The sequence below is a fragment of the Mesoplodon densirostris genome, chromosome 4, assembly GCF_025265405.1.
Source record: "Mesoplodon densirostris isolate mMesDen1 chromosome 4, mMesDen1 primary haplotype, whole genome shotgun sequence".
NCBI classification, from domain to species: Eukaryota; Metazoa; Chordata; class Mammalia; order Artiodactyla; family Ziphiidae; genus Mesoplodon; species Mesoplodon densirostris.
Window position 1 is genome coordinate 119,953,713 of NC_082664.1, and position 283,005 is coordinate 120,236,717.

The 283,005-nt window shown below is 52.6% G+C and overlaps 5 protein-coding genes across 7 annotated transcripts; 3 read left to right on the forward strand and 2 right to left on the reverse strand.

The window, feature by feature from the left end:
• The first annotated feature begins 2,905 nt into the window (after nt 1-2,905).
• SEMA7A (semaphorin 7A (John Milton Hagen blood group)) lies at nt 2,906-25,556 on the forward strand. Its single transcript, XM_060095158.1, has 14 exons — nt 2,906-3,074; nt 16,989-17,140; nt 17,659-17,700; nt 18,045-18,137; nt 18,351-18,435; nt 18,586-18,696; nt 19,360-19,499; nt 20,131-20,315; nt 21,216-21,324; nt 21,409-21,607; nt 23,462-23,589; nt 23,793-23,953; nt 24,154-24,215; nt 24,533-25,556. The coding sequence occupies exons 1-14, from the start codon at nt 2,906-2,908 to the stop codon at nt 24,892-24,894; spliced, it is 1,998 nt and encodes a 665-aa protein (XP_059951141.1). The 3' UTR covers nt 24,895-25,556.
• Nucleotides 25,557-82,612: 57,056 nt separating this feature from the next.
• On the forward strand, nt 82,613-96,098 carry LOC132487473 (cholesterol side-chain cleavage enzyme, mitochondrial). The gene is made up of 9 exons (XM_060095159.1): nt 82,613-82,881; nt 86,404-86,559; nt 88,234-88,433; nt 89,444-89,647; nt 90,590-90,747; nt 94,368-94,534; nt 94,808-94,886; nt 95,397-95,594; nt 95,967-96,098. Exons 1-9 carry the CDS (start codon nt 82,613-82,615, stop codon nt 96,096-96,098), a joined length of 1,563 nt encoding a protein of 520 aa, XP_059951142.1.
• A 1,955-nt stretch (nt 96,099-98,053) lies between these two features.
• Nucleotides 98,054-216,555, reverse strand: CCDC33 (coiled-coil domain containing 33). The gene is given in 22 exon segments (XM_060096108.1): nt 98,054-98,167; nt 99,222-99,335; nt 100,322-100,408; nt 101,467-101,633; nt 102,646-102,736; nt 102,832-102,963; nt 103,158-103,246; nt 103,461-103,626; nt 145,376-145,570; nt 158,360-158,431; nt 159,398-159,531; nt 160,181-160,314; nt 166,282-166,396; nt 167,134-167,244; nt 168,484-168,496; nt 170,524-170,640; nt 172,242-172,351; nt 176,368-176,501; nt 190,963-191,126; nt 215,087-215,360; nt 215,362-215,404; nt 216,246-216,555. Coding segments are annotated over 22 exon segments (2,886 nt in total).
• Nucleotides 216,556-223,723: 7,168 nt separating this feature from the next.
• Nucleotides 223,724-252,792, forward strand: STRA6 (signaling receptor and transporter of retinol STRA6). 3 transcript variants are annotated; one of them, XM_060095161.1, is made up of 19 exons: nt 223,724-223,820; nt 230,398-230,528; nt 235,665-235,731; nt 236,035-236,120; nt 237,659-237,798; nt 238,394-238,417; nt 238,601-238,767; nt 240,123-240,245; nt 242,472-242,539; nt 242,706-242,782; nt 243,055-243,116; nt 244,055-244,217; nt 248,064-248,139; nt 249,176-249,309; nt 250,439-250,556; nt 250,646-250,747; nt 251,394-251,557; nt 251,822-251,971; nt 252,623-252,792. In XM_060095161.1, the coding sequence occupies exons 1-19, from the start codon at nt 223,815-223,817 to the stop codon at nt 252,790-252,792; spliced, it is 2,028 nt and encodes a 675-aa protein (XP_059951144.1). In that variant the 5' UTR covers nt 223,724-223,814. The 3 variants fall into 3 exon arrangements, with proteins under 3 accessions (XP_059951144.1, XP_059951146.1, XP_059951143.1); XM_060095163.1 differs by lacking the exon at nt 223,724-223,820 and adding an exon at nt 230,221-230,268; XM_060095160.1 differs by lacking the exon at nt 223,724-223,820 and having other exon boundaries at nt 230,413-230,528; nt 237,686-237,798.
• Nucleotides 252,793-255,859: 3,067 nt separating this feature from the next.
• ISLR (immunoglobulin superfamily containing leucine rich repeat) lies at nt 255,860-258,983 on the reverse strand. The gene is made up of 2 exons (XM_060095164.1): nt 258,717-258,983; nt 255,860-257,877 (listed from the first exon to the last, which is right to left on the reverse strand). Exon 2 carries the CDS (start codon nt 257,867-257,869, stop codon nt 256,583-256,585), a length of 1,287 nt encoding a protein of 428 aa, XP_059951147.1. The 5' UTR covers nt 257,870-257,877; nt 258,717-258,983; the 3' UTR covers nt 255,860-256,582.
• Between the last annotated feature and the right edge of the window lie 24,022 nt (nt 258,984-283,005).

Consider the following 283,005-nt stretch of genomic DNA (forward strand, 5'->3'; position numbering starts at 1 on the left):
TGTGCCTCCCCCTCAGACCTGTCAGCATCCACATCTGTTGCTTCCTCTGCTGATCCATTTCCCATCATTGACTCTGAGTGTGGAGTGTGCCCCTGTCCTTGGTTCAGGCCCAAAAGCCAGCCTTGGGCCCCAGTGAAGAAGGCAGGCTCCTGTCACCACCTACACCATTCTGGTTTGATTTCCCCATGCTACCTGAGGCAGGCAAGTCCACGCCAAACACTGGCCCTGTGCTCTCCCCACCCTGGGTACCCGTTCTCCTTTATGCCCTTACTCTAGCTGCACTCTTCTGCTATAGAGTTACTGTCCCAAATCACTTTCACGGGCTCGCTTCTCACCTCCCCTGGCTGCCTGTAGCCAACCAGGAGTGGGCTGCCATCTGGTGCTGGCCCTTTGCCCTTAGATTGGCTGGCTCGGGGTGTCCATTGGGGTGAAGCAGGTGCTGAGATGAGCATGGAGGAGCCCAGCCAGAGGCCCTCCCTGTAACATGAGGTGGGACAGTCTTCAGCACTACCCCCTCACTCCCACCCCAGCCTGGAAAAAAATTCCCTGGCACCTGCCCCAGTTTCCATCTACTGCCCTGTTTCTTGGGAGGCTGAGCCCAGCCCCTGACCTGCCCTCCTGTTCAGCGCCTGGTAACCTGGGCCCCTGTCTGGGTCTTTCTGAGGATCATTTGGATCCAGCCACACACAGGAGGCAATAGCGGAAGGGTGTGATGCATTGAGAGCATTATGATATAGAAGATAAGGGTGTGGGCCCCAGAGAGACTGCCTGGGCTTCAATCCCAGCCCTTCACTAATGAGCTGTGTGACCTCGGGCACATCTCATCCCCTCTCTGTACCTTGGTTTCCATATGTGCAAAAGGAGCCAAATAATAGCACCTACCTCTTAAGCTTGCGAAGATGAAATGAATTAAAACGAAGCTATGAAACGTTCACGGCACATAGTAACCTCAGCATTAGCTATTGCTTTTGGAGTCAGAAAACCCAGGTTCCCACCTTGGCTCCATCAGCTGAGCTTGGGGAGATCTCTCTCCCTCCCTGTGCCTCAGTTTCCTTCTCTAATATAGGGATGTGCTCTCTCGCTCACTAAGGGAGAGAATGAAGGATTGGCAGGGAGAATGTAGGTGGAAGTGGGTTGTGTGTTGTGAGTTGCTGTGCACGTGGGCAGTGTTATCATCAATTCTGAATTCTCAGTTCTTAAAGGCAGGGCAGGCAATTTCTTAATTTGCTTACCTTTGCAGAGAGGGCGGACACTGGGGATCATAAAGCTCAGCAGATGAGGCCCTGGGCTGGAAACAGAGTGTCAGTCTTGGAGGCCAGCCTGGGCCAGGATGTGCTGCTGGCTTCAGGGCCACAGGCTTGGGTATAGGACTGGGGAGGGGCCGTTCGACTGTCCACAGCCTCCCTCTCTTTGTGGCAGTGTACCTCTGGGCATCATGAAGCTGTTGGCCCTACCCAGCAGGCCAGAAACCTAGTCCTGCACTATCTCTGGGGGCATCCTGATTTCACCTTTTGGCTTGTTGGGGTATCTTAGGAGCACTTAGGGAAGAAAGAGGGGATAGCTGGAAACAAAATATGGAATGGTAAGGCAGAACTTCCCGGTGATAACCTTTTCTTGGCTGTGGAGCTGGGCAAAGGGCTGGAGCTGGGGCTGGGGCCAGGGCAGCCTGTTCCCTGTCTTCGGTGGTGTCTGCAGTATGTGAATCGAGCCCAGCTAGGTGTGTGTGTCTTGGAGGTCCCAATGCACCTCTGCTCCTTCCTCCTCACCCTGTCCTCTCCGTGCAGTCCACCTGGGGATAGACATCCAGTAAGCACTGGATAAGTGGATTTCCCATCCATGGTTACCTTGGGCCAAAACAGAGATGGAGGGTCTGGACCCTCTCTGATTTGAGGGAGGGGAGACTTCTTTACAAAGGGCAAACACGTGGCTCTGAAAACATGAGCTGACAGCAGAGCTTCCCGGGGCTGTTCAGATGACTGCAGAGGGACTGGGTCGGACCCTGCCCGGGGGTCACCACCAGGTCATCAGGTTGCCTGCACAGCTGAGCCCTATGCATCTTGTGGGCAGAGATCCCTTAAAGCTGGTCTGATTCTGCCTCCCCAACAGTGAGTCCTGGGCATGCAGGATGCTCCCCTCTCTTTCTACTTGGGGAAGGGGCCTTCTTAATTATATCCCCCTCCACTCACATGGAAATGAGTTTGGATTTTCTGAGCATACACCAGCTGGCTGGGGGGGAGGCAGCCCAGAAGGCTGCTGCTGGCTGGGGAAGGGAGGAGAAAGGAGGGGAGGGAGGCAGGCCAAGATGAAAATTCCGTGTTCTCACAGCAGAGCAAGGATGGGGCTCTGAGTGCTCCCCACAGGTTATTGACCCTATGCCTGAAACCCACCACCCCCTCCTTAGGGAAAAGCATCTTGCTCCTGCTTATAGGCTCAGAGGAGCTGTTATCCACTCAGGCCAGTCCATCCTCTGAGCACTACAGCCTTCAGGGTCCAAACACTCAACTGACCATTAGCGAGGTTGTGCCCTCAGGAGAGGTCCTCCCTGACTTCTAGGCCAATCCCTTTATGGGGTGGGGGGAGTGAATCTAAGGCCCTGAGAGGGGACAGGACCTGGAGCCGATCACAGGAGACCACAAGTCTGCCTTGCTTCCCGCCCACCTGGGTTCTCCCCGTGGAGTTGCCCAGGAAGAGGTGGTGAAGGTTCCCCGGGCGGCGGTCACTGCGCCCCCCTTGGCCAGCCGGGAGACGAGAAAGGCTGCGAGGGGCGGGGGACGGGAGGGGGAGGGGAGGGGGAGGGGAGGGGTGGGGTCAGGCGTTTGACTCCGCCTCCTCGCGCTTGATTCTGCCTGCTGTCGGGCGCTGGCTCAGTCTCTGCTGCTCTCCGCTGTCGCTCCCGGGCCTCGGGATGACACCGCCTCCGCCCGGATGCGCCTCCCTCGGCGCCCCGCGCGCCCGCGTTCCCAGTCCGCTGGCTCGGTCCGGGCTCCCGCTGCGGCTGCTGCTGCTGCTCTGGACGGCCGCCGCCTCCCAAGGCCACCCGAGGAACGGACCCCGCATCTCCGCTGTCTGGAAAGGTAGGTGGCGCCGCGCGAGCGGCGGGGCGCGGGATCCGATGCCGCGCGGCGCGGGTGCGGAGTGTGCGGCACCGGAGGGAGTGCGTGCGCGCGGCTCTGCGGGTCCCGGGCTGTCCCCGCCGATAGCGTGTGGGTCTGGGTGAGTGTGTGAATGTGCGCGCTGCTACACTGGAGCGGGCAGTAACGCTGCGGCGAGAGAGCCGCGGGGGCTGGAGACCCGGCTAAGTCACTCCAAGTCCGCCCGCAGCTGGGAGCCGCAGCGCCCGGGCGCAGGGGGGAGGGAGAGGGCCCCTCTCTCGGCCCCGAGGCGCTCCTGGTCCTCCCGCGGTGGGGCCTCTGTGCGGGATCCTTTCTCCCGCCGGGACCCCCACCCAGCTCCTCTCTTCCTGAGCTGCGGGCTCCGCTGTCGCGCGGGGCGCAGGCTGGGCCGGCAAGGGGGGCGCGGACCCTTTGCCGCCGCCGCCGCCGCGCTCCGGCTGCGGGAACAAAGACCCCGCTGCCTGCCCCCCGCCCCCGCCCCGGCCCCGAGCGCAGGCCGGGTAAAGGGGGTGGGCACCCAGTGGTGAGCCGGGACGTGGTGCGGTGCGGAGGCTTCAGGCACCGGGGCGCTGCCTCTGCAGTGCCGGGACCGGCCGCTCCCTCCTTGTCCGCACGTGGCAGTTGTCACCAGGAATCGGGCCAGCGTGGGGGGCAGTGCCCGTTGGGTGGGGCGCGGCCATTGGGACCCCCAGGCAGAGGATCTGGGGAAGGGCTGCAGCTTTTAGGCCCTGGTGGTTATGTGAACTTGGGGGACCGGAGTCTCCCCCAGGGGCGCCTCAGTTTAGACCACACTGTACGATGGGTCAGAAAGCCGGCTGGGTGGGTTTTGAGGTTTTTCTGCCGCGAGGGGATGAGCTCCCCTCCCCTGCAATGCACACATATGCTTCCCCACCTCCAGGCTGACTGTGCTCTGTCCCCAAATTTGGCGGCGCTGGGCCCCCCTGTGGTGGTGGTGGCCTTGCAGTGGGGGGTGGGGGGATCTGGCCCCTCCGGGAGCCCTTTGATGCCTGAGGCGGTTTGCAGGGATTGCCAGAGCCTGAGCATTATCTGGGGCAGGTATTCTTAGCAGAGAGAGAAGAAAAAAAAAAAAAAAAACTGCTCAAAAAGCGAGTGGCCCGAACTGCAGCTGCAGTGGAGGGGATGTGACTTGCCCAAGGTCACTCTGAATTGTGTGAGCTCACAGTGCAGTCAGGGGGCTCTGATCTGGCACAGGACCAGTGCTTGTTCTGGGTTAGGAAGTGGAGAAAGATTTAGGCAATTTTTTGGCCATGAAGAGGGTACTCTGGGGGCCAGCTCTGCTACCCAGCCAGAGAGGTATTCCTGGTGGAAGTGGAGCAGGGCATCTGGACCTCTGGCCATCTATCTACTCATGGTGGACACCTACACACCCCTCAGTCATATTAGCTCCAGTCTGAGCTTCCTCTGCCTTCCCAGCATCTTTGCCTTGCCTCAGTCCCCTTAGCTGTCTTGGACAGCACGGCATTTGTACACTCTGAAGCGGATGAATGGCCACATCTGAGTGTTCTGGAATCTCCCTCTGCACCAAACCTTTGCATTTGGCTCTGCTTGTCCACATCCCCCATCTTCCCAAGATACCCTTCCACACACATACTTAATGCACACCCACCTCTTAGCACCTAATGCTGCCTCCCCATCTCGGGCACTTAGTTCCCACCCTGAGGCTATTTAAAACTGCTTTCTGTCCTCTTACCCACTTTCTAAAGTGCTCTCTCCCCTGCACACAGTTCGCTATTGTAGCCACACTGGCCATGCCTTCTGCTTGGTAATGCACTATTGACCCCCACTGGGGTCTGCCAGCCCCTCACCTATCTTGTCCAAGAGCCGTCTGTGGTCTTCTTCACCAGTGCCAGGCACCCCACTGGCCAGACAGACCCTGCCACCCACCTGTCCCCCAGGACCACCAGCTGGTAATGGTATGCCTAGCTGACAGCTGCCTCCTAGTTCCTGTGGAGTGACACATGGCAGTCGGACGGGAATGGGCTTGGGCGGGGCAAACGAAGGAGTAGGGTGAGAGGAGGACCCTTGCTGTAGGCCTAGGTCACTGTATACCAGTGGGTTGAGGGGATGCGGATGGTGGCCTCCAAGAATGACTAGATCAAGGATAATGGTGGTTCTGGAGCTGCTTCTCCATGAGACCTAGACAGGGCTTTTAGTTATAAGACAGGACAGGTGTGGGGACTGGAATGGGTATGGAGGGATCTTCTCCATCATTTATTTTCTGCTGCTTGGACCTATAAGTTCTAGGGAAAGATTAGATAAGGGAGTTCTGGGAGGGTCCCAGCCTGCCCTTCTCAGGGCGGTTGATGCCTCTCTAGCCTGATGAAGGCCTGGCCCAGAACAGCTCTGGACAGAGAGAGGGATGTGCTAGTACTGACCTGACAGGTACCCTTGAGCTCTGTACCTGTTTCTGACCCTCAGAGCTTGCCAGGGCTCTGGAGGGTTATCCCCCAAGGGCTGTCACTGACACATGGGTCAGTCAAGGATGTGACTTTGTGGGCCTGACCTCCCTGCAGCAAAGACTGGAGGGGGGTGGTTTGCAGGTAAGGGCAGGAGGTTGGCATGCTTGTGTAAGCTGTATATCCCTCTCCCATTCCATCCCTGGTTGGAGGAGATGGAGAAACCCAGGAAGGCCCTGACCTTCAAGGTCAGAGGTGAGCCAGCTTGTCCACAGCAAGAAACAGAGCCCAGTCTCCACTTATCCAGCTGGTTCTGGCCTCACCTCGTCCAGTTAAACAATAGGATGCTATTGTTGACTTGGTGGCTGCTGGGGGAGCCATTATGGGGCCACTCCGCAGGGCAGGGGGTTGTTGTCACCTCCTCTAGGGGATGAGGTCACAGCTGGGCTCTCCAGGCATCACCATTTCCAGTGGAAATCCTTGCCCCCTTGGGAACTTACATGTATTCATCACCTTCAAGGTGAACTCCCTCTGCAGAACAGGGTGGCGGGGTGGGGGAGCAATTCCCAGGAGGAGGGGGGTTTTCTAAGCTGGGAGAGATAGGAGAGATGCTTGGTGATGTCACCAGGAGTTTCCTGCCAGGCTCTGGGGCCCCTCTGTCCTGAATAGTGAAGATTCTAAGAGCAGGCTGGGGTGAGGTAGATGCTGGCACAGGCCCAGGATGACCACGGTGTGGAGGAAAGAGATGGGAAGTTGGAAGCCTGGTTTTGGACCCAGCTCTGCTGATTTTCTGTGCAACTCTGGGCAAGTGCTTGCCTTTCCCTGAGCCTCAGTTTCCTCAAATTTCCAAAGCAGGTGTAGGGAGGAGCTTATACTTATCAGAGCACTAATCCCTTGCCTCTCTGGGGTAGGTGGAGGCTGCAGTGGTCTGTTCAAACCCTAGCAGTGAGGAGAAATGGAAACCTGGGAAGTCGGGGAAATCCTTTAGCTTCGTGTTCTTTCTTTTCTTTTTCTCTCATAAGCGAAGGCTGATGATCAGCTGGAGGAAATGGCTCATTTGGATTGCGACCTCAAGGGTGGGCATAGTAATTCAGCATTCTTGACATTTATCATTTGCGGGGGCCAACCTTGTGCTGGTCCTGGGCTTGGGGAACCAGGGATGAGAAACTAGATGTGTCCATAGTCTTCTCCATGTAGATGGGGAGACAGACAAGCAGGTCAACCTACAGTTACAATGACATGTGTCAGGGCCTGTAACAGAGGCAGCTGTGGGGGTCGAGGAGGTACCTAACCCAGTCTGCACAGTCAGAGAAGGCTTCCTGGAAGAGGTGATAAGTCAGGATGGCAAGAGGAATAGGAGCCAGCTTGGGGAGGGGAGGGACAGGAGGAAGTAACCTGGTGTGACAGGATTTCAGACCCCAGAACTTGCAACTAGGACCAAGGAGAGGAAAGGATCTGTGTGGGGGTCCCCAAGAGGGAGACATTGAGTCAGCCTGGGCCTGGGGGCTCCAGGAGGGTTTCATGCAGGAAGGGATATCTGAGCTATGCCACCTGACCTTCCACAGCCAGCCCAGAAGTAGGAAGGAAGGACCATGGCAGGCAGGGAAGACTTCCCAAGCGTCACAGCTCCCTGATGGAAATCTGGGGCTGGGTCCAGGGACACCAGGGCTTTCCGCCTGACTCCTGACCACAGGAGTTCTCCAGGTGAGGAGGCCCAGTCCTCAGCAGAGACTCTCCATGGGGTGAGGAACTGCCCCCAGCATCAGCCGGGCCCTGCTGGTGTGGGAGGGGCAGATGACCTTCCTCTGCCTAACTTCCCCTTCCAGGAACCTTCACCTCAGCAGGGGTGGATCACTACCCAGGCTGGGCACTTGGGAGAAGCAGGGAGAGCTGGACACTCTTCTTGGAGGAGGGCCAAGCCAGGGCCCCTAATGTGCAGGTGGGAAGCTGAGGCTCAGCCTAGGGGCTGGGGCGCAGAAGCCTACAGGGGGCAGTGGTAGGAGTGGGTGGCCCTGGAGTTGACAGCTAAGCCCTCACCTGATATCCTACCCTCCACCCCCAGTGCCATTTCAGCCACTGCAGGGCTGTCTAGCTATGTCACCAGAGACTGGCTAACACTTCCCCTGCTCTGGTTGACAGCTCTGGGGCCAGAAAGCTTCCCCTTTTCTTGGTTTCCTTTTTTGGCAAGGCCTGGCTGCCCTGGAAGCTTCCTCTCTTGTGGGGGCAGGGGGGAGGAGGTAGCGGGGAGGAAGGGGTCCTCCTAGAGCAGGGACTGTGGCCCCTTGTTTGGCACCCCCATCAGAGAACATGGACTTCTCCCTTCCCTAGCCAGCCCAGGCAGTGAGGGACCGTTTGATCCATCTCTTTCTTTCCCCCTATGGTCTAGTCAGCCTCCAAACCTCTTGTTCCACCCCCACCCCCACCTTGGCCTGGGCCCTGCTGTGTCTTCAGGACTGTGCCCTGGCCTCCTCGAGGCCCTTGCATCCCTCTGGGTCACTGTGCTGAGCGTTCCAGCTGGAGCACACAGCCCACCTGATCTCCTACAGTTCTTCCCTCACCATTCCCCAGCTCCCCATCCTTTCCTGCCTCAAGGCCATTGCCCTGCAGGTTGTTGCCCTGCCGGTCATCCCTCCATGTACCCAACTCACCCTCCTCCTCCTTTCTGCCGTTCTATCTCACTTCCTCCAAGGAACCTTGTTGGATGACTCTAACTCACACAGCCTGATGTCAGAAAACAAATGTCAGAGATCAGCTGGGCCAACATTCTACAGATGGGGAAACTGAGCTCTGAGATGACAGGGACTGGCCCAGCATCACCCAGTGAGACAGGCAGAACTGGGACCAGGCTACGTCTTCTGCCTGAGCCTGCCCTGGCCTTAGCTTTTGGCCTCCCTCCACTTGTCTGTCTGTCTTCATGCTCTGTCCCCAGGCTTATGGCTCCCTGAGCCCATTTCCTCCTCAGCCAGTTCAGCTGAGCCCAGACTCTCCCTGCCCCAGTGCAGTCTGCTCCTAGGAGCCTCAGCAGCCATGACCATTCTCCCTTCAGGACCTTAGATTTGGGCCAGCTCCATGCACTCGTCTGGTCTTTTCCTCAGGGCAGCTGGGCCTCAGGTCTCGGGGGCAGGTTGATCTGTGTCATGGCCTGGGCTAATCTGGGTTTAACCGTCACAGCCGCCTGGGATTAGGCTGATGCTGTCGTGCCTCCTGCACCCCCTTCTTCCAGTCAGGGGCTGGGGCTCTGAGCCAGCACACCCCTGGGGGCAGCCCTCACGATGGAGGGCAGCCAGTCCCTGCCCCGTGCCTAGGTCTGTGTTCCACTCCTCTGGGGGAGGGAAGAGGAGAAGCCCTGGGTTTGCCCTTGGGGGGCATGCTGGTGCCTGGAGAGGTGGGCCTGCCGCCTGTGACGAGAGAGGGCACGTGGGGAGGTCAGGAACTTTGCGCAACCAAGGACTGTGACAGGAAGTGAGAGCATGAAGGGTCAGTGTGGGGTGGTGCCAACGGGGAAGACTTCCTGGGGAGGGGGAAGAGCCAGGCTAGAGAGAGAGGCAGGGACGTGAGGTGGGGCAGAACGGGGCACAGATTGCTGCTTGTGTTCTTTGTCTTCTGGGCCCAGGGCTCTGGGCCAGCCTAGTGAGGGAGGAAGGTCACTGTGGTAAGCCCGGCACCCTAACAGTGGCCCAGGAACCTGTTCTAAGGTGTCTCCGTGTCTGACACTGGGGTTTGGCCTACCCCAGTCCTGCTTCTCCTTGCGCTCTGAGCTGCCCCCTCTTGCCCAGTCCTGGCCGGGGCTTGGCCCAGGGACCATGGAGTAGGAGGAGGGCAGGCCTTTATCTTCAGGATCCCACAATCCAGGTGAAATTCCACCCAAACAGTGTGATCTGAGAGAAGATAGTGTGTGCCAGATGGTGTATAGCACAAGGTCAGAGGGAGGACGGAGCTGTGAGGGCTGGAGCAGTCTGGAACACTTTGTGAAGCCAGGGGGATTGAGGCTAGATCTTCAAGGACAGGTAAGAGCACGTGCCTAGAGAGAAGGGGAAAGGGCAGTCAGAGGAAGGGAAAGCACAAGCAAAAGGGTAGAAGCGGGACTCAGCCATGGCAGAGATGAGCAGAGACGGGTGGGCCTTGACTGCCAGGTAGAGGAGTCAGGCCCTGCTGGGACAGGCAATTGGGACCCATGGTGGGTTCTTTTTGTTTGTTTGTTCGTTTTTTTGCAGTACGCGGGCCTCTCACTGCCGCGGCCCCTCCCGCTGCGGAGCACAGGCTCCAGACGCGCAGGCTCAGCGGCCATGGCTCACAGGCCCAGCCGCTCCGCGGCATGTGGGATCTTCCCAGACCGGGGCACGAACCTGCGTCCCCTGCATTGGCAGGCGGACTCCCAGCCACTGCGCCACCAGGGAAGCCCCCATGGTGGGTTCTTGAGCTGAGGAGCCAGGGCGGGTAGAAGCGAGTGTTTTTTGCCTGTGCGGGTTGGGTGGGAAACTGGTTGGTCAGATAGTAAGGAAGGGTCTCAGCACATCCTCCCTTCTCTATAGCCTGTCCCAGACTGCACAGCACTTCTATTCTGGGCAGAGACCATGGGATACTTGTACGCTGGTCAGCACTCAGTGCCGCACTACACCCCCAGATCCCTAGTCCCCTCCCCGCCTCAGGCCTGCATACCCACGCTTACTTACACACACTGTCTTTAGGGCATCGTGGATGAAGGTCAGGCATTCATTGGCCAAGCAGCCTCTGACCAGGCTCCACCCTCTCTGGGCCTCAGTCTCCTCATTTGTATGGGAGAGGCTGGCCTAGAAGCTTCCAAGGGCTCATCTATGGAACACAGTGTTATAAACACAGATTCCAGAGTCAGTCTGCCTGAGTGTTAACCTCCACACCACCACTTAGCTGTGTGATCTTGGGCAAGTTACTCAACTTCTCTGTGTCTGGCTGCCCTCATCTGTAAAATGGGCATAATAAGAGAAGCCACCTTATAAGAGTTCAGTGATGATTGAATGAGTTAATACACCTGACACTCAGAGAAGTGCCCGGCACATAGTAAATGCTATGGAACGGTTAGGTCGGGGTGGAGGTAGGGATATCATCGTTGTCAGTATCATCCTCCTCCTTTGGCATCTCTGATTTCTGATGAAATGCAGCCCTGGCAGCCCGGCCCCTGCTAGCTCTCCCTAACTGCCTATGTTGGCTGACTGCCCTTGCTCTCTGACCCCTCCCTCCTTCCCCACCGGCCCAGGCTAAGGCTGAGCTAAGGAACCTTCTGTTTCTCAGCAGTCTTCCTGTCCTGCCTGCGTCCTTCTACTTGGGGTGGTTTAGCCCTCCTCTGCCCTCTCCCTGACCCCTGCCCTGGCTCTGGGCCCAAGGGCAGGCCCTGCACCTCTGCCCATCCTTTCCTTTGAAGGATCCACCAGGTGACTTCAGCCTCACTCTAGGGCTTTTGGAACCTGCTGAGCGGAAGAATGGGCAGAATCCGGACGTGGCTTCCTGCCTTCCCTGGGCTTGGAGCCTCCTCCCCCCTCTGGCTGGGCCTCTGTGCCAGCCTTCCCTCCCTGAGCCCCCAGAATCTGTTTCGGCTCGGCCCCGCCCCCAGGACACACTCAGCTTTCTCTCCACACTGCTTCTTACCCACAAGCCTTTGCCCCAGCTGGTCTCCCCACCAGCCAAGCCTTCTGGTCTTTTGAGTACAGTGGCACACTGCAGAGAGCACACAGCCCTTGCTGGCGTGGAAGGCCCTTAGTTTTCCTGTCTATAAAATGGGCATGCAGACGCTGTCCCGCCTTCTTTACAGGGTGGTTGGGGGATTTGGTGAGCTAGTTGGTGGAAGCAGATGAGGATATGGTTTATTCTGCTGCCTCCATCTCTAGGAAGCCATCTCTGACTTATCCAGTACTCACAACCCCATGCTTTCCCCAAACACCCCCGAACCTAACCCTGATTGTTTTGTTCCAAGAGTCATGCATGGTGGGTCATAAAACCTAGACCTTAGCCCCTCCAGTCCACAGAGGAGGAGGAAGCTAAACTCAGGAAGGCCCAGCTCTTGGTCACAGTCACAGCCAACCAGCCACTTGGCTGAGAGAGGGAGCACAAAGCTTTTTAGAACCAGGGCTGAGCCCACACCTGAGATACGCTCCTCTCCCACCCACGGCTGACCTTGGTGGACGGGAAGACGCTCCCCTTCAGCCCAGCACACAGCTCACTGTTCCCATGGCTGATAAAGAGAGACACACCTCCCACACCCCCATGAGCTAAGTACCGCCTCAAGGACCCACCACCTGCCCCAGCACACCGGCTCTGCCCGTCAGGCAGCTGTGTCTGGAGCCTTGCCCTGCTGAGTGTCGCCAGCACCCCAACAGCAAGCACAGCCTTTCCTTAGCACGGGCCCGTGCCACTCCGGAAACTGGGCTTCTGGATATGAGGAGCGGCTGCTCGTGCCCTCATGCCTGGCCATACTGCGAGAGGCAACATCGATGAAACATTTGTTCCTTTGCCCCCACTCCCCCTCCAGTGAAAGGTTTCCGTCCACCGATCTGACACACGCAGAGTTCCACAGTTACTCATTCCTTTGAGTTTAAGGCTTTGATTGCTAAAGGCCCCTGGAGATCAGAGTCCTACCTGGAAGATTGGTGGGTGGTTGATTCCCTTCAGTTATCAGGTCAGTGACTTATCCCCTGACCTGCAAGAGAGCGTAGGGTGGAGAGCAGGAGATGACACAGGGAAGTAGAGAGAAGGTGATGTACAGCTTTTTGAAGATCAAGAGGCTCTCAAGGAAGTCCCGGCTGTGGTCCTGGTCTGGAGCCTGGTGATGGGCACCAGAAACCCTGAGCTGCTGCCTTGCTCTGCTTCTGTCTCCCTTGTTCTTTTTTTTTTTTGGCTGCACCGTGTGGCTTGCAGGATCTCAGTTCCCCGACCAGGGATTGAACCCAGGCCACGGCAGTCAAAGCCTGGAATCCTAACCACCAGGCTACCAGGGAACTCCCCTGTCTCCCTTGTTCTGTGCCTTGGGCCAGTGGCACGGTCTCTCTGGCCTCCGTGCCTCCCTCAACTTAGTGACTATTCCCTTCCCTTCCACCTTGACCTGTGGGGTTCCAGAGGGTGGCGAGGCTGCAGGCTAATTCCTGGGGCCCCGCACGGGCCTTCCCTCTTCTTCCTCTGGCGAGGGTGTGAGGGGGGACTGGTGATTCAGGTGGGGCACGACTGTGAGACGCCTGCCTGACGTGGTTGGGCCTCCTGTCCGAGGCTGGCCTGGCTCCTGCCCCACGCCCGGGCCTCCCTGGCTGCCTGGCTCAGGCACTCCCTGCTGGGCACGGCATTCCTGCCCTTCTCAGAGCCCGCCTCACTGCCTGCTCTCAAAGGGTTCCTTGAGGTTAGGATTCAAGGCCCGTCAGGTCACTGGGTCAGCTTGGAAGGCTGTCCCGGCCCAGATCAGACTGTGGGCCCCGTCCCTTCACAGATAACGACACTGCTCCCCATCCTAGGCACCACTCCACCCTCCCCCTGAGCAGCCCTCTTTCACAAGTAATGAGGATATGGGGTTGGCGGGGACCAGATGGGGACAGCACCCAGAGTGAATGAGGAGGAATGATGCTCCACCAGGCAGGCCTGCTTTAGGAAACCCACTCCACAGAAGTTCACACTTGTGCCAGCCAGTCGGTTGCTGGGATTGTGCTGGGAGGGTGGGGGGCACGAGAGGAAGGTCTGATTCGTTCCAACATGATCAGAGCCCCATGGATGGCCTGGCTGGGGGCCTGTGATAGGGGAGGACAGCCCCTCACACCCAGCCATCTTCTTGACCCTCATTTCTAGCGGGGCTGGGGCTGGGCCTTGTTGGTCCTGCCACTGTGAGGAAGGTGGGGGCTTCGGGGGCCATGGAGTCTAGCTGGGTACGTGTCAGCCTGATTGTGCCCTTTCTTGGTCCAGAAGGAGCCAGGATTGGCTCAGAATCACACGGGGGTGGGGTGGAGGCTTGTGCCTGGCCTGCCCCTGGGGCCATGCCCACCCCATGTGTCCCTAGCCCCCTCCCCTGCCTGAACCCCTGGTTATTCTGGGAGCTTTTAGCTCCCACTTAGTCAGCCACTAATGCGTCGGGCCGGGGAGTGAGGGGGGAGACACGGTGCCAGACGGTGCTCCTTTTAGACATCGAGGATGGGAAGCAGAGGGGGCTGGTCAGGCAGGGGGACCTGGGGGGTGATGCTGGAGGAGAGGAGGCTTTCTGGATCCTGGCCCTGCTCATAGATAGGAGAGGGCAGCTCCGCAGACTGACAGGCAGTGGGTTGGTGTATCCTTGGGCCGCTGCAGCTCCCTTCCCCCATCACACTCGGGGCTTCAGCCCGCCTTCCTGATTCTTCTCTCATTAGGTCTCTGTACCCACCGTACCGTCAGCTTCCCCAGCTTCCCCACCGTTGCTCAGGCTGTTTCCACTGCCCGGAATTCTCTTCCTGCCTGTTTCTGACCCATCTAGCTTTGATCCGCCTTCCCCATCCTTTTGGATTCCTAAGGAAGCAAAAAGACGCATTTAGGGATGCGGCACTTGCTCCCTTGGCTGGGCCTCTTTAGGAGCAGCCCCCAGCCTTGCTCAGCCTCTGCGTGGGTGGAGCCTTGAATGCCACCACCTCCCCTCTTGGTGCCAAGGGGCCACAGATCCTGGCTGTGAAGGCTTGGTTCTGCCTTCACTTCCAGGCAGCCCTCCTGCCCCTGAGCCCCCAGCCCCCGGCTCCTGTGACCTGAACAAAGCTTCCTTTCATGTATTCATTGAGCTGCTGCCGCTCAGACACTTCCCCGGCACAATCAGGCCCTTTGAGGGCCTCGGGCAGTACGGGAGCCGGGCTGGGGCTGGGGTAGAGAACGGGCCAAGGCCTCGTCCTGGGGCCGAGCTGGTGCCATCTCCCCCATGCACATCAGCAGGCACAGAGCCGGGAGGGGCGGGTTCTTCGGAGTTGAGGGAGGCAATGCTCCTGGGCTCCTGTTTGTCCTTCTGCAAAATGAGGTGAGCAGTCCCTTCCTCTTTCCAAATCCTGACCCTGGCAGCCACAGCCAGGATTTGAGGGGAACAGGGCTCAAACTTGCAGATCTGTGCAGGACTGTCCTGGCTGGGCAGCCCCCCATGCTGCACCCAGCAGCAGGCAGCCCTCATCCTCCCTTTGTGTTCTCAGCAATACTTTGTGAGCAGCTCTGGGGTCTGTACCAACACAGTTTTGCTTGAGCGGTATGGAGGCTTGCTTTGGTATGGCTGTTTCACCCCTCCAACTGGATTCCAGGATAGGGCCGGGCCTCCCCCTCAGGCCTTGCTCTCCGGGGCCAGGCTGAGTCTCTCCCATCAGACTAGAATTCCCAGGGCAGGACTGCATCTCCTCCTCACTTTGACGGCCCTGTGACCCCAGACAAGGGCTCCCTCAGGGCCCCTTCACGTACCCCTTTCTCCACCACTAGAGCTGTGCATTGGCTGTGCAGGCCCCTCTTCTGAGGCCTAGGGTGTGGCCTTGACGTGAGCCGAGGTGACTGTTTGGAGGTGGCCAGCATGACCTGGGCCGTGGGGCTCCTCCCCTGTGGCCTCTGGAGGGCTTCAGATCTCAGGCCCCAGCCCAACATCTTCAGACACAGACATATATCTTTTCCCAGCCGCCTGGCTGTCTGGGATAGTAGGTGGGGAGCTGGGGCTACAGACTGTCTAGATTCCGGGCTAGGCTGTGGGGACAGTGGCCGCTGCTCAGGCTGCGGGTGAAAGGGGAGCTGGAGCCATGGAGCTGAGTCAGGAAGGCCTTGTGTCTGTCCCCAGCACTCTAATTTTATCCCAGCTGGTGGGGAGGGGAAACCTGGGGCCTGAGACCTGTCAGCCCTGCCCGAGCCTTGGCCAGCACCACACCCCTACCACCCAGCAGGAAGTGGGCTCTCAGCTCCCACCTCGTGCAGCCTTGGGATCCTGGGAGGCCTGACATCCTAAGCTGTCAGGCTATTTGCGGAGCACCGGAGGAGACCCAGGTGAACCCGAGGGCAGTGAGCTCGGCAATTCTCTGTGGCCTGTGGTGCTGGCATCTCCCTGAACACACCTGAGAACCATTACTCAGTCTGGTGAGCCAATCTCTCCTGCCTCCTAGTGTGACCTTGGGCTAGAGTATCCCTGAAGGCCCTCAGTTTCTGCCTCTGTACAGTGAGCTGGGCCACAGCTGAGGTGGAGAGTAAGAACAGCCCACTTCCAGGGATGACTTGGCCATGCGGGGATGTATCTGAAGGAAAGGGAATGAAGGTGAGGGTCGCATGGTAGGTAGTGCTCTTCGTCCCTGCTGAATGCAGCATCAGTAGGAATGGCTCAAGTGGCACCAAGGGGAATTGGGGGCAAACTCAAGGACATGGCAGTTCTGTTCTCTCTGGGCTTGGAGGGTGTCCTGCTGGGATGTCACTGCTAAGTTGGCTGCCCCTGAGTTTGCTGCAGCTGAGTAAACAGTGGTCAGGCTGAGGACCCAGGCTGGTCCGAGGTGGGAAGATGGCTGATTGCTGGGGGCACAGCCACAGGCTATCCCATTCCTGTAATTTAGCCCTGCAACCAGGACAACCTCAGCAATGTCACCGGAGATGAGACATCTTCTCCCCGGAGACAGTGGCTACAGACAGTTTCTTTTTTGGGCAAAATTGTCCCGGTCAGCCCTTCTACTTAAAGGCCCAGGCTGTGCTCTATGAAGGGCCCCCTGTCCCAGAGTTGCTGGGGAGGGAGGGCTGATCTTTCCCCCTGGGGTGAGCTGGGATCTCTGTGAAACCAGGCCAGGGCAGGCCAGGGTGCAGAGTCCAGCTTGGGGGCAGGAGCTCTGACTCCTGGCCTGCTACTGACCATGTGAGCTTGGGGTGCCCCTCTCTGGACCTTTGTTTTTCCATCTGTAAAATGGGAGAGAGTGGACATTAAGATTCCTTTCCAGCTCTGATCTATACTGACCTGCTCACTAAGGGGATAGAGTGGGCTGGGAAGGGTCAGAGAGGGCTTCCTGAAGGAGGGGATAGGGTTCTGAGCAAAGTGATTCCTGGGAACCTGAACTGTACGTGGGGTTCTTAGAGGCCTCGCTACCCGCAGGGGGTGGAAGTGGCTGCTTGCTCTGTCCTAGATAGCAGAGAGCCTCAGAGCAGAGTTGGGAGCCCTGGTCCCTCCTGCCCAAGCCCAGCCCCTTAGGAACAGCAGAGTGTGTGTGTGTGTGTGGGGGGGGTCTGTTCTCCCCAGGGGTCCCTAACTTCTGTCCCCACTCTGAGGTCACACATATTGTAGGGTAAGAGGTCATGGCTTTGGGGTGAGGACATCTGGTTGCTGGACCCCGCCAGAGGACCCCTGTCTTCTCCCGCTCACGGCTCTTGAGTTCAGTCGCCGCCCTAGCCAGATCCAAGCACTAGTTGCTCGGGGGATGCTGGTATGCATGGGGGGTGGGTCAGGATCTTCCAGCCCAGGGTCCAGCCTCAACGTTTCTGCCAATTGTTTCTTCCTTAGGCCATGCAGGGCAGGACCATGTGGACTTTGGCCTGGCCGAGCCGCACACGGTGCTTTTCCACGAGCCGGGCAGCTCCTCCGTGTGGGTGGGTGGACGCAGCAAGGTCTATGTCTTCGACTTCTCCAAGGGCAGGAACGCCTCCATGCGCACAGTGAGCCTGGACCCCTCTCCCGGCCCCCTTTTTCTCTTCCCCCTGCCCCGTCTTCTTATCTCCCCCCTGACCTTGGAGAGGAGCCTCAGGGAATCCGGGGGAACTGGCATTTCTTCCAGAACTGGTCAACCCCCTATTATATCCCATAAATGGTCCCTGGGGGAGGCTCCCTGAGGGTGGTCCCAACTGGCGTGGGTGTTGGAGCAGTGTGGAGAGAAGTGCGGAGCTAACATGCCTGGCTGGGCGGGTAGTGCTGACTGCGGAGGCCTAGCAGGAAGCTGGGCTCCAAAACCCCATGGCCCCTGTCTTCTGAGATCTCTGGGCTGGCTCATGAGCTCTGGGCTTTGGCTCCGGGTATCAGGCTGAGCAGCCTGTGTGATGTTGGGTAAATCACTCCTCCTCTCAGAGCCCTAGTTGCTCATCTGTCAAATGAGCCTATCCTGAGGATGCATGGAAAGCACTTACGGGGGCATCTTGCCCCTGGCAGAGTGGACTGACGCTCCCCCTGTTCCCCCCAGGTGAACATTGGCTCCACGAAGGGGTCCTGCCGGGACAAGCAGGTGAGTGGGGGAGAGGGAGTGCAGAGGGGAGGCTGGGCCCCTTGGAAAGGTTCCTGAGAGTCTGAGGAAGGAAGCCTGGCCCTGTCTTGGGAGCCCCAGTCCGGGAGGAGAGAAGTAGCCCTGCCCCAGGGTTCCCAGTCTGAGGGGGAGACACTCCTTCCCTGAGGCCCTTCCTCTGTTCTTGGAGGGGTTGGAGTCAGCTGCACCCGCTCTGGGCCCTCCTTAGAGGCTGCCTTCTATGCTCAGACTTCTGATGCCTTCTTCCCCAAGACCGAGGGTCCCAGTGCTAGGCCTGCCAGGGCCTCCCACCAACCAACCTCTCTCCCTCCCCTTCTCCCGAGCAGGACTGCGAGAACTACATCACGCTCCTGGAGAAGCAGGGTGAGGGGCTGCTGGTCTGCGGCACCAATGCCCGGCGCCCCAGCTGCTGGACCCTGGTGAGAAGGCCCCTCCCCATGTGCCTGGTCAGCTCACCCTTGTCTGATGGGCTTCTGCTCCCCATGGTGGGAAGGAGGTGGGGGGACTCTGAGGCTGGCCTCACCTTGTACAGAGTTCCTGGGAGGATGGGGACCCTGGCTGGGCATCTGGCACCCATGGGAGACAGTGACCGTGGGATCACATGGCAGCCTGACACCCTTGGTCTCCCCCAGGTGAATGACACTGCAGAGTTGCTTGGTGAGAGGAGAGGCTATGCCCCCTTCAGCCCGGATGAGAACTCCCTGGTTCTGTTTGACGGTAGGGCCGTGGCTGGCGCAGGAAGGTTCCCAGAGGGCTGCTGCCCTGGGCAGGGGGAGGGTGGTCAGCTCTGTGCCTGGTGACCCAGGCCCGGGGGAGGGACTTCCAGGGCCTGTGTGCCCTTACCCGTGCCCCTCCCACTGCGCTCAGGCTCTGAGGTGTACTCCACTATCCGGAAGCAGGAATACAATGGGAAGATCCCTCGGTTCCGCCGTATCAAGGGTGAGATTGAGCTGTACACCAGTGATACCGTCATGCAAAGTGAGTCAGGCTCCAGCTGGACTGGGCTGGGCTGAGCTGGGCTGGGCTGGGCTGAACGAGGCGGTGTGAATGCTCAGGGCGGCAGATGGGATCCTCATGTTTATGGGGAGGCTCCCCTAGGGCCGCTAGGGCCACAGGCCAGTCGGGAAAGCGGGAGCTTGGTACAGCCCTGCGAAGATAGAGCTGAGGAGGTTGGCCTGGCAGGGAGCTGGGGAACAGCAGAGAGAAAGATGTGGAGGCAGGATGGGCCCAACACCCTCTGGGAACAAATCAGAGGAAAGCCCAGACCCAGTGTGGGGTCCCCGGGTGCCATAGTGTATCCCTCTGCTGAGCTCACGTGAGGGCAACACCCACTCCCTCCTCTTTAGGGCTCTGCCAATTAGGCAGAAGTGACATAGGGGCCCCTAGGGCTCTCCCCCCAGTCCCTAGGCCTGAAGTCATTGCTCCCGGGCCAATGACATCTTTGTAAGAGAGGGCAAAACAGGTGTGGGGTGGGAGTGTAGAGTCTCAGGCCCCTTGGGGTGTTAGACCTGTTTTTCTGAAGTTTATTCCAGGTGTGATTTGACCCAGGTTTGTTTGTGCGGACTCAGGGGGTGGGCAGGGTGTGGGTGGGTCCTCTGAGAGGCTCCCCGCCTCACACCCTTTCACTCCTGTGCCCGGTAGACCCGCAGTTCATCAAGGCCACCATTGTGCACCAAGACCGGGCCTACGATGACAAGATCTACTACTTCTTCCGAGAGGACAACCCTGACAAGAATCCTGAGGCCCCTCTCAACGTGTCCCGAGTGGCCCAGCTGTGCAGGGTAAGCAAGTGCTGAGTGGGCAAGAGTGTGTGTCTGTGTCTAAACAGGAGCGAGTGAGTGTGTGACTGCCTGTGTGCAAATGTGCAAGCGAGTCTGTATGGGACTGTGGGAGGAAGTATGCGTGCACAGGAGGATCCCTGCAACTGTGAGTGGGTAAAGATGGCTGGGCTCACATCCACATGTGATAGTGTGCAAATGGGTGTATTCATGGAGAGTGTGCATGAGCGTGTGCGTGAGAATGAGGGTGCATTGATGAGTGTGTGTTTCCCCTGTGTGGGGGTGCTGGCTTGTGCAGGTCTGAGTCGTGTGTGTCAGCGTGAACGTGTGAGAGTGGGCAGACGTGTGTCTGAGCCGGTGTGCTCTGTGGGGACCTGGTACCCGCACCCTGCAGGTCCCCACTGTGAGCCCTGTGCCCTGGGTCAGCCAGGCCAGCCTCCTGGAGCCTGGCCCAAGAACCTGGCCTGAGTGGTGGGGTACCTCAGCCTTGTCCCCTCACAGGTCCCGACCCCTTTCAGGGCCTCCCTTCCTCCTCAGAAGCCTGGGTGCTGGCATTCCCGGCAGCAGGTACCCCGGGTGTGTGGGGCAGCCCAGGCAGGTGCTGAGGGGCCTCCTCTCCCCTCCACCCTTCCAGGGGGACCAGGGTGGCGAGAGTTCACTGTCGGTCTCCAAGTGGAACACCTTCCTGAAAGCCATGCTGGTGTGCAGTGACGCCAGCAGCAACAAGAACTTCAACAGGCTGCAGGATGTCTTCCTGCTCCCCGACCCTAATGGCCAGTGGTGGGACACTAGGGTCTATGGCGTTTTCTCCAACCCCTGGTGAGTGGCCCTTGTCCTGGTGCTGGGACTGGCATTAGTTAAGTGTCCAGTGGGGATCAGAGGGTTTGGGCCCTGCCCAAGGGAGGGCTGGTGTGGCAAGAGCAGGGACCCCAGCTCAAGGGACAAGGCTGTTGCTGGGCCTGGGGTGGGCGGACACACAGTGCTCAGGGAGGTGTGTGTGCTGGTGTGTTTGTGAGTCTGTACACATGGGTGTGTGCGCATGCGCCGTATGCATGCTCATGGCTGCACCTGTGCCTGTGTGCCCTCCAGCTGTGTACTCAGAGCGGGTGCTGGGCCCCGGGAAAAGGCTGCTGCGGCCTCTGGGGTGCTGGGTGCTGGGTGCTATCACACCCGCTCAGGCACTGCCTGCGCCTGATACTTCACACCTCTTAATCACTCTCATTGATTGAAAACAAGGCAGGCAAAAGTGTCAGGTGTGTGTGGGGAGAGGTGGGCGGCAGGGTAGGGAAGCCAAGACCCTGCTCTGGGGCTCCTGTGTGCATGGACAGTCTGGGAAGGGGATGGAGGTCTGGCCTCCTTGGGCATCAGCATTTCAAGGATGCATGTGTTGGGATTTCTCCTGCCCTGGGGTTGGCCTCTGAACTCAGTGATTCTGTGACAGAATACAAGTTGTGGTTTTACACTGCAACAGAAAGAAATTAGGTTGAACTTCCCTCCCTCCCTCTTCCCGTCCTCCCTCCCTCCTTCCTTCAATGGTATTTGGTAATGCTCAGGCACTGGCCTTGGCCCCCAGGATAGTCCCTGCCCTCATGGAGCTCAAAGGCCAGGGAGCTTGGTCGGAAGGCTGCAGTTGTACCCCATCTGGTGCTGGGCTTGCCTGGGTGAGTGGAGGTGGGTGGGTCCTGGGCCTCCCACTGAGGTGGCCTGTGTGTCCCCCAGGAACTACTCTGCCGTCTGCGTGTACTCCCTCGGTGACATTGACAAGGTCTTCCGCACTTCCTCACTCAAGGGCTACCACTCAGACCTTCCCAACCCACGGCCTGGCAAGGTGAGCGATGACACCCACCATGGCCCAGGCCCCAACCCCATCGCCCAGCCACCCCATTGATCTAGACCTGTTCTCCTTGCCCAGTGCCTCCCAGACCGGCAGCCGATACCCACAGAGACCTTCCAGGTGGCCGACAGTCACCCTGAGGTGGTGCAGAGGGTGGAGCCTGTGGGGCCTCTGAAGACGCCACTGTTCCACTCTAAATACCACTACCAGAAAGTGGTTGTCCACCGCATGCACGCCAGCAACGGGAAGACCTTCCATGTGCTTTACCTAACCACAGGTGAGGGGCTACCCGGGACCAGCCCCTCCTGCCCACCGCCCGCCTCGCCCCTGGTCTGCTTTGTAAAAATGGGTATAAAGAATAATGTAGTTAACATCTGGTTGGGAGAACTGAGTGACTAAGAGCTGTCAGGAGTTAATATGTGTGGCTGTGGACGAGTCAGGCAGTGAGAGCTTCCCGGAGGAGGTGGGGCAGAAGGGAGAGGGAAAGGCATCGTAGGCTAGAAGGTGCCAGGCTTCAGAGGCAGAAATGTTGTAAGTCTGAGCAAAGCTGGGTACAGCTTTGGTCCAGCTGTCTGACTCCTGAAGATGGTAGGAAAAGATGTGGAAATCAGGAGGAAGGACCTGGTCCAGGGTGTCCTGTGGGCCTCTGCCAGGCAGAGCGAGGAAACTGGACCCTCTCCCTGTCTTTGGGATTATGCAGATGAGAGGAAACTTTTGATGTGGGGTGCAAAGAATTTAGTGAGATGTGAGGAGGGACTTCCAGATGGCAGGGCCTTTGCAGAGAGATACTATTCTGGAGTCTGCAGCAGGAAGGATTGGGGCTAGATATGAAATAGAACTTTCTGAGCCCTCTGCAGAGAATGGGAGGCTCTCACGGCTGGGAGAAGCGATGGGAGGCTGTCACCACGCTGTGTGGCAGAGGTGAAGGGCACTGTGTGTATGAAGGTAGTGACTGGACTGGGAGCTTGTCGGACCAGAGGAGCAAGGGGCCACATCCCAGAGCCTGCAGAGGGGGTCACAGACACATAGAGGAAAGGTCCTAGGCAGGCAATCATCTGGTCATCTGACTGCTTTTTTGGGGCAAGTGATACCCTGGGAAATTGGGAGGGAGCAAAAGGGAGGTAGGCTATTCTAGAAACTGGGACAGCCCGTGGGGTGGGATTGGGAGGACCCAGGGGTCAGGATGCCCATTAGTCCCCGACAAGTGTGAATGGAGAGAGCACTGGCCTCTGAGGCAGGCAGCCTAGTGTGTGACCTTAGGTTCCCCTATGCTGAACCTAAGGTCCTTATCAGATCTAAGATTTTATAAAAATTTAAAAATCCCCTAAGACTACATGCAATGTGGAATCCTGTATTGGATCCTGGAACAGATGAAGGACATTCGTGGAAAAACCCGTGAAATCCCAGTAAAGTCTGTAGTTGAGTTAATATTATGTACCAGTGACAACTGCTCAGCTGTGACAAAGATCACAGTTATCTAAGAGGAAACATTAGGGGAAACTGGGCAAAGGATATACGGGAACTCTTTGTACTATCTTTGTAACTTTTCTGTAAATCTGAAATTATTTCAGAATAAAAAGTTTATTTTAAAGACAACAAATCCCAAAGAGTCCAGGAAGCAGAGGGGTTTATAGAAGTTGAAGGGTAGAGTTCTGACCCCTCTGGGTTCCAGTCACCAGCTGTGTGACCTTGAGCAAGTTGCTTAGCCTTTCTGAGCCTCATTTCCTTATCTTCGAAGTGGGGATGATAATACCCACCTCCCAGGGGTGTGGAGGATTAAACGAAGTAATGCTAATGCATGTAGCTGGAGGCTTAGCAGTGCTTGGGCATGTGAGACTGCTGGTTCTGTTCTTCATGCTCCAGCTTCCCCTACGGCCTTGGGGAGCCCAGGGCCTCCTGCGATAGCCTCCCTGGCCCAGCCTTGGAAACTTCCTGTGATGCCTTTGGGCTCTTAAGACCCTCCCCAGTCATGCTGTCCTCTCCCCATCCCACCCCAGTCCTATGACCCTTGCCTGAGCCATGACTTCCCAGCCCTCCCCACCGGCATCTTTCCTGGTCAGCTCAGCCCAGAGGGAGACTGCCTGGCTCTGGTGGGACTCCCGCCTGCTGACCCTCTGCCTTTCACCTACAGACAAGGGCACCATCCACAAGGTGGTGGAGTCGGGGGAACGGGAACACAACCTTGTCTTCAGCATCTTGGAGATCCAGCCCTTTCGCCGTCCGGCCACTATCCAGGCCATGTCACTGGACGCTGACCGGGTGAGCCTCCCCCACCAACCCCTGCCCTATGGGGCTGCCCAGGGATGGCCAGGTGAGGACAGAACTCCTCTGCGGGTGATTTGCATGTCCTTTGCTGGGTCTCTGGGCCCCAGGGTCTGCCAGGCCGCTGGACCATAGCTTAGGGGCTTAGAACTCCGTTGGGATGGGGGCCCTGACCTGACTCAGTCCTTTTCTCTTTCCAGCGGAAACTATATGTGAACTCCCAGTGGGAGGTGAGCCAGGTGCCCCTGGACCTGTGTGAGGTCTACAGTGGGGGCTGCCATGGCTGCCTCATGGCCCGAGACCCCTACTGCGGCTGGAACCAGGACCGCTGCGTCTCCATCTACAGCTCCCCAGAGTCAGAGTATGTTGGCCGGGATCCCTTGTCGCTAGGAGACAGCGAACACAGCAGTGGGGGGTTGATGGGCTACAGGAGGCAGCCCTTCTGGCCAGACCCTCCTCTGGGTGGGCACCACTGCTGATGCTGGGTGGGGAGGAGGACAGGGAAGGGGCCAGGCCTGTGGCCTCCTGTCTGCTTAGCTTCTCTCTTCCTTCCGACTCCAGGCCAGTGTTGCAGTCCATCAATCCAGCCGAGCCACACAAGGGGTGCCCCAACCCAAAGCCAGGTACCTGACCTGGCCCTGCCCCTGTCTCATTAGGGTGGTACCACCGTGCCCCGATTGCCCTGTCTGAGGGAGGCCTGGTCTGGTCCTGGGGGCTCCAGACAGATGGGACAGGACAGTCCTGTGGAGGGAGCCCCCTCGGTGTGGGGTGGTTGTGAGAGGAGTGGGGTGAGGGCAGCAGGGGAGAGTCGAGACTGGGCGCTGGTTTCCCTGCGTTCATTTAGAAGCCTTGGCCTTGGAGGCCTATCAGTGGGGGAGGACACAGCCTGCCCTGGGAGCCCTCAGCCCCTCCTCATGGCTATCTCCCCATCCCTCCCCAGAGCAAGCCCCACTGCAGAAGGTTTCCCTGGCCCAGAACTCTCGCTACTACCTGAGCTGCCCCATGGAGTCCCGCCACGCCACCTACTCGTGGCGCCACGAGAACAGTGTGGAACAGAGCTGTGAGCCCGGCCACCAGAGCCCCAGCTGCGTCCTGTTCATCGAGAACCTCACGGACCTCCAGTACGGCCACTACTACTGCGAGGCCCAGGAGGGCTCCTACCTCCATGAGGCTCAGCACTGGGAGCTACTGCGCGAGGATGGCGCCGTGACCTCGCACCTGCTGGGCCGCGCCCGCTCCCTGGCTGCCTCCCTCTGGCTGGGTGTCCTGCCCACGCTTACTCTTGGCCTGCTGGCCCATTAGGGCCTCCTGGGGCTGGGCATGCTGCGGGCTTCTGCAGCCCCAAGGCACGAGAAAAGTCTCACACCCAGAGCCGGCTGGGCCCGGGAGCTCCTTGCCCACCACTTCTTCCAGGGGGACTGCATAACCCGACGGGGGATGCCAGGCCTGGAGATGGCCAGCCGCAGGCGGCTGCTGGGCCCCGGTGGGGCAGGGGAGGGGTGTGGGTCAGAGAACGAAGGCTCCGACTATGAAGCTGGGGCCTTGCGGACCCGAGACTTTATCTTTTGGAGACTATTTTTCAAAAACTGCTCCTCAAACTGACTAAATGCAATGATGCTCTTGGCCTAAGAACCTGTGGCCCAGAGAGTGGGGTTTAAAAAGGGGAGTTGGGACCCCATCTCTGGACCTTTGGGCTGAGGCCTGAGTCCTTCTGGACTCTCTATACCCAAATTGCCCCCTCATCCTCCCTCCTGCCATGGCTGGGGGTGGCTAGTGTTCCCGCAGGCCCAGGGCTGCCCTCTGTGGCCCCCTCACCAGCCCTGGGTCTCACTAGGCAGCTGCCTTGCATGTTTATTGAAGGATGTTTGCTTTCCGGACGGGAGGACGGAAAAAGCTCTATTTTTATGTTAGGCTTATTTCATGTATAGCTACTTCTGACTGCATCTGTATGAAATACCAAAACTGCGTGCTGGGTTGGGGTGGGGAGGGAGGGGCTGGGGAAGGGATGGGTCACGGGCGGGGGGCTCCCAGTCTGCGGCTCCCGGGAATGGGATAAGAGTCCAGGGATGGGCGTGGGTTTGGCGAGAGTGGCATGAGCTGGCTCTGCCCTGGGAGCCCAGTCTGAAGGGGACGTCGTCCAAGCCCCTGATGTGGGGTGGTTATGGGAGGGGGTGGGATGAGGGAGACAGGGGAGAATGAAGGAGAAAACTGAGTGCTAGCTTCACCGTGTTCATTTTGAAGGAGGAGCCAGGTCCTCAGGGGGAGGTTCCGGGACTCTGCCCTTTTGGCATTGGGGGTTGGGGGGCGGGGGGGTGGGGTCCCCCCTCCCCTCCCCTCCCCTCAGCCCCCTTCTCCAGGGGCTGTGCTTCCATGCTCCTAGCCTCCCACCTTCAGCTCAGGACATGTTATAACTTAGGCTAAACTGTGAATTCCTGTAGGGACGGCCTGGGCCAAGCTCTCCAGGTGGGCGGCTCTGCCCCCAGTCCTGTCCATGGATTTCAGCAGAGAGCTGGGCCCTTCTCTGGCTGTGTCTGGCCAGCCTGGGGCAGGGCCTGGGGCTAGTGGCCTTCCAGCTTCGGCCCCTGCATCTCTTCTCAATGCACTTTAATAATGTAACATATTACTAATAAACAAGCTATTTATTTACCTGTGCCTGCTTCTTGCCTTTAAAGCCATTCTGGTCAGGGGGTGAGGGTGAGGTTGAGGGCACCTGCTGCCCCTGTGAGCATCACACACTCTCACTGGCCCTCTGCTTAGAGCCTTAGAGCTAAGGAAACACACAGCAGGGCTCCCAGTTAGTGAGAGGCAGGAGTGGGATCTAAACCCACAGCTCCTGAGCAGGGCTCTGCCTGCCAAGCAATGACCCTGGAGCCCAGACAGCTCCTGCACCCCACCTTTCCTCGCACCTCAGGAGCGGGCCTTTCCCCCTTCCCAGCCTCCACCCCCTGACCATTTCCCCCGGTAGACCTGGCCATGCTAGAATCAGCCTTGGGCCTCCCTGCCTTCAAGGGGTCCATTCTGGGAGGGAAAGCTGATCAAATAAGACCCTGTGGGGTAAACCTGTGGCGATGGAAGTGTGTGGGCAGGAGGCTAGAGGGCGGGGGAGGTGGTGGTGCCTGAGTGGAGATGAGGTCCTTATTCCAGGTAGGGCCAGCAGGAAGGGCAGGGGTCAGTGTGTGTGCAGAGGGGACAGCTGGAGAGCAAGGAGGGACCAGTGGGCAGGCTTTGTGTGCTAGTCCCAGAGCTTGGCTTTTCAACCCGCAGGGCAGTGACAGGGCTGAGGTGGGATTTGTGCCTTAGAAACTCTTGAGCTCCCTCCAAGATAAAGCAAATCAAATAGATTTAGAATCCCAAAAGTTGTGTGAAAAGGAGCCCTGACGTAGGTGTGGGAGGTGGGGAGGGGAGCTTGAGGCTCTTCAGGGGGATAGTGGACAGAACTAGGACAGGACCAGGGATGGAGGGTGGGGCATCCTGAGGGGAGATGCAGAGGGAAACCCAGACTTTCTTCTCTCCCCTCTCCTCCCCTCCCCTTTGTTCCCCTCTCTCCTGCCCCTTGTGCAGGGATCCAGGCCTTTTGAGATTTGCTGGGAGATTTTCCCGAGCAGTAACTACCGGGGAGAGGGATGTGGCTGACTTGGGACAGCTCCCCTCTCTGAATCTGAGCCGAGCTTCTGGCTGGCTTGCAGACCCCACAGGGCTGGAATCGCCCCCAGCCGTGGAATCGCTCCCTCCCATTCAGGCTGCCCTGTGCTCTCCTGGGCCAGCCCCACGCTGAAGGTTCTCCTTGGTTCTTTCCTCTCCCACACCATGTATTCCCAGGGTGGCCAAGGTGGCAGCAGGTGCTCAGGCCAGGAGTCTGAGAGTTTGGGGGACCCCAGTGAACTCTGGGCTGGGGGCAGAGACCTGGGTCCACCATCACCCTTCGCAATCCTGGGCAGACCTGGCCCTTCCTGAGCCTCATTCTCCTCATGTGGAAGAGGAAGGGGCTTGGTCGGGCTTCTGAGAGGCCCCTTCTTGCACACTGTACTGGGTTCTAAGACTAATTTGGTCTTTGGAAGGAGCTCAGAGTCAATGACTTGGGCAGTCAGTTTTTCCAGATCACAGCTGGGCAGCAGCGGCCCCCTCCACAGGCCCCTCGATGGTGGGGGCAAGGGCAGAAGGAGTGGGTTCTGGGAGTCGCTAGTGGAGAAACTGGGGCTCAAGTCCTGGCCCTGATTGCTGCGCAGCCTCCAGTGAGGTCCCTGCCCTCTCTCTGGACCCCAGGAAGTTCCCTCTTTCCTATGGGGATTCTCTCGGTGCCCCTCTGGGCCTACAGCAGGGGACATGAGGGACAGAACGTAACTCCTTTGTCTCCATGGAGGCACTGGGAGAGGTCTGGTGGGCAGGCGGGGCGGGAAGCCGTGTGCATCGAAGCATGAAATGAGCCCGTGTAAATCCCATGTAAATGAGCCGGCGGGGAGGGGGCAGGCCGGGCCCAAGGCTGCTGCCTTGTTTTCCCCTGACAGGTAAGCAGCACAGTGGGCCTTGGGGGTGGTGGGTGGGAGGACCATTAAGTTGGGCCCTGGGGGGCATGGAGATCTACAGAGTATCACGGCACCAACACCAGCCTCTTGGGGGCCAGGCCGGGGCCAGGAGCCAGGCGTGTCCTTCTGTCTCCTGTCTTGTGCATCCCTCCCCAGGGGAGCACAAAAGAGAGAATGAGACTGTGAAAAACCAAAGCTCAGCTCTCCTGGAGAAGCCGGCAGGGGATGGGGCACTCCTTTAGGCCTCCCTCTACCTCCTAATTCTAAGGGCCACTGAGGTTTACCTCCATCGGTCAGTGTCCTGCCATCCTGTCTTGCTTGGGGGAAGGCCAGTGCCATCTTATCTCTCTGCTGCTTGAAACCCTTTAACAGCTCGTAGCATTCACAGTCCTGAGTGCCCTGGTCTTCTCTATCCCTGTCTCCCCTTAGTCCTCCACCTTCCTTTGCTGGAAACACTCTGTGCCTTTGCTCCTCCGAGCCTCTGCCCTGGAATGCCAGGAGTAGGATGGTCCCAGGCAGAGGTTTCAGAGTGACCTTGAATTCTTCAGAGGAGGCCTAGACCCCACCCGGCCTCCATGCCTCTCCTGCTCAGTCCTGAGCTGGGGGGAAGATGGAGCTTTAGGGGGAGTGCACCCGGAATTGGGTCCTGGGGTCCTGGTGAGGGAAGGCACAGGCCCTGCCCTCAAGCCCTTGCATCCTTGTAGGGGAGGCAGATGTGGGGCTGGATGGTGACCATACTTGTGAGGGTCCTAGGTGGGAGGGGAACAAACCCATTTTGGGCAAAGTGTCAGGGAAAGCATGGAGTGGGCCTTGGACGATGAGTAGATGCCCCCCCCCAGGTAGAGAAGTCACCGAAGAATGGAAGAGGGAACAGCATTTGCAAAGGCCTAGGGGTGTGCGAAGACTTGGGGTGTTATAGGATTAGTTCCAGTAATGTGAGCTCCAGGAAGGCAGAGAGACACATGTCAGTTTTGGTCACAGCTGCATCTCTAGCACCTAGAACAGTGCCTATGATACATTCTTGGATGAATGAATAAGATGAAAGGGGGGGAGAGGTTCTTGAAGTAAGATTAAATTACCCCATCAGTGCCAGTTCCTGGGGCCAAGGCCCTAGATCTTTATCCTGTAGATTCTAGGGAGTCATTGAAGGATTTTGAGCAGGGGTGGGGTGGATGATGATGGTAAGGATGATGTGGACCTGAGATCCGGTTTTTCTCATACCTTATCCTTGCCTCCCTCACTCCAAGCTCACCACTGCCCCCTCCCCCTCCCCCCCCTCCCCCAATCCCCAGGCATTTCCAGCTGTCTCCATGGCCCAATTTTAGCTTCTCATTGTCTGGAAAAGCAAGTGGAGAGTCTGGGATGGGCTTTCCCAGCTAGGGTTCTGGTCAGGAGGTCTGTGGGTGTGGGCTGGTGGAGTGGGCCTGAAATGGCTAATTCAGGCTCAGTAAACACTTCTATGTTGATATTATTTAGCTTTGGGAGGAAGAGGCCTTGGGGAAAAAACAAAAGCAAAACCCACATTCCCAGTGTCACCAGTGGCCACAAGCCAGCCCACACAAGAGGAAAGAGCACAGGACCACACCCAGGAGGCCCTCCTCCTGTTGATGTGCTGGTGCCATTTGGTAGGATGGTGCCCATGGCAGAACTACTGGACCTACACCTGATTAAAGTCCCAGAAGTCAGATTGGCAGTTTTCTAAGGTTGGGCAAAGTGAATGGGCTCAAAAGGGCTAGGTAGAGATGAACACGTGCTTGCGGTTGGGCCTATAACATAGAGGCCAACACATGGCCTGCAATTTTATCCAGCTCAGGGGACCAGCCCAGGTCCATAGCAGACATCACTAATCAATCGTGGCATTCATTTCTCCTGCGCTCAGATGAGCAATTTCCTCTAGAACTGCATTCTCCAAGGGCTACCGAGAACTTGAACTGTAACTCAAGTGAATTGAGATGTGCCAGAAGTATAAAAGACATACTGGATTTTGAAGATGTAATATAAAAAATAATTTATCTTATTAATAAATTATCATATTGATTACACATAGAAATGAAAATGTTTTGGATAGGTTGGGTTATATAAAATATATTGTAAAAGTTCATCTCCCCTGTTCCTTTTAACTCCTATTTAATGTGGCTGTTAGAAAAGTTAAAATTACCTGTGGGCCACACTGCTGTAGAATTCCTGCTTCATGAGGGCATTTTGTCATTTTTGCTCACAGCTAAATCTCCATCACCTAGACTAGTGTCTGGCACACAGTAGATACTCAAATGATTATCTGTGGATTGAATGAATGAATCCTTGTCAACATTGTTCTTCAGGGAGCTACCACTGAGTGATCAGATGGAACATATTTGCTACTCTGCTAAAATCCCCTGTTTGTGCTTTCTAATTTTAGAGCTTCATCACCCTCTCCTGACTTTCCTGATACCCAGGAGGGGCAGCTGGAAGTGGACTCGGGTGAGTGTGCTGCTCCACCAAGGGTCCCCTGAAAGATACTTTTCTGTTTCTTCTGATGAGGAAGCAGGGCAGTGTGCAAATGACATGGAAACCCTCATGGGTGTTTGCATGTCTGGGGGTACTGGACATGCTTCTGGTCCACTTCCTGACCCCAGCTCCTGGTCTCTAAGGATAAACGAGAAAGCTCTGGAGACCTTGAGCTCCAAGGGGAACCGGTCGCATTTTAGTCTTTCCCCAGTGAGCAAAGGCTGTAGCCTGGAGCATCCTTGTCTCTCCAATCCAACAGGAGCCTAAAAATAGTCTGCAGTTCCAGCCTCCCTCACAGCCAACCGCGCGAAGCTGGGCCCTGTGCCCACCAGCTCCTCTGCAACCCAGACTGTCTTCAAGGTCTTTCCCAGCTACCAACCCCTGTCTCTTGGCCTTGGTTTGTCTTGGCCCTTGGGGAACCTGAGCTCAGTGTGCCCGCTGTCAGGCCTGATGGGGGTTTGCCTACTGCTCTGCCCTCCTTAGCAGACAGGACCCTGGACCCCTGGACCTCCAGACTCCATGCTCTGTTCACTCTCCTGTTCTTGAGGGGATGCTGGCCAGACACAGAGGCGGGTGAGTGTGTTCCAGGCAGTGGAGCACATGTAAAACTAAGTGGTATGAGAGACCGTGGGAAAGGGTGAGCTGTTTGGAAGGGCTGGTTGAACAAGAGGGAGCGGTGGGGCTGGAAGGTGGTAGGGCAGGTCTGCTACCTCCCTCCCTCCCAGGCATGGGTCCTTCAGGTGTCTCTGTCCTGCCCCATGGGGAGGGGGCTGTCCCTCTTACATCTGGCAGCCCATGGTAGGGCTGTTGCCATTCTCCCCCTACCATGTGTAGAGCCCAGGGGGAGCGCTCAGTGCCAGGGCCCTGTTCCCCCATATGGGCCTTCCATATCTATGATTTGTGGGAAGCCCTGGTGCCTTCCAGGTCTGAGCTTCTGGGGTCCCTGTATACTCATCAGGGCTGCAGGTGGGCAGTGGGGGCTCCCCACTGAGGCGAAGAGGGAGGAGGTACTCAAGGCAATCTGGAGCATCTGGCAGAGTTGGGAGTAGAATCTCTGAACCCTGATGCCCAGCTGGGACCTATCCCCTCACTCTGAGGCTGGGTAATCACTGTTGGGGGTACACCCTGGTCTGAGTCTAAAGAATGGGGTTTGAGGCCCCCCTCTGTGGGGGGCCTTCCTCGTGGCAATAGTGAGCATGCAGGTGACACTGTTCACCCATGACGGTTTCCCCGCTTGAGCTGAGCAGGGTCCCAGCTGCAGGAAGTGGGGCCAGCGGATGTCACAGTCACTTTCCTCTTCTGGTCGGGGGCGAATTTGGGGGAAATGCTGAGGTCATGGAGCAGTTCTTTCCACAGCTGGGAAATAGGGAGTCCTATTACTAAAGCCCCTTCTTGCCCTGACATCTTCCAGTAGCCTGGCCACAGCCCTGAGAGGCAGACAGTCTGTGTGGGCATCAGCTTCCCCCCCAGCAGAGAGATGGGCCGGTGAGGACAGGGGGAGGGAGCCAGAGCTACCTGGCCTATCAGAGCCTGGCCTAGAACCCCGGATTCTTTTTTATTTTTATTTTTTTTGCGGTACGCGGGCCTCTCACTGTTGTGGCCTCTCCCGTTGTGGAGCACAGGCTCCGGATGCGCAGGCTCAGCGGCCATGGCTCACGGGCCCAGCTGCTCCGCGGCATGTGGGATCTTCCCGGACCGGGGCACGAACCCGCGTCCCCTGCATCGGCAGGCAGACTCTCAACCACTGCGCCACCAGGGAAGCCCCCCAGATTCTTACCTCTTCCTGTTCCCACACAACACCCTCCCCCAAGGAAGCAGGGGTGGGTGTGATCTAGATGCTTCTTGGCCAAGGTGAAGGTGTTGAAGGAGCTATTTAGATGTTTGAGGTTTTCTCACCCCCTACTGCTCCCTCATTTCCCAGAAGGTAGAAGCCCTTCTCTGTGCCCATAGGCTACCTTGAAGTGTCAGACAGCTTTAGGACATTTGTTCCTGGTTCTGGGGCCTGTCAGAGGTGCTCCCCTCCCCCAGCCACCTCAGGAACCCAGAGCAACCTGGAGCCCTTCTGTGCCCTGGATAGCATCCTTGGGACCTTAGACCCATTTCTCAGCTTGAGGAAACTACAGCCCTTGGAGAAGGCCAAGAATGGCCCCGTGAGTGAGGAGGTGTGGGATTGTTGACATCCTAGCCCTGATACAGCTTTTCCTGAGCTCCACCTGCTGCTTACTCACCTCCCCTGGAGACACCCCCACCCCTACCTCAGGTCATGAGTAGAAACACAGGCAGAGTGTCAGTGTAATGAGAGAAGAGTCATGTCCCTGACAGCCCTCACCAGGGAAGATGCAATTGTGGGATTCTTTACCTCTATGCCTTTCATGTATACACGTAACAGGCACATGGGACCACACACATTACCTGCTCACATGTACACACATGCAGACATGCACATATGTGCACATGTGCACCCACCCACAGAACCCTCTCCTAGGGTCCTGCCTACATACTCAGATAGTGGGGGGGTCGTGAAGCTCTCTTTTTGTGTGTCTGCACGCTCAGGGCAGACCCACGTCTAATTTCCCAGCTGTCCCTACCTCCCTGGAACTGGCAACTGGGAGCTTGAAGACCTAGGCTGGGACCCCCACTGATATCTGGGGAATTTAGTGGGGAATCCCTGAGCCAACAAGACCTGTAGAGAGAGAAAGAGAGAGAGAGAGAGGGCTCCAAGGAGGTGAGCAGGGGAGGTGGAACAGGAGGGTGCCATGTGGGGTTGGTGCCCTGGCCCAAATGGTGTTTTAGACGCTCCCTGTGGTCCTGTTGAGATGTTCTATGACCCATCTGGGAGCTGGCGACAGAGGACAATTGGACCACAGGAAGCCCTAGGGTGAGGTGGCTGCAGGGAGGAAGGCTGACTCTGCGTGTACCCTGTCCACAGAGAGCTGGGGCTGGATGTCCCTGGCGGTCGGGAAGGGGGTCATGGTGACAGAGGCCTCTGTTCCCACCCTTTCAGGACAATGGGCCAGATGAGGCCATGCCAGGTACTTGGGTTTCCTGGGTGGGTCAGGGTTTTCCTGGAATAAGCAAACTTCCTGGTCTCCCAGGGTTGACGTGATCTCACTGGAAGAGGGGGGTTGTGCAGGCAGGAAGCCCCTGGAGACACTGAGGGCCTGCCCTACCCTGGCATCCGGGCTCAGGTGGTCCCTGGAGCCTCCTTGTCCACCACCCTCAGCCCATGACTGGCCCTCTGTTCAGAGCAGCCCACTTACTGAGCACCTGAGTGCAGGCTCTGCGTGCAGGAGGCTTGTGAGGGGCAGAAGGAGCCAGGGCTGGGCACCTGGGAGGGGGCACATATCACCACTGGGGCAAGAGCTAACAGTCCTCCAGGGACTGGGGCTGACCCAGCAGGAGCCCAGAGATCTCCTGAAAGATGTCACTGATCTCCAATCTCTTTGCCAGAAAAAGGCGTGGGTCAGCCAGCCACCCGGCTGGTCTTCAAAGGGCAGGATTATGAGGGCAATATTATAAATAGTGATAATAGTGACTGTACACCATAGATCATCACACATATGCCTGGGACTGTTCTGGAAGTTTTATATGAATCATCTTAGTTAATTTTCTCGCCAGCCCTATGAGGTTGATACTATCATTGTCTCCATTTTATTAAAGGAACTCAAGCACAGAGAGGGTAAGCAGTTTACCAAAACTTCACAGCAAAAAAAAAAAAAAAAATGCAATTAATCCTTGTCCTCAAAAAACTGGGCTTGGGCTTCCCCGGTGGCGCAGTGGTTGAGAGTCCGCTTGCCGATGCAGGGGACACGGGTTCGTGCCCCGGTCCGGGAGGATCCCACATGCCGCAGAGCGGCTGGGCCTGTGAGCCATGGCCGTTGAACCTGCGCGTCCGGAGCCTGTGATCCGCAACGAGAGAGGCCACAACAGTGAGAGACCCGCATACCCCCCCCAAAATCAAACAAACAAACACACAAACAAAACAAAAAAATGGGGCTTTGGGCTGTCTTATCTGATCTCATTCACTCATTGTGTAGTTATTTATTAAGCTCCTCTTCTTTGCTGGGCTTGTGGCTGACATACGGGATATATAAGGCAGAGGTGAGCATACAGGTAGGTGGACGGGTCACTCTGGCAAAATGAAAGAGATCAGGCCTGGGGCAGACTCAGCCCCAGGGGACCAGGGCTCCTCTCACACCATCCGCTCAGACCTGATGCTTGGACATCAGAGGAAGATAATGGGACCACTCATTCTAAAAGGCTCAGTGAGGGGAGGGCAACCTGCCAATCTATCCTCTGAGGGACTAGAGGCAGGTTCCATGGGGTCCCAACCCCTCTGTTCTGGCTAGAGGGCTGCCGCAGGAGGGTGGGGAGGGGATCAGCCTTCTCTTGGCTGGAACCATTTCAGGGAACAGCTGCTTTGGGGGCTGGAGGGAGCCCACATCCTGCTTCATCAACATGAAGTGAGCACAAGGACCTCCATGGGCACCCAAAGCTGAGTAAGGCTGAATCAGGCTGTCTCAGCGGAAACCTCTGCCCACCAGTGTCTCCAAGCTGGTTACAGCAGTCAGACCAAAGGAAGAACTTCCCAACTGCTGGTCCATACACTGCTGGAATGTAAGCCAAGAGAGAGGCTTTTGAGATGGTGCCCCAATCTCAGGCTCTGTCATACCTCATCCTACCCTGTGAGGCAGATTCCTGATGGGGAAACTGAAGGAGGAGACAGGACCGGTGCCAGAGCCCAGAGTGCAGCCAACCCCCTAGTCCCCTTGTCATGGGGGCACCTTCCCTGAAGGTGGGACACAAGGTGAGGGCTTCATCCTCCTACAAGGCCCACTGGGTCTCTTCCCCTCCCACCTACTCCTTGCAGACTGAGTCTTGTGGGCAGGGGTGGGGTGTGAGGGTGTGGCCTTCCCCAGGAAAAAGAATGGCTCCTGTGGGATGGTGTTTTCAGAGGGACATGAATAGGTGAGCAAACCAGCCAGCCAGCCAGGTTTGGCCTTCCAACTAGTCCCTAGGGAGGTTGTTTGCTTTTATTTGTTTATGTATTTAATCGAGATAAAAATCACCCTTTTAAAGTGTACAGTCCAGTGGTTTTCAGTATATTCACAGCATTGTGTGACCACCACAACTATCTAATTACAAAACATGCCATCACAGCAAAAGAAATTCCATACCTGTTAGCAGTCACTTCCCCTTCCCCCTGCCCCCCCAATTGCCTTTCCGTCTTTATGGATTTGCCCTGAACATTCTGAACATTTCATATAAATGGAAACATATGTATGGACTGTGTGTCTGGTTTTCTTTCACTTAGCATAATGTTTTCAAGATTCATCCATGCTGTAGTATGTATCAGTTCTTCACATCTCTTTGTGGCCGAATACGCGTCCATTGTGTGTCTACGCCATATTTTGTTTATCCATTCATTAATTCATGGACACTTGGGTTGTTTCCACTTTTTGGCTATTATGAATAATGCTGTATGAACATTGGTGTACAAGTTTTCGTATGAACATATGTTTTCAATTCTTTTGGGTATCTATCTACCTGGGAATGGAATTGTGGAATCATATGATGATACTCTGTTTAACTTCTGGGGAACTGCCAAACTGTTTTCCACAGAAGTTATACCATTTTACATTCCCACCAGCGATGTGTGGTTCCAATTTCTCCACCTCCTCACCAACACTTGTTATTTTCTGTGCCTTTATTCTTTCAACACATGTTTTGTTGAGCACCGACTTGGTGCGGGGCCTGTGCTTGGGCTAAAGGATGCAGGCGGTACTGAGCCTCAGGCTTCTCTGACAGAGCCAAGGGGACACAGACATAAAACAGTGGCAGCTGGTGGTGAGTGAAGGAAGAGTAACAGGGGGCCCAACCTGCGAGGGAAGAGCAGGGCAGTCTTCAGAGCAGGTGACATTTATGCCGTGGTCTCCAGTCCCTGCCCGGCCCCCTTCCCAGCACTGATGCCCCTGGGAAAGGTGGTGGTCAGGTGCCAAGTGCCTCAGTGTTGCTTATCTGAGAAGTCCCCTCCTTGCCTGAACTTCACCCACTAGAGCCTGTTCCTTTGTGCTGAGTCCTCATCTTCACGTCACAGGTCAGCAGCCCAAGCCAGAAGAGGAAACTGAGGCTCAGGGGGGAAGACTTGCCAAGGGTCACCCTAGAAGCCAGTGGCAGAGGGAAGACAGGAGCCCTGATCTCCAGACTCCCAGCCTGGGGTCCTTTTAGCCCTGCTGGGGTGAAGCCTGGGGTAGCATGAAGCTGAGGGGAGAGAAGGGGAGTTGGCAGGAGGCTGAAAGGGTGGGGGCCCAGGTAGCAGGAAGCCAAGTTTTGAGATTTTCCCAGGCCAGGGGGAGGCGGCTGTGATGTGAGTGAGGGGTGAGCAACAGAGGTCCCTGGGGACTGCTCAGACTGGTTTCTCCCCTCCCCAGTTTCAGTTCTGCTTCACTTGCCCCCTGATACCCTGGGATTGGCCGTGGGTTGGGTGGTATTGGGGTGACTGTTAGTCAAGCTCATCTTGTTCCTTGGGGGTGGGGTTGGGTGATGGGACCAACACCTGTCACCTCCTTCAGCCTGCCTTCCTGTCCCCACCAGATCCCACAGTCTGAGAGAGGAGACTGGAGGCCTGGCTGGGCCCATCCTCAGTGGGTGGGGGTGAGCTAGCGCAGGGCCTGGCTGACAGACAATGTGACATGTTGATGGCCTCTTCTGCTTTCACATTTTGAAGCTTGGAACCTCCAGGGACTAGTGACTGGCTCCAAAACAGGGCTTGGGGAGTGTTTGCTCAATGAACTCCTACTTTATAGGGCTAAGTCGAAAAGCGCTCACCCCCTCATTCCATACTCAGTGACTCACAGGGCCCAAAGGTAAGTCCCTGGCCATAATAGGTGTTGTGGGCAAGTGGGGACAGGGTGGGACACAGTCCCCATCCTCCCAGACAGCAGGAGAGGCCCTGGTTCCCCAACCAGTGTGCTCAGGGCACTGGAAAAGGCAGTGGTGGTGGTGCTGATGGGGGTGCAGACAGGTGGGACCACCTGACTGGGGTGCTCAGGTGGGTGGGCTGGCAGTCCCGGGCCCTGCCTCAGCCTGGAAGAACATTTTCCATCTCCCCATGGCGATGTGAGCTCAGAGACCACGCCCCAGATTTATCAAAGATGGTCCCCATTTGGGGCCTTGGACCACCTTGGCTTTGCCAGGGACTTTTGCGGCCCTGTGGGAGAGGTGTCTGGGGCTGCTTCCATGTCTTTGGTTCTCTGGTTTTTCCAGGGTTGGGGGTGCATCCTTTAGGGGCTCTGGTCAGTGGCAGAGGGACCTCAGGCCTGCCTCGACTTTCCCTTACACACCTCGACCTGCCAGCCCTGGGGGCCTGAAACTCTGGGAACTAGGAGGGACCACATGTCTCTCAAGCCCACCATCTGCCCTCTCGTTCCCCTCGCCCCACACCTCATTTCCTCTTCTTGGGGGGAGTTCAGCTCACTCAGGCTGACGTTATCTTTTGATCTTGTTCCCCGGAAGTCCCCAGGCCTGTTCCAGTGGCTGCTGTGAAGAAACTTGAATCGTGGGGGTAAGTCCAGAAGATGCTGTCGTTGAAGTGCCTCCGGTCACCCTGGACTCCCGAAGGTCTCACTTCCCTGTCTCAGAGCTCCCGTAGGGCTTTGGGGACAATTTTTGGATCTTTAGCAAAGGGCCTCTGAGGGACTGGTTTTTCTTGGGGCTGCCCTGCTGCTGCAACACTGCGGGGTGGGGGATTTTGGCAACACCAGAGGCTCGGCATGGCTGAAGCTCCCCTGGGCCGGCTTAGCTGCCCGAGCATAAGCCCCTGGGCTGCTGCAGCCAGGCCTGTGCCCCTGTGAGGACAGACATCAGGATGGCATTGTGCCTTTGGGATGAACACTCCAATGCCGGCCAGAGCGCTGACAGAAGTGAACCCAGGTGGGGGAGCATTTAAAACCAACGAGGTACTGTGTTAGCACAGCAGGTACTAACTTAGGCTGGCCAAAGCAGTTCTTGAATTCTGCCTTTGTGGACAAGTAGGAGGTAGCTGGGCCCAGAAGGAGCAGAGGGAAACTTCGTGGTCAGAGGCACAGAGGAAGGGAGCAGAATGACACATCTGGGGGAACTGCAAGCGTTTCCATATGACTGACTGGAGCGGAGTGGGTGTGTGGGGACAGAAGGGCAGAGGGTGGGCAGAGCTGCTCTGAAAGGACCCCAAGGACTCAAGCAAGGAGCATGAACTCTCCCTGAAGCCAGCAGTGGGGTGGAGAGCTGGGACCCTCCTGGACCACTTGCACGTCTGTGCAGGGAGGCCTCCTGCACGAAGCTGGCCTGGCAGATGGCAACGGACTCAGCTCTGCCTCTGTGAGGGCCAGCAGGATGTTGCCTGCCTACATGAACCACCTGAGCTGTGGTGTGGCCCGGGGCTGGCTCCTCTGGGCCGCCCTCATTCCCTTCCTGAACTCGGGTCCTACTTCTGAGGGTAGGCAGGTTGGTACAGAGGGGAGAGCATAAATTTGGAGTCACCCAGTCCCGGGTCCCGATCCAGGCTCTGCTTGTGAACACCAGGTTGGTGAGGCAGCGAGAAAGTAGCACATCACACCTTGCTAGTTACCTTTGACCCAGCAATACCGCTTCTGGGAATTTGTCCTACAGAGACACCTGCACACATACGATGATGCACAAGATCATTCATAGCAGTACTGTGTGACAGCAAAAGATTGGAAGCACCCTCTGTGTCCATCAGTGTGAGACTTGCTTAGACTAGGGTACGGAATACTATGCAGATGTGAAAAAGAATGTGGAAGGGTTTCTATGTATGAATGTGCAAAAAAGCTCTGGGATTTTTGTCAAGTCAAAAAGCAAGTACAAGTCATTGAAGCACAGAGAAAACAGCTCATGCCCAGGACCGGGGCAAGAAGCAACGTGACATGCTCAGGAGACATGGAGAGTTCAGTGTGCCTGGAATGAAGGGGCAGTTACGGGCAAGTGAGGTGGAGACTAGCTTGGGAGGGTCCCTGGGCTCAGAGAAGAAACTGAAAACCTCCAGGAGCCAAGGGACAGTTTTCAACAGGTGCTGACCTGCTTTTTCTGGTAACAAGATCTGGCAACTGCAAAGCGGTAACTCCCATTTATAATGTGTTTTATGCACATTGTCTTATTATTATTATTATATATATATATATTTTTGCAGTACATGGGCCTCTCACCGTTGTGGCCTCTCCCGTTGCGGAGCACAGGCTCTGGACGCACAGGCTCAGCGGCCATGGCTCACGGGCCCAGCCGCTCCGTGGCATGTGGGATCTTCCCAGACCAGGGCACGAACCCGTGTCCCCTGCATCGGCAGGCAGACTCTCAACCACTGCGCCACCAGGGAAGCCCTCATTATTTTTTGAATAGTCTTTAAAATTTTTTTTTATTTTATTTATTTTTGGCTGTGTTGGGTCTTAGTTGTGGCACATGGAATCTTTGTTGAGGCATGCGGGATCTTTTCGTTGCGGCACACGGGCTTCTCTTTAGTTGTGGCACGTGGGTTCTAGAGAGGGTGGGCTCTGTAGTTTGTGGGACGCGAGCTCTCTAGTTGAGGCACGCAAGCTCAGTAGTTGTGGTGCGCGGGCTTCGTTGCCCCGCGGCACGTGGGACCTTAGTTCTCTGACCAGGGATCGAACCCGTGTCCCTTGCATTGTAAGGCGGAGTCTTTACCATTGGATCACCAGGGAAGTCCCACATTGTCTCACTTAAACCTCTCAACAACTGCAAACCCCATGAGGGGAGTGCTATCGTCATCCTTATTTTACAAAAGAGGGAATGGAGCACAGAGAGGTTAGGGGACTAGCCCCAAATCGCACAGCAGAGCCAGAGATAGAACCCAGCCAGCCTGGTTCCTGAGCCCACACCTGAGTCGCTTTGCTATCCTGACTCTCAGAGTGGTGGCCTGGAGGGGCGTATCCTGGAGAGGGCTAGCTGGAGGGCAGGTAGAGTCAGGAGGCTGTGTAACAACCCGGACTAGAAGCAATGAGGGCCTGGGGGAAAAGCAGTAGCTTTGGGGATGGGGATTAAGGTGTAGATTTGAAAGCTTTTAAGGAGGTGGAAACAAGACCCCGTGGTGAGTGGGATGTAGCTGCTGTAGAGGGGGAGGAGCCCAGATCCATTCATTCATTCACTCATGTTAGCAAAATCGTCAGTGCCCCGTGGGTGCCAGGCACTGTTCCAATAATTGGGCTTGCCTCGGTCACCAACGCAGACAAAGATCTCTGCTCTTAAAGAGCTTTCCTTTTATCTGGTGGAGACAGACAATAGATAATACACACAATAGGTATGTTGATTACATAGTCTGTTAGAACTGTGAAAAAAATAAAATAAAGGTAAGGGTGAATGGCAGTCCTGGTCAAGGAGGCTTCTGAAGTTTTAAATGGGTGGTCAGGGTGGGGTGAGCCTTATCAAGAAGGTGGCGTTCAAATGAAGAAGTAAAGAGGGTGAGGGAGTGAACCTTGCAGATGTGGGGGGGAGGGGCATTGCAGACCGGAGCAGGAACATCTGAAACGTTTGTTAGATTCACGTGGAGCACAGGGTGGGCAACTGGGGAGAGATCTTGACAGGGAGATGGCGGGCGGCACATTTGGGTGTTTGGGTGTCAGCAGCACAGATGGCATTTAATGCCTTGAGATGGAAGTAGATCAGGAGGGAGAAAGTGAAAGGTGGTGCTTGGTTTCAGCATCTGGGCCACACGTCATGGAGAGAGAAGCGAGGGAAAGTTTGGGGAATATGACAAGCTGTGAGTGCCTGAGGGGCATCCGGGAAGCAGTGTCCAACGGGCATGTGCGTTATCTGGTCTGGAGCTCCGGAGAGGAGCTGGAGGGCCAGCGTCTCGAGGATGCAGGAGGGGAAGCTGGGGGTGGAAGAGGTCTGTCTCCTTGGGGTGGTGCGGGTGGAGAGAGGAAAAGGCCCAGGACAGAGCTCTGGGGGCGGGGGGGACTCACTTGAAGGTGGCACCGGGAGGTGTGGGGAGAACCAAGAAGGGGCCAGTAGGAGCAGTGGTCAGAGAGGGGCGAGGAGGTTTGGCTGTGCGTCTCAGGAGCCAGGAGGGCCTATGTTTCAAGAGAGAGAGTAAGTGGCCAGAAGCATGGAACAATGCTGAGAAGCAGAGTGAGATGTGGACAGAGATGTGGCACGGAATAACCATAGAGACACTGCCCGTGACCTTGGTGGAGTGCTGGGTGGGAGTCAGATCTCAGGGGTTAAGAGGTGGGAGGTGGGTGGTGATGGAAGCGGTAAGTGGAGACTTGCTTTCAAGAGGCAGAGCCTGGAGGTCAGGGTGAGGGGAGCTGTTGAGAGAGGGTTCTGGTAGGATGGGAGAGACTCAAGCAGTGGGTTTAATGCCAAGAGGTAGCAACAGGAAGTGGGGGGAGGTTGGGATGCAGGCGAGAAGAGGCCGATGCCGACAAGTTTCCTGGAGCCTCTCTGGGACACGTCTGGGGAGCCGCGCTCCTGCTTCGCTCTGGTTCCTGAGTCTTGAGGAGGGAGGAGAGGGATGCCAAGGAGGTTATGGGAGGGGGAACGTGGTCAGGGCCAAGCGAGGGACAAAGGCAGGAGCGGAGGGAAGTGTCAACATCTTTTACAGAAAGCCTGATGGTTGTTTCCACTGGGATAAGAAGACTATAAAGGAAACTCTGTGATAGCAGGGGTGTCTTTTTTTTTTTTTTTTTTTTTGCGGTATGCGGGCCTCCTACTGTTGTGGCCTCTCCCGTTGCGGAGCACAGGCTCCGGACGCGCAGGCTCAGCGGCCATGGCTCACGGGCCCAGCCGCTCCGTGGCATGTGGGATCCTCCTGGACCGGGGCACGAACCCGTATCCCCTGCATCGGCAGGCGGACTCTCAACCACTGCGCCACCAGGGAAGCCCGGAACAACCTTTTTTTAAAAAAATTTACTTACTTACTTAATTTATTTTAGTTTTGGCTGCATTCGGTCTTCGTTGCTGCGTGCCGGCTTTCTCTAGTTGAGGTGAGGGAGAGGCTACTCTTGGTTGCGGTGCGTGGGCTTCTCTTGTTGTGGAGCACAGGCTCTAGGCGTGCAGCCTTCAGTAGTTGTGGCTCACGGGCTCAGTAGTTGTGGCTCGTGGGCTCCAGAGCGCAGGCTCAGTAGTTGTGGCACACAGGCTCAGTTGCTCTGCGGCATGTCGGATCTTCCCAGATCAGGGATGGAACCCGTGTCCCCTGCATTGGCAGGAGGATTCTTAACCACTGTGCCACCAGGGAAGTCCCCGGAACAACCTTTTAACTTAAGGGAAAAGAAACTAACCCCGTTGATAGCCCTCCCCCTACACACACACACACACACACACACACACACTCCCTGCCCACGGTGTGAACAGGTGCCAGACCCAGAGCTGGTTCTTACCCACCTGTTCTTACCCACCTTCACTTCATGAGTGAAGACCTCACAGAGAGGACGCTGTCCCCCACCCCCGCCCAATTCAACAGGTGGGGAAGCTGAGGCCAGGGGAGACAGAGTGACTCAACCAAGGCCGCATCATTTATTGAGTGGTGAGGTCACTGACATGACATGGAGAGGCCTGGCCATGGGGTTATCGGCATATGGCCGACCACAAGCTCGCTGTGACAGGATAAATTCTTAATCTTCCACTCCTATCTTCCACTCCTATCTTGGGTGCTGGTTTCCCGGATGCCTTGGTTTCCTGTGGCTCTCACAGATGTGAGAGAGTTCCTCCATCCCTGGTGAAAGGCGCTCAGGCCCTCAGGGCCTGAGAAAGTTTCCGAGGGGGTACCTGGCACATGGCTGGCTTCATGGACACCCTTCAGTTTCTACAGAGAGTCAGGATTGGCTGCTGGTGGCCAGAGCTTGGGGGCCGACTCACAGAGGCTGGACCTGGCTTCCCAATTGTGACCCCCCGGACAGCAGCCTGCTCTCTGCTTGGCCCCAGCGCCCCACAAACACCCCAGCCAGAAATGCCCCACATTTCTCTGTGCCCGCTTGAGTACAAAGAGTGCAGGCTCTGGACTCAGAGATGAGGCTTTGAGGCCACCTGTTTCACCCTGGGCAAGGCCTGTGAGCTCTCTGAGCCTCCATTTCCTCACTTGCAAATCTTGGCTGCTCACAATGACACCGTCCCCAGAGGGTTGCTGAGGATGAGGGGAGATCGTTCTAGAGCCTGGCTCATAGGAGGTGCTCAGTAAACCCTGCTTCCTTTCCCCCAGGGCCCCAGCTTCCTGGGATGATGCCCCCCCACTGTCAGCCACTAGGTGCCAGGAATCCAGGAGCGGAGTTTTAGGACTTGGCCCTGCTCCCAGAAGATGATGGCTCACCCTGGGGCTTTAGAGGTCATGTCTCCTTTCAGGGCCTCCCTTAGGAAGGAGGCCATGAGCTTCAGAGCAAGAATGAGGAAGTACTGCAGGAAGTACCTCTGACAGGCCTACCCCTGACATTTATGAGGCTCAGGGCAGAGTACAAATGGAGGCCTACATAACATATATCTAGAGATTTGTTATAATCAAGCTAACAAACTGCTAAACAGAATATGTTTTAGCCTCCTACATTGACAAATGTACCTTCATAATCACCTGGGAGGCCAGGCTGCATTTAGAATTCTTGGACTCCTGGAGTCCAGTGCTGGAACGTGGCAGAGTGGGGAGAGCCAATCCCCAGCCCTGCCCCGGCCCCAACCTGGGCCTCGCGTGTGACCTCCCAAGGCCACTGGTTCATGGTCCGTTAACACACCTGGCAACAGCTGCTCTGGGGAAAGGCCCATGCAGACCGTGGGGCAGGGAATTCTGGGGTCCTGCCTTTGGAGGAGAGACATGGGCCTTGGGTGGGCATATCCCCTTGGCTCACGGAGTTTTTGCTCCCCTATTGGGGGTGGTGAGGGCAGAGGAGGACCAGAGTGCGTTCTTCTGGAATGTGGGGTCCAAGGCAAGGGCCCTTCTTGCCTAGGTCTAAGTTTGATGCTGCTCTCAGGACACGCCCAGGACCTGGCTCCGGAGTGAATGTCCTCACCCTGCTTGCATCCCAGTACTTGAGGCATTCCAGAGCCCCACTGGAGCAGGGTGACATGGGCCACTGGGCCTTGCTGAGAGCTGGCCCTCTCTCCCCCCAGACACCAGGGGGCTCCTCTCCAGCACCAGCCCCTCCCTTGCTACCCAGCACACCTCACTTTCCTCTTGCGGGGGTTGGGGAGTCAGGGAGGAGGGAGGAGGAGTGTCTGCTGCCGCCTGCTCCCACCTCTCCAGGACCCTGACCCTACCCTGCCTACCCTGGTTCTGTGGACCGCTCAGAGCTGGGCCCTGTGGGCAGTGGGCAGCCCTCCCTAGCTTGTGCCAGGAAAGTGGGACACCGACTCTACTTTAGCCAATGTTTCTCGCTCACTCAGCTGAAAAGCCACTGATTCCCTGAGGCTCCTAACCCTCATTGGGCCTGGCAGATCCTTCCCTGATGCTGTGTGACAGTCCCGATGTCAGGGCTCCCACACCTGTCCTGCCGCCTGGCCGGCTCCTGGGTGCCTCTCTCACGAGGGCATAACATCTGCCACAGGCGATCATCCTCCCCCATCGGTGCCACCTGCCTTTGGGCTCAGCAGGACCTCTTCTAGGCTCCCATTACTGTACTGTACATTCCCCCTCTTGCCCTAGAGGGTGTGGTGAACAGACCCTGCTGTCAGGGTTGAGAAGCAATTCAGAGACCATGTCCATTGGGAGAGGAGGGTCCCAGGCCCCGGGCGGAGGGCAGTGACAGGGATTTCCCGGCAAGGCTGACCTGTGCCCAAAGCTGTGGCCAGGAGGGACCGGTACCAGCCCTGCTCCCAAGTATGTGGTCGGGAACACTCTGGACTGGAACACTCATCCTCCCTCAGCCACGAAGCCTGTGGTGCTGGCTGCCACCTTAGGGACGAACGACTACTGCAGACTCAGCCCCCATCCCCGTCTTTGTTCGCTGATGGCCTTGTTCTTGCTGTGTCAGCATCATTGCTGTCCCTTGCCAGGTGTGGCCGCTGTCCTGCAGCCAGCACAGCTCCCTTGGGAGGGGGACTCCTTGTCATTGCGGACTGGGTATGGGACTGGGTGAGGGGGTGCCCACCTCATCCCGCCAGGTAATGGGAGGGAGGGAGATGCACCCATCACCCCTGGGCTGTGGGCCACGCTGGAGGCCTCTCCTCCTTCGTTGTCCGGATGGCCGCTGTCTCCCTCCTGGCAAGCTGCCCCTCCCTGCTGGCCTAACAGGGACCGGTGGCCTGATCTGTCAGTCAGTGAAGAGGCTCCATGATGGGGGGCGGTGCCTGGGGCAGTTACCACATGTGGGGGACCCCAGATTCTCCCCCTGCAGGCCAGCCTCCCTGGCTCAGATGGGACCCAGGCCAGTGGCATTAATCTGAGAGGGGAATCACTGAGACCGTCCTCTTTCCCACACCTTTGCACCTGCTGTGCCCATCTCAATGCCATCCCCCTCCTAGTGGCCCTTGAGCCCTGCCAGCACCCCCTTTCTGAGAAGTCTCCTGACTGTAGAGCTGCCCAGCCAGTCTGACCAGTCAGACCCACGACCCGGTTCCTGGGAACCAGCCGTGTACCTTCTTGATCCTACTCTGCCACCCGCCTCTGCGTGCGCTGAGCCCTTAGGACCTTACAAGAGGTGATGGGCTCGTGATGCTCACAGCACTCACCTATGTGTCAGTTGCCCATCTGAGAGACAGACACACCCTGTCCCCCACCCCATATCCCAGACAGAATGACCCAGCTACATCCTGGTGGGAAGCACCTCCCTCCTCTGGGAAGGGCTCGGGAAGCAGTCGAGGATGTGACCTCATGTTTGCGTTCATCCGGCCCTGTCTGATGCCACCAGATGTCCCCGGGAGCTTCTGCAGGAGAAGGGGGAGTGGACAGGAGGTGGGGCTGCAGGACGAGGAGCTGGACCTGACCTTAGCCCCTTTGGGGGCAAAACTGTCCTTCTCTCTAACTGGGGTCCCAAGCTGGGGGGTAGCCCAGGCTGCACAGCTAGGTTGCCCATGCCTCCTTGCCCAGAACTATCCCTGACACGTGCTAGAGATTTGCAGGGGAAAGAACACCAGTGAATACCAGGCCTTGAGCCCACATGAGGGCTGTAAAAAGGAAGGTTTGTGGCTGCAGCTGACATGGAGGGGAGGTTGCTAGGGGCAGGGGACGGGAGTCTCTGGGACACTGTGCCCTTCTGGGAGCATCACTGAGCTGGGCTTGTGGGATGGGCTGGAGGACCAGTCACTTCCTCTTTCTGGACCATATCTTTCTAATGAGATCATCTCCTGCTTCACTGCCCAGCCCACCTGGCTGTTGCAGGAGCAAATGAGGTGATGCAGAGACTGAAAGCATAAAGGTGGTATTATTATTAGCAGGAGTCATATTTGACTTTCTAATTAGCTTCCTAAAAATAGCCACGTTTATAATAGCACAGGGAGAACCCTAAGCTGGAGCTGGCGCCCTGGATTCTTGGTGCGGCTCTGTGGCAGCCTTGTTGTGTGACCTTGGGCTGGGCCCTGAACCTCTCTGAGTATCTGGTTCTAGATGGAGGCTAGACAGTCTCTGAGGGCCACAGGCCCTGAGTGTGAAACAGTAGTCAGATGCTAACTCAGGGAGGAGGGCTCCTCTGAGGGACTAGATTAGGGCAGTTGGTGTCTCTGAGGCTATCTCTGGCAACTGTTGGGAAATTTACAGGGGTCTTTAGTCTGGCCTTGATCCTGGGGCCTGGGGGCAGGCTGCCTGCCCCATCCCCACCACAGAGCCCAACCATTAGAAGGCTCTGGGGATTACAGATGAGAAGGGTCAGAGAGAGAGGACCTGGGGCCTTGTGGGGCGGGATTGATGGTAGGTGGGAGGAGAGGGGCTGCAGACTCACCATGGGACATCCCGATGGCTGGGAATCCATTCATTCAGTACATGTTTATTGAGTGCTTACTATGTGCCGGGAGCTGTGCCTCATGCTGTGGAGGTGATGGAGGCCAACCTAGACCCAGTTCTGATCTAGTGGAGGAGGAAGGCACTCACCACTAACCACACAACTGAACCTCACAAAATACATGCTACTCTGAAAAGGGCTAGAGAGAGGGATGCATGGTGCCAGGGGCACATGTAATAGAGAATCTGACTTAGTTGGGAGGTCAGGGAAGGCTTCTTGGAGGAAGTGACATGGGTTGAAACTGGAAGATAATAATAACTGGGCAAAGCCGTTATTATGAATAATTGGTAATAACTGGGCAAAGCACGGGGTGGGAGGGGAATTCCAGGCAGAGGGAATAGAGAAGCAAAGACCGATGAGCAGAAGAGTAGGAGGGGCCGAGGAACAGCTGGGGTGGCTGGAGTGGAGAGGAGAGCGGGGCCCCAGGCCGCCCGCCTCGACCAACAATGTCAATGTGATGAAGGCCCCAGAAGGGGGAGGAGACTTTTGATTTGAAGCTCTTATTGTGGTCCAGGGCAAGGTAATGGCAGCTGAATCAGGTGATGGTGACAGTGAGGCAGGGCAGGGTATGCAAACAATAAACTCCACAGCCAGACTCAGACACCAGCGTGAAACAGTGGGAGGGGTCACGGTGACTCAGAATGCAGACCCGGACATATACCTACAGGATAAAGCCTACAGGATGGGGTGTTTTTCCCTCTAGCATGGCCCTGTCTGGTTTCGGCTCTGGGAGGAAACGCCTCCTGTCTGTCCCTGTGAGTCACTGGCCCCTCCAGGGAGTGCAAGCCTAGGACCTGCCAGGACGCTGCCCCCCGTGGGTCCCCATCTCTATTTGCCTTGCCCCTCTGTCCCCAGGGTGCTGCTGCTGTGACTCCCCAGCCCCCTGCCCCACCTGTCTGCTCTCTGGGCAGAGGGACCAGTCAGCTTGTGAGAATAAAGGGGGAACTGGGACAACTGGCCCTTACAGGGGACTTTCTTGAAGACAGTGCCCAGACTTGGGTGTATGGGGACACTGATGGGCTCCCAAGGAGGGTGATACTGAAAGGGGCTCCTGGGAGACCATTCCCTACATGGCATAGCCAGGCTGGGTGCTGAGGACCCGGGAGGGTATGACTTACCCCAGCAAACTACAGCCACCTGGATGGGACATTCCAGCCTCCTGGGCATTTTAAATCTTGGGAGAGGCAGGGTTGTGGGGTCTTTCTGGTCGGGAGACCCCCGATATCCTCAATGTCCCAGACCTTGCACTGCCTCCTGCCCTGAGACTTTTGCCCTAGAAGGTGGACCTCTGGGACTTTGAAGGGAGGCCTCTGGAGATAGTGAGCTTTCAGTCAGAGCACGGATTCCGGCTGCCACCAGATTCTAGGAGACTGGTCATAGGAAACCTCTCCAGTGAGTAGTCTTAGGGCTACTGAGGGGTGACATAGAGCCTTCTACCCCAGGGAGGCCATTGCCCTATACTGAGATCTCTTCTAGGGCTTGGAGAGATCCTCCTTCCGACTCCCCTCCCTTGGCTTCCTGGGGAAAATTCTCTCCCTTCACCTAAGGGAGGCCTGAGATGGCAGCAGAGACTTCCAGCTCCTCTCTCCCCACAGCAGTCTGGTCATCCTCCTTCCCCGCAGAGTAGGATTTTGGTAAAGGGTTAATCCCAGGGTCCATCAGGGACACTCAGTGTGGAGACCTTGGGAAGTTAGTTCCTTCTTAGGTCTAGCCTCATTGCAAGACAACTTTCTGAGCAGGGCTGCAGCCTAGGATGCATTCTCTTTTCTAGAGAGCAGAGATTGGATGGAGCCGGGTGCACATTCCAAAATGTTCTCTACGTGGGTGGGCATGTAAGGAGGGTGAAAGGGCTTCTTTTCTCCAGTGCTCAGGTGGGGAAACTGGACACAGAAGGAAGAGGGGACTGGCATGAGGACAGCACCCAGGAGTCCTGATGTTCAGCCCTGTGCACTCTTCCCACCCCTGGAAACACTGCTCTGCCCCTCCCCCCCATTCCATGTCCCCCACCCCACCTGCCCTTGGACCTCGGGATGGACCCTTGGGGAGGTGGCTGGGAGCCTGGAAGCTTTCTATTCTGGGGCAGCACCCCCCTCTGCTGGCCACTCAGAGAGGCTCGAGGGGATGGAAGTTTCTTCTGGTCCCTGCTGGTAAACCCAGTAAGCCCAGTGAGCTGCTGGGGCCCCATAGGGACTGATCTTTATTTCTCCCCAAGGCCAGGCTACATGCCCCCTGGGACCACCCTCAGCCTGGCCTGCCTCCCCACCAGGCCCCAGGCCGGTTCAGGACACAGAGAGTGGAGGTTAAGCCCCAGCCTAGGGGACAGGTCCCAGCCTGGCCTCTGGCAGGCTGAGTGGCCTGAGGCAAGTTTCTGTTCTTAACCTTGGCCTCAATTTCCCCATCTGTTCAATAAGCAGGTTGACATAAGGAGGTTTCCCCCAGACCTCAGCTTTAGGGCTCTCTCTCAGCCTACCTCTTGCCCCCATTCCTGTTTTCCTGACCCCTCCGTGCCTCTCTCCTTGGTGTCTGGCAGGCCCTAGCTCAGGGAGCCCTCCCTAGGGGCACACCCGCACCTCCCCACCACAGCCCCTCCCTGCTTGGCCCTTGATCTGCCTTGGGCCTGGTCGGCCCTGCTGGCTTAAGTATTTCCTCCCTCTCACCCAGGCACTGTGCATTCTGAGCAGGCTCCTGATGGGTACTTAATAGGGCCATAATATTATTCAGCTTGCCCACAGTAAAATGGGATAATAACCAACTCCCAGAGCTGCTATAAGGATTAAACAAGCTAATAACATGTTTGCAAAAGAGCTTTGTAGGTGGTGTATCGGAGGCCACGCTTCCTCACACCCCTGCCTGCAGGGCCACACCAGCACTTGTGGTTTGCTAACCACAAGCCCACCTTCTGAGGGTTCGAATTCAGGTCGGACCTCTGCAGGGTTGTCCAGTCCTGTTTCCTTGAGGTGAGAGAGGCCTGAAGTCTGGTGAGAGGGAGGGCTGAGCCAGGTATAGCTCCACTACTTACCAGTACTAGAGTAGTCCAGGGGGCTGGGGGGGTCTGGAGTCAGAGCCACCCCCCCTTCCCCCCCAACCCCGCCCAGGACCCCTGGGCAGGGCAGGTCCCAGCTTCTGCAGGAGAGAAGGCAGGGCATCCCCTGGCACCATCTAAGATACCAAACTGATCGGAGACTTTATCCTGAATGCTCCCCTCTCATCTCAGGAGCAAGTCCACAGGCCTTAGTTGAACATGGAAGGTCTCAGGGACCGGGCCTTTGTGGCCTTTCTGCCTCATCTCATCCCTCTCCCTCCCATCCCCTACTGGCCACTCTGAATTCCTTGGGAACTGTACTGTTCACAGGTGACCCTAGGAGAGGGGTGCTAATAGTAAGTAAAGGATGCAGAGACATTAAGTTGCTTGCTCGAGGCCTGTGAGCCCAGCTAGCAGTGGAGGAGATGGGAATGGATTCCACCTGGAGATGTGCACCTGTTAGCTCTGCTGCCCCTGAGGACTCAGGTGGGGAGGCCAGCTAGGGGGCTTTGCAGTGTTCTAGGTGACAGAGGATGGAGGCCTGAGTGGAGCAGGGCCAGGGGTTTTGGAAGAGAGAGATGGGTTTGGATACACTTGGGAGAAGGAGAAGGAGGTGCTGGAGTTTGAGGCTTTGAAGACTGGGCAAGGGGGGCAGGGCCAAAAGAGCTGGCGGCGTTCGGTTTGGGGGTGGCATGGGTATGGGTCATGGGAGGGGCCAGGGTCTGGGGCTCAGGAGCAGAGCCACTTGGGAGTTATTTGCCCAGAGCTGTGGGACTGGACGTTGGCACCTAGGAGTGTGGGTACAGGGAGAAGCCCTAGGAGCCACAAATCAGGGTCCTCCCAGAAACTGGGGGTGCCGAGGGCCCAGACAAGGTTTGGGGGCCAGACAGGTGCAGGGAGAGGACCAGTGGGCAGCAGGGTCCATGGGTGCTCCCAGGACAGAGGTAACAGTAGCCCTGGGATGGCGGGGGCAGGGGTATGTGTGTGTGAGAGAGGACTTATGGGCAGGAATTGCACAGATGGAGGTTTCTCTATTTTTCTTTTAAATAATTTATTTTTGGCCACGTTGGGTCTTCACTGCTGCACACGGGCTTTCTCTAGTTGTGGCGAGTGGGAGCTATTCTTCATTGTAGTGCACAGGCTTCTCATTGCAGTGGCTTCTCTTGTTGCAGAACACGGGCTCTAGGCGCGCAGGCTCAGTAGTTGTGGCGCACGGGCTTAGTTGCTCCGCGGCATGTTGGGTCTTCCCGGACCAGGGCTCAAACCCGTGTCCCCTGCATTGGCAGGTGGATTCTTAACCACTGTGCCACCAGGGAAGCCCAGACAGAGGTTTCTCTTGATTCGAGGAAGAGCCTTCTCATCAGTGGAACACCCAAAGATAACAGAGGCTTCTTCTTGGGGTCCTGAGCTCCCTGTCACAGGAGGTGTGAGAAGCAGGGCTGTATGGCCTCTCTGCAGGGTGTGGGCTGTTTCTGAGGGGATTTTTGCCATAGGTGGTGAGAGATATGAGGCCAGAGAATCTGCAGCTAGTTGGGGGGTATCGCTTCCTAAACATTAAACAGAACCCTTCCTTGGCTGCAATCTCTGGCTTGTGTGTGATGGACCCCAGGCCTCCTGCATCACCACAAAGAGCTCTTGGCCCTCCCCAGGTCTCAAGCCCCTCTTCTTGGGGCGCTTTCCCTGCCTCCTTTCACCCCACACCCACTTCAGAGCAGGCCTCTGAGCCAGGGTTTCCTGCCTGGCGTCACAGGAGGAAAGCTAGCAAGGAGATCCAGCAGTAGCTGCCAGCCCCCCATTCCATTCCCGTTGACAGGCTGACCCTGGGGAGGGGGCTCCCGAGATGTTTCCTTAGACGTTTAATTGAAATTGCACTGCTTGGTAATTAGGAGAAGCAGCACACTGTTCTATAAATGACTGTAATTATAGTTCCTTTCTGCAGCCAAACCTGGAGTTTCGCAGATCACCTGGGGGAACCGTGTGAAGGGGGGAGGGGAAGAGAGGTAAGGACTTGGTAGTGGAGGGCGTGCCATGGGCCAGACCCTCACCACGAGTTTACTGTACTCACAAGGCCCCTCCACAGACCCCTGGGGCCTGGAGACGACATGGTTCAAGGCCCCAGTGTGACAGAAGGGAGAAGCCTGGAGAAGGAGGGAACTTGCCTGGACTGACAGAGGCGTCAACGGCAGAACCGGCGCTGGAACCCAGCCTTACCCTCAGCCAGACTGATCCTCTCATTTGGGGTCTTGGTCCATGCCAAGCGCTTTCTCCTCTCTTGGTGTTTCCCCACTGCTCCCTTCAGCCTGGCACACCCCCCTCCCCCAGCTCTGGGATACCTTACTCTTCCCTCTGGTCGCTGTGTGACAACACCTCCTCCAGGAAGCCTTCCCTGAACCTCTGGGTAGGATCAGTGCCTCCTCGGGTTCTCCATGCCTCCAGTGTGCCCCTCTATCCGCCAACAATGATCCTACCCTGGGTGGGCCTGTCTTCCTTAGAGATTATGGTCTTGAGGTCATGGACCCCATTCAATTCTTAGTAAGGAACTGGAGCTGGCTTGTACTGGCTTTTGAGAACTGGTGGTTACATTTTGAGGAATTTTGTGAACTGGTTGTTAAATGCAGACATTGTTAGTAATTAAATTACATAAATTACATAAATTTACAATTAAATACATTTCGTTAAAAAGGGAAAAACACACTAAAACCTCATCACTTCCTAACGATTTTACTGCTACCCATGCTCATAGGTTATTTATGTCCATCGTACCTGGTGGTGGAGACACAGTATACAATGGTGTGAACCAGCCCAGCATTCAACGACATCACATTTGGTGGCTGATACCAGCTGCAGTAGAACACCACAGAAATGGACAAATGCAGACTTCCCTGGTGGCGCAGTGGTTAAGAATCCACCTGCCAATGCAGGGGACACGGGTTCGAGCCCTGGTCCAGGAAGATCCCACATGCCGCGGAGCAACTAAGCCCGTGCGCCACAACTACTGAGCCTGTGCTCTAGAGCCCGCGAGCCACAACTAGTGAAGCCCGTGCACCTAGAGCCTGTGCTCCTCTACAAGAGAAGCCACTGCAATGAGAAGCCCGCGCACCGCAACAAAGAGTAGCCCCCGCTCGCCGCCACTAGAGAAAGCCCGTGAGCAGCAACGAAGACCCAACACAGCCAAAAATAAAAAATATAAATAAATAAATAAATTTATTTAAAAAAAGAGAAAGAAATGGGGAAATGCCGCACATTGGGGCCCCTCACCGCATCCCAGAGAGCTGGTTGCGAACCACTTCTCAGCTCACCACTGAATTTGTCTCTGACCTTCTGCCTTGGTACACAGCAGTGCTCAGTGAAGTGTTGCCCCACAAGAGGAGAGAAAGAATGTGGGCTTTACCACAAGATGCAGGGTTGTCTGCTTTCAACATCTGCCACCATTGCTGACTCTGGCCGCTGCCCCATTTTCCTCTCGGGGCTCTTGTGGAGGCACAGGCAAGGCGTACGGCTGGGGTCTGCATCTGTGGGCACTGGGGTGGAGTGGAGACATATTTCCCAAGACAGGGCTGAGGGACCCCAGAGAGTCGGCAGGTGTGGGCGGCCTTGGCAGGGCTCACGGAGAGCTGGGCCCAGAGGAGGTCCTGCCGCTTCCTTTCCCAAATGGTCTATGGCAGCATGCCACCTTCCCGCACCCCTTCCGGCCTGGCCACGGCCACAGGTGTGGGCAGAAAAGCTGGGCTGGTTTCAGAGAGGGTGTCGGAAGTCCCCCCTCCCGCAGAACTTTGGGTAAGAGTTGGCCCTTTCAGGTTCTTTCTTAAAAGTGGCACTCCTCTCTTTGGGGAGCAGACCCTTGAGAGTCCCAGGTCAGGAATGAGGAAGGAAGGGGAGGCTGAGCACTTTCTACCCATTGCCACACACAAGGCAACCCGGCTCTACCCCTCATTCTACAAAGAGCGATACTGATGAACTTGCAGTTCACTTAGCCCAGGGCTTTCCTGGAGCTTTTTATAGTGGTTCTCAACCAGGGGCAATTTTGTGCCCCCCACCCCTGGGACCCAGGGCACATTTGGCAATATCTGAAGACATTTTTTTTTATCATCACAACTGGGAAAGGGGTGCCACTGGCATCTAGTGGGTAAAGACCATGGATGTTGTTAAATATCCTACAGTGCACAGGACAGGCCCTCACAAGAAAGAATGATCCTGGCCAAAACATCAATAGCGCTGAGGTTGAGAAACCCTGACGTAGAAAGATGTACTCGGACACACACACATATAATGTCAGAGGACACTTCAGTCCCGAGTTAGGAACCCCTGGTCTCCAACCTCTTAATTTATGAGAGAGGAACTAACCGAGGGCAGGGGGGATGGTAAACAGCTTGTTCAAGTCACCCAGAAAGTTCTCCTGGTAACCTGTACAGTCAGCACAGTACCTGCACACAGCAGCAACTCAGTGAATGGTTGTTAAATTGGGAAGAAACCCAAGAAAGGATTGGACTCTGGGCTGAAACTCCTCTCAAGGTGGTCCCAGACAGGACCCCCAGAGACGTGCTCTGGATCCTCCTTGGACCCCCACCTGTCAGCAGCCATCGCCACTTCTGACCGGCCCCTTCTTCACTGCGGTGAGGAGGCCTGAGCCAGGCTGATGGTGGGCCAGGCAGGGCTGTCTGAGGGATGAGGGGGAGGGTGGGTTGAAGCCAACATCACACATCTCAGCCAGAGAGGCCACAACAGTTTAACAGTACACCATGCAGGTGGGCACCCAGGGGTAAAGGAGGGCTGGGTCCAGTTGCAGGTGGTGATGAGGGCTGGTGTTACCTCCCCATGGCCCTGTGGAGGGGCCAGACTTTCTGATCTTACCTGACAGATGACCCAAGGTCCTTGATTAGCTAGAAGCCCTTGTCTGGTGCCTGCTTCCAGAACTGGCCTTGGAGAGCCCACTGGGGTTATGTATCTAGGGGCCTTAGCTGTCTCCAGGGACCTCAGCTGTCTCCGTCGTTGTCCATCTTCTTCACAGGAAGCAGAATTGCAGTGTGAGGCATGCAGGCTCTACAGCTCTATCCAGGGTTTATATCTGGGATTTACTCCTTACTGGCTGTGTCACCTCAGGCAAGTTACTCAACCTCTCCTTCTTCAACTGTAGAATGGGAGTAACACAACTGTATCTACCTCATAGGGTTGGTGGGAGGGTCAAATGAGGTAATTTTTTATAAAGTAATTAGAAGGATACCTCGCCTAGAGTAAGCACTCAATGAATGTGAACTATTATTGGTGTTGTTTTTATTAGGCTGCTCATGCCTTCTGGGGCAGGTAGGAACTAACCCATGGCTCTTCTCTCTGGCATCTCTATCTCTCTGCTGCCCTCTAGTGTCCACTGACTGCACTGTTCTGAGGGAAGGCAAGGTGGTTAACTTGGTGTCTAGAAAGATAATTTCTTCCTTTAGATTTCAAAGGAACTCTGCCATTTAAGGAAACTTTATGGTTGATTTTTGGATAGAGTCGAACAACTAATTTCTTCCCGTTTCTCCCAAATAGAACTCACCTGTGGACTGGCATTTGCATATTAGTTTGCTTGAAGCAATACCCTGGTACAACAAGGGGGCAGTGTATCTTCTTGATATTGATGATAACTGACCATTTCTGTTTTTACAAGTGTGATGAGCTTTGACACCCCCAACACGTTTCTGCAAACCTCCTTACTCCACCGGTTAAGGCAAACACTGCCCACCACATTCCCAGCGGCGGGGATAACCAGTCCGCGTCCTCAAATTCTCTCTCTCTCTCTCTTCGTCCTACAGTTGGGTGTGAAAGCTGTGTAACAGCAGAGTCCGTGTCGGTTTTGCTCACAGCTCTATCTCTGGTTCCCATCACAGGGTCTAGCACATAGTAGGTGGTCAGTACATGTGTGTGGAATGAGTAATGCACTCGTAGCAACCAGTGGCTATGTGGCCTCCCCTCCCCCCGCTCCATCCTCCCCCTCTACAGACACTGTGAGAAGTGAAAGGACAACCAGAAAAGGTAGGGCGTTCTGTGCTGAGCGCTTTTGCTGTGCAAAGCTAAGTGCGATGTATCCGTGGGCCCTGGGGAGAGATTTTTTTTTTTTTAAGGGAAAGTGAAGGTAAGGGGAGAGCATGGCTCCTGTGAGAGGGGGCGGCGGGTTAGAGAAGGTCTGGATACCTATCTGGTTCTGCTGATGGGAGGTCAGTGAGACAAAGGGGAGGAGCAGGAAAGAGTCCCGGGGCCCCCGAGTTCTGGAAGTCACAAGGCTACTCTGGTAGCCTTGTGCTTGGTCTCCCGCAGCACACCTGTGCTTGGGGACAACATGGCCGATGCTCACTCCAGGTGCCGGTCAGCTCTATAGCTCCTGCCTTGGCTTCAGTGGAACGCTCAACACCTGAGCCAGGTCCGTTCTCCGGGTTTTTACATCTCTCAGCCACGCCCTTGATCCCGCCCTCTTACCTCCAGCCAATCCGAGAACCTCAGCAACCCCCGCCGCCTCCACCGGCAGCAGCTGCGCCTGGCGCGTTCTGATGCTGGGTTACCTGCGCTCATCGGTAGAAGCCAGGGCCTCTGCTTGCCCCACCCCGTCCCACCCCTGAGGGTGGTGGAGGGTTCGGCAGCCAAGTGCCTGTGCCAGTCGTAGGCCCCCGGGCCAAGCGGGCGCTGCCCGGGATTGCCCTTTCTGGAGGCTGTACCTTCTTCACGTGCGCCCTCTCCACCTGCAGGGCACGGATTCCAGGAACGGGGCAAGGGAGGGAGCTGTGGCGCGGGCTCTGGCTTCAGCCCAGTCCTGGCTCCCCTTGACGGGCCTCAGACTCGTCTGATAAATGGGGGTTTGTGGCTGCCGGGGTCCGCTCTGGGACGATTTAGCCTTTACTGCTAGGGCAGGCTTTCTAAGCCAAATAAGTCCACCTTGGGCTGGGGCCGGCTGTCCCGTCCCCTCTCTGGCCCCGCTGTAGACTCATCCTCTGTTCCCCTGTCCTCTGCCTCCCAAGCTCACCATCCTCTTAAACCCTGGCGGCTGAGCGTCCCAGCCCCACGCTGTTGCCGTGGGCTTTGGCTCCACCTAGTGGCACAGTGTTTAACTTCAGAGGCGCTGACAAGCTCTGGGGCGAGGGAGGCGGCTGGTACACTGTGGATACCTGGATGCCTCAAAGAGATCCAGGAGAGGACAAAGTGGCATTTCTCTGCCTCAGCCCTTGCTGCAGACCTGGCTAAAGGCTGCCTCAGCCCAGACCCTCCCTCCTGTTCCGAGGGAGGCTGGGGTACTGGGAGAGTACCAAGCGCAGATGTCCCTCCAGACCCCTCTGTCTCTGCAGAAGGATTTGGTAACACCACAAGGGCTCTCAGAGGAACTAGTGCCCCTGCCATTCCTGGCCACATCACTACATGCCCCACCCCCACCCCGGGCTGGCCCTGACACCCAGCTGCTGCTGTCCCAGGGCCACCCCAATCCTGGGAGATCCTGCTTGCCTTCCCCTGAGTACTGGCACACAAACCAGCTCTATTCCCGCTTTTCTCCCTGCCCTCATTCTAGGTCCTTTTCAGCCATTGGCTCTCCCCAGCTTCTTCCTACTCTCCTCTCTGCACCCTTCTGTCTGTCTCTATGTCTGACTGTATGTCTGTCTGCCAACCTTTCCACACCCTCTTTGTAGAGCACTGCCCTTGTGCCACAGAGAAAACTCTCACAGCCCACTAGTCCTGATGTCACCTGCTCTGAACACAGGCTGTAGTCCCCATATAGGTTTGGGCAACTGGTCTGTGGCTGGCTGTGAAAACAAGGGCAAGTGGTCCCACCCCCTCCCGCCCCATCTACTCACCCTCCTTGGTAGGGAAGAAGCACCTGTGCCAACCTCCAAGCCTGGCTTGTTTCAGCCTCCACGCCCTTAGCAGCTCCAGCCACTGGTTGCAGTAAGGAAGCCCTTTCTTACGTGACATATGACATGACATGACTTGACCTTGCTTCCATCCCTGATCTTAACTGGTGTCTTCCTCATTGGGAGCTAGACTCTGTCTCCACAGTCTAGCCAAGGTCACGTTTGTCCTTAGTGTGTGTGTGTGTGTGTGTGTGTGTGTGTGTATGTATGTGTGTGTGTGTTTGTGTATGTGTAAAGGGGTGTATGCTTGGGGTGGAGGACAGGGAAGATGTATTGGCCCAGGTTACTTCTATGTTGCCCACAACAGGAGCCCATGACCTGGGGCCTCCACAGGGGCCCCTTTTGAATATTTGACAGCTGGAAAAAAATTACCGGCTCTAAAATAAGAACACCGCAAAATTGAAATCAATAAATTCTTAATCAAATGTCCTACTGTAATGTTATATCAACCTCATTAATTGTTAAATTTAGTATTCATAAAAATTTCATTACATTTAAAAGAATGTGTGGGTTAGGTTTTTCTCATTTTACAAGAATTCCCCAATTGTAATTTAAATCAGTTACTCCTAGCCAAATGATTTCAAGAGCAAAATTATAAATATCCTTTCAAAAATTTCACAGAGGTTTTAAATATTTTAATATGTTTGTACGGATGTGGGGTGCAGCTGTCAAAAATAAAAATGCCTGGGCTTATAGAGGTCCTAAAACTGTGCTTTGTCGCAGGATGAGGCAGGAGTCAGTGAGGCAGTGGGGCTGCCGGGGTGGGCATGGGACACAGGAAGGCCTGGGGACAGGGAGGGGACAGTGGTGGTGATGGGGAGAGAGAGGCGTAGTGTCTCCTCCCCGAAACCTGGCAGGGAATACTCTGGGCTACTTATTCACCTCTCAAGTTGGTATACAGGGGCTCCTCTGGATTTACAGGGGTCTTATGGGTTCAGGGAGGGACCCACCAGGTAGATGAGGGAAGAATAGGGCTCAGGCTTGCGCTTACCCCATGGGAAGTCCATGTGGGTGCTCGGCCCTTGTGGAGTAAGTTCTCATAGGAGGGCTGTGATGGGTGGCACCAGGGGCCAGCCCTCAGAGGTGTCCTTTGCAGGGATCCCCAAACTGGGAACACTTCTCTGTTAAGGGCTCTGGTCCCCTGGCTTCCAGGTCCTAACTTCTCCCCTCCTCCACCCTGTTTTACTCTCACCGCAAAAGTTCTGTCAACTCTGTCCCACATTTTCCTTCATTTCACTCTCTCTGGCCAGAAGGAAGAGCCCAGGATCCACTAAAAGAAACAGTTCCCCAAGTGGGTCTCCTCTCCTCCAGGGCATGAGCACTCAGTCTTTATCAACCTTGGCTACGTAATTGCCAGCCTGGGTAGGGAGGACAGATGTCATTCCACCCTGGGAAGGTCTCCTGACCCTCAGAAGACCATATGACCCCTCCTAAGGTGAAAGAAAGAAGGGAAGGAAGGAAGGAAGGAAGGAATAAAGGAAGGAAGGAAGGAAGGGGGAGGGAGAAAGAGCAAAAGGAATTTAGTGCTAATTTAATAATAATAAAAAAATGTCTGGGACTTCCCTGGTGGCGTAGTGGTTAAGAATCCGCCTGCCAATGCAGGAGACACGGGCTCAAGCCCTGGTCCGGGAAGATCCCATATGCCGCGGAGCAACTAAGCCCCTGTGTCATAACTACTGAGCCTGCGCTCTAGAGCCTGCGAGCCACAGCTACTGAGCCCACGCACCACAACTACTGAAGCCCGCATCCCTAGAGCCAGTGCTCTGCAACAAGAGAAGCCACTGCAAGGAGAAGCACGTGCACCGCAAGGAAGAGTAGCCCCTGCTCTCCACAGCTGGAGAAAGCCCGCGTGCAGCAACGAAGACCCAATGCAGCCAAAAATAAAGTTAAAAAATTAAATTAAATTAAATTTTTAAAAAATCTCTAAAAAAATGTTTTAAGGGTCACCTTCTGCTCATTAATATTAGAAAGGCCACAACCTTGAGACTTGTCTCCAGGGCCGATTTCTCTCCAAACATCTCTAGGTCCTTCCCACCCCCCACTCCAGACTATTTAGACTGTTTGTTAGAGTCAGGGTGGGGTTAGAACATAGAAGAAACTCACTCTGAGGAGGAAATAAGGTAGGGGTGAGTGCAGTTTGACTTAGTGACAGTTTGACACAGCCTGGATCTGTGCATGAGAAAAGAAACACATAATTTTCATGTATGGCATCCACACCCTAAGCTAAGTCATGGGGTAGTAGGGTGCTATCAAATGCAATGAAGTTAGGTGGGCTACTTTGAGAAGCCATGATTTTCTAAGTACTTTATTATCTTACTTAATCCTTACAACAACCCTGAAGAGCAGGAATGATTAGCCCCATTTAAAAAAAATTTATTATTTTTTGGCCATGAGGCGCAGCTTGTGAGGTCTTAGTTCCCTGACCAGGGATTGAACCCAGGCCATGGCAGTGAAAGAGCTGAGTCCTAACCACTGTACTGCCAGGGAACTCCTGATTAACCCCATTTTAAAGATGAAAAAATTAAGGCTGAAGTAGCTTGTCCAAGGCCACGTGTTCATTCAGTGGTTGACCTAGGATTTAAACCCACATCCCTCTGGCTCCAAAGCTTTTGCTTGTTTCACAGTGCAAAATAATATTACTGTGTCTGTGGTCTGCCCAGTGCCTCCCTGAATTGGAGACTGCCTTTTCCCCATCCACCACAGAGGCTGCTGGTCCCTGGCTGCAGGGCTGGTTGGTGACACAATCCTGTCCATCAGGCCTAGTATAATGGCCCTGTCCACTATAATTGACTGAGAGGTCTGCATGTGACCCCAGCTAGCCAATCAGACCTCCTCTGTAAGATCTGTGGTTGTTGGAGTAGGGGGTCCCTCTACCTCTAGGAGGGTGAGCTCTGGGGATCGTGGAGTCTGAAGCTGCCATGGCTGCTTCTTGCCATATGCAGGTGGCTGCAGGAGGGCACAGACAACATGGAAGAAAGGAGAATCAAGAGACAGGGAGAGGGCTTCCCTGGTGACACAGTGGTTAAGAATCGTCTGCCAATGCAGGGGACACTGGTTCGAGCCCTGATCCGGGAAGATTCCACATGCCACGGAGCAACTAAGCCCGTGTGCCACAACTACTGAGCCTGCTCTCTAGAGCCCGCGAGCCACAACTACTGAAGCCCACACACCTAGAGCCCATGCTCCGCAAGAAGAGAAGCCACCACAATGAGAATCCTGCACACCTCAATGAAGAGTAGCTCGCCGCAACTAGAGAAAGCCCGCGTGCAACGACGAAGACCCAACAGAGACAAAAATAAATAAATAAAATAAATAAATAAAAAAGAGACAGGGAGAGAGTTGCAGAGAGGGCATGTGAGCCCTGAAACACCATTGGATCACCAGCTTCTATGCTGACTTTTCAAATTTATGTCAATGAATTTTTATTTATTTATGTCTTTATTTTTGTTTAAGGCAGTTTGAGCTAGATTTCTGTCACTTGCTACTGAAAGAATTCTGACAAATATTATTCTATAAAAAAAAGTGTTATAGACATGAAGACTCTTCCCTTTTGGAAGGGGAAAGGTAATTGCAGTAGTCAGAGTTGTTGATGGCAAGTAACAGAAACCCAGCTTGATTTGGGTGGTGCAGACTGGGGGTTTACCAAAAGGAAAGAGGTGTAGCTGGGCCTCCGGGGCTCTGGGAAGTCTTGGCCATGACCTGTGTGCTTAGAGGTCTTCTCTGAGTTTTTCTGGCTCTGGTTTCATTTTCTTCACTCACTTCCTCCCTCCAGGTGGACAGAACGTGGCCTTACTCCTCACTGCTTGGCCGCCAGAGAAGGATTGTTGCTCTTTCCTCACATAAACTTTGGAAGGTTCTGGAAGGGACTATGAATGGTCCAGTCTGGGTGAGTCGACACTCAAGTAGAACTGTCATCTGTGGCCAGGACCCATCTGTGTTTCTGGGGTCTTTCCCAGAGAAGAGGCTGTCATCATGAGACAGGGAATTACCCCACAGTGTCTACCACAGAAATGAAAATACTGGTCATCTATTCTCTGCCAGGCACTGTGCTAGATGCTGGGGATTTCTGAGTTTCCAGGCACATTCCTGCCCCCCTGCAAGTTCTGCAGTGATTAAGTAATAGACCCAGATGTCAGACAGGGTCAGCTTGTCAGCTTTATTCTTAGATGGAAGAACCAGGCTTCCTTCACATTCTTCCCTGACTTGGCCTAATTTACTGCAGTCAAGACTGCTATCTGGGTGTGTTGCCATCAAGATAAAAACTACATTTCCCAGTCTCCCTGTAGCTAGGTGCAATCATGCAGGTAAATTCTGGCCAATGAGATATAACTGGACTTGTGTGGGATCTCGAGGAATGCTGCTTACACGGAGCTGGCTCAACAGGGAGGGCTCCTTTTGTCTTCTTTAGTTCTTCCTCCTTTTTCTGGCCAGAAGCATGGTTAGAGCTCTGACAGCATCTTGGACCATGACGTGGCCATGGGGCTGCAAAGCAGCTGCTGGCATGAATGGAGCAGGAAGATGGAGCCTGGGTTTTCCACAGGACTGACCAACTAGCCCCGGACTGACCTTTATGTGAGAAAAAACTCACTCTTATTGTGCTTAAGCCTGTGGTTTGGATTTTCTGTTTATCCATCCAAATCTGATCCCAGTCAACATAATCACCTTCTCGGGCATAGGCAGAATTTTAGATGGAGTTAAAAGTGTACTACCTCCACTCTAAGAACTACAGGGTAGTTCCAGAATGCAAGAGATGAGGGGAGAGGAGAGAACAAGGGCTTTGTAAGCACTGGCCAGCCCTCTTGAGACAGCCAAGAGGGGCTCGGGCATGCCTGCTCATGAATCCAACCGCAATCCTCAGAGAATTCATGTTCCCATTGTGAAGGGCTCGGTGAGGGTGGACCATAACTTCCCGTCACTTTTGATTTTTTTTTTTTGTGGTATGCGGGCCTCTCACTGTTGCGGCCTCTCCCGTTGCGGAGCACAGGCTCCGGACGCACAGGCTCAGCGGCCATGGCTCACGGGCCCAGCCGCTCCGTGGCATGTGGGATCTTCCCAGACCGGGGCACGAACCCGCATCCCTTGCATTGGCAGGCGGACTCTCAACCACTGCGCCACCAGGGAAGCCCTTCCCGTCACTTTTGAGAGGGTGAAAGTTTCAGTTTGGGCACTGGCAGGAACAGAAAGGGAGGAAAAAATAATATACACACGTATATATAGGAGATACATATCTCTCTCTATATATATATGATTTCATTACTTCTTACTATACTTGGTGGAGTGGGGCTAATTTTTCCGTGAACAGATGAGGAAGCTGAGCATTTGCCACGAGCCCCACAGCTGGTCGGGGTAGATATGAAACTCGACCACATATTTGTCAGATTCTTAAAATTGTTTATGCTTTTCCCACGACATGCAGGTGTTGAACAGAGTTGGAAGTTGAAGGCATAGGGAGGGTGTAGGACCCATCAAAGTCTGAGCGCACGAACCTGGTCTCATTGCTGGGACTCAACTAAAAGGTCTCCCTGGGTTTGGTTTTGATCTTACAAATCTAGTATTTGAACATTCTGTCTGGGAAACAAAATGAGAAAATGCCAGCTGTGTGACTGTCCTGGAGTTTATTCTTTTTTTAAAATTTATTTATTTATTTATTTATGGCTGCGTTGGGTCTTCGTTGCTGCGGGCCAACTTTCTCTAGTTGCGGTGAGCGGGGGCTACTCTTCGTTTTGGTGCACAGGCTTCTCATTGCGGTGGCTTCTCTTGTTGCGGAGCTCTGGCTCTAGGCACGCGGGCTTCAGTAGTTGGGGCTCACGGGCTCTAGTGAGCAGGTTCAGTAGTTGTCGCGCACAGGCTTAGTTGCTCCGCGGCATGTGGGATCTTCCTGGACCAGGGCTCGAACCTGAGTCCCCTGCATTGGCAGGCGGATTCTTAACCACTGCACCACCGGGGAAGCCCCATGGCCTGGAGTTTATTCTCTCTCTCTTTTTTTTTTAATTCTCTCTCTTTTTTTAAATAAATTCATTCATTCATTCATTCATTTATTTATTTATTTTTGGCTCTGTTTGATCTTCGTTGCTGTGTGCGGGCTTTCTCTAGTTGCAGTGAGCGGGGGCTATTCTTCATTGTGCTGCGTGGGCTTCTCATTGTGGTAGCTTCTCTTGTTGTGGAGCACGGGCTCTAGGCGCACAGGCTTCAGTAGTTGTGGCACGTGGGCTCAGTAGTTGTGGCTTGCAGGCTCTAGAGCTCAGGCTCAGTAGTTGTGGCACATGGGCTTAGTTGCTCCGCGGTATGTGGGATCTTCCTGGGCCAGGGCTCGAACCTGTGTCCTTTGCATTGGCAGGCAGATTCTTAACCACTGCACCACCATGGAAGTCCCTGGAGTTTATTTTTATTTATTTATTTATGTATTTATTTTGCAGTACACGGGGCTCTCACTGTTGCGGCCTCTCCCGTTGCGGAGCACAGGCTCCGGACGCACAAGCTCAGCGGCCATGGCTCACGGGCCCAGCTGCTCCGCGGCATGTGGGATCTTCCTGGACTGGGGCACAAACCCGTGTCCCCTGCATCGGCAGGTGGACTCTCAACCACTGCACTACCAGGGAAGCCCCCTGGAGTTTATTTTTGACCAAGTCTCCTCATCAGATGGAGGGCGCTCCTAGGCTGATTGTTACTTAAGAAAGAGCTCACTGGCTCCTGTGCGCAGGGCAGCCCAGTGGTTGGGTGGGCAGTGTCCTGGATACCTCCAGGCAGTGGGTGGGATTGTCCTTGAAATATACCATAGGTTGGGAATTCCCTGGTGGTCCAGTGGTGGTTAGGGCTCAGCGCTTTCACTGCCGTGGCCCAGGTTCAATCCCTGGCAGGGGAACTTAGATCCCACAAGCTGTGTGGTACAACCAAAAAATATATATATATATATATAAATATATATAAATATATACATATATATATATATATAAATATATAAAATATATATATATATATATATATATATATATATATATATATATATATATATGCCATGGGTGACTGGACCATGTGACTCTGTGCTGTCTTTTTCATTCCTACCAGGGGATCAGGAGCCATTTGATTCCAAGCAGTAGAAATCCCCACTCAAACTAGCTGAAACTATAAAGAGAATTCGTCGGCTCATGTAACTGGAAAGTCTCCAAGTAGGCTCGGTTTAGAGCTGGTTTAATCCAGCATTTCTACAGTGGCATCAAGGGCCTGATTTCTTTACATTTTTCTAAAAAACTGGCTCCCCTTTGTAATTGCAAAGATGGCTGCTCAGAATTTGGGAGGCTGTAGGCTTCCTCAGTGAGGATTAAAATATGTCCACAAATTCCTTGACACTTCCTTTAAAAGGTGGAAACCCAATTCCCTTCTCCTTGAGTGAGGCTTGACTTAGGGACTCGCTTCTAACAAATAGAAAAAAGCAGAAGTGACAGCGTGTAAGTTCAGAGATTAGGGCATAAAAGAGAATGCAGCTTTCTGCTTGCTGTCACTCAGATCACTTGCTCTGGGGAAAGCCAGCTGCCATGTTATGAGGACACTCAAGTAGCCCTGGAAGATGCCCCTGAGGTGAAGAACTGAGGCCTCTGATCAACATCCAGGGAGAACTGAGTCCCCCCTGCCAACAGCCACTGAAAGGTCTTGAGGTAGTGCCAGTTTAATCCAATGAGCTTGGAAGCTCATCCTTGGCCCTGGCCAAACCTCAGGTGACAGCGGCCCTCCAACCCCGCCCAGGACCCCTGGGCAGGGCAGGTCCCAGCTTCTAGCAACCCTAAGCTAGAGCCATCCAGCAGAGTTGCTCCTGGATTCCTGGCCCTCAGGAACTGTGAGGCAACAAACATTTGTTGTTTAAGCCGCTAAGTTTTGGGGTAGTTTGTTAAGCAGGAATAGATAACTAACATAGTCATCCTTGTCCAAAGAGAAAGATATGCTTCTAGAAATTCTTTCAGAAAAGTGAAGAAGCCTCTCTCCCAGAAGCCATCCTCATACCCTTCCTCCCGTCTTATTGATCACAGGCTCAGACTGATCACAGGCCTGTTCTTCAACCAGTGACTGGCGAGGGGGTAGGATGAAGCCGATAGCCTCTGGCCTGGGCCGCTCTTGGGGGTCAGTGCCCCAGACACACGGGCTGAGGGGGAAGGATGGAGGCCTGACCAGAGTTGGGGTGTGGTCAAGAAGAGGACCATAGTCTTTCATGCCATGTCAACTAGGGTTTCTTCCACGGAGGACTGTGGGACCACTTAAAGAGATTGGCTTTGGGCTTCCCTGGTGGTGCAGTGGTTGAGAGTCCGCCTGCCGATGCAGGGGACACGGGTTCGTGCCCCGGTCCGGGAGGATCCCACATGCTGTGGAGCGGCTGGGCCCGTGAGCCATGTCTGCTGAGCCTGTGCGTCCGGAGCCTGTGCTCTGCAATGGGAGAGGCCACAATAGTGAGAGGCCCGTGTAACGCAAAAAAAAAAAAAAAAAAAAAAAAAAAAGAGATTGGCTTTAAGTCAGAAATATACAAATTTCACCTTGGTTCTAAGATTCTATGAAGGAAAACAAGTTGACTGCTTTTCTTTGTGGAAGTTCATTGCCCCAGTGCTGCCTGTGAGACTTGGCCTTCCCGGGCTGATGTCATTCCAGGCTCAAGGTCATCAGTGAGGCAAAACAGGCTCCCACCAGACTCTCTTTATCAGAAAGTCATGCCTGGATGGGGCAGCGGCCCCTCCCCTATAGGAGAACAACGACCACTCTTGACAAGTGCAGATAGAAAATATATATAAATATAAAATAAACAAATATAATATATAAATATAAAATGCATATAAATATAAATTTTAAAAAATATTTTTTTTCTAAAAAACGGTTGCTCCAAATTTGTTGGAAATGATCCAACACTGTTGGAATCCTGGGTCAAGTGGCTGTGTAGGGACAACTTTTACTGTTCCGGGTGATCTACGGACTGATAAACACAACAGAAGGGTTAGGAGGATGTCTGTTTGTGAGTGTGTGAGCCCGTGTGTGCGTGTGTGTGTGTGTGTGTGGTAAGAGCTTTGTTGAGATGCAGTTCACATACTACACAATTCACTCACTTAAAGTGTATAATTCAATGGTTCTTAGTATGTTCTGGGAGTTGTACAGCCATTACATAAATCAATTTTAGAACATTTTCATGTTCATCCCCCCCAAAGAAACCCATTTCCTTTAGATATCATCCCCTTAGCTCGAAGCAACCGCCACTCTTTCTGTCTCTTATATGTGTGCTTTAAATATATCCTTTATTTGCCAGCAGGTAACATTTTGGGGGAGCGGGAAAAGGAGAAATATCATATTGTTCAATGTAAAACATAAGGTAGAGTGTAGATTGTAGTCATGAAGTGCGCTACATGGTGTGTGTGCTTCCTGACAAGTACGCTTTCATCAAGTGGGCTGTAGTTTTGTTGAAATTCTATTATGATTGATCCTTGTTGTCTGGGGAAGTGGTAGGTGCAGGGAGAGGCTGTGTGTGGTGGCTGGGATGGGTCTGGGGACGTGGTGTGGCGGGAAGGGGCTGAGGAGACAGGTCAGAGAGGAAAGCAACAGAGCCAGTGCGTAGACTGGAATTGACATCCTGGGTTTGGTGCTGACCTGATTTGCCAAGATCTTGAAGCGAGTCCAGAGTGGCCTGACCGCAGACCTCAACTCAAGGGATCCGGGGCTCCTTCTGAGTCAGCCATGCTGAATTACAGCCCCAGATCAGGGCCAGCTGGGAAGGGATGACGGGGATTAGAGTTCAAGGTGAAATTGCTTTGTTTGTTCAAGTTCTTCCAAGGCCTGGGGAATAAAGGCCTTCTCATCACCTCTTCTTCTTGCTCTGGCCTTCCCCACTGTCATAGCCAGGCACCTACTCTGTGGAAGTCTGCAGTGATTGCCCAGCTGTCCTTACACAGGGCAGGCTGTGGGGAGGAATCAGCTATGCCTCTCCAAATGGCCACTCCTTTTTTTGGGGGGGTTTGTTTTAAATGATAAATCTTCTTTGAGGCTGAGTTTATTATTATTATTATATTTTAAAAAATATTTATTTATTTATTTGGCTGTGTCGGGTCTTAGTTGCGGCACACGGGATGTTTTGTTGTGGCGCGTGGGCTTCTCTCTAGTTGTGGCGCTGGCTCCAGAGCACGCAGGCTCAGTAGTTATGGCGCACGGGCTTATTTGCCCCGCAGCATGTGGGATCTTAGTTCCCCAACCAGGGATTGAACCTGCGATCCCTGCATTGGAAGGTGGATTCTAAACCACTAGACCACCAGGGAAGCCCCTCTAAGTGGCCACTCTTGACTTGGGCGCCTCTGGCTCTTTGGGGGGCTCGAGGCCTGGCTTCAGGCTTGCTTCTGCTCCTGCCTTTCTCTAGTGACCCAGGGTAGGTCTCCGCCCCTCTCTGGGGTCTTCCAATCTGTACCATGGGAGACCAAAGAAATGACTCTTAAGGGCCTTTCTAGGTCTCTCAGCCTAGCTCAGTTAGGGTAATGAGGTCATTGCTCTATAGTTTGCAGGGTTTTGTCACATTGTTACTGCTCTCATTAGTGTCCTCAGGTCCACTTCTCAATGGCATGGTGATGGGGCTGAGAGCCCAGGCCTGGGAGAGGGATAGCCTGAGTTTGAACCCCAGCTCTGTCTCCAGTTAGTGCTGTATCTTTGGGCAAACACCCATTCTGTCTATGCCTCAGTTTCCTCATCTGTAAAACAGGGAAAGCATTGGAACCTACCTCATAAGGGAAGTGTGAAGATTAAGTGGAATAATGCCTGTAACGTGCCCTGCACATAGTAAACACTCACCATATTCTATTGATACAGACAGGGAAAGTTACAGGGCTTTTCCAGGTGCAGAAATGAAAAACCAGGCTCTTTTTGACTTTTGTGAATCCAGATGCTTGGGAGGCAAGCAGCCTGGGAGCACACCTCTCTACTTCTGTTGAGGCTGTCTGGTTGGCCCCCACTGGCAGTGTGTTGAAGGGGGCTGTGGAGGATTCTGGAGCCGTGGACCAGGAGGTCAGGATGAGACAGAGATGTGGGTGGCCTGCGGGGTGTGTCAGGCAGCTGAGCAAAGCTGTGTGCTGCTCAGTGGGGGCCGAGTTCTTCCCTCTTGTAGGGGTACAGGGCAGGGCCCCAGGCAGAGATACAGTGCCCAGGGAGTCATTTCCCATCTCGCAATTTGTTTTTCTCCTCCCACACCCCGAGACCTTCTCATCACTGCCAGGCATGGTGTGACTCAGAAAGAACTTTCTCTGCAGCCGATCTCCTTCCTGTTCCCACCGGCTTTGCCCCCACTCCCTCAATCCCCTGCACCTGGACTCCAGGCCCTGCCTCCCACCCTGGTCTCTCCTTTTCCCTCTGCTCCTCTCTGCCTACATAGGTTTCCCTTATATTGCCCCAAAGAAGGAAAGCGAAAGCTGCCCTGATTGGACCTGTCTGCCCCATTCGGGCACTGTCCAGGTTCCTTCCACCCATCACCTCACTCCTCCGCGGGAAGGTCCACACCCATGGTTCTGGAGTGCAAGACTTCTGAAGAGGGTTCTGAGGACATTATTCTCTGACTTCCTATGACCCTGTGAGGTAACTCATTTGACCGAGGTGGACACGCTCAGCGAAGATCCATATGTTTCTCGGGTCACCAGCTGGTAAGAGGCAGAACCATAGCCAACCTGGTTGGCTTGATTCTGAGATGTGATCTAACGAACCCCTCCCTGTTTCATCCTCTCCCATTCCCTTCTCATTTGTTCTCTGGAACTGATCCTTCAACTGTTGCCTTGGAGAGGAGGAAATTGGCATGAAACCAGCAAGCTTCTCCTTTGTCCTCTTTCCTGGATTCTCATCTGAGAGCCCATGGAGGCCACTGAGCCTCAGCCAGAAAATCCCCCTTCATCCTTCTCTTTGGAGTCCAGAGTCCTTCTAGCCTTCCCTGCTTCATGGCTTTCTCACCGCCTCCCCTAACTGTGTTGGCCCTGAGGGCAGGGCCTGCATGGCCCTTGGACCCCTCCTCTAAGCCATCACCTGGCCCAGTGTCTGGAACAGAGATGTCGAATGCTGCAGGTATGGGAATAAATAAAAGCACCAGTTCCCCCACCCCTTGGTTGTGACCTGACATGATCTGTTTCTACCTTATCACCCAAGTTGAATTCCGAACCTCAGAGTTTTGAACTTAAACGAATAAGGCACAGATAACCTCATTCACAGAATGTGATACAACTTTTCCAAGAGATAGCTCACTAGTATTTAATAATAAATGAGAAGCGCTTATGGCAATTTTGGTAATGATGTGGCAGCACAGAAAGTTGTATGAATGTGGTGAGATCACAGCTGTGTGCACAGAACACCTGGAGGGTTTCTGGGTCAAAGTGTTGAGGTTTGCTCCTTGGGTTCATTGAACCAGGAAGGCTCTGGGCCTGGGGACCCCAGCCACAGTGAGGTAAGTGAGAGGTCTCATACTGAAAATTACAAAATTCTTCCTTAGGGAAAATGATCAGCCTAAGTGAAAAGTCATACAGCCGCTGACACTGGGGAGCTGTCAGAGTCCCCTCTGATGATCTTGCCCCAAAGCCACAGCTGGGCAAGCCCTGCTCACCTGCTCCAAACTGGTCAGCCTTTTGGGTCCTGACTGTTAAATTTGGAGTCCACGCAGGACAACTAGGGATCTGCCAAAAATGAGTAGGCATTTGAGGAAACTTCTAACGTGAAAGGTAGGGACCAAAACAAATAGAAAAAGGAACTCAGAGGAAACAGAGATGATACAGAGAACAAAAGAAAACTGAAAACAAAAAAGCTTAAAAAAAACAACCCTATGATTAATATCTTCAGAGGTTTGAGAAGCTGTCATGTCCATATTGTGTCCAAATGCAGATACAGGAAACGGCCCTAGGAAACTAGACAAGGGATAGTGGAAATAAGAATTGCAGCAGAGGGGCATCCCTGGTGGCACAGTAGTTGAGAGTCCGCCTGCTGATGCAGGGGACACGGGTTCGTGCCCCGGTCCGGGAAGATCCCACATGCCACGGAGCAGCTAGGCCCATGAGCCATGGCTGCTGAGCCTGCGCATCCAGAGCCTGTGCCCTGCAACGGGAGAGACTGCAACAGTGAGAGGCCCACGTACTGCAAAAAAAAAAAAAAAAAAAAAAAAAAATTGCAACAGAGGTGCTGGGAGCCTTAGTAGGGTGTCTCTCATTAGGTGGAATGAAGAGACCAAGAAATGTAATACAGGAGAGAAAAGAAAAAAAAAAAAGATAAATCCAGGAGGTTCACATATAACTACTAAGAGTTCTAGAAATAGAGAAAAGAGAAATAAAAGGGAGAAATTATGAAATAAATTATACAAGAAAATGTCCAGGAATTTGAGGACATGAGTTTCCAGATTAAGAGGGCTTACTGGGACTTCCCTGGTGGTCCAGTGGTTAAGAATCTGCCTTCCAATGCAGGCGAAGCAGGTTTGATCCCTGGTCAGGGAACTAAGATCCCACATGTCATGGGGCAACTAAGCCTGTGTGCTGCAATTACTGAACCCATGCACCACAACTAGAGAGCCCGCCCGCCACAATGAAGAGCTTGTGTGCTGCAACTAAGACCTGACGCAGCCAAGTAAATAAATAAATAAAATAAATAAATAAATAAATGAAATGGCTCACCAAGTAACCAGCCCAAGAACTAATGTGACAAGATGCATTGTGAAATTTGAAGCAGCTAAAATAAAGAGAAGGTCCTATGAGCAACTGGAGGTGGTGGGGAAAGACAAATGTGAAGGCTCAGGAATCAGAATGGATTTGGACTTTTCAGCAGCAATTCCAGAATTCTATATCCAGCTAAACTTTCAATCAGGGTGAGGGTAGAATAAAGACATTGTCAGATAAGCAGGATCTCAACATTTTACATTTCATGCACTCTTTCTAAGTAAGGTGCCGAAAACAGGAGAGACACAGGATCCAGGAAACAAGGACTAAGGGAAATACATCAAAATGTATGCCCACCATTAGGTTCTACCTACAGTTCACCCTAAAAGGAATGCAGGAATGAAGGAATGAAGCACTCTGTGCTCTGGGAAAACAGGTAGAACAGGCCCTCAGAAGTTAGATATTTTCAGGAGAAAATTGTCTGAACCCCGATTCTTGCATCTTCTCATATTTAGAAAAGCATTAATATAATTTACTGCGATATCGGTTCCTCGTGACTAACAGTAACCTTCTACCGAGATGTGTGTTTGACTGCACGTACCCCTTCTCCAAAATTACGTATATACTGACCTCCCCTCTTACTTCTTTGGATCAGTTCCTCAGAGCTATCTGAGAGGCTGTCTCCTGGGCTATGTTCCTCAGTAAGTCCCCCAATAAAACTGAAACTCACAGTTCTCACATTGTGCATTTTTTTTCAGTTGACATATGGTTTATGTTTATCTTGGGGTGATGGAATGACAGGTGTTACAGTGGCAGTCCCCATAACAAACCTATTTGTTTCCATCAAACACCACTTTGTTATGAGACTTCCTGTCTTTGGTTCCCAGAATGTCCCCATAATGAGTCTATAGGGCATAAATTAAAAGTAGGATGGTACATAATGATCCATCTTAGCTGTATTAATTTAGTTGCAAATGATGTTTGTCATGTAGAAGTGTGATGGACTTTTAGCAATATAATAGTTGTTTACTATTGATTCATTGAGCATTCTTAGTTGTCAAGAACAGAATTCACTCTAACTAATATTTCTCAGGGAAGGAATTTATCAAGGGATACTACATAGTTCACAAAATCTCCGGGAAGGTAGATAATCAGGCTTGGATGCCATGGTGTCAGGAACATCAGCTGAATCACATCCAGGGATGCCTTGGTGGCCACCCACTGACTCCACAGGGCTCACATGCTGCAGCTGGCCCAGGCTGGAGGTCTCTGCCACCATGGGTGCTAGATACCTTCCACATGGTGCTGCCTCTCCATGTCACTACCTTCTCAACTAAAATTTCACAAGGGAGCATTTGATTGGTGGAGCCCAAGTCATTGGCTTGCCTGTGTACCAGGTATAAGGGATGCTGGGAAAGTGAGCTTCTGGCATCTGCCTCCAGAGGGGGTGTGGAGTTGTCAGATGGAGAATCTCCAGAAAGAGCAATGGGCATTTGTCCCTGGGCAGCCCAGCACTGGATGTCCAGCAGTTTTTGATAAAAGCCAGTTTTTCATTCACTGGCCCCATAAACAGTGAGTCTGATGGCTGCCTTCTGGGCCAGCAGGACAGAGGTTCAGATGTGGCAATGTTGTCATCCTTGCGGGAACCCACTGAACGAATTGCTGCCCCTTCCCTGACAGAGAGCAGTGCTGTGCAGAGCTTCTCAGGGCCAGGGCTTCCAGTACCCTCCCGGGTCCTCTGGGCTTTGCCCCCAGTGACTATTCGCTCACTCACAGCCAGGGACTTCCTTCCTTCCACTGTACCTAAGGATTGGAGATTTGCACTAAAGCTTGATTTGGGTTTAACTCCTAATTAGAGAGGCAGTGTCCTCTTTGTAAAGGCCCATCATTTTTTGTTGTTGTTGTTTTTTAATTTAATTAATTAATTTATTTTTGGCTGTGTTGGGTCTTCATTGCTGCTGGTGGGCTTTCTCTAGTTGCGGCGAGCAGGGGCTACTCTTCGTTGCGGTGCACGGGCTTCTCATTGCGGTGGCTTCTCTTGCTGTGGAGCATGGTCTCCAGGCGCACAGGCTTCAGTAGTTGTGGTGCACAGGCTTAGTTTCTCCATGGCATGTGGGATCTTCCCAGACCAGGGCTCGAACCGTGTCCCCTGCATTGGCAGGCAGATTCTTAACCACTGCACCACCAGGGAAGCCCTAGGCCCATTGTTTTTTTATAGGAAAAAGAATCTATTAGAAAAAGATGAATGTTTTTCTTTACATTTTAATTGTATATATTCCACAGGATGCGAATGTCACAAGTTTATGGCTCAGGTGAATTTTTACATATGTAAACACACAGATCAAGACAGAGAAATTTCCAGCAGCCCAGAAAGTTCTCCCATCCCCTCTCCTAGTTACTACCCCATGAGAGAACCACTTCTAACACCATAAATTTATTTTGCCAGTTCTTGAACTTTGTCAAAATGGAATCCAACAGTATGTACTCTTTTGTGTCTGGCTTCTTTCACTCAACATGAAAGACTCAGGAGGTTTTAATTTTTCATGTTTGTCCTTTTCTTTAGTGTTCTACAGTGAGCAAATATGACTGTAATTCAGTTTTATTTTTAGATAGTAATATCTTTAAAAATAATAATAGCAATACTGTTAATTACAACATTTTCAGAAAATATAGGGTTTTTTTATGAGCAGAAAGAGTAGAACTTTGAAAATCATGAAACTATACAAAAACAGTTTATAATCATATACATATAAATAATGGAGCTGCAACTAAGATGTATGTTGCCCCAAAGCTGCAATGTGGCTCCGACCTTCTCTTGGGCCCCTCATTATTACCTCTAACCCCAGGTTGTCTGCACATCCTCATGGATGTCTGCCAGCAGCTAGTGTTACCGAACCAAATTTGGGTCTGTTTGTCTGATGTGCAGCAAAGCCAATCTGCTGACACCAGGTTGTGGCGAAGGAAAGTACAGTGTTTATTGCAGGGCGCCAAGCAAGGGAGTGGGAGACAAGCCTCAGATCCACTCCCACCCGGTCTTTGAGTTAAAGGTTTTTTAAAGGGGAAGAACAAAGAAGTTGGGGTTAATCATGGTCTTGTGACATTTCTGTGACATTTCTTAACCATAGGAGTCAGGATGTCTCTGGTTTACGATCTCTGGCCAAGTGTTCCATGGCTTGGGGGTCTGTTAGCTCATCTTGTCCTGGAGAAACAACCTGAGTTTGTACATTGATGATGATGGTTACAGCAGCAATTTTAGTACATTAACGATGTTATCGACAGCAACAATTTTAGTCATCTGACTCTGGTAGCACAGTTAGCACAGGATTGAGGTCAGAGGGGATGAGAAAGGGAATAAAGTTTTGGACAGAGAGATTAATCATAAACTTGGTGAGGGAACTCAGTTTCAATGCGTCCCAGAGCAGGGGTTAGCAGGAGGCCCCAGCAGAGGACTGGCACAAATCTATACCATTTCAAGGGCCCACTGGGGCTGGTACTGAGGAAAGAGACAGAGGGGTCTCCTTGTGCTTTGTGGAGCCTCTCTGACTGCAGGAAATCCAGACCAAGCCTTGGTACTATCAATTGAAAAAAAATGCACCATGTCAGAGCAGTGGGTTTCAGTTTTATTTGGGGACTTACTGAGGCCTGTCAGGAGGATAACATTTTCCTCTACCTTTCTAGTTTCTTCTGGCTGGTCTAGGAATGAAATTGACATGAGACAGATTAACAGGAGAAAATAAAACAAAATTTAGTAACATGAATACAGGAGAAAGACTCAGAAGAACTGAATAACTCGTCAAAATGGCTGAAACCTTCACCATAAACACCATCTTCAGCTGGAGACAAAAGAGGATGCTGGAGGTAGGGGTTTAGGACTTTGAAGGGATGTGGAGATGGGAAAGCAAATGTTTGGTAAATAAATGTTTGCTGGCCATGCAGAGACTATGGGATGCAGAGTGGTCTCTGGTCTCTAAGAATTTCCTGCACCACACTTAGCCCATATTCTTTGCCGATGTCTCTGTTGATTCCTGAAACAGGCTCTCTATCTAACTTCTTTAGGCAGTTAGGGGGAAGGTCAAAAGTTTCTTCCTGAGTCTTTTGTTTGTTCTCATCTTGAAATAATCTGCATTCCAAAGAGACATTTTGGGGTGGCAAGTTTTGCTTCCCTATAGTCCTGCCTTTGAAAATTTTTAAGAATTTTCACCGTCCAGAAGCTGAGTTGGTGGATTGTTCTACTCCCTTAAACCACTCTCTTAGCCTTGACAACAGGTTAGTAAAATTCATTTTAGGAAATGGTGATACAGGGGGATTCTTAAAGTTAGACCTATGAGGTGCAAGCAATCGGGTATTTAATAAGAGGCATTAAGAATTGGAGCAAATTACAAACCCAGTGTCTGAGTCCTGAGAGCTGCGAGTCAAGAAGACTTCTAGACGTCAGGGTCGAAGCACCTTTTGAAGTTTGAAATGTCTCTGATGATGTTGTCAGGTATTTAGGTAAGCTTCCTGAGTGGCCCCAACAACAGAAATTAAAATTGTCTAAATATGAGCTATTGTGGTGATTTCTCTGAAGTTTCTATCAAGTCATCTAGTTTTAGTCTGCAGGGCTTCAGAAAAGTGCAGTTTTGGTTCTCAATGATTCCAGGTCAAAGTAGGAGAAAAATTGGAAAAGTTTGGAGTGTTGTAGTCAAATCTTTGAGGAAACTATAAGAATTCAGGATACAGTCCAGTTTACTGATAGAAAAACAAAACCTCAAAGATAATAAACAGAACTAAAATCTAATATCCACAACCATTGTGTTATAGTTTCTGCTGAAACACTGTTTTATTCCTCTCTTAAATCACCCATCATTCCAAGATATTTTTCTTGCTGACAAATTTTGTAACAGAGATAACATAAGCTTATTTGACTTTTGGTAAACCTGGGTAGAATAAAAGTTTTAAGTTTAATGCTGATAACATTAAGACATGCCTATTTAAATTAAACCAATAATTTAAAATTTGCTTTTATTTACTAAAGGGTGGTTCTACATCACATGAATTTGAAAAACATTTGGGTTCATTTCTATTACACTTTTGAGATTTAGAAATATTTCATTTATAAGTGCTTACTTTTAAGCCAATTAAATAAACCTCTTTTACAAATTAATTTTGGCAATACTATCAAGAGGTAGAAAAATACCACACCAATAATATACACATTGAGACCTATAGACAGACAACCAGAGACCTCACAGCTTTCATTTAAAAATTTTAGTCATGAATCAGGCATGAACTAGAATCAGGTTGTGAACTAGATTTTGGGTAAGGGAGCCTTTCCAGCAGTTTGTAAGTTTTTGTTTGTTTGTTTATTTGTTTGTTTTTGTGGTACGCGGGCCTCTCCCTGTTGTGGCCTCTCCCGTTGCGGAGCACAGGCTACGGATGCGCAGGCTCAGCGGCCATGGCTCATGGGCCCAGCCATTCCGCAGCATGTGGGATCCTCCCGGACCGGGGCACAAACCCATGTCCCCTGCATCGGCAGGCGGACTCTCAACCACTGTGCCACTAGGGAAGCCCAGTTTGTAGTTTTTAAAAGGTCCCTTTTCCTCTTTTTTCCTTTGGTTTCAAGTTCTACCTGATCAAGTTATCTAGGCTCAGTCTCAGGCTATTGCGTGCTGTATTTATATTTCTTATTTTGTAAGTTTTGCAAGACAAAGACAGTTGCTTTCAATTCCCTGAAGAACTGGGCTGCTGTGTAAATGATATCAAAAGATTGATTTGCCCAACTACATTTTCTTTAATTTGCTTCTTTGTATCAGCGAGATTTCCAACTAAACTAGAAATCAAAGGATTTTTATGTTCTACAAGGGTTCAGTGTATCATGCCTTCAAAAGTTTGCGCGAGGCATTCAACAAAGACACTCTTTCCAAGAGCACAAGTCAGCCCCAGACCAGTTCACCCTAGAAGCAAAAATCTTCCACTATTGCTCATGTTAGCACCTGAATATTAGTCCCCAGGTTTTACTTCACACTGTGTGGGTTCAGGCAACCCTACCGGTTTCTATAGCATGTTCAGTTAACATTGCCTGAAGATTGGATTTCTATGCCCTGTCTTAAAATACCAGGTAGGGGAAGCATTCCCCAGTGAGACACAATGTCTATCCTCACAATACAATCAGGCAAAAGAGATGCAACCATATTACAAAAAGCCCATTCAGATACACCAATTTCCTTATAAACTTTCATCCCAATTCTGTTAACTCTTATACATTTAACCATAGCCTCCATTAGGACCCCATCAGCAAGTCTTTATCTTACCCCTGCTACGAAATCGAATTTGGGTCCACTTGCCCGACTCCATGGCAAAGCCAATTTACTGACATTGGGTTGTGGTGAAAGAAAGTACAGCATTTATTGCAGGGCACTAAGCAATGAGAATGGACAGCTTATGCTCAAAACACCTGAACCCCCCTGTGGCTTTCAGGGAAGGGTATTTTTTTTTTTGTTTTGGCGGCATCGGGTCTTAGTTGCGGCACATGGGATCTTCGTTGCAGTGCACAGGCTCTCTAATTGTGGCGCGTGGGCTCCAGAGCACGTGGGCTCTGTAGTTGTGGTGTAGGGGCTCCAGAGCGGAGGTCGGTTCTGTAGTTTGCGGAGTGTGGGCTCAGTAGTTGTGGCACTCGGGCTTAGTTGCCCCGTGGCATGTGGGATCTTAGTTCCCCGACCAGGGGTCGAACCCACGTCCCCTGCATTGGAAGGTGGATTCTTAACCACCGGACCACCAGGGAAGGGTTTTTAAAGGCAACTTTAGGGGTGATGGTTGCAGCTTGTGGACTTTCTTCTGATTGGCTGGTGGTGGTGATAGTTCAGGAATTTTTATCATCAGTCTTCTGGTTCCAACCGGTCTCGGCTCTACACGTGGTCATCTGGTCATCGTGTAGTCACCATCATTTACCAGCTGTGGGGCGGTCTTAATTTCTGCAGAACAACTCGAAGGTATGCACCAGATTGTTATCTATAGCCCTTGAGGAGGAACTAGGACTCTGTTTTATCACTGAACTGTTGTTTAAGCTACCATTACTTTTCTTGATTGACTGCTTTTCCTTTGTTTCTGCATTCCCTAACTTCTCTTATTAACTTCTTCTGCCTGCTCTTTGAAACTTGGGGAAGGTCTAGGAAACTAAAGTTTTTTCTACAAAAAAGAAGCGAGGGACACAGTGGGGTCTTCTCATGGGGAAGGCCCTACAGGGTCCCGCTCAGTTTTAATCTCCCTTTTTCTTTGATACGCCTCAATCCTGAGGGAAACAGGAATGGGACAAGAAAGGGAATAAAGTTCTGGATAGAGAGGTTAATCATAAACTTGGCAGGGGAACTCAGTTTTAGGTGGACTCGGTTTCAAAAGGAGTCCCAGGAACTTTTTCCTTGTATCCCCTGGCTGTTTTATCCACTCCTGTATAAAAGGCTTTGGGTCCCCACTGAGGTGGGGAGCAAAGGGTCCCAGGGCCTTTTGTGGCTCTTTAACTTGATTAATTGGTCTAATTGTTGCCCTAAGCGATTGCTAGTCAGGTTTTTCACTGTATTTTTTTTTGTTCCAGACTCTAAAATTTTTCTAAAGTAGGAGTAAATAGAGTAGACATGTTTGGGGCCCTTTAATGTTTGGGGGGATCAATAGGGGGTCCCTTTGGCCCATCCAACATTAGGTAATGCTGTATTAAAATCTTTGTTTTAATCCCATCAATGTCTGTTTTATTTATCCCTTTTCTTAATAACCATCTAAAGATTTCCATTCTGCTGGAAGAGTCCAAGTGACTCTTCCCTTCCTGATTTCTCTTTATTCCACTACTTTCTTTTTTTTAAAAATAAATTTATTTATTTATTTGTTTTTATTTTTGGCTGTGTTCCGTCTTCGTTTCTGTGTGTGGGCTTTCTCTAGTTGTAGCGAGCGGGGGCTACTCTACGTGGCAGTGCATGGGCTTCTCATTGTTGTGGCTTCTCTTGTTGCAGAGCATGGGCTCTAGGCACACGGGCTTCAGTAGTTGTGGCATGTGGGCTCAGTAGCTGTGGCTCACGTGTTCTAGAGTGCAGGCTCAGTAATTGTGGCACATGGACTTAGTTGCTCCGCAGCATATATGTGGGATCTTCCCAGACCAGGGATTGAACCCGTGTCCCCTGCATTGGCAGGTGGATTCTTAATCACTGTGCCACCAGGGAAGCCCTCCACTATTTTCAATATTTGTTTTATTTACCTTATTTTTAAATAACCCTTTAAAAATTTCCACCTTGTTCCCTATGAGGGGAAGCTGGGATACCAAACTCCATAAGGCTTCCCAAACTGTTTTGTTTTGTTTTGTTTTTCTCATTAGGGCATTCTTAAAATTAGTTGTTATATTTCCTTGTATCCACCCTTTAGTTTGTTCTTTTCATAGGTACCAATAAAATAGCTATTTATGATGAGAGCTCTCTAAAATATTTTATCAATTTAGAAGTTTTTCCAATTTAAAGGATCCATCGTCTGGCCATTGCCAAGTAGGGTAATAATAGTGACTCAAACCAATAAGATGCAAGAGGCATCCCTACAAGACAGTGTAAAGGATGTAGCCCTCACAAGATCCAGAAAGTTTAGTCTCAAAAATAGTCTAAGAAATTAAAGACCTTTGTCACATCACTAATGAAGCAATGAGGGTTGAGATGACAAAGGCCCCCATATGGACTGGGACCCTATATGACAGACTCCCCTGAGAGCTGGCATGGCTGGACAAAGAGACTGCTAGGAATCCCAGTCTATTCAACAGGCTGCCAAATGTACACTGATGTGTGCACCTTCCAGGTGGCAGAGACCAGAGAGACTATTCTCACTGGTTTACAAGCCAAGCTCTCAAGACATAGAACAAGATGAAGGGAAAATCTAATCATCTGAATGGTTTTCCTCCTTATGAGAAAGGACACCAAAAACAGAGACAAAGGAAAACAGTGACCATTTGTGGGAGCAGAAGAATCAACAAAGCAAGGGTACCCTGTCAAATTTCAAACCAAGAGTTACCCAATCCAAGGAGCTGCCCACAGATATTCTCTCCAGCTGATCTATTTTAGAAAAGAGAAAAACCCACCAGTCTCGTTTCCAACAGACCCTGAAGGCAGAGATCCGGGAGACTGACATAGTAAGAATTCTTACATCTGGGGCCTTTGTCAGTTATCCCAGGGTCTCTTAACTGTAGCAGCTTTGGAGTGAGTAGCGTCCAGCCAGTAAAGTTGCATCCCACCCTCGTTGCCACCTGTTGGGGAGGAAGATGTTTTCCTCTACCCTTCTAGGTTCTTCTGGCTGGTCTAAGAATGAAATTGACACGAGACTGATGTCTCATCAGAAGAAAATAAAACAAAATTTAGTAACACATCTAGGAACTTCCCTGGTGGTCCAGTGGTTAGGACTTTGCCTTCCAGTGCAGGGGGTGCAGGTTCGATCCCTGGTTGGGGAGCTAAGATCCCACATGTCTTGTGGCCAAAAAACCAAAACATAAAACAGAAGCAATATTGTAACAAATTCAATACAGACTTTAAAATTGGTCCATATCAGAAATAAATAAATAAATCTTTAAAAAAAGAAAAATAACACACATACATGGGAGAGACTCAGAAAAACTAACTTGCCAAAATAGCTGAAAATGTCACCGTAAGCACCATCTTCAGCTGGAGACAAAAGAGGATGCCGGAGGTAGGGGTTTAGGGCTTTGAAGGGACGTGGAGATGGGAAAGCAAATGTTTGATAAATAAATGTTTGCTGGCCATGCAGAGACTTTGGGATGCAAGGTAGTCTCTTGTCTCTAAGATTCCCCCACCACACTTAGCCCATATTCTTTGCCGATGTCTCTGGTGATTCCTGAAACAGGCCCTCTATCTAACTTCTTCAAGTGGTTAAAGGGAAGGTCAGTCTCTTCCCAAGTCTTCTGGGCCTTGATTGTTTTCATCTTGAAATAAGCTGCATCCTAAAGAGACATTTTGGGGTGGCAAGTGTTGCTACCCTACAGGACTATCGCCTAGGAGACAGCCTTTCAGATAGCTCTGAGGGTCTGCTCCAGAGAAGTAAGGGAGAAGCCACGATTCATATGACTTTTTTGCTGGAAAAAAACCATGTAGCCTAACATGAAAAGATTACCGCTAATCACAAACAACAGACATCTCAAGTTAATGCTTTTAGTGCTTTTCTATGTAGGGGAAGGTGCAAGAATCCGGGGGCATGGAAATTTTTCTTTAGATATACATCTTAACTCTCTAGGGGCCAGTATAATCCAAATGCTTCCTGTTTTTCTTCATCCTGAAGTCTCCCTCAGGGTGCACGGAGGGGTTCCCCTCAGGTGGGTGACTGCAGTGGTTAATGGCTTGATCTTTGTAGAACTGGAGTGGTGGACAACATTCTTTCTTTACAGTACCCGAGTCTGGGAGGGGCTATGTGGGCTGGAGCCAGAGGGAGGAGGAGGGAGGCTGACCGCTTTGTCAGCTTCTCGCTTAACCTTGAGCTGGTGGTTATAAGCTGGGGCCCAGGGGCCCAGGGCCAGAGTCACCTCATCAGGCCCTGCTGCAGTAGGAGCAGTTGTAGGGGCAGCATGCTGGCCAGGGGGCTTCCCCTCCACTCAGTCCTGGTCAGAGGCTGCCAGCCCCTCCTGAGCACCCCGCGGGAGGGCCTGGGGCATCCCAGGGTGGGCACTGGAGAGGGAGCCAGCATCTCCACTAAAAACCCTCGCCCCTTCAACGAGATCCCCACCCCTGGTGACAATGGCTGGCTTAACCTATACCATTTCTGGAGGGAGAAGGGCTCACAGAAAATTCACTATCACCACGTCCAGAACTTCCAGAAGTATGGCCCCATTTACAGGTAAGCCTGGCAGAGGTTGGGGGCTGGTGGGATAGCGCAGCCCTGCTGTGCTCCCCTCTCCTCACATGGTCTGCCCTCCCATTCCAGGCTCTTGTTCACCTCTGACTTTATGTCTTCCTGCCTGGGGGTGGCAGGAGAAGGGATAAGGCTTCCCAGACAGTGGGTTCACTTCCCAGCCCTGAGGCCTCAACAGTCCCCAGGTCCTATACCCTTTGAAACTTTAGGGAGGTGGGAATACTAAGAGAACAAGCCCTGACAAATGCCTCCCTACATCCATTATCCGCAGGACACCTTGCAAGGTAATTTTATCATCCCTATTATCAGAAGAGAATGAAGTTCAGAGAGGTTAGGATTCTTGCCCTGGTCACTCAGCTAGAACCCTGTCCTGCTGGGGCGCTGGCCTCGCCCCTTGGCCCCGTGCAGCCCTGGAGCAGCTGATTTTGTCCCTTCCACTAGGCCTGGCTGGAGCCCCTCTTCCCCAAGCATCTGCCTAGCTTCTTGCCAGGAGGAAGGGCCTTTGGTCTTTTGACCACTGTGTACCCCACCTTCTTGCCCTGGGATGGGGGTGGGGCCTGGGGGCTGCCCTTGGTGGGTGGCCTCACTTGTTCTGGTCTAGCAGTTTCTAAGGTGGGTAGGCTTCAAGACACACCTGGGTTCTTTTCTGAGAGCATAGGTGAGGGGGATGGGAGGTGGGGAAGGTGATGGTTGAGGGCAAAGAGGGGACACCAGGAGGGACAATACTTTACTTTTACTTTAAGTGAAAGGGTCGAGATGAGGAAAGGGCATGTAGGACATGTTAGCTGGTTGGATAGGTGGGCTGGGGGAGGAGGCTAGTTTGTGTAGGGGACCAGCTGCTCACTCGTCAGGGTCACTTCCTCCCTCTCCCACAATGCCTTTTGAAGTCTTAAGTGCCTTCTTTACAGCTGGCTGGAGGCAGGGCGCCGCCCCGCTCCCCCGCCCCCCGCCAGGCTGAATGTCAGGCTTGGGAGAAGTTTGCTCCTGAGTCTCTCTTCCTTGTCTGTCTGTGTGTCTCTTTCTCTCTCTTCCAGGCCTCTATCCCCAACCTCACTTCATGGAGCTCTCTCATTATCCCCTTCTTCCTCCCCGCCTCATCCTTCCTGCCCCTAGTCCCTGTAGGAACTTTCTATTTTAGCCCCTTTCTATTTTCTGAGTCACTTTCATCTGAGCCTTGGCACATGTCCTTAAAGTTGGTGCTATTATCCCCAATTTACAGATGGGGAAACTGAGGCCCGGAGAGGAGAAGGGTCTTACCAAGGTCACACGGCTCGTCAGGGCAAAGCCAAGGCTGGAACCCTGATTGTCTAACTTCCAGTTCAGTGTGTCACTATTCTAACTATAGCCTTGAAATAACAAACTTCTAAACGAACATGAGGAATTTAAAACACAAGTTTTGTGGATTTTTCCTTAATACAAGGCTGTTCCTGTTCTTTATCAAACAATTTAGAAAAATTGAAATCAGATACAATCTCAGTTTTGATAATATTTATGTTCCATTCAGAATGTGAATATATTTATATGCTGTTTGGTGTTGTCCTATAGCAATGTATGGAGGACTTCTTTTCTCTTTTCTCTTTTCTCACTTTAAGATAATTTGAAAAGGCAGCATAGTAGCCCATAGCATGGATAAGGGATATTTTTTTAGCCAGTTCTTTAAAGTGGACATTTAGTCCACTCTAGGCTTTTTTTTTTTTTTTTGCTGTTAGATATCCTTTTCCATTTTTTTGCTATGAACATTCTCATCCATCAGGCATCATTGTCTGATGTCAGATAGCTGCCTTGGGCTAGATTCCCAGAGGTGGAATTGATAATAACAATAGCAGTTCAAGGACTTTGCTTAGCTTTTTTTTATAATGGAGTCAGTGGTTTGAGGCCGTGTGGCAGCTGGGAAAACACTGAGAGGATTTTCTAGGAGGCCGTGGATTGACATATGTACACTAATATGTATAAAATAGATAACTAATAAGAACCTGCTGTATAAAAAAGAAAATTAAAATTCAAAAAAAAAAATGGGGGTCATGGCTCGCCAAGGAGACTTGGGGAAGGTAGGCCCAGTCTCTATGGGTCAGTGGTTAAAGCAGTGCTCTTTTCATCTCCCCAACCTTCCCTTCCCCCTTCCCCCTCCCTCTCCTTTCTCCAGGAAGAGGGAGGAAGAGAGGGGAGGGAGGGGGGAGAGAGAGAGAATGAGAATTTGGCTTATAGCTGTATGTTACATGATATTTTACCTTAAAGTGTATCTTTTTTTTTCTTTAGAAATAAGTATCTTTTATTTTGCTATTTTACTCTAAGAACATAATTTATAAATATATTTAATTCCTTTTTTTCTTAACATTTTTATTGGAGTATAATTGCTTTACAATGGTGTGTTAGTTTCTGCTTTATAACAAAGTGAATCAGTTATACATATACATATGTCCCCATATCTCTTCCCTCTTGCGTCTCCTTCCCTCCCATCCTCCCTATCCCACCCCTCTAGCTGGTCACAAAGCACCGAGCTGATCTCCCTGTGCAATGTGGCTGCTTCCCACTAGCTATCTATTTTACATTTGGTAGTGTATATATGTCCATATATACTACCACTCTCTAACTTTGTCACAGCTTACCCTTCCCCCTCCCCATGTCCTCAAGTGCAGTCTCTAGTAGGTCTGCATCTTTATTCCCGTCTTGCCCCTAGGTTCTTCATGACCGTTTTTTTTTTTTTTTTAAAGGGTATGTTGAATTAACTTTCTTATGCAAAAGGCAGATGCAAGTGAGAAGTAGAATTTTCTGTTGTTTCACAACAGCTGTGCTTTAATACTGTCTGCAAAGTGCTTTGAGGTATATTTATGCCCGGGGTCTGATGTTTTACTGTAGTTTGATTTTAATAGCAACAAGGTACTTTGTTGGACATCTGATTCCAGGGGGCAGGGCAGCCACTCCCAGGACTTCAATCCTAGAGCCTAGAAGGGATTGCCTGGCCCGGTGCCTGGCTTGCCTGGCAAGCTACATGGAGTCACTTCAGTACAGGGTCACTCCAAGCTGCCACAAAAGTGCCATGTTTCTGAGCTCTGCCTGGGTGAGAGGGTGGAGGGTGCTGAGAGTGTGGACACAAAGGAAGAATGAACACGGAGGAGGTGATGGTCCATGGAAGGCCCTGGGTAAGTCTTGGGGATGTGCTGAGGTAGGCAGGAGCCACTGTGATGGTAAGATAAGCACAAAGCTGTCACTTGTAGAATGCCTAATGGGAATCACACCCCTAGACTTCATATCATCTTATCCTTCAGCAATCCTGTAAGACAGGTACTGCATTTATCTCCACTGAGGAAACTGAGACTCAGAGAGGGTAAGAGACTTAGGTCACATAGCGAGGAGGTTGTGGAATGGGATCCATTCCCAGGCTTGTCTGCTCTGTGCTGTCAGCCACAAGATAGTTACAGACGAGCCGAGACCTGTGTCCTGATTACCCAGGGTGTGCGTGGCTCTTCTCAAACCTTACATCATAGCACCCCTTCTCTGCCCCTCCAGAGAGAAGCTCGGCAATTTGGAGTCAGTTTATATCATCGATCCTGAAGATGTGGCCCTTCTCTTTAAGTTCGAGGGACCCAACCCAGAACGATACAACATCCCACCCTGGGTTGCCTATCACCAGTATTACCAGAAACCCATCGGGGTCCTGTTGAAGTGAGTCTTGGGCCATCTCCCAGGGGCTGGAGGGAGATGATGGGCAGCTGTGGCGAGGGCAGAGGCTGGGGGTGAGGGGCTGGGGCCATGTGTGCCCTGCCTTTTCTTTCTAGCTGGGGCCTCTAGACAAATCCCTGTCATCTTCCTGCCTCCATAAAACAGATGATGGGGATGGTGAACTGCCCTGCCAACCTTCAGCGACATGGTCAGGCAGAAGATCTTACTGAGTAATTAAAGAACTTGAAAAGTCCTCATTTACTGGTTCATTCATTAAGTCCCATTTCACTGAGTGCCTACTATGTACCAGTCCTTGTGCTGGGTTCTGGGTCACAAGTAGGGCAGGGCCCTGCCACTGTGAGTACCTTATAGCCTAAAGGAACAGTGAGAAACATGAACAAATCAGTGTATTTAAATGTAATAGGTACCGTTTTCCACCAAATTGCTCATCAAAAATTTAAAATGTGACCATAGCAAGTGTTGGTGAGGATATAGAGCAACTAGAATGCTCATAGCTTGCTAGTGAGGCTGAAAACTGATGGCACCACTTTGGAAAATGGTTGGACATTACTTCCTGCAGTTGAATATTCACATGCTTACAATGCAGCCGTTCTGCTCTCAAGGATATACTCCAAAGAATATCCTGCCCCCCGAGGCGGACATGTACTAGAATGTTTGCAACACGCTTGTTCATAATAGCAAAAACCTGGAAACCACTTAAATGCCCAACAGGAGCATGAATGAATGACAGTGGCATATCCCAGTCAAAAAGAACAGACTCAGTGACTCACAACAATACAGATGATACCTAGAAATATAAAACTGAGTGAACAAACCAAATCATGACAGCTTTTATAAGAAGTTGAAAACAAGTATACATTTTTAAAAAGTATGTTTTAGAAATACATGTCGGTCAAATAAAACTATATACAAAAGCAAACAAGGGATTCAGGTTGGTGGTCCTCTTAGCTGGGGAGGCAGGATGTGGGAGGACCAGGTGGGCATCTGTAAGTTATTGTCAAGTTCCTAGTTTTTCTGCTGGGTGGTGAGTTTATAATAACATTCTTGTAAACAAACAAAGCCCCAAAACGACAAAGAGGGCTTTGCATGGATTTATTTTCAAGAATGGGCCATAAGCTGAGAATAAGAATGGGCATTAACCCTATTCTGGGCACCTGAGATTCCCCACCAATGTGAGTAATGGGACGTGTTGGGGGTGCAGAGGTTGGTCAATTGTGTCTGTGCAGGGGTCAGAAAAGGTGATGTAGAGGGGCCCTTGAATGGTAGGAGGTGAGATTGGCCAGGAGCAAGGGGAAGTGGTGAGGAGGGCAGGCCTGTAGCAGAGGCAAAGACTAGAGGGTTTGAAAGCTGCTTAAAGGCTTTAAGAATATGATTTCCTGGCTTGAAGCAGCAGCAGCAGAGAGAGCAGAGCAGGGCTGGGGGTTTGTTCTCCTTCAGTCTCTTTTTTTCCTGTCACACACCTCCCCACTTCTCTCCCCGCTGCCCCGCCCAGGCCAGGCAGAAGCTGGGAGGAGGTGAGGGCAGAGGAGGACGTGGATGTGAGTGCTGGACTCTGAGCCGTGGCTCAGCCTCCTGGGAGAGCCAAGTCAGCCCCCTCTGTGTTTGCCAGGCCTGGGGGTTGTGACCATGAGGGCCCGAGGGCCCATGTTTTCTCAGGAAGGCAGGAGCTTGGAAGAAAGACCGGTTGGTCCTGAACACGGAGGTGATGGCTCCAGAGGCCATAAAGAACTTCATTCCCCTGCTGAACCCAGTGTCTCAGGACTTCGTCGGCGTCCTGCACAGACGCATCAAGCAGCGGGGCTCTGGAAAGTTCTCAGGGGACATCAGGGAAGACCTGTTTCGCTTCGCCTTTGAGTGTAAGGGGCTTGAACCTACCTGGCCACAGTCTTGGGGGTGGGAGAACCCAGCGTCCCACCTAGAGACCCAACACGGACCCTGAAGAAGTGTCGGGATTGGCTTGAGATGAGCCCATGAACACATTCTCTGCCCTCAGCCACCCAGGGGGAGCTGCACGCTCTCATCTGATTCATGCTATGGGGGCAAGAGTCTCTAAAGTGTAGGTCCCTGTTGCCACTTCCCTCCAAAAGCCAGGCTTGGCTTGGCCCTTCATTCTGCAAATCTCCCTCTCCTGGGACAGAGACCTTCCCTTTGAGGTCTGGGAGGGAAGGGGAGGGTTGGGTGGTTAATCCGAGCAGGGTACTGGAGGATGTGTAAGAGTTATCCAGATGGAATAAGGAGGTTGGACAGCATAGGCAGAGGAAACATACACATGCAAAGGCCCTGTGGCTTGATGGGGGCTCATGTGGTCACTTCAGGAGATTTGGAGTACCCAGAGTTTGGCATGAAATCAGCATTCAGATTCCTGAGCCAGGAGGTAGGAAAACCTTGGAGTTGTTGTGTCTTCTTATGTCCAGCCAGAGTGGGCCCTGGATGGCCGATTACCAGGGACTGATGTCCCCCAGGCACCCATCTGACATGTTTCAGGAAGTATTTAGCCACTTTGGTCAATTATAGACGAGAAACCTCTCTTTCCAGGAGGAAAGCCAAGAGGCTGCTGTGGGTGCTGGGGGAAGAGGGGCCGAGCAGTTTCATCCCAGCCTGGGCTGGAGGCTCTGCTTCCCACTCAAGTGATCCCTTTTTAGGGTCTGCCACGTGACCCTCTGAAGGACCTGACTGGCCGCCAGAAAGGCAGTTTTCCTTAGCCCTGCAATTTTAGCCCTTTGGGACTCAGGCCTCAGTTTCTTTACTGAAGGAAGCTGAGGTTGGGTGCAGGGGCTCTTATGTGTTGGGAGGGATGGTTTCCTTGGAGCAGAGGCTCTCAGATGGTCGGGTTGGAAGAGATTCCTCAACCTTGCTTCCCCGGCAGCCATCACCAATGTCATGTTTGGGGAGCGCCTGGGGATGCTGGATGAAGTAGTGGACCCTGAGGCCCAGAAGTTCATTGATGCCGTCTACCAGATGTTCCACACCAGTGTCCCCATGCTCAACCTCCCTCCAGACCTGTTCCGTCTGTTCAGGACCAAGACCTGGAGAGACCATGTAGCCGCGTGGGACATAATTTTCAATAAAGGTGAGGGTTGTACCCTGGGCAGCCATATGTGGGGGCCAGGAGAGCCCTGTCTACCTCAGGAGATGGGAAATCCAGGCCTCGGTTGGCAGGGATGAGGTTTGGGGGAGTGGGGAGAAAGAGACAGAGGGAGAGAGAAAGTCAGCTGGAAGCTCCAGATCTCAGCCTGCCTCTTTGTCCCAAGTTATGTCAATGAGCACTGGCTTGCCATGTAGAAAGCCCACCCTCTGGTGGGCAGGGATGGGCATCAGGAAAGCCCAGGAACCCCTGAATATGGTGGGCTGAAGGCTGGCTAATGGGGATGATTAGATTTTTCTGGAGAAACAGGATTTAAGAGGTCCATCGTATTCTTCCAAGGAGCCCATGATTCCCAACATGGGTTAAGCACCAGTATTTCAGACACGGCTGTGCTTGGTGACAGAGTAGGACTTTGGTGAGAGAGATTGGTAAAGGGTGGAGAAGGCTGATTGGGATGTGGTGAAGGTGCCAGGCCTGGAGTCAAATCCTACCCCTGCCCCTGACACCTTTGTGACCTTGGGCAAGTCATTATCTTAGATGGACTTCTGTTTCCTTATCTGTAAAATGGGGATGATAGCACTTACCCCAAAGAGCTGTGGTCAATAAATCAAAAAAACAGATATGGAGGATTCAGCAGAGAGTGCTGCTCAGAAAGACGGCAGCCTAGAAAGGGCAGGGCTCTAGAATCCCCAAGCCCCTGTACCACCTCCCACCAGAGATCATGCTCCTTCCCTCCCCTCTGCAGAGAGCCTCACTCTATTTTTTTTTTTTTTTTTTTTTTTTGGCCGCATGGTACGGCATGCAGGATCTTAGTTCCTCAACCAGGGATCTAACCTGTGTCCCCTGCAGTGGAAGCACAGATTCTTAACCAATGGACCACAAGGGAAGTCCTGGCCTCACTCTATTTTCTTTCTTCCTGCCCCACAGCTGAAAAATACACCGAGAACTTCTACTGGGACCTGAGACGGAAAAGAGAGTTCACCAATTACCCAGGTATCCTCTACCGGCTCCTGGGAAATGACAAGCTGCTCTCTGAGGATGTCAAGGCCAACATTACGGAGATGCTTGCAGGGGGCGTGGACACGGTGAGGACACAGTGAGGTGGCTGTAGGGACACATCCTGTCCCTTCCTGTGCCCCTATGCCCCCTCCCCCCAGCCTGCCTCGTTGTCTGAAACCCTGTCCACGTGGGGTGCATCTCCCTCTCTTGACTCTACTTCCTAGATACTAATCTCCTAGGAGGGTGAGGTCAAGCTGGTCATGCATGGAGCATGCCTTGAGGCTCATCCACGATTTTTTCTTTGCCTCTGAGGAGGGAGTGACTAGGCACAGGTGGGTGACACAGCTCACTCCGCGTCAGGGAGGAAGGCAGGACCTCAGAAAAGCTGCCCCTGATGTCTGAAGGCATCATCTGTGGTGTCTCCCAGAGGTCGAACAATACCCCAGAAACTTCTGTTCTGTAATTTTTTTTTATGGTCCTGGATGGCCAAGTCCTTGTTAAAAATAATTAATTAATTAATTTCTGGCTGTGTCAGGTCTTCATTGCCGTGCGCAGGCTCTCTCTAGTTGCGGCAAGCGGGGGCTACTCTTTGTAGTGGTGCACGGGCTTCTCATTGCAGTGGCTTCTCTTGTTGTGGAGCACGGGCTCTAGCGCACACGGGCTTCAGTAGTTGTGGCTCACAGGCTCTAGAGCGCAGGCTCAGTAGTTGTGGCTCGTGGGCTTAGTTGCTCCGCAGCATGATGGGATCTTCCCAGACCAGGGCTCGAACCCGTGTCCCCTGCATTGGCAGGCGGATTGTTAACCACTGCGCCATCAGGGAAGCCCCAGAAACTTCTGTTCTTGAAAGTCAAAACTTCTCTGTCTTATGTGCCATCCCTTTTTCCAATACCTTAAACTTTCTCAAGCTAATGTGATAGTGAGGGTTAATTCTTTAGTGTTTCGTGGTTATTAGTTATGATTTGGGCACTGAGACTATAAAGGTGCATATAGTAGACTTCAAATCTCCCAGATGGCTCAGAGAGGAAGAGTATATTAGCTTGCTAGGACTGCCATGACAAAGTACCACAGACTGGGTGGTTTAAACCACAGAAATATATTGTCTTGCAGTTCTGGATCAAGATGTCAGCAGGGTTGTTTTCTTCTGAGGCCCCTCTGCTTGGCTTACTGATGGCCGTCTTCTTCCTACATCTTCACATGGTCTTCCTTCTCTTCTTATACAGACACCAGTCCTATTCAGTTAGGGACCACCCACATGACCTCATTTTACCTTAATTACCTTTTTTTTAAAGGCCCTATCTCCAAATACAGTCACATTGTGAGGTGCTGGGGGTCAGGACTTCAACATATGAATTTGGGAGAGACACAATTCAGCCCATGACAAGGAGGTAGCATGGACACAGATGACCAACTCACCGTATTGTAGGGCTGGACGATGAGGCATGTACCAGGTACTGACAACGCGGAGAGGAAGGGAGAGACTAACATGGCCTTGTAGGACAGGGAGAGTGTTCCATAGAACAAAATCAATTTGTCTTTCCGCTTGTTGCCAGGAGGACAGAGGAGGAATAGCATTTCAGGCCTGAGGAGAAGCATGTGTCATGCTTAGGTGAATAACTTGATTTCCTAGGTATCTTTCTATCTATCTATCTATCTATCCATTTATTTATTTTTTAAAGGAGAACCTAACCATTCAGTTTTTATTTTTTAATGGTTCTCCTTGTTTTTTTTTTCTTTTTTAGACGTTGGGGGTAGGAGTTTATGAATTTATTTATTTTATTTTTGCTGTGTTGGGTCTTCGTTTCTGTGTGAGGGCTTTCTCTAGTTGTGGCAAGCGGGGGCCACTCTTCATCGCGGTGCGTGGGCCTCTCACTATCGCGGCCTCTCTTGTTGTGGAGCACAGGCTCCAGACACGCAGGCTCAGTAGTTGTGGCTCACGGGCCTAGTTGCTCCACGGCATGTGGGATCCTCCCAGACCAGGGCGTGAACCCATGTCCCCTGCATTAGCAGGCAGATTCTCAACCACTGCGCCACCAGGGAAGCCCCCCTAGGTATCATATTTACATTGTACTCTAATGGAGGCGTTTCTGTCCCTGGGCTGCAGATGGAGCCTTTGAGCATATTTTATTTTATTTTATTTTATTTATTTATTTTTTACATCTTTATTGGAGTATAATTTCTTTACAATGGTGTGTTAGTTTCTGCTTTATAACAAAGTGAATCAGTTATATATATACATATGTTCCCATATCTCTTCCCTCTTGCGTCTCCCTCCCTCCCACCCTCCCTATCCCACTGAGCATATTTTAAATGTAGTTCATTGTCAGTCATGTAGAAGAGATCTCCGAAAAAAGCTCACCTGCACCAAAGCAGCTATTATTCTTAGGTAACATTTATTAAGCGAGTACTATATGGCAGGCAGGGTCCTAAGTTTTTCACATGTGTTAATTCATTTAGGATTCACAAACAACCCTTTTTCAGATGAGGAAACTGGGGCACAGAGAGGTTAAGGAACTTCGTCAAGGTCACACAGCTAGTAACTTAGCTGACTACAAGTATACTTGTACAAGTACAAGATACTACAAGTATCTCCTGAGTACCCATTCTGTGTCAAGCCTTGGAAGTACTGAGACAAATACATGCATTTGATCTGAGCCTTGAGGAAGGAGTACACACTTGCTTCCTAGGTTGGGGAAGGGAATTGTAGGAAAAGGGAGCAGCGTGAGGAAGATTTCTGGGCTTCAGGAGCTGTGTGTAGCTCAGTGTGGCTAGAGCATGAGGAGCATGTTGGAGAGAGGTGGCGGTGGGCTGGGAGCAACAGGCAAGTGTTGGAGGAGGTCCATGGGTCCAGTCAGAGCCTCTGGACTTGATCTCGGGACTCCAGGGAGCCAGGCAAGGATTTCAAGCCAGGAAGTGACTGGATGGCGTTTTTTCACAATTGTTTCTGCTGGGAAGAAGAAGGAGCATGTCCAAACCTCTTGGACCAAAATATGGTCCTTGGTAAGATAATATGCCGACAATTCGTGTCCTAGCCCTAGGGCAGAGGGCTGTCCCAGCCTAGGGTCTCACCACTGAGGAATCTGAGCTGTGGGGCTTGATGAGGGGCGCTCATACCTTCAGTGAAAGTTAACAGTCACGACCTTGGGCTAATACTGAGATTAGCTGGTTAATCTCAGTATATACCACGTGCTAATTGCAATACTGATAGAAAACAGGTCTGGTTGTTCTGGTTTCAGCATTTTTGAGCCTCACTTTACGCTATGCTGCTATAGGCAGATGCTAAGTTTAGGGGGAAGTTCTACTGGGGAGAGGGCTGGTCATTTAACAGGCATTTCAAGATGAATGGCAATCATTCAGAAGTACAACTGTTACAGAAGTAGGATTTGGCCTCTTAGGGCCTCTGGAGTCCTTTGGAAGAAGGCATTAGCTTTGTGGATGACCTTCTAGTGGCTGGGGAGATGGGTGGGCTCTGGTGACATGAGGGGGAGGGCAGGGACAAGTTCTGCCCCAAACATTCCTGCCTGGGCCACAAGAAAGGCTTCTTGGACATTTGCCTTCTGAATTGTGTTTTGTATTTTGTGGATGGTGGTTTCTGGATACTGGGAGAAGGGTGGGGAGAGGTGTTTGGCAACGAAAATTTAGCCTGGGTCTAGGTGCCCCAGGAGTGACCTGTCCTCTTGGTTTTCTGTACCCTCACACTCCCTGCCAGACATCCATGACATTGCAATGGCACTTGTATGAGATGGCACGCAGCCTGAATGTGCAGGACATGCTACGGGAGGAGGTCCTGAATGCCCGGCGCCAGGCCCAGGGAGACATAAGCAAGATGCTGCAATTGGTCCCGCTCCTCAAAGCTAGTATCAAGGAGACACTGAGGCAAGCCCACCCCCACCTATGCCTGTCCCCCCCCCCCGCCACAAGTCCCTGGGCAGGGTCAGGGTGGTGCCTGCACACAGGGTTACAAGAATGGGCTGGTGGAGGAGACTGGTAGCAGGAAGTGGGAAGTCTGGGGAAGATAGCTGGGAATAGGGAGAAGGGTCCTGCCTCCAGGTCCTCCAGGGTGCTGCAGCTGGGGCTGAGATGCCATGCTAGGTGCAGGGCTTCGTCCAGGCCTTAGGGCATCAGCTTCTGAATGCTTTTCACTGGCAGACTCCACCCCATCTCCGTGACTCTACAGAGATACCTCGCAAGTGACTTGGTTCTTCGAGATTACATGATTCCTGCCAAGGTAGGTGCAGCAGGAGGGCTGCAGGCTCTGTCAGTCAGACAGACGAGGCCAGGGGCAGATTGCAGTTGTGTACAGATGGGAGCGATGGGGGCTTCTGTCCTGCCTTTCTTCCTGGAGCTGGCTGGTGGGGTCCTTGGTGGCAGTGGTCCAAGTCCGAACGAAGGACAGAGGTGGTGGACACAGTGGGTGATGGTCTTTGGAAAGTTGATGGAATGTAGGGTTAGGAGGGAGATCTCACTGGCTGCCTGGGTCTCTGGGGACCCTCTGGTGCTGAGGAAAGGGGCAGGACAATCCCTTGGGCCGTGCCTGGCCTAGTGTCTTCAGTCACGCCCATTTAATGGGCGAGGTTCAGGGAAGGGGGGGAGGCCTCGTTCAAGGTCACATAGTGGGCAGCATCCTGTGCTGCACAGTTGGGTAGCCAGGCTAGGGACTGGGAGTGGAGATGCTGCGTAATGCTCCTGGCTGTGAGGAGGTGAGGCCTACTCAGATCTCTGCTCACTGTGTACCCAGACATTGGTGCAAGTGGCCATCTATGCCATGGGCCGAGACCCTGCCTTCTTCTCGAATCCGGACAAGTTTGACCCAACCAGGTGGCTGGGTAAAGACAGGGACCTCATCCACTTCCGGAACCTGGGCTTTGGCTGGGGTGTACGGCAGTGTGTGGGCCGGCGGATTGCTGAGCTCGAGATGACCCTCTTCCTCATCCATGTGAGTCAAGCCTGGGGACATCTGTCTCCCATTACTTTGTCGCCCCTCCTCCACAATCCCCTGCTGTCTCCTCTCTGGGCAAATCCACTCACCACCCACTGGTGCTCCCTGGTCATATGTTCCCCACAGTGGTGATGGGACGGGAGTGGGGTGGGAAAGGTTTTGTAGAAACCAAAGTGAAAGCCTGAACCAAGGGGCAAAGCACTAGTGGAGTGTTCAGGCTCTGCGCAGGATTCAGTAGGAGCTGGCAGTCGACCCCTTGGAGCCTCTCAGATCACACTCAACAGGCACTGCTCACAGGTGAATAAGCCTGGCCTGGGGGAGACAGACCCTCCCTGCCTCTCTCCTAAGCCCACAACCCCTCTTTCTCAGATTCTGGAGAACTTCAAGGTTGAATTGCAGCATCTCAGTGATGTGGACACCATATTCAACCTCATCCTGATGCCCGACAAGCCCATCTTCCTTGTCTTCCAGCCCTTCAACCAGGACCCACCCCAGGCATGACTGGAGAGGGTGGGCACTGCCCTTTCCGCCAATCAGGCTAGCAGGGGTGTGGGAGGATGGCCGGAGCGGGTGGGGCCCATGGAAGTGTTCGCATCTCCAGTGCTTGGTCCCCAGCCCTGCTCCTTTCTGGCCAGCTCTGACCAGATGGAGTTGGCGCTCAGCTGAGGCACCCCTCTCTCACCCCACCTCTTCCCCCTCTTCTCCCATCCCATGAAGGCAATAAACGGCTGAACTCTGTAAAGTGTTTTCATTTCCATCTGACCCCTAAGGTATCCATCACTCCTGTAGAGATGCTCCCTGACCCAGATCAGCAAATAGATCTGAGCGTGAATGGGGAACCCAAGGCAGCTGCACTTGACACCGTTTCTGCTGGGACCCACCCACCTACAGCAGCTCAGGAGCCAGCAGGATCAGCCTCCCTGCTGGCCCGGTTGGGTGTGAGGCAGAGTTGTTGGAGGACTATTGCCGCTGCACCAGGAGCTACTGGAGCAGCAGGCAGAGGGACAAAGAACTTGGCAGAGTTCTGTTGAGAGTACAGGGCAGCCTGAGAGGTGTGGGCCAATCTTGGCTACCAGGGCAGGCCCACCTATCAGGAGGCTCGTATAGGGCTCTGCTTGGCTGAGCCCTGGGTGGGAATTCCCTGTGGGGTCATGAGGACTTCCTGCCAAGGTCCAGCCAGAGTCTTGGGCATGTCCAGGGACGATGTGGTGAAGAGACTGTGGGTGACGGGCTGGCGTGAGGTGACCGACCCTGGGGACAAGAGGACAGCATGCTTCCTCTACCCAACCTGACTCTTCTCTGGGCTTCCCCAGGCCTTAACTTCCTGCTCCAGCGGGACGTGCCCACTTGTCCAAGCTCCGGGCATTAGGCAGGGAGACTGGGGCAGAGTCTTTGGTACATTATTTGGACTGCCTGACAATGGTCTCAGTTTCGGCCACCTTAACCCCCTCTGAGCTTCATGACTCCTGACTTGACCAGGTACCTGATCCTTCCTGGCCCTTGGCTACCCAAGTCTAAGTTCTTCAGTTAGACGGGGGGCTAGTGCCGCTAGGGACAGCAGCCCAGCTGGCTTGGCCTCTTCTCCCAGGATCTGCATGTTCTGAATCCATTCTTGGAGCCTTTCTGCTTTTCCTCATCACAATCCCCTTCCTTGTTGTCTTTCTCTCTCCTTCCTGCTTCCTTTCCTTTCTCCAGGCTTGAATCATCTTTGCTTGGAAATAGTGTTGAAAAGGGCCTGTCAAGGATGTTAAGCTCTTTGGGGATAGCTGGGGCAAATGAAGCCCAGAGAGCTTGCTTGAGTCACCCAAGGTCACACAGCATGCTTGTAGCTAGAAGCCAGGCCTCCTAACTCTCAGTGGAGGGCTCTTTCTTCTGGCCCTACCTGCTTTTCTGTCCCTGGACACATTTAGACACAATATTCCCAGCTCAGCCTAGCTCTGGCAAATGGGGTATTTTATACTAACATGTAACTGATTGTTACAGGCAGGCTTCAAGTCTTTCCCTTCCCAAGAAACAGATAAACCAAACTTGAAAAAAGGGTTTCAGATATGATAGATGTTTGGGTGCAGGTAGGAAGTTCCAGCCTCTCACACCAGCTCGCCTCTGGTGGTCTCAGTTCTTCCAGAGGTCTGGACAGGCCTTGTCTCCCTGGATCCTGCTTTGGAAGGCCTCTCCTCCCCCACCCCCACCCGCCCCCTGTCTGGGGTCTACTATGGCCTCTGGCTCTCCAAAGATGGTAGCTCCTGGGACAGGCAGGAGGCTATAGGGCTACAGCAGAGGACTCAGGCCCAGAGTGGGGTCTGGAAGGAGGAAGCTAAGGCACCTCAGGCTGCCCTGCTCAGTGAAAGAGGTGCATATGCTCACTGACCTACAGCGTTTAATAAAGTCATTTTAGGGAGTGGGGCTGAGACTCCTCAGTACACAGAGAGGGAGGCCTGCTCCAAGACTGAGGTCTGCTAGGACTCAGTCTGCTGGGATTTAGAGAGCTTGTTGAGCTTAGTCTATGAGCTGGGCATCAAGGGGTCCAGCTTGGAGGGTCGCCTTTGGTTCTTGGAGAGGGTGGAGGGGTTCTGTGGTGGGCAAAGCAAGATGAAGTGAGTATGCCCCTGTCCCCAGCAGGGTGACTCAATAAAATGACTTCTCAAAGATTTCCAAGCCCATTTCACCGCAGCAGGTCATACCTAATTTCTGTCAAAGTCTCCAGGGCTCAGCGGGTGAGTTTGCAAAGGTAGGCCTGTGTTCCACCCAGTTCCCCCATCCTTTTCAGGCCTTTCCAGCAGGCTGGAAATGAGCAGAGTACTGATGGTTCAACAGCGGAAGCAATCAGGGGGTTTGCTTTGGGGGGCTGGGTGGCCCAGGGCTGAGCTTGAGGTACAGTTGTGAATAAGCCTATTTGTTCTTGGGCAGTTGGCAGTGTTTCTCTCTGGCAACATGCCCCCCACCTCTGGCAGGTCTGTAGCACTGCAGTGGCCCAAGAAGTGCGTGTTTATGGGAAAATCTTAGGCACTGTGGAGTGCAGAGGGGGCCACGGCTACTCTACCCATGAGCAAATCCAGTCCTAAAGTACAGCCAGTGCCACAGCATTTGAGAAATGCCCTTGTGGGCAAACTGTCAACCACAACCCCTCCTTTTTTTTTTTTTTTTTTTTTTTTTTTTGCGTTACGCGGGCCTCTCACTGCTGTGGCCTCTCCCGTTGTGGAGCACAGGCTCCGGATGCGCAGGCTCAGCGGCCATGGCTCACGGGCCCAGCTGCTCCACGACATGTGGAATTCTCCCGGACCGGGGCACGAACCCGCGTCCCCCACATCAGCAGGTGGACTCCCAACCACTGCGCCACCAGGGAAGCCCCACAGCCCCTCCTTTTTGATACTCATCACCACCCGAAGGGGAGGGGGTGTCTTGGCAGGGTTCTCTATTCCCCTTAGACAGGCGGGGGATTGAGATGGGGTAGGGGCTTCGGCTGGTCACTGAGCAGAAGTTGAGCCCAGGTCTTCTGACTACCAGCCAGGGAGCAGGGCCCCCTGGACAGGTTTTCACAAGGTCCAGTGACTCGGGGGGTGGGGGGGTGTGGCTGCCGGACCCACCCCCCGAACCCCACAGAGGTCCTCCAGAGGGATCACTCACGGACTCATCTGTGATGATCGTGTTGGAAGGGGTCCTCAAGCCATACTCTTGCTCCTGCAGCCGTGTGGTCAAGTCCTGCTTCTCTCGTCCCCAGCATCGAGCTGAGTCCTCTAACTATAGACATGAAGAGACACAGATGGAGAACCACTGGGCAGCAGCGCCCATCCCTGAGAGCTGGGACAGCCCAAACCTCAGCCTGCTCTTTGAGCAGAAAGCAAAACCCTGGGCAACGTGGGCCTGCTACCTTCCCAAGAGACCTTAGGATAACGAGGGTGGGTGGACCAAATGACAGTTTGAATATGACTGATGGACCTTCTCTGGGTTCCACCAACATACGGAGCTCCAACACTGGTCACAATGAGCCCTGACCCTCCTGACACGCAGAGTCCCGTCAGTCCTCAACCACGGAGCTGCAACACTCCTCACGATGAGCGCCAACCCTTCTCAGACGTGCAGCCTCGGCCCTGGTCACAAAGGGAGCCCCGACCCTCTTCACACACAGAGCCCCAGCCCTTCTCTAACATGCAGCTCTGACTCTGGTCACACACAGAGCCCAGACCCCCCTGAAACACAAATCCCTGACCCTGGTCACAAAGGGAGCCCTGATCTTGGATGCAGACTGAGCCCAGACCCTCCTCACACAGGGAGGGAGTCCTGACCGTAGACAAACACTGATCACCAACCCGACACACACGGAGCCCTCACCCTGATCACACACAAAGTCTCGGCCCTCTTCTCACATGGAGCACCGATCCTGGTCACAAATGGAGCCCTGACCCTGGATGCAGACTGAGCCCCGACCCGCCGTACCCACTGAGTCCAAACATGTGGTTAAACAGGGAGCCCTGACACTCCAAATACAGGGATCCCCAATCCTGGTCAAAAATTGAGTCCTGACCCCCCTCACACATAGAGCCCTGATCCTTTCCAAACACAGAGCCTCGGCCCTAGTCACAAATGGACCCCAACCCTCTTCAAACATGGAGTCTGGACCCTCCTCACACACAGAGCCCCGATCCTTCTGAAACACAGAGGCTGAGCCTGGTCTCAGGCTGAGTGGTGAGGCCATCTGGCCTGTGTGACCCCTGCACCTCACCTACCTGGCTTTCCAGGGAAAGAATCCGGCTCTGAGCATGTTCCAGCTTGGCTAGGAGGTTAAACTTGTCTGAATTATTGGCAAGAAGATCCTGTGGGCAAAGCAGAAACTCACACATGGTCCCCACTGCGGGCTGTAGCTATGTGAGCTCAGGAGGCCAGGTGACACTGAGGGAGAAATCAGCCCGGTCTGAGTTCCAAAATCAGCTCCCCGATGCAGAGCCTCAGACCCAGGGCCAAAGACCCTGAAGCCAATGAGCCTCAGACCCCTGCCCGGAGTTTTAGACCAGGCATGTGCCTTTTTCACAGTTGTTCTCCCCACATATTTTGACTGTATGAAATTTTTGCACACCAATTTTTAAATGTAAAATGCACCAGGGAACACTAGGTTAGTGCACAGAAAGGGATCTTGAGCTGGGGGTCATTTTGTAAAGTGAAGGATCTATTTGTAAAGCAAGGGCTCCCCGTCCTCCGCACTTTACATGGATGTCCATGCATCAGGTGTGCTTTCAAACAGAACTCACCTCCTGCGAGTCCTGGGATGAAGAGAAAAACTCTCCTGTGCCCAGCCCACCCTGCTTTTGTAATTCCAAATGTTCTGTCTTCGGGTTTGCATAAAGCAGAGGCACCTGCAACAGCCTCGGAGGTAGGGAGGGGCCAGGGACACCCACCTATGTGGGCAGGGTACCCTTGCAGTGGCCTGGGCCATCTGTCTCTTGCAGCCTCTCTGCCAGGTCTCCTCTTGTTCTCAACTCCCCAGGGTCCACCTGGGATGGGGGAAAAGAGCTCCCCAAGGCTGTACCAATCCCAGGAAAGGCTCCAGAATGGAGTTCTGAGAGGCCTGTTTGGAGCCCAACTGCAGGGCAGCCAGGTGGCAAACGGGGTCAGGGGTCAGTTAGGGGATTGCTTTCTCTCCCAGGATGCTAAATGAGGGTAAGGGTGAAGCTTTCAGACTCATGTGTGTTCCCCAGGGGAAAGGAGCCAAGGCCTGAGAGCCAGAGGCTCTCTAGGAGACTCCAGGCACATTGGAGACCCTGGGAAACCTTGCTCCTGGTCTTGGGCTTCAACTTGGATTGTGCCTGAGTGACTTCTGGGTGCCTGGTGACCTGCGCAGGCAGGCCCAGGCCAAGCTTGTGTTGGTGGCTCTTACCAGCAGGGCCTGCTGCTGCAGAATGATGGGGGCCGACTGGTGGCGGTTCTTGTCCAGCTCTGCCCGCAGCCTCGAGTTTTCCGCCAGCAGCATTGAGTAAAGGTCAACAGGCAGATTCTCTCCCGTTGGACCCGGGGGAAGGCCAGAGGCTGAGAGCATGGGGAAGGCTGTGGGATGTGGCCATAGATGTTCATGAGATGGGCTTTCCTGACTCCCTGTCCCTGGTCCAATCTGCCTCAGCGTTTTAGTTCTTGATGCCCCTCCTCTGCTCCCAAGCCTTCAAGGGCTCCCTACTGCCCGTGGGATCAGGTCCACACTCCTCCTCAGGCCATCGTTCGAGGCTCTTTAGAACCTGACCCCAACGTTCTCTCTGATCACTCCCCCGCCATTTGTCCTGGGTCTGTTTCAGCTCCTCACCTCTATTTTCCTCCCTCCTCTGCTCCTGGCATCGTCACTCCCCAGGCCTGTGCCTGGCTGTTTCCCCTCCCTAGGTTGCTTTCTCATCTCTCACCCTAACCTCAGGGTTCCTGAAAGGTGGGCCCAGCTTTCTTTGTTTCTTAAAGACCTTCAAAAATGCCCCCTACCGACACCCCCACGCAGTGAAGGCTGACACAGGGCTGGGCTCACAGGGGTCCCCAGTGAGGTGGCACAGAAATCCTCTGCTTGGGCTGGCCTGATGCGGGGTGACCTGGTTCTTTCCTGCTTATCAGAGCTGCCTCTGATTGGCAGTTCTAGATGGCTTTGGTTAACATCAGTGGAGAAAGCAAATCATTGATTTAACCAAAATTGTTTTGTGTGTTTTATAGAAGTAGACTCTTTGAAGATACAGGGAGATGAGCAAATAATTTGAAGGGTCCTGGAGTTCAGAGGTTGGGAACTGCTGCCCCAGACAGCCCCTCTTTGCAGGTAGCCCATCTCTGCTTGCTCTAATCTCAGAGCATCTTCTGGAAGGTCTGAGCCTGTTTCTAGCATGACTCACACACTGTCCCCTCCATGTGTTCTGAGGGACTCCCTGACAGGAGAAGGGAGCTTGGGGGACCTCTGGAAGTGCTCAGTGCCTGATGGAGTACTGAGGGGAACAAGCACCCTCTGCTGCAGTTTGAAGGTGCTCCTGAAACTGAGAGGCTCCAAGAAGGCAGGGCCTCCAGGGATGGGACAAAAGCCGGGGAGAAGGCTCACCGACATTGGGCTTTCCCTGCAGCTTGTTCTGCAGGGGCTGGTTCCTCTGCCGCAGCTTGTCCTCCAGCACCTGCTCCATCTTCTCAATCACCTGGAGGGCAGAGCACAGAGCCTGGGATGGCCTAGGGGCTTCACACCTTCCCGTGTGTGGCTGGGCCTGGGCAGCCTGGCCCTTCTGGCACCTGCCTTCTCCTGGTGCCTCACGGTCTCCTCCAGCGCCTTCATCTGCTGCAGCTTGTCCTCGTATCGCCTCAGCAGCGCCGCCTGTGGCTGCTGAGCCTGGTGCAAGAGGAGCAGCTCCTTTTCTCTGTCATTCTTCTGATGGTGGGGGAGGGAGGGGAAAGGGGGGAAAGCAGGGGTGCCCTTGACCCTTAGGGTCCACCCCAGGCCACTCAGTCCTCCACTGCCCTGGCAACCTGGCCCCTACGTCCCTCTCCCTTCTAGCCGCAGATGCTTCTCCAGACGCTCCCTCCCGAGCCCCCTTCCCCTCTGCCTTCCAAGCCCAGGCTCACTCGGATCAGCTCATTCTGCAGATGCTGCACCTTGTCCCTCAGTTTCTTCATGTCCAGCTCACTCAGCAGCAGTTTCTGCTTCACGGACGCTGGTGGAGGAGGAGCTGGCTCAGGGAGGAGGCACCTCCCAGTTCAAATTGGCATAGTTGGGGGGCGGGGGGGGTGTCTCTCAGTCCTGGGGCTTGACACAGGACTGGACTCTCAGTTTCCCATCTCAGAGAGGACCCAGCCAGGCTCCTACTAGCCTGTGTCCTGGGAAAGCCTCCCACCACCCTGTTCCCTTGGTGGCCTGTATGCCCTCACCCAGGTTCTGGGCTCTGTCAGTGATGTCTGGCTCCTCTTCTACCCGCTCCTGGCTCAGCTGGCTCCTCAGCATTTGGTTCTCTGCCTCCAGGATGCTGGTCTGTTTCCGTAGTGACAGGATGTCCTCTGCCATCTTCTGCATGGCCCGCCGGTAGCTGTTCATCTCCTATGGACCCCAGAGCTCAGAGCTGAACCCCCAGCCCCACTGTAGCCCCCACCCAATATCTACACCCACACCTGGAAGTCAGTGGGTCACTCCCGAGGCCAAAGAACAGAGAGAATCCCAAGCTGTGTCCTCAAGTCTTAGCAACTCCTTGGAGGGGTGGTCATGACAGGGTCTTCACCCCTTCTGGCCGTGTGAGAGCAGCTGCACAAATGTGCTCTCCTGGGGGTGACACCTTTTCCCGGGAGGCCAGCTAGGGGGGACCCAGGATTCAGACACTAGGTGAGGAAGCCCATGAGCGATGGAGACTTGAAAGGCTCCAGGGCCAGGTTTCCAGGGTCAGGCTAAATCAGGGCCATTTCTCCACCTTTTCCCTTCTCCTTTCTCCTTTCTCTAATCCCTCTTCTTCCTCATGTCACTGAGAACCCAGGGAAGAATCTCTCTGAAATCTCGCTGAATGCTTCTTGGGAGCCAACCTTAGGCACCAGCCTCCCAAGCAGCCTAGGGGGCATGAAGGGACACAGGGTAGGTAAGCCCGGGAGATCCAGAAAAGGACTCAGGGTCAGGGTTGGGATCCAGCTACAGGATCTAGGCTGTGAGGTGAGGACGGGATGCCAGGCTCTGTCACTAGGTTAGGAGTAACAGTAATACTAATATCTGGTGTTCACTGAGCATTTACTATGTACCAAGTCAGGCCCATCTCCTTCATTTAGCTTATGAAGGCGGATACCATTATCATCCTCATTTTACCGACGAGAAATCCAAAGCCCAGAGAGGCGAGTAGCATGCTCAGTCACAAAACTAATGAGTGGCAGGGTCAAGGTCTGAAATCCAGGCTTGCTGGCACTTGAGTCCGTGCTCTTAAACATTGCGCAATCCTGCCATGATGCCCCCATATATGGAAACTTCACAGTATGTTGAGAAGTGATGAAAGCAGGTTACTAAAAACAATTATGATCTCAATTTGGGAAAAAAAATTCATGTTTGCCCTTGTGTGTGCATAGGAGAATTAATAGGCTATATTTACACGTACTTGTTTCATAATCAGAAATTCCCTATTGTTATTTATAAAAAGTTTTGGAAAGGGAGTTTCTTAATATAAATAGTACAACAAAATATAAAAGAGGGACCCAAAATGTGAAGCCAGGAAGCTCGGTAGAGGGGGAGGAGGTAGGAGCTAGGTTTGGGGGAGGAGTGGGAGGAGGGAAGCAAGGCCAGCAGGAGCTTGCTACGCCCTGTCCTTCCTGACACTGTGAAGGCCTTGCCTGTGGGGGGTGGGCCTCCTAGGCCCGGCCAGGAGTGGGATCCCAAGTCTTCAGGAAGCAGAGCTCTGTCCCAAACTCCCACCTGGGCCCTATGCTGACTGAGGATATGGCCTGGCTCCCAGCCACTGCCTTCAACCTGCTACATGGTGGGCCACTGGCTGCCTGGGGAGGGGTTTCCAGACAGCAGGGGCTCATCAGACGCCACTTGTCACCTGCTGCTGTCTAGCCTTCTGGCTAGACTCCCTCTAAATGGTGCCAGTGCTGGGCCCATCTCCCCAGCACCTGCCCCAGTCAAGTTTCAGGTCTTGGCTCCTCCAGATCTGCCCATCTGGTGCCCTCAGACAGCTTCATTCACTAGGACACTCAGCCCGGAGACTGCACACACACAGGGCTTTGTAGTCAGGACTCAGTCAGAGGCCCAGCTTGGCCACTGACTCACTGAGTGAGCTTGGACAGACCCCTTCACCTTTCTGAGCCTCCAATTCCTCTCATGGGAGAAGCATGGAGTATCTGGAAGCTCAGAGTCAGTGTGTGTGGTTCAGGGCCCTGCCTAGGGCAGACATGACTTGGAGGCTGTAGTTCTCATCCCACCCCATTTCTGTTCTAGTGCCAGCTTTAATCCACAGGCCAGACCCCTTCCTCTTCCTCCTTCCTACCCTCACCCTGGGTTCCCTTGCTCTCTCCTCTGCTCTGCTCTACATCCTCAACTTATAGCAGCCCCTGATGGACCGGGATTCGGGAGGTCCAGTAGACTGTCAAGAAGAAGCACATGATATTTTGGGAAAGGGAATTCATCTCTCCTTTCCCTCTCCAGCCTAGTTCAGGCTCTTATCATGTCTGCTCTGAACAATTACAGTAGTATCCAAATGGGTTTCTTTGCTTTCGGGTTATCTTTTAGAGGAGCACACACTCGTCCAAGAAAACATGTTCAAGGATGCTCCATGCACTGCAGTTTATGATTTTATTCTAGGGCACGCTCAGTCACTGGATACAGGCAGTACTTACAAAGAATGACCTAGATTTGGAGAGGAGATTGGTTCGGGTTGGTGGAGTAGAAGGACATGTGCTCACTCCCTCTTGAGAGAGCACCGGAATCATAACTAACTGCTGAACAATCATTGACAGGAAGACACTGGAACTCACCAAAAAAGATACCCCACATCCAAAGACAAAGGAGAAGCCACAATAAGATGGTAGGAGGGGTGCAATCACAATAAAATCAAATCCCATAACTGCTGGGTGGTTGCCTCACAAACTGGAGAACACTTATACCACAGAAGTCCACCCACTGGAGTGAAGGTTCTGAGCCCCAAGTCAGGCTTCCCAACCTGGGGGTCCAGCAACAGGAGGAGGAATTCCCAGAGAATCAGACTTTGAAGGCTAGTGGGATTTGATTGCAGGACTTTGACAGAACTGGGGGAAACAAAGACTCCACTCTTGAAGGGCACACACAAAGTAGTGTGCACATCAGAACCCAGGGGGAAGGAGCAGTGACCCCATAGGAGACGGAACCAGACCTACCTGCTACTGTGGGAGGGTCTCCTGCAGAGGTGGGGGGTGGCTGTGGCTCACCATGGGGACAAGAACAGTAGCAGCAGAAGTTCTGGGAAGTACTCCTTGGTGTGAGCCCTCCCAGAGTCCTACATTAGCCCCACCAAAAAGCCTATAGCCTCCAGCGTTGGGTCACCTCAGGCCAAACAACCAACAGGGAAGGAACTCAGCCCCACTCATCAGCAGACAAGTGGATTAAAGTTTTACTGAGCTCTGCCCACCAGAGCAACACCCAGCTCTACCTACCACCAGTCCCTCCCATCAGGAAGCTTGCACAAGCCTCTTAGATAGCCTCATCCACCAGAGGGCAGACAGCAGAAGCAAGAACTGCAATCCCGCAGCCTATGGAACAAAAACCACATTCACAGAAAGATAGACAAAATGAAAAGGCAGAGGACATGTACCAGATGAAGGAACAAGATAAAACGCCAGAAAAACAACTGAATGAAGTGGAGATGGGCAACCTTCCAGAAAAAGAATTCAGAATACTGATAGTGAAGATAATCCAGGACCTCGGAAAAAGAATGGAGGCAAAATCGAGAAGATGCAAGAAATGTTTAACAAAGACCTAGAAGAATTAAAGAACAAACAGAGATGAGCAATACAATAACTGAAATGAAAAATACACTAGAGGAATCAATAGCAGAATAACTGAGGCCAAAGAACGGATAAGTGACTTGGAAGACAGAATGGTGGAATTCACTGCTGCAGAACAGAATAAAGAAAAAAGAATGAAAAGAAATGAAGACAGACTAAGAGACCTATGGGACAACATTAAACACAACAACATTCGGATTATAGGGGTCCCAGAAAGAGAAGAGAGAGAGAAAGGACCTGAGAAAATATTTGAAGAGATTATAGTCAAAAACTTCCCTAACATGGGAAAGGAAATAGCTACCCAAGTCCAAGAAGAGCAGAGAGTCCCAGGCAGGATAAACCCAAGGAGAAACATGCCAAGACACACAAATTGGCAAAAATTAAAGACAAAGAAAAATTATTAAAAGCAACAAGGGAAAAATGACAAATAACATACAAGGGAACTCCCATAAGGTTAACAGCTGATTTCTCAGCATAAACTCTACAAGCCAGAAGGGAGTGGCACGATATATTTAAAGTGCTGAAAGGGAAGAATCTACAACCAAGATTACTCTACCTGGCAAAGATCTCATTCGGATTTGACAGAGAAATCAAAAGCTTTACAGACAAGCAAAAACTAAGAGAATTCAGCACCACCAAACCAGCTCTACAACAAATGCTAAAGGAATTTCTCTAAGTGGGAAACACAAGAGAAGAAAAGGACCTACAAAAACAAACCTAAAACAATTAAGAAAATGGTAATAGGAATATACATATCGATAATTACCTTAAATGTGAATGGATTCAATGCTCCAACCAAAAGACACAGGCTTGCTGAATGGATACAAAAACAAGACCCATATATATGCTGTCTATAAGAGACCCACTTCAGACCTAGGGACACATACAGACTGAAAGTGAGGGGATGGAAAAAGATATTCCATGCAAATGGAAATCAAAGGAAAGCTGGAGTAGCAATACTCATATCAGATAAAATAGACTTTAAAATAGAGAATGTTACAAGAGACAAGGAAGGACACTACATAATGATCAAGGGATCAATCCAAGAAGAAGACATAACAATCATAAATATATATGCACCCAACATAGGAGCACCTCAATATATAAGACAACTGCTAACAGCCATAAAAGAGGAAATCGATGGTAACACAATCATAGTTGGGGACTTTAACACCTCACTTACACCAGTGGACAGATCATCCAAATAGAAAATTAATAAGGAACCACAAGCTTTAAATGACACAATAGACCAGATAGATTTAATTGATATTTATAGGACACTCCATCTGAAAAGAGCAGATTACACTTTCTTCTCAAGTGTACACAGAACATTCTCCAGGATAGATCACATCTTGGGTCACAAACCAAGCCTCAGCAAATTTAAGAAAATTGAAATCATATGAAGAATCTTTTCCTACCACAGCGCTATGAGATTAGAAATATATTACAGGGGAAAAAACGTAAAAAACACAAACACATGGAAGCTAAACAATACATTATTAAATAGCCAAGAGATCACTGAAGAAATCAAAGAGGAAATCAAAAAATACCTAGAGACAAATCACAATGAAAAGATGACAATCCAAAACCTATGGGATGCAGCAAAAGCAGTTCTAAGAGGGAAGTTTATAGCTATACAGTCCTACCTCAAGAAACAAGAAAAATCTCAAATAAACAATCTAACCTTACATCTAAAGGAAGTAGAGAAAGAAGACCAAACAAAACCCCAAGTTAGGAGAAGGAAAGAAATCATAAAGATCAGAGCAGAAATAAATGAAGTAGAAACAAAGAAAACAATAACAAAGATCAATAAAACTAAAAGCTAGTTCTTTGAGAAGATAAACAAAACTGATAAACCTTTAGCCAGACTCATCAAGAAAAAGAGGGAGAGGACTCAAGTCAATGAAATTAGAAATGAAAAAGGAGAAGTGACAACATACACCGCAGAATTACAAAGCATCACAAGAGACTACTACAAGCAACTCTATTCCAATAAAGTGGACAATCTGGAAGAAATGGACAAATTCTTAGAAACGTATAACATTCCAAGACTGAACCAGGAAGAAATAGAAAATATGAACAGACAAATCACATGTAATGAAATTGAAATTGTGAAATGAAATTGAAATTGTGATTAAAAATCTTCCAACAAACAAAAGTCCAGAACCAGATGGCTTCACAGGTGAATTCTATCAAACATTTAGAGAAAAGCTAACATCCATCCTTCTCAAACTCTTCCAAAAAAATTGCAGAGGAAGGAATGCTCCAAAACTCATTCTACAAGGCCACCATCACCCTGATACCAAAACCAGACAAAGATACAACAAAAAAAGAAAATTACAGACCAATATCACTGATGAATATAGATGCAAAAATCCTCAACAAAATACTAGCAAACAGAATCCAGCAACACATTAAAAGGGTCATACACCATGATCAAGTGAGATTTATCCCAGGGATGCAAGGCTTTTTCAATATAGGAAAATCAATCAATGTGATACACCATATTAACAAATTAAGGAATAAAAACCTATGATCATCTCAATAGATGCAGAAAAAGCTTTTGACAAAATTCAACACCCATTTATGATTAAAAAATCTCCAGAAAGTGGGCATAGAGGGAACCTACCTCAACATAGTAAAGGCCATATATGACAAATCCACAGGAAACATCATTCTCAGTGGTGAAAAACTGAAAGCATTTCCTCTAAAATCAGGAACAAGACAAGGATGTCCACTCTCACCATTATTATTCAACATAGTTATGGAAGTCCTAGCCATGGCAATCAGAGAAGAAAAAGAAATAAAAGGAATACAAATTGGAAAAGAAGAAGTAAAACTGTCACTGTTTGCAGATGACATGATACTATACATAGAGAATCCTAAAAATGCCACCAGAAAACTACTAGAGCTAATCAATGAATTTGGTAAAGTTGCAGGATACAAAATTAATGCACAGAAATCTCTTGCATTCCTATATACTAATGATGAAACATCTGAAAGAGAAATTAAGGAAACATTCCCATTTACCATTGCAACAAAAAGAATAAAATACCTAGGAATAAACTTACCTAAGGAGACAAAAGACCTGTATGCAGAAAACTATGAGACAATGATGAAAGAAATTAAAGATGATACAAACACATGGAGAGATATACCATGTTCTTGGATTGGAAGAATCAATATTGTGAAAATGACTATATTACCCAAAGCAATCTACAGATTCAGTGTAATCCCTATCAAATTACCAATGGCATTTTTTACAGAACCAGAACAAAAAATCTTAAAATTTGTATGGAGACACAAAAAACCCCGAATAGCCAAAGCAGTCTTGAGGGAAAAAAACGGAGCTAGAGGAATCAGACTCCCTGACTTCAGACTATACTACAAAGCTACAGTAATCAAGACAATATGGTACTGGGACAAAAACAGAAATATAGATCAATGGAACAGGATAGAAAGCCCAGAGATAAACACACACATCTATGGTTAACTGATCTATGACAAAGGAGGCAAGGACATACAATGGAGAAAAGACAGTCTCTTCAATAAGTGGTGCTGGGAAAACTGAACAGCTACATGTAAAATAATGAAATTAAAACACTCCCTAACACTATACACAAAAATAAATTCAAAATGGATTAAAGACCTACATGTAAGACTGGATACTATAAAACTCTTAGAGGAAAACATAGGAAGGACACTCTGACATAAATCACAGCATGATCTTTTTTGACCCACCTCCTAGAGTAATGGAAATAAAAACAAAAACAAACAAATGGGACCTAATGAAACTTAAAACTTTTGCACAGCAAAGGAAACTATAAACAAGATGAAAAGACAACCCTCAGAATGGAAGAATATATTTGCAAACGAATCAACGGACAAAGGATTAATCTCCAAAATATATAAACAGCTCATGCAGCTCAATATTTAAAAAAAAAACAATCAAAAAATGGGCAGAAGACCTAAATAGACATTTCTGCAAAGAAGACATACAGATGGCCAAGAGGCACATGAAAAGCTGCTCAACATCACTAATTATTAGAGAAATGCAAATCAAAACTACAATGAGGTATCACCTCACACCGGTTAGAATGGGCATCATCAGAAAATCTACAAACAATAAATGCTGGAGAGGGTGTGGAGAAAAGGGACCCCTCTTGCACTGTTGGTGGGAATGTAAATTGATACAGCCACTATGGAGAACAGTATGGAAGTTCCTTAAAAAACTAAAAATAGAGTTACCATATGACCCAACAAACCCACTACTGGGCATATACCCAGAGAAAACCATAATTAAAAAAGACACATGCAGAGAGGAAGAGAGAATAAACTTTTTCTTTATTAAAAAAAAAAGACACATGAACAACAATGTTCTTTGCAGCTCTATTTACAATAGCCAGGTCATGGAAGCAACCTAAATGCCCATCGACAGAGGAATGGATAAAGAAGGTGTGGTACATATATACAATGGAATATTACTCAGCCATAAAAAGGAAAGAAATTGGGTCATTTGTAGAGGTGTGGATGGAGTTAAGACTGTCATACAGAGTGAAGTAAGTCAGAAAGAGAAAAACAAATATCATATGTTAACACATATATATGGAATCTAGAAAAATGGTACAGATGAACAAGTTTGCAGGGCAGAGATAGAGACACAGATGTAGAGAACAAACGTATGGACACCAAGGGGGGAAAGTGGGGGGTGGTGTGGTGTGATGAATTGGGAGATTGGAGTTGGCATATGTACACTACTATGTATAAAATAGATAACTAATAAGAACCTGCTGTATAAAAAATAAATAAAATAAAATTCAAAAAGAAAATGGAGAAAAAATAATAAAATAGTGCTTAGTATTGGGAGGATTCTAATATCCTCTAGTGGAGAACTATTTGGAAGTGTTAGATATAGGCTTAATCCAAAAGTATAAAGCAAGCAAAATTGATCTTGTCATTTGTTGATTCTGTCAGTATTCCTACTCTTATATCATGCTGTGTATAGTACAGTTAAGAGGGCAGAAGGTTTGAAATTACAGAAAAATCTACATTTACTATAAAACAAAACTCCCAACTTCCCTGCAGAGAGTAGAAGCACCAACTTTTCATCATTTAAGCCTATTAACGGTTACACCAAACAATTTCACACAAGTGGAACAAGCACATTTGCCTATAAGGATGAAGAATCTTAGGATACAAGAATACATAAACTATTTTCTAAACTGAATTTAATAAAAATTATGGAATGGTCTAATACAGTATACTTATAAGCACATAAAATACCTTAAATGCATGTAGTACCAATAATCCAATAAAATCTGAAACAGTAAAGCTTAAAAAAAAATGACCTAGATTCACTTATTTTGACACAGAGATGTCCACACTGTATTATTTTATTTATTTTTTTTTTTTGCTGTACGCGGGCCTCTCACTGCTGTGGCCTCTCCCGTTGCGGAGCACAGGCTCCGGACACACAGGCTCCGCGGCCATGGCTCGCGGGCCCAGCCGCTCCGCGGCATGTGGGATCTTCCGGGATCGGGGCACGAACCCGTGTCCCCTGCATCGGCAGGTGGACTCTCAACCACTGCGCCACCAGGGAAGCCCCACACTGTATTATTAAGTAAAAAAATGTGGCAAATTAATATGATCCCATCTGTCACTGGTATGTGTGTATGCATGTGTGTGTATGCACATGTGTGTGCATGAGTGTATACATGCAGATTATAGTTAACAGTGGCTACTGCTCAGTTTGGGAAGAGAAAGGAACACTTGCTTAATCTCTAATTTTTGCATTTTTACTAAGAATTTGTCCATATATTACTCATCAATTAAAAATAATTTAAACCTAAATACATTGAGGGCCATACCATGTTTCTGGATTGAAAGATGCAACATTTAAAGAGTTAGTTCTTCCCTAAATTGATTTATAGATTCAATGCATTTCCAATTAAAATCATAACACTCTGTGTGTATGTGTAGAAATAGATGAGCTGATTCTATGAGAAATAAAAAGAACAAGTGTAGCCAACATATTTTTGAAGAAGAAAAGGTGGGAAGACTTGCTCTATCAGCTTTCAAGACTTATGATAAAGCTACAATAATTAAGATGGGGTAATATAAATGCAAAGATTGATAAGCAGACCAAAGCAAAACAAGAGAGAACCCTGAGAGAGACCCACACTTATATGGACCCTTAATATATGACAAAGATGTTGTTACAGGGAGGCAGGGAAAGGATTGTAATTTTAATAAATGGTGCTGCATCAATTTGATATCTATCTGGAGAAAAGGGTAACTTGACTCCTATTACATACCATAATTAAAAATAAATTCCAGGACTTCCCTGGTGGCGCAGTGGCTAAGAATCCACCTGTCAATGCAGGGAACACAGGTTCGAGCCCTGGTCCAGGAAGATCCCACATGCCGCGGAGCAAATAAGCCTGTGTGCCACAACTACCGAGCCTGTGCTCTAGAGCCCGCAAGCCACAACTACTGAGCCCATGTGCCACAACTACTGAAGCCCGTGCACCCAGAGCCCATGCTCCACAACGAGAAGCCACCGCAACGAGAAGCCCACGCACCGCACCGAAGAGTAGCTCTCGCTCGCCGCAACTAGAGAAAGCCCTCGTGCAGCAATGAAGACCCAACACTGCCAAAAATAAATAAATTAATTTAAAAATAAATAAATAAGTAAATTCCAGATGGATTGTAGATCTAAATGTAAAAGATAAAACAATAAAGCTTCTAGAAGACAAGGATAAGAATATCTTTATGCACTTGGGGTAGGGAAAGGTTTTTCACAACAGGACATGCCACAAAAGCACAAACCAGAATGGAAAGGATTGATAAGTTGGGTACATTTAAGTTAAGAACTTTTCTTCATGAAAAGACATCATTAAGGGGGTGAAATGGGCAGGAAAAGTGGGAGAAGATACTTGCAACAAACACAACCGATGATGGACTCATATTCAGATATAAGCACAACTCCCACAAATCAATAAGAGAAAGACAGACTACGCCATAGAATAATGGACAAGAGATTTAAACTGGCCCTTGGCAAAATAAGCCAATAATCATCTGAATTGGTGGCCGCCCTCATTAGTCATTTAAAACCACAACAAGATACTACTATAACCCACCACAATGACTAAAACAAAAACAAAACAACCCTGACCATATCAAATGTTGGTGATGATCTAGAACAAGTAGAATGCTTAGTCACTGCTGGGGAAACAGGAAGTGTCACCATCCTTTCCGAGAACTGCTTGGATACTGGATCCTGTTCAAGTTGAACACATGCATAGCCTATGATCTAGCAATTATACTCCTGAATATACACCCAGTAAAAATGTGAATGCATCACATTGATGCGGTGAATGCATTAAGAAGCAGGGGTGGGATTCCCTGGTGGCACAGTGGTTGAGAGTCCACCTGCTGATGCAGGGGATGCGGGTTCATGCCCCAGTCCGGGAAGATCCCACATGCCATGGAGCGGCTAGGCCCGTGAGCCATGGCCGCTGAGCCTGTGCTCCGCAACGGGAGAGGCCACAACAGTGAGAGGACTGTGTAATGCAGACAAAAAAAAAAAAAGGAAGCAGGGGTAAGAACATTCCTAGCAGCATTATTTGTAATAATCCCAAACTGGAAATAACACAAGTGCCTATCACAGTAGAATGGGGGGACAGTCATGCAATGAGATACTATACAGCAATACAAATGAATGAATGATGGTCACGTGAAACCACATGGAGGAATCTCTCAAACTAATTGTGAGCAAAACAAGTCAGACACAAGGTACATCCTCTACAATTCCATATAGAGTTTCTTAAAAAACAAGCAAACTTAAAAGAGTTAGAAACTGGGGTATTAGATCCCCTTGGGGAAGTGGGGGTGGTGGGGGACTGGGGGCATGAGGGAGCTTCTGGAGTGCTGGCAATGCCACTCTTCTTGACTTGTAGGACCTGTGGGGTTACATGTGTGTGTTCACCTTGTGATGATTCATCGCTGTGAATCCATTTATGTTTTGTGCATTTGTTTGAATGGGTGCCGTACTTCACACCATGACCCAGATTCCTGTTGTGGTGCTGCCCCTCCACCTGCTCCCCCTTCCCCCCAGCTCCCAGGCTGTTCTGGTGTGCGGTGTGGGCAGGATGTCAGCCCCATCCCTGCCCAAGGTAGGGGTTGGGGGACAGAGGCCCTAGGAGGGGAAGAACCCTGCTGGATGCTGGGATCCAGGACACCTTAGTCTATGTGTGTGCAGGTGGAGTGCTGAGATCTTCACGGTTGTGGTTCAGAATGAGCTCCTGAGGTTTGGACCAGCTTCCTCCTGGCTCTGCATCAACTCAGATGCAAAGTCTGAGGCTTGGCATTCAAGGCCTCTCACAAGCCACCCCCTCATGCCCATCGACCCCGCCCTTTCCCTCCAGCACACTCTTATTTCCCCCTTCACACCTCCACTCACGCTGAACTATCTGCAGAGAACCCCTCCCTCGTTCCGACTACCTAACCTTTGACATTTTATAGTCCACTCAGTAATTTGCAATTGCATGAGGACTGACAGCGTGTGCTGCTCCTGAGTGTGCATGTGTGTGCACACATGCACGTGTGCATGGAGGGAGTCCTTGGGAAGGCGCTGCCGGCATTTAGTCTACCCCATGGGTCTAATAAGCTCCTCTTCTCATTCAGGGGTTCACCCTTTCTAATACCCTGTTGTTTTTCACTCAGCAGTCCTGGAGGTGAGCAGAGCTCACCCCTCCTTCTTGACAAAGAAAGATGAGGCCCAGAGCAAGGGAAAAAAAGAAATGGAGGAGATGGAGAGCATGCCTCCTGATGAAGTGGGACGCCCTTGCCTCATCCGGATGGCTGATGGGTTTTTGGGGACTCCACGCCTTGGAGATTAGCCCTTCCACAGGCCCCTACACCATCCCCAGCTGGGCTGCTCTCTGAGAGTGAAATCTCCCCAGTAGGGATGAAGTGGGGACCTGGCCCTGGCTTACCCTCCCTCAGTCTCTACTGTGGCCGGCGCCCTCAGTCCCAGGGGACCCAGAGAGGAAGCAGCCTGGTGGTCCTGCCCCTCCTCCCCAGCTCCACCCACCCTCACAGCTGAGCCATGATTCTAGACTGCAGCCCTGACCTCTCCCCACAGACTGGGATGGGCTCCCCACTCAGGGCCATGCTCTGCGTCACAGCCCAGCCTTGAGAACATACAGGACACCATGACCCAGATTCCTGTTCGGTGCTGCCCCTCCACCTGCTCCCCCTTCCCCCCAGCTCCCAGGCTGTTCTGGTGGGGGTGTGGGTGGGATGTCAGCCCCATCCCTGTCTCCTCTCTGGGCTAGCACACCCTCTAGGGACACTGACTCCACCTGTTCCTGACCCTGAGTGTCCACTGCACCCCCCTCACCCACTGACACCCCCCACCAGGACCCCAGCTCTCAGAGCCAGCTGAGGTAAGAAGTGTCAGGTGGCCCTGGGTTCGAATAACTTCCCTGCTACTGGGTACTGGTGGCCTTTGCTGCACTAACACCCCCTTTCTTGCTCTGGAAGGGTTGTCACTGTTCTCTGAGCCTCAGTGTCCTCATCTGTGGAATGGGAAAATAACCCCACCTCAAGGAGTGGCTGTGGAGTCAGGGAATGTGAGGAGGGCCAGCCTGGCCTGGCATATAGGGTGTCTGGAGATGCTACCGCCATCTCTGTACCACCTTTTGAGTGTTTTGGTTTTTTAAAAAAATTATTCGGACAATAGCCCTGGGTACCAAGCACAGAAGGTATGACTATCTGACTGCTCTCACTTTACAGAAACTGAGGCCCAGCACACACCTCACCCTCCCTTACCTTTAATTAAGGAGGAGGGGTGGTGGTTATCTTTCACAAAAGCCTGAAGAGGGCAATGCTTGCCTCTCTCCCCGACAAATAAGAAGTTTCTTATGGTGGAATCAGAGGCACCTCATCCAAGTGGGGATGTTCAAATATCCCTGTGGTCACTACCAACTATGTTGGCCAAAAGCGTCCTTATACCTTCATTGTTCAGCTGGGGAAACTGAGGCTAGGAGACAGCAGTGTGCCCAAGGTCTCAGAAACTCAGTTATAAAGACTTGGCTGGGAGCAGCTCAGTAAACACATAGTCAACCAACACTTGCTGAGTGCTGCGTCTGTGCTATGCTGGGGACCTGGAGCCCAGAGGAGCCCAGACTGTCCCCACCTGCAGTGGGCTCCCCTCTACACTGAGGAGATGGCAGAAAGTGCCTGTGACAGAGGGAAACTCAAAGGAGGCTCTTAACCCAGCCTGGGGTGGGGGAGGGGGGAGGCAGGAAGGCTTCCTGGAAGAAGTGATGATCTGAGCTGACTCTTGGGAATAAGTAGGTGTTACCTGGGGGTGGGGAGAGGGCTCTCAGAGCAGAGGAGACAAAGGCAGAGAGGTGAGAGAGCATGTGATGAGGAACAAAGCAGGTGAGAGCAGGGTGCGGGGGTCGGGGGGGAGAGGCAGGGGTACAGTTGGAGAGGTGTCAGGGCAGACAGAAGACAGCTTTGAAGGCCAGTCTCAGGAACTTGGACTCCATCCTGAAGGCCGCTGAAGGGCCTAGGCTGTGGGGCAGTGGGTGCCTGTGAGAAGCTCTCTCTGGCTCTGAGCAGGGAGTACCAATCAGGAGAATGAAGGCCAGTAACAGCCAGCCTGGTGAACGTGTTGGGACCTGTGCCAGGTGGAGGCGATGGGCATGGAGATGAGGAGGGAGGACCACAGGAGGGAGGGGAGCACGGAGGAGTCATCAGGAGTCAGAATCTGGCGTCCTGGGGGGAGGAGGTGCATGCACGGAGTGCAGAGGACAAGGAACTGGTGCTGGGTGTGAGGTACCTATGTGCCCTCCAGGTGAAGGTGATCACAGGCAGCTGATGGCTGTAAGCTTCGAAAGAATCTCAGCTGGAGATAGAGGGGTGGGAGGACAGCCCGCCAGACGTGATGGAAGCCTTGGAAGGAAGGAGGTTTTCCGGAGTCAGGGGAAGTGTAGAGTCAGGAGGAGATTCAAGGACAAATGAAAGGGGTGGTGGTGGGAGAGGAGCCCTCAAGTTCAGGGAAATCGCCAGAGGGGTGGGTGGAAAAGGGGTTGGAGCAGGCTGGCAAGGCCAAGGCCACAGAGCTTCAGAAAGGAGGGGAGATGGCCTTTGGCTTTGGGTAATTGCACATTCAGTAATATAGACCAACCTTCCCTTTAGATAACTTAAAAACCTGGACACAAAGTGAAAGTCACCTTCTTAAACATATAAAGAGCTGATGGGACAGTGAGGAATTATTGGACATAGATAAGAGAGGGGGGTGGGGGAAACCCACACAGTGGAATACTACACAGCAATGAAAAAGAGGACCCACAGCACCAAGCAACCATGCAGATGAATCTCACACAAAAAGTTGAGCAGAAGAACTATACATAAAATAAAACACACATGGCACAATGCCCTTTATAGAAAGTTAAAAACAGGGACTATTAGGCCATAGCGATTAGGGAGGCATACGGAGGTGATGACACTATAAAGAAACAAAGTGGGTCCAGGGTCCAGTTTATCTAAAGGGAAGGTTTGTCTGTACTACTAAGTGTGCCATTACCCAAAGCAGAAGGCCATCTCTCCTCCTTTCTGAAGCTCTGTGGCCTTGGCCTTGTCGGCCTGCTCCCACCCTTTTTCCTCCCACATCTAGGAGAAGAGGGGCACCAGGGGCTTTGGGTGCTGGTGATATTCTATTTCTTGACCTAGATGGTGGTTTCATGGATGTTTGCTTTATAATAATTTGGTTGTGTTTTATTGGGTTGGCCAAAAAGTTCATTTGGGTTTTTCCATAAGATCTTATGAAGATTTTGGCCAACCCAGTATTTTTATGTTCAGTGCAATTTTCTCCATAGGGATTGTATTTCACAGTTTAAAAGGTTTTTTTTTTAACTCCACATTTTTTTATTTATTTATTTTTGGCTGTGTTGGGTCTTTCTGTGCAAGGGCTTTCTCTAGTTGTGGCAAGCGGGGGCCACTCTTCATCGCGGTGCGTGGGCCTCTCACTATCGTGGCCTCTCTTGTTGTGGAGCACAGGCTCCAGACACGCAGGTTCAGTAGTTGTGGCTCACGGGCCTAATTGCTCCGCAGCATGTGGGATCTTCCCAGACCAGGGCTCAAACCTGTGTCCCCTGCATTAGCAGGCAGATTCTCAACCACTGCGCCACCAGGGAAGCCCTAAAAGGTTTTTGAAAGAAGGAGAAAGTGCAATAGCTTCCCAACCTGCAGAGGGAGCCTCTGGGCTTGACCTCAAGGAGGTGGCCCCTGGTGACATTGGCCAGTGCTGTGAATGCCAGGAAGAGGATGTGCAGGAGGAGGAGGACGGAGGGGGACAGTGAGGTTGAGGAAGGTCAGAGGTAGCTGAGGACACAGGGTCGAAGAGAGGCATGCGGATGGAGAGACAGAGGGTTTTCTGAAGGATGAGAAGGCATGCGGGGCAGGTGTATAGGGGGGCATGGGCTGGAGTAGAGGGGGTTGGGGGGCTGGGCAGGTATAGATGGGTGTCTGGATCAGAGGCAGTGTGGGTGGCAGGGCTCTGCAGGGGGTGGAGTGGGTACAGAGGGCGGGTGGCGACGCCCAGCCAGGGTGGTGGGTTTGCTGGGCTAGGCACGCACCCTTCCCGCTTTGCCCTTCCCTAGGCAACCACTCTGGGTCCCCAGGCCTCAAGGATCCCTGGCTGGCAGGCCTAGACTACCTGCCATGTGGTTTGCCTTTGCATCCGGCAGAGGGCATCCGCCTCCCACAGATGCTCTGGTTTCAGCCTGTGGTGGGACCGACGCTGGCCTGAGTGGGCCCTGAAGCTCTTGGGGGGCATGTCTAGGGGTGCTGTCTTGCTGTCCAGCCCCAGGCACACATGTCCCTCCTCCAGGTAGTCCAGCCTGCCTTCTCACACCTCCTGCCCCAGAACTTTTATCTGCTGGAGACTCTGCTGGGTGCCCTCTGCTGAGAACCACCCATGGAGGCCAGAGAGGTGCAATGACTTGCGGAGGTCACAGCAAATCCTGATCCTCAACTGGGGCTTCTGTTCTGAGCCAGAGAAAATGATGGGGTTGAGTAGGGAGGGGAGGGGCTTGGGACAAGAGCCATCTCAAAGCACTGAAGTGACCCTGACTGAAGTAATACCTGCACAACGGCAGGCACCTGAGGCTGACCAGTGTGCAAAAGGAACAGTTGAGAGGGACTAGGATATGCAGTTTAAAAAGTGTACCCCATCCCCCCGACACACACCCCAAAGCCTAAAGCTTTACAAGTCTTCTATCCACCCAGGAAGATACACTAAGCCCAGGTAGAGCCTGTAGGGGTCATGGGGGCCTCATGACAGCAGCCCCGCTTTGTTGAACGTCTGTCACTGGCCAGGCCCTTTATACACTTCTTCTCTAATCAGAGCTATGAGTCTGCGAAGGAGGCATTTTCATTCCCAATTTTCTGAGGAGGAAGCTGAGGCCAGCGTGGGAAGAGCTGGGTGACATGTTCAAGGTTGCCCCGCTCACAGAAGCAGAGCTGCAATTCCACCTGGGGCTCTCTGGGCCTTGTTGAGGGAGGGTGCCATGGAGCCCAGGGAGCCAAGCCTGGGTTGGGGGTACTGAGCTGTGGTCTCCAGGGGGACAGGATGAGATGCCACCCTGCCCTTGACCTTCTCCTTTTCCCAGGGACTGGGGCTATTCTCCTAGGCAACATGTCTGCTGGGGGAGGGGAGCCATGCCCATCCCCTTCAAGCAAGGTGCTTTTAGGGCCCTTAGGAGCTGCTTTTCTGAGTCAGAGATAGAAAGATTCCTGCCCACCACCCTCCCACCCCGGCTTGGCCAAGCCTGTTTCCTGGTTTTCCGGGACCCCTACACAGGCAAAGAGGGGCCATTTCTATTTCCTCATAACCCACTCTGCCCCTGAGAAACCAGCTAATAATGTAGTAGTGTATACACTCTCCCCCCAGGGATTTTCTCCGCCCAGAAGGGCACAAGGGTCGGGCAGCCCCCTCCCACTGCTCCTGGCTGACTGGTCTGATCTCTGTAGCCTTCTTCAGGCAAGTCTCATGGTTCTCCATCTCCCTATGTTTGGGCTTTCTTTGTACTGCCTCAATACACAGCCTACCTCTCTGGTAGATGAAAGATGGCTGAAAATGCTGGCTACTCCTCTTGTTAGTCTAATTTCCCTCACCGTGTAACTGGACGAGCCTTAGAGACTTTGCAGAATGCAGCATTGCAAAGTTCTGGGACTTCTCAGGCCAGGTCATCAGAAGCCTTGTAGCTTCCACCCTCCCTCCTGGAATGCTTGCTGTTTCCCCAGGGAAGGACCCCCACTACCCTGAGATGGCCATGCTGTGAGGAAGCCCCAAGTGTGTGTGGGAGAGAGAGATGTCCACCTAGCTCCAGCTGCTCCAGCCCCCGTCCCGTAAGTCATCGCAGCTGGAAACCCACAGATCGTGGATTGAGACCAGTGCTCCCTGCCGTGCCTGGGCCTAGCACCTGACCCACAGAACTGAGATAGAATTATAAAAGAAAACATTATTGCTTTAAGTTTTGGGGTGGCTTATTATGCAACAGCAGATAACTGGAACATTCTCCCTGGCCTCTGGAGCCCTTCAATGGCTCTTACATGCATAATAAACTTCCAACTCTGAATTTCAAGGTGATCTGCCCCAGCACAACTACATCACCTGGCCACTCAGCTTATGGGCCAGCCTTCCTGGGCTCCTCCCTATCTTTTTTTTTTTTTTGCGGTACGCGGGCCTTTCACTGTTGTGGCCTCTCCCGTTGCGGATGCGCAGGCTCAGTGGCCATGGCTCACGGGCCCAGCTGCTCCGCGGCATGTGGGATCTTCCCGGACTGGGGCACGAACCCGCGTCCCCTGCATTGGCAGGCAGACTCTCAACCACTGCGCCACAAGGGAAGTCCTCCTCCCTATCTTTTATCTCACTACTTCTGTCAAGAAGCCACCCCTGACCTCCCACCCCCACTCCAGCCTGGCTCTCCTTATCCCACCAGGGACCACCTACACAGTCTCCCTTTAGTTCCTGGGAGACCCTGACATGTGGAAGGACCTCCCCTCCTCTTCTCAGCCTCTGGTTGCCATCCTGAGTTGGGGAGGTAGGGCCAGGAAGACCCCCTGGGACTGGTGGTCAAGGACCCTGCCAGATTTGTCATCAATTGATGGACAGAACCCCTGTAGGTCCCCTCAGGACATCTGAGAGGCCACTCTTGGTTAATCCAATACATTTAAGGGTGAATTAACCACATTTCTTTAAAATAAAATGGAAACATTCAGCTTGTACAAATTGGTGCTGGCTTCTGTAGTTCTTGAGATCAGAAGCCTGAGCGAGAGTTCAGTTCTGGGGGGCTGTCTCAGGGAGACGTGGGAGAGGACAGAGGTTGTACCTGACACCAGAAGGAAACAGCGATTCCAAGACGCTGGAGCTGACCCATGTGATTATTTATAGTGTTTTCTTGGTTTCTTGAACGTTTGCATACGAATCAAATGTTTTTTCTATCATGAGCACAATCCTATGCAGAGTTTAAAAATTAATCCAATTGTTGGTTTTATGGTCAATGACCTACGACCAGTACTTCTTGGTGGATTTCTCCTCTCCAAGGCTCTAACTGGATGACCCTTAGGAAATTTATTCTAGAATAAAGAAGTTGTAGTTCTGTTTGGGCCACTATTGATATTCTAGATGGAACCCACTTGGCCAATTAATCGTACTGGCTCTAAGGAAGACCATAAATTCATTCATAAATATGAATTGTCTTTAAATTTACTCGCGCTCAGAGAAATGACCTACATTTCAGTCAAAGAATACAACTTCCCAATTATTAAGAGGGACCCTTCCTCTGTTATGGGATGGATTTATATGGCTTACACCAGGCTATTGTGGCTTAAGTTTAAGGGACCCCCGGCTTATGTTGGAGACAGTTAAATTAGTCTAATGACACTAGGAAATTGGGCTGGGAGCCTTATGAACAATGCCAATATATCATTTCCCTTAAAGATAACAAATGACACCAAACAGATTGGGTCACGTGACCAGGGATATACTGGGCAGCACCTAATGGAAGTTCTTGTCTTAAATTCTTACTTATGACCTTATAAATGCTACTACCTATATGATTATATTCTGCCTATTTTACAAGATTATTGTTTCTTTTTTTTTTTTTTTTTGCGCTATGCGGGCCTCTCACCGTTGGGGCCTCTCCCGTTGCGGAACACAGGCTCCAGACGTGCAGCCTCAGCGGCCATGACTCACGGGCCAAGCCGCTCTGCGGCATGTGGGATCTTCCCAGACCGGGGCACGAACCCGTGTCCCCTGCATCTGCAGGCGGACGTTCAACCACTGCGCCATCAGGGAAGCCCAAGATTATTGTTTCTTGTATTACCCAATGTGTGACTGAGTCTCTGATAAAAATGATGACTTAGGCAACTTGAGATGATTGCCCAGGTACATAGTTCTATATAAGATCAATGATTGCAATAGTGTAATTCTAGATATGGGAAGAAGCAACAAGAGGGAATCGTTACCTGGCACAAAACAGACTAGTAAGACACGTGGTCCAAAGATTTTTGGCCACTGTTAACAGGGCCTAGTCCTGTAATAGCACGTTGAGTGACCTATCAATGAAATCCCCGCCTGACCTAGGAATGAGCATTCCTAGTGCTGTGGAACAAATTGGTCATGCAATGCCTCCCAAACCTTGGTCGAATCTATGCCCCAAATGGGGGAACTGTAAAACAAAGAATGTTGTCCCCATCCAGTTCTACCTATAGTATACTCTGAAAGGAATTCAGGGCAAAGATCAGGAATGAGGTACTCAGTGCTCTGGGAAAACTGGCAGAATAAGGTCTTCAGACAGTTAGATATTTTCAGGAGAAAACTGTATGAGTCCAGAGTCTTGCCTCGTCCCATACTTAGAAGAGCACTAAAGTCATTCACTGAGATATCTGTTCCTTGGGATTAGCAGTATCCTTCTCCCAAGATGTGTGCTTGACTGCATGTACCCTTCTCCGAAACCACATATATACTACTGACCTCCCTCCTTACCTCTTCAGAGAAGTTCCTCAGAGCTATCTGAGAGGCTGTCTCCTGGGCTAGAGTCCTCAGTTAAGTCCCCAAATAAAACTGAAACTCACAGCTCTCACGTTGTGCTTTTTTTTTTTCCAGTTGATGTCTCCACACCTCAGTTGTCAGCTGAGCCTCCCAACCACAAGCAAATCTTGCAAATTGCTGTTTAAAACTGGTTCCCTGAGGGGGAGGCAGTTGCCTCTTTGTTCAACCCAAGGTTACAGAAATGAAACAAAAGAAGTGAAATTTCCCTTTCTTCTGTTCTTTCTTTTCCTTCCTGCTGCAGCAGAGATGGCGCCTGGAAAGCTTTTGTGCTTAGCACACTGAAGCTCAGAGGGGTGGCGAGGCCTCGGCCGCTGACCCCAGCCCCTGCCTAATTGGCCCCGGCCCCAGCCAGGCTGGCTAATTGAGCAGGGCCTGGACAATGGGGCTGGGGGTGGGGCTGGCTTGGGGGCGGGGCTTCCTGGAGGATGCTCTCCCGTTCCGTTTCCCTTCCCAGGCCTACCAGAACTCTGCTGACCTTCAAGGCTCCACTCTGGGCCCTCCTCCTCCAGAAGGATCCCGTGGGCCACCTCAGCCCAGCCATCGATCACTCTTCTTCAGGTTTGGGGCTCAGAGTCCTGCCTCTCCTAGACTCAGCTTGGGGTTAGCCCTTGACCTCAGCCCAGGGAAGTACAGGGCCAGGCACTCACGGGGTTGGTGAGGGGACAGACCCCAGCCCTGGCCTCACAGGCTCTGCTTACTCTCCCATAAAGAACCCCTTCCCCAGTGGTTACCTCCTGTTAGCATTCTCCTTGGTTAGAACTTTGCTACCTCTGAGTGCCCCATGTGGGGTATGAGGAGAGCCCTGGCTGGAGTCCAGAATCTTGGGTCTTAATCCAACCTCTGCTCAAATCTGCTGAATGACCCTAAGCAAGGCCCTTGCCTACTCCAGGCCTCCTCACCTGCAGGCTAGGGATATGATTGCTGTGAGGTGTGCTCTGGTTCTTGCCACAAAGAAAGAACAAATGCTTTGGCTACTGGGGTCTGAACGAGAAAGTTGTCACTAACCCAGGCAATGCAGGCCCCCTGGCCTAAGGCTGGTTCACTTCCTTTTGGATGCCCCCGTCTGCCTCACTCTTCTCCCTCACTAGCCCTTGTGAGCTCTGCCCTACGTACAAGACTTTCTGGCCTGACTGCCCCAGGCTAGCCCAGGCCCAGCCACTTTCTAGGATGTAGGCCTGGACCTCCAAGAGGCCAGAGCCAGGGCCCGGATTAGCAGGAAACAATGATCACTATAAGGGGTTTTCCCAGAAGTCCTTCTCTCTTCCCTTTCTGGGTTCCCGGGTGTGGGCTCCGGTAGACTTGGCTGGGCCTGGGAGGCCCCCAGAAGGTTTCTGTGACCACGGGCATCTAGGGGCCAGTGCCTGTAGGCCTGATCTTCTAGTCCTCCCTCTACCTTGCTCTGGGGACACCTTTATTTGTTGCCAGGCAACACACCCCAACACACCTGGCTGCTAGGTGAGCCAACCCATCCTCCCAGAACCAGCGAGTGTGGGAGCAGACTTACAGAGCAGCTGTCAAGGAGGCCTGGGGCAGACTTTGAGGCTGGAGGGGATGGAGTCTCTGGCTCCCCCATTTTTCATGCTAGCAGTTCTGTTCCCCAGAATGGGGCCCCAGGGACGGTTGCTACAACAAGTGCCTGCCTGGTGACGGAACCCAGCCCTGAGCTGGAAGCAGGCAGGCCCAGGGGGCCACTTCCTCTTTGTTCCAGGGTGGGGGCATCTGGGTGGGGTGGCTGGAACCAGACTAGGCCCATTCCTTGGCCAGGGAACTGCAAGGAGATGACAAGGCCCTGAGGGGCTCTGGCCTTCTGTCTCCCCAACCGCAGTCGCAGCACCCCTCCCCCTGACCTGCCCTCTATCTAGACCTCAGTCTCACCCTTAGTCTCCCCCCTCCATCCCCACTGTCTCTGCCCCTTAGTTACCCTGTATCCGCAGGCTCCCCTTTCCGCTCCCCCTCAGCCTCCTCCTATTTCTGTCCCTCAGTCTCCCCTCTCTCTGGCCCTTTCACTCTCACCAGTCCCTCCACAGCAGCCCAGGCTGGGTTCACCCTTCTCCTGCAGCTGCACAGCGAGGCCTAGGGCCCCGCGCCTGCCCCTGGGGCCTTCCCATCTCTGTTTTCCTGATAGTCTGGACAAATTCCTTTCCTGTTAGTTCAGCGGAGAAAACATGGGTGGATGTTTTTAAAAGGAACTCACTGGGAAGCAAATGGAAAACAAACCCAAACAAGGCAGCCCACCACCTAGAAACGGCCTTGGTCACTAAGGCAAAGCCACCTACTATAACTGCCCTTGGCCCAGGGTTTCAGAGACACCCTCCTAGGGCATGGAGTGGTCTGTCTGCCTTTTCCCCATCTAAACTGGGGAACCTAGGTTGGACCCTAAACTGGGTCCAACCTGTCTATCCCAGGCAAGTTTGGTTCCAGATCCTTTCCTGATAGCCCTACCCCTTCATCTGCCCCTAGCAAGATGCCTGCATGAAACTGAGACTCCATAAATATTTGTTCACCTGCTTAATGAATGGATGGAGGAATGTCGCAGGTCTCTGGGGTTTCAATGGTGACACAAGAATCATCCCTGACTGGACAGTCCAAGACAGACAGCTTGACCTGTTTCAAAAGCTCCAGCCCTGTCTAAGGCACCCCTACCCCTCGCTGCTGGGTGCTAGCTCAGGACTCTGCATGGGTGAGGGCCTCTGTCCTCTGTCAGTGTTATAGGAGGGCTCTTACTCTTTTCCTTTGCAGGCCTCACTTTTCATTTAATTTACTTTAAGACCCCAGAGAGTTCACTTTTTCTTAATGGGGTTTCTTCCTCCCTATAATAGGGATGGGGCAGGATTGTTGAATAGGGTAAGCCCCACACGGCTTTGGGTATTGGGAAGGCAGTGGGCTTCGAGTTTGCTCAGTGCTGTGTTCGAGTCCCTCTCTGAGCCTCAGTTTCCTCCTCTGTGAGATGGAGAGCGTCACTGCGCCCATCTCCCGGAACTGCTGGGGATGTACTGAGGCTGTGGGGATAAAGCTCCGAGCAGAGTGCCTGGCACGTGAGCGGCTCTGGAAATGTTATTCCTTCCTCTGTCGGCCTCATGGAGGCCCTGGACGCTCTAACACTCTTCTAAGGAAATGAAAATGAGGCTTGTGATGGAGACGGCCATCCTCTCTGGGCCGCACCAGCCACCCAGATGGTACCCCAGATGTGGGTCTGGACCTTCCTGATCCTGCCCCTCAGCCTCCCCACAGGGAATATGGGCTGCTGCGTTCTGCTGTGTGCCCCCCCTCACCACCCACCTCTGTCCCAAGACCCTGGAGCAGAAGCCTGGGATAAAGGCAAAGCCAGACTGATGCCCCCTCCCAGCCCGGCCTTCAGCCACCCCCTCGCTGAGTGGGGCCAGGGCTCCCAAGCCTGCTGCTCTGCCAATCGATTGAATCTGCTCCCATCCTCGGGCGTGCCATGAATTTTTCATCAAAGGCCTGTAGACTTTGGGAAATGCACAATTAGAAGCCCCATCAATAATGCACCATGTGGAGACATCGCTGCGCTCAGCCAGGCCCTAGACACGGCTGTCTTCCAGCCCTGCTCTGGCAGGGGCAACGAGTGGAGCCCTCAGGGGGGTCCATCGCTGGACGCAGAGTAAGTGTGGGATCCTGGGAGGTGGGGAGAAGCCGTACCCAAAGACTTGAGCCTGCCCCTTGCACCCCAGAGAGACCTACCTGGTCTCAGGCGCTTCATCCATAAATTGGGTGCTAAGGAGCCCCCCACCCCTTAAAGCATAGTGAGGCATGGCAGAGAATTGCTATGTGAAAACTAGGGTTCTTTGTGGGGTTGGGGGACGTCCTTCCTCTGTGGAGCCCAGGAAAGCAGGGTAGGCACCAGGCTGGGGAGGAGGTAGAGGGGAGAACAGAGAAGGCTGGTGGCATTGGGCGGGGGGTTGTTCACCCAGCTGGGTGGTCAAGGTCAGGGGGATCCCGGCCCCGCCCCCTCCAGCCTCACAGTGCAGCTTCCTTTCCAAGAGTGCTCCCCTCCCCACGCATCTGCTTTCTGCAGCCTCAGAACCAACTGCTGGGGGAAGAACAGAGGTTCTCTTCTGTCCTGCCTCTGGGCCTTTGCAGTTCCTGCACCAACAGGAGGGAGACGCCTTCACCCTGTCTCTGCAGATCTGTTCTAAAAGAGTCCACCTCCTGACAAAAGCCTTTCCACAGTCCTTGGTTAGAAGGGATGGCAGCTTCCTTTTCTGAGCTTCTAGAGCCTGAATCAGACATGAAGCGCTCACCATGGGCGAGCACTGTTCTAAATACTTTGTATGGATCAATTTAATTTCATCCCTCTGGTCACACAAGGAGGCAGCTGCCATTATACCCATTCTACAGAGAGGGGGAACGAGGCAGGAAGAGGTCGGGGAACTTGTTCCAGTGGGGGAGCTGGTTCCAGAGTCCACTCTCTTAACCATCTGCCCAGACTCTGGGGCTGACTCTCCTGTCCTCAACTGGCCTTCGGGTCCACCAAGGCAGGGCTCATGCTCCCCACTTCCTCACTCACTAGGGCTGGGATCTTACCACTGCAGGGCCTGGTGCTCCTCTGCTCCCAGCTCAGGGGAACTCAGAGCAGGGCATGCGGGCCTTATAAATACCCACTGGCTGCCCTCCTCCTCCCACCCGCACAGGCTCCAAGTCTGGCTCCTACATCCTGAGGCTGTCCTCTCAAACGCTGCCCCTCCCTGCAGTCAAGCACATTGACACACAGGAGAGGAAAAGAGGGGACTGGGGATGAGGTGGTTTGTCCCGTTGCTTCCAGCATGTTGCTGTGTTTCTTTGGGCCCTGCCAGGTTACAGGCCTCTGCTCCAGCCTGGGAGGGGGCCCTTGGGCACCCAGGGCTCTGTGTCCCTGCACATGGCCCGTGTGGGACCTCAGACACAATCCCCTGGAGGCCTGCCAAGGGCCCATGGGTCACCATTTCTAAAACCCTCTCCTGGCAGATATGCCATCAGTGGGCCAGAAACACACATGGAAGCCATGAATCACATGTTCCTCGCCTTGCACCCCCCAGGCAAATCCCAGCTCCAGGCACCCCGGCAGGGTACGGCTTGGAGCTGTCCGTGGCAAAGGGCTCACTATGATTCCCACAGCAACATTCACACAGGGGCCCTGCGCTGGGCCTGGGGCAGGGGTGGGTTGGGGGGAACATGGGCAGGGAGCTGGGTAAAGCCCCTCCTTGGGTGCCTCCCGGGTTGTGCATTGCATTTGGCCCTAATGAATCCACAGCCCACCCCCGAGACCTCCATGGCTCTGTTAGTAGGGAACCAAGGAAGCGGGGGGAGCATTGCCCTCCATCTTTGGGGGGAGGGTGATTACTGCTTTTCCCCCAACCCGGGCTAAGGATACTAGGGTTCATCTATTCAACACACGCTGCCCAGCAGCCCCATCAGGCCAGGCCCATACTGGGCACCAGGAACACAGATGTGACCAAGGCTTGGAGCTTGTATCGTCCCCGAGGAGCTTGTCTTGTGGTAGATGTGGCAGCAGGACCCAGTGTGATATGATACGTCAGTACGGTCGGTGCATTAGTGGGGGAGCCTCTCCGCCAGGCCCTTCCCCCCACCAGGGTGCAGGCAGAGGAGTAAAGGGAGGGCATCCCAGAGCCCCAACGACTCTTGAAGGGTGAGAGGATAAAGGACTAAAGGGGTGGGTTCCTGGCAGAGGGAACAACAGGAGCAAAGGTGTGAAGGTGAGAAGCAGCCTGGTGCACTGGGTGAAGTGCAGACAGTCAGGATGTGTGGGGAGGAGGGGTGGTGAGAGATGAGGCTGGGGTGACTGCAGGGCCCAGTCACGGGGACTTTAATGCCAGGCCGAGGCCTAAGCATGGAGCCTGTTATAGTCAAATGAGGTGGGCTGGGCTGGCACCAAGCCTGACTATGAATTTCCCAAGACCTTCCCAGGATAAGGCCTGGTTGCCTTGTAAACATGCCCAGTGAGCTGCAGAGGGCACCAGAGCCCAGAGAGGGCAAGAAGTTGCCCTGCTTCCCACAGCCCCTTCGTGGCAGAGCCAGCTCAGCATTCGTAGCTCTTCAGGGCCGGGAAAGCCTGGCCGTCTTAAGGATCTGCGCGGAGGGCTGGAAATACAGTCTATCAGAGTTGGAAGGGGCCGAGACCTTCTGGAGGAAAGAGTGGCCCTGATGGGGTAGGGGTGGGATGTTGGCCGCCAAGAACCTGGGGATGGGGAGCCAGTCACGGGCATGCAAACTTAGGATGTTGCCCTTTCTCAGTTCTCTGGGTGGGCCACCTGCCCTGGCATCTTGGAGCCACCAGGCCATGCCCCACCTCACCCTGGGGACTGGGCAAGTCTAGGCCCTGTACCACACTTGACCCACACTGCTCACGGGAAACAGACTTGGCTGTGGCTTCTCAGCCCCCGCCTACCCTATGGCTCAATGATGTCCCTGTTCTTAGAGCAGGGACCTGAAAACCTCAGGCTGTGGGAGCCGGAGGTGGGACCAGGACCAGAGCCCTGCCTCTCAGCCCCCAGGGGCGGCCAGCCTTCTGCGGGATGGCTTGATTGGGACTAGAGGGCCAAGGCCCTGCCTGGCGGGGGAGGGCTCGGAGGTGGTCTGCAAGGGCCTCAGGTCAGGCACGGCTCACCAGGGTGGGGGGCTAGAGGTGGGGAGGGAGATGAAGGAAGAGGAGGACTTGGCCTCACCTTCAGGAGTCCTAGACTGAGCGGGGGGACAGTGCCCCAGCTTGTGGAGCCCCAGTCTGAGGGGAGGTGCTATGTCCTTGCCTTGGAGCATATCTGAGGGGGAGGCAGGACCCACACGCTCCCGATAAGGACGCATGAAAAGAACAGATGGTGCCAACAAGTGCAAATTAATTGAGCGAAGCCTGTGTACATAGGTGCTGTGAACAGGCAGGCTGACAGGCCCGGGAGGGGGTGGACGGGGGACAGGGCAGGGAGCAGGGAGAAGCTATAACGAGCACTTATCGATATCTCGCTGGATCTGCAGTCCCAAGCACAGTTATTGACAAAGCCTGTCTATAAATCTCCTGGCCATGTCTCTAGAAACCTTAATTACGGGGCCTCATTACCCCTCACACCTCTAGGCACAGGGGACCAGCCTGAGCCAGAGCGGCTGCTGACACTGAGGCTGGCCTGTGACAGCCGGGCTAAGCTGCTGCAGCAAGAGATGCCCAGCTGGGATGCCTGGAGAGACACAGCTTAGGGTCCTGTGCCCCAAGGTGTGGGCGGAGGCTCAGCCTCCAGGCCAAGGGCAGGGGTGTGGAAGAGACTTTGGTGCCAGGGAGCTCAGGGTTCATGTCCCGGTTTTGCCAGTTACTCTTGGCTCTGCCAAGCACTTGGCCTCTCTGAGCCTCAGTTTCATCATCTGTACAACGGGGACAGGGCTGGGGTGAAGATTAAGTGGGCAGTGATTGTCCAGTGTCAAGCACAGTGCCCAGCACGGGTGCATGTGTAACACATGCCCTTCCCTCTCTTCTTGGTCACTCTGCTTGAAGCTACCGGGAAAGAAAGCAGTAGCCCCTCACGTGCCAGGAGCTGGCCTGGCACACTCAGCTAGACCTTGGTGTGTTCCCGTGGAACATAATTTCACAGCATCATACAAGGCTACTCTCTGACCAGCAAGACAAAAAGAAGACCACTCCGTAATCGTGTCTGAACACCGATGAAACACGAACATTGTCCAAACCACACAGATGACGAGACGGCAGCCTTTCCTGGCTAATACGAGTGCCTGCTGCTTCTTTACCAAGGACAGTTGCAGCCTTGCTGTTCCCCTGCCTTCTGGATAAGAATCACTAAAATCCCCACTCGTAGAATTATCCCCCCTCCTGAGAGCATCTGACCAGAGCAAAGCCTTATGTCCTTGAACCCTCCCCTGAATCACCTAACAGGAGCCTGAGTCCTTTATGTCCTTTCCCAACACACCTTCCTAATACCCTCCACCCACCTTCTTGGTTGTCTTTGGTTGAAAGGAATTGAGATTATTAGTAGAACATCATCTCTTTAGATTAGCGTGCTCCAGGCCTGAATTCTAGACTCTCATTTTCACCCTCCCCCATCTCATCTTCTGTGAAGGTGCGTGCCCACGGCTTCCCATTCAGTGTTCCCTCCCTAGGCCAGGAGAAAAAAAGCCCTGGAGCAGGCCTGTGGAGGGAAGAGGTCCCAGGGCCACCTTCCAGATCTCTGCTGTGGGGGAAGGAGCCCCAGGCTGGACATCTGGGCCTCTAGTGGGATTCAAGAGGGGGCAAGACAATCTGGAGCTGAGAGAGGGACAGTGAATGGGGGAGGGACTGGAGTGACAGAGGAGCTGAAGGTGGGGCCTCTCTTCCTTCTTCCCAGGGCTCACCTTAGCCCCTGGAAAGCCAGCACCGGGAGGGGTCCTCTGTTCCAAGTGCCTAGGCCTGATGTGCCAGCAGGGGCCGACTCCCAGGGCTTTCTGCGGGAGGCTGGCATGGATGGGCAATGCCTCAGTGTAGTTGGGAATGGGCAGGTGTAGGTCCCCATCCCTGGGAGCTCACTAACCTTTTCTCTGCCTCTCTGGCCCCATCTAGATTCTTTTAAAAAGGCTGTTATGGCTTCTTCCCCCCATCCTCAGTGACTGGACCCTTTCTGGCTGGTTCTCCCTGCCTGCCTCCAGCCCAGCCCTGAAGTGCTGAAAACTGTGCTCCATTTCTGCCAGGCTCTGGGCTCACCCCATAGTTTCACAGAGGGTTTCTGCTCTCAGACTCCTGGGCGATGCTTCTGGAAATCTGTGTTACACTTTGCCTTCGGAGCCTTGAGGCACAAGGTCTTTTCAGAGCCCCTTCTCACCTGGCTGGTGACCCAGCCTCTTTTAGCCACTTTGCCCTCATGACTCGCACCCCTCCCATCCCTGGGAATCCCCCTGGGCCCTAGCTCTCACAGATGCAGGCAGCAATGAGGGGAGGGGTTTCATGAGGGGATGCTCCCATTGCCTGAGGGCTCCTTCTCTACCCAGTGTCTCTGGGTACCCATGCCCCTGTCTACCTCTGGCCCAGGGTTCAGTCTCAGAATGCAAATCCTGATTAGTCAGACCTGCCCCAAGCACATCTCTAGTCCTGCCTCAGGGCCAGCTCCCCTCCCACTTTTAATGTCAGGCCCCAAGCCCATCCTGCTGAGATGGCAGTAAGATCACTCACTCCACAGAGGATCTGGGAAGGTCTGGGGTGGGTAAGGCAGAGACCCATACATGGTGGAGGAATGTATTCCCCAAGGGAGTGGCTGATGTTCATCTGATATGAGGGTCTGGAGGGGCTGAGAGAGAGGAAATCTGGCCTCCCCCCATGCCCCAAACTCTCCCATACTGTCCTTCTCACCTCCTGCTATGAATGTTAAGGCACCAGAGGCCCTTCACAGCTCACAGAACACTTTCCAGGCACCACGGGGTTTTTGCAGCCAGCCTGTGGGGTAAGCGTTATCATTATTCCCATTTCACAGCTGAAAAGACTGAGGTTCCTATAGGTGCTGAGTGGGAAGCAAACCTCCTGCCTCTGATCCAGACCTGTCTTCTCCCCTGGGCCATGTGGCTCCTTAGGAAGGGACACTTTATGCATCTGTGGAACCATTTTCGGAGCACCTACAGTGTGCCAGGCCCTCCAGAGTGTGGGTGGGGAGAGGCTATAAGGCAGAGAGAGCAGAGGGGCAAAGGCCTGGAGCTGTGAGTGAGTATGACTGGAGTTGGGTGTGGGTAGAATATTCTGGGTTGGGGCACAGGCTTCAGAGGTCACAGGGGTCATCAGGCTGAGGGGATCACGCAGCAGGTGAGGGAACTATTTATTGGAAGGGTTTAGAGCAGGGGCAACACACCTGGTGGCTGTGTCCTAGGGTGGAGGCGGTCAAGCGGGCAGGAGGGTTCCATCTGGACTGGCTCCTGGACTGAGCCAGCTTCCTGAGAGAGCCCCTCTGGCACTCCACAGGAGCTCCCACTTCTTAAAGGAGAAGGTGGGAGGGAGAGGCCTTCATCTTGGCCTCCACAGGACTCTCCCCCACTGGTGAAGCAGGGCTCAAGAGTGCGCTCCCCACCCAACCAGAGGAGGGACCCTGAGATGCATCCAGTCTCCCAAACCAGTCTTCTGAGGGGCTCCAGTCACCAAGTCCTTGCCTTTGCTGCCCCTTCGATATTCCTGAGCCACTATCCAGCCATCGCCTGGGTCTACCACAGGGAGGTGGATTTGCATATCTGAGAGTAAAAAATTCTGCCGAAGAAGCTTAGCGCCATCAGGGCTGCTGAGCTCCCTTTTGTCTGTCTGAGTAAGAGCTGGCTAAAGGCTGAAGGATAATTAGTCCCCTGTGGGCAACGCTGTCCCCCCTCCTTGAAGATTTAAAGGCACAGCCCACCTACTCAACCTGCTTCTCCTCGCCACAGTTCCCACTGTCATCTCGGCCCTTCTCTTGCAGCCCCTCCCAGCCCAGCTGCTCAGTCCTGGTGGCGCTGAGGAGGGGAGGTCCGCTGCTGGAGGAACGATGAATAGGCATTTTATCTGATTAAACTGGGAGTGAACTGGCTCTTCTCTATTATCTTTGGAACTGATTGGATATTTAACACCAAATGTAGTGTGTGTCAGTGTGTGTGTGTGTGTGTGTGTGTGTGTGTGCAGCGCGTGCATGCGCATGAAGTGGGCTTTTCTAGTCCATGTCAGGAGGAAATTGGATTGTACTGAAAAGCATTTAATCTGAGCTCAGGAGTCCACCCTCATAGAGGCACTGAGCTGGGGGAGGGACAGTTCTGCCCTTAGCCCTGGACAGGAAGGGGCCCTGCCCTGGGCCCTGTGTGTTACAGGATCCTGCTCTGGCCCTCCTAGGGCTGCACCCTCCCCATGGGGTGAGAGGAGTTGGTGAGGCCAAGGGATGTGCCCATCCAGAGCCTGAGTATTGTTCTAGACCGCACCCCGGTACAGGGGACCCCAGAATCCTCTCCTGCTTCCAGGGCCTCTCCTCCTAAAGGGGACCGTGCACTCTTACACAGACGAAAGGTCTCACAAGATCACTGGGTCATTAGGGTGTGGGACCGAAACTGAGCTGCATGAGAAGGAAAGGGGACGTCTCCTGCTAGATATGAGGGGACTGGGGAGGGACTGCTCTCCCCATGTCGCCAGGGTCCAATGTGGAATCCACGAATCCTCTGAGGTGGTTTCTAAGGTATATTTGTCAAGATAGAAGAATAGAACATGTGTAATAGTTTGTGGGCTCCGGCTTGATTTATAATTTTTCCTTATCTCTGGTATAGGTAATGTGGTGTGTAGACCTCCACATGTATTCTCAAAGGTTTGGAGTGGGCCTGGGGAGGGGACCTGCAGCCACAGAGCTCTGTTTGGGGGTTTAAGAGAAACTAAGGCAGCCATCCCACCCAGACAGGCTGGGAAGACGATGAGTCAAACTCACCAGGCTCTTGACTTGAGTCGTGAGGCTTGGCCAAGGCAGCTGCAGGAGCAGGCACTGGGCTGAAACCCCAAACCTGCGATGGACCAATGAATGCTCTCCCACAGTCTTGCCCTGTGGCCCTGGGAGGGTCACTGAGCTACCAGCAGTGTCCCCAGCTGTACAATGGGGATGAGATCATTGTATGTCCTGCATCAGATTGGCGCAAGGATGAAACAAGGTACGACAAAGTTCTGGGAGCAGAGTAAGAGCTCAATAAAGATTGATGGATATAATTAGCATTACTAAAAGGTGGGCTGAGCTGGCAGTTTGCAGAAGGGATGGGCCCCATTTCCCAGGTTAGCAAATCTCTCCCAGTCCCCCCTGGTTCTGGAGTCCCCCCTCCAACCCTCACCAATCGATGATTTGAGCCCTCAGCAATTTATGGCCTCATCATCTTGGCTTTATTTACAGAGAGAGCTGCAGTCCTGCCCCGCCCACCCACCATGTAATCAAGGAACTGAGATGGACAGTGATACAGGGCAGCAAAAGCCATCTCACTAAGGAGCGGAGCCAGGAGGCTGTCCTATCTCCACCTGCCTTGTTGGCCGAGATGAAGGACGAAATCATCAAGATCAGGCGCCTCACTCCACGGAGGAGGAGGCTGAGGCCCAGAGAGGGAAGGGGGTCAAACAGGGTGACTCCTCACGTCAGTGGCAGAATAGAAACTGGACCCCATGTCTCCGGATACCCTTCCCGTCCAGTGCTCTCTCAGCTGTTGATTTTCTCTCTTCTGGGGGCCGCTGCCCCAGTGACCCTCTCATCCCCATCTCCTCTGAGCCCAATCTTTGGGTGCTTGGGGCTAGGCCCTGATTTGGCCAATCCCCATTTTATAGACAAGGAAACTGAGGTCCAGAGAGGGAAAGGACTAGCCCGAGGGCCCCACAGTGTCTCTTGGTGAGATCGTAGGCCAGGGTTCCACCTGGGAGATACGGACATACACACACACACACACACACACACACACAAATACACACACACAAACACACACACGTAATCTCCACTCATCAGATTGCTCTTGCAGGAACAAGTTCACCCACCTACACTTCTCTTCTACCAGCAAATCAAAGATCTATTGTGGTTTTCATACTAACAACCACCGGCAACAGTGCTGTCTGTATACCCTGCTCTGCATTCCGTATAAAGTGTGCCCTGCCTGGCAGTGGAGGTTAGAGTTAGGTACACTCCCCTCTGTTCTCCTACAGTCCCTTGAGCAGACTGCACCCCAGTCCTGGCTACAACTCTCCTCCACTGAATTCTGATGTGTCTCTTCTGCTGAATGGGGGCTTCCTGAGGACAGGGACCTTTGTAGGGAGTTATCTTTATGTTACTGTCACTTAGCCTGGGGACAAGCTTCTGGAGAGGGATCAAAAGGGAAGGTCTGGGACTTCCCTGGTGGCACAGTCGTTAAGAATCTGCCTGCCAATGAAGGGGATGAGGGTTCGATCCTTGGTCCTGGAAGATCCCACATGCTGCAGAGCAACTAAGCCTGCGAGCCACAACTACTGAGCCCGTGTGCCACAACTACTGAAGCCCGTGTGCCTGGAGCCCATGCTCCACAACAAGAGAAGCCACTGCAAGGAGAAGCCCTCGCACAGCAACGAAGACCCAACGCAGCCAAATGTAAGTAAATAAATAATACATTAATTAATTTTTTTTAAAAAAAGGGAAGGTCTGGGTGAGTTGTGCCACCTCCTCCTTTCTCCCTCCATTTCAAAGGACTCCATGAATGCAGTGACTATTAATAAGCTTCCTGCAAAGTGGACCACCTTTCATAGTTTCCAATGCACTGCCATCCACTCTCTTGTAAATGCACTCAAAAGCCTCAGGAGTAGAGTAGGGGGAGAGTATTCCCTCCTTTTAACAGATGAGAAGGTCCAGAGAGGTGGAGTGACTTATCCAAGATCACACAGCTCCTGAGTGGTGGAGACAGGACTCAGACCTGCTGTAGCTGCACAGATGAGTAGATGGGTCTGCAGTGGGAGATAACAGGGCTTGGCACATAGTAGGTGCTCAGAAACTGGACAAATGAGTGAATGAATGAGCAAATGAGTGCATATGCCTGACTGTAAAGTCAATAGGGAAGGGGAGTGGTTCAGGGTGTGTGGGGGTCAGGGAGTGCTTGACATTTTGTTCCCTGTGCTCACGTGCCCCCTTCTTGGCTCCTCAAGCACTGCTCAGACTTGGGGCAGAGCTCTTTCCCTTTCCCAGCCCCAGGGAGGTGCCACTTTCTCACTCACCTCCCCAGGTTGTCTCACTTCCCTTGGCCTCTGCAGGCTCCTCCTCAGTTAGGCTGGGGACCTTCTCCTTGGAAGCATGCCTCCCCATCTCCAGATCTGCCCCTGATGTCTGTGAGGCCCAGGACAAGGGCATAAATGGAGGTTCCCTGCAGGTGCCCACCCTCCCCCCTAAACAGCCATCGCCTGATCCTATGGGTGCATCCCTGAAAGTATTTGACTCTTGGGAGGATAGACTTTGGGAAGAGACCTGCAGGGCCCTCAGAAGCAGGCTCAGGTCCATTTGGGCAGGAAATTCTGGGGTCTTGGATACCTAAAGACTGGTCTAGATTGTGGGGTTTGGGCTCCAGAATACATTTACCTGGCCTTGTGGACCCCTTGCTCTATGGGGAGAGATGAGGCTGGAGGAGGCCCAGAAAGGACCCTCTAAATCATCTAAGGATGGTATCCCTCTCCCATCCTCTCTAGTACCCTGTTCCATGGCCCTGGGGACCTTTCCTGGAGCCAAGGCCACTTGCCCCTCTGGTCAAGTTGGTCAGAAAAACAAGCCCACTCCAGCAGCCAGTGGCTTTCCCTGGCTGGTCAGCCCTGGGCTCCCTACCAGCTCCAGGGACCTGGCAGGGGTGGGAGATGGTGTGGGGGGAGTGAGCCCACGAGTGAGAGAGATGTGGAGTGGGGAGGTGGAGCCAGCCTGCAGTGGGCCTTGCTCAGCCATGCTCACACACACACATACACACACACACACAAACACACCAGGACAATAAATCGACAAACACTTAATCTCTCTGCAAATTGAAATGGAGCTGTAAATATCTGCTGTATCCCAGCAGCTGAGTTATGAGTCTCGTTTATTAATCTCTTTAGTCCCAGGTGATGGATGGAGGAGGAGAATGGCCCACTGGGGAGATTCTGGGGATGGGGGAAGGAGGGAGGAGAAGTGGGTGAGGGGTCTAAGAGTAGCCCTTCTGGAGAAGGGGTCAGAGCGGGGAGGCCTGGGGTGTGTGTGCTTTCCCCCCTTTTATTCTCCACCTCGGAAAGCTCCATCAACACAGTGACTATTTATAAGCCTCCTGGCAAAGTGGACAGCCCTTTACAGTTTCCAATTCACTGTCATCCACTCTCTTGTTATTCCTTCCCACCGCCTCAAGACGTTGGGGGGGGGGGGCAGGAATCTCTTTCACTTAACAATAAGGAGACAGGCCCAGAGAGGTGGAATGATTTATCCAAGGTCACACAGCTCCTGAGTGGTGGAGACAAGCTCAAACCTGCTAGAGCTGCACGAATGAGAGGAAGCCAGAGGAAGGGTCTGCAGGGAGAGATAACAGAGACGCACAGGATGGGGTCCTTATTTCTCTCAAATGCTTGGTAAGCACCTTTCTCTCTCTGTCTCTCTGTCTCTGTCTCTGTCTCTGTCTCTGTCTCTCTCTCTCTCTCTGTAGGAACTGGAGGAGGAAGAGAAGGACAGAGAGGAAGAGGAGTGGAGCTGGTGAGCGCTTTCAGCCAAGCCTGGGAGCTGTGACTGTTGCACCCTCACAAGATTTATTTTTAGAAAGTCCCCGAGTGCCAGCATGCAGGGCTCACCACTCGGGCTGCAGGAGTGCAGGGGAGAAGCCGAGGAGGGCTGGAGTCCTCAGAAGACTTCTTGCCTGCAGGAGCTAGGCCTGGGAGGGGGAGTGGGGTCCGGTGCCTGTGGGTGATGAACACGTGAGGACAGGTGGACATAACAGGGGTGCTTGTAGAGTGACAGGGACAGAAGACTGACCTGGGACATGGGACCACAAGCACTGGGCAGTGGAGTCGGGACTACTGAGACTGGGGTGTTGGAGCAGGAGGGATGGGGTGACAGTGATGTTTCTGGAAACACCTGGTGGCCTGTAGGGGGCACGGAGTCAGGGCCCTCTGATTGGAGGCTGTTGAGGTGGGCACCAGAGGGCTGTGCTCTCTTTATCTCTGTCTCCATCTGCTTCTCTTGTACTTTCCCTCCCTCTTGTGGTCCAAAGATCTGGGTGGGGCTCAGACTCTCAGGGACCTGGGTGATCTGCCTCCCAGGTTGGGCTCGGTGTCACTCTGGTTTATGGAGGCCAACCCCAGGCTCCTGGGCTTTGTGATGCCAACACCCTGAGCTGACGTTCTTGCTACTAGGTGCCACTGACGTCAGTAGTGTCCATACCCAGGCGACCACGACTGGCCGCTGCCTCCTGCTCAGGACCCATCACCTGCTACCAGGTGGTGCCCAGGGAGCCGAGGTTGGGCCTGAGCTTCTCAGCCTCACCAGTCTGCAGACCTCCTCCTGGGCCAGAGCCCGGGGGCAGGACCAAGGCTCCAGGAGCCCCAGGGGACTTTGGAACATCTGCTCCAACCTCCTCTGCTGACAGAGGAAGGGACTGGGGCCCAGAGAAGGGAAGGGAGTTCAAGGTCATTTCAAGGAGGTGGTGAGAGTGCTGTGAGTGCAGGGGATAGTGTGGAGCTGGGCTGACGGGCAGAGAGTATGTGTCCTGTGGCTGTGGGGTGCTGAGGGGGCTGAGGGTGTAACCATCATGAAAGGAGCAGGGCTGGGGCAGGGGAGGGCGCACGCCATGACCACATCCTGATTTGCGTAGGATTATCGGGTTTCGCACTGCAAGTCCTATGTCCCGGGACCCCTCAGTCCTGGGAAAACAGGGATGGTTGGACACCATAGGGCCACCCCTGGCACACTCACAGGACCGCGTTCACAGGTGTCTCTGCTATACTGCCAGCCCTTTCTGAAGGCCCCTCACCTGTTCCATTTGACCCTCAGAGGTAGGTAAGGCAGGTAAGCAGCTCTCTTCTATTACAGACAGAAAAATCAAGGCTCAGAGACACAAAGTGCTCCAAGTCACCCCGGGAAGGCATGGGAAAGCCAGCACCTCTCCCCCTGGCTGGGAGGGAAGCAGTCCCTGGGCTGGGAAGCCTGCCCTCCTGTCGCCCGAGCCCCAACCTCCGCTGCTGTGTGACCTGGGAGGAGCCACAGCTTCTCTGGCCTTCCTTCTTCTCCTCATCCTTGAAATGGGGCCCTTTGTCCAGAGGAGCTGAAGTCAACCTACCAGATTAAATGGCGGTGAGGACAGCTGGAGAAGGGGACACTAAAAAACCAGAAGGTGAGGGGGATCAAGGGATCATTCTGGGCTCAGCAGACTCAGGAGAGGGAGAGAAACAAAAGTGTTATGCTCAGAGCAGGGCGGGCGCGTGGGGACCGGGGAGGGGAGAGATGAAGGGAGGGGTTTAGGCTTTCAAACAGAGAATGAAAGAAATGAGTTATTCCAGTGTGGTGAGGTTGGAGAAACTCCACTGAATCTTTAAACAACCCTTGTCAATTATTCATCTGCTGGTAGGAGGGCCCTCTGGTCTGCCACAAATCTCCTCTGAGCAGTGGAGGAAAGGAGGGAGGGGAAGAAAAGGGGGCTGGGGGAGAGGGAGAGAAAGAAAGGCAAGTATTTACTGGCTACTGTGCACCTACTCTGTCACTCCTGCCTGCCGGGGAGCTCCCAGAGCTCAGAACCTTGGCCTCTTCCCCCCCACCTGCCTCAGGACCCTGCACTGTTGGGCACAGGGCTGGGCACCTGGCGGAGGTGGGGGGTGTCTCTTTTCCTGGCTGATTGGAGGAACTGCTGATACAGCTGCTGGGGAAGGGGAATCTGCACAGTGGCAAGGGTTTTACAAGCCCTGGTGAATGGAGCTGGCTTGTCTGGAGGCTGCATGGAACCCCTCATCTCACCAGCTCTCACCGGTGTCAGAAGACATTGCCTGGCTCAGCATGAGGTGGGCTCAGGGGATCTAGGGGGTGAGCGGGGAATGCTTACAAGTTGTTTAGTGTTTGGAGAGTTACAACGTGTGGGAAGTCTCTTAATATCTCATTCTTCACCCTCACTTAAAAGCCCACCTCTTCCAAAAAAGACTCCCTGGGCTGCTCAGAAGGGAGGTGAAGGCTTCCTCTAGCTGTGCCCAGGCCTTACACTTGACCCAAGGTCATACCCACAAGATCCTGACCCTGGTGGGTCCACTCAGGACTGGAGCTTTGCACCCACTTTGATAGAATGGAACTTGAAAGGCCTATGTCAAAATCAGGTGTCCCGGATAAAGGGAGGAAGAATTGACTGGACTGAAGGCAAATCCAAGGGCACACTGTGGGTAAGGGCGTCCGGGGGTGGTGGTGGGGTGGGACTGGCAGGCCCCAGGGCAGCAGAGAGCATCCATGGCATCCTGTCTGAAGAGAGGGTACAAACCCTGGTCTCCTCCACTCCTTTCTCTGTTCCCAAGGTGATCCTTTCTCCAGAAAGTGTTGAATTTTCTATTAAGCTCTGGAGGAAATCAGTGGCAGAATTGTTTCTTGGGCTCTGGGGAGTGTGCTACAAGACCAGACACAGACTAAGGCACTCCTGGAATCGAGAGGCTCACAGCCCGGATACAGTGGCCGAGAGCTGAGGGACACGGTTAATCGTTTGCTCACTGCACAATCACTGCCATGTCACTGGGGCCCACAGCTACACCCCCAGGCTCTGCTGCTGGTGGCCACTCCCTGACCGCACGTCCAGGAGTCACGCATCTTGCGACAGTGCTATTGCCACCCAGATGTGTTCTAGGGCAGTCAGGTATTTTCCATGTTCTGTGACTCTGTCTACAGTGTACATGCTGTATCCCGTGCTCATTGCCGTGTTCTATGGCTTCATCTTCCTGGAATGCAGTGTTGTGTGATATCATTGTATGGCTTGGGTCTATTGCTATGCAACTACACTCCACTGCTCCTTCACCATGTCCTATAGCTTGTCACTGTGTCTGTTGGTCGCATGAGCTCGCTGACTGCTATGCAATTTTGTTTGGTTGCTATGGAACAGTGACCCATTGCTTCATGCTACCTGTCATGGAGCTGTGTGCTGTTGCTACTCACCCATGTTCTAGTGTTTGTTACTGGGCTCTACTGGCTGCATGAATGTTTGTCTGGCTCCTACCCTGGTCCTTCTGGGCTCTGCCTAGGGGCTTGGAACTGGAGCTGGGGGCTGAGTCTCTAGGACCCAACCAAGGCAGAGGTGGGAATAGCCAGTGTGGTAAATCTGTGCTGACAGAGAGACAGAGAGACAGTGAAGAATGATGCTTCAGAGGACTGAGGCAGGGGTAGAGGGTAAATAGAATGAAGCCAAAAGTCAGGAACAAGGAGGGAATAAGATGGAGGCTGGGCCTGGGACAGGCTGGGATGGGCAAGGGAGAGGGGCAGGCCTGCTGGGTCCCAAAGCCTTTACCTACATCTGTGTAGGGTCAGGCCTGGCCTGGGCCCTGGAGCCCAGAGATGAGGAAGGTGATGGCTGAGTGTACCTAAGTCAACGGCAAGCTAGGGAGAGCAGCCAGTGCTCGTGACCTTGCCAGGTGCCCAGCAAGGGGAGGGTAGAGGGACCAGCCCCCCGATGGGAGTTCTGGGGTGATAACCAGAGCGGGCATGCTTGAATTAGTTCTCCATATAGACACAACTCACAACGTCTCTGACAGTGTAAAGGGCAGCCTTGAGCCCCCTTGTCCATACTCAGAGCCTCCCCAAATCCTGCCTTAGTGCCCTTGGGCCACTTATTTCTCCTCCTGCCCTCTGTTTACTCAGCCTCTTGCTCAAAAACGGTTCCTCCTCATGGCTAACCATGACTTCTCAAATGCAGTCTAGTTTCATCTCCATGGTTTAATCCTTTAGAGGAGATCCACACTAGCTGGCCTACTACCCAAGTTATTATGCTTTAAATATTAAAGGATATGAAAAGTATATATATTGTTTGAATTGCTCACCTATTGGATCCATCCTATATGTCAAGGCCCTTCCCCCTCAGCTCTGCTTTTTTCTCCTTCTTTCCCCCATTATCACCATCAACAATATCACCATTGCATTTTATAAGCAGAATGAAGATTCCAACTCAGCCGATGCCAGCCCTTTCTACATCTTACCTCCCCAAGCAAATATATAATATTAAGTCATCTCTAATTTCTCTCAAATAATCCAGACCCTGAGACCCATTGACCTCCACTCAGACCTTGGATCCTTTGCCAAGCAGAAATGTTCACTGGACTCCAAACCAGAGAGGGCCTGCCATGCACGGTACCAGGAGTGGGGCCAGCAACGAATGGCTGAGATGAGAGGGTCATCCTACTCCCCGGGGTAGTATGAGATCTGCATCTGGCGATGAGGTGAGGGCCTCCCTGGGTGATGCCTGAGGCTTGGCTGGCTCGGCATCCCAGGGAAGGCTCCTGGAGCTGGAGGGGTGAGGGGAGGAGAGAGCCCTGAGCTCTCTGCAGGGTTGTGACCAGGGAGGGATGCCTTTGTCTTTCCCCTTCCTTCTTGTCTGCCTTTCCCCTTCCATGGTGCCTTCCCTTTTCCTTCCTTCCCTGGCCTTTACCCCTCCTTCTTTCTCGCCTGCACTACCTCTGCTCAGAGGCACAAGAGGGGCGTCATGAGGCCAGGCTGTGGAGGCAGCAGGCATTGGTTTATTCAAAGTCTCCAATGGCAGGTCTCAATCTTTACTTTCAACCCAACTGATGGCTGAGCTGGCAGGTCAGGCCCGGGAGCTGCCTTCCCGAGGGGCAGAGGTGAGAGGAGTGAGTGTAGAAGATGGCCTCGGAGTGCTCTGGACCTGCCAGGGAGGGTCCCACTAGGGGTGGGCAGGGGTGCTCCATGTGGGAGCATCCTGGGCACACCCAGCAGACAGCACCTTTCCTATTCGTCCGATGGGACATGTTCCAGGAAGGTGCAGAAGTGCCAGGGGAAGATGCGAAGGCTGTCGGTGGAGAGGGTCAGGTCCTGGGAGGAGGAGGCCCAGGGCTTCCCTATGGCTCGGTGGCCTTGGCTCCGGCCTTTTCTCAGGATCTTCTGGAGCAGCGTTCCCCATGGGATCTGCTGTGGAAGAAGGGAAGAAGTCACGTGTGAATTCACCCATGGTGGTTGGGACAGGACTTCAATTGGAGCCTTTGACTGGACTGTCTTTCTGGTGGCTTGTCCTGGAGCTTTCTGCATCAAGGGGCTAGGACTCAGCACTGAGCCTTCAACAAATTAAGGCATCACCTCGGCTGGCTGCCTGCACCATCCCTCTCCCAGCATCTTGTCAACTGGTAATGGGAAACCAGACCAACTCCCACAATCAAGGGTAGAGACTCTGACCAAAGACAATATCCTCTTTGCTTTGAGTCCTACTTTCCTCTTTCAAAAGTTAAAACTAATCTTTCTGGGGCTTCCCACTACCCAGAGGACAAGCTCTCGAGGAAGTTCTTAGTTGATGGCTACTTGAGTCAGAGGAACCCAGTCTTACAAGTGTTGCAGGGGTTGTTTTGAAAGAAATCACCTAAAAGTTCCATTCAAAGGTGAAGAAACTCTGTAAGATGAAGACTCCACACCCTCCACCAGTTTAGGGTGACTCATATATAGAGTGTGCCTAAAGCGAAGGTCCACTCGCCACCCAAGGAGTGAACAGCTCACAGGTGGCAGGCAAGTCCCTTCTCCAGGCCCCATCCCCACTCTGGCCCTCCTGGCCCTGGAGGGGAGACACTCACCACTGATTGGGACATCTTGGGCACCTGAGGCTCTTCTTCTGCTTCCTGAGAAGTGGATGTGTTGGAGCCAATTGTGGAGCTCACTGTGGCCTTGGACCAGGACTCACGGATGGTACCTAGCTTCTCGTCTAAGATCTTGGGGTCCAGGATGGGCAGAACCTTGCTGTTGTTTGGTGTCAAGAAGTTTTCCGGCCTCTGGGAAGAGAAGGTGCAGAGACATTGCTCTCTGCCTTTCTACCATCAGTGTGCCTTTCTACACCCCCAAGCCGCTCCTCCTCATGACCCAGGAGGCCCTGCCTGCCTGGGCCCTGTCTACCTCCCACCACCTGCCCCCTTGCTCACTGTGCTCTAACCACACTGTCCTTGCCTTTTCTCCAACAAGCCGAGCTCTTTCCTGCCTCAGGACCTTTTTATCTGCTGTTCTCTCTACCCAGAGAGCCTCACGGGTCTTTACATGCCTGTCCCCTTCTCATCATTCAGGTCTCAGTCCAGATGTGATCTTCTCAGAGAGGCCTTGCCTTTGAGATAGAGGCTCACCCCACCTAGAGTAACCCCTCCTCCAATATACTCTATTCACATTATCCCATTTTACTGTGTTCACAGTACTTACTCTACCAGAAAATTCATTTCCAAAAAATGTGTTTACTTGTGGACTGTCTGCCTTGCTCCTCCACTCTCCACACTCAAATGCAAATTACCTGTAAGCTGGGAACTCATTTATCCCTAGTGTCTGCCTCATTGTAGGTACTCAAGAAATATTTGTTGAAAGAATAAACAAACCGTGCCATCTATGACTCCCACCCTTGGTGCAGTAACAACAGATTCGAAAACCTCCATATTCCTTTGACACCCTTTGCTGTGTAGACTTGCTTTCCATTCCGTCTGCTTGTCATCCATCCTCTCATCTTCTCAACCATTAAACAGTGTCTCTTCTCTCTCTACTCTGATGGGCCTCTTTCTCCGTCCATGTTCTTTTTCCTAATTCTCTTCTTCCTCTCTTGACATGACTGCCACTCTCATCTCTGCTTGTTTAGAATTTAACCCCACTCAAATACCAGCCCTTCCAGGAAGGCTTCAGGGCCTCCACCCACACTTGCTCAAAGCTTTTCCGGGTTCTCCCAGCCCAGCAGTTGGTTCTCTCTGCTCTCACACTGTCCTCTAATTCCAGGCTTATTTGCCATTATTGTTTTTCTGAGAAAACTTTAAGTTCCTCGGGCTTAGGGACATGTCTTATACTCCCACTGGGGAGAGGTTATTTGAAAGCTCTGCTGGAAATCCATGGTTAGCCCCAAAAACATGCCCATTCTTCAAAGAATCATGCAGACTCAAGTTTGTAGGGACCTCAAAGATGACCCGCTTCCACTCTACATCAGCTGTTGGAATCCTGTCTTGGCCATACAGTAGACAAATATTCCACTGTCTAGAGTGTTGTGCTAGAAAGAAGCAAATAGAACAGTGGGCACAGTGCCAACCAAGACAGATGTGCTCAGGGTTAGAAGTGTCCAAATGTCTGACCCTGAACAAACAGAGAGAATGAGTGCAGGTGGGCCTCTCTTTAAGTGGATGCTCTATATGAAAAACCACTAGGATCCTTTAAATAACTACCCTTTAAAAATAAATTTGGTGTGCAGAAATTCATTAACAAAAAGCATTTTCAGTCTTGCATCAATAGATTAAGGGACATTCATACAAGTACAGAGGTATCCAGTCCAGTCTGGGCCTCATCCGCCCCTCCCTCTACCATCAGATAGGTACCAGGAGAAAGCTGCTATATGAAGACTCTTGGGGTGGGAAGAGTGAAGCACTGGATGGCTCTGAGGCTGACTTTGGCACTGACTGCACTTTATAACCAAGACTTCTGGGGCTGTGTTGTCCCTGGGTATTAGACCTGGCTGTCTCTCTCACCTGCTCCTCTCAGTAACTTTCATTCATTCGGAGGCTCCCCACTGAACATGCCCTCTGTACAGCATCTGAGTCAGATGCTTTGGGGTTTTCTAGTTGTCTGTGTGTTTTAGATAAGAAAAAGCACCACATCTGTCTCCTGTTCAGAACAGCTGAACACGATTGGCTGTAGCAGAAAAACTACAGAATGTGTATTAGATGGATGGCTGGGTAGATGGATGTAGGAGAGAGGGAAGGAAGAAATAACTAGCCAAGGCAAAGACCGACTCGCCATTGACCAGGTGGCCCCTGGGGCTGGGGTGAGATGCTGATTCAGGACCTGTAATGACATTTCCCCTCATTTCCAGGCAGAAAGCCAATCTTGATGCCCTGGATTTCATAGACTGCCATCTAATCCAGTTAGGGGAGGAAGTAGAAGTAATGAAATCAAGGGAGAATTCTCCAGAGGCGCCCTCATCAGTTCTGAAAGCAGGGACACACTGCTGAGAGAGTCTCTTCCTCCACAGCCTGTCACCCTGACATCCACCCTGCATGGCCCCAGTACCAAGTGGGTCAGCTCAGTGACCCAGAGCTGACACTTACTGGGCCCCTGATCAGAACTGGGCACTCACTAATTTTATGTGGATTCTGAAATTTATTATGTATAATTAATTTAATTTCATCACAAAGATGAAATAAAAATGAGACGGACCCCTCAGTCCAGACCACCCCATGAGTCTCCAGTGGACAGAAGTGTTGTTCCAAGAAGAAGGAAAGGCAAGGCAGAGTATCTATGGACTTCAGTCTATTCCACCCATCCCACCCCCTCCTGACCCCCAGCTGCTCTTCCTGTAGCTTCTGCCAGACTCAGTGGTCCTGCTCTGCCCTCTACATGGCTGGCTCTGGCTTATACCTGCTTCCACAGCTGCTTCACGAGAGTACCTCTCCAGCCCTCACCCCTGCAGGTCTCCCAGTGAACTTTGCCAGGATCCATCCCAGCCTGGAGTCTGGGGTAAGATGGGTGGGTGACTTTTATAGAAAAATCTTTACACTTGCACATAATGCAGGCCCCAAAGGGAAGGTCAGAGGCAGTTGTTCTAGTCATGTGAGGTAAGGGTCCCAGGAGGACCACAGTGCTTCACATAGTGCTTAAATTCTCTCTATTGTTCCCTTACATTACCTGTCCAGACTCATCAGCTTCAGTCTGCCTACATTTTGGGGAGGGGCTTGTGCCCCCCTCTCCTTGCTCCTCATGGGAGGGACCTTGTCTGAGACTACAGGGAGGAGCTAGGCTGCTGGAAGCGGTGGGTCAGGGTGGAGAATGGGGGAGAAACAATGCTAAAATGGGGATGGAAAGAGGGGGGAACTCTGGGGACTAGCTCTTCCGTATTCGGGCCCAGACTTGCCTTGCTCTCCCGCCTTCCTCCAGGTGGGGGAGGAGGCTTTTGGCTCACCCCACAAGCCTGCTTATTTGCTTTTCTATTTGGCAGGCTTTGCCCTGCCTGCGGAGGCAGCTTGGGGCTGACAAGTGGCCCCTCACTCTGTGGCTCCGTGGCTACAGCACATCCTGCTTCATTAGGACTGTAATTAGGAGACCTACTTTGAAAGCTCAAAGTGATGCATGACCGCGCACTGGCTCAGACTCAGCGCCCAGCCCACTGTTCCTTGTCCTGCTGCAGCTGTCCCACACCACATGAGTGCATGGTGGGGAGAAGACACCCCTTCTTCTTCCTTCTCAGCCCTCACTGTTGCCTGCAGAGGGTCTGTTGAGACAGACCAGGCCAATAGCATAACAGGTTCGAGGATTCTTGGGTCACCTGTTTCCCCCTCCTCCTCTAACATCTTCTGCCTCCCTCCTACCCAGTCCATCCCCTAGGTCCCTGATCATGCAAAATGCAACTGTTCCAGCCTGCCCTGGCAATTACAGACTAGCCGAGTTGCAGCTGCTGTCCTCGGTGCTGAAAGTGCCCGTCTTGCGGCCTGCCTGCCTCTCGCCCCGCCCTGAGCCTTCTTGCTGGAGCGCACAGGCTCTTAATTCAATTAGCTGGCCCTGAACCCTCCCCAGGGAGCCTGGAGCGGAAACTGACAAATTCTGTTTAACAAAGACATTTGTCCCCCGCCCCGCTGGCTTTGGGCTCTGCCCGCCTGTATCCTGCTCATTAGGTATCTAACAAAGTGCGTCCCAAGAAATCTGCTTCCAATCGCTAGTAATTCAGGAGGCCTGATGCAATTTTCTCCCTGATAAGGGTGTCTCGCCCGCTGGCAAGTGCCATAATAAGCCCTGTGCAGTGGATCCCCCATCAGTCGCTGCTTTGTCATTTCCTGTGGCTGCAGTTGTAGGTTCTTATCTCTTCAGCTGAAGGAGTTTCAACGGGTCCCTCCAAGGGGGCTTGCTGCCTCCCCTGCATATCGTAGGCCTCATTTATGACAAGCCATGTGGTATTGCAGCTGCGGTGGGGTTTGAAGCTCTGAGTCTGTCTGCCAGCCAAGAAGGGCCCAAGTGTTAATCCTCATTGGGGCCATGATTCAGTCTCCAGAAAATGGTGTCAGAGGGTTAATCTAAAAACAAGTTGTGACGTCAGAGGAGGGGAGCCAGTGATAAAGATTTTTTAAAAATTCTGGCAGGGATTTTATTTATTTATTTATTTATTTACTTATGGATGTAGTACCATTCTTTTGTCTATCTATCTATTTATTTATTTATTTTTGGCTGCGTTGGGTCTTCGTTGCTGCCCGCGGGCTTTCTCTAGTTGCGGGAGTGGGAGCTACTCTTCGATGCAGTGCACGGGCTTCTCATTGCGGTGGCTTCTCTTGTTGCGAAGCACGAGCTCTAGGTGCGTGGGCTTCAGTAGCTCTGGCTCACAGGCTCTACAGCACAGGCTCAGTAGTTGTGGCACAGAAACTTAGTTGCTCCGCGGCATGTGGGATCTTCCTCGACCAGGGGATCGAACCCGTGTCCCCTGCATTGGCAGGCAGATTCACAGCCACTCTGGCAGGGATTTTAGTATTAAATAGAGCCCTGCCTATGGCTCAGTGGATAGGCTGTGGGTTCACTCTTGTTAGCCTGAAACCTGGTCTTCCTGCACTTAATTTTTTCCCTTGGGTTCCCCTTATTCATATCTGGAGAGACCCTTCCAACATATAGGTCAGATCACATCCTACTGCTGCTCAGAGATCTTCCTTAGCTTCCTATTACTCTATGATGAAGTCTATATATACCCTGTATTCTGGCGTTCAGGCCCTCCAGAATCTAGACCCCATCTCACCCTCCAGTCTCACCGCCCACAACAGCTTCCTCATGTCCCATGCACTCCAGACACTGTCGTGTTTCCATGGCTTTGTACTTGTGGTTCCCTCTCCCAGAAGAACTCTTGCCTTGCCTATTTCCAAGCCACTCTTTGAGGCAGAGTGCAAACCATGCTTCTCTATGACTCTTCCCCTGACAATGTGACTACCTCAACTAGAACCCTTAGCAAGATGAATAGTGATGATCTTTTGGGGTGCTTTACTGCTTGGCACAGGTTAAGGATCTAACAAATGGTTGATGAATTCATGCCTGAATGACCTTGGCTGGACCAAGGGTGCACATGGTTTTGCTAAAAAGAGGTCTAAGGCTGTGGTAGTCTGGCTTTGAGATGGGAAAAAACCCAAGAGCAGCCCCCACTTTCTGAGAAGTCTGGTCTGGAAGCTTCTGCCCTGTCTTACTTCCTCTCCTCCCCCTTCTTCAATCCATCAGCTATGCATCGGGCTCATGTGGAGAGCCGAGCAGGCCAGGGGAAGGCCCGAATGTCCAGTTCCTTAGTCATCCCTGCATCTTGACTCAATCCACTCCATCTGTGGCTGGGAGTCACAGGCTCACATTCTCAAGGCAACACAGGGTGGTTGGTGAGGCATTCAGGATGAGCCTTCAGTATGGCTCTGGGTCCATTCCTGCCCACCCTGGCCTGGGAGCTCACAGGCCAAGAAGCAGGTCTTCATTTTCTCTATCTCCTCTATAGCTCCCAGCTCAGGGCTCTGGTCTCAAGAGAGATGATTGTCTGTCTCTTCTCCATTTCTTCATTCTCTGAAAAATGGCTGTGAGACCAAATGTGGTGCTGGTGACGTTTATCTTCAGCACTTGACAAGGCCTCCTGATGTCCTTATGGATGTGAATCTGGTGGAGCAGCTGTCATGAGGGGCGGGCGCCGAGTGATGGATTAGCAGGGCTCTGTCGTTTCCCTCCCCCTGGAGCTCTGTCGTCATCCCTGATGAGTTCAGCATGTTTGTCAGCAACTTGGGTGAACAATAGTAAGCTCTCCCTTTACTGAGTGTCTGCAAGACCCTTTGCTGGGCACTTACACATGCTCCCTTATTCAATTTTCACTACATTTCTGGCTGGTAGGGATCACAACCCCTTTCTATGGATAGAAAAATAAAACTCATGGTGGCTAAGATCATGTGGAAGATCCAGAATTCAAACCCAGATCCAAGGCTGCACGCTCTTTAGTGCACATTGCAACAAAGTGTCCTAACTACATGCACAGATGACCCGGAGCTTGGAGTAGGGGTGGAGGTGGGGCTGTGAATGTGTGACACATGATGAAATCAGGGTCCAGAGTGATCTCAAGCCCAGACAATATGCTGAGACAAAGAAGGTGAGTTCAAAATAGAGCAGCAGAGGTTCAAGGTGAAGGTGTGCCACCTGACAGCGGCTCACATACCAGACAGGACTCCCAGACTCTAAATGGACCCCACAACCTTGGTTAGGAATAAAGCGAATGATAGACTTTGGCTGCACCAAAGGGGAGAATGTGTTTGCGGAGAAAGGATGATAGTCCTATTTTACCCACCAGTATTGATCCAGCTCCACAGTTTGGGGCGCCACTTTAAGAGGAGTGTTGTCAAGATGAGACAACCAGGAGGATGAGAAGCAGAAACCCAGTGTGACAAAGAGCAGTCAGAGAGAGAGTTGGTCAGGCTGGAGATGACACAGCTAGTTTGCAAACAGCAACAGGGCTGACCTGGACATGGGCGCTAACTTCTCTGGAGCCAACAGTCTCAGGAAGGAAAAGGCAGGATTGGGGGAGGCAACTGGAGAGAGATAGGAGGAAGAGGTCTACAAGGGAGCTGATAGAGGCTGGGGAGGGCTTCCTGAGAGGAACTGAGGTCCCTGTCACAAGAAGTGAGCAATCAGAGTCTGTAAAACCCTGTGTGTTGGAGGGAGTGTCAAATGCCCTCCCTGAAGTGGGGAGCATGGGGGGAGTCTCATAACCAAGAGACTGTTGGGGGAGCATGGAGCACTGCTGGGAGGGGTTCAGGCATTGTGAAAAGCAGGCAGGAGCCTCCTACGGTGGGATGGTGAGCCCTGACCCAACGCTGAGCATCTGTGAGCCAAGGGCCAGGCTGGCCCCGGAGAAGCACGGGCTCTCCCCTCTCGCTCACCTGTCCCCAGCTTCCTTGGGTCATATGTGATGATCTCTGAATTGGGCCTAGAGTCTGAGCAGGTGGGGAAAAGGGTACCTGTGAGCTGGGGAGGGATAGGTCTTTTCCTCTGTCTCCTGCCATGTGGCCTGGGAGAGTGGGAGGACAGGGAGGTAGGGGTCGCAGGGTGAGGTTGGGGGCCTGCGTGTAGGGCAGGGAAGACAGGCAGGGATGGTGTGAGGTTGAAAGAGGGGAAAGGGTATTTTTCTCTGGATTCATCATTATCCTTACGGTAGTGTTTTCAGAGCTGGAGTCTTGGGCGTGGAACAGAAGCTCCCAGAGGATAGGAGCAGCTGAGGAGGCTGGTGTGCCACCCTGGACACTGGGCCTGCTGGGCAGCTGGGCTTGGTGAGGAAGTGGAGGACGGCTTGTGTTGGGGCTTCTCTGAAGACCAGCCCAGGGCTGACATGTGTGGCTTTCCAAAAATCCATAAGAATTCTTCAGAAGTCAGCATGTTTCTGCCTGTCCCCTGCCCTCCACTCCACATCTGCTAAACAGCCACTTGTCCCCACTCCAGGCTGGTCTCCAGAAAGAGTGGTTTGAATAAAAACACCGGGGCAGCCTTTTACACGGCATCAAAGACCTGCCCGCACCCCACCCTCCCTTGAGGGGAACAGGGAGGGGAAGGTCAGATGGGGCTGTGGGAGCCGCCCCTTCCCTCAGTGGGGGATAGCAGGGGCCACCTCATCCTCTCCTTAAAGGCACACTGTCTGTGCCAAATCCAAAGAAGCAGTGGGTTTTGAATCCTCCAGCATCTCTCAAGTCTGTGGGCTAAGGAGAGGGGGCTGCTCATCTGAGAGGCTCTGCCTCTGCCTGGTGCCCTGGCACGCTGCCTGGGCAAGACCCTGGATCCCAAATCCCAGCCCCAAGTGGGCCTCTGTTGCTGAACACCCAGATGACAGCATGGACTTGTCCCACCTCATGGGGAGGCACGTTTCCAGGCAAGGAGGCAGGAGTCGACACATTGAGCACCTACTGTGTGCAAACCAGGCTCTAATCCACATAGTCAGCCTAGGAAACCTTGTCAGCTGTCTCACTTCAAAGAGGTTGTCTGCAAGCTGGAGGGCACCCAGGATGGTGTGGGATCTTGAAACCAGTTCATTAAAAGAGGCAGACTGCTTAGCCCGGAGAATCATAGACTCCTGGGGGACCAGATCACACTCTTCAAAGAGAAGAGGCCAAGATCAGAGGGTGAATGGAGGAGACTAGGGGTTTATTCGTGTATGTATATATGGAGTAGTCATAGGCTCATGGGTTCTCAGAGGCTTATGGACCTCCAAGGTGAACTCCCACTGAACAGGGAGTAAAGGGAAGTTTTCTGTGTATACACAGATGTCTGTGTTTTTCTAGTTTTTTGTAGCTATATGTAGTTATACATGTATGTACTCATCTACACACACGACCCTAGCTTAAGGCAGAACACTCTGAGCAGCAGGTGTCCACAGAGAAGTTCCATCAGAGGGAAAAAGCTCAACCCATCACCAGCAGAACCAGCTTCAAGCACAATATCCCAAACCAGGAAACCACTCCTTCTTGCCACTGACTGTGACTGCTAGTCTGCCTGCCAGCGTGCTGGAAGGAGGCTTGCAGGGGTTGCACTGCAGCCCCAGAGGGCAGAGTCAGGAGCTTAGCGCAGAGAGAGAGCCCCTGGAGGTAGGGTGGGCTCAATGTGGGGTGAGCATTTCTATCAGCTGTAGGCACTGAACCATGGGATGGGCTGCTTCTAGAGATAGTGAATTGCCCCCTGACATGGCAGAGCAAGAGGAGAGGCTGGGGGCTTCCCTGGTGGCGCAGTGGTTGAGAGTCTGCCTGCCGATGCAGGGGATGCGGGTTCGTGCTCCGGTCCGGGAAGATCCCACATGCCGCGGAGCAGTTGGGCCCGTGAGCCATGGCCTCTGAGCCTGTGCGTCCGGAGCCCGTGCTCCGCAACGGGAGAGGCCACAACAGTGAGAGGCTCGCGTACCGCAAAAAAAAAAAAAGAAAAGAGGAGAGGCTGGGGTGACCACCCGTGGTGGATGGCATCAAGGAGATTTCTGGCCCAGGTGGGCTGTGGAGAGACATCTCTGTGGTTTCTGCCTATTTGGAAATACCACAATGTTCTTGTTCCTGGAGCTCTGAGAATGGGTGATATGGAAGCAGTGGGTGTGGGGAAACTTTGTTCCCCAAAATGTCAGTTAACCAGGATGGCCTGTGTCCAAACCTCCAGGACATGAAGGCTCTCAGGAAAGAGGCTGTGTCCTCAAGTGGGAGGTACCCAAATAGGACAGGCATATTCATTTGTTCTGAAGCATCTCCTCTCTGTAGTACAGCTGTCTATGAGCAAGGAGTTGGCCCTAAGATGGTGCTGTTAGCCAGGTGGACGAGGGGCCCTGAGAGGCCCATTATCACAAACCCCGCTGCAGATGGAATATCCACAGGACTCTAAGATCTCCAGGCTTCAGGTAGTGGCTCTTGGGGCTTTGAGCAGTGTTTGATTTAAACAGTGGAAGAATCGATAGTTCTGGTCCTAGGTCTGGCGCTTCCTTCCCACGGGCTGGAATGCAGAGATGAAAGCTGGGTGCCTCTCACCATGAATTGGTGGCCAACACCTTAGGTGAAACAATAAGATGGAAGGAACCGGGTCTTCTCTGTTACAGCGGCTTGGCTGGTAACCTTACTCAGAGAGCACATCAAATCCAAAGAGCCTGTCTGAGCACTCCCTATCGTGTAACCTCGTTTGAGTTTCATCAGGCCTCATATCATGAGCTGATATCTGCTCATGAATTGATTTGCTCTTATCTGGTCCACACTCCCTGCTCTCTAAGAATGCAAGTTTTATGAAGCCAGGGCCTTTTTCTCATCTTTTTCAATGGAAGATTCCTAAACCCAGGACAGTATCTGCTCCACAGCCAGGTGCTCAGCAAAGATTTGCCATTGCATGGAGAACAGCGGTGGTATTACAGAGAAGGCGATGGTGAGGAATGGAGCTGGGGACACGCTGTAGATGCAGTGCCATCTGATCTGTTCATCAACACTCTCCCACCTCCACATAAGGAGGAGGATGACAAAAGGGCTCAGACACTAGCAGAGAGCCATGTCCACGCCTGAGGGTAAATTCAAGCAGACGGGCTCCACGGCTGCCGGCCTCTCCCTCTCCTCATTGCATTCCAGAAGGGCAGCCAAAACTCTAGTCCTCATCAAATATATGTGGGATAAAAGAATGAATGAGCGGGTACCATGGCTGTAAGATTATGCCAAGTCCATCTTAGCTTTTCATATTAAGGCCCCCACATTTGACTTCAAGCTTCTAGAATCAAAGTGAGTCAGTTATTGGCCAGTTCTCAGATAGTTTCACCAAGAAACAGTTTAACCACAAAAAGATTTCTCTTCTGTGTGTGCCAATGCGGGTGTGAAAACGTCTGTGTGTCAGTTTGCTCGGGTGTGGGAGCATGTATATATGCAATAAATGTGTGCACTCTTGCAGAGGGATGTGTATGTTTGTGTTGCATGTCTTTGCATATGTGATTGTCTGTGTGTGGGTATTCAAATGTGATTGTGTGAGACTCTGTATGTGTAGAACTGTGTGTGTGAATTCTTGGCTGCAGAATTTGAATTTCCTCCAGTCCTATTTTCCTGGTACACACCCAATCTTGATCCCCTTTCTTTTCCTTTCTTCTCGGAAATCCACTACTGAAAGGTATTTTTACCCGCCTCCAGGGGGAGGGGGCTGGGGGAAGGGGAAGCTAAAATCACAAGGCCCAGATCAAAACACTCAGCAGCTAAATGAATTCGGCAGCATTTTCCCGCATGACTTGGAGGGATAATTTAGTGAAGCCACCAGCTGGAAGGAAAGGGATTAATTCTGCACTTAGCCCAGCTCCAGTGAATAATTCATCACTGAGACCTTTGTGCCCAGCCCCTGGGCAACTGGGGAAGTGTCCTGCCCACCTGCCTGTTACCTGCCTGTTGCCTGCCTGGGTCCCCCAGTGCCCTGACCAGCGGCACTTGACACTTCTTTCGGTTCTCAGGACACACGTGCCCCAGCGAAGGTGTAGGAGGCAGGGGGAGGTGAGGAAGGGGCTGGCAGTGGCCACTGACAGACTCTAGACCCTGAGAAGAGCCATGGAGGGTTGAGCTCCAATCTGGGATATCTGGGATCCCTGCTTCCCCTTTCTTGGGGTCTTTTGTTGCCTCTGTGTTCCCTCCCCTCTCCGTAACTTCTCCATCCTGTACCTGGTCTGGTGGTGATGGTGGTGGTGTGGATGTCAGGTTGTATCTAACAAACTCTCTCTCACCAAGAATTAGAGGAGTCTCTACAGGGCAATGTGGAACATTCCACAGTGGGGAGTGTTAATGGGGAGGTTTCAAACACTCACGAGAGGCCTTGCGGGGAGACAGTTTTGGGTGACTACCTTCCCAGATAGACCTCTCAGACCCTCCAACAAGGAACTCCCTGCGTTCTTCACAGGTAAGGTCACAGGGCCAAGTATTACCCCAGAGCTGGTGACTATTTTTCCTGGCATGGGAAGCTAGCAGGAGTGGGCTGATCCAGACATCAGCCCCTGCAAGCATTTCCAAGGGGTCATGGTCCTCAACTGCCCACATCCCAGCTTCATGCCTCTCTCAGCACCACAGAGAGAAAAGTGGGAAAATTCCAGCCTGTCAGGTGCACTGGAGCCAAATGACCCGAGTCCAAGCTGGACTTCAGAGCCCAAGTATAGCTGATAGAGGAAGTGATCCCATCCATCAGGCAGGGCTCAGTCCCTGGGGACTTTCAACTTGGGGCAACCCAGCTGTGGTGGGCAGGATTCCAAAACTGAGCCTACAAGATTCCACACCTTAATCCCTGAAACCTGTGAATATGATGAGCTTTCACTCCTGTGATTATGTTAACACGACACAGTTGACCTTAAGATGGGGACATTATCAGAGTGAACCTGACCTAATCACATGAGCCCCTTTAAAAGCAGAGCGTTTTCTCTGGCTGCTGACAGAGGAGAAAGTCAGAGAGCTTTGCAGTGTGAGGGGGATTTGATATGCCTGCTGGCTTAAAGATGGACGAGGCATTGTGAGAAGGAATGTGGGCGGCCTTCAGGAGCTGAGAGAGGCCCCCGGCCAGCAAGGAAACAGGGACCTCAGCCCTACAACTGCAGGGAACTGGATTCTGATGACAACCTAAGGGAGCCTGGAAGCACACTCTTCCCCAGAGCCTCCAGATAGGAACAGAACCCTGCCAGTATCTTGATTTCAGCCTTGCTGTATTGCATTGCCTACCTACAGAAGTGTGAGCTCATAAGTGGGTGTTGTTTTAAGCCACTAAGTCTGTGGTAGTTTGTTACACAGCAACAGAAGCTAATATCCAGTTCACACTTGTAGAATCTTGATCCCAGTAAGCCAGGCTTGGCTTGGGCTGAGTTAGAGGCTGACTCCCAGGTCTGAGTGGCCCTCTGTTCTCAACTCTCTCTTCCTAATCTCAGGTTTTTCAAGCCTTAAATCACCCTCAGAAATTTCCATCCAAAACAGCAGCCCCATCCTTCTAAAAGCCCCTGGCACCAGCCCCTGAATAAGGCCAGCGATTGAAAAGGAGGTTGGAACCTACGGAGAGGCTACAAGAGCTGGCACATGGCTGCCGGGCCCTGAGCTTCCCCTGACCCACAGTCTTACCTCAGAGGAAAGCAGCTGGAAGGAGAGATCCGCCGTGGGGACCCCACCATTTATGGTTTTCAGCTTGGTGTCCTGGAGGAGGAGAAGGGAATAGTCAGCTACACTGGCCAGGGCAGGCAGCTTCTGCCTCTGCTCTGCCCATTGTTTCAGATTCCCTGGGGAAGTACCTGCTGGACGCTGTGCCCAGAGAGTGGGAGGGAGGCGGTAGTTGGTCTCCCACTCTGCTCACCCTCACTGCTTCCCGTACTACCCTTCCCAACTCCACAGGGGACCTGACTGGCTCCTTCAGACTTGCCTCCTGGCAGAGTGGGGAAACTCCAATTTGTTGAGGTCTATTATGTCAGGCTGGCCAGAGTATTTTAGGGAAAAAGGTGGCATAGAAATAGACAATGATCATAATAACACATTGATTCTTATTGAGAACGTATTCTGTTCTAAGTGCTTTACAGGTATTTCCTCCAAAAAACCTCATAGCAACCATATGAGAAAAGTACTATTACTATGAACCCATTTTACACACAGGGAAACTAAGTCACTGAGACCGAGTAATTTTTCCATGGTCATGTAAGCTGGTAAATAGTAGAACCAGACCGTCTGGCTCTAGACTCTCTCACTATGCAGAGAAAGAATGTACGGCATGTTGTTGCTATTTTAGAGATGGGCATTCTAAGGTTCAGAGGGGTTAAGTAACTTGCCCCAGGATCTACAGTGAGGACTAGGGCAAGTCAGGATTTGAACCCAGGTCTGGCTGGTTGAAAGTCTGAACTCTTGCTGCTATCCCCTAGGGCCTCCCTGTGCTTCTCGCAAGTTGTCTGGGGGCAATTTCATCACAAGCCCGGGAGTAAGACTGAGTTTTGGTGTTGTGGGTACTCCTCACACCTGACAGTGGTCAGATTCCCTGGTGCGGGTTCTGGTGGAAGCTGCTGGAGAAGCCAGATTCGCCTCTGTTGGTGGGGGCAAGGTGGAGCAGGTTGGGGAGGGGTGGGACCAGGTGGATCTGCCATGGACCCTGTCTAGGGGACGGTGGTGGGTACTCACGGTAATGGGGAGCTTCTCCACACTCAGCCCATTCAGGCCCTTCCCTGTCAGCATCTTGCGGTACAAACGGCTCTTTAGCAGCAACACGGAGATACCCAGGGGTTTGTTGAGGGTCCATGGTTCACTGCCTTTCACTGTGGAGGTAGGACGGGCTGGGGTTCCCATCAAAGCCCCCAGCCCAAGCTTCTTGGATCCCAGTGTCTGAGGTCCTAACGGGGCCCATCCTTTGGTACCTGACATCTAATTCTCCCATCCTTCACCGCCCACCTGTTTCCTGCCTCCTGGCCTTTCCCTGCAAAAATCTCCTCTTCCTCCTCTGCTCTTCAGGGCTTCCTGAGTTCAAGACCAACTCTAAACATATTCTGTGTCTCTGGGTGTTCATATAGCTCTCCCTTGTTTCTGTCCTTTGGGGGCTTCACTCTTATGGTGTGGAACGAAGACTGTGGATCAGCCGGTCTCTGAATCCTGTCTCTGCACAAAGCTCCCCCTGTGAGCTCTGAGGGCTCCTCCCCTCCCGGAAAGGCACTGTGGACGGGGTGGTGGTGTAATAATACGAGGGTCTAGTGTGGGAATAGGGCCCACGTGTCCTGGCTCATACCCCAGTGTTGTCTTTGGGACAAGGAAGCCAGCCAGGGGCTCCCCAACCTGTCTGCGCACATGGGGAGGCTGCCTCAGGACCCCTCACCCACCCCCACAGGAGGCAGAGGCGGGATGGTCTGAACACCCTTCCATACACATGTCCTGGTATTTGGCAGCCCTGACATGGCAACGGGGGTCACTTACTTGAAGACGAGGAGTAGTACTCCAGCACCAGGGCTGTGTCCTCTGAGAAGCTGGTGGCTCCATCTCAGCCTTGGAAGAGGAAGGACTGATTCCACAGGGGCAGCTCTGGGGGTCCCCCAGGCTTGGACAGCTGAAAGGAGAAGGTGGGAGAAGGTGGTGAGGCCACAGCTTCTCCCAAATCAAAGGATGTCCAGATATTTGGTTATGTGCATGTCTATATATGTCACAGATGTTTGTCCCGATTATAAAAGCAATAAATACACACTAAATGAAGAAACTTTGGAAAAAAAAGAAAAGTAGAAAGATGAAAAAAAAAATACCCACCTAAATTCTTACACTAAAGACGACGGTTCATAAGATTGTGTGTTTCTTTCTAGTTTTTTCCCTATGCCTATTTTGTATATAACTGTCATCCTAACATCCTGCCTTTTTCATTTACCATTAAAACCTAAGCATATCCAGAGTCCCAAGTAACACTAATTACTCAGCTTTAGCAGCTGCAGGATATTCTGTCATGTCCAAGTGTCCTGGTTTCTCCCTTCCCATTTGTTCAATAACACTGCATTGAATGTTCTTTGATACATAGCTCTGTATCTCAAATTATTTCCTTAGTTCAAGTACCCAAAATAGAATTGCTGAGTTAAAGGACATGCATATTTTAAGGTACTTGATTCATCCCGGGTAAACTGTTTTCCTAAAGAGTTGCACCAGTGTTCCCACCCATGGCTGGTGATGTCATAGATGCCAAATTAGACGAGACCTCTGCCCTTGTCACCAGCCCTTCTCTTCCCTGCACGGGTTTCTCAGCCCCTCACAGGAGCCACGGCAGGTCTTCAATAGGGGATTTGGGGGACTTGATGGCATGCTAAGCCAGCAGCTGGAGCACACATGTGGGTAATATTCAAACAACAAAATAAGACAACATAACTACAGCCCCTAAACAAGGGACTATCTGAGACACTCCCGTGGGTGATCAGAAAAGCCATCTTGGAAGAAACAGGACCAGAGGAAGCCTCTGAGGGAAGATCTGGCAGACTGAAGGGAGGGAGGATGTTATTCTGGGTGGGAAAACAGCCTAAGCAAAAATGTGGAGGTGGCATCAAGCCTGGCATGTGTGGACACCTAACATGAGGAAGGACTCCAGGGGAAGGATGTCCGGCATCTGCAAAGGCCAGAAGGTAGTGAGTGAGGAATGGGACTTGGGGGCATCAGCCTGTGACACCCAGCAGGCAGACCTGCATGGTCCCAACACAGGCAGAGGCTGGGGGTCATTGGCACAGACTCTCCAAGTGGCTGCCTTGCCTCTGCCCCCAGCCAGGGGCTGTCAGCAACAGTGGCAGCCACTCCCACCTCCCGCTCCCCTGCGGGAATCAGTCATCGCTTGAAAAGGTCAGCACACAGGCACAGCCAGCCCTAGGAGTTATTGATGCAGGATCGCGAAATATCATTGTGGGTCCACTCCCCCCGCCGTGGCAGGGCCCTGATGCCTGTCGCACTAATGTGTCTGCTCCTGTTCTCCCAGGCCCAGCCTGTGGCCCAGCTGTGTCTGCCCCTGCCCCTGGGGAGATGAGCTGCAGTCACTCTGAGGCTAGGGGGCCCTGAATACAGGGACAGTGACTGGGGTGATGGGAGTGGTCTTGAGAGCAGGTTCTAGTGGCAGCTCAGGGACAGCCACTTGGCCACCAGGCCAGGCCAGAGAAGCTTCTCTGGGTTCTGTGGTGCCTGGGAATGGCTGTTCAGGATTTATCCCTAAACCAGGCTTTTCCCAGAGCCACCCCATTCTCCCGAATCCCCAAGGGGCATCCACACAGCCTGGACCATCTGCCAGACACTAGGGCACTCAAGGAGGACCTGTGACAGCCCCCTCCGCCCCATCCCTTGCTCCCACCCAGGAAGAGGGTTGTTTAATGGATGTTAGCTGTCCTCTCTAGGGCCTATTAATGTGTCTAAATGGAGTCTACAAAGCAAGAAACAGTGTCTGCCTGCCGAGGAAGGACAGCTCCTTTCCTGAATGGTTTCCCAGATAAGTCCCTGAGGAAAGAGCCCTTGAGACCTAGAATTGGGGAAGGAGGGTCAGCCTCTCTCATGTGTGTATGGGGTGGGGCAAGGAATCAAGGTTAAACCACCTTCAGAGTCTGATGCCAGGGAGCTGGCGAAGGTGCTGGTGGCATGTGTGGTGGGGGGAGCACTACGAGTGGGGAAGCCATTCCCCACAGATGCTTATGGGAAAGACTCTGGCAGGCTGTGCAATAAGGAATGTGATTAACCTTCAGCTGTGATCTTCAGCAAAGCCATTAACCCCCAACCACTGAGGCAGACCTGCCTTCTCTGGGGACAGAGCCTTCATTACATGGGCCTATGGTCCCTCCTCCCATTTCCCCAGGGCCCACCCACACCTACACCCACACCCACACCTGCTGTTGCCTGCTCTGCCCAGATGTAGTGGTGGCCATCCTGGGAAGAGTAGCTGCTGGGGCAGCTGATGCTGGGTGGCTAGGACACCTAGGCTCTGGGCCCAGGTTTGCCTCAACCTTGCTGTGTGACCTTCAGCAAGTCCTTTCCCCTCTCTGGGATCTGGTTTTGTCATTGTCCAGTGAGAAAACATCTTATGCTCCATGCTTTGAAAGGCTGTTTTGAGGGTGGAAGGAGGCAGTGGATGTTTTGCTATGAAGGTGCAAGTTCAATTTAACTGAACTCAGCAAATGCTGATTGGAAGCTTCCCCATGCTAGTGGCCTCTGGGGTTCAGCAGGGCATATGGGAGAGCTAGAGCCAGACCCTGCTCCTCTCTGGAGCTCATCGTCTTGCAAGAGGATAGGACACACACACACACACACACACACACAAAGACACACACACACACACACACATCCCTATGATCCATGCAGAGGCCTAAGCAAGTTGTGGGATGTGGAAGCTGAATGTCTGAGGGGAAAGCTATGACTTCCAACCTGGGGAGGGGAGGACCTTAGGGATCGTGCAGTAGGTAAGAAGGTGGAAGGGCATTCCAGACTCAGAGTACAAAGCTCAGGGCTTTGTCCTGTCCATGGTAAGGACAAGGAGTCCAGGGGTAGGACCTAATCCTGGGCAGGGGGTCACCCTGACCACTTGTCACAGGATGGATGGGATGGGAGTCTCCTAGTGGAGGCTGCTGCAATGGTCCGGGCAAGAGAAGATGCCAGCGAGGTCTATGGGATGGACAGGAGCCCATGAGAGCTTGGGTGCAGACTGCTGTGGGGGCTGAGCAAGGAGATGAGAGTGGGCACAGACAGCTTTTTTCACCACTGCTTGTGTTTCATCAGCCAGGAGCTCTATCAGCTCTGTAGGAGGCCAGGCCAACAGGAGCCACCTGTTGGGCAATGGCCCCCCTCAAGAGTACAGGGTGCAGGGCAGGAGTGACTCCCAAGTCCCACCCTATGTTGGGTCCCACAGGCTGGGCCAGGTCAACAAGTGCATGTGATCAAATTCTGGCAAAAATAATGAGAGGAGGGAGTCTGCTGAAGGGCAGCTGGAGGGGAGGTTTGCAGCTCCTCATAAAAACCATGTGTGGGACTTCCCTGGTGGTGCAGTGGTTAAGAATGCTCCTGCCAATGCAGGGGACACGGGTTCGAGCCCTGGTCCCGGAAGATCCCACATGCCGCAGATCAACGAAGCCCGTGTGCCACAACTACTGAGCCTGCGCTCTAGAGCTCGCAAGCCACAACTACTGAAGCCCACGCGCCTAGAGCCCGTACTCTGCAACAAGAGAAGCCACCGTAATGAGAAGCTCGCGCACCGCAACGAAGAGTAGCCCCCGCTCACCGCAAGTAGAGAAAGCCCGCACGGAGCAACAAAGACCCAACGCAGCCAAAAATAAATAAATACATACAGTTATTTTTTTAAAAAACACACACATTTGTGGGAAGGGGAAGCTCTCTCTTCCACTGGTCTTGGTCATGTCTGCTGGCGGGGGGCGGTGCTAGGAACATTTTGCCCCCTGAGCTCCTAGCCAGCTGAAAATGGCAATCCAGGGGTGTTGGAAAGATCCTGAGTCCTTGCGGATGCTGCTGAGCCCAGGCATCAACCAATTCTGGCAGCATCTTCATGGGGACCCCTCCCAATGTGTCACAGTAAATATCCTTAGAGTTTAAGTCCATGTGAGTTGGGGTTTATATTACTTGTAGCCAAATGTAACAAGAGCAATGGTGAGGCTGGCCTCAGAAGGGGCATTGGCACTAGGGGAGGGGCAGCTCTGAAAGTGTCTGAACCCGTTTAGCTTCCACCTTGGACTTGGACATTTTGCACAGGTTATCCCAGTAAGTTCTAATAGCCTAATAAGGTAGGAATCAGGAATTGGAGAAATTAAGAAGCTTGCCAAAGGTCACACAGCCAGTAAGTCACAGAAGATGGGTCAAACCCAGGTCTGCTAGGCCCTCAAATTCCTGCCCAGAGTGATTTGTCATGATGGGCAACTGGTGGGACATCACAGCATCCCAAGATGTCAGAGAGACAGGTCCTAGAAATAACCTAGTCCAACCGCCACCCGCTCAGCTGAGATGAGGGGACTGATGCTTGGAGAGAGGACAGGGCAGGGGTCTGTGTGAGCTGCTGACTGGTGCCCCTTCCAGGTAGGGCTCTGCCCACTCCCCCCATCTCCCCACCTGGGCCACAGAAACCTGCCCCTGTCCTCTCACTGCTGGCACCTGGGCACCTCTGCCGGCTGCCAGTGAGTTCTCAACCTGGCCCAACTGCCATGGTGCCGGGTGACTTTCAGCAAGCATCCTGCCATCGCTGGACCCCTGGCCTCGAGTCCCACACATGCAAGAGGCACTGGGGACACCTCCCTCACCCAGACTAGTTAGGCAGCAAGAGAGGCCCCGGGGTAGGGAGGGGGCTCACTCATTAAAGCAGCCAGCGCTTCCTGCCCCTCGGGACTGCCTGCTGATTGGTTCATAATTTTCTGGGCAAATGCAGGGCCACGTGTGAGATGACTCTGGGGAAATCAGGTTGAGGATTGGTTTGGGTTTGAAGCCTCTGTCCCCCGAGTCCCCCTTTGTCCCACCCCTCCTCATCACCATCACTCTTGTTCGTGTCTAAGCCTTCTTCAAATGTCTTTGCCTTTAAATGAAGGCTGGGGCTCCAAAGGGGTACCTCATTCTGTATTTGCCACGCCAGACATGAACTCTGGTTAGCAGACAACAGGAAGGACTTCCCAAGCTCTCTTCTTCAAGGCCCCTACGAATGTTGGGACCGTCGTGTGGGGCAAGGTCCCACTGAAGTGTAGACTATAGGAAGAGATTGATGAGGCCAAGGCCCTGGACCCAGCCACAATCTGCACACCCCTCCCTGACGTACTCAAACCCACCACCCTCCTCTCTAACCCTGATGTGTATCATGTCCGTGCATCCCCAGCTCCACACCTGTGCTCTTGTTCTCAATCGCCCTGCACCAACATTCCCCTATTTAAAACTCAGGAGTCCTATGTCGGGACACCTGTTCAGGCTTTACATTCCTCTCACCTCCGGTTAAAAAAAAAAAATTTTTTTATTGTGGTAAATAGGCATAACATAAAATTTATCATTTTAACCATTTTTAAGTGTAGAGTTCAGTGGCATTAAGTACATTCACAATATTGTATAACCATCACCACCATCTATTTCCAGAACTTTTTCATCATCCCAGACAGAAACTATGTACCCATTAAATAATAATAACTCCCCATTCTCTCCTCCCCCAGTCTCTGGCAACCACAATTCTACTTTCTGTCTCTATGAATTTGCCTGTTCTAGGTACTGAATGTAAGTGGAATCATACAATATTTGTCTTCTCTCCTCTGATTTTTATAGCTCTGACAGTCCCTCCTGGTTTGTTATTAATTATACATTATCTTGTGTTGATATTTAACCTTTTCACATGTGTGACTCCTGTCTTCATCAAACCAAGGGCTCCCTGAGGGCAGCTTCTCCACAGCACAGACAGGCATGGCCCTGGGTTGGGATTCAGTAAACTCTTAATCGTTAAGTGAACGGCTGACTGAGTGAGTGAACGAACGAATGCACACGTTGGTGAGTTACTAGAGGTATAAGCCAGAGAGAGGGCAAATGAGGGAAAGAGCCATTCCTGAGGGCACCCATCCCTGCTGACCCGAGGAACATCAAAGTTCATCACAGATGGGATAGGGAAGGAGAGTGGGGTGATGGGAAGCCCCAGGGATGCCGGGTCCCAGTTTACCTGATTGACTCTGGGAAGGCAAAGAGACAGGGGTCCGCACAGGAGTGCTATGGGTGTCCAGCACTCTTGGCTCTGCCCAGCCAGGCAGCCAAGGACTCCCACGTGTGCTCTGGATTGATGTGAGAGAGGAGAAGATGAAATCGCCCATGTAGTTCAGGTCTGGACACCCTGACAGGTGGTGGACATTGATCCTTCCGATCGCTGGTCCAAGCCTTGAGAAAGCCTTGGTCAGGAGATGGGCTGTAGCTCCCAGGTTCCCTTCCCCATGACTCACTGTGGCCTTGACTGAGTCCTCTCCTGTGGACTGTGAATCCACCAGACCCAAAAGAGGCCTGGGGAGGAGGGGGATGAGCCAGGGTTTGTGCCAGGGAGACCTCCAGGAGAGTGAGGAAGGGGACTCCTAGGCAGGGCTAAAGGTCATGAAATTGAGAAGACCCTTAGGCTGCCTCCTCTGGGGATAGCCACTTGATGGTGCCTGTCCCTGAACTAGAGTGGGAGAGGAACTGTGGATGTGGTGGGTATAGATGGGGGGCACTTTTGGAGGGGCTGAGGACCCTTCTCCTCTACGTGCTGGCTCCCCCCACTCCAAGCCTGCTCTTGTGAAGGGTCTGAACTGCCCCTTTCCAGGGCTGTGGCAGCTTCCTGGGACCTCAGCCCCAGTGGGGAGGTTTGTTGGGCCTTATGGGGAGGGCAGGTTTCTAGCCTCCCCCCTCCTCTATCCCCCACCCCTCCCTCCCTGCCCAACCCCGCCTGGGCCCCACTCCCTGAAACTCCTCGTAGCTGGGAACCACCAGGGCAATGACTACCATGGGGCCGGGGCTGTTGACCACGGGCTCGTTGACCCCCAGAGAACGACCTGGGTAAGAGAGGAGGCAGGTGAGCCCTGGGTGGCCTTGGGCCCTCTCGGGGACATGGCCAGCCCACCATCTTTCTCCCCAACAATGAGACCATCCCTGCATCCACGTCTCTGCACATGCTCCCGCCTGCTCCTGTCTCAGTTCTTGAACAGAGGTTCAACGCTGCCCTCCTTTAGGTCCTGGGCCAGACATTGGGAAGGCAGCAGGAGAAGACACCGAATCTGTCCCCAGATACCTCCACTGCCATCCCGGCGGCTCCTGATCTGGCTCCTGGTCCTCACCTCTGTCCGCTAATGGGCTCCCACTCCCCCTTCAGCCCTCACCCCAAACCCCACCACCCAGCTGTGGTTCCTTTTACTTCTCTGACCCCTCATTGGCCTCTGCTTCTACTCCTGCACCCAACCCATTCCCTTTCCCAGGCAATCTGGTACCCAGTGACAAAAGTTGCCTTCTTAAAAATGAATTGGATCATCTTATCCCCCTGCCCCAACTCCACTGCCCTTAGAATGGATTCCATAATTCTAACCATGATAGCCAAGGCTTGTACGGGTTGGCCTGTCTGCTGCTCAGCCCACATCTCCTGCAGCCTCCCAACCTCTTTTGTCTCACCCCTCCAGCGTGCCCCACTTGTTTCTGCTTCAGGGCCTTTGCTTGTGCTGATACCTCTGCCTAGACTCCCCACCTCCACCCCCACCAACTCAGTGGCTGGCTCCTTCTCTTCTTTTAGAGCTTAAATATCACCACCTCGGAGAGGGCTTGCGTGACCACTTTTACTAAAGAAGCCCGCCCCCACTCTCTCAGCCCCTGGATTGCCTCTTCATAGCATCAGCATCACTTGTGTTATTCTAATTTCTTTCTTGTTTATTTTCTGTCCATTTGACTAGAACCCTGGCTTTGCAGGGGCAGGGACCATATCTATCTTATTCACTGCTGTATTCCCAGCTTTTAGCAAAAGTATCTGACAGAGAGTAGCTCAATATGTGCTTGTGGGATAAATGAGTGACCTTAATGAAGGAGAAAAGGGGAGAACAGGCACGAGAGAGGTTGACTGTGCTTATGAGTGTGAGAAAGAGAGAACAAGGGTCCTGGGAGGGTGAGGAACAGGAAACAGGCAGTGGCCTCAAGGAGGCGCTGGGGTTGAGCTGGTCTTGGAGGATGGGTGGTGATACTGATTACACGGTGCTGATGGGAAGAAAAGCAGGAAGAGGAAGGGACTCTGGTCTTGGCTAAGGGGCCACGTCTCAGGAACACCTCAGGATGGGAAGAGGTCCCTGCCAGGTTGGACCATACCTTCCCTGGTCCTTCTAGCTCTGCCTTCAATGGGAGGAGAGAGGCTGGGAGTAGGGGCTTGTTCTGGATCTTTTCCTTTTTCTCCTCCCCGTACTCCCTTAGCACCCTCTCCTAAGCCCCTCTGCCAGGACCCATCTCAGCTGGTTGTCAGCTCACTCCACACAGGTGTGGGCTGATAAGGGCTTGAAATAATGATGAGGACTTTTCAGGTCTCACTGGGGCCTCTGGAGACTGAATCCCTTTACCAAATTCAAAGGACTGAATCTCTGATGGTGGCATTTCAGACTTCGGATGGGGATGAGGTCTGGGCCTGAGGGATTTCACTGGAACCTGTTAGACTCTCTATTGCTCACAGGGACTCCAACAGGCATAAGGGCTGAGAGGTGGGTCTGAGGTGTGTGTGTGGGGTGCTAATTTACAACTGTTCTGTGATGAATGGTCAGGTGTGAATGAGACAGCTGCCCAAGCAATTTCTTCTTCCAATGTGCTCCCTGGTCTGCCATCAGGAGCAGACAAGGAGGACATCTGTGCTGGGGCAGGGGAGTGGGCAGGGTGTTGGAGGGCAAAGGGGCCCAGACTCTGTGGGACAAGTCAGAGGGCTGGGGTGGGGTTGAGGCAGATCCACAGGGAGGAGCCCTGCAGGCCAATGTTCAGCCTGGATCTCAGAGGTGTGTTCCCCTCTCTGTGAGGCATGGCCTGGGTCAGCAAGGCCAAGCTGTTGTCACTCTTCCTTGTTCTGTGTGTGTGTGTGTGAGAGAGAGAGAGACAGAGAGAGACAGACAGACAGAGAGAGAGACAGAGACAGAGAGACAGACAGACAGAGAGACACAGAGAGAGAGAGAGACAGAGACAGAGACAGAGACAGAGAGAGAGAGAGAGAGAGAGAGAAGGCTGCTGGCTGTCCTCAGGAAAGACCATGATCAAAAGGCAGGGGGAGATGGGAGCAGAGGGTGCCTGCAGGTCTGACAAATGCTGGCATCCAAGGATGGCTGAGGGGAAGCAGAGATGTGGGTCAGGAGCTCTGGGCTCCTATACCAGACTCTCCTTGGGTCTCAGTGTCCCCAGCTGTGAAATGGGGCTAGTGTCCTGCCGGGCTTACAGTGATATGGGGCAGATCAGATCAGCCCCACTAGGGCAGGGGAAGCCCAGAGCTTAAGCCCCCTTGGCTCCCACCCTGATCATACTCAGGTCATGACTGGATTTGAATCTGTCATCCTGGGCAGTGTGAAGGCTGAGGGAAAAGGAGAGAGGCTAGGTCCCAGGACCACATCTTCCTGGAGCATCTCCAGTCCTCCTGGGGCTACTGAAAGACCTAGGGATAGAAGGTAATGGGGGGTGGAGAGCATGTATGGAAGCTAGGCTTAAGCTGGGCCCAGCCCCGGCCTGGTTAATGGAAGAGGCTCCAAAAATAGTCGTTGAATGAATGAATGAAGACCTAATTGGAAGACCAGCCAAACAGAAACAGGACTCAAGAAAGAGTGGAGAGGCCCCTAAAATTTTCATTTAGGGGATGTAGATCCTAGGTCAGGAGTCACTACTCCAGAAGGGAGCGAATAAGAGAGAAAACACCAGAAAATGTGGGCCAAGGTAGGGGTGCTTTACTTCCCCACATGAGAGTCAGGGAGACATAGACTTTAGGAGCCTCCTGTCCTCCCTATGGCACTCCCTGCAGGGTGTGTGAAGAGCACAGCAAGGGAAGGCAAGGTTAGGGCAGGGTCATATGCCTGGAAAGTGCTGGAAAAGATTAGGCAACATCATCATCATCTTTATCTCCATCATCCCTGCCATCCCAGGGCAGGTTCTATACCAACTACTTTAGGTTATTTTTGAAGAACCCAGTTGCTTTTTTCTTTCTTGATTTCTTCCCCAGACACCCCTGTCCCACACCATCAGACCAGCCAGAGGTGGCCAAGGGCAGAGCCTGGGGCCTGCTCAAAGGTTGGCCCCTTCCCACCCCATCCCACCCCTGAGGGTCCCGGTCCCAGCACCTCCAGAGCTGTGTGGTTGTGGCCCATGTAGTGGGGGATGAAGCTGCCCTTCCGAACGACTGTTGCATAAAGTTGGGTCTTGGCGGTGGCTTCATCGGCTTTCCCAGACTCAGTGGGCTGGGGACAGGGTGGGGGAAGAAGACACACAAGGAGGAGAGTGACTAAGGGCCAGACCTTGGCCATAAATCCAGCCCTCTACAGACAATCACTTGGCATTGCTCCACTGGGGCTCCAAGCTGATAATTAAAGTTCATGGTCCCTGCGAGCCCTTCCAAGGAGATCAATATAATAAATCTTCCCTTTTCTATTTGAATATTTCATCACCCTCACAACGACCACTGCCTGCCTGCTCTCTTTGTAAAGATGTGATAACAAGGTCTGGGTTGTAAGTGCACAGAGAGCCAAGAAGTCTGGATGATGCTCCCAGAATTACAGCTGAAGTGCTGAGTCTGCCAGGTGAGTCACTAATCTCTCTGGGTCTTTGCTTCCTCATCCTGAGGCCCTGGGCTTGGGGTTCTCCTTAGAGTCTAGGGAAGGTAAAGACCCCTGGGGCCATGGTTGAAGAGTTACTTGGAAAGAAAGTCAGTGCCAGGGCCTGGGGGAGGGAGGGAGGAGGGGAACTAATCTGAACTGAGCACTTACTATGTGCCAGGTCCCTTGCTAGGTGCTTTACGCCCATCATTGCACTTGACCCTCCAAATGGCCATGCTAAGAGGGATATTATCTCAATTTTGCTGATGAGGAATTGAGGCCTGGGGTTTTTGGATATACAGTTAGCAAGTGGCAGACCTGGCTTAGGAACCCAGGCTAACTTCACATTGTTCTTTACTCTAAACGACCATAGTGGTCTGGAATGCACATGGAGAGAGGGGAAAGTGATGCTTCTGCCCATCTCTTGCCCTGGCACACAGTAGGTGCTTAATAAAGTACTCGAGCAATGAAAGAGTGAATTCTCCCTTCTATCAATCAGCACTGGGGAGAGGGGTTGGGCAGGGGGGCTGGCCTGGGAGGTTTAGGCCATGGACTAAGGGGCCCTGAAGCTCCCCACTCCAGGCTCATGCCCTATTGCCCACTAGAGGGGTGCATTCCAGGGAACACTTTATTCCCCACACACTCCAACTCTCCTGGGCCTTCTTCCTGTCAATGCAGTGTGAGGAGACAGCACAGAAAGAACTGGCTTGGGAGAAATGTGACCTAGGCTCACACGTGACTCTGCTATTCACTTGCTTTGTAACCCAGGATGAGAGGATTCTGCTCTCTGGGTCCCAGTTCTATGTATGCAAAATGTGATTCACGTTGAGGATTAGAGTTGGTATGTGTGGTGTCCAGCCCAGACCCTGGAACTTAGTAGGTGCTCTGTAAACACTGTATTTCTTTGATTTTTAGGTACATTTCCACTCTTTAAACATGTATGAAATGAGAATACAGCTTTACTTGGTGTATTCATGTAATGTGGTAGATGTTCTATGCTTATTGGGCTGTTTTATGGAGATGAACTTGAAGAATTCCAAATTCTTATGGAAATCATTCCTGTCTATCTTCCAGGAGCTATTTTTCCTGAGCCCCACATGGGCCAAGAATTGTCATACTTCTGGGTGGGCATGGGATGCCCAGGGTTGCTCTGAAGGAATAGCTAGGGACATCAAGGTGGTTCCCACCCGCTCTCCCCCTACTTGTCCCAGGCCTAGATGGGCTCAGAGCCCAGGGATCTGACTCACTTTCACCCGCTCAAAGTGGTAGGGGTGGAAGACACGCAAGTACGTGATGGGGATTTGCTAGGACAACAGCTCCTCTTTCTTTTTATTGTCCACCACCTTGAGGATCACATCTGGAGAGAGAAAAGATGAACACAGGGTCATGGCAGGGCTTAGCTGACCTCTGTCCCTCCCAGTGAGGTGAGACAATGAGAGGTGAACAAGGGAGCAGGGCCCACACTGAAGAACCAACATGCATGCACATGTGTGGAACACACAGATGCACACAACTTCACAAGCACTGTTTGAGTCCCTGCACAGGGCAAGGCTCCTTGCTAGGTGCTGTTAGGACTGAAAGATGTAATTCTCTCCTGTTCCAGAAACTCCCAGCCCAGAGATGAACACACACAGAACTGACCCCAGTCCCCTTAGCAACAGACATATGTGCAGACACAGAGACACACACATAAGCAGGAATAGGACCCCTTCCCAGGAATAAGGCCCCCTTCCTCTGGTCACAGACACTCTTGCTAACTCCTCAGGCAGGAAGGGGAGGGCTTATCTCCCATATGCTGTAGAGGGGGAAACTGAGGCTCAGTAAGGAAAAGTGATTTGCTCAAGGAATCTTTCAATGAAAATATCAATAAAAGTTTACTCCAAGTAAATAAAAACTGGTCTAAACACTTAGAACGATGCACCACTTAGGAAACTCCTTCCAAAGAGACTACATTTTGCCATCGAGTGCATGAACTTCGGGATGAACTCTGAGGAAAATACCAATGACCTGGAAATAATCATGGTGGTCCTACTTAGAGAGCACTTACTGATTGCCAGGCATGGGGACGGGCACGCCTGAGCCATTATTCCAACAAATTCCCACAGTCCCTCAAGTAGGAATCACCATTTCTGTTTTCTAAATGTGGACACTGGAGCTCAGAGAGGTTATATAACTTGATCAACATCACACAGCTAGCAAATGGCTGATGTGAGAGGCTGGATTTAGTGACCTTGGAGTCATCTTCCCACTCTGGAAGTCTATGATATAAGGAAGAACAGGAGATGGGGAAGGAGGGAATGAAGAGGTGGATGGAGGAGGGAGGGAGATAAAAGACAGATCTATAGAAGAATGGGAAAGGGAGGAGCAGGGTGGTTGGGCGTACCCGAGGGAGACTCTTGGGTAGCTCCTTGCCCTCTGCCTCGCTTCTTGAGACAAGGATGTTTCAGCACCAGGGACAGCTGCCACTCTGCAGGCTCACTGGGAGCACAGTGCTGCTGGGTCCCTTGGAGCTGGGTGGGTCATTTGGATGAGGGGGTGGAGGAGGAAGTTGACAGCTTTGCTGGTTACTCTTCCTTTCTTCTTCCTCCCCACAGCTACCCGGGATGCACAGAGAGGGAAAGACACTTGCCAAAGTCCCTCAAGGGCAGGCCATATGGGATTCACGTTCAAAGGAAAGGGGAAAATGGTCACCAAAAGGACTTGAGGCTGTCTTGAAGAAACTAGAGTAAGGGACTTCCCTGGTGGTCCAGTGGTTAAGACTCTGCACTTCCACTGCAGGGGGCGCAGGTTTGATCCCTCGTCGGGGAAATAAGATCTCATATGCCACGTGGCCAAAAAATAATAAAATAAAATAAAATAGAAATATGAGCAAAGTAAGTGATATATTTAAAAAAAAAAGGCAGAGTAAGGCAAGAGGTGTGAAGTCAGCAGACCTGGTTTCTAGTACTAACACACCAACTTGCTTTGTGACCTGTAGCCAGTCATTTAACCTCTCTGAGCTTCATGTTCCTGCTCTGCAAAATGTTAATACTTTAAAGAAGAAAGACTCTGTCCCTCTCCTAATAATTGCTGTAGGGAGAGGAATATGTTTTCCAACCTATAAAATTCTAAGCAAATGCTCCTCCTAGCTGTCACCATTTTCCTGCTCATTAACCATCTGTAATGCTCCATACGCTTACCCAGCCCTGAGCAGATTGAAAAAACTCAGCTGGGGGATTCCAGTGCTCCTAGCCAAAGCTACAACAGTAGCTGTAGAGGCTGAAGCCTCTCATGGCCACTATGCATGGGCCCTGAGTCCCCAAATACAGTTGGAATTTGCTGAGGCCGAACAAAGGGTGAGTGCCCTGCATTTTTCCCCCTGCCCCCCAGTCTCTGCAGCTCTGTGTGGGCAGCCACACAGATGAGCTGTAATTGGAGGGAATGGACAGCCATTCCTCCCTGTTCCTGTCTCCATGCTACAAACACGCTTCATCAGTTTCTCCTCTGGGCATTGTGCCCCTCTCACCTCCTACAGCTCCCTTTGTGCGGCCAACAAGCCATTTCTGCTGCCAGCCTGCTTTAGCCCTGACACAGCGTCTGCAGCTCCCCTTTGCTTTTCATTAACACATCCTCGAGCTACCTCCTGCTTTTCCCCCACCTCTTGGTCTGGACCCCATCTCCCCCACCCTCCACCGCAGATATCACCACAGCAACCGGTTCCAACCAGGTTCTAACAAGCATCCAGCTACTTCAATCTGCAAAGAGCCTCCTGCCAATATTCTCTGCTTGCCCATGAGGCCTCCCCACTCTCCTGTCCTTCCTGCAGTGAGTCCTGCTTCCCTCTCTGCTACACAGATGGGCCCCAAGGCCACTGACTCATCACGCCCTTTCCTGTAATCACCCCAGATGTGTAGAGCCCAGGACAGGATCACAGCCCTGGTCCACTCATCACAACCCCTAACTTCCTGTCAGCCACATAGATGTATACACACACACAAACTACACACACTTAGGTACCAACAGGTACACATCAGCTCCCAGGTAAATCTAGGTGCACACATAACACATTGTTGCAGCCAGACATGTGAATGCACACACACATACAAGACACACAGACATGCATGCCTGTAGGCATAGTCACAAGCACATACTCACACACTCACACAATGTTCACACATGCACATGAACCAGCATGCAGGCATTCACACACAGGCACACACGAGCATTTGCATGAGATCCTAGGTCAATTTCTCCTCCTTTTCCACATTTTCTCGACAGCTCCACCTATCCCTTTACAGGCAGAAGAAAATCCTTGGGCTTGACGTAGAACTAGCTTCTTCTCCTTTTACTGATGCTCCTCTTCACCCCTTTTCTCCCTCCTTTCCACCGTCTTTAACAGCTGGCTTTCTGCTCTTTGTGAGGTAGACAGGGAGCTCTAAGTCCCTGGCAAGATTTTCAAGGGCAGAGGTAAAGCATGTCATCTGAGGTGTGTCACTTGCAAGACGGGAGCCTGAGGCTCTTCTGACTAGATACAACCAGAGACATCACGGGCACCTGCGAGTCTATGCTGACAGTGCCTGATGCCGGTACCCACAGCTGTCCTGTCATCAGCCAGCCAATATTCCTGTGTGCCCGGCTTGAGTTCTCACCTGAGAGTGGAAATCAGGTGGGCCCCCAGTGTGGAAAACACAAGTGTGCACACATACGTGTGTACACTGGTACCTTAAATTGCCTGCAGTGTCAGAATTTGCCAAAACACAGGGACTGGAAAGCCTTCTGGGGGTGGAGGAGTGAGAACTATTAAGCAGTTTCTATGACAGCAGCCCCCGACTTTGGAAGCACAGACACACTACTGTCTGACAGTGGGCAGTTCCCGGGGAGGACTAAGCAGGATATGAAGCCATTCTAGGGAAGCAGCTAGACCTCAGGAGATATTCTGAGAGCATGGAATGCTGATCCTAGGTTCCCCCACTTACTGATTACTTGAGTTGAGGCTGTGATATAAGTTCCCTGAACCTCAGTGTTCTCATCTAAGCAATGGGAGCAGCATTGCTCCTCTTGGGAGGGGTGATCCAACGAGCAATGCATGGGGATGTGCCAGGAAGCTATAATGTGCCATTTCAGTGGGAGATGGTGGTAATAACAACCATGAAAATAATAACAATGGTCGTAAAATAGATAAGCTTTCATTGTCTGGAAAATTCATTTATGTGGAACAACTCATTTTTCGAGCAGGCTGGGGAGATGAGGCGTGACAGCATTATGATTTTTTTTCCTTTAAAGTGCTTTTAACTGAGCCCAAGGAGACGTGCAGGTGGCTTCCAGCTGATTGAGAGGGAGGCTGGTTCTGCCCTGCACCCCTCCTAAGTCCCACCTGCCCCCTCACCGCCTCACCTTCATGCCCCACATCCTCAGCTTGGATCTCCACTTTGACCGTGTCCCCCCAGATGGGGGCTTTGCTGGGCTCCGAGGGCACAGATGTGACTGCCTTGGAACTCTGGTTCTTCGCTTCCTCAGATGTGGTTTTCCTGGGGAGGGGTGGGGCAGGCTGAGTCAGAGGGAGGGTGCCCTGCCTGCTGCTCCCCTCCTCTCAGACTCCACCATCCATAAATCTGAGCAAAGAGTGGATGGGGCATGAAGTGCTCCCTCTCAGGCAGAGACACTCATGTCATCCCAGGCCCAGGGAATGCCAGGCCTCTCTCCTTGGCTGCCCTGCCTGCCCCGGTGACCAAGTCTCCAGAGGATGAGAGTGGGGGTGGAAGAGGAGGTAGACACCTAGCCTGTCTGACTTCCCGCCCCCTGTCAGGTCAGGGCTTCCCAGCAGGCGCCTGAGTGCACAGACTCCCCATCCTGATCCTCTTCTCGAAGTTCTGTTTGGTGGGAGGAAACCTCTGGGCAGGGAAGCTGTGCAGTGCCCACCCGGCTGATCTCTCCTTTAACTTTCATCTCCCCAAGCTTCTGGCCCAGCTACCTGGCTCAGAACCTTTTCAATGGGGTACACACGTGCCACTGTCTTCTGCAGCAGCCTTCTGCGGCCCTGTGTGCAGGGCCCCGGGCAGGGCACTTGGAGCTGGGCACGGGGCAGGGCAGGGTCTGGTGAGGCGTTTCAGGCCTGCAAGCCCTCAAGGTCCTGCAGGGTCAGGCTGTCCCAGGTGAGGTGGGAGCTTGGGCCTTCTGCATCCCAGCATATCCCACAGGTATCTGGGATGTGTCCCTGAGATCCTGAGCCACCAAACAGTTCAGGGAGAGAGTTAATGTTTCTTCTGTTGAGGAGGTTATTATATCATGGCTGTAAGCGGTGCTGCTACATTAACTGCAGCAATCATGGGTGAGGACTCATGTCAGAGAACCTTGGCAGGGGGAGCCACACCACACACTTGTCAGGGAGAAGCAATGTGCACAAATGGTACCCCAGGGTGGGAAGCAGAATTGGCGTCCATACCAGCCCTTGGCCCCCACCCCCAGATGCCCCTAAAGAGAGTGTGGGGCAGGCTAATCGGCCCAGAAGCTCAGAGCCAATGTGCCCCATGTGTTAGCAGCCCCCGCCTTGCTCCTTCCCAGCCCAGCCTGTTCCTCTCTTCCAGGAAGCCCTCCGGGACCCCCTGGCCCTCACTGCTCCCTCTCTCCTCTTGACTTGAGTGACACAATGGCCTGGATCTTTCCTTCTAATCATTACAGCCCTACTCCTGTGGACACCCATTCTTGTGGGAGTCCTGTATCCAAGCTCCAGGGGTCAACTAAGGATTCCCCTCTGCTTCAACTGAGAGGCAGTATGACATGGTGATGATGACAACGGGGTCCCTGGAGTTAGACCACTTGGGTTCCAAATCCCAACTCTAACTCTTAAGTAGCTGTGTGACTTTGGGCGAGGTTCATAACCTTGCTGTGCTTTACTTCCTTCATCTGTGAAATGGGGACGGTAGCGCAGGGTTGTTGTGGGCATGAAATGAATTAATATGTGTGAACTACCTGAGACGTTGTTAGATACCATGAGAGTGTTAATAATAATAATAGTAGTAGTAGTAATAATAATCATCATTTTAATTTTGCCTCAGGTCTGGTGTCTCCCTATCTTGATCCCCAACTCTTGGTCTGCAACTGGAGGTCTCTGGCTGCTGTGACCAAGGTAAGTCACAGAAAAGAATACACAGAAAGAGTACCGGCTTTGGAGTCACACTGACTGGTTTCCAGCCCACAGTTCTGTTCTGGCCAGGTCCCCTCCTCTCTCTGAGCCTCAGTTTCCTCTTCTGTAAGTAGTACGTCCCTCCGAGGGTTGGTTATAAGGACTGGGGAGAAAGCATGTTAAACTCTGGCACACAGAAGGCCCCCATTCATGTTATTCCCTCACTTGTGATACAAAACAACCTGGGTGTGTCCAAAGCCACCTGACTGAGGGCAGCGTGAAGGGGAGAGGGAGGCACTGCGGGAGGGCTGAGGTGAGAAGGGATGTATTGCCCAGAGAGCCAGAGCGATGGAGCCGGCCAGACTCGGTGCCCACCCAGACACAGCCATCACCTCCCCACACCTGCAAAGTGGGTCCCTCTGGCCCAGGGCTGTGCGGGAGGCTGCCAGGCTGGAGAGAGCAAGGCAGTGAGACTGGCGGGTGGTGGAGCCCAGCCTGCCGATGCTCCTCAGGCCCCTTCCTCCCGCCTCCATGACCTCTGCTAACTGAGGGGTGTGACCTGGATCCCTCCACCTGCCACTCTGCTCTGGTTCCCCCTCTGCCAGCCACCCCCAAGGTCAGAGACCTCAGAGCTCTCAGCAGCCTCCCACCAGCCCCCATTCCACCTGCTCTGTTCATTCTCCACGCCTCCCTTCCTCTGGGAAGCAGGAACTGGGCTTCACAGGGGACAGAGGGCAGAGAGCAGCGGAACGGCAGAAACATTAAGCGGAGACTCTTGCAATGATGCATGTGAGGAAGATGTCAGACCTTCTACACCCTAACAGCAAGCTTGCTCCTGCAGGGCACGTGGTATTTGCATCCCTGGGGGCTTCCCGGTGCAAGGAGAGGACAGAATGGGGGGTGAGCGATGGACTTACGTTGCAGCAGTGCAGTGACGCAATTCAGGTTGGAGCCCATGACCCCAACTTGCCAGCCTGTCTTCCACGCTCCTGATGTCTTCAGCCCCTTGTCCCCTCCCCTGGGCATCTGGCAGGAGGAATTCTAGGAGGAAAGAGATGGGGAAGGGCAGTGGACAAGGCTAAGGGACCCTGCTGGTGCTGACTTTGCTCAGGCATAGAAAGAGTTAAGCAAGCACTTCCCTCAACACGCACCACAGAGGTCTGACAGGGCTAGGTGAGCAGAGAAGAAATAACTCTGGAGGGGTGGGGCCCCAGGGGAAAGAGGGAGGCTTTTAGCAGGTGGAGGGAGGCTGTCAGAGTAATGGCTTTTCCTGGCACAGCTGACTCCTCTGGGCCTTGATGCTATTCTAGAAACAAGAGTTAGAGGGGCCTCTGATTCCTCACAGAATTGGAGAAGGGGAGCAGCTCACACCCTGCTCTCAGCCCCCATTCTGTGCCCTCTGCTGGCACAAGAGAAGCTGAGTTCTAGGGTCCCCCAGGCCTCTGATGGAGCTCGGGTCTCCCAGTGCAGTCTCAGAGGCCAGGGGGCCTCTCTGGGACCTGCCTCCACACAGCCGCCTGCAAGCCTGAGATCCTCCCTCCCTGTCCCTAAAGCCCTGGCCTGGCTCCAGCAGGGGCCCGGGAGGAGCTGCCAGGTGCTGCCAGCTGTCCTGAGGCTCAGACTTCCAGCCATGGGAGCAGGGCAGCCACCCCAGGATGGAACCGGGGTTGGGCTCAGAGGCACAGTGCGGTAGTCCTGGGTCCAAAGGTGCAGGAAATGCAACCCCCGCTTCAACCTAGCCCACCCCTCAGGGCCCTGGAGGGGTGTGCGTATGTTTGACAAACTCCAGCCAGGCCCAAGCACAGCTGTGAGTGGGAGGGGAGAAGGACTTGGCTTTCTTTCTGTGAGGTCAGAACTAAGGGGAACATGTCTGGTTTCCGGGGGCTGCAGCTGTGAGTGGAGGTGAGCACTGGAAACGCACAGGATGTTGATGGAGAAAAAGGGCAAGCTCCTGAGGTACTCCCCACCCTCCACTGTCCTCTGAATGCCCCCTAGGGCACACACCTCACGAGTGGAACCTGTGTGCCACTGTCCCTGTGTCCAGGAAGTCTCCCCTCACTCCTCTCTTTCCCCTCCCCCATTACAAGCACATATGTGCATGCATGGATGTGTGTGGACATACACACACATACACATGCACAGGATGCCCCAGAGAGGTTTGTGTGCCACACTGTACCTGATCTCTGTACACAATCCCCAGTCTACCAGCCCTCAAGCTGCCTCCACGGTCTCTAAGCCCACCTCCTGCTCTGCCTGTCCTCTTGGTCTTCCACATTCCTCAAAGCATCAGAGCACGAACAACTGTCAAGGTCTGGCCTCCTCCTGGGCAGGGCTTTGGAAGGATGCAGGCCACCTGTCTTGTCCTGAATGCCCATCCCAGGGCAGCCCCTAGGAGATCATGGAAAAGGGGAGCACCCCAATTTGGGTCTGTTCTGGCTGCTGGGGTCCTGGCTGGGAAAGCCCCTGAATCCTGAAAGACCAAAGGGATATTCCCAGAAACCCTGGGGAAAGAGGTGGCTGGGTAGATGGAGAACGATATGACAGAGGGCAGAAACTTTAGGTGGATGGGTGGCAGAACAAGAGGTCTTGTGACCCTTTGACCTGTCCTCCACAGCCCTGCTGCTCTCTCCCAGGGAAACTTAGAGGGAGGTGGGGGAACAGGTTCAGATTAAGATTCCTGCAGGCCTAGCACAGGGAGATCAGCTTGGTGCTTTGTGAACACCTAGAGGGTTGGGATAGGGAGGGTGGGAGGGAGGGAGATGCAAGAGGGAAGAGATATGGGGATATATGTATATGTATAGCTGATTCACTTTGTTAACCAGCAGAAACTAACACACCATTGTAAAGCAATTATATTCCCATAAAGACGTTAAAAAAAAAAAAAAAAAGATTCCTGTGGGCCAGGTGCTGGTGTGTCATGATTGGGCCTTATCCTGTCCTGAGAAGGCAGGGCAATTCTGTTCTACCTGGACCCTCCATGCAGGTCTCTGAGCCATGAAGGCCAGCCTCCCTCATCCTCCTGAAGTCTAAGAGGCATCCAGACTTCCAGGTCACAGGTCTACCTCTATCCCTGGAAGGCACAGAAAAACCCCATGACCTCCTCCTCCCCCAGAGGCCCAGCCTTGTGCAACAGGGACAAGATGGGAGAGTTGGCCTCTGCAGAGATGGTCGTCTGAATGGGCTGGTCAAAGGCTGGATTCTTGTGTTGCTGACCCTGCCTGGGCTGGACCAGGGAAGGAATGTTTCCTGGAGGAAGCAGGGTTTGAATAGATGGAAAGGAGGACCTTCCCAATCGGAGGATAGAGCCTGAGGCTCAGAGGGGCCATGAGCTCATGGGCAGCTCTGGGGAGGGGCTGGCTGGCCCATCTAGGGTCGGTGGGTTGGGAGCATGGGTTGGAGTAGTCAGAGAGGAAAGCAAGGCTTGTGGTCCTCCCTTACCTCATTCCCCCTCCAGCCCCTTCTCTCCACACTCAAATGCGTCATCCTCTGAGGCCAGACAGGCAGGAGGGAAAACCCCTGGCCGTCACAAGGCCAGAGGATAGCTGGGCATAGCTGGGCAAGAAGATGCAGCCTGAGGCTCCATGAAGGAGGAGCTGAGATCTGAGGCAGGGAGTGTCTGGTCTGAAGCTCCCTTCTCTCGCCTCTCCCGCTTCACCAGACAACAGCCCATCCATGGCACCCCCCACTCCATGATTGCCTCTCCCCAGCCCCCAGTGCATCTGGTCCTTGTGGGTTTTGAGCTCTTGGGAGGCTGCCACTTAAAGGCATGAGCGGGGCTGCTATTCTCAGCAAAGTGATGGGCTCTCATCCTAGGTTTCATTTATTAATTGGACTCTAATGAACCATCGCTAATTGTTGATGGTGCTGCACCACTACAGGCGGGCCTCAATTTAGAGAATTGAGGTGTAACGGGGGTGTAAACCGGAGGCCAGCCATCTCGCAACCACGTGGGCGTGGCTCCTCCCCTGCACTTTCCTTCAGAGAGCGGGGACTGCTCTAGAAATCAGAAATGGCACATTCCAAGGAACTCTGAGATGAGCACTCTGGCAAAGGGAAAAATCTTTCTGTAAAACCCAGAACGCTCCCCACATCTCTACCCACACATCATCTGAAATAGTCCTGCTGTTCTCAGGGGAGCCCCTTCTGGTCAACAGGCACCCCTCCGCATGGCATCTCAGAAAGGCAGCAGGTCAAGGATAATCTTTCCATATGGTCCAGGGGAAAACCAGAGCCCAGAGAGCTTTGTGACTGGTCCAAAGTCAGACTCAAGCCCCAGTCTGTCAGGCATTGTCACATCCTTTATCCTCTCCAGAGGAGAATTTCCTTGTTTTCCAGAGAGCCCTTTTTTTCTCTGTTGAGGCAGGAGATGGTACGGGGCCAAGTAGGGCCCCTGCCTGTGCCATCTGCCAGCCTTCGGAATATCTAGCTGTGGCCTATCCTGTGGTCTAGCTTGGTGGGGGGACCTGGGAGCCATCTTCTTAGGCGGAGGAGAGAGGGTCCAGCTGCCAGTCAACACCATAGCCTTAGGGGATGGAATGACAGTCCCCCTGACAAGGGGCAGCCCTGGGTGGGACAACCCCGTGAGATCCACCATGACTTGGAATTCTTCTTGATAGGTCACTCTGAACATCCCCTCCTCTGAGTATCCCCTTTCTCATGGATGCAGCTTTAGAGCAGGAGGAATGTGGGCAGACATACAAGTGAACTTCCCAACCTCAGAAGAATGACTTGAGACGCAGAGCCCTACCTCCTGCCCCCTTCCAAGAGACAGCCTCCCTGAGGGGTCCTGGTACCCAAGTTCTGGGGCCCGGAACCTGCTCAGCTGCCTTCTGCCTTGGGAGGCTGTGGGCGTAGGACAAGTGAGTAGTGTCTACCACCACTCCCCTCCTCCCACTGGACTGTGGACTCCTGGAGGACAGGGATTTGCCTTGTCACTGCTGTAGCTGTTCCCAGCTCCCAGGCTGGGCACAGTGGGACCCAGCAAGTGTTTGTTGAGTGAAGGGAGGGGTGACAGACCCTTGGAAAACCACGGGGAGACAGAGGTAGTCCCTCCTCTCCAGCTCTGTTAGGCCAGCCCCCAGTCCAGACTGCTGGGACCCTGCTTTAAACGGTGGCAGCTCATCAGTACTGCTCTGGAAGCAGCTCTTGGGCTGGGAGGAAGGTTCAGATTCCAAATTCTAGTCCAAACGCATGTCCTCAAAAGGAGGGAAGCAGAGCCCAGCTGTGGGGACTGGGGTCCCTTGAGATTCTGGGGCCTTGGGGCCTTGAGACCCTTGGTCCAGCCTGGGTCCTGGCCTCTCTCTCCCTGCCTGGGGCCCTGTGGCTGGATCCTGGGTCTGGTCCTCCTGGCCACACTGACCATCCTGATTGCCCGCAGCTGTAGTCATGGTCTGGGCCCCCCAGGCCCTGCTTTTGAACATCCGCAGAATACCTCAGCATGCACACAGCACTCCCCACAGGCCCTGGGGCTGCCTGGGAAGTCAGAAAATGAGAGACGGGGGAGGAAGAGGGGCTGATGGGGGACCACCGCCTCCCCTCACTCAGGGCGAGCCGCACCTCTATCTCTACCTTTGTGGGAGCAGGGAAGGAGGAGGCCATAGCCTGCCCTCCCCAGAGAGAAAACCGCTCAGCCTTCGGAGCATTCCCGGGCCAGACAGACTGGATTAGTGCTCAGGCTCATGGGTTGTGGGTCTGAGTCCTGGCTGTACTGACTACTGACTGTGCAGGCTCATCCTTTAAAAATCTCTGAGCTCAGCTCCTCCCTATAATCGCTCTCTGTAACACACAGGTTTCTGGATGGACGAGAAGGCCAGTGTGGGGAAGGCTGAGTCTGGGGTGGAGTGTACACTCACCGGTGGGTCCAGGGGCTGGAGCTTAGGAGAAAGGCCTGAGTTGGATCTAGACATTCTGGAGCCTTCAGAATAGGGGTTGGGGTGGGTAGCCTGGGGTGAGGGAGATCTCCCAGGAGAGTCGAGATGCAGGGGAGAGTCAAGGACTGAGCGGGAACATGGGCATTCACAGGGTACAGGGAGAAAGGACCCCACAGAGGAGTGGGCAGAGAGAGAAGGGGGAATCAGGATGGGAGTGTCCTGGAAGCAAAGAAAGAAGGGGCTTCAAGAAGGGGGATGCCTCTCAGACTCGTATAAATGCTGAGCAGCCGTGGGGAAGTATCTGGCCCCTGGGAGAGGAGGACAGTCGGTGAAGCTGGCTGTGGAGGTTGAGTCTGAGCAGGCTGAGGATTCAGGTTGGGAAGACAAGGAGGTGAGACTCAGATCCAGCTGAGCAGAGGTGTTTGTTCTGCCAGTAAAATGTGGTTGATTTGGGCTTCCCAGGTGGCGCAGTGGTTGAGAGTCCGCCTGCCGATGCAGGGGACACGGGTTCGTGCCCCGGTCTGGGAAGATCCCCCATGCTGCGGAGCAGCTGGGCCTGTGAGCCATGGCCGCTGAGCCTGTGCGTCTGGAGCCTGTGCTCCGCAACGGGAGAGGCCACAACAGTGAGAGGCCCGCGTACTGCAAAAAAAAAAAGTGGTTGATTTCACATAACAATCTGGATTTCTGGCTTCTTTTGAAAAATTGAGAGCACCGACCACCCAAGCCTGCATTCCTCCCTCCTTGGCAGAAATCAGTGGGGGTGCCTGGGGGCTGCTCTCAATGAGCCAGTGCCCTCAAGTTTGCCAGTGGATTCAGCTCTCTACTGCATCATACACCCGGCTGACTTCAGTGTTTATTTACTGGCTTGGGCCTTGAAGGCACTGACCGTGCCATCCCTGGCCATTCTTCCTGGTGGAATCTCACTGTGTGTGTAGGGATGGGAACAGACAGATATGGGGAGAGCACAAGGGCTGAAGGAGCTGAATTGGAACCCGAACCCTGGCTCCCTGGCCAGTGGCCTCCCTCCCTCTTCGATAGATGCTAGACCATGGGGCATGTGACCCTGAAGCCCGTAGGCACCAGGCAAGGGCAGAGCGAAGCCAGACCGAGCCTGGAGGGGGCACCAAGCCTCCTGGCTGTTCATGGTGTCCTGGGAGGGAGGAGGAACCCCGTCAGCAGCAGCTTTGTCCATGCTCAGAAATAAGCAGACCAGACAGCCTATGTCTAATGCAATGAGGACAGCAGGAAGGCCCCCACTGGCTTGCCTCATTTCCTGAAATCTCCCCACTAATACTTGCTTATTTTGGAAAGCATTGTCCTTTTGGGCTGCTCCTCCAGGATTCCAGCAGTCCTGGGGGAGAGCTCAGGCTTTGGGGGTTTGAATAAATGTTTCGGCATGAGAAGACCTCAGGGGCCCTTGGCAGAGGTGATGGGGGAACATCTGGAAAGAACCCTGTGGCTTCAGTCTGGCTGGGGGTCTCGGGCCAGCCTCCTTTTAAGCACTGATGACAGCTGTGTTTATAGCCCTGGGACATGGGGATGTTCTCACTGAACAAAAATTCTGAGGCTCTGAGCCTCAAGGGACTGACGTCATTTGGAACAGGTGCAGGTAGGTCAGGCCACGCCGTAAGCAGGAGGCCCTGCATGGAAGATAAGACCCAGGATTCTCAGGGCCTTCTCTACCACGTGACTTCTCCCACAGGCATCCTGCTGGGAAGGAAGGAGGCTTGGCCTCTGCCAGAGCAAGTGGCCGGTTGTCAGATGGGGACAGTCATCTTCATCTGCTCCACTCCCACTGGCCAGCCATGTGATCTTCGTCAAGTCCCTTCACTGCCCTGGGCCTTGGCCTCCTTGGCTATCACGTGGGGCTAATGCTACCTGCCTCCCAGGGCTGCTTTATTAGAGCCAGAGTGCCTGGAGACCCAAGCTCTGAGTGAGCTCAGTGTGGGACTCACCAGCAAACGGGAGCTGCGTTTTACTCCTGGTGCTGTCCCATGACCACTGTCACTGTGAGTGTTATTGTTATTTTTGCGAGTCCAGCCCTCTGGCTGCTGAGACGATCTCCCAGGTCACCTGTGGTTCATACTGGACCTCCACCTACTTCGCCCAAATTCCTGCCCTCTGGGGCCCTTGGCCAAGGCCCACAGCCAAACAAGGGAAAGTGTGAGCAGGCAGGTCCCAGGAGGGGTCTTCAGACTGGTCACTGGATCTTCTCTGCAAGTCTGGGTTAGGACCCTGATGCCAACATCCCCTTCCAAGGGCAACAGCTATGTGAAGATCGAGGTAGAGAGTGAGGTGGAAAGAGCTTTTGGATTTTGGAATCCTGGATCCTGGATTGGGTACCCACTAGTTCTGTGACTTTGGGCAAGTCACAAGAATGCTCTGAGCCTTAGTCACCGCATGTATAAAATGAGGACAACGTTACCTAGTTCATGGGACGGAGTGATGATTAAATGATATCACACACACACACACACACACACACACACACACACACACACACACACCCCTAGCACATTTGACAGGTATCTGGTAGACACTTGAAAAATATAACCTCTTTAACCTTCCTTTCTTACTAGGACCTCTGACAAAACTGCCCTACTTTCAATATCTTCTTCAGTTAGTCACCAGGGTCAGGCTCAGTCTGGGGCCAGGGTCAGGGCTCTCAGTCTTATCCAAGAAGGGAAGCAGCCCTTCCCCTCCCAGTACTTGCTCTGTCCCTGCTCATTAGCTCTGGGCAGCAGACAGTCAGAGAAGCAGCTGCCAACTGGCAGCCCAGCCATCCAGCCTTTGGCCAAGGGTCAGAACCCCACAGGCCGCCTCTTGGCTGGCCCCTTCTCCACACTCTGCCTGCTGGGGTACTCCCCACCTGTCAGGGCCACTGCCTTCCTGATCCCTGCTGTGCTCTGACAGACAGGTCTCTCTGTGCCAAGCTGGGAGGTAGATGCTGGGCACTTCTCAGGCCCCAGAGCCTTGAGCCAGGCCCAGACCACTCGGGGGAGACCCTGGGCCTGGCCACTGACCCAGCAGACCTGGGTGTGGAATCTGTTGGGCAATACAACTGGGGCTCTTGTTGCCTCTAAGAAAGTGAGTCCGTTTCCTAGGCCAGAGCACAAACCAGCCCGGCAAGCCTGTGACAGCGTGGAGGCCAAGCCTTATATCCTGGCCATGGGAAGGCCAAGACTCAGAGAGGGGCAGCGACTCCCCCGAGGTCACACAGGGAATCAGGGGCTGTGGGCCAGACTCTGGGTTTTCCTGATTCCATTCTGGCTTCTCTCCACTGACCTGTGGTTTCTTCTGCTAGGTCTCACGTGCCCACTGTGACTCTTACTAAGGATATCCCCTCTCCCTGTGTGATACTTTAGACCTGTCAGCATCTCCCAGGTGTTGGTCTGGCTCCACCATCTCTTCAGCCCATTGGGACAGGTTCCCAGGTGAGGTATTCAGCATCGAAAGGTAAAGTAACTTTCCTGAAGTCACAGAGCACGCTTGAAACATGACCAGATTCATTCATTCATCTGTTTATTCATTCATTCAACAATTATTAATTGAGAACTTCCAATGTTTCAGAGACTGTGTTGAAAGTAGGGATAGGAAGGAAACAGACCTGGTGGTTGCTCGTGGAACTAGTGGGGCACAATGGGATGAGGCACTGATGAAGAATAAGCCAAGAATCACATCAAAGCACATAAAACACGTGAAACTGCAGCTGCAACACTGGAGAAGTACACAGTCCCATGGAGGCTTGTAACGGGGGAGGATTTGGCCTGATCTGGGAGGTCGGGAGGGCTTCCTTGAGGAGGTGACAACTGAGCTGAGATCCAAAGAGGGGAGGGGAAGAGAGAATGTTCTGGGGGAGGGAGAGTGCAAAGGCCTGGGGTGGGAGGGAAGAGGGTCTGCTCAGAGCATTGAGAGATGTTTGTCCATTGGGTGTGGCTGGAGCAGAGAGAGGGAGGTGGGGTCATGCTGCTGGGGAGCTGGAGGGGCTGACAAAGACCCAACCATACTGGACCTAGAATCCTCTTTACCCTGAGAGCAATGTGAAGGGTTCAAAGAATGGGTTCCTCTGGTACTATGGCACCACAGCATCGAATGGTAACCTGCCTTTGAAGGGGGTTTGAAGAGGGGCAATATTAGATATACCAAGAGCAGAACAGTGCAGTAACCTAAGCTGGTGGAGCTGGCAGAGAGAAGTGGATAAATTCAAGATCGGAGAGGAACTGACACGACTTGGCAATGGATTGGATGGGGGCAAAAGAATGTGATTACTGATGCCAGGATGCAGATGAGCTCACACGAAGAGAGAGTATAGAGAAATAAGAGAGACCTAGGGTTGAAACCTGGGACAGGCCAACATTTAATTCCAGGTAGAAGTGTTGAAGAGGTACACATAGAAGAATATAAGAGTAGGGCATCTTGGAAGCCAAGAAAAGCAAGGGCCGCCAACACAATCAGTGGCCACGAGGGGTTAATGCCACTGAGAGACCGCGAAAGATGAGATACCCATTGGAAGGAGAGCTAGGCATCATGATCTCTGGTGACTTCAGAGACAGCTATTTCAGTGGAGAAGTGGGGTCAGGTTGGAAGCAAGTCAATGGCTTAGCTGGAAAGAGGCAGAACCAACCAGAAGATGAGCCAAGTGGACCTGTTGGTCTGTCATAGTCGCCACTGGAGGACACACCCTATTACTAGATTGGCTCAAGGCTAGAGCCTGCATGGTGGAGGGAAGTGGCTACACTCCAAACTAGGGAGGCCCCATCCTGGACCTGAACCCTATTCTGCTCCTCACTAATGGATTGAGTAAGTGGCTTTGGGGCACTCTCAGGTCTGTGCTTCAACCCTCCCCCACCTTTGGGGCCCCACAATGGGCCTGCCTGCTGAGGATGCAACAACCCAGAGAGGAGGAGGGAATTAGGCAGAGACAAGAACCTCCAGGACCCCATTCCCAGTCTGAGGTGAGACAAATGGGATGGAAGAAAGTAGGAAACTAAGCCAGGAGACCGAGCTGAGGGCACCAAAACACAGGCAACAAAAAGATGAGAAAAAAATGCTTTGAAAGACTATAAAAATTGTATATATATTCAATATATATTATGTAATATGGTTTAATAGTATTTAATATATATATAGTATATAATATATATTTTGAGCATTGAAATATTCATTGTGAGAAAAATGAAAACTTTGGTGGATTTGCTTATGCCTATTATATGCTTTGTTACTGTGTATTTGGAATCAGACATGGTGGAGGGGCGGATATCATATCCTTTCCAGGGGTTAGGGCTTCTGAGGGTCTCGGTCCTCCCTCTGGGGTTCCTGCCTCGGGCTGGGGGCTCGCACTGAAAGCCCTTTTCAGGTCCTGACAGCTGGGCCTTCTTTCTCAGAAGCCCTCCCCTCTGCTTTCATTTGCATCTCATTAGCACCTCCTCGGCTGGTGGCAGCTCAGCCGCCCGGAGCCCTGGAACGCAGGCTGCAGGCTCGCCTAAGCCCTGCTCCCTGCCCCCTCTCTGGGTGGAGATGGGTGCAGGGATGCCCTCCCCCTCCCCACCAACCCCTCCACACCCCTCACCCAGGCTCCGCGGCTTGGCTCCCGCTGCGCGTTCCCATGGCAACCGGGTGATGGCGCAGGTCGCGGTGGCTCTGTCGAGAAGCCATGGGCCGCCCAATTCCCCGCCCCACCGCCCAAGCTGGATTGGTGATAGGCGGGGCCTCAATCTCCCGAGATGATCGGCGATAATTGGTTTATGGAAATAGCTGAGGGGAGAAGGCGAGCTCCCTGCCAAGCCTGCTCTCAGCCACCTGTCCTTCTTCACCACGGAAATGGAGTCGGGGGAGGGGAGGGCCGAGGAGCTGAGCAGGGGAAATGGGGCTTTCGAGACAAGCGTTTCACCTGTTGGGCTCCAGCACCTCATCTATCCCACTTTCACTGTGTGTGTGTGTGTGTTGGGGAGGGGTTGTTGTCATAGTAACCTGGGGTGTTTACCTCAGTGCTCCTTGACCCCTAAGTGTGCTCAGGCCTATACCGGGCATATTGTTGGGGCAATGGAGAGGGAGACATGGGATCTGTCCCGGGGAGCCCCAGTTTAGGGGACGGAGGAGCAGCACATAACTTCATTTATATAAAGTACGTCAGACCAGTGTTACCACTGCTGTCCGTCTCCAAAGGAGAGAGAGCTCAACTTGGACGGGCGCCTGGAAGAGGAGACTCACAAACAAGGCTTTGACAGTGGATTTTGGCAGATGTCGGCGTAGGCACTCCCCAAAAGAAAATGTGGGCAAAGCCTGTAGGCAGGCACTGAATGCTGCTGGTATTGGTAGAGGAAGGGAGGGGTAGGTCCCCCAGTGGCTCCCAGTGTCTACAGAAGGGGCTAAGGGATGGCAGGCTCATGGGAGGGGATTACTGCACAGGGCTTTACAATCAAGACTGAGTAGATGTCCAACATCCATATAGAAGCTTGGCTGGATGGAGAGTCTGTCACCCCAATACCCTTCCAGGAGAAGTGAGGCCCATGAAGTGGCAAGTGGACATGGCATGGCAGGCCTCACTGGGATACCGGGCTGTGAGAAGTGTGTACCCTGACTCCGGTTGGTTGGAGGGGAGCATGCATTAAATGATCAGAAGGAACTAGGGAGGCACCTGTAATAGAAATGACCGGAGAAGTGGTGGGGGCCAAGGAGGAGGACGGTCTTGAGGATCCTACCCCAGGACTGGGCATGGTAAGACGGGGCACTCAGAGCTGGGAGAGCAGCCCTTAGGCCTTCTCTTTCCTTTGACCATCACCTCCCACTGAGTCCAGCCCGGGCCTCTGCATCCAGGGGCCCTGCCCCACTGAGGTCGATTTGTGGCCAAACACTGTTCAGCTGGTTGTGGGATCACAGACTGGCTCTTCCCTCCTTCCCCAGCCCTTTGGGTGCTCATATCCCAAATATCCACACCCTGGTTTCTGCTCCAGCTTGGACACCATCCCCTGCCCTCACTCTCAGCCAGCTACTTACACTACCACATAGGGCCATGGCTCAGAGCCATCCTTAGAGGTAGGAAGGTTGGTGGCCCCATGGAGAGTGACTGTGATGACCTCCTTATCAGAGGGAGACAGGTGGCTGATGACAGAGTCCACATTCTGGGAGGTATTCGTGGGCTCCTCTGGGCCCTCGATGACCTGTGGGGAGAGCCAAGGCCGAGCGCCTCTTCCAGTGCGGTCACCTCCCTTTACTGCCTCCCTATAACTCTAGCCCCCTCTTGGTTCCCCTCCGAGTGGCCGTTTCCCTCTGTCAGCCCCACAGCCAGTCTGGAACTACAGGGGCAGTCACCTTTGACCCCGTTTTCTCCCTACCTCTGTCCCACACTCCACACCTCTGTCTCCCTCTTGCTTCCTCCAGTCCTGGATCTATCACTTCCTGCAGAATGAGACAGGCCACTGCACCTTTCAAGTCCAGTCCCACCTCTAAGCCTTTGCTTTTGCTGGTAGCCTTGCCTGTGATTTCTAAATCCTGCCCTACTTTTGAGGTTCTAGCAATTGGCCCTCTTTGCTCCTGCAACCTCACCCCAGGCCAGCTGTCACTTCAGGTCCCTCCTGTGCACAGAGCTTTATAGTTTACAAAGCCTCTCCACATGCATGGAGTCACCCAAAGCATTAAGTAGGGATGAATGAATGTGTCTTTCCCAGATGCCTCATCCATCGTCTACCCAGAAAACCCTGCAGACCGGGAAGGAGGAGAGGTGCCTGCCTGCACATGGGGCCTCCTAGGCTGCTTGCCCCAAGCAGACATACGTGCAGGAGCTCAACAGCTCAGCATCTTGTGGATTCACACGCTGGAAAGCAGAACCCTGAGCCAAGGCAGCGAAGTGGGAAAGGGAGGGAGCTTACCAAGGCCCAGGGCAGGCTCAGTTTGACTCCGGAGGCAGTGGGGAATCCAGGGACGGTAGCAGAGTCGGGGTATGGACATGGGGCTGCTGAGGTTGAGGTGTCCTGTCCTCCCTCGGCACTGGCTGCCTGGCTCTCATTCCCAGTCCCGGGAGTTGACACAATTGACCCAGATTAAGCCTCATCTGGCAGGAGGCCACCCCCCACCTTCTGTCCCTCCTGCTGATGAATCAGCACCAGTTGATGTGAGAGGCCCTCCTGGCCCTGGAAGAGAAGCAGTGGGCCTCTTCAGGTTGGAGATGGGGCCCTGGGGGAGGGCGTCACTGGGGGCTCACCCTCTTATCTGGGAAGCTTGGCCTGTCAGTCCTGCATTTCAGGGCAGGCTGTGGCAGGGGTGGCGGAGTCCTCAGAGTGGGAAGAGTCCACGGAGACCATAGAGAACGATGTGAGACAGAGGCCCAGAGAAGAGGAGGGCCTGGTCCGAGGCAGGCTTTGTGCAGGTGGCAGCCCCAGCAGGCTGGGTCCCCTGACTCCGTCCTGATGAGCACTGAATGTCTGGAGGGCTGGCTTTAAACCAGCTCTACCTCTCACCACGGCGGGACCCAAAGCCAGCCTTGCTCTGAGAATCGGTTTCCCCAACGGAACGATGAGTGCTTAAACCAGAGCGTCTGAAACTTACCCTGCTTCCTCTGTGAGCGTCCAGGTTCCCCATACATTTCTCCCCCTTTGAGCCTGGGAGTCCCGGGCACGTTTGCTTCTGACTCTGGGAAGCCTCCGGGATGAGGCAAAGGGAAGGGCTTTTTATGGCTGTTATTTTATGCAGTTCCCTGCACTACTCCAATCTGTCAGCATCTCCTGCCAGCTCTACCTTCACACCATGTCTAGAATCTGACCTCTTCTCACCATCTCCACTTGGATTCAAGACATGGAATTCCTGCACTTGCCTCCTCATTGCTTTCTCGTTTCTGTTTGTTCTGGCCCTCCCTCCGCCCTGCCCCATCTCACAGAACAGCCAGAGTGATCCTCTACAAATTTCAACCAGACCACATCACTTCTCTGCTCAAAATCCTGCAGTAGCTCCTTGTTTCACACAGAGCCTCACTGTGGCCTGTAAGGACTATACACTCTGGTCCAGGAAACTGACCTCGTGTCATCTCTGGGCCCCTTGCCCACTCACTCCAGCCACACTGGCCTTCTAGTGGTTTCTCGCAACCACCAAGCTGGCTCTTGCCTCCCAGCCTTTGCCCTGGCTGACCCTTCTGCCTGGACTGCTCTTCCCTACATGTCCATCTCTGTGGCTTGTTCCTTCACTTCCTGCACAACTGACTCTTTCTCAGAAAGACCTTCCTGGTACAGGCTGTGGTCCTTGCCTAACAAGATGGCTAATTAGGAGGTGAGAACATCAGCCCCCTCCCCAGCCCCAGAAGTGCCAGCCCTACAGACACTCTCCTTCCCTTCCTCTGGCTGAGGAGCCCCTCCCCCAACCCAGGACTCAGCAGAAGCCATCGCCATCTGCAGAGGTGTTGAAAGCTGCCCCCTCCTCCCCTATTCCTCTGCCAGGCCAAGGCGGGAGGAGGGGGAGGGAGGTCAGTACTCAGAAGGAACGCCTGCCAGGTGGAGGGGGAAAGAAGGAGAAGCAGCCACAAAGCCACCCCCTATCCTCATAGATCAGTGTTCCACCCTCACTGCACACCCTGTAACCCACTCACTCCCCAGCAGGTTTGATCTGGTTTGGTGATATAGGAGCAAGACTAGCAGCCTAGGGGTCGAGAGACCTAGGTTTCAGCCCAGCTATGCCCCCAACTCTCTAGGTGACCTCTCTGAGCCTTAATTTTCCCACCTGGTCAATGGGGATATCTGGAACGGTTTGTAATTCAGCCTTCCTAATAACCGGCCTGAGGTTCTTGCAGTGAGGTCAGGAGAGGTGACTAATGTCCCTCCCACTCCCAGATTCCCAGGAACTGCCTAAGATGGTAGGTAGCTCCAGCCCCCTGATGGCTGTGATGAGCTCCCTAGGGCCCCAGAAGTGAGGGCCCAGCAGCATGGCAGTTACCCAAAGGCTCTCAGTGACTCCCTGGCAGCCCCAAGTCCAGCCAGGCATTTGGCAGACCAGGCCATGAGTGGCGCCTCATCTACGTCCTCTGCTCCCGCTGCACCCTCTGTGTCCTCTGTGCCTCCCCTCTGGGACAACTGTCCGGGAAATAAAGCTTGCAGGGGGTTTGGCAAGAACTGCTCATGCTTTACCATTGGGCGTGAGGCCCGTTGCCGGGCTGGCGCCTCCTGGTGAGGCCTGCAGGCGTGTGTCCCCTGGGCAGGCTGGGCCCAGGGCCAGGGAGGCCTGGGGCCAAGTAGGAGGCCTCGAGGGGGGACAGTGGGCCAACTTTTCTGCCTTCCCCTCTTTCCTGCCTATGTCTGGATGGGAATCTGCAGGCTTCCCTCAGACGTGTGCCTGCATCAGGACTGATGTCTTCTCCAAGCCCCGCTCTTACCAGGCCTACATTGGAGACTTCAGGGAACAGAAGATGTACAAGCTGAGTTACATGTGGGGGAGTGAACTGTGGGTGATGACGAAACTAAGTATGAGGTCCTACAAAGCCATCTATAGGGGTGACATGAGCCCGAGGAAGGGAAGTCACTTCCCCCGAAGACACCTCCTGCAGGCCAGGAGCAGAGCTGGATACTTACACACCACTGGTTTATTCCCTGTTGACTCATGCCGCACTGCTAGGGTGCAGAAATCAGTGGGCAGTGTTTCTAGGCAGAGGTTTGGCTGGTTTACCACCACCCAAGACCACTCAGCCGGTACTGGCAGGGCAGGGTTATGATTCCAAAGCACAGCTCTCTCAGCTGCTCCACCGGGGCCTGGCATGTGGGAAGGCTCAGAAGTTGCTAATTCCCACGTCTTACCCTCCAGACAGCCTGCCTTGCCCTCAATAAGCCAGGATTAGCCAGCAGATGTCCTGAGGGACCTGTGACTGCCCATCACTCAGGACATTTGGGGATATGTGTGCTGGGGGGAGGGGACAAGGTGGGAGGGAGTAGGAAGATTGCACCAGCAGTGAAGGAGTTAATGGTCTATTGGGAAGGGACTTAAATTGGTTCTCCTGAGGGGACAGATGGAAGAAGACAGTCTCCTCCACCCTTCCCTGGCCACTCCTCTGCCCCAGCAACCTGGGAGGCCATAGGAAGCAAGGAAGCCAAGTTCCACCCTCCAGGATGCCCCTGGATCCGAAAGCCATGCCACTGGAGAGGCTCTGATGGTGGCCAGAGGAGGGGGCACTGGGCTGGGAACAGTCATTTGGGCTAATTCACTCCAGGGGCCTCTGTTTCCCCAGCTCTATCACCAGGGCTTAGAGTTGAAAATGGTCCCTCAGGTTCCTTCTCGTTTCAGCGTCTAAACTTGCCTGGGAGCTATGATGGCCATGGTGAGGCCCTTCTATAGGTGCGGAAACAGGCTCAGGGACACAAAAGCCCTTGCACCGAAGCACACAGCTTAGCTCACAGGCACAGAGCCAGAAACAGAACCAGGGTCCATCCACCTCCACTTCCTGCTGTCTCTACTCTCCTCTCTCACCAGCCGTTCTTTGTAGGTGACGTGTTTTCTCTGGGCCACAATGTATACACTCTAAAGCTCATAACCCAAGTAGCTAGTACCAGCACATGGTACTAACAATATGAGTTGTGGTGTTTGGAGCAGTAGAGGCTTTTCAAAAGGACACAGAAGTTAAAAAATCATAAAGAAAAGGATTGATATGATTACATTAAAAAATCCATACTGGGGCTTCCCTGGTCGCTCAGTGGTTAAGAATCCACCTGCCAATGCAGGGGACACGGGTTCCAGCCCTGGTCCCAGAAGATCCCACATGCCGCAGAGCAACGAAGCCCGTGCGCCACAACTACTGAGACTGCGCTCTAGAGCCCGCGAGCCACAACTACGGAGTCCACGTGCCACAACTACTGAAGCCTGCGCGCCTAGAGCCCGAGCTCCGCAACAAGACAAGCCACTGCAATGAGAAGCCCGCGCACCGCAATGAAGAGTAGCCCCTGCTCGCTGCACCTAGAGAAAGCTGCATGCAGCAACAAAGAACCAACGCAGCCAAAAAATAATAAATAAATAAATTTATTTTAAAAAATCCATACCAACTTCTATAATGGTTCAAAATTCACCACAATACATAAAAAAAAAAGACAAACTGGAGGGAATATCTGCAGTATATATAAAAGGATGGATATCCCTAATACATACACAAAGAACACTGAAACCTGTAAACATTACCATAACAAAAAAGACATGAATGGAGGACTCACAAAGAAATACTAATATGTGACATGTAATTATGTACGTTATGAACATCCTTATAGGGGATTCAACCCAGCTATCAAAAATGTTTCCCGGGCTTCCCTGGTGGCTCAGCGGTTGAGAGTCCGCCTGCCGATGCAGGGGATGCGGGTTCGTGCCCCGGTCCGGGAAGATCCCACATGCCACGGAGCGGCTGGGCCCGTGAGCCATGGCCGCTGAGCCTGCGCGTCCGGAGCCTGTGCTCCATAACGGGAGAGGCCACAACAGTGAGAGACCCACGTACCGCAAAAAAAAAAAAAAAAGTTTCCCAAAGCTATGAATCAAATAAAACAAATCTGGTTCCTTCTCAGGGCTCCTAAGCACCCTCCCTGGATCCCCAAATCCAGTTGGGTGGGCAGGTGGGAATGAGCTTCCAGAACCAGCTGGCAGCTTAGGGCCCCCAGGTCAGGCCGGCTGGGTGCCTGGTCCCACGTGTGTGACATTCCGGAAGGAGGCTTAAAGCAGGAGGGTGGAGTCAAGAGGAGGAGCCAGCTATGGGTAGAGAACATAAGGAACCAGAGACACCATAGTCAAGGGTAAAAAGTAGAAACCACACTGGGGTCTCGGTACCCTTAGCTGTTTGGTTTATTTGACCTAAGAGTGTAACTGCAAAGAGGGTGTTCCCTAGTTAGCAAATACCTGTGTACCTTTGGCAAGTGACACAGTGAAGGGCATGGGTTCAGCCTTGCCAGTTAGCACAAGTAAGGGTCATGCTGCTCTGTCACTGCTATTTATTAAGCACCTATTATGTGTCAGGCACTGTTCTGAGTACTGGGAATAGAGTAGTGATGGAAACAGACAAAAATCCCTTCTCTCCAGACATTGGAGCATTTGTGGCCGAGGGAGAGGGCTGGGCCAGGGCTGGGAGACGGTGGAGCAATGGGGCATGGGCACTGCCAGGGCAGCAACCTGGGAATCTCCTGGAGGATCTTGGAGGATGATGGTAAGCCATCGTAATAGGCTCTCTGAGCCTCTGTGACCCCCCAGCAACAAGAGGACAAAAACTCCTTTCCAGGCTGTGTGTGTGGGGGGATGATATACCCAGTTCAAGCTACGTTTCTCTCTGGGTCACAGGGAGATGGGCAGAAATCCCCAGATTGAGTTGATGACACCTGCAGGCACACCGCATTTCAGAGCCCATGTGTTCCAGGAGTATAGGACGCCTCACCGGGAAGAGCCACAGAGCCTACCTCCTTCCCCATTTCACAGCTGTGAAAACTGAGGCCCAGAGAAAGGAAGCTTCTGTCATGATTCAGGAGCAAACAAAACAAGGGACTTTGAAGGAGAGATGAGTTCATGCAGGTGCACGCCCCATGCCCCCAGGCCTCACCTTTTTCTTTTTCTGTACCATCCTTTTGGGGGCAGGAGTGTTTGGCCTTGTTTCCCAGTCTTGGGGACCAGTACTTGGTATTGCTGGGTGATCGATCCTGCTCAGACAGCTGGCGTGGGTACCTTGGAGTCTTTGGGGGTGGCGCCCAGTATGGAGCATCAGTGTGGTCTCAGGGGTGCCAGACACCGGCTCTGGGACCTGGGCAGGGGGAAGGGGGAGGGCAAGGGTCTGGCGCTTTCTCAGCAGGGAGACATTCTGCGAGCGGAGGTGATGTGTGGGCTCTGGGCCATGGCCAGCTGGGCAGGGGTCAGCAGCTGGGCAATCGGCTCTTGGCACCCCCAGAAGGTAAAGATAGGGGTGGACCGCTCTCTGCCCAGACCTGGAAAAGCAGTGAGCTTTTCCACCCACTTGGGTCACCTGGGCAACACTGTGTGTGCTCACAGGGCAGAGCAGAAGCCACACAGACACCTGTCAGGTGCAGTGGCGGGGGAGTCTGAAGCCCTTCCCCCTATTCCTGGGGATGTGTCCTGCCTGCTCTCTGGCATTCAGTCCTCATCCTTCCTGCTCTGGGTACCCCAAACAGCCCATCAATCAAGATTCACCAGTGGTCCTGTGTGCCCAGTCACATGCTGACCACACTGCAGGAAAGGTGGAGACCCAGACACTGCCTGCAAGGAAGTTGCAGCTTGGTTGGAAAAACAGCTATTTCTGTTAGTGAACCTGCCAGCATCCTGCCTCTTTGGATGCTTATAGCCTTCTGTTTGTTTAATAGTAATAAACACAAAGTTCAGGAGAATGATTTCCTCTTGGAGGGTGTGTGGGAAGATGGGGGAGAGAACGGGAAATAAGTACATGTGGTATTGTAACGTTGTCCCCTTAGATTGGGTGGTCAGTTAAGAGGTGTTCATTATATTATTTTTTTATTTTTTATTTTATTTTATTTTATTTTTGCGGTACACGGGCCCCTCACCGCTGCAGCCTCTCCCGTTGCGGAGCACAGGCTCCGGACGTGCAGGCTCAGCGGCCATGGCTCACGGGCCCAGCCGCTCCGCAGCATGTGGGATCCTCCCGGACCGGGGCACGAACCCGCATCCCCTGCATTGGCAGACGGACTCTCAACCACTGCGCCACCAGGGAAGCCCCATTATATTATTGAAAATAAATTATAAATAACTAAAAGGGCTATGTACGGTCAACAATTGTTCTAGAGTACGGACCAAAGATTATGACTGATCCAATTCTGAGCTCCACAAGAAATTATTACATAAATAATGACTTTTTTTTTTTTTTTTGAGCACTTACCACATGCCGGGCATGGTTCTGACACCATGAGATGCAAGAATGAGGAGTGACTGGCCCTTGGCATGGGGGTGGGGTCTGCTCCATGGGGAGACGAGGTGTGAACTGGCCTCAAAGGATGATCAATACGGGGTGGGGTTGAGAGATGTCTGGAAGACCCCTGTGGCCTGCCCCATTCTTGTGCCAGCTGCTTTAGACACCATATGGAGGGTTCTTCCCACTTTCCTTGGTTTGGGGGCCAAGAGCAGGCCCACCCTGGCAGCAGAAAAGCTGAGGACTCACCTTTGATTAGAACTGAAAGGTCACCAGCCAAGGTCACCCAGATGGTTGGGGATGCACGCTGTGCGTCTCACTTCCAGGTTTCTACCCTCCCAGGCCTGGGCCGACACTGTCACAATGGAGCATGCGTGGAGAAGACCTCAGTGGGTGGTTCCGCAGCCTCCCTAGAGTGCCTCCCCCTTCCACACAGTCCCGAACGCTTTGGCAGCAAGTCGTGGTGGCGGGAGGGGACCAGAACTACTCCAGGGCTGGCTCAGTTCAGGGCCCTGCAGCAGGGCTGGGAGAGGCCAGCAGGTCTCTTAGGGAGCAAACACTAAGGAGGCACTTGGCTCTCAGGGCTATGTGAGTATTCCTGCCACCGCACCTCCTTAAATCCTGCACCCTAACTGCCTTGCCTGCCCAGCCCTGCAGCTCCCTACTGGCCTCTGAGCTTTCTACAGCTGCAGCTCTCACCCCGTCGGCCTTCCTGCCTGGGAAGAAGATAATGCAATTGGGCACTGGTTCCAGGCCGTCTGGCTCCAGAGCCCTAGTGAGCCCTGAGCCCTGCACACTCAGCAGCCAACGGAAAGAGGGCCTTCCCACCGCCTCACTCGCTGGCTGCCCGGCTCCCTGGACCAAGGCCCCCTGGGACACTCACTCCTGTGCTACACTAACCTTCCCTCCAGAACTGCTTACTCCTCACCAGTGAGACGGCCATCAGCCTGGGGACTGGATGTGGCTCTCCTACCTAACTACCCCGCTCCCGCGCGCGCGCTGTTCTACCTGCCTCATTGCCCTTTCCCAGTAAGGGGAACTCCGCCTCCCCCAGCCAAGGGAAATGAACCTGCTCCCCAAATGTCCAGAAGACCTTCTGCTCCCCTGCCCAGGGCACCAGCCCCAAGCTTTGATGACTCAAGGAGATTCCACTGTTAGGGGAAGCAGGTAATGATTGATCTCACGGCTAATAAGTAACCCTACACAACCCCTTCCCTCAGGAGAGAACACTTGGTACTGCATCATTCGGTAGGGCCAGGGGTTAAACACAGCCATTAGGGAGCCCACAGTCACTGCGCACTGGATCTGAGGCTGGCTCTTGGGGAAGGAGGGGTTCCTGCTTCTTCTGCTGGCTTTGTACTGGGCTTGCTGGGCAGCGGGAAGAGCCTCCCCCTCCGCCTCCCCCATTCTTTCACCACCACTTCTCCACCCCCATCACTTTCTCTCCATTTCTTTTGGGCAGTTGAATTGGGCTTCTGGGAAAGGGAAGGTATAGATGAGGTGGAAATTTAGTGTGATTTTTGTAGTAAATAGCAGCCAATAGCTGTGTGATCTTGGTTCACATACTAACCCTCTCTGAGCTTTGGTTCCCTTCTTTATACAGTGGGGAAACCAGGCAGCCATGAGGACTGAAGGAGACAATGCAGGTCAAGCCCTTAGTGTTGATACTCATTTAAGTTCTCCAGAAATGTTAGCTCTTTTCCCTGCTAAACAACCTTGGACTTGGCAGGTTGTCCCCAGAAGAAATGGACCAGAAAAGGGAGAAATGTCTGCAGGTTGCAGTCTCCCCCCACCGCCTGAGCCTTCACCCCCACCTCAAATATCCCAGCCTCCCTCTTCTCTTCCCCAGACCCACTCTGTTCCCAGCTTCCAAGACCATGCCCACAGCCACCTTTCTCCAGGCAGCCCCCTCGCCAGAAATCTCTTCTCCCTTCCTACCTAAATCCAATTTATCCTCAGGGTCCAGCTCAAGACATTTCATCCAGGAAGCCTTCCTGACCCCCCTTCTCTCCTGCTCTGAACAGTCCTCTGTCCACGGTAACACCTGCCTGTGCCTGTGTTTGTGAGTTCACTCCCGATAGGAAATAAACCTGAGGTCAAGCGCCTGCCCCTCCCCGAGTTACTGGCATTGTCAGTCAAGGCAGTTCCTTTATTTTTTTTATTTTTATTAATTTTTTTTTTTTTTTGCAGTACGCGGACCTCTCATTGTTGTGGCCTCTCCCGTTGCGGAGCACAGGCTCTGGACGCGCAGGCTCAGCGGCCATGGCTCACGGGCCCAGCCGCTCCGCGGCATGTGGGATCCTCCCGGACCGGGGCACGAACCCGTGTCCCCTGCATCGGCAGGCGGACTCTCAACCACTGCGCCACCAGGGAAGCCCAAGGCAGTTCCTTTAGAGGGTCTCTACGCTCCAAATGCCACTTCCCCTCAGCACCAGCAGTGTATACAGCAGATGCTCACTCATTGGCTGAAGGATGGCAGACTCCAGGAGGGCCCACTCCTCTGATTACAGTGGTGAATCCACAGCCCGCTAGGTCAAGGTCATCAGGGGCTGCTCTGACCTCACATCAGCTGAGGCTCAACCTGGGAGTTTCTGCAGAGAGATTTGGGGGTGAGTAGGGGAGGACTGGCTCTGCCGTGTGCTTCAATTTCATCTCCCACTGGGGGCCAGTTCACACCCTACCCCTTAAGGCACTGGGCAGAGTTTGAGCTTAAGTCACTGCAGCCAGAGCTCTGCTGGGGGCACCCGGAAGCCCCTCTCTCTGTGGTTCCCTCCAGCCTGTCCTCCTTCCTGCCCTTAGTCCCACCCACACCAAAGAAGCAGCCCAAGGACAGGGCCACCGGCTTCCTCTGAGAGTGTTCCAACTGGGGAGCAGGTGAGTGTGGCAGGAGGGTCCTCTCCCGTCACCTGTGGTGCTGGGCGGCTCCCATTTGAACCGTACATCCATTCTCCCTCTTCTCCACCCTGCGCTGTGCCCAGAAGGCTGATCCATGTGGCCACTTCAGTGGGTTCTGGTTGAGTTGGGTTTACGGGAGGGCCATCAGAGAGCTAGGAAGATCCTCCTGGCTGGTTCTCTGGGTTGGCTGGTCCCTCTCCCCAGGGCCACCCTGCCTGGCAGGCAGCACTCTCCATACAGCTGACCCTCCAGGTCATCGTTCCCCCTCTTGCCTGTTCAGGTCTAAGAGTCAGTGATGACTCTTCTCACTTACTAGCCCCCAGGGGACTACACTGTCCCTCTTGTTCTTCCTAAACATGACCCTCAACTTTGCAAATAGCCCCTCTAATAAATTCCCCTCAAATGACAGAATTTGAATGCCTTCTTTTTCCTACAAGGCCCTCAACTGATGCACCTGCTGCGTGAGCCCCTCATTGTGGGCCTGAGCGCTCATCTGATAAATACCCTGGTATTGCCACCAGTCTCATCACCTCCACATCTTCACACCCTGCTAACGATGAGTGAGCTCTTACTTTGTGCCAGGCGCTGTGCCCAGAGTTTACCTCACTGTCTCATTTCATCCTCTCAATCACAGCCCCAGGACTTATTGTTTTTACTCCATGTTAAAGAAGAGGAAACAGATGCTCTGAGAAATGAAGGGACTTGTCCAAATTTTGAAGCAACAGAGTTAGGATTCGAATGCAGATCTGCTTGCTCCAAAGCCTGCGGTCATAACCACCAAAGCATATTGCTTTTTCCTTTACTCCCAGGGCAAGGTGTCACATCTCTCCATCCTTCACTCCTAAAACTGGGACAACACGTAAAAGGTCAAGTTCAGAGATGAGAACACCTGACCTCTTGAATGGGGCTAAAGAGCTGCTCTGTGACAGTGCTGTCCACAGACACCAATAGTCAAAGGAGAGAGAGGTGGAGCATCCTGGGGGCTCACTGGGCACGGCTGGGCCAGGTCCCTGTAAACCAGGGCAGAAGTTGGGGTGTCCAGAGGAGGCCATTCTATCCAGCACAAATGGGTGGCAGTGTTGTTTGGTGGAGTCCTGGTGCTTGGGGGCTATGCCTGGGATCAAGCTCCCAGTTCCAGCTAAGCCTCTTCAATGCAGCTTGTCTGCTCTCTGGGTGGTGGATCCTGGAGGCACTGGGCGGCTGCCCTCTGACCTTCCTCTGGTGCCCTACTATGCAGAGGTGACCTGGATCTGCTCAGTCAGTGGCTGCTGGGCCTAATGCGTGTGCCTCCATCATGGCGTACTTGATAGTCCCAAACTTGTCACTGCGCCTCGTTTCTGTCCCTCAGGACTGACCGACCAGCCTGGCCCAGCACCATCACACTGGGCAGCAAAAAACACCATCAACCAGCTTGGAATCCGCCAAGCGAGGCTTTAACTGTGGCTCCTCCAGCCCCAGCAGCAAGCATTTGCACAAGTCCTTTGACCAGCTGGGGCCTCAATTCCTCATCTGCAAAGCAGCAAGGAATATCTACCTTGCAGGGGTGCGGTGAGGATCAGGTGAGAGAATGGATGCCTGGCACATGGCAGGTGGCCCAGAAAACCGAGCTTCCCCCATGTTTATGCCAGTTTGTGCCAATCTGGAGCCCCTGCGGCCCCAGCTGTGCAGCGGGAGACTTGGGGTGATTGTTAGGGATATGCTGTTCTCCTTGTTGGCTGTCACCGCGTCCCTTAGCTCAGCAGGCATGTTTATTGATCACCGCATTGAAGGAGTCCTCTCAGCATTGGTAACCAGAGCTCTCGTTTGGGGCAGCCCAGGTCCCATCATCGCACCATGGATCACTTTGCTAAAGAAGCAACGTGGCTTTTGGGCATTTTTCTTTTGCAGAATCAATAACTCGTTAACAAAGGACTGAATAAAGGGGTAAGCAGGGAAGGCGACCTGCCATTCCCTTCCATCGGGGGGGGGGCGGAAGAGGGACCCTGCCAAGGTCGAGGGGTCCACTCAGGGCAGAGAGGCCTTGGGGGGGCAGTAGGTTCAACCAGTTCCCTCACCCCAACTCTTCTGACCCGCAAGTCTGACCAAGTTCCTCCTCTGCTTTGATAAACACTTCAGTAGGCCCCACTGCTCTCAGGAGAGACGCTGACTCTCTCAGGAGCCTCATGGTCGGCTCGCCCCAGCCCCTCCAGCCTCATTGCTGTCGATCCCTGCCTCACACCCACGCTCCAGCCACACTACACGTCTGCAGTCCCCTGAAAGGGCTCTGGTCTCTCCAGCCTCCTGGCCTTCACCTAAGCTCTGCCTGGACTGTCCTCCCTCTACCAGCCTGAATAATTCATCGTGTTTCTTCAAGACACAAATGGAACAACCTCCAGCAAATCTTCCCTGAAACCTTCCCCCACTGCCTCCACTTCCACCCAGGGGCATCAGATCCGTAGACCCTGGGCCTCCCCCTGGCCTGGCTCATGACCCACTATTGACTTTTCGCGGAGAGGGTCTGTCTCCTCTGAGGGTAGAGACTGTGCCTGGTGATGCCTTGTCCCCAAGGCCCAGGCTGTTGCCTGGTACAGAATTGGTGTCAGGTGGGTGCTCATTGAATGAGTGAGGGATGACGTTAGCATCAGATGCTTTCCTCCTCCCTGCTAGTTCCCCAGATGCCCCCACTTCAGCCTGGGACAGTGATGCCTGCTCCCCAAATAGCCCTCTCTCTTCCAGAGAACAAGCCCTCAGGGGCCTTCTTCCCCTACTCGGGCATGAATATTTGGTGTGAACCTCATAAGAAGAGCTAACAATTAACAAGCGCTTGTTATGTACCAGGCACTATTCTATGCATTTTACATTTGTTAACTCGGTGCTCACAACTGCGTGTGAGGTAGGTACAACTGTAACCCCCTTTTACAGATGGGAAAACGGAGACGGTACCAGGAGCTGAACAGCCAAGCTTAGACCCAGGCCATGTGGCTGTAGAACCTGCATTTGTCATCACAGCCCTCTCCCTTAATGAGGTGCTTGTGGGGAGTTTGGGGGTGGGGGGACAGCCCAGAGCACCCCACTCCCAGCATGGGGCCTCAGGGCCCACTCTGCAGCTGGAATGAGCCAGCAGGTCCGAGGAATTCCAGTTACAAGAAACTGCTTATTCAGGCTTTACCTGCTGGGATCCCTTGATTCCCTCCCTTTCATTCCCTCCTCAGCACCAGCCCCTCGTCCACACCGGCCGCCCACCGTCTCTACCAGAGAGCAGAGCCTCTGGCCCTAATCTCATTTGCGGCCATGAAATCGCATTTGCAGCGTATTAATGCAGCATGGAGCTGGCCCAGCCCTGCCTGTCTTCCTGGAGGAGAGGAGCCTGGAAAGCATTCTTGTGGGGAGGCGCGTCCCGGAACACCCACCGACAAAAAGCAATTATGCTTTAAGAGGAAGATTAAAATAATATCCTCCGCAACAATCCCTACCCGCGGGCCTCAGCTCCACCCAGCCTCCACCACCTCCCGACAGTGATTCAAGGGAGGCTTCCTGCTGGGGGGCAGGGGTGGCAGACTCAGTTCTCTCCCTCTGAGGAGGATGTGCCCCCAAGGCCTGGCCCTTCACCTGCCCCCGCATTCACCACCCTTTACCTCCCTGAGTTCCCCAAAGAAACTATGCCCTCTCAAGCCTCTGGGCCTTTGCCTAGGCTGTTCCCTCTGCCTGGAATGTAGCCCCCCAACCCTTGTTTATCTGGCAGGCTGCCATTCACTCCGCATAATAATCATAGGTTAAGTTTTTGAGCATTTAGTGTGTTCTTTAAATTTACTACATATTCAATTCAACAATTCTGTCAGGGGACTATTGTCATTATTCCCATTTTATAGGTGAAGAAAGAGGGCCACAGAGAAGAAGTCCCATAGCTGGAAGGTGGCGGAGCAGGAATTTAAAGGAGAACATTCACCCTTTCGCCCAGGTTAAGCCCAGCTGCTTCCCCTCCTGTACCCGTGAATGCAGTGGTCTCACTGTGGTGTCTGATCTCCCTGAGGACTCTGAGAGGCCAGGCCTGGAGGAGAATCGGGGTTTAACAAATAATTCTTGGGTGGAAGAATCGACACACCTCCCTGCAGGGATAGAAGGGGTGCGGATGTGTGTCCCATTCCTGCCCCCGAAGCTGTATCCTTCCAGTGGTGCCTTCCAGTTTATCCGTATTGGAATTGGAATCTATTTGGAATCCCCTCTCCTCCAGGAAGGGCTCCTGGACTGCATGCGGTCAGGTTAGCATATCATTTAATCTTCATAATCACACTGCAAAGTAGGCATCATTATCCCCATATTACAGAGGAGAAAACAGAGGGTCAGAGAAGTGAAGTGACTTGATCAGGAACACTAAGTTTGAGGCAGAGCAGGGATCTGAATTCATGCCTGAATCCAGCGTCGTCGATGTTTATCCACAGCATCTTCTTGGCAGTGACTCACTCTCACTCCTCAGATAGGGTGGGTAAGGGCTTAATTCTGTGCTGGGGCTATTTATGCAACACTGTTTTCTAAGTGGCATCAGCCAACTCCAGTAGGCCAGGGGGTTTGCCTGGGGACTCTGAGTCACTGACAGCCCCAACCCCATCCCCAGTCCTGCTCCCAAACCACCCGGCACAACAATGAGCAATTGCTGTTAGGGTCAGCTTAACACTGAGTAATCTGTCTGGGCTGGACTTGGTGTGAGATGGGGCCACCAAGAAGAAATCTGTTGCCCCAAATGCTTGCCCATGAGCCTGTCATGTTGCCTAGAAAGCCCATTGAAGAATGATCTCCCTGGGAAAGAACACTACAAGTCATTCCCTCCTCTGTGCTGATTACTGTATCAGAAAAAGCAAAATATATGGTGGGGACCTGGATTCTAGCCTGGCTTTGCTACTGAGTCAATAGGAAGCCATGAGTAAATGGTTTACTTCCCAAGGGCTCAGTTTCTTGCTCTAGAAAATGGACATTATCAAGGCTAAACTGCCCACCTCCCAAGACCCATGCAGTGCTCTAATGGGCTTTGTAGTTTCCCCCCTTTGCCAGCCTGGCTCCAAGCAGCCTGGGCAAATGGTATAGCAAAGGGCTCAGAGCCCGGGAGCCTCCATTCCCTCGGCATCCCCTGCAACTCCTCATCCCACAAACATGCTCTCTCCACTCCATCCTTTCTCCCTGCTTACTGTTCCTTCACACACCTCATGCTCCCACACCTTTGCTTACCCTGTTCTCTCCGCTTGAAAACGACTCCCCTCAGTCCCTACTGGAATCGCACCCATTCTTTGAGGCAGGGATCAGATGTTCCCCATTTGTGAGGTGGGTTTTAATGAACCAAGCAATTTTCCACCTTCTTCCTCACCTGACCCTCACAACCTCCATGTCAGTGGGTACTGCTCTGCCCACTGTACAGATGAGGAACTTGAGGCCCAGGGAAGTAAGTGATTTGTTCAAAGTCATACAGCTCTTATACAACTGCAAAATGGAGTCCTAAATCAAGGTCTTTTGATTCCCAGTCAGAACTGGCTTTCCTACGGCAGACTGAGTCCTTGATGACCACCCAGCTCATGCCCATCGCTTCCTCCCCAAGCTCCAGCAGCCCTCACAGTGAGCTTTTTAAGTCATGGTCTTCCAACTCCTATTTCCTCTCCCCTCCTAGCCTGGTGGCTCCCCAAGGGCTGGGAGATCAGCTACCTTGTTTACTGCTGGGGGAGTGGATGGATGAATGGTTGGATGGACAGATGATCACTGTGGGCCAAGGGAGGTTGGACCATTGGACCCAAGGGCAGGCTGTCAGATCCAGGTAGAGAAAGGATACCCCTGACTCATCCTCCATCCATCCTGCTGGCCTCAGCTGCGCCTGAGCCCAGGGACTCTGCAGAACCAGCCGGGGACCCAGGCTGGGGTGTCTCAGCTGACGGGCCAACCCCTCACCAGGGCCATGGCAGGCCAACAGGGTACTGTCAGCTTTCTTTCCCTGCTGCCCTCCCCCATCCGCTGTTTTATTAGAGACCAGTTATTTACTGATTTATTTATTTAATATATATTTATTTATTTATGGCTGCGTTGGGTCTTTGCTGCTGTGCATGGGCTTTCTCTAGTTACGGTGAGCAGGGGCTACTTTTCGTTGAGGTGCATGGGCTTCTCATTGCGGTGGCTTCTCTTGTTGCAGAGCACGGCCTCTAGGTACACGGGCTTCAGTAGTTGTGGCTTGCAGGCTCTAGAGCGCAGGCTTAGTAGTTGTGGTGCATGAGCTTAGTTGCTCCGCGGGCATGTGGGATCTTCCCGGCCCAGGGATTGAACCCATGTCCCCTGCATTGGCAGGCGGATTCTTAACCACTGTGCCACGAGGGAAGTCCTAGAGACCAGTTATTAAAGACTGGTTTCACACGGGGTTTTAATTTAACCTCATACATCACACATGCCATATCCCCAAAGCTTCTTTCTCCTCTGCTAGAGGCTGCACTTGGAGGGTTTGTACAGAGATAAAGCCAGGAGGGTCCCAAGGAGGTATGGGTCTGTGTGTGGGAGGGGGTGTGCCTCATGTATGTCCGTCAATGAGTTGGTGTGAATCTATCATTGTGATGTGGGGAGTGGGTCTCTGCATGTCCAGGATGTGGTGGGTTTGTGTATATCCAACATGTGTGTGTCCTTGTGTGTCTGCACGTCTGTGCGAGTGGCTGTGTTCCCGAGTGTCTGTTGGGGGAACATCTACTTTCCAAGGGTGTGAGCGAGGGAGAAGAGAGAAAGATGACCCTAAAAGGCATGACAACTGGACCCTCCTGCCCCTCCTCCCTCCTTTCACATGAAGGTAATTTCTGGAGGTGAGAAGGCTACCATAGTCCCCCCTGCCACCCCACCCCCACCCCGGAGCCCCTCAGCTGCTGGGCCTGGGCTGGCTGGGAGGACATCAGAGCCGGGTACCCCCTTCCTCTCCATTTCCCCTTCACCACACACATAGCACACATTCACACACACACACACACACACACACACACACACACACACACAGAGGGCCTCCAGGAGGTGTGAGTGAGCGGCAGCCCCTGGCTGGGGTGGGGGAAGGCAGTGATGGGGGAGGGGCAGCGGGGCCATCTGGTATGCTCAGATACAACAATCTGCTAATGGAGTTTCTTCCCAGACCAGCGCTCAGGCTGACCCAGCCTTCTCTACCCTGAAAACTGGTACCCGGGTCCCAGAGACAGTGGGCTTCACAAGTTCCCAACACCCTTCCCATGGGAGGCCAGCTAGGCAAGCAGGAGCTACCCTCTTTTCTAGATGCAGAAACTGAGGCCCAGACGCATCTGCTTTGCCTAGTACAGACATCCCAACTCATTACTAGAAGAGCATTTATTAAACCCTGCCTGCAGGGCACGGCTAACCGTATACCAGCTCATTTAATTTTCCCAGCAACAGAGGGCATAGGAATTGTCCTCCCCCACTTTACAGATGTGAAAATGGAGGCTGAGGGAAGTTATATAACCTGCACAAGGTCACACAGCTACTAAATAAATGTTAGAGACTGATCTGAACCCAGATCCACCTGACCCCACTGTACCTGCCTCTCACTGCAAGTTGGCTGAACCCCAAACTCTCCTATAACCCACCCGTCTGAGCTCTAGGCACCGACTCCAAAGGCATATATAGAGACTTGGAAATCAGGCAGGCGGGGTGAAGAGACTGGCTCGGGCAAGGACATAAATATGGGACCCCCCCCAACTTACATATTTTCAGGTCATATCCACTATGTCCAGGGACTTTTGAGGCCCTTCAGAGGCCCCTGTGGGCAGAAAGCCTTTCAGGGCCACCCAGGAGCAAGAAGGGCCAGCAGGTAGCTTGCAGGGTCATTGTGGTACAAATAGCCAAGGGCCTTTCTCTTCCAGAGGAGGGTCTGGCCACCTCCCTCACCCCCCCCCCAACCCCCGGGCGAGCCCTGGCCAGCCCCGCCTCTCCTGCCAGCCTTAGCTCTCCTCGGCGACTGGTGATGGGTCTACACCCCTCCCTGCATGGGTGACAGCGCTCTCTGGGAACGTCTTGACAGTGCCTTTGTTCCCCAGAAATAAAAGAAAATCGAGCTACAAAGGGAAACCTCAGGTAGCTTTTAAGGGAGCTCAGCCGCCTGGGGCAGAGTGTGTTTAAGCTGGAGGCAGTTATCACAGGAGCAGAAGGGGGAGCCGCCCTCAGTCCTCTCCCACCCCCCTCCCCCCTTGATTGAGTTTACACAAGGAAAAGGCTCTTCCAAACAGCAGCAAAGGAGAAAAATCAATGAGAATTGATAGAGAAATGTAAAGCAGCCGTGTGTGTGTATATGTGTGCGTGTGTGTATATGTGTGCATATGTGTGTGTGTGTGTGTGTGTGTGTGTGTGTTAGGCACAGCAGAAGTATGCTGCCTGGACCCAGGCTGACCTGCTCTGGGGCCCAGGCCAGGGGAGTGGGGGCTGGGAGTCACACCCCGGCACGTGCCTGTGGAGGGGTGCTGGTGGCTGGGGGAGGGGCAGCAGCCGAGTCTCTCACTCGAGTTAAGAGAGAGATTAATATATTCAATCCACTCGGGGTAATTGAGGGAACAATTGAAGTGTTTTTCTAAAGCCCGTAAAACTGCCTCATTTGCAAGGAGCTGACCTGCTCACATCCTCGGTAGGTGATGGAGCACAGGAAGGGAGGGGGAAGGGTGACATTGGGCCCCCAATACTGAGGGACTGGGGCATTAGCTTGGGAGGGGGTTAGCAGTCCTGATCTAACCTGTTCTCACCTTTCGCACCTTGTTAGTAGCAGTCCAAGCCTCTGTTTCCCCACCTGTGAAATGGGCTGTGGGCATCCCCCTACACCATGAGATTGGATACAGGAGGGAAGCCGACACTGACCCTGAAGGTCTGGCACTGAGGTGTAGGGGCGTGCGCAAAGAAGTACCCAGCTCCCCCGCCAGGCCAGCTCCCCACCCCCACCCCAGATGAACCGGGCAGGAATGTTAATGAAATCCAACAGTGTGTGCGCCTTTAGACCGTTCGCATCTCCAGGGAAACAGAAATAGTATATACAATAGTGCGCAATAAAAGGCAGAATGAATTGAAAAGCAGAGCAGGAAGGGGAAGAGAGTGAGGGCCTGGAGTGCGCTGGCCCGAAGGCAGAAAGACACCTGGGGATGGAAGTGTGCGGGTCTGGAGATCTAGCCAGAACTGGGACCCGAAAAGGATGGAGAGAATCAGAGAGGGGGTGGGGGAGGGGAGGAAGGAAGGAACAAAGGCACACAGACGCAGAGACAGAGTTTCGGGGACCGCAGGCAGCAGGGACGCCAGGAGAGCCACTGACTGCTCGTTCCCCTGCACTCCTTTTTATGAACCCCCCCCCCCCCCCGCCTGTTGGTGCCAAAGCCACAATCAGAATCCGAAGGATTAGAGCCAGGTGCTCAGCATTTGGTGATTGCTTTATTAGCTTTTTCTTCTTTTTTTTTTTTCCCCTCCAGGGCAAAAAAAAAAAATGTTTTAAATGGAAAGAATTTAAAAAAAAAAAAGACCCTTGAAAGCATCATTTAAAAGGCTCCTCGGGAACAGAATCATTTCCTTGAAACAAAACTGCGATTGTTTGCAAGAGGTAAATGCAGGGGAGGGAGCCCACCTCGCCCCCTCCTTCCCCTCCCCCCACCCCTTCCGCGTGGGAGGAAGCTTCAGGGCCTAGCAAGAAGGAGCCCCCAGGATGGCTCACAGAGCTACCAGCAAGGAATTTTAAAGTTCATGTTTCCCGAAATTTCTTGACTGGGAATTTCCAGTCCACAGTTTCCCTCGTAAAGGGCGCTGCCCTGCAGGAGTTTGTCCTTATACCTTCAGGATCTCTTAGAGAGGTGAGTGAGGTAGAGGAGGGATTGCGGCCCCTGAGGGCCCTGCGGCTCCCAGCCCAAAGCTGTTGTGGCCTCCCCTGCCCCGTAATTCCCCAGGAGGCCTCATATGCCCTTAAAAGAGTTGAGCGGGAGTCACCCCCAAGGGTTCAGCAGCCAGATTTGGCCTGCACCTTGCTGTTTCCCTCATCCTTGGGGGACCTACTCTGTCCGGCACTGGACAGGTCACCCTCATTCTGGTCAGATAAACTCTCTCTTGCCCTGGGGAGAAAGGGCCTTGGGGGTGCCGGGGTGGCACAGCCCTGTGGTCTCAAACCTGCCAAGAGGCGAAGGACGCAGCATCAAGGGACAGGATGAGTCTGGTGGAGCTCCGCCCAGAAAGGAAGCCAGTAGAGGACACTGCAGCAGGCAGGAAACCTGGAGCTGATTCCCTCCCATGCACAGTAAACTTCCCACTCCAGCCACTGCCTGCACGGCCCAGTCCCCCAACTCGTGGGTCAGGGCCGGAGGGAATGATCTCTACCCTGGAGTCTGTTAGTACCTGCTGGAAATACTCATGGGGGATAAGCCCGCACTACCAGCAACCCCCACTCCCTCCCCACCCCCGCCACCTCCCTATCTCCCCACACACATAACAGGAAACGTGAGTACTGAAGAAGGGAAGATGTTAGCTCAGGGGAATTCATTGTCCCAGCAGAATCTCCAGGATTTCTGGAATGCTATGACCATGGCTGAGAAGCAAAGTGATTCAAAGTCAGTCACTGAAGCTTCACACTGAGCCCTGCCTCCTGTTCCCTACTCACTCTTGATCACTGCATTAATAATCCCCCTGCCCTCTGCCCCCCGGCTCCACACTTACCCCATCTCTCAACCCATAACTATCATCAGTTCTGGCTTAAAAAACGGACACACAAGTTGGAGAGCAACTTGTGAGCTTACAATAAAGTTTGAAATTGAATAGATTCAATGGTTGAAATGCCTGACCAGACAGGACCGAGGCTAGTTTGGAAGGGACAAAATCAATGCAGGGAAGGCTTCCTGTACGAGGTGGCCTTGAGGCTATCCATTGGCATCTAGAGCCTAGAAATCCATTCCTGGCCTTGAACTGAATATTGCTGAAGTTGGTCTACACTCAAGAATGCAGTTCCCTCCTCTCCATCTGTCCTGCTCACCGCCTTTTCCCCTCACCAGCCCCACCCGCCCCAAGATTGCTTTCTCCTCCTCTTCAGTTGAGAATCAAAGAGAGCTGGGTTAAGTCCTTCCATCCTGGGCTTCATTTTCCCTATCTGCAAGGAGGGGAGGGAGGATGGTTTTAAAGATCCCTGTGGTTCTAGGCCACATCCACTTCCCCAGGGAGCTGGCCACAGGCCCGGAGGACAGCCTGCGGCCCCACCCCACGCTGAGAGCCTGGTCATGGTGCTGTCCTACCAGCTGTGTCTTTGAGCCTCCAAAGACACCAGAAAGGTGCCCCCTGCTTCCTCAGGCTGAACTGCTGTATGAGTTTGCCTGAGCTGAAAGAAACAGCCCCTCCATTCTCTGAAGGACCCCTCTCCGTTGTCTGTTCCCCGCTGGCTTCCTGGCCCTGTTGTCAGGGCTGTGATGGCTGACCCCACCCCCAGGAGGGAAGCGATTTTCCTCTCCCTTGAAAGCCATTTTCTTGTCTTGGTAGAAGCAGACATCTGACACTTTAAGAGGGAGAACGGCAGGGAAATGACAGCATTAAATAACAGAAATTAGAGCTGCCTCGGATGGCTCAGCCATCTCACAGTCCCCCTTCCCTGCAGCAGTCCCACCCTCCCTCAGAGGCATTCAGAGCTGCAGCCTACAAAGAACTGTCCACGTGGCCCCTGGCTCAGGTGGCCAGGGCATGCTGGGACATCATAGACAGCAGGGGACTGCTTCTCCCTGAGCTCTGAGCTTCTTGCGTATCTAGTCCTGTAACAAACTGTAGAACATGTCGGAACCCAGGTATCATCCATCTCACTCACAAGCTCACCGCTGTATCTTCAGCACCCAGCACAGAGCTGGGCATACAATAGGTGGTCAAAAGTATTTGTTGATCGACTGACTAATGAATGAATAAACAGGGGCCAAAGCAGTCCATGTAACAGACTGAGACCTGGGCAAGAGAAGTCGGTGCCTGATCCCTGGTCCATCCTTCCAGTTCTCCTGGCACATTCTGCCAGATTACTCTGTCTAAACCACGGGTCAGATTGTCCTTCTCATGCACAAACCCCTCTGGTGGTCCCCCATTGCCTCCTGAATTGAATATCCACCTAGCTCTTTTGTCACTGTTCCTGATTCCTTCCACTTTCTCCCATCCATCAGCCATCTTCCAGCCCAACTCAGCCCACCACAGTGGGCTCCACTTCAGCCCAGACCAATGCGCTGTGGGGTGGAGGTGCTGTGCTGCAGGAGAGCCAGGCACCTTTGGCTGTAAACTTTTGGTTTCAACCTCAGCTCATTCTGCTGCCAGCCAAACCCTTTCCTTTTCAGCCAGCTCATTCTGGTCCCTGCTCCTTGGAATATGCTCCTCAAAGTCCAGAATTGCCATTCCTAAATCTTACCCACCTAGCATGGGATCTGAGAGAGTCAGCACTTAACAAATGTTTGATGGATGAATGAACGAATGAATGAGGGAATGAATGAATGAAAGATTCACCTCAAATGACATCTCTTCTGAAAAGCCTTTCCTAGGCTCCAAAATCAGAACCACACACTTCCTCACCAGAGCTCTCCTTCCAGCACATAACTTTTGGGACCATATGATGCCCACAATATGCCAGACTGTTTTCAAGCCAGGTGGCACCTTGAACCTGGGGTTTGACCTAGCTTTGGATTCCGTGCACTGTTGTGCACTAAGGTCCCCAGGAAATGTTGTTGGCATTAAATGGAATCAAGCATCCTTGGGGATGATCCTCAGTTTCTCTACCTGTGAAATGGGCTGCTTGCTCTACCAGTGTCTATCTATACTGTCTGTGAGGCCCACCAGACACACTGTCTGGTTGCAGAACACTACTGCGTGGGGGAACCTTCCTCAGGTCGGACAAGGACTAGACCCTCTCACCTGGGCCTGAGGCTGCCAGGGTCCTGGTTCAGGGCCGAGTCCCTCCTGGCCATGGTGGGAGCTGGGTGGGCTTGAGGGTGGGCACAGAGAGACTTCTGTCTCCCGGTCACTCCAGGCCTCCCTCAAAACCTGGTGAGAACGTGCGAGAGTGAGTTTGAGGACTGAAGGGTCTCAGGGCACACTCACCCACTGGGCAGAGAAACCCTACCCAGTGATGGCCTTGATCTGTGTGGCCTTTGTTCCATTTTCTGTCTCCTCCTTCAAACTGGGACTCCCTGCTGCACCCTCAGACTGCTTGTTCTTAGAACTGAATGAGGCAAACTTGGCAAGTCCTGCTGCTCTGCTCAGTGAAAGACTGTGGGGACAGCCAGGCTTATCGAAGACACAGGTCTTCTACCCGGGGGAGCAGTGATGCTAGGACCTCATGGGGACCCAGGGAACACCCACCTGCAGCCTGGGCAGCTGGGGCTCTGGGTGCGGTGACACTGGTTCTGGCTGGCTGGCGCTAGGAGGGCCGTTTGTGGCCGGAGGCTGAGGGGCCTGGTGCATGTGGAAGGCCACCCTGTAGGCCAGGCCCCCGCAGTGGCAGGCCGTGGGGTCTGCACTGGCCCGGAGCAGAGCCAGGTTGGCGCAGTAGTGGTGCGGGTCCTCGTGCTCCCAGGCCGAGAGGTTCATTCGGGGTTGGTCCAGGCGCGGATAGATGGGAAAAATGGCCTTGCCCACCCACTGGGCCGCCCTTCCGGAGGTCCCCGTCAGCCTTCAGGCGCAGCTGTGCGTTGTGCTGTCCATCATTCTTGCAGAAAGCTGGGTAGGGAACGGGGGTCTCAGAGGTGGTCTCTGGGGTCTCTCTCTGCCTCCCCCAGGGGATGAGGAGGACAGGCAGGGCCCTTGGGAAGCCCGGACTGCCCGGCCTTTGAGTTGAAGCCAGGCTTGGTTTCCCTGTGGATGACGCCCTCTCAGGCCCCATCCATGGTCCCCTCCCTTTACTGATGTGGGGAGTGGAGGGCTCTTAGCCTGTGAGGTGGTCCTGAGTCCTGCCACCCAGAGGGAGGAGTTCAACCTGACTCTGATCTCTGACCACATGAAGGTCTGGAACTTAGGTTCCCTGTTCCCGCACGCGCCTCCTCCTCCAGGAAGCCCATTTGGATGTCTTCACAGTCTAGGCATGGATCTTCTGCTCTTTCCAGGTCACTTAACTATTCTCTCTTTGGAATTCATGCCTCTCTACCTGATGGCTGGAATCTTCCTGATGGCAGGGCCCAGGTCTCCATCTCTCTGTCTACCCTGCCTACCCACAGTCCAGTGGCTCTAAGGCTACTCAGTGTGATGGCCAGTGGGACTGGCCCCAAACCTGCTGTGTGCTCAGCTCTTACAAATTCACAAAGCCATTCCTCAGCTGTCTTTTCATTTCTTCCTCACCCGACCCTGGGTGACCAGTGTCAGCATCCCCATGTCATACTGAAGGAGACAGGGGCTCACAGAGGGTCAACTTGGCCCAAGTGACACAGGCAGAGCTTTGGGATTCAATCTGGAGCTCCCCCACTGCGCCTCCCTGTTCCCCTGAGGCTCCCTGGAGTCCCTGACAGGGGCCGGGCAGGATTTGCAGGGTCCCTGTCTCTCCCTAGCCTCCACCCTTACTTCATACCTTTAAGCAAAGTAAAGACAAACTTGTTCCTGGTGAGGGTGAGGCTCTGGCCAGGGTCCTTCTGCTCAACGACATCAGTGACAGCAGAGCAGGCAGGGATGGGGTCCCCATCATTCACTTGCAACTGCACCCCAGCCCCAGAGCCGGCCTGCCGGGGCCTCTCAGCTGACAGCCGCAGGGCGTATCTGCCCTCCTCGATAAACCCCACGCTCAAGACCTCGAATTCCAGGTCCAAAGTCTTTTCGTCGGCCTTCAGCCTCTGGCTCAGCACGGATGCAGGGACCCAGGGTTCAGGCCCCCTGAAGGCCATGCCCATGTCAGGGACTGAGCCCCGGGCTGAGCGCTGCCCCTCCCAGCCACGTCCCTGCCTGGGCCCAGTCTGAAAGCCCACATGCTGGGCGCTCAGGGCCACACCCCCACGTTTCTCTGTTTGTTTGAGGAGAACCCAGGTAACAAGCCAGGAAGCTGGGCCTGTCCCAGGGAAAAAAGGCAGCAATGGATTCCCCCCATTTAGCTTTCGTTCATTCAGCAGGTATTTATTGAGCGTCTACTTTGTGCCAGGCACTATTTTAGGCATCTAGAATATAGCAGTGAGCCAAAGATTCCTGCCCTCCTGAAGCTTATCTTCTAGTGGGAGAGGGAGGTGGGGACAGATAAAAGTAAACCCTAAATATAGAAAGTAAGTTAACTATGATGTCTGCTAGATGATGATAAGTTCTATGGAAAAATTAGAGCAGGGTCAGGGGCAAGGAGAACCGGTGTGGGGAGCACACAGGTATGGGGTAATCAGGGCTTCCCATTTCCAGGAGAGCCTATCTCCACATGCCTGTTCATTCCCTAGAGTTCTTGAGTTGGGGGAGTGTCTGTTCCCTGGGAGCATACCCTTGGCACCTGCTTCTAGAACCAGTTTGCTTACCTTCTGAATCAAAACGCAGAATATGGGGCACAGCTTCACTTTACAGAGAGCCCAGAGCTTGTCGCACCAAAGAATTGTCAAGCTGGAACCTATCCTTCCTGATCTTGGGTCTTGCTGATATCCAGCGGGAGAGGGTGGATTCTGGACACTCCTCAGGAAGAGCCAGCTCTACCATCACCACTATACCACCATCATTATTCTCATCATTAGCCAATATCATCACCATCATTTGTGATACTCTTCATTGAGCAGCTACCGGGTACCAGGCACTCTATATGGCTCTGTGAGATAGATATAATCATCCTCATCTTACAGATGCAGAATCTGAAGCTGAGAGAATCTCAGATAACGTAGCTAGTAAGAAACAGAGCTAAGATCTGAACCTAGAGATTCTAAACCTATCTACATTTTCCCCTACTAAATGTGGCCTGGGACTGGCTCAAAGATTTAAATTCAAACTATTAGGGACGGGGGCTTCCCTGGTGGCGCAGTGGTTGAGAGTCCGCCTGCTGATGCAGGGGACACAGGTTCATGCCCCCGTGTGGGAAGATCCCACATGCTGCAGAGCAGCTGGGTCCGTGGGCCATGGCCGCTGAGCCTGCGCGTCCGGAGCCTGTGCTCCGCAACGGGAGAGGCCACAACAGTGAGAGGCCCGTGTACCACAAAACAAAAACAAAAACAAAAACAAAAACAAACTATTAGGGACTTCTGTACCTTCGTTATGAGTCTAAAGAGTAGATTTATGGACAGCATAGATTTTATTCAAAAGAGTTCATTTGAAGTCACCTTGACTGGAAGGCATCATTTTCAAAAAGTAAGAGATAACCAGTCTAAAGATGGTCTGGCCAGCCCAGATAAGGGTCCTGATATATGTGGCAGGCTCTCTCTGCAATGATTAAAATTCAGTTTCTTCAGGTCCCTCAAGGAGAAACTGAGGCAGAGAGGGTTTATAAGACCAGAGTTCTAGTCACCTGACTTGCAGGTGATCTTGGGCAGATTCCTTTCCCTTTCTGGGTATCAGTGGACCCACCTGTATGATGGGTAGGAGTTGGATGGATAAGTCTTTGCAGATAAGTTCTGGCGGTTTAAAATTCTGTAAGTCATGTTGGAAAAGGCCACAGTCTGGCCATTTTGGGAAGAGGGTGGCTGGCAGAGGTTACCTGGAAACCTTTGCTTCCACAGCTGGGCCTGGCCAACCAGCCTGGGTCTGGAAGCCATGGTTTGCCTCTGCTAGGTCTAAAGTCTTGGAGACTCAGTGATTCGGTAGAAGTAGCTCTCTTCTCTTGCATGTTTGAAGTGACCCTCAGAGATGTTACAAGACGGGAGCCAGTCTCTTCCGCCCTCGGGCAGACCTCTGTGCACTACAGCCAGACCCACGGCCCTGCAAGCAGGCCCCATGCACACCACCGTTCAGGGTTTATCCTGAGCCCCTTCCTCAACGCTTCTCTCTTTCCCCCTTCCTCCCTTCTTTTCCTCCCTCCAGCTTTCTGCAGAGGATCTGAGGTGACTGTGCCAGCAGCCACAGCATGGTTTGAGGGCCCTCTGCATCTGATGACCCACCCCTCCCACTTCTAGCCTCCCCTCCCTTACTCAGTCTCTGGGCAGAGCTCATGTTTTGGTGTGTATGTTTGGTTATTTTTTTCTTTTTAATTCTGGTAAAATATACACAAGATAAAACCGACCATCTTAACCATTTTTAAGTGCGCAAGTTTGGTAGTGTTGAGTATATTTACATTGTCGCGGGCAACCAAGCTCCAGAGCTCTTATCATCTTGTAATACTGAAACTCTACACCATTACACAGCATCGCTCCATTGCCTCGGGCAACCACCATTCTACCTTCTCTTTGTGAATGAGGTTACTCTAGGCACCTCATATAAGTGGAATCACATGGTATTTGTCCTTTGGTGACTGGCTTATTTCACTCAGCATAACGTCCTGGGGAAGGCTCACTTTTGCCCCAAGCCAGGCCAGCCCCGTCTCTCCTCCCTGCCTTTGCTGGTGCTCTGTCCTCTGCCCAAACTGCCCAGCCCCACCTGACGTCATGCCACTCCTCCTCCAGTCTGGCTAAAAGCTTCCTCCTCTGGAATCAGGCTGGTGACTCCACCCGATTGCCACACACTGCACACACCTCAAACTTGCCCACGCTCAACTGCAGGTGCCTTCAGGAATCACGTCTGTGTGCCCAGGACAGGGCTGGGCAAGAGATAGGTGTCTGGGGGACCTCTAACGCCTTCTAGAAAGAAAGGGAGGGAGGGAGAAGTGATCAACAAGCCCAACCCAGCTTTTGCTTGTGCATAAAAGAATAAGGAATAGTTCTTTAGGCTATTTCATTGCGAGTCCGTTTGTGAGAAGGGAAGACCATTTTGGGTTTTTGACTCGCACTTGGACTCAGAGATGCATCCTGGTGTCTCAGTGGGCAGGCTGGTGCCCAGGAGGGAGGGCAGCGGCGCCGGGGGGTAGGCGGCAGGGCAGGAGGCAGTGTTCTGATGCTCAGGCTTCTCTGGGCCTGGCCTCAGTTCCACCGAAGAAGTCTCTGGACACCTCAGTGAATTTTAGCAGGTCAGGACCAGATAGTTCCCCCATGTTATAGATGGAGAAACTGAGCCCGGGATAGTAGAGCAGGACCAGATCCCAACTCCCTTCCCAGGGTTCTCTCCACTCCCAGCTGCCTCTCTGATTCAGCCTCCTGTGGTTTTTCAAAAGGTTTAAACTCCAGGAAGAGTCCCGACTCCCACAGAAGGAGCCAAGGAGGGGCAGAGTGTGAGGTGAAGACAGGCGGCGACAGTGCTGACTTCCAGGCCGCCTTCCGCAGTCCCAGCATGAAAGGACTTCATGGGGCCCTCAAGTCTTCTTTCTTCTCCAGGAGAATGGCCACTCAGAGGCTGCTGGCTTTGTCTGGAAGAGCCTGGGCCTGTAATTAGCCTGCCCCAGAGAGCCCCCTTCCTGCTTCCCACAATAGCTCCTTTCAGCCTCCCCTGCTGACAGCCCCCATGGCTCCTGTGGGCCCTCAGACCCTCATCCCCAAAGGCCCACCTCCAACTGCCCCTCTCTCACCCGCCACCTCTGCTCAGAGCTGAGTCCTCATGGCAGGGACATCTGTGAGTTCACTGGATCCTCCCAAGGCCTGGGAGCTGGGACTATTAATCCCAGATGGGGTTACACATGGCGAAACAGGCACAGAGAGATCAGGTGTGAGTGAAGGGATGGACCTGGACCTCAGATTCCTGATTCCCAGGCCAGTGGGATCAAGCGATCATCACTGCTCCACACTGGGATTTCAGCCCCCAGCTCCCCTCCAGTAGCCTCCCCTCCTCCACAGTGGAACTGCCCGAGGTCCACACCCCATTCCCTTCAAATCCACAGTGCCAGAGGCTCATGGGATGATAGACCAGACTCCAACGGGCAAAGTGAAACGTAGCAGCCAGTCTCTCCCCACTGCACAGCTGAGAAAACTGAGGCCCAGAGCTGGAAAGGGCCTTGTTTGTGGTCACTCAGCTAGTAAGTGGTAAATGCAAAATTAGAAGCCTGGTTTCTTCCCTCCATTGACTGTGGGTTAGGACTGGGACCTGGCTACCTTGAAACTCTCCCTTCTGAGTAGCAGCTGATCCAGCCCCCATGCCTCCGGCCCCACCAGGTCTCGTACCCTTCCCCTCCCGGTCTTTTGCTCCAGGCTCCAGCATGGAACACTGCCAGGAGAGTCTTGGGTCATCCCTGAAGCCCTCTGGCTCTGGCCTTCAGCCGAGCCTGAGCTAGGGCCATACCCATGATCCCTGGGCTCTCCCCAACAGCCTCCTCTGCCAGCTTTGGCTCAGAAAGAATGAAGTTCCCGGGGTCGCAGGAGGGCGAGGGTGCTAGCCTCTCTGGCAGCATCAACGGCACTGACTTTTGACTTTTCTGTGCCCAGTTGCCCAGCTGCTCCACTGGCTCCAAGGACTCAAACCCCTGAGAGGGCGTCCAGCCTGCTTGGGGGCCAGAGCATGTTAAGTGGGGGAGAAAGGAGGCAGGAGCGCTGGCAAGGGGCAGCACCAAGTCAGCACACAACATGACCCAAGAAAAGGTACTGCCTAAAACCTTTAGGAAGAGAGATGCACTTCACAGTCAGGCTCAGCGAGGGAGACGGAGAAACAATACAAGAGCAGGAGAGACAAACAGAAAGGGAAAGACAGGAAGGGCAGAGAGAGATAGAGATTGACAGTGAAAGGATGAGGCAGAGACAGAGTTAGAATGAGAGACAGAAAGACAGCAGACAGGCAGACTGAGGCGGACAGAGAGACGATAATAGGGATGAAAAGAGGCGCTAATGGACAGGGACAGACAGGCAGACAGAAGGACAGAGAGATAGAAAGAAGCCAAATAGGAGATACTGACAGACCCACCAGTGGGCAGAGGTTCTGCTGTGTTCTCATCAGAGTGCTGGGAGGTGTGTCCCAGGCCTACCACTTAACCAACTCTGGGGGCCTTCATCCAATCCTCAGACTGGGCCCCAGAGGGTGGCCCCTAGCCACAGAATGGAGCAGCATTAAAGCTCTGGGAAAGGAATTTTTCTGGGGAAAGAACCATGAACTCTGTGTGTGCATGTGGGTGGGGTGGGGTGGGGTTGGGGTGGGGGATCTCAGGCAAAACTCCTAGCTCAGTCACTGCCCCTGACACATCATGTGGCCTCTCTGGTCCTCAGTTTCCTCTGGATGTGAGGGTGAGTAGGGGTAGAGCAGGGGTCTCTGAGGTCTCCTCCAGCCCTAAGATCTGGTCTTAGCTCAGACTCCTCCGTCTTTGCAGCTCACTTACTGCTTTATCCTATTTAACTCATGACCTTCACCTCATAGTCCAAGATGGCTGCTTGAGAGCCAGCCATCACAAGCACATTTCAGCCAGTTAGAAGGAGGAAAGACTAAAGAAAACACCTGTCTTTTAAAGAACACCTCTTTGGAAGTTATGCTCAACATTTCTTTTTCCATCTTATTGGCTAATACTTAGACTCAGGGCTGCATCTAGCTTCAAGGGAGGCTGTGGAATGTGCAATACTAGGTAGGAGACAGAATGTATTTCACACAGTTCAGTGATGCCATCACAGCTCCTCACAGCAGCTTCAACACAGCCTTACAATGTTTTCCTTTTGCTTACTAAAGATAGATAGATAGATAGATAGATGATAGATAGATAATAGATAGTTTTTACTAGTGCAAATCTCCCTTCATTTCCCCAAACTCATCCCTCCTCTGAGTGTGATCACTGTGAACAGTTTGCTGTGTGTCTTCTAGATTCATTTTTTATGTATTTACACACACACACATACGTATACCTAGTTTAAAGGAACATAGGTGTGTATTATTCTGCAACTTGCATTCTTGGTTATTGTTACATGGCATTATGTCTTGGAGGTTCTGCCGTGCCAGTCCACAAGGAGGTACCTGATTCTTTGTGACAGCTGAATAGTGCCTTACCATGTAGACTTATCAAAGCTTATTGATGGATATCAGGCTTGTCAAATTTTTACATTACTAACAGCCTTGGGTATCTTCTCTGCATATATATGCAAGTGGTACTTGAGGATAGATTCCTAAAAATGGGCCAAAGTTTAATTCTCTCCTAGCGTCGTGGGTTTAACTCTTTCTATGAAAATCCTTCTTCTCCATGGGGAAAATAGCGGTCAGCTCAGAGACCCCTTCCATCTTGGTTTGGACTGCTCCCTCTCCCTTCCTCCCTCCCTCCCACTGAGCAAGCACAGCCCTGGCACCATCCTCACTGTGCCCTCTGTTCTGGGGTCTTTACCATCACTGGAAGCCAATCTCACATCTTTTTTTTTTTTTTGCGGTACGCGGGCCTCTCACTGTTGTGGCCTCTCCCGTTGCGGAGCGCAGGCTCCGGACGTGCAGGCTCAACGGCCATGGCTCACGGGCCCAGCCACTCCGCGGCATGTGGGATCTTCCCGGACCGGGGCACGAACCCGTGTCCCCTACATCGGCAGGCGGACTCTCAACCACTGCGCCACCAGGGAAGCCCCAATCTCACATCTTAATGCTGCCTGGCTTCCCCACCCTTTTGTTGACTGTACACCCTTTCTCCTTTGAGGAGGAAGAAGACACCTCCCCTGGTATCCTTCTCTTGGGAATTTAGGGCCCTTCTTCTGGTCCCACGTTTATCCCTTCCCTCCCTGACTACCATAGCACCATGTTTTAGCACCTTCTGAGCCCTTTCTTCCTTCTCATTTACCTCCCTCCAGGGCACCCCTGCTAGGAGGGGGAGGGAAGAGCATGGTGAATCTGAACTAATCACCTCCCCTTCCAAGTTCTGGGACGGTGATGGGGCAACTGTCCCTGCAGACTTGGGGGTTGTAGGAAGGTGCTTGGGGTGAGTAGCAGGCCCCAGAACCCCAGACTTCTTCTAGAGACAGACTGGGCTATGAGGAGTTGAAGAGAAAGCTCTCTGAGAGAGCTTTTTGGCTCTCCCCCTGGAATGGATCATACCTGAAATTTGAGCCCCAAAGCCCCATGAAAGTGTGACAAATTCCCCCGTTCCCATGGTCAGGGCCCTCAGCCCAGTTGGGCAGCAGCAGGTTGCTGATCGGGTTATTAAAAGCTTAGCTGGTGGTTCCCCTCCAGCTTGCTGCAATTCATCAGGCAATGGCTCCCTGGGAGTGATGGATGGTGACAAATGAAGGTAGGTAGGGGGTTCCTTAGCCCATCCTGGGCCACAGCTGGGGAAACTCAGCCATTAAAGCCCTGTGCAGGCTTCACCACTGAGGTGACTCTGAGGGCCAAGGAGATCAAGTTTCGGGCAAATGGTTTGGGGGTTGGAGAGTCTCCGCCAAAGACAAGCCGCCCTGTGTGTTTTGTGGGGCCCCAGCTGGGCTGTGGCCCTGAGCTGGCGAGGTGGGGGTGGGGTGGGCTTCTCTGATGCTGGAATCACAGGCAGGAGGCCTGCTGGGGGTGGGAGGAGGGGCAGGGCCAGAGCTGGTGGGAAGGAGGGAGCTGCCTTCCTGGGAGGAGGAGATCAAACACCTTTTAAAGCAGGTGCTGGGGACTCTGCTCAGGGCCGAGTGCTGAGACTGCACAACCAGCCATCCCTCCGGGATCCCAGCCAGAGCTGGTGCTGGTGCTCAGAGGAGGAGGCCCCAGGGGGTGGGGAGCACCTTACCTGCCTGGAGGCACAGGACTCCTCAGGGTGACCACTAAGGAGAAGGAAGAGATACAGAAGGGAGAGGTCAAGAGAACGCCTGGTGGAGGTGGGGCTGGAGCCAAGCCTTGCGGTCCAGGTAGGATCCGGACAGGTGAGGGAGCAAGGAAAAGGCACGGCGGGGAGGGGGTACGACAGAGCACAAACAAAGGAGTAGGGCGGGAAGGGGGCAGGAATGGTAGGGTTGAGCAATTCTGAGGGATGAGGTTGGAGACCTGGAGATGGCTGTACTTGGGGGACCCTGGGGAGCTAGTACGAGCTCCAAAAGGCAGGGAGACATCAGAAGAGTTGTGTCTGCTGGTGGGCAAGAGATTGATGGAGAGCCCTGTCTTGTGGTCAGCAGGGAACAAGGAGAGAGAACTCAGGGGATCTGATCAGGAGTCGTTGTCCTCAGTGAGGAAGGAGGGCAACATGAAGCCCACATCTCAAGACCAGACCATGGTGGCACCATCCCAGGGAGGACGTGCTGGGAAGGGAGAATCCAGGTCTCTAATAGCTGGGGGCATCTTCATGGCCTTTTTGGCCAGTCCTCCTCTGAAGGCATCTTGATGTTACCAGCCTATTCTTGAGTACCTCCTCTGATGGGGGGCTCACTGCTCTGTGAGACAAAGAAAGCTACCTTTGTCCTGAGCTGAAACCTGCCTCCTCTGAGTCAGTTCTAGCTGGCACTCTGGGAGGGGAAGCACACACTGCTCCCCTGGAACAGTTGGCTACCCTCCTTCTCCTCACCAGTGTCCACACTCATAGCAGAACAGTCTGGCTAACATCCCTCATGCTATGATGATGTTATTGGTGAGGGGGGCAGGAGAATTCTAAGCAAGACATGTCTTAGATGCTTCTGATGCTCCCACATGGCAAGGGAGGTAGGAGGTAGAGAGCCATCCACACTTTCCTGTCGTGAGCTTAGCAGCCAACAGCACTGCCTTCCGGCCACTGAATGGGGTCAGGCTGGGTCTGGAGCCAGGGTTAGGCACCTGTGTGTGCCGGGGACAGTTCTATATGTGTGTATGTGAGTGTGCTGTGTAGATGGGGGCAGACCCAGAGCTCACTGGTCCACATCGGGTTGAACCCGCCTTGGCTGCTTATCCATGGGTTCATGGTGGGCTGGGCTGCACAGGCAGGCACATGGGCCACCCCCCACTCCTGGACTGAGGCAACCCTTGGCCATTCTCTGCTGTGCTGCTGGGGATTGGGGTGTTGCTGAGGCTCTGGGTGTTACTGAGGTTTGGGTGCTGTAGAACTTTTGGGGGGTGCAGTTGGACTCAGAGAGCCAAAAGCTGGGATGGGAGGGTGGTGAGCAATGAGGGGTCTCTGGGCCTTTTGCAACTGCTTACCATGGTTTTGACCATCTTGCCCCTACCAGTGCTTGATTTGCCAGAGTTTGAGTGTCCTTGGAATGTGGGCCGAGGTTCTGAGGTGTTATAGAGGTTCTGGGGGCTCATGGCGGGTGATACTGAAGTTCTGGGAGTTCTTGTGGTGTTACTAAAATTCTGGGGATATTGCTGAGATTCTGGAGGTGCTCTGGAGGATCTGGGAGTCCTTGGGGGTGTTTCTGAGGCTCTTCCTCACTCCTTCAGGCCCACTGTCAGCTCCTTTTAAGCTTAGCACTTTACCCTTTGAGGATTTTGATAACCACAGGCTGCTGAAGGCACACACGTGGGCCTCTGTTCCTGGACGCCAAAATTCCTCAGATTTAATCAACTTGAACAAAAACATGGGAAGGAAGGAAGCCCTGTCCCGAGGGCTTCGTGGTCCAACTCCAGCCCAAGGGGAGCTACGTGCCAGGTCCAGATGGCAGATGGCCTTCGTCTGCTCAGAGCCCAGAGGCTTTTTGCGACCCCCCTCTCAGAGTGAGCAGGACTTAGCCACCCCCCCCAATCTGTGCTCAGCTAGGAGCACTGCTGGCATGGGCTGCTCCCTGGGTGTTGGTGTCAGCCTCATCTGAATGTGCCCATGTGGGCTCACGAGGGCACAGCCAGGCAGCCCTGAGCCCTGCCCTGCTCTCTCCTTGCCTCTCAGACTCCCCTTCTCAACTCTCCTATGACACTTACACCTCATTCTTGCTGCCATTGCTGACTCTGTCTGAACTCAGGGCCCTGCTCTAGGCCCCCTCCTCCAGGAAGCCTTCAAGACTGCTCAGTCCACCTCCTTATTCTTCCTCCTGTCTTCTCCCTTCTCTGAGTTTTTACTGTCTGTCTTCCAAGTAACTCCACCGGCCAGCTCCTCCTCTCCTGCAGGTCTCTGACTTTTTTGGATACGAGTCCCCCTATAATGGGTAGGCCCAACTCCAGAGGGTAGGCCCTGGACTCTGCCGCCAGGCCTTTGGAGAAATTCTTCAGGAGCACATCATTACCATCTTTCTCCTCTCAATACTTTTCCTTGCCAGCTTGCAGTCTGGCCAGGTGGCATCCTTCCTAACACCTCAGAGGTAACCTTCCTTTTCACAGATGTGAGCTCTTCTTAGCTTCAAGCTGAGGGGGTACTTTGGGCTCAAGGAGTGGGGCCCCTTCCCAGCCTGAGGTGTGCAGCCACCTAGTAGCCATGGATCTTTGACCCAGCCTGCCTCCCTGCCCCCATCAGAGTGTATAGGGGAGCGGGGGGCCAGGAGGGTGGGTGGAAGACAATGGGGGACGCCTGGGCAGTCACAGCTGCTCTCTGTAGCTTTGACCTTCTTACTACAACCAGTGCCTGGTGTGCTGGCTCCACATTCCTGGGCCATGAAGTCACTGAGGGCAGGGAGTGGGGGCCTTGGGGAGAGGAGAGCCCACAATCAAAGAATCTCCTGGCTGGATAACCTATCCCTCCTGGGAGAGAGGCAGGGCTGAGACTCAGAGAAGCCAAGGGAATCACTCAAGGTCACACAGCCAGTTCCAGGGCTCAAACCCAGGTAGGCTGCCTCCCTAACCAGGGCATTTCTCCCTGCCATATAGAAACCCAGCTCTTTCCTTCTGGACCCGCTTCCTCCCATTTCAGCCTGGCCCTGACTAGAGGTACTGAACAAAAGACTGCCCTCTGTCCGCTGTGCTTGTACCTGGGGAGAGAGCCGAAGCTCACACTTTCTCACCTCTGCTTAGGGCCTCCCTGAAGGTGGCCTCTGCATCTCCCCAGTAAGGAGGGAGGTGGCCCCATGGGCCCTGGGCTAGCCTGGGGGGATGCGGGGAGGCGCTGTCTCCACTTGAGGTCTCTTTGGGGGCAGAGCAGGGTTTGGGTCGGGGAAGAGTGCAGTGGGGAAGGGACTGTGCCTGGACTTAGCTTGGGCCCCTCCCTGCCAGCCTCGCTGTAGCCCCTGAGGCTGATAGAGTCTCCTCCAGGCAGCCTGAATGTCTTTCCTCAGCGCCCATTTGGGTACCGCCCCCCTTCATTCAGGGGTCTGCTCAAATATCACCTTCTCAACTGTGCCTGTCCTCACCATCCTGCCTAAAATAGCCAACTCCTGTCTGTCTGTCTCTCCTCTCGTATCCCACTGTATTTTCCCTCTCAGCACACATGACACGTGTTTTGTCCCCCCCTGCCCCCCCACACACGAGGTTCCCTGGGGCACAGGACTTTATCTATCTTGCTCGCTGCTCTATTCTCAGCGTGGAGAAGCTTGCCTGGCACACAATCGGCATGCAGTCAACATCTGTGGAATAAATGAGAGGGAATGAACAAACCAGACTGAGGAGGCAGACTCAGGCTCCCTGCAGGGTAGAAAGCAGTTTCGGACAGGGATCTATCCAGCTATGAACTTCTCTACCTTGTAGAGGGAGTGAGCTCCCTGGCACAGACTGGACTCCAACTGTTGGAGGAATCATGAGGGGGATTTAAAATCAGATAGTGAGTTGCTCCCTAAGCTATGGGTCTAGGACTCCTGAGCAGTGAAGGGAATGCAGGGCTCTGGTGTTGGGGCAGAGGGCTTGGGCAACCTGGCTGGAGAAACAGCAGCCTGCGTGGGACAGGCCCACGGAGGAGCGAGGTCACCAGAACAAGCAATGGCTTTGCCAAACCCAGTTTAGAAAGTCCCTGGGGCCCCAGTGCTGGGTACTGTGCATCAGGGGAAGGAGGCATGAGGAAGAGAAGAGGTTGAACTCTGCGCTCAGGAGATCCTAGCCAGGCCTGATCCCTGGGATCCGATGGGCAGTGTGGGCTCCTGCATTGCATCAAACAAAGTTCAGGTTCAGCTCTGAGTCAGCAGATGCTGACATCTCTGTGGGGTGGCAGAGGGGAGGCCAGAGCCCTCTTCCTGGAAGAGGGGTCATTTGGGAAGGAGGGGGAGGAACCAAAGCCAAAAGAGTCCTCAGGCCCTAATTCTGGAAGGCCTTGTGAGCCTGGCTACAGAACTTGGATGGGGAGCTTTTAGGATTTCAAGCTCTGTCCTTCTGAGCATCCCTCATGCTGTTCCCTCTGTCAGGAATACGCTTCCCTCCACTACCCACCCCACCCACCAACTCCACCCTCTGCGCAGCTGACTTTTCCCTGCCCTCGGATCTCCACTGAAAGGTTTCTTCAAGACACACACCGCACCACCCCCGCCCCCCATTCTTTTGACCAAATTCAGTTTCCTGGGGTGTACATCAGGGCACTCTGTGCCTTCCCTTTGTAACCCTCAGATTGGAGGTCATTTACCTACTTGGCTGTGTCCCCCTGAACTGTAGACTCTCCCATCCCAGGACCCCAAACAGTGCTGGCACTTAGTAGGTGTTCAATGAATTTATGTTAAAATAATAAATGGATGAACGTCCTTTTGAAAAGCTTGTTGAATGAATGCCTTAGCTGGGTAGGGCCATGGCCCAGGCACCCTATGGGGTATTGGAAGGACAGGGACCCTCAAAGTTTCAGGGGGCCTGACTCCCACCCAGGGATAGGGGGCCTGAGAACTGCTCTCTGCCTTGTCTGCATCTTGCCATACCTCCACCCCCGGTTGGGGGCCAGGAGGGGGAGAGGACCCTCCATCTCCTGCCCAGGCCCTGCCTTCCTCACCCTCACTCTCACCCCACACTCCGGGAGGAACAGGAGGCAGGCAGGGTTCTTGCCTACCCGTGGATCTGGTTCGTGTTTAAAGGACTAATTTCTGCCTTGTGGGGGTGAGTTATCTCCTTGTGAAATCAAGTTGGAGAAACAAAAAGATTTTACCAGTGAGACACATGTTCCTCCAGGAGAAGGAACGGACGGGCTCCCTCCCCTCCTTCTGGCCCTGGCCCAGCAGTCTCCCTGGGTTGCTGGAATGCCTGACTTGTCTGTAGGGCCCTGCAGATGTGTGGGAGATTTGGGGCAGGCACTGAAGGCAGGTATGTGCTTGCAGTCAGGTGCCGGCCCTCTTGGCCGCACTCCTCCCAGGCTCAGGCCGCCAATGGAGCCGGACTTCCACCTCCGGAAGGGGGTCTTGTGAGGACCACAGTGTGTTCCCATCACTGAGGCCCAAGGGGGCCAGCGAGGGGCAGGCTGAGGCTGGGGGATGGTCTCGAGGGAGCCTGAACAAAGAGGGGGGATTGGGCTGGACCCCTGAGAGCGGAAGGGGCTGGGAGCCCAGCTGGGAGGGGCCGGCAGACTGTGCTGAGCCCGCCCGCTGCCCGCCTACACTTTCATCTCCGCAGCTCCTTCCTCCCTGGTCCTTCCTTGAGTGTGTGTCTGTGGGTCCATCTGGGGGGGCTTGAGGAGGGGGAAGGAAGGGGGTGCTCTCTGTGGGCAGCTTGGATTGGACAAAACTTCTTTGAAAATGGTGCTTTGAGTCAAAACCTACCGGTGGCCAGTCATAGAGAGAGACAGACGGGTGCTCCAGCAAAAGCCCAAGGACCCTGAGGGGGCACCATCCCCAAGGGATAAATACCTCCTGCAGGACCTCGCGAGACTGGGCGGGAAGGGACAGGAGGGGACAGGAGAAGCCCTTCCCCTTCCCCTGTGCCAGCCGGCCCAGGCCCTCACTCCCAGGAGGGCTTTTCCCAGAGAGCTAAAAGCAAGAAAGTAACCTTTAGGATTAAAGAGAAACGTTTCTTTGTTTGAGTTTTCTTTCTTTTATTTTTTCCCCCCTAAGCCTCTTTTCACATCTGTAGTGGCTTTTTTCCCTCTGGTTTGGGGGTCAGAGGAAAAGGGCCAGAGAATGTCGACCCAGGCAGCAGGGAACCAGACCTCGTCCGGGACCACAGACGACGATGACTCCTACGGCAGCTGGTACATCGACGAGCCCCAGGGTGGCCAGGAACTCGAGCCGGAAGGGTGAGTCGGAACCCCTGGCCCTGTCGGCCAGTGCATGGGGTGTGGCAGAGGTTACTGATGGGGGGCGTGGGGAAGACCCTGAGCGAGGGCTGCTAAGAGGGGCTCTGCCACTCATTTGCTGTGTGAACCCTTGGCAAGTTACAGCCTCTCTGGGCTTCAGTCTCCTCGCCTGTCAGGTGAGAACAGCCCTTGCGCTGGTGTTAAGAAACTTGAGGTGGAGGACCTGGGCCAGGCTAGTCACGTAAAAAGCACCTGTGTGGTGTGTTTTTTTTTTTTTTTTTTTTTTTTTTTTTGCGGTACGCGGGCCTCTCACTGTTGTGGCCTCTCCCGTTGCGGAGCACAGGCTCCGGACGCGCAGGCTCAGCGGCCGTGGCTCACGGGCCCAGCCGCTCCACGGCATGTGGGATCTTCCCGGACCAGGGCACAAACCCGTGTCCCCTGCATTGGCAGGCGGACTCTCAACCACTGCGCCACCAGGGAAGCCCGTGTTTGTTTTTTTGACTTTATTTTATTTTATTTTTTTGGGCTGTGCCATGCGGCTTGTGGGATCTTAGTTCCCTGACCAGGGATTGAACCCCGGTCCTGGCAGTGAGAGCACTGAGTCCTAACCACTGGACCACCAGGGAATTTCCTGTGGTGTGTTTAAAAAACAGATTCCTGGGCCCCATCCTTGCAAACTCAGATCCAGCTGGGCTGCGGTGGCTCCCTGGGTAACTCTGGCCTGTAACCAGGGTGGAGAGTCCTGGGTGAGTGGTTGAGGGAGTCGGGCCTGCCTTCAAGGTGTTACTGGCCTCTGTGGTGACCATCTGGGGTATGCTGTTAGCAAGCGTCAGGTTCTCTGGGCAGGCCTGGGGCAGGGGGAGGTCTGAGGAAACATGCTGCCCCAGTTGGCTTTGGCTGGTCTGGGGCTCCGTGAAGATGAGGAGGCCTTGTTCTCTTCAGCAGGATTGCTCGGGCCAGCCCAGGAGAGGGAGGTGGCCTCAGCCCAGCCCAGTGTGGCCTGAGGACTCGGCCCACAGCCGCCTCTGCCCAGATCCCTTCTATCTTTGTTTAGTCTGGGTACCCTGGCGGAGGAGCTGGGCCTCCTGGTGCCCCCATGCTGCCAAGGACGCCTTGCCTGCATGGGCCCCAGAGCCCAGTTCTCCCCTTGTTGTCCCTGGCCCCCACCCCATCCCCTACCTCTCTTCTCTGTCTGAAGGTTTGGGGAACTAGAAAGGTGAGGCTGGGGGTTGCCGAGCCAGATGTGTGCACATCTGTTCTCCATCAACAACCAAAACCAGAGAAGGGAAAAATGCTCGTGTGCCTCCCCAGGGGCCAGGGCTGTGGCCTGGCCAGTCTGGGGTCACCCGGCAGAGCTGGAGGCCCCACCCAGGCCTGGGGGAAGGAGATGTTGTTTGGAGAACTCGGGGTTCTGACCACCTGGAAAGCAGCCCCGCTGTCAGCAAAAGTGTGCCCTCTTCCCCTGCCCTGGCTGGCCCCGAAAGCCCAGGGCTCCCCAGGTTCCTGCTGTGTATGTGTGAGGTGGGAGAAGCAGCAGAATGGAGATGGGCCCAGGAGCCCCAAGAGGACACAGAATCTGACCTGAGTTAAGGCCCTAATTTGAAGCTGTGTCCTTAGCCACTTCAGGGCCCAGGCATTGGCTGGGGCCAGGTGCCTACAGCCAGCTCTGTGGCTCAGGTATTTAGATATGTCCTTAGAATAAAGTTGGGTGCATGGCAGGGACTAGGTGATGAGGAGTACTACCCCTAAGGTGGGTGTCATCTAGAATTTGTAGCTCCCTTCTCCCACTGCAGATAAGAATGAAGAGCTTTGTTTGAATCTACTTACTTGGCCAAACCAAGTCGAACTTCCTGCCAAAGGTGGGAGTGGGAAGCTGGGATCCCAGGGCAATCCCAAGGAGGCAAACTTGGACTTACTTCTCCCTGTGTGAGTCAGACACCCCGGCGAGGTGGTGCACCAAAGCTTTGAGGAGCTCTGGACAGTGGTCCCCCCTGTGCCTCAGTGCGCCCCAGCAGGCTGGAGTCGAGGTTGTGGGCAACTGGTGACAGTGTCTGGGATGGACTCAATCTCCTGGTCACATTTATCCAAGTGCCCCCTGGGTGCCAGGACCTGGTTGGAGAGGTTGGGGGTGGGGGTGAGTCTGATGGCAATGGGATGCTCTGTCTGGGGTCTTCTGTGGACATAGGATTGATGTGTATAAGCCGAGCTGGCTCTTTCCTGCCCCCAGAGGCTCCTCTGGTCAGGTTATGGGCCCTACTTGCCACGTGCTCGTGTGTCATCCACCCATACCATCAATACCGAGCTTCCCAGCCAGAGCCTGGGGATACAAATACATCTGTGGCAGCCATCCAGGATGTCAGTCACCTCCCCACCACTTCAAAGGGCTGCCTGGAAGGCAAAATTGGGAGACTTCCTTCATGGCCTTCCCTCCCACCAAGAGAGGTCAACGCCAGGGTGATCTGCAGGCTCTTCTGCTGTGGAAGCAGGGAGAGGGTCAGGCAGCAGGGCTCCAGGCCCCCTGGGGACCACAGGCCCACAGACCCCCGCCCCAGACAGCCAGCCTTTCCCTCTCACCCACACAGATGTGTTCTGCCCTCCCCTCTGGATGGGGCCCTTTGCAACCTCTCACTCAGAGCCAAACTTCTAGAAACAGTTGCCTTGCTTCTTCTCTGTCTCAGTGTCCTCACCATACTGCAGTCTGGCCTCTGTCCCTGAGTGCCCATCACCACCTCTGAATTGCCCAAGACCAAGCCTCAGCTTCCTTGGGTTCCATTTGACTCTGTCCTCACTCTTCGTCTTGGAATTAAGGCCCAGAACCCTACAGTCATCCCAGACACTCCCCTTCTCTCTGCTCCTCTACATTAAGGCATGTAAAGTCTTCCACCTAAATACCTCGGAGATACTGCCTGGCATTTATGCTGAACCATTTGAAAATGCTGATACTCAACTGTTTTTGATGGAAAGAAATGGCAGTTTCATAGGGTTCAACTTAATATCTTCCTCCACGTACTCCTTGTCTCTCGCATCCTGGTCACATGCGGCTGCTGAAGTCAGACTACCTCAGTTCGAATTCTGGCTCTGGTGCTTTACTAGCTCTGTGATTTGGGCAAGATACCTAGCCTCTCTGAGGCTTGTTCTCCATATCTACACAAGGGGGATACTAATAGCACCCACCTCTTAGGTAATTCACTGAGTTAATACATAGAAAGTGCCTGGCACTTACTCAATGCTTAGTAAATACTAGTTACTGTTGTTGGTGTTATTCAAATCTAGCCACAGAAATCTCCTAAAATCCAGAAAGCTGTCCTGCTCAAATGCCCTCACTGGCTCCCTAGTGCCTCCCATGCCTGCTATTACAGGCTCTCAGCCTGCCCTCTGTGCTGTAATCAAGCTGAAATCCTTGCCTGGCCCCAGCCACACTGTCTACTGCCTATCACTCCACTTTCTCATGCTCTTTCCTCTACATGGAGCTCCCTTGCCCCTTATTTGCCTAAAGAGATGCCACCATCTTTCAAACTCAAATACCACCCCCTCTGAGGCCTTGCCCCAAATTTCTCTCCCTTTTCTGCATCCTTTAGCATCTGCTTGTGCCCCTTCAAAGATCAAGCTCCCACCCTCCCTGACATAGCGTTCTCTGTGTCTGTGCCATCCTGCCTGTCCCACAGCACAAAACATGGGTCCACAAGCTGTCAGCCAAACATTTGCTAAACCAAATTTCTGTTGCTCAGACCTCAAACATTTGAGGGTCCATGAGCCTCAGCCAAACTGAGCTAAGTAAAGGGTAGATGGGGGGCCCCAGGTGGTACAGAAAGGGCCAGAGATGTCTCCCAGACAGGGCCCTGGAGGGGTCCATGGGGGTGAGGGTGGCTCCTGGTCTGGGGTGAGTGGGAAATTGTCAGGCTGCTCCAGGGACAGTTTGCAGAGCCCCTGCCCTGGCTGGGCCTGGTGGGGGGCGCAGGATTGAGTAGAACCTTGTCAGGTGACGAGAGGCAGGCTGAGAGGGCCTGGAGTGGTGGTTCTGAACTCTTGGGGCTGGTGAGGGGCCCTGCCTCACCCAAACCCCACCCCACAGACTCGAGTAAAATGCCTCAGAGTTGCAAGTGGGGAGTGTGAGGCCTGAGTTCAGACAGCAGGAACCTGATCCCCTACATGGCACCTACTCTCCTGCTTTGGGAAGAGGCTGGCTCTGCCCTGGCCAAGAAATTGCACAAAACACACGTCTTCTGTCCCTCCACCCCAAGGACAAGCCCACGTGACCGGGTTCTTTCCTGTTTCTCACTCTCTGGGATTTCCAAGCTCAGGGTGTCCCACCACAGAGTACTCAGGCTCACCCTTGGGATCCCTCTTTTCCACACAGCAGGAAGGAGCCAGCTGGGTGGGTGAACACTGCCTGCGGCAGGGAGGGCGCAGCTGCAGGGCTTCCTCTGATGCCTCACCCACCAGAACTTGGTGGCCTTGCCCACACTGGTTACCTCCTTCTGGTGCTCCCAGGCTCCAACTGGGCAAACCCAGAGGTCTACCCCTCCCCCAGGAACCCAGTCCTATCAGCTCTCCCAGGTTCACATCCAGCCCTGAGCTCAGGGCTCCTACCTGATACCTTTCTCTGCCATGTGACTCAGCCCTTAATAAAACAGGTAAAGAAGAGACATAAATCCTGGAAGACCAAGGTAGATCATTCCAGTCAGAGACACAGACCAAACTTGGATTCCAGTGAGTGAAGGATAAATCATAGGACCAATTGCTGATTGCTGGACCCAGGCAGTATGCTCAGCCACAGTTTTGAGGAGAGATCTGAGGCCTGGAGCAGTCAGGGAGGCTTCCTGGAGGAGGGAGGAATGAAGTGGGCCTTGATGGATAGAAAGGCCAAGCTGGCCCATTCTGTTTCTCCCATGTCTTCCCCTGGGAGCCCCCTGTCTCCTTCAGCCCTGTAACCTCAGAGCTGGGCATGGGACTAGCACACTGCAGGGTCATGAGAGGCCCAGAATGGCCCTGAGAAGGTGAACTGTCTAGGAGAGATCAGAGGGTCAAGGGAGGTGGTGGGTGGAGCTCCAGTATAGACAGCCTGGAACCCCAGACTGGACTGCACACCTGGGGTTTCCCTAACTTGGCCTGACCCAGCCTTCACTCACTCTGCAGGCTGGTGCCCTCCTGCCACCCCAGTGTGCCACCCGGCCTCTACCACGCCTGCCTGGTCGTGCTGTCGGTGAGTCCCAACTGGCTTGCCGCCTACTGCCAGCCTGAACAGGGGGATGTGTGTTCTTTGCTGGCGCTGGTGAAGGGAGACACGGGGAGCCCAAATATGGGAGTGGGTACCGGGAGTTCTCCCAGGGTGGGGACCCAAACCAGGATGCAGACCAACCTTTCAAACTTCTGTCACCTCCTAGCCAGTCCCCAGTTGCTGAAGGACTGTGCACTGTGGGGTAGGGGGTCCTGGGATTGAGTGCTCTGACTCAGCCCCTCAGGGAAGGCCTGGGCACCTGAGCCCTCCTCTGTGCTCTCCTTTCAGATCCTCGTGTTGTTGCTGCTGGCCATGCTGGTGAAGCGCCGCCAGCTCTGGCCCCACTGTGGGCACGGCAGGCCTGGGCTCCCCAGGTTGGTGCCACTCTGGGAGGGTGGTGGCTTTTTAGGTACCTAGAAGCCAGCTCTGGCCTCTGGGACACCCCAAACTCTCTCAGTCTGAGGGGGCCTCCCCATCCCCACCCAGATCTCCAGGCTTAGTTGGGACCCCCTGAGGGAAGGGGAGGGACCCACTCAGGTACACCCACTCCTGTTCCAGACCCCAGGGAGACCGAGCCCAAGAGGGCCCGCCCAGCTCTAGGACACACCCCCTCAGGCAGCCCATGGTCTCGACAGGCTATGATCACTCCACGCCGTCTTTTTTTTTTTTTTTTTAAATATTTTGGCTGTGTTGAGTCTTCGTTGCTGTGCGAGGGCTTTCTCTAGTTGCGGCGAGCGGGGGCTACTCTTCATTGCGACTCTTCATTGCGGAGCCCGGGCTTCTCGTTGCCGTGGCGTCTCTTGCTGCGGAGCACGGGCTCTAGGCGCACGGGCTTCAGTAGCTGTGGCTCGCGGGCTCTAGAGCACAAGCTCAGTAGTAGTGGCTCACGGGCTTAGTTGCTCTGCGACATGTGGGATCTTCCTGGACCAGGGATCGAACCTGTGTCCCCTGCATTGGCAGGCAGATTCTTAACCACTGCGCCACCAGGGAAGCCCCACTCCATGCCATCTTGACCCTCATTTCCCTGAGGGTGTTACCTGGACCCTGATGCTTCAAGGCAGAAATTATGAGGGATTGCCCTCCAGTCCCTCTGGCTGAAAATTTCTCCCCGTCTCCTTCAGCCCCGCAACCCCAGAGCCTGGGACGGGGATGACCCTGAGGAGACAAGACTGGGCAGCCTTGTGTGGGAGAGACCAAAGGCCTGGGGGAGGTGGTAGGTGGAGCCCCAGTGTAGACAGCCTTGCACCCCAGGCCTGGGCTGCACACTGAGGTGGGGCCTGCCATGTTGGTTTTGTGAGGAACTAGCCTGGGGTTTCTGCCACACTGGCTGGCCCAGGAAAGAGCGTGCCCTACCTGGGGGAGGGCTGAGGGAGACCGAAGCAGGATGGAGCCCTCAGGGCATGAAGGCAAGCTGGAGCACAGAAGCAGAGGGTCTGAGTGGCTTGCCCTGAGCCCAGAGGGGTGATGCCTGGGACAGCTATGCCCGCTGTCTGCCCTCTGCCCCAGGGCCACTCCCAGGCCAGGGTGGCGGCTGTTGCATAAGGATGTTGTGACTCTCCAGCTCTCTGAAGGTCAGCCAGCCCAGACAGACCGATTAGTGTGGAGGCGGCTGTTTCCTGAAGCTTCCAGAGCGGGCGGAGGGAGCAGTTCTCAGGCTTGTTCCTTCTGTGTCTGCCTGTTGCAGGGGGTGGGGCAGGGGATGTTCCTGAGTCACTTTGCCACAGGGCCCAGATCTGGTTACATAGGAGGCACTACACAGACATCTGTGGAATGAATACACGAAGGGACCTCAGTTTCCCCATCTGGAAAGTGGAACTGACTCCACCTCCCCGGTTTATGGAACTCGGTGTGTGGTAATGGGCATGCAGGGCCTGAGCGACTCCCCCCTGTCCTGCCCCTGCCTCTGCACCAGCCCTGTGGATTTCTTGGCTGGGGACAGGCCCCGGACCGTGCCTGCTGCCATCTTCACGGTCCTCTTCAGCTCCCTGTGTTTGCTGCTCCCCACTGAGGACCCACTGCCTTTCCTGACTCTCGCCTTACCACCCGGCCAAGGTACCCAGAACAGCTGAGGCCCTGGGCTGGATTGATGGGAGGGGGCAGGTGGGAATCCAGAGCACTGGGGCTCCCCATTCCAGTCATGAGCCATAGACCAGAAGACGCTGTCCCATTACCCTCCCCGACTGTCCCACCACAGTGCCTGAAACCTCCATTGCTCTGTCCTGAGTCAATACTGCCCTCTCTGCTCTTGTGCAAATCCCACCGTCGGGAGGGAAGGAGCACAGGCTGAGTCCCCAAGACAGCCCAGTCCCGTGTGAGCGTGCAGAAGGGTGGGGAGGGGTGTGGGGAGGGGTCCTGGAGACTTGAGCTGGGCTCAAGGAGGTGATGGTAAAAAGGACAGCTGCCATCCAGAGGAACCACCGCCCTGCAACATGACCTCCTTAGATCATCCGATCCTCACAGCAACTCCACAAAATGCAGATATTCACCCCATTTTACAGTGGCAGATGCTGAGGGTCAGAGAAGGGAATAGTAATAAAATAGTAGCCTAATTTATTGAGTACTAACTCAGGCACTGGGCTAAAGCACTGTACACATACCTTCTCATTTTATCTTTGCTAATGTACTATATATTATTTCCATTTTACAGATGGGGAAACTGAGACTCCAAGAGGTAACTTGCCCAAGATCACAGAGCTGATACTAGTCAGAGCCTGGATTTGCATGCAGGGCTCTTGCCCACGGAATCAGCTGAGGGGCTGGGAAGAGGGAGACAGGAGAGAAGCTTGGGTGGGTTGGACCCAGGCCCCACATCTGCCCCTCCATCCTGTGTCTCTCTGTCTGTCTTGCCTTCCAGGGCCGTGGAAGATACTGGCTCTGCTCTATTACCCTGCCCTCTACTATCCCCTGGCTGTCTGTGCCACGGTCAGGCATGGAGCTGCACACCTGCTCGGCAGTGTGCTGTCCTGGGCTCATCTGGGGGTCCAAGTCTGGCAAAGGGCAGAGTGTCCGGTGTCACCCAAGGTAACCACTGACTCACGACGGCCTGGGCGGTGGGGCGTGGAGGAGCTGCTTAAACTAGTGTGGCTCCTTTCCTCTCTGTCCTGCTTCCCTGTTGCACAGGATTCCACGCCTTTACACACATGCTCATTCCAAGCTCCGCCCCTCTGTGGGAGAGGCTGGGGACCAAGCAGCCTGGCCTGCCCTCAGGAGCTTCCAGTCTGGGAGGGGGAAGGAGGGGTGGAAGGGGCAGAGAAGGAGGGAGAGGAAGCCTGAAATCCCCCCATTATTGATCTCCCAGACTTCCCTTGGCCAGGCTGGAGTGGGAGTGAAGAGAGCTGGAGGACGCAAGTGCTGAGCTGGGGGATGGTCTCAGAGGGCTAAAAAGAGAATTCCAGAACCTCAAAACCTGGTTCACTGGAGCTGGCTGGGGTGTGAAGCTGACCAGTCCAGAGCCCAAAGGGTGGGGGTGTGGCCTACAGAGTCAGACAACCCAGGTTTGAATCCAGCTTTATCCCTTCCTTCCTTTGTTCATTCCACAAACATATCTGAGCATATACTCTGCACCAGGGACATTTCCAGGCGCTGGAATACAGCTGTGAACAAGACAGATGAAGTCCCTGACATCCCAAGAGCTGCCATTCTAGAAAGGGACATACAGTCACACAAACAAATATACGAAATGATGCCAGGTGGTGCTAGGTGTTTTGAGGACACCTTATCACATTTCTGAGACTCAGGTTCCCCCCCACCCTGCCCTGCCCCCATAAATGAAGCTGATAACACGAATCCCTCAGGGTAGAGTTGAAGATTAGGTGGTTTCCGTGAGAGCAGGGACTTTGTTGGTCTTTTTCACCAGCCAGGACCTGGCACATACTAAGCTCTCAATAAAAACATATTGAATTAACAAATAGATGAATACATATTCAACCCTAGGAGGGCCTCAACCCCAGGAGGCAGATCATGTACTTCCCAGATGCCCAGGTTGCAAACTGTAATAGAAAAAATCAGGTCTGTGTCAAAGCACCAGGAACGTAGGGACATAGAAGGTGGATGTCCCCCGTTTCAGGCCCCATCCCAGCCCCCTGGGGTGGGTAGGAGGGGATTACAAAACATACTCCCTTTGGCTCCTGTAAGGGACCTGGGAGTCCAGGGGCCTGGGAGAGGGGCAAGCAACTCTGCAGGGCCTAAGAAGGGGAAGTAGAAGTTGGTGCCAAGTGGCCCTGGGTTGGGGGTAGTGAAAGAACCAGAAGCCTTCCCATGCACCCTAGACCACCCTCAGGGCCCCCTGTGAGCTGGGAAGGGAAATGGACCCTGGTCTTCGGTTGGGGGAAGGAGGCAGAAGGTAGGTGTGTCTAGGTGTTTGTCTGTCCATCCAGATCTACAGGTACTACTCCCTGTTGGCCTCTCTGCCTCTCCTTCTGGGCCTCGGATTCCTGAGCCTTTGGTACCCGGTGCAGCTGGTGAAAAGCTTCAGTCATGGGGCAGCAGCGGGTTCCAAGGTAAAGGGGCAGGTCTGGGGTGGGCTCGTACTCAGCACCCAAGACACCCTGGACTTGCCCATATCTATTGTTCCCCTACATGTGGTCATGGCCGGTGTGGAGCCTAGAACATAATAGGTGCTCAGAAAATGTTTGCTGAGTCGCAGAGGGACTGGTTGGTCCTCCCTCCCCAGGCAAAGGCCAGGCCAGGCCCTCGGCTGGCACCCAGGATGCCTGGGGCACCAAAGTTTGCACAGTGGGAACTCAACAAAGGAGAAGTGGGCCAGAAGACGGAAGTCATAGCTCTGTTTCTGAAACACTGAGGATCCTGCTGGAGAAATGAGACAGGCCAGGAGCCTTGCACCTAGTAGGAACTCTGCAGATGCTGACATGATTCAGGAAGCACCCAGGGCAGAACTGCATTATGAATCAACCCTAGGTGGGATAATATTAGATAAAGGGGAGTGCTGGGAGAACTAAGGCAGGCTGAGGGGGCTTCCTGGAGGAGACAGACATAGCATGGACTAAAGGACAGGGAGGATCTGGAGTGGGGAGAGAATAAGGAGAAAGCATTACAGGCATAGGAAAGAGCATGAGTGAAGGGGCAGAGATGGGTTGCATCTGTTTCATTCATTCATGATTTGCAGCACTGGACAGGTCTTAGCACATAACAGACACTCAGCAAATATTTCTGAAGTTTTGGGTAAGTGGGTAGGTGGGTGTGTGGATGAATATATCATGGCAAGAGAGAATTCTTACAAGATATGGCAATCTTATTTGAGATTAGGTAGACCTTCTAAGCACCTGCCCTGTGCCAGGCCCTAGGCTGGGTTTATGGACTTAGCCGAGTGACTTTTGTCGGACCTCCAGGACTCCCAGTGTGCTGGGGGAGATGGATGCAGCAACATATATTTACAGTGCACTGTGAGAAGTGCAACCAGGGCTCATCCAGCTGACCTGGGAGCATGGGTGGAGGCGGGGCCCAGTGCTCTTCCTGGCGAGAGAGGAGGAAGAGGGAGACTGCTCCGCAGAGGCCCTTGAGAAAGGTTAAAGAAACAGATGCAAAAGGCTGATTGCTCTGCAGATGTGGAGGGTGAAGGAAAGGCTTGAAGGGTGGCATCTAGGACAGACAGCAGGTGGGTGGTGGCGCCAGTTGCTGACATACACAACGCTGGATGAGAGCAGGTGTGCGGGGGACAATGTGTAGCTGTAGGTGTGTGGCGCTGAGGGGTCTGGCAGGGAGCTGGACTGTGGGCCTGGAGCTCAGGAGAGGGGCTAGAACTGAAGCCAGAGAAGGAGTGAGGTCCCCATGGAGGGATGAAGAGTGAAGGGAGAAGAGGCTGGTGGGCTCAGCATCCCCGGGGTGACCCTGAGTCCCCCACAGGCCCACCTGACTCTGGGTTTCGCTCTCACAGGGTAGCAGTAGTGTCCTCAGTACTTGTCGCTACTGCCCTCCAGATGCTCAGAAGAGGGGAGCAGCTCCCCAGGATACACAGCACCTTGTCCAGGCCCTTCCCTTCTCTTCCAGGGATCTTCTCGGCCTCTCCTTCCATTGCACGCCTTTCCTCTTGGGAAGTCTTAGGAGAAATAAAATCCTCTTTGGCCCTTGGTCAAAGAGTTTTAAGCCTCAAAGGACACAGTCAAGCTTTGAGCTGACCCACACCTGCCCTGGATCCCAGGGTTGCCATGGCAACAGGTGACAATGGCCTATATTTGCCTAATCGTCAGGGGCCAGGGGCTCACTGCATCTTACTGTGGGCCTCTGCCACTTGGCAGGGAGTTTAAGGCCTGGAATGTGGCTTAGACAAATCAGGTCACCCTTGTGATCTCCCTGGAGTAGGAGAGGGCTGGGGGGATCTGACCTGAAATGGCCCTATCCCGTGTCCTGGTCACGGATGTGCTCGTGGGACATAAGTTCCCTTTTGCTTCAGTCTTAGCTACTAGAGGCCAGAGGGCCAGGAGGAAAGCAGTGATGTGATGTGACTGAGTAAAGCTGGAGAGAGTTGGAGATAGACCTTAGGAAGAACTTCCCTGCATTGAGAGTTCTTAGGTAGGAGACTGATTAGTCTTTTATTTACGGAGGAGGAAAGGGCAGCTTTGGGGGGCATGGACCTCATCCCCACGGGATGGCCCTTCTCTGTACTCCACCAAAGCCAAGAGGTTTGTACGTGCACCTACCCTGAGCCAGGGCCCTAGGGATGGCTCGAGACAGGTCCCATCTGCTTGTCCATTTGTCTGTCGCCACAGGGGCTGCAGAACAGCTACTCTGAAGAATATCTGAGGACCCTCCTTTGCCAGAAGAAGCTGAAAAGCAGGTGAGGTCCTAGGGCCAGGGGACAGGCCTGGGCAGGCAGGCTTGTTTGGGAGGCTGGCACTGGGCAGCATGGTGGGGCAGAGATGAGGAATGAACCAAACCCTGGGGCCCAGGCTCAGGGCAGGGGCTTCTCCTGAGAGCTCCCTCCTGCCTGGGTCTTTCTGCAGCTCCCGCACGTCCAAGCAGGGCTTCCTGTCCCGGGCCTGGATCTACTTCAGACACTACCTCTATACTCCACAGCGAGGTATGGCGTGGGGAGCTGAGGTCAAGAGTGACAGGTGACCTCACCCCTATTTTGCATAGAACAGCTGCAGTAGAAGGTCCGCTCCTTTCCCCAAAACTCTTGTCATCAGGAAGAACAACCCCAGCTTGGGACAAGGGGAAGCCCCTGGCCTGGCCTTGGTGGTCCAGGGTCCTGTGAGCCCTGGCCCTTTTCCTAGGCCTCTTGGGAGGGATGGGGCTCCTGGGGCTGGATGGTGCTGGGGTTCACCACACCCCTCCTTTTGGGGACTGCAGGATTCCGACTCCCCCTGAAGCTGGTGCTTTCAGTCACCCTGACAGGGACGGCCATCTACCAGGTATGTCCTGCCTCTGTAGTGCCATTTGCCTCTGGACCCCTGCTCCCAACCCCCGAGCCTGAGATGGCTCAGGCCCTCAGCTCAGCTCTCCAAAAGCCCCGCCCCAAATCCTGTCCAGCTGCTTCTGGCCATCTTGGGAATGCTGGCCTACCCAGAAGAGAGGGGATGGGAACTCTTGTTGCGCTCACATAGGGTCAGAGCACGAGTTTTGGAGTCACATAAATGTGGATTTAAATCCTAGCTCCTTTATTTACCTCCTGAGTGACCTTGGGCAAGTTACTCAACATCCCTGAAACAATTAGCTTAGCTGTGAAATGGAAGAAATAGAATTACTTCCTTTTAGTTGGGAAGATTTAGTGAGATAATACATGTTTGATAAATCCCCACCACCACTACCCACCCCTCAGAAAAAAAAAAAAAATCAAAAACCCTGGAAGGTAGGTATGATTTTTCTCCATTTTACAGATGGAGGAAATTGAGGCTGAGAGATGAACTTGACTTGGCCAAGTTCCTACAGTTAATATCTCAGGGTAGCCAAAATTTGAATCCAGGTCTGTCCATCTTCAGCGCCTGTGCTCATTTATAGGACACTTTGCTTTCTCCAACATGGAAAAATTGGAAATTTTATATTCTGAAGTTTAGATAGATAGATGATTGATAGGCAGTCAGAGATAGACACATATACTTGTGCTGCTTGAAAGCATATCTGAGGCCTATGAGGCTAAAGTCGTATCTGTTGGTAATGTGCTGATTAGATGCACAAGGATGCTGCTCTAAGGGACAGATAAGAACACTGTGAAGGGTGGTGGGCATGTGGCTGCAGCCCGTGTGCTGCCAGAGTTTCTTCCCTGAAGTCTCAGAACACACTTTTCCTGGGATGGGAGTGCCTGGTGTGAGCACAGCCAGGCCCTGCCACCCTGATTTGGAGGTTCTTCCAGGTGGCCCTGCTGCTTCTGGTGGGCGTGGTACCCACCATCCAGAAGGTGAGGGCAGGGATCACCACGGACGTCTCCTACCTGCTGGCTGGCTTTGGGATCGTGCTCTCAGAGGACAGGCAGGAGGTGGTGGAGCTGGTGAAGCATTACCTGTGGGCTGTGGAAGGTGAGGCCTCTCGGGAGCCCCTGAGGGCCAGCAGTGGGGACCTCAGCTGGGATACCTGAGCTCTGTCGCAGGTGCTGCAGACATGCGGGGTGTCCTTGGGCATGTCCCTTCCTCTTTCTGCGTCTTGGCTGCTTCATCTCCAAATTGGGGTGGTTGGAGCTTCCAGTTCCAAGTCTCTGAGACCTTAAGGTCACCTGTGCTAAAGGCCCCTGTTAGCTTGTGTGGTGTCTCCCACCCCTACCCCTAGTGACTTTGCCCAGCTCTGCAGGTGTGGAGATGGGGGAGGGTATGGTATGTGTGAGCTAAGGGGACAGTCCCAGGCCTTTGCTGCGGGTGGGGGAGGGGAAAAGGAGGCAGTGAAGTGGGACAGTGTGCCAGGATTCTGAGCTATTCCTCATGGCAGGTGGGTGGGTTCAGGCAGGGCGGATGCTTTCTCTTCCCCAGTCCCTGTCCTCCAGGCACTTCCTTTCTCCTTCCTTCCCTTGACAATGAGCTCCTGGGTCCCGGAACTATACTAGTCTCCCCTTCTGTGGTCTGATGCCTCCTTATCCCTTAGCCCTGTTTCCCACCTATGCCACCTCCACAGCCCTGTGGAGGAGACTGAGAAGTATCCTTACTTGACACACGGGGAAGGAATCACCTGAGGTTGTACAGCCAGACAGACGGGAGCCAAGAGAAGAGCACAATCTCCTGATGCCCAGGCTGGGGCTCTCCATCACCTTGAGACAAAGCCTGGTGGTCAGGTGTCATGGGGCCTGCACCCTCTGCTGGCTTGGGAGTGCCTGGCAAAGGCACCCTGGCTCTTGAGGAGTAACATGTGATGGTCAGAGTCTAGGCTGCCAGTATTGCAGGTGGAGGTGTGATTGCTCTGCAGCTCTTTCTTTCCATTACCATCAGGGAGGGAGTAGGAGTGGGCAGAGGTGTGTGCAGTGACTGCTTCCTTCCCCGACCACCACTCCCACCACTTTCCTGAGTGTGTCTGCTCCCTGGAACTGTGGCCAAAGCCCATAAGATAGACAGGTGACAAGTTCTGGATGGGCTGAAAATGACATCTCCAGGGAGATTTTCCAAGTTGGCTGCAATCTGGGCCACAGGCAGGAGCAGACATGGCCCACATCAGTCCACATCCAAGCTCACACCTTGCTCACAGCAGCCCTGTTTGGTCAGCATCATTGATCTCATCTCACAGAGCAGCAAATCAAAAGGCAGAGGGAGGGCTTCCCTGGTGGCGCAGTGGTTGAGAGTCCACCTGCCGATGCAGGGGACAAGGGTTCGTGCCTCGGTCTGGGAGGATCCCATATGCCTCGGAGCGGCTGGGCCCATGAGCCATGGCCGCTGGGCCTGCGTGTCCGGAGCCTGTGCGCTGCAGCGGAAGAGGCCACAACAGTGAGAGGCCTGCGTACCGCAAAAAAAAAAATAAAATAAAAAAAGGCAGAGGGAGGAAGTGACGTGTCCAAGGACAATGGATTTGGTTTCTACTCAACACATCTGACACTTCTAGTCACATGCTGCAGTTTCCAAACCCAAATGCTCCCACTTTGGATCTCCTTGGATGCAGGGGTCAAACAGATCAGTGTTCAACCTTCTAGTTCACAGACAAGGAAAACTGAGGCCCAAGAGGATTAGAGATATGCCACAAGCACTCAGCAAGCCAGGGATGGAACTGAGATTAGATCTGAGCTTGGGGACTCTTTGGTCTGTTCTTAGCCTAAGAAGCGAATGTCTTCTGAGCTTTGAGAGCCTGTTTTAGGGCTACCCACCTAGCACCTGGACTATAAGCCTGGCATCATTCACAGAAAGCTCACACTCTGAGTGAGGCAGACTAGATTAGAATTCCTGCTCCATCACTTACCAGCTGTGTGACCCGGGCAAGCCACTTTACTCCTTTGGACCTCCATCTTTCTACCTGCAAATTGGGTGCTGAAGCTCTAAAGGCAACCTCGTCCTAGAGCCGCTTGATTGAGTAGGGGAGACAGAATGATCCACAAAATCAGGGCCCAGAAGGGGGAAGATGCAGAGTCCCAGAGGAGGCAAAGTGCAGGAAGATTTTATGGTACCAGGATTAGGAGGGACCCAAGTTTGGACACATTTGAGGTTGAGAGGAGCAAGAGGTAGACAAATGGAGATCAACGGCCAGGCTGGGGCCAAGGGGGCTGGCTAACCCTTCACCCCAATTAACCTATTCATTCACCTGGGCAGGCTCAGCAGGCAGGCTCCTCACCTCCTGGCAGAAACAGTCCAGAATGTACCTTCACTGGCACCGTACTGGCTCTAGGAGGGCAGCTGGAGCAGGGCAGAGCTGCGCAGACCCAGGGCTTTCTCCTAGCCTTAACTTTCAGAAAAGTGCCCCCTTCTGCCCCTGGAGGAGTGAGCCAGGGACAGGCAGATTGGCCCCGGGCTTCTGTAGCGGTCATCCTCAATACTGGCTGTGCCTGAGAATCACCTGGTAACTTGTAAGAAATCCCAAGGCTCAAGCCAGACTTCAGAAACCTTGAGAGTGGGGCCCAGCCTCTGTGATTGGACAAGCCCTCCCCACGATTCTGATGTCAGCCTGAGTTTGAGAACCACTGTAGCAGGAGCTCTATGCATGTCGGTTGGCTGATTGATTTCAATCAGTTGCTGTTTGAAATAGATCATTAAGACTCTGTCTTTGAAAAAAAAAAAAAAAAAAAAAACCCGGTTCAGTGGTTCTTAACCCTGACTGCACGTCGGAATTACTGGGGTTGCTTTCCCAAAAGCTACGGCCTGGGTCCTATGCCCAGAAATTCTGATTTAATTGGTCTGGGGTACAGCCGGGGCCATGGGAAGTTGAACAACTCCAGGTGATCCTAATATGCTGTCAGTGCTGAGTTCCACATCTCCAGAACCTGTGGCTACAAGGACTTAGTGCTTGCCTTTCCTGTGTGTGTTTGCTCCCCTCCTGAGTCTCTGATGGGAACCAGGAACACTTCCCTTGGCTGACTAATGAGATCAGAGTGCAGACACCCTGGGCTCATTCTGGGTCTGCTTGGAAATGGCTGCACCACTTGCTCTGTCACTTCCTAGGAGTGTGGCTGGCAGGTCAGGCCCTCTCTCTGAGTTTCAGCTTCTTTGTTGGTCCCATGTCTCCCTGTGCCTCTCCTGTGGGGTTGCTATGAGGGTGTTGAGTAAGACTGGATGTGGATATAGGGTGGAAGGGTTGTAGCCCTGCATCCCTGCTATGCTAAATGCCAGGCTTGTTCACAGCAACATGCATTCTCCCTCAGCTGCTGGTGATACAGGGAACTCATGATCTGTGCAAATGGACAGGGTGGGTGGCGACCTGGGGAGGAGATGGGTAGCAGTGGTCACTTCCCTCATTCTGATGGACTCAGGCCACACTGACGGGCGCTCACATCTTCACAAAGGCCATTGACGCAGGCCCTGATGGGGTTTTATGGCTCACAACATGCTGGGAGATGGGCAGCCCAGCAGTGTGCCTGGCATGGGCAAGCTGAGGCTGGGAGATGAAATGACCCTATGAAGCCCACACAGCCAGGAAGCCATGGAGCTGAAGGCAGATGCCACATTGGATGGAGTCTCTCACGGGGGGTCACACAGCAATGGAAGCAGCAAGACCAGGGTGAGGGCCAGGTCTGCAGCCTCAGAGCCGGCCTTTCTCTGTCTTGGCCACCAGATGTCACCTGGCAGTATTGGTCAAGCAAGGTCATCGACTTATACTGGATCTGAGAACAGGGGTTGTGACAAGAGGCCTCTGCTCAGAGTGGGGCATGGGGCAGGGATAACTCCCACCCAGGTACCACCCTGGCAGCAGTTCGGGGTCTCCCAGGCCCTGACTTCCCACTTTGCTCCCTTTCCACCTTCCAGTTTGCTACATCTCGGCCTTGGTTCTGTCTTGCTTTCTCACCTTCCTCATGCTGACCCGCTCGCTGGTGACACACAGGTGAGTGACAGGCTCTGACTCCGCCCGGTGCAGACGTGGGGAAGGGGTCAGAGCCCTGTGGGCCTGCAGGACTCCTGACCCAGGAGGCCTGTGGGGAAAAGCTTGGGGCTGGAGGGAGGGAGAGTCCCTGCAGGACCAGGCTGTTACTGAGCCCAGCTGCCCAGCTGCCCTGTGGTGGGTGGAGAAGTTGGGGCATCCCTGTCTGGTTGGAGAAACATCTGCGACTGATGGACGGCTGATGAAGGGCTGGCGTGGGGCCACCTGGGAAAGCTGGCATGCTACCTGGGAATGGAGATGAGGGAGGAAGGGTGCCACAGGCGGCAGGAACTGTGTGGGCAAGAACAAGTGTGAAGTGTGGGTGAGGAGTGGACTGGCTGGCGCTGGGGCGCCAGAGAGATTATTGTGGGACATGGAATGCCAAGCCGCCTACCTTGCCCTTTCATGGTGAATGGTAAGGAGCACTGAGGAAATGTGGGCAGAGAGGGAGAGAGGCTTCTAGTTGGGAGTAGAGTGGGTGGGGAGGGGAGGGCCAGGGACTTGGCAGGGAGCTGGTCCGTATGCTGTACATTTATCAGGCCTCAGGGTTCCTGCCCCAGGATCTTTTCTCACAGGTTTGGCTCTACTTAGGCTGGCATATCGAGGCCCTCAAGCCTCTGCCAGCCTGGAACCTTGCCTCCTGCCCTGACGGCCGAGCTGCAAATCACTTTCCATCCCTACTGTTGTGTCCCACGTTCCTGACTTGGCTCAGGTTGAGCCTTCTGCCTTAATCTGTCTCCCTTGATCCCTGCCCCGCCCCCCACCAGCTTAGTCTTATTCATCCTTTAAGACGCAACTCAGACATCACCTCCTCTGGGAAGCCCTCCCTGATCTCCCAGGCTGGGTTAGTAGCTCCTCTGGGCTCCCACAGCTCTGGGCTTCCCTGCCCATGGCCGTGGGTTGTATTAGACTGGGAGTTCAGCCAGAGGCTGTCCCAGAGCAGGAAATTAGGGAGCGTGTGTGCTCCCTGAGATCTCTGGCTTCCTCACTCCCACCCCAGGGCCAACCTGCAAGCTCTGCACCGAGGGGGCGCCCTGGACCTGGGCGCCCGGCCCCCGAGCCCTCGCCCCTCCCGCCAGACCATATTTTGTTGGATGAGCTTCACTGCCTACCAGACTGCTTTTACCTGCCTTGGTGAGCACCCCCTTGCCCACTCCACCTGACCTCGGCAGGCCCCACTGGCCTGAGTGGGGGAGGGGAGGGTGCTCAGCAGGTCTTGGCTGCCTCTGGGGGTGCCTCTGCCTGTGCTGGAGCTGGCTCTGGGGCAAAAGCAAGAGGAGGGACCCACCTTGCCTTCCCTGCCCTCAGGGAGTCCACACAGGTGGGGTGGGGGTGTAGGTGCAGGGGCCCTTGGTAAAAGGATACCTGTCACATGAGGATGGCTCCTGGGTGCCACCAGGGGTTTACACAGAAGGTGACCCAGGGCTGGAAAGTTCGAGGAGGCATATTCCTGCTTCTGTAAGGGAGGGCAATATCATGATGGGCTGTCTCAGGAGGTCATCCCTGTCACTGGGAGTATTCAAGCATGGTTGTGGCCATGGTTGGGGGCTGCAAGGAGGGCCCTGCTCTGAGAGAAGTGGACTAGGTTAACTTCAAGGACCCCTCCAAGCTCCTGAGTTTCTGATTCTCCCCTTGGGCACTGCAGTGAATAAAGTCCTTGCAAATGTGAGGGGGCTGGGGCCATTGTTGCCAAAGCAAGGGCCTGATTTCTCCCTCTGCTGCTGGTTCCTTCAGTTCTCACCTTGCGGGCGGAGGTGGAAAAAGATTATAAAGGGGTAGACGAATCACTAGCACTAAAAGTCATAATTCCTCGTACAGGTAAACTTTATGCCTCTGAAACCCTTTTGTACATATCCCATGTAAACAATTAGCCAATTGTTTCAACAGGCAACTTTCAGGTGCCTACCATGTGCCAGGCTTTGGCCAGTAGGAATGCAAACATTAATTTCAAATACTGTCTTGTCCTCAAGGACTCAGGAGCACCTGGGGGAAAATAACATTTGCAAAGCACTCTGTGGTTTTCAAAGAGTTGCCACAGATACTGTCTCATTGGATCCTCACAACAGCCCTCCTGGGTAGGGGCTGCTTATCCCCTTTTTACAGAGGAAGAAACCAAGGCTCAGAGCTGTGCTCAAGGTGGCACAGCTAAGCAGCAGCAGAGCAGGTGTCTGAAACCAGGTCTGCCCAGTTCCAAAGCCTTGGACTCCTGGGAGTGGCAAGGGTGGGCTGATGCCTTTCCCTGTTCTCCTCCCCATGCTGGCAGGGCTGCTGCTGCAGCAGATCCTCTTCTTCCTGGGGACCTTGGCCCTTGCCTTCCTGGTGTTCATGCCCGTGCTCCACGGCAGGAACCTTCTGCTCCTCCGATCCCTGAAGTCCTCATGGTGAGTGAGGCAAGGGGCCGAGGGCTCTGGGACCGCTTCCCCGAGGACCACTAATAGTGACACCCGCCCCATCCCCTCACCCCCCACAGGCCCTTCTGGCTGACCTTGACCCTGGCTGTGACCCTGCAGAACATGGCAGCCCACTGGGTCTTCCTAGACACTCACCATGGACGCCCAGAGCTGACCAACCGGTGAGGTTGCTCCCGGGCTTGCGCCTCCCTTAGGCCCTCAGCTGCTTCTTCGGTGTCTTTGTTTTTGTGCCCTTCTCCCTCGTCTGCCATTTTTCCCCTTTCTCTAATGGGGAGCCCAGTGAGCAGTAAAAAGAGCTTGCCTTAAAAGGGGTCAGTGACCCAGCTTAGTCCAAAATACCTCTCTGTTTACCTGTCACAGGGCCAGAAATACCCCCATGAGCCTTTCCTGTTTGGGGGATCAATACTGCTCTCCCCTTTGCAGGAAGGAGGTTAACAGAAATATTATTTCTGTGCTAGGCTGTGGGAGGACCTTGGCCCCAGGAGAGACTTAGAGTCGGTGGACAAGGGACCCAGAGGAAGGAGGTGGGGAAACCAGGGTCATAGAAATATCCAGGTGGACCTGGACTTAAACCCCACTGACTAGCCAGACAGCCTTAGCGAAGTCACCCAGTCTCTCTGGGCCTCTGTCTCCCAGATGGGTGGGATGAGTGAGCTGGGTTAGGACAGCAGACCCAGCCCAGAAGATGGGTACACAGAGGTGTACTCAACGAATACACGGCAGTTGTGGTCATCTAGGTCTGACACTGACCCTGAGGAAGGGACTCTGTGTGAGGACCTGCCTCAGCTCTCTTCTCCCTGACCCCAGACGAGCACTCTATGCAGCCACCTTCCTTCTCTTCCCCATCAACGTGCTGGTGGGTGCCATGATGGCCGCCTGGCGAGTGCTGCTCTCTGCCCTCTACAATGCTGTCCACCTTGGCCAGATGGACCTCAGCCTGCTGCCACCTAGAGCCGCCACTTTCGACCCCGGTAAGGTTACTGGGCAGGAGCTGGGGGCAGGGGATGCTCAGGCTGCCTAAGCAGTGCGGGAGGGTCTGCCCTGACCTAGTCTCTACAGAGGATGTCTGTAACCCCAAGCTGTGGGTATGTGTAACGGGCCATGTGCAGTGCACGTGCAACATGCTCAGGTGCCCACGTGATCGAATGCAGGGTGTGCAGGGCACTCCCTCTGTCTGTGTTAGGTGCCGGCTGGGCGCCCCCCTGCACTAGCACTGCCATTCCCCACCCACCCAGGCTACCACACATACTGCAACTTCTTGAAGATGGAGGCCAGCCAGTCACATCCAGCCTTGACAGCCTTCTGTGCCCTGCTCCTGCGAACTCGGAGGCCCCAGCCCCGCACGGTCCCCCGGGATGGCCTCAGACTGGGGGAGGAAGAGGAAGGTGAGCCTTTCCACTGGGAATGGGGGGAATTGAGCCCACCCGGCTTCTCCCAGGAAGGAGGCACGCCCCCTCTCCAGCAATGCAAGGGAGAGAGGGCTAGGAAAATGCCCACTTCCTCTCTGGGCTGCCTGTGGGAGAGAAGAAGTGAGAATTCTCCTGGTCCGTCTCAGGGTAATTTTCCCCATAATACTAACACACACACACTTTCTGTCACGTGTGTGCACACACACTCACTCCTCACGTGGAGAATGAGACAGCTGTCTCAGAGCTAAGGGGCTCTGTCACCCCTACCACCCCAGGCCACCCCCTGCCTCTCCTAAGCAGTACGTCCTCCCCCCACCTGCTGCCTGGGAAGTGTGTAGTAGGGAGGGGGACCCTTGTCCCAGCCCTGCCTCCAGTCCCCTCCACAGAGCTCATCCTTTCCCTCTTCTGCTGGCCACCCAGAGGATGACACCCTGAGCCTTAACAAACACACTTGGGCACTGCACACTCTCCTGGCTTCCCACCCTGTGAAGGTGCACCTGGAGCCCCAGTCTCGGCCTTCCTCACCCTACATACACAAGGGGTTTTCAGACTCTGCTCAGGTCTTGGTGCTGGGGGTGGGGCTTGGCCGGGTGTGTGTTGAGTGACTCACGGAAGGTCTCTTTTCAGGGATGCAGCTGCTGCAGACCAAGGACCGGGTGGCCAAGGGATCAGGGCCCAGGGTAGGCCGAGGCAGGGCCCGCTGGGGTCTGGCATACACGCTGCTGCACAACCCAGCCCTGCAGGCATTCCGGAAGACAGCCCTATCAGATGCCCGGGCCAACGGTGCCCAGCCCTGAAGGTGGGGAAGGCCACCCCACCGTGTCCTTGCCTGTGCTGGAGCACTTCCCATCCTCCCAGCCCACTCCCTCCCCAGCTCTCCCAGCCTCATCACTCCAACCGTGGCAGCCTCTCTGCTTGGCACCAGCTCTGCCAGCAGGTCCCGGGGGTTCAGGGCCAGCCGGGGGTTGCTTTGCTTTGGTGGGAGTCTGCCAGCGCTGTGAGCCTCAAGCCTTGGGAAGGCTCTGGTCTGCCCCTTTGATCTTGGGAAGCCAGCTAGGGCTCTGGAGAAAGCAGTCGGTGGTTTAGGCCCTTGGTCCAGAAGCCTCCCGACGCTGGCTCTGCCGCCAGCCTTCAGGCTTCACGGAAGCCTTCTCCTGATCGGGGCTGGTGATGCAGGCCGGGACAACCTAGGATTCCAGCTGGGCCCACTCAGCCTTGGAACACACCACTGTGACCAGACACAGCGCTTCCTCTCTCCTGCAGCTTTCCCCGCTCCTCCTGGGGGGCCCCGTGGCCTGCAAGGCAGCCCAGGAGGAAGCCATGGGCTCCTACCTGGCAGCAGTCACGGCTCAAACCAGGCCCCACAGTGAGCTGGCCACACTTGAGAGCCTGATATTTTTGTAGCTGGTATGCCTTTAGATATTATGAAAGAGGTTAGTGTGCTCCCTGTAATAAACTTGTCCCTAAGAAACAGTCTTCCTGAAGGGGAGGAGTACGTGGGGAAAACCGCCCGGCATCTCAGTCAATCAACACTGTGTTTATGGGGCTTGGGTGGGGTTGGGGTACTCTGGTCAGTGCTGGGCTGGGCACTGGGTCGGGGGCAGAATGGGAACCATGGCCACATCCCTTGAGGTGGTGGAGAGACTGGGGACCTATGGTGCCACCCCTGAGCTGTGTGAGCATTGGCTTTGGAAGTAAGACTGATTCTGGGTCTTCGAGAATGAGCAGGATTTGGGGAGGAGGAGAGATTTCAAGAGATGGGGAGACAATATGAATAAAGGTATGGAGGTAGGAGGAGACTAGTATGCAGAAGGGAGGGCAGCTGAGGGGGTCCCTCCCCCTGCTGGGGACTGAGGTGCGGGCATGTATGAGTGAGGGTTTGGGGGCCACTGTGGGGCTGGGGCTACCGAGGGTGGGGCAGATGTGGCCACCCCACACACCTGGATCAGTGGGGCCTCCAGAAATATCCGCACAATTACACCACATTCCTGCACCCAAACGACAGCCTCAAACTCGCAGGAAGCCAGGCAGGGCCAGGGAGCATCAACCCACCTTCGAGGATGCCCAGGAAGAGGGCAAAGAGGGCAGGGTCTGATCCCAGTGCAGCCCACTGAAAAATGTCTTCCTAGCCCTGTGTTAGTGATTGACGGGGTCTCAGGAATGAGAAGGCAGACTGGGTCTCTGCCCTTAATATGGAAACAGAGTCATAATAAAGTGTAATCAGGCTGGGACACTGGACACTCAGGACTGTGAACCAGAGGAGGGGGCCTAGTCCATTTTGGGGGGAGGGTGAGGGAAAAGCATCCAGGAAGGCTTTCTGGAGGAGGTGGTACCTCAGCCGACTCTCAAAAGCTGACTTAGCCAAGTGAGGAACAGGAGAAGGGTGTCCAGACTGATGGAACAGTATAAGTAAACGTACAGAGGATGAGACATCACAGACTGTTAAAGGAACAATTAACTAGCCATTCCAAGAGAGAGCCAGTCAGAGGGGCCACAAACATCTGGCTGGGGAACTCGGGCTTCACCTTGAGGGCATGGGGTGCCATGGATGACTTTAAAACAAGCGAGTACCTAGTTCATTCAGAGCACAAATGTTCCCCAGCTGCCCCCGACTCAGGTCTTAGGCCCACATCCTACTCCAAGAAGCCAAGCGTGCTCATCTGTGAATGGAGCCAGAGATGTCAAGGGGTCCAAGCTGGGTTAGGATTATCAAGCCTTAGATAATCAGAGTCAGTGGGTCAGAGTCAATGAGTTACCATATCCTAGCCCGTCCTTTGTTTTCTGAGGAAACTGAAGTCCAGAGATGGGCAGTGACTTACCCAAAGTGGCACAGCACAGGGGACTCGGCACCATCCTGCTGCTTTCCATCTGAGGTGCAGTCATCCTTGACATGTGCTCTGGTGACAGCAGCTCAGCGGGAGCTGCAAGCTGACCAGGGGGGATGGGGAGGTGCTGTGTGTGGAAGGAGGAGGAAGCGGGGCTGGCCAGCCGCCAAGGCTCACAACTGCTACCCCACGTTCCTTGGCCTCCCTGCCTCCACTTTGCTGGACTCAGCAGTTCTGGGGGCTCTAGTCAGAGGCTTCAGAGCCTCTCTCATGGGGTCTTGTCCCTATGCATAGCACCATTTGATCGGAAAAGGGGCAGAGATGAAGGCAGTAGGGAGACGCATCTCTGACCCAGCACAGGTTCTACGGTCTCCAGGTTCTGACCCCATCCTAAGAGACCCACAGGTTGCTGCCAGGCCCTCCACCCCCCAAGTCAGTTCCTGATCCCCCTGCTCTGTGAGGAAAAGACTTTCCTCCAGGAATACTATTTCCTCTTTCTGGAAATGTGGGAGGAATTACCATTCATTTCCTCTGGCTTCTCCTTCAAATATGTTCTCTTGTCCTCAGTCTCTCTGGGTCTTTCTCTTTCCCTCTCACCCCATCCTACACCCCCTCTCTCCTCCCTTCTCTCTCTCCTCCATCTTGCCTTGCCCATCCCCGCTTTCCTCACTGTTCCCTAACATCTCTTCCAGGAGCAGGAATGGGAAGAGAGGCCACAACCCAGGCACTTGATTTCCCCCATGCCCCCTCCAAAACACCTCTTTCGGGCCACTGCTCAGGGACCCCAGTGAAGCCTTTGCAATGGTTGTCAGGCTCATGCCCCCATTTGTGCCGTGGACTAGGTGGGGAGTGGAGGAGAACATCTGCAGCTCAACCCAGACCTGAGCCCACCACCGGGCCACCCATCCCTGCCTCACAGGCCCCGGAACATGTGGACAGGAAGGCTGGCTGTCCTTCCAGTCCTATCCTCCACCGGGGGCCCCCTAGATCCAGACAAAACACCAGGCAGATGCAGGGGAGCATCAGAAATGCTGTTTATTTCTCTGCCGCCCCCAGGCTGCCTGGTCTCTCTGGAGGGGCAGGCTACAAATGCATACCTGGAGAGGAAGGCAGGGCAGGTGTCCAGGATGGAGGGGCACACTGAAGGGAGGAAGGGTGAGGAGATGAATGACATTCTGGGTACTCCAGGACTGTCTGAGATGAGGGCAGAGCCTCCCAAGCCCCCAAGTCGTCAGAGAACACCTAAGGTCAGCAGGAGCTCAAGCAGGTCAGAGAGCCTCAAAGCCACGCCAGCCACTTCCGCTACATCCTACTCTACATCTCCTGTGCCCTGTCTGCTTCCGCCTACCTCCCTGCCAAGCCCCAAGCCCCAAGCCCCACCCATAGCCTTTGGCAGCTTGTCAGTCCCAGTGGCCAGAATTCCACCAGTGAGTCCCCCCGGGTTGGTTAGGGCACCGCCCTGTCAGCACGCTGCCCCGAGAAGGAAGCACGGGCATTGTGGTTAGCAGCAATGAGCACCGTAGACGGTGAGTTACGGGATCAAATTCTGTCCTAGTCACTAGCTTTGAGCAAGTCTAGAAGTTGGGGCAGTGAGTATTCCAGAAGAGATGAGAAAGGGAGGTAGGAAGATGGGAAGTCCCCAGGCTTCGAGAGTTGCCGAGCCCAGACCCCTGCAGCACTTGTAAGGGACGGCTGCAGAGTCAAAGGGCAGGAGTCAGCGAGGCCTTGGGCCTGCTCCAGCCCAGCCTGGGTGGGGATGGGGCTAGAAGGCAGTGAGGAAGAGGAGGAGGAGGCTCTGGCCCAGCAGAAGCAGCCCTGGGGGCTGCTTCCCAGAGACCCCTCCTCCTGCTGCTGCAGCCTCGGGGCCCCCAGTACGGCTGAGGTAGATGATGACGACGTTGTCCTCAGGACCCGACGGCTGCACCTCATTGTCAACCGTGTAGCAGCCCTTACCCTCGGCCGCTTTTCCATGGAACCTGCGCCCCAGTGCATCCTCGCCACCCTCGCCTGGTGTAGCCAGTGCCACGTTCACCGAGCTCTCCGCACTGCCCAGCTCGTTGGTGGCCAGGCAACTATAGGTGCCCTCCTCCAGCTTGCCAAAGTCGGGGATGAGCAGGCTGCCATTGGCAAAGGCCTGAAAGCGTGGCCGGCTGCTGGCTGCCAGGACACCGGGCAGGGCACGTCCATCGGCACCCACATTGGGGCTGGCAATCTCCACGGTGCCGCCGGGTGTCTGGATGTGCCAGTGAACCTGGGGGGCTGGCTGCCCATCCACGTCACAGTGGAGTGCCAGCACGAAGCCAGGACGCAGCTCGGCGCCGTCCTGGCTGGGCTGGTAAGTGAGCTGCACCGAGGGTGCCGAGCAAGGCAGCGGCAGCAGGCGGTTCAGCCGTGTGCCCTTGAGCACATGCGGTGAAGTGCAGGTGATGTTATCCTGCTCTGGGATGGACACAGCAGTGGTCAGGGCCCACGTCTTGAACCACACGATGCCGCAGGTACAGTCGAAGGGGTTATCGTTGATCTGCAGGTGGGACAGCGCGGTGAGCGGTGTGAAGGTGCCCTCTGCCAGTGTGTGCAAGCGGTTGTGATTGAGCTGCAGTGAGCGCAGGGCACGAAGGCTGCGGAAGGCGTCGCGGGGGATGAAGGTCAGCTCGTTGCTATCCATCTTGAGCAACTGGAGGGCGCTGAGGTTGTTCAGGTCGCTCCAGGCAAAGTCAGAGATGAGGTTGTGGCTGAGGTCCAGGCTCTTGAGCTGGCCCAGAGGGGCCAGGGCACCAGCGGCCACCCTGCGGATCTCATTGTGCGCCAGCCACAGCGACTGCAGCAGGGGCACCTCCCTGAAGGCGCCCTCTGGTAAGCTTGGCAGCCGGTTGGCCGACAGGCTTAACGTGGTCACGTTGGCTGGGAAGCCGGGTGGCACGGCCTCCAGGTCACGGTAGGCACAGTCGGCGATCTGGAAGCCGTACTTTTCCCCACAGTCGCAGGACTCGGGACAGGCCTGCACCAGGCCCACAAGGAACACCCAGCACAGCAGACGCAGCTCCTGCATCCTACCTCCTGCAGAGAAGGACATGCCACCAAGGTGACCCCGAGGACACGCAGAAGGCACTCATCCCTCTCAGCACCCTGACCTCAGCACCTCTCAGCTCTTCCCCATCAGAAGGACCTGCCAGCATCATCCAGCTAAGACCCAACACCACCTAGCCCACCACCCCCATTCTACAGGAGGGGAAACTGAGGCCCAAAGAAGGTCCAGGACTTGCCCGAGGTCATGCAGTCAGGAGCGGGTGAAGACCGGACGGAAGAGGACCCCAGCTCCTTCTCTGAGCAGAGAGCTCTCCCTGCATCGGCCAGCTCCGAGCTGACTTTATGGCTCAAGATCTGTTTTCCAGCCACCTCCTCCCCCCAGCACTCGGCAGAACCTCCCTCCTGCCCTCCCACATCCTGGCCGCAGTCCCTCCCACTAGAGCCCCCCATAGGTATGCTTTGCCCCGGGCCTAGACAAGGCCCCTTGTGCAGTGCACACCACCCCCATCCGCCCCACCCACCGCTCTCCCGTTCCTACCGGCCCGTGACCACAGCAGACACCAGACCCTTTCTACAGAATCACACCCTTGGCCTATTCGGTTCAAACTACGCCAGGCAGCTGCCTAAATAAACCCCTGCCAGGACCTCTCAGCTGGCTTGGGTGAGGCCAGTGGCTCAACCCAAATACTGCTGAGATTTCCAGGGCTGCGGTTGTTAGAGGGACTGAGGCCCCCTGGACAGATCCAAGCAAGGGATTGTCCCAAGCACCCCAAACCAACAGGAAAGTGCCCAGGGGAGCCCAGCCCCTGTGCCCGGCAGGCTGCCCTCTCCTCCCACTGGCCCTTGGAGCCCTCTTCCAGCTGGCTTACCTTCAAACTACTCTTTCTTAGTCAAGCAGAGCCTCTTCTAAGATGGGACCAAAAAAGCAACAAAGGAAGAGTTAGCCCTGGACAGTCTGCAGGGCCAAGGGAAGATGAAGATGTTGGAGGAAGGGGCAGCCTGGTCCCTGCCCCACCTTCAGTCTGCACACCTGGGCCTGCCCTTTCCTTATCCGGACAGGGTGCCTGAGACCGTCTGCTGAGAGGAGGCTACAGGAAGGGAGCCCAGGCAGCCCGTATACTTCCTCCTTCCAGCAAAACAACTGCTTCTCTGTAGCAACAAGGACCCGTGTTTCATAAGTGACACCAGAAACTTGAGGGGGAAAAGATGCCAAATTTTTTGATTTTTTTTTCTCTCTCTCACTCACTTTTAGCAGCTTCAACTTCCTTAAAGACACAGCGCTAGCTGGACAAGACCCAAGAAAAGATGTGGCCAGAAGGATTTCTATGGGGGGAAGGGTGAGAAACTGAATCCCGTGGAAGGTGGGAGACTTCTAATCTCACTTTGAACAAGAAAAAAATGTGCGGGGGTGGGGGGCATTCTCCAAGCTGAGACCGTGTGAGAGATTGTGTGTACACTTGTGTGTGCATGTCTGAGTGTGGGCGTGACATCTCTATGTGCAGATGAGTTTGTATGTGTGTTTGTGTGGATGTGGGTGTGAGACCATGTATGGGTGAATTTGTGTGTTTGGAAATGTTTGGGTGTGTGTATTTGTGTAGGTGTGAGGCTGAGTCTTTGTGTGTCTCTGTGTTTGTGTGGGTGTATGTGAGTCTGTATATTTGGGCATGTGTGTGTGTGCATGTTTATGTGTAGAAGTGAGTGTGCATATCTGTGACTGTGTGTCTGTGTGGGTGGTGGGTGTGTTCCAGTGAAAAGCTGAGGCCAAAGTGTATAAAACACCCACGATGCTCCAAAGCCTCAGTAAGAAGCCAAAATGTTAGAGCTGTTTTTGTAAGAAAACACATCCTCCTGGCCCGCCCGTGTCAGGCCTGCCTGCTGGCTCTGAGGCTGGGCTGCCCTAAACACATGTAGTCCCGGGAGGTCCCCAGGCTCCAAGGCTCCAGCCCTGGCTCCCCACTGGGCTGGAAGGGGGTGGGCGGGAGGCAGGGGTGTGGCTGGGCTCCAAGCGGGTAAAAGAAAGCTCCGGACAGGAACCAGCTGGGCTTCAGTTTCCAGACTGGGATTCTGAGACACTCAGGCTCACAGAGATGGTTCCATCACCCAGGACTATCCACCTGGCAGCCAGATGAGGTTGAAGGACATCGCTCCTTTTGGAATAGTCTCTCTGTGGCCTCCCAAGTGCCTGAAACCCCACCTTAGGTGCTGCCTGTCTGGGGACGCAGCGTCGCTCCCTGGGCTCTGCTGTTCCAACACTAGCATCCTCCAGGGGGAGGATACTTGCGTCCAGTTCTTTTTTTTTTTAATTTTATATTTTATACAGCAGGTTCTTATTAGTTACCCATTTTACACATATTAGTGTATATATGTCAATCCCAATCTCCCAATTCATCACACCACCACCACCACCCCCCTTTCCCCCCTTGGTGTCCATACGTTTGCTCTCTACATCCGTGCCTCTATTTCTGTCCTGCAAACCGGTTCATCTGTACCATTTTTCTAGATTCCACATATGTGCATTAATGTACGATATTTATTTTTCTCTTTTTGACTTATTTCACTCTGTATGATGGTCTCTAACTCCATCCATGTCTCTACAAATGACCCAGTTTTGTTCCTTTTTATGGCTGAGTAATATTCCATAGTATATATGTACCACATCTTCTTTATCCATTCCTCTGTTGATGGGCATTTAAGTTGCTTCCATGACCTGGCTATTGTAAATAGTGCTGCAATGAACACTGGGGTGCATGTGCCTTTTTGAATTATGGTTTTCTCTGGGTATATGTCCAGTAATGGGATTGCTGGGTCATATGGTAATTCTAGTTGTAGTTTTTTAAGGAACCTCCATACTGTTCTCCATAGTGGCTGTATCAATTTACATTCCCACCAACAGTGCAAGAGGGTTCCCTTTTCTCCACACCCTCTCCAGATTTATTGTTCGTAGATTTTCTGATGTGCATCCAGTTCTTGTTTCATGTGTATATATTGTATTTCTCTGACGTTAATAACAGCTTTTTTTTTAAGCTTCCTTCTATCTGCATTGTTGGTTTCTTCAAGTTGCATTTTTTTTCCTGTTAGCTTACTTATTTGGAACTGTCTTTCCTATTAGAGATTTTCTCAGTTAATTCACTTGACATAACTTTATTCTCATGTGTTTAATGGGAGACCCCTCTACTAGAGAGGAAGCCTGTTCAAGGCAGACACCTTGTCTTCCCTGTTGTTGTTTACCCCTGGCACAGAAAGGATGCTCAGTAAATACCCCTTGACTCAATGAATGGGTGAGTTGGGTGGGCATCAGCTGCCAGAAATGAAAGCACTTTGGAGGTCACCTTCTCCACCCCCTCATTTTACAGACAAGGACCCTGGGCCCAGACCGGTTTCCTCAGAACAGGACATGTTAAGAATATTTCATACAATGTGGGAGACCCACCCTCTGTTGGGTGAGTGAGCATGTTACCAGACTTCCTGGGGGTCCTTTCACCCCCATTCCCCATCATCAAAGACCTTGATGGCAGCCCAACACTAGGCTGCCCTTGGAATCCCATGCAGAACAGCCAGGGGTGGAGGCAGGGGGGAACGGGGTGGTGCTATGGCAGGAGAAGCAAGAGGGACCTGCCCACCCGGGCAGAACTGAGTCTGCACACATTGGTCACTGACAGCTCTTCCCCATCTGCCCAGATCCCGTCACCTCCTGAGGGTGCAGTGTGCCCCACCTCTACCAAGAAGGACAATAGGACAAGGGCCGTCAGGGTCCAGTGGCCCTCTACCAAGAAGCATGGTGTCCTCCAAGGCGCTTCACAGTGGGCCACGCAGGGCCACTCCCTGCCGAGCCTGAGAAGCGGTGGTACAACTCAGAGGACTGGGCTTATCAACTCCTAGGCAGCCACCGCCCCCACCCCCACCACCCTGCTCTCCCTGCACCGTCATCCCCTCTTCGACTGAAAGTTCTTCCTGAAAAGCCCATCCCACAGGAGATAATGCGAGCAGGCAAGGACACAAACTGGAGGTCGGCTCCCCTTCCTCTTCCCAGCCGGGAGCTCCCTGTGGACCTGGAGATGGGGGTCCTCGGTGAGTATGTGGATACCTTGACTGTCCCCAGATCACAGATGGAGGCCCAAAGGCCTATGGCTAGAGAGCTTCTCTCAGACCCTAAAACCCCTCCACCATCCCTGGATCCTCAGCAGCCCTGAAACGGTGGAAGGGAGAATTAGGAGGTGGGGAGCCGGAGGAAAGGAGTCAGGTCTGGGAGCCCATCCTGCCAGCCCCATCCTGGCTCCTGTGGGCCTCAGTGTAGAGTGACCAACAGTCCCAGGATGCGGGGCTTTCAGTGTTAAAATCCAGACAGTCCCAGGCCAACTGGGACAGTTGATCACTGTAGCAGGGGAGGTGGTGCTCACTTCTTCCCACAGAGTTTTTCTTTCTGCTCCCCCTTCCCCAGCCCCCCTCAGAAGCCCAGCCCTTTCTCCTCCCATTCCTCCTGCCTTCCCCTCCCACCAGGGTGGCCAATCCCTTTCCTGCTGCAGAGGCTCAGCCAGCCTGACTCCACCACCCCAAAGAGGCCTCACTCCAGCTGACCAGGGGGCCACGTCAGCTCTTCCTGGAAGGCAAAAAAAGATCCTGGAGAGAGAGAGAAAATAGAGTGAGAGGGACAGAGCCCAGCACAGAGGGAACTGGAGAGAAACTGAGAGGCTGAGAAAAGGGAGACAGAGATGGGGGAAGAGAGAAAGAAAGCAATCACCGACAGCCAGGGTTAGACCTGAAGGTAGAGAAAGGACGACACAGAAAAGGAGATGGAGAAAGAGGGTCCGCTGGGCCCTGAAATTGGCTCTGAGAAGGAGACCGTTGGTGCTCAGATGTGTGGCCAGCTGTGGTTGGGGGCTGTTGCCATCATGCGGAGAGGGCAGGTTGGTCTCGATCCCAACCCCACTTTCCCTCCCCACAGCTTGCTGGAATAATTGGGAGGAAGCTCAGAGGCTCCTGGCGGGACTTGGTTAAGCCTGTAGGTCTCCCAGGAGGAAGAGTCTGGCCTGGGCCATTGAGAATACAGTTTCTCTGTCCTATGTGGGAGTCAGATGAGATGGTCTGATGTCCTTCAACCCTGATGTTCCTGAATTTCTAATGCCTACCTTCACATGAGGAGTCTGCGTGCACTCGTGTGTTCACGCACAATCATTTCTGTTTGCACGCATGTGAGCCTGTGCTGATTTTCCATATGTGCTTGTTGGTGCACACACACTGCGGGTATGTGGGGATGGCTCGAGTGTCAGCACGTTGTGTGGGTTCCCGAGGCTGTGGGTAGGGCCGGCAGGCCAGGCCCCATCTCCTCCCCTGCATCAGCCTCAGCCCAGAGGCCCCAGCCCGGGCAGAGCCGGCCTGGCCCCTGGCTGACCCTACCACGATGCCCTCACTCCCGTTTCCTTTCCCACCCTCCACCTTCCTCTCCACACACCCCTCCCCTTCGCTCAGATGTGAGGGCCTCTTGGCTCTTCTCCAGTCTCCGTTCTTCAGACCTTGGAAACCAGGAGGTGCCTCTCTGATCTGCCCATGGCTACTTGTCTGGCCCCATCTCCACCCCGCTAACTGTGTCCAGCCTCACACATCACCTGCTCCCACGTTGGGGGCACTGCTCTTGCTCTTTTCTCAAACTGGACTCTGTAGGGCTCACTCCCTCTAGTCTATGGAGATTTTCAAACGCCAGCTCCCCAGATAGGCCTTCCCCAACCACCTTACATGATTAGCCTTTGTCACTCTGTCCCCTCACCCTGCTTTATTTGTCACTCTTCCTTTTTTTATTTTTTTTGCCATGCCGCTCGGCTGGCAGGATCTTAGCTCCCCGACCAGGGATTGAACCCAGGCCATGACAGTGAAATCACCGAGTCCTAACCGCTGGAACAGCGGGGAATTCCCCGTCCCTCTTCCTAACACTTACCTCTGACATACATGTGCGTGTAATTCTTTTCCATGTCCCCAGTCTGAATATGAGCTCCACGTGGGTGGGCACTTTGTCCTGTTCACTGCGATACCCCCAGTGCCTGCCAAAGGGTCAGCCACTTAGTAGGTGCTCGGTAAATAGTGTTGAATGAATGAATGAAGAAAAAGACCTCCAGTCTCCTAGCAGGAAGCCTCTGCCCCCCGGCCCTCCTCCACCTGCCCAGGGCCTCCCCAGCCCCTCCCTTCTGTGTGGCACTGCCCTCTCTGTCACTGGACACTCTCTAGCTGGCATTTCTGGTCCCTGCCTCCTAGTACCATCCTCACTGCCCTCTCCTGACCTTTCCCTTAGTTCGCAGGGGCCGTTTTCAGCAGCGGCACTAACTGCAGCATATTTCATTGGAATTATTTTTGTTCTTCTGCCCGCCAATCCCACAATTTCCAGAAATTCAGACCTTGGCCACACACCCAGGGCACACAGCAGATTTCCAGTTTTCAGCCCCAGGCCTTCTCAAAGGCTAGGGGTGGGACTGGGGAGTGCTGTGAATGAGTGAGCCTTTGAATTAAGGTTCTAGACTGGGACCAGAGATATAAGGTCAGGATCCCAGTCCCTAAGTAGCTATGGTGCACTGGAACAGGCCAAGGCCACTTGTTAGGGGTCAACTTGAAAGGCCAGGATTAGATGAGTAGATTTAGAGGGTGGGACGGAGGTAGTTTAACACCAGGTATGAAGCAGGGTCTGGGGTCTGAAATAGTAGCAATGGTCTCTGTGCCTTGTTGGAAAGTGCAGCAGAGGCAGTGGGCAGAGGACTAGAGAGTAATGCAAAGAGACAAAAGGAGAAATAGGGAGGCAAGGGCAGAGAGAGAAAAAGAAGAGAGAGGGGAGCAGGCAGGGAGGAGACGTGAGAGAACAGGGGTGGGAAAGGAAGGGCCAGCCAGGAGGAGCGTGGAGCATCTCACTGACAGCAGAAAGCCCTCAGGACACCCGCTTCTCATCAACAGGCCAGGCTGCAGCGAGGCTTCCATGCTATGCTGCTCCACACCAACCTGCAGAAAGAGGATGCAGTCAGGGCTACAGGCTTCTCCCAACCCTGAAGGGCTTCCTAGGGTATACAAGTGGGGAGCACCAGCTGGAGAAGGAGGGAGGAGAGGAGCTCCGGCCAAGGCTGCTGTCCACGGGGAGGCAGGGTCACAGGGCCCTGCTGACCTCGGCCCAAGGCCACCTCTCAGGGGAAGACAAGGAGACAGGAGGCCAGTCGGCCTGGGGAGGTGGCATTGGCTGCAAAGACCTCTGGGAGAGGGCCAGGCAGGACAGAATGCAGCACAGCATGGGGTGTAGGGAAGGTGTGTGAGCTGGGGATCAGGAAGACTTAAGGGAGGAACCTGGAACTTGAATACTTTTCATAACAAAGTAAAGAATGCAAATCAGGGCTTCCCTGGTGGTGCAGTGGTTAAGAATCCACCTGCCAAAGCAGGGGACACGGGTTCAAGCCCTGGTCTGGGAAGATCCCACATGCCACGGAGCAACTAAGCCTGTGCGCCACAACTACTGAGCCTGCTCTCTAGAGCCCGCAAACCACAACTACTGAAGCCCGTGTGCCACAACTACTGAAGCCCGCGGGCCTAGAGTCCGTGCTCCTCAACAAGAGAAGCCACCGCAACGAGAAGCCTGCGCACCGCAACAAAGAGTAGCCCCCGCTCTCAGTAACTAGAGAAAATGTGCGTGCAGCAGCGAAGACCCAATGCAGCCAAAAGTTAAATAAGTGAATAAATAAATAGATTAAAAATAAATAAATAAATAAAATGAAGAGGGTTAAAGAAACATGACAATTAAATGCAATGTAAAAAACAAACAAACAAAAAAGAATGCAAATCATACAACAGAAAATCAAATGGACAGAGAGGCTTAATGCAAAATACTACAGTCCTCTGCCTCCCACCCTTCCCTCCTCCATCCATTCCCCAGAGGCAACAACTTGGGGTGGTGTCTATTTTTAGTTCTGCTGTGGTTACACATATCGGGCCTGCCCAGAACATTTGCAGGACCTGGGGCAAAGGTACATTTGAGGGTGCACATAACATATGTCTAAATATTTAAAAGTTGTAAATCCTGCAAACTACATAATATGTTCTAGTCTCCTACCTTGACAAGTGTACCTTCATAGCCACTTGAAGGCCAAGTTCAACTTTAGCATTCTTGTGCTCCTTGGAGTCCCAGCCTAGAACTAGACAGGCAGGCAGAGGACCCCCCACCTACAGCTGTCCTATTTCTCTTCCCACCCCAGGCTCCATCCTGTATCACGAGGGGCCCTAGGGTAGGGAAGTGAACACCGCAGCCCTCACACCCAAGTTCTGTCCACATTCCCTACCTCCCTCGAACTGACTCAGGCCTAGGGGTACACACACCCTGGTGTAGTTCTGCCTGGGGAGGAGTGGTCAGGGTGAAAAGATTTACAGAGGCCCTGGAAGCAGGCTCAGGCCGTTTCATTTGGGCAGAGAATCCCATGGCCCCAGCTCCAGAATTTGAGGTGTAGGATCTAGGTGGAAAAGTCCCCTTGAAAGGCAAGTCTCAGGTAGGAATGCCAGATAAAATACAGGACACCCAGTTAGACAACAATAATATTTTAGTATAAGTGTGGCCCCAAGATTACATGGGACATACTTATACTGAAAAAAAAAGACCCTATTTGTTATCTAAAATTCTTCTAAACCTGGCACTGTAGGGTAGAGTCAGGGCCAAGCCCTCTAAAGCATGGGGCTCAGGGCTGGGGCCCCACTGCCTGGAATGAAGTGATATTGATATGCATAAGTCTAAATTATATGCATAGAATACCTTGTCTTGATACAGAAACTTTTAGACAATATCTATGACTCTTTGCTATGCGTTGAATTGTATTCCCTCCAAAAAGATATGTTGAAGTCCCCCAGTACCTCAGAATGTGACGTTTGGAAATAGAGTCTTTAAAGAAATAATCAATTTAAAATGAAGGCATTAATGTGGGCCCTAATCCAATAAAATTGGCGTCCTTATTAAAAAAAGGGACACAGAGGAAACACCATATAAAGACACAAGGGAGGATGCCTTGTGAAGGTGAAGGCAAATATTAGAGTGATGCATCTACAAGCCAAGAAACCGCAAAAGTTACCAGCAAACCCCAGAAGCTAGGAGCCATAGAGCAGGTGTTCCCTCACGGTCTCGGAGGATCCAGCCCTGCTGACACCTTGGTCTCAGACTTCCAGCCTCCAGCACTGTGAGACAGTAAACTTCTGTTGTTTAAGCCACCTGGGTTTTGGTGCTTTGTTGTGACAGCCTTAGGAAACGAATACACTGTTCTATGGAAAATCACGTTTTAGCTCACTTATATGCTCCCATTCTTCTCTCCCCCATTCCTCCTGAGTTTTGCTAGTTAAAATAGTTTTGGTTCTTCTATTGGTTACATTTGTGCTCTAAACACTATATCTTCCTTCCTACTCTATAGAGTGGAGATACCATCTAATGCCTTCCCACTATATAAAATGAGAAATTTACCACTCCTACCTCTCCTCTTCCCCTCCCCCCATTCATCTGCCTCTCAACCTGTGTGTAATAGTCTTACGTTTCAAAAGATGATAATATTTGAATGCTGTTTTGAAGTCATAATTATGACAGTTGCATTTTGTCTTTAGATCGGCTTTAAAAGTTAAAAAAATCAATAAACCAATATTACTATGAGTATAGTCCACTGCTGAGCGAAGGAATATGTACCCAAGGATTATATTTCCTTCCCTTCCAATCCAGTGTCGTGATGCCCAGGCCACTCAAAGCGTGGCTAAGAATGCATCAAGGTCACATGTATTCAATTTCCTTAGGCTCCATCAACTACTCAAAGGCTCGCCATATTTTCATTTGCTTTATATTTGGGTGATGGCTGTTTTGTACAGCTTTTGATTTTCCTGGAGTTTCTAATTGCTTTCTTTATTCTTATTGTCAAAAGAATAATGTGCCCTCACCAAATTCTAAAAATGACCCAGCTTTGTATACGTCTCCTTGTGCTGACATTGCCTCATATTAAAAGCCCCTACTTTCCTTAATGACTCGCTTTATTGACATACGAGCTTCTTCTGTTTATTTTTGCTTTGCAAGCAGCTGGAAGCCCTTTGAAACTCTGAAGCCTTGTCAGTTATAGATCCCAGAATGAGACCGGGCTTGAGAGGGCATCTCATCAAACAGCCCATTTGAAGCTTCATGCTCCACCCCGATACTCCAACATAACATTCCCTCTGGAACACCATCAATGCTAGGGAAGTTTCTATTCCAAGGAGGCCCATCGCTTTGGAGAATTTTGAGGGTCCCCTTCTTGGAAGAACTCCAACCATCATTAGTGTTTTCTGGAGCCCTTTGCCCAGTCCCAGCTCAGTGACTGACCTCAGGAAATGCCCGGCCTCTTGGTTTATATTTGTCTTCCCCCTTCATGAGGGTCTCACATGAGAGAAACCCAACTGTCCACCCGGGAAAATGAGAGATCTTCACTGGCTCTTCTCCCTACCACTTCCCATTGGGCACTTTGGTCTTTTAGCCCATGAGACCTCTTTCCCAAGCAGGAAGGCTGGTTGGAGTGGGAAAGGGGCAGAGAGGAGATGGGGGGGGCACCTCGATTCATCAGCTCCTCTTTAGGGTGTGTGAGCCATTAGGCTGGGGGTTACCCCAAATGTCAGAGTGGGGACATTGTACTCAGAGGCAGCAACACCTACACCTATCTTTTCCAGGCCGTTCCTCTGATGATTCTAGAGAAGAATCCGCCAGTTGGGGCTGGAAAGGGGTTTGAAAAAAAGTCATTAATTATACCGCTGTTTTTAACCTTTTTTTTCCCTACTTGAAAAAAATTAATTAATTATACCCCTGTTTTTAACCTTTTTTTTTCCTACTTGAGGCAGGAATTACCAATGATTTTTGATTATGACCAAAAATCATATCTACCGGGTTTTTTTTTTTTTTTTTTTTTTCGGTACGCGGGCCTCTCAGTGCCGCGGCCCCTCCTGCTGCGGAGCACAGGCTCAGCGGCCATGGCTCACGGGCCCAGCCGCTCCGTGGCATGTGGGATCTTCCCGGACCGGGGCACGAACCCGTGTCCCCTGCATCGGCAGGTGGACTCTCAACCACTGCGCCACCAGGGAAGCCCCAAAAGGTAGGTATTTTTATTGCCCATTCTAGAGAAGGGACCACTGAGGCTGAGGTTAAGGAATTTGTCAATGTCCCTTTGCTTAGGAAATAAGGGGACCAGAGTTCAAACCCACCTCTGTCTGGTTCTCAAGGAACCCAACAGGCTGGATTGGTTGTGGCTTCAGCAGGAAAGGGGAAGATAAAAGACATGAAGGTGGAATTTGACCAAAATGCCAAGCCCCCAGAGGACCAGTGGGAGGAAGGGAGCCAGACCCAGCCTGCCCGTTGGCTTTTCTCTTGTGGATACCTAGGAGCCGGTGCAGAAGCTTGGATGTGAGCGCTACAGGATAAGAGCTGGGATTTATGAATTCAGCATCTGGTGCAGATGAGACAGATTAGAAAGGGGGAGAGAAGGGGGAGGGAGGTACAGGGAGAGTTGTTAGAAGGCTGTGTCAATCGCCCAGAGAAGAAGCAGTAGGAAGGGGGGAGCAGTGGAGTGGGCAGGGGTGAGAGGTGGTGAGGAAAAGACCAAATGGGCCACAAGTTGGACCTGGGGTGAGCAAAGGGGCTTTCCCTGGGCTGGCAGACAGGGCAGTCACTGCTTCTGGGCGAGGTTCACAAAGGGATGGTGAGAGAGAGTAGCTTAAGCAGTCCATAGACCCTCATGCATTCATTTCACTGTATCTCCTGGGCTCCTGTGATAAGGCAGCAGCGAGCCAGCTTCTGGGGATAGAGAGCAGGCAACGAGGTTGACAGCAGGCTGCCTTCATGGAGCTTAGGGATGCCTCTGAGAGAGAACTTTCTGAACAAGAGTTCTCCGCTCCCCTCCCCCATTCCTTCTTTTCTCTTTGAGAATTTTCAGGGCTGCGGGTGTGAGCTTCTGGGGGAAGGGAGAGTCTGGCTGTTCCCCCTTCCTGTTCTTCCCCAACCACAAGCTGACTCTTTACCCAAAATATGCTCCAAGTCACATACATTCCCCAGGGCCCTTTCCACACCTGTCCCATTCTCCAGTTTCACCGGGGGACTTTTCTTTATGTTTTCTTTTTGTCTCAGTTCCATTCGAGGCAGTTGTGAATGTCCATCAAAATGACTGCTGTAAAATGTTAAAGTAATGAAGTAGCACTATTCATCTATTAAAATGGCTGAAAAAGGAAAATTTTTTAAACCTCTAAAATTATCAGGTGCTAGCTGGGATGCAGAGCAACTCATACATTTCTGGGGGAATGCAAAATGGTACAGCCACTTTGGAAAACAATATGGGAGTTTATATTTACTGTACAACCTATCAATTCTACTCTTAGGGTTACTCAAGAAAAATAAAAATATATGTTCATACAAAACCCTGCATACATATGTTTAAAATAGCATCATTCATAATCACCCCAAACTGAAACAACACGAATGTCCATCAGCTAGTGAATGAATTAAAAGAAACATCAGGGGAATATCTGTAATATGGAGTACTTCCAAGCAATAAAAAGGATTGAACAACTGATACACACAACATGGATGAATCTCAGAAGGATTATGCCGAATGACAAACAAGATGACCAACTTTTTAGAAAGACAACCCAAGACAGTTATGCCATGCCAGACCAAAAAAAGAAAAAAAATTCATAATAATATAATATGTAATAAATAGACACAGATGAGCTATTACTTTTTAAATTTTACTATACAAATATAAAAATAGGTGCTTATTTGAAATTAGGTATCATTCTGTATTGTTTACTTTCTGCTACATAAATGCTATTATTTAAACAAAACAATTAATAATAGCTATTAGTGGTAATAGTAGAACTAATTGACATATGTATGAGAAAAAAATAATATTTTCATACTCTTTCTATCCTCTGATACAGCAATTTATTTTAACTTTTAAACTCTATTATATATTTAAATTTTATAGACTAGGGACTTGCTTGGTGGTGCAGTGGTTAAGAATCCATCTGCCAATGCAGGGGATACGGGTTCGAGCCCTGGTCCGGGAATATCCCACATGCCGCGGAGCAACTAAGCCTGTGCTCCACAACTACTGAGCCTGTGCTCTAGAGCCCACGAGCCACAACTGCTGAAGCCCACATGCCTAGAGCCCATGCTCCACAACAAGAGAAGCCACCACAATGAGAAGCCCGCGCTCCGCAACTAGAGAGTACCCCGCACGCAGCCACGAAGACCCAACGCAGCAAAAATAAATAAACTTATTTTTTAAAATTTTATAGACTAATTACTGTATATTCTTAAGATACATACATGTAACACTTCTAAAAAGGAACATATAAATATTATAGTATCAGTTAAACAGATATTACCTATATTTAATAAAAAGTAACAACGTATTTCCTTCTGTCCCATGCTATGGTGGCATATTTTTACTCTTTCAGCTTTCTTTTCCAGTAACACCTCTCTGAATTGCTTGCAGTCTTTATGACATCCTTCTTTTCCTTTATGTAGTGGTAAAATGGAATAGAGACAAATGTACACTTTGACCTGCAGCTCTGCTTTTATCAAGCCCGCACTACACTGGTTCCTAGTGTCAGCTCCATGTGATGACATCATGCTAGAGAGCCTCTCAAGAAAAGTGTTTGAGACTGCAATACTTAGGATTTAACTTATTAGCATCAGCAGATTTTTAGACTTGTAGGAATTAATCTCCACCTCTCCAAAAATGCCCATGCTCTTTGTATGTACAGGCTCATTTTGGGAGACTAGCTGTTTGTCAATCAGGTCCTTTGTGTCCATAAATTCCTCCTATAAGCTCTCCATGTCTAAAATGTCCATCATTTTAAAACATCTTGAAGCACATCAAATGTCATTGCAAGTTAAACCTCTTTTCTCAGGAAAAATAGTTTTAAAGCACAGAGGCAATTTGAACTTGTGAAATTGAACTTGGATTTCAAATAAGTGACAGCAAAGGAATCGAGAAAGTCCTCTTCAACTTGGCTGTCCTTTACTGATGATAATTTTTTGAGTTCTGAAGCAATCTTACTTCCAAGAAATGAGTCTTTTTTTTTTTTTTTTTGAAGACGTTGGGGGTAGGAGTTTATTAATTAATTAATTTATTTTTTCTCTGTTGGGTCTTCGTTTCTGTGCAAGGGCTTCCTCCAGTTGTGGCAAGTGGGGGCCACTCTTCATCGCGGTGCGCGGGCCTCTCACTATCGGCCTCTCTTGTTGCAGAGCATAGGCTCCAGACGCGCAGGCTCAGTAGTTGTGGCTCACGGGCCTAGTTGCTCTGCAGCATGTGGGATCCTCCCAGCCCAAGGCTCGAACCTGTGTCCCCTGCATTAGCAGGCAGATTCTCAACCACTGCGCCACCAGGGAAGCCCCAATGAGTCATTTTTTTCACTGGATGAGTTTTTGTCCAACCTACACCTGAATGGAACTAGTCAGGTGCCCTCAGTTCATCCTCTTCTGCAGCCTCTTCAAAGATAATCAAACAATTTTGGAGAAATGGCATATAGATTTCCATTTCACAGTAACCCCTTTCTCCACTCTCATCCTCAATGTAATTTTATTTTTTATTTTTGGCCAAGCCAAGCGGCTTATGAGATTTCAGTTCCCCGACCAGGGATTGAACCTGGGCCATGGCAGTGAAAACCCGGAATCCTAACCACTAGGCCACCAGGGAACTCCCTCTCAATGTACTTCTAAATTAGAGAAGGACATCCTTCTGGACCCACACTTGGAAAATATTATTTTACAGCAAGCCAACGTTTTAACGTCTATTCTATAAAACATCTTGTAAGCATATGTCTAAGGAGGCTATCTCCTTCTGCTTCTATAAATGAAAAATGTCATTAAGTGCTTCTTCATGCTTTCAGGAGATGGAAAAGTGACCTAAAATTTCATTATGAAAATCTCAATATCATAGGTAAGCAAATCAGATCTCTTTTTAGCAGTGTCATGTAAAAGGTGTGTAGGACATTTAGCTGATAAGATTTTAAAATTTTTCTTTGGTGAGAAATTTTTCTTTGGTTCATAGACTGAATGGAATTTTCCAACATTTACATTTGCACCATTTGCCAATATGCAGACAGATGAGCAAAGTTAGCATTTGGGTAAGATAATCTTTTTTTTTTTTTTTTAAAGAAGATGTTGGGGGTAGAAGTTTATTAATTTATGTATTTATTTTTGCTGTGTTGGGTCTTTGTTTCTGTGCGAGGGCTTTCTCTAGTTGTGGCAAGCAGGGGCCACTCTTCATCGCGGTGCGTGGGCCTCTCTTGTTGCGGAGCACAAGCTCCAGACGCACAGGCTCAGTAGTGGTGGCTCATGGGCCCAGCTGGTCCACGGCATGTGGGATCCTCCCAGACCAGGGCTCGAACCCGTGTCCCCTGCATTAGCAGGCAGATTCTCAACCGCTGCGCCACCAGGGAAGCCCGGTAACAATCTTTTGTTTCATATAATCTGTGATTTCTCTAAGATCTTCAGAGAAATCCGGAAAACAGTTTAAAACTCTATCTTTCAACTCAAAATACCTTGGAGCTTGGGAGAGCCTGTTTTGGTTGCCATGTTCAGAGCGCTGCTTGATACGCTACAGAATGTGTGCTTGTTGGAACAGCTTACAGAATCAGTTCTGCCCTGCAAAGGGCCGACACATCTGTTAAGCAAAATTTCCTGGGCTTCCCTGGTGGCGCAGTGGTTGAGAGTCTGCCTGCCGATGCAGGGGACACGGGTTCGTGCCTCAGTCCGGGAAGATCCCACATGCCACAGAGCGGCTAGGCCCATGAGTCATGGCCGCTGAGCCTGCGCGTCCGGAGCCTGTGCTCCGCAACAGGAGAGGCCACAGCAGTGGGAGGCCCGCGTACGGCAAAAAAAAAAAAAAAAAAAAAAAAAAAATTCCCCATTTGTTTCCCCAAAGGACATTTTTGTCACAACCTCTGAATCAGGAAATGTAACTTTACTTAGTTTCACAAGGCAATCGAGAAAACAATACAATAATCAGAATTCATTTGTGTGATGTGCCCAGTCTAATTCAGTGGCTGCTGTGTTCACTTGAGCATTAGTGTCTTTTGGGAGATGAAAAATTTTGATTGATTCAGAAGTACCTGTCTCATCCCAGACTTGTAAACAGATCCCTCCCTCCCCAGCCAGGCTGCTGCACTCAGCCTGTACGGTACTCCGCATTGCAAGGACCACAGAAGATCATCTCTTGGAACAAAACAAGAGTGTGTCATCTCCCCAAACTAGAGCTGGGTTTCAGAGTGACTTTTCTAGAGTGATGCACAGCTGGTCAACTGTGTAGCTGGAAAGGTAGGAGGTGATGCTGTAATCAGTGTAGCTGCTTCTGAGCCTTACACATGACTGAGAGAAGAGGGGGAGCATTCAGCAATGTGAGCGATAGAAGGATTTCACTAACATAATATCCTCAATTCTCTGCATGGGGGAGGTGGGCGGGGAGAGTGAGCAGATGCAGCTACTGGAATATAGCCCACATTGATGGAAGAGGGAGCACGTTGGGTGCACAGATCAGTTGCACCTTTGTCATCAGTTACCCATGGGCAGGCCTCTCTCTGCTCCATTCAGCTGCTCCTCCCCTACCGTCCCACTGGGGAACAAGAAGATGCTCTGTCAGAGTGGGTTGGACCAGGCAGAGGTCAGCTGTTTGGAAACAGGCTAGGCCACCAGACTACAGGTTAGCTACAAGTGAGGTCAGTGGGAGGAGAAAAGTAAGCCCCGCCTGCGGCCTGATCACAGAGAGCCCACACCAGGTGACGGCGAAATATCTCTTGCTGTTAATAATTACATTGTCTCTAGCTGTTCTAGGAACAGCTCAGAGAAGGAACAATCAGCTAAAATGGATTTAAATGATTTTTTTCATTTAAATCATCTCATTTAAATCAAGTAAAGGGAAGAGAAAAATCCATCAAAATTAACATCAGAGCATAAAAATGCATGGAGATGGGTGTTTGCAAAACCTCTCCGTGGGGAAAACCAGCGACTGGGGATGTTTAGTGACTAGGGACATTCATGTGTGCCCAAATTGCTTTGGACAAATCTACTTTTTTGCCACAGCGGAATGCTGGTTCAGTTAGACAATGTCATTTTTCTATGCCTCTCAGAGTTACAGACACCAAGGAGCTGGTGGAGATGTGGGATTTGTCAGAGGACAGAAATGGGATCCAGAAATAGTCCAGAGCCAGTCAAGAGTGATGAAAAGATAAACAAGGCCTGACAAAGCCACCAAGGGAATGGGAACTTGCCTTAGCAGCAGCTCTGGGGGAAGGGTGAATAGATTTTAGCCCACGGGGCTTTGTCAAAAGCAGCTGAGACTAACAGAGCAGCTTCCTGCCTCACTCACTAGGTTGGGCCAGGCTGCTCTTGAAACACACATATGCATCTAGTTGCAAGAAGTTGGAGACTGTAAACATGGAGAAAGCAAGGCAAAGGTGACAGGGAACTCAAGTAAGTGGCAAAAATGTTTGCATCTCTAGCTATTGTTTTGGCTTTATGTGAGACTGTCATCTTTAACCATGTGACTCCACTATTGTCACCCAGTCACTCCTGTCTCCTGCAGGAGCAAGGACTTTAGAGATCTTCTTCCAAATGATGTAGCTCTTTTAAGTAACAATATTTCCCACTCTGTGACTACGCATATTTCCAAGGTAGAGGATGTGTTTCCAGATCTCTGGTAGTTACAGCTGTGAATGGGCAGAATCTAGCTTGTAGGACAAAGGGGGACGAGGGACAAGGCACCAGGTCTCCCAGCCTCCTTCTCTGTCTCCTGAGTTGAGCAACTATTTGTTCATTCATTCATTCATTCATTCATCCATTCAGGAAACACATATTTAGTACATCATGTTTAAGAGCAGTCTAAGTTCTTGGAAAGAAAAGTAAGGGGACTATTCCTTCTACCCTTAAGGAGTATACCTTCCAGGTTTCTGATGTTATGCAGGTTTTTGGTCTCAGCAAATGATGACTATATCTTGTCAAATAAACACAAATCCATGGGCTTCTCCAGTGGCGCAGTGGTTAAGAATCCGGCTGCCAATGCAGGCAACAAAGGTTCGAGCCCTGATCAAGGAAGATCCCACATGCTGCGGAGCAACTAAGCCCATGCTCCACAAATACTGAGCCTGCATGCCACAACTACTGAAGCCCATGCGCCTAGAGCCCATGCTCCGCAACAAGAGAAGCCACCACAATGAGAAGCCCACGTACCGCAATGAAGAGTAGCCCCCTGCTCACTGCAACTAGAGAAAGCCCGTGCATAGCAACGAAGATCCAGTGCAGCCAAAAATAAAATAAATAAATTTATTAAACAATAAATAAATAAATAAATAAAATAGGCAGTTTAAAAAGCACACACACACATCCAGACTTAGGTAAGAGACTTAGATAGAGACTTTAATTAGAAAGACTATTGCAATAGGGAGAACACTTGCATCTCAGAAATCTGCAAATGTCTTAAAATCAAACAGAAAAAGGGTTTTCTTTTATAGGGTAGAGGAGAGGCAAGTATAGATAAGCAGAATCTTTGGAGGGAAAGGCGAAATACCAGTGAGGTTTGGCAGGAAAAATGTTCCGTTGTGGTCGGGCAATTCTCAGGAGAGGCTGATGGTGGGAGGCATATCCCAGTGTTTTTGTGCTTGCTCAAGCTTGGGGGAAAGCAGGGTTCAGGGGCCTGGAGTGAAGAGAGAAGCCTGCCTAAAGTGTGGTCAAGATAAAGCAGAGGTTAACCAAGAGGCAACTGTGGACCCTTGGTCCATCTGCAGACACTTTTTTTTTTTTTTAATGTTGGGGGTAGGAGTTAATTAATTAATTAATTAATTAATTAATTAATTAATTTTTTTGTGGTACGCGGGCCTCTCACTGTTGTGGCCTCTCCCATTGTGGAGCACAGGCTCTGGACACGCAGGCTCAGCAACCATGGCTCACGGGCCCAGCCGCTCCGCGGCATGTGGGATCTTCCCGGACTGGGGCACGAACCCGTGTGCCCTGCATCGGCAGGCGGACGGACTCTTAACCACTGCGCCACCAGGGTAGCCCCAATTTATTTATTTATTTTTGCTGTGTTGGGTCTTCGTTTCCGTGCGAGGGCTTTCTCTAGTTGTGGTAAGTGGGGGCCACTCTTCATCGTGGCGCACGGGTCTCTCACTATCGCAGCCTCTCTTGTTGCAGAGCACAGGCTCCAGACGTGCAGGCTCAGTAGTTGTGGCTCACGGGCCTAGTTGCTCCATGGCATGTGGGATCTTCCTAGACCAGGGCTCGAACCCGTGTCCCCTGCATTAGCAGGCAGATTCTCAACCACTGCGCCACCAGGGAAGCCCTCTGCAGACACTTTTGATAAGTGTCGGGTGGGTGGCCGAAGTCCAAGACCAGTGTTGATGAGCTGCCCTCCTGCCATTTTCCAATAACAATCCACTCACACACCCACACACGGACAGACCCATAGGGCTCCTATCCTGTGGTGATTTTGATTGCTTTACTCTATATTTTATATTTTTCTAGGACACAAGCAGTAGCTTTGCTTCCAATGGGTAAAATTCAACCTAGTTATCACCAAAGCACACCCTATAGCCAAAGTAAATGAGGAAACAGGTTCAGATACATTCTTCTGTCTCCTGGATAGAAAAGTCAGAAGAATGAGAATAGAATTTGTAACTTTCAAATCATGAGAAGAAAAATAAAATAAATAAAATTGACCAATCTAACAAAAGGCAAGAAATAAGGAGGAGAAAAAGGCAAGAAAAAAAAAAAAGCATGGTAGAGAGAAAACTCAAAATAAGGTATTAGGAAGAGATATGAACATATCATTAAGTACAATAAATTATGAACAATTTGTTATCAAAGAAAAGAAAGGTGTTCAATCTGGATTTTGAAAATCCAGTTACATGTAATTGTGTGATTTACAAGTGTTCAGTTATCTATTGCTCCATGACAAACTACTCCAAAACTTAGTGGTTAAAGACAAAAATGTTTCTCACAATCTTGTGGGTTGGCGATCTGGGCAGTTCTGCTGGTCTTGCCTGGGATCACTCACGCGGCTGCCGCCAGCGGACAGCTCGACTGGCGCTGGAGAGTCTGGGATGTCCTCAGTCCATGCGTGGCGGTTGGTAATGGCTGTTGGCTGGGTCTCCTCAGTTCTCTTCTGCATGACCTCTCATCCTGCTGGAGGGTGGGTGGGGCTTCTTCACAGCATGATGATCATGGGGTTTCCGGGGGGAAAAGAGGGAGCTGCAAGGCCTCTTAAGACCCAATCTCAGAAGTCACAGGTCACTTCTGCCACATTCTATTGGTCAAAGCAGTCACAAGTCCAGCTCATGCTGGTTGGTGTTAGGAGTGACTGCAGGAATATCTGGGATCAGTTTAAGAATGTATTGAGCTGGGGATACATTTAGTTTGGGTTCAGTGACATATATATGTTTATGTGGTTTTCAGTCACTTCCTTATGCAATTGTGATTGTTCACATCTGATTGTAAAAATTATGTTTGGGAATATTCCCATCACCCACTGGGCCGACTTACCTGGCACTGTGACTGGAAGGTGCAAGGCCAAACATTTTATCATGATATGAATCTGTTCTATGGCATCTGGCAATTACATATGTGGGCAGAAGAGAAAAAACAAGGTTTGAGGTGTATGGAGCCAAAAGCTGGTCTGTGGAAAATTCTTCCCATCATCAGACTTATAAAATTGTAAGAAGAGAGTTCAGTTCTCACTGAAGCTTGGTCAATGCCAATGGTCAATCTTGTCCGGAATATATTCAATATTGCAAAATAGACCAATACCTTCCAAATACTAAGGGAAAATAATCTCAAACTTAGAATTCCATACCCAGCCAAATTATTGATTAAATGTCAGGGCACATTTCTTTTTTCTTTTTGAGTGGGAATCACATGAGATGAAATTTATCAGAGTCCCTGTGTCTGTGGGACACAAAACTATAATAGTATTATAAATGTCAAGTCCACTCATGTGAGGTTGTGTGTTTTATGAATCTCAACTGGAAATAATAGAAAATGAATTTTGATCAAACATGCTACAGGAAAGACTGAAGTACCTTTTTATTCTCTCAATGGGAAATATAAAATGTTACAAAATCATTACCACTATGAAGCACTGGTGGCTTTGGAATGTGTGGACTTGGCCAGGCTGAACTGTTCCCCAGAATTCCCTTTCTTATATGTCTCCGTTTAGGGTGACCACAAGAGATATTTTGGAGGGAGATTTAGAGAGCCAGAGGGAAGCAGCAGCTACTTTGTAGCTCACACACATTGCTGCTTTCCAGCTGGCTCACCTCCTTGGTGTGGGGCAGCTGCCGGGCAGGCAACTGCTCCACCTTCTCCTAGATCCTCTTCAGCATCTCCAACTCCTGAGTCAGCTGTGTTTTTAGCTCTGCGAGGTACAGTACCAGCTTCCCCCACAGGACATCCACACCATCAAGGTTGGAGACAATTCCAGTCTGTCCTTGTGGGTCCCAGCTTATGCTCTTGGGTGCCAGCTTGTCCTTGCTCTCCCCGTTTACATCCAACTACCTTTCCACCCTGCCTGCCCTGCAAATTTCAAGGTCCAGCTGCGGATGCAAAGGCAACAGTCATATAAAGCATGTTTAACCAGCTCCCACAGTGTGCAAGGTCAAAGCCCTGTAACAGATCCACAGATAGATAGATAGATAGATAAGATACATATATGGACAGTTAGATGATAGGTGGATGGATAGATAGATAAAAGATACATAGATGGATAGATAAATAGATGATAGATGGATAGATAGAAAGAAATTTTTCCTTCTAGTCATATTGACTTCTGATTGAACCTCAACTAATGCAGAAGCCATCAGAGACACAACTAAAATTTCAGGAGGAAAATTATTATAGAGGTATGTCATAGAGTTTAATGTTAGACTAATTTCCTGGATTTTGTGATGTTTGTGGTATTTGTTACCATTTTCAAAAATGCAATTTGTTGTGATTTCTTATCTCACTCTAAGTATTTTCTGTCATATTTAATTTTGTATAATTATATATCTTAGGCCCCACGAAACCAGGATCCTTCCCTACTTCTCTAGAGAATGTGCTCCATCAAAAAGAGGGAATAAACCAAAAAGAAGAAGACAGAGGATCCAGGAAACAGGAGGTCCAACATCAGACAGGGCAGATTGGAGGATGATGGTGCAGGGAAGTGCCAGGATGGCAACTGTGCAGCAGGCCTAGGGAGCAAGCAGCCTGGATGGGAGCAGAAGGAAGGAGGGCTTCAGGGGAGTGTCTCCAAGAAAAGAAAAGAAACTGACCAAATATCTCACTTTTAAGAATATACTGAGAGGAAATGTATATTTCTGCAATAAGTTTTAGGGTACAGTAATAGAAACAAAGAAAATAAACAAATGAAAAAAAACCCCAAAAAAACCCAAGGTGGACTTCCCTGATGGCTCAGTGGTTAAGGATCTGCCTGCCAATGCAGGGGACATGGGTTCGATCCCTGGTCCAGGAAGATTCTACATGCTGCAGAGCAACTAAGCCAGTGCGCCACAACTACTGAGCCTGCACTCTAGAGCCCACGAGCCACAACTAGTGAGCCCATGTGCTGCCACTATTGAAGCCCAAGCTCTCTAGGGTCCGCATGCCGCAACTACTGAGCCCACGTGCTGCAACTACTGAAGCCCGCGTGCATAGAGCCCATGCTCCGCAACAAGAGAAGCCACTGCAATGAGAAGCCCACGCACCGCAACGAAGAGTAGCCTCCACTTGCTGCAACTAGAGAAAGCCCGCACACAGCAACGAAGACCCAACGCAGCCAAAAAAAAAACAGCGAAGGTAATGATCAGCTCCAGGGAGAACAAAATCTTCTACAAGAAAAGAAATATAAGTGTAATTAATTACATGAACCAGCTGTGAATAATGTTTGGGTAATTATCCTAATTGTAAACACTGAACATTGATTTAGGAAAAAAATATAATTTAATCATATTGGAAGGACAGAGGGAGGGGAGTGAGAGAAAGAGAGTTTGTGAGAGAGCTAATTCTTCAACTTCCATAGACAGTCAATAAGTAATGTACAAAATTGAAAAAATAACACAAAAGCTTGTTGTTGTTTTTTTTTAATATGGTGGGAAATATTGGAAAAAGTAGCTTAAAAAGTGGAAAGTTTTTGCCTTAGGGAACTGAAATCAGGACTATTTTTTCATTATAAGCCTTAGAGAATTATTTCATTAAAAATAAATTTTAATAACAGAAAAAGATACATTAGGTGTATACATTTTTAAAAGCAGGAGTTGCGATATTAACATCAGAAAAAAATAAAATTCAAAGCAACCCACATTAAAAAAAACAAGGAAACTATTTTATATTAATAGATGGTATAGTCCACCAAGAAGATATAATGGGCATAAACATGTATGCATCTACTAACACAGCTTTGACAGAAGTATAAGGAGCAAACAAATCTACAATCAAAGTGGGAGATTTTTAACCATCTATCAGGAGATCAGATCAGATAGAAAATAAGTAAGGCTATGAATGTTTTGATAATAAATAGCTTGATGTAAAAAGTTACCTAAAATATTTTACCCAGTAATTGGAAAGTACATATTTTCTTCAAGAATACATTAAGTTTTCCCCCAAATTAAAGATTTTTAGGCCACAAAAGAAATCAATAAAATTCACAAAACAGAAATCATACATGACACCTTCACAAACCACATATAATAAAATTAGTTGTTTTTTTTTTAAAGAATAACCAAAAGAAACAATAGCAACAATAACCACAAAACATCTACTTGAGAAATTTAGAATACACTTAGGAAAACTCTTGAGTTAAAAAGGAAATTCAAACTGTAATTACAAACTTTTCTTTACCTTGGGCAAATATATACATAACATAAAATTCAACCACTTTTAAGTGTACAATTCAGTGGCATTAAGTTCATTCATACTGTTATGCAACCATTACCACTATCCATCTCCAGAAGTTTTTCCATAATCCCATACTGAAACACAGACTTTTTATAAGAATAAAAACATGACATAGAAAACTTGTGGAATTTGTCTGCAACAATATGCAGAGGATTTATAACCTTCAATAAATTTATTCAAAAGCAAAAAGTTTTCAAAAATTAAGCTTCAACTCAAGGAGGTAGATAAAACGTAAACCCAAGGAAAGTGAAAATTGGTAAAAAGAAAAATCAGAAATTAATGAACTAGACAGAAAAAGTAGTAGAGTTGATCAGCAAAAACAAAAGCTGGTTTTGTTTGTTTGTTTGTTTTAAGCCCACAGCTTGGGAATCTAATAAAAAAAGGAGACATAGGGCTTCCCTGGTGGTGCAGTGGTTGAGAGTCCACTTGACGATGCAGGGGATGCGGGTTCGTGCCCGGTCCGGGAAGATCCCACATGCGGCAGAGCGGCTAGGCCCGTGAGCCAAGGCCACTGAGCCTGCGCGTTCAGAGCCTGTGCTCTGCAACGGGAGAGGCCACAATAGTGAGAGGCCCGCGTACCGCCAAAAAAAAAAAAAAAAAGGAGACATAAATAAACAACATTAGGAGCAATAATGAGGACTTGATCATGTGGATAAATAAATACAAGAATTGGCTATAAAAACAGCATTAACATATCACAGAGAAAATCCCAAGGAATCTACAAAAAATTCTTAGAATAATAACTGAGTTCAACAAGGTTGCAGAATGTAAGACTGACACACACAAATCATCACATTTTTATATACTAATAATGAACATGTGCAAACAGAAATTAAAAACACAGTACCTTTAATGATCACCCCAAAGAAAATGAAATACTTATTTATACACTTAGTAAAATATGTACAGAATCTGCATGCTGAAAATTACAAAATGCTCATGAAAGAAATCAAAGACAACTGAAACAAATGGAGAGACATATCATGTGCATGGATTAAAAGACTCGACATTGTAAAGATGTCCATAAGTTTAATACAATTCCTATAAAAATCCCAGTAAGTTTTTTTTTTTTTAAACATAGACAAGCCTATTCTAAAAATGTTAGGGAAAGGAACAGCCCCTAGAATCATGACAAGGAAAAGTAAAACGGAAAAAATCACTCTACCTGACACTAAGTACTATTGTCTAGCTACAATAGTTCATAGAGTATGGTATCAGTCAGTGGAGGGATAGATACA

Excerpts from the sequence above, each read along its gene's own strand:
- SEMA7A (XM_060095158.1), top strand. The coding sequence starts at position 2,906 with ATGACACCGCCTCCGCCCGGATGCGCCTCCCTCGGCGCCCCGCGCGCC. Across the intron at positions 17,701-18,044 it reads GGTCCTGCCGGGACAAGCAG|GACTGCGAGAACTACATCAC; the intron begins GTGAGTGGGGGA and ends TCTCCCGAGCAG. Across the intron at positions 23,590-23,792 it reads TGTCACTGGACGCTGACCGG|CGGAAACTATATGTGAACTC; the intron begins GTGAGCCTCCCC and ends TTCTCTTTCCAG.
- LOC132487473 (XM_060095159.1), top strand. The coding sequence starts at position 82,613 with ATGCTGGCCAGGGGGCTTCCCCTCCACTCAGTCCTGGTCAGAGGCTGC. Across the intron at positions 88,434-89,443 it reads GTTTCGCTTCGCCTTTGAGT|CCATCACCAATGTCATGTTT; the intron begins GTAAGGGGCTTG and ends CTTCCCCGGCAG. Across the intron at positions 90,748-94,367 it reads TTGCAGGGGGCGTGGACACG|ACATCCATGACATTGCAATG; the intron begins GTGAGGACACAG and ends ACTCCCTGCCAG.
- STRA6 (XM_060095161.1), top strand. Across the intron at positions 238,418-238,600 it reads GGAAACTGAGACTCCAAGAG|GGCCGTGGAAGATACTGGCT; the intron begins GTAACTTGCCCA and ends CTTGCCTTCCAG. Across the intron at positions 251,558-251,821 it reads AGCCGCCACTTTCGACCCCG|GCTACCACACATACTGCAAC; the intron begins GTAAGGTTACTG and ends CCACCCACCCAG.
- ISLR (XM_060095164.1), bottom strand. The coding sequence starts at position 257,869 with ATGCAGGAGCTGCGTCTGCTGTGCTGGGTGTTCCTTGTGGGCCTGGTG.